A 256,876-nucleotide genomic window follows, 5' to 3' on the forward strand; every position below is an offset into this window, starting at 1 on the left:
AATAAATAAAAAATCCAAAGTACATAAAATCACAACAACAATGCAGGTGCATATAAACAACATAGAAATATAGCTATGGCCCTGTAATGATGATGATGATAATAATAATTACAATATTATAAATGAGACACTGTCCAGGAAAGAAAATTGTGACACCTACAATTTTAGGAAATTACTTTTATTCCCACAAATGAGAAAGATTTCTATTTTTACTCCTATTAAAATAAATGCAGGCAAACAAATTTACAGATTTGTTAAAAAAGAAAAAACAAACAGAACCAATAAACAAAAAAAACTAAACAAAACAACAACTTGAAAATCTGAATGTAATTTTACAGGAGCAAATTATTGTGCAAACATAAACAGTAGAATAGAACCTTTTATGCATTCCTATATTTTATTTTATGCTTTTATTGTGTCTTTTGCCTCATATTTTGGATTTATCAATCAGGTCAGGATTAATTATCTCTTAAAATAAAGAACTGAACATTTATAAATATTTTAATTATAAAAAACAGCATTAACGAGGTCTTCTAGTAATACAGACATCATATGGCTGTTATCAATGTAAATATTTCAAATAAAAATAAATGAAAAAGAAGCCCAAACAGGTTATAAAGGAAAGTGTGGAGTATAGAGCTCTGCAAAGCGACATTTCTGATCACAATAGAACTGGAAGACCCTATGTCAAATCTCAGTTAATGCATCAGAAGAATCTGTGAAAATAGCATTTGAGCACAGAATATTTAATATATTAATTACTATTATTATTATTATTATTATTAATAAACATAATATGTGTATGTGTGTTCTCCTAACACATAAAAGAACACATTTACATAGTGAATTAAGATATCACAAGACAAGAGAATACTGCCAAACTGCAGGCCACATATATATATATATATATATATATATATATATATATATAATCGTAGAGGTATGTGACCCGCAGTATTCTCCACCTAGGACGACATTATGATATCATGAGACCCCAATGTCCAAATCAGGTGAAATGTATTCCATGAGGTCAGATTGAGAAAATACAGTATAAGTGTGCCCCTCAAATATATCCCTGACCCCCAGCGGCACCCACCCCCGCCATCATCATCTGCTGGAGGCTTATACAGGGAGACCAGGGGGGAATTGTATTTGGACCCAATTTATAGGGTGAAGTAAGAGGATGGTCGGGAATAGATCCGTACAATCTGCTTCATATTACATCACATAACAGCAAACAGCGAGAACACTATTCAGTATCATCATAATGGAAGAATAATACAATACACAACAGTCAGATCATAAGCATCAGTGCATTATCATAGAAGAACATCATACTTTACTCTATCTATCTTTAAATATTTATTTTGTGGAGGGCATTTCATTTGTGGACCTTTGCCTAACGCAGTATTACCTGATTTGATTATGAATTAATATATATACATTCCACTACTCTAAATAATAAGGCACAAGGTGTTATTTCTGCAAACACTCAATAATAATAATAATAATAATAATAATAATACTGGCGCCCCAGCTCCATTCATTAGAATAGGATGACGGGCTGGACAGCTCCTGGTGCTGAATGTATAATCCTCTACAGAGGGATGTGTGGATTGCGCCCGGTGCTGAACCTTAAAGATGTTACTTATATGTGTTTCAAAACACACACACATATATATATATATTTTTTTGTTTTTTTTTTGTTTAATAATTATTACTATTATCATCATCACTATAATTATTCTTAACAATATAAACAACCCGTCTAAGGCTTCCAATCTCCCATTTCCCCGCGATACAGTAGAAGGTTCCGCACCAGGTTCTGTCCAGCCCAGCCCCCCACTGTACTGAATGGACCGGGCCGTCCCCGACTACCACAATTATAACCACATATGTTTGATTTTTACTGTTGTTTATTTAAATGTTACAATGTAATTACTGTAGTTATTTTTTATTATGTTATAGTTGTCGCTATTATTGTTATGCTATTGTTATCATAATACATTTTATTATTATTATTATTATTGCTATTTCCGATACATTTTGTCCATATATAGAAGTTCCGCTTATACTGATAGTTCTTCTGTCTTGTAAATGATGATTCTGAGGGGATTTAGATGATATATAGAAGGTTTCTATAAGCAATGATATTTTAGCACCGGGTTGGGCACAGTGGGCATTCTTGGGTGAGGTGACCCTGGCATAGACAATAATGGGATTCTCTCTCTTCCATCTTCTAGGTTTGGTTTCAGAACCGGCGTGCTAAGTGGAAGAAGCGCAAGAAGACCACCAATGTGTTCCGTGCCCCGGGCACACTCTTGCCCACACCGGGATTGCCCCAGTTCCCATCAGCGGCGGCTGCAGCGGCAGCAGCAATGGGCGACAGCCTGTGCTCCTTCCATGCCAACGATACCCGCTGGGCCACGGCCGGAATGGGGGTCTCTCAGCTCCCGTTGCCCCCATCTCTTGGAAGGCAACAAGCAATGGCGCAATCTCTCTCTCAGTGCAGCCTGGCAGCAGGTCCCCCACCCAGCTCTATGGGGTTGTCCAATATGGGCTCCAATGGCACAGGGCTGCAGTCACACCTATACCAGTCCTTTCCTGGCATGGTGCCCACATCATTGCAGGGTCCCAGCAACGTGACAGGTTCCCCGCAACTCTGCAGCTCCCCGGACAGCAGTGATGTATGGAGGGGAACCAGCATTGCCTCCTTGCGCCGTAAAGCACTTGAGCACACAGTCTCCATGAGCTTCACCTAATGCCCCCAGTCTCCTCTCCTGCCCTTCTCTGTCCATTCATCCATCCGACCATCCTCCAGCAGTGGCTCAATGGTGAGGACCAGAAAACTACTCACCCCCCCAAAACATGTCTGCCCCAGATAGCTGTATAGGTTAGTGCAGAAATCTCCAACCTATGGCTGTCTATCTGTTGTAGAACTACAACCACCAGCATGCCCTGGCAGTGCTTGCTGGGAGTTGTAGCTGATTGGTGGTAGCAACAGCTTTTGACCAGGGATCGTCCATATTTGTACCCAGTGCAGCAGCTGACAAAAAAAAACAAAAAAAAAAAAAAGAACCCCCTCCCCAAAACAAGCTGTAGCCCTTACATCCTATTCAGTTGTATTATTTGAACGTTAGTGATATAAATTGATCATTATATTAGAATATATATATATATATAGAGAAACCAATGACCCTCTCTGACCTGGGGGCAGGCACTCTTATAGACAAGAAGCTGAGATACAGTGTTTCCCAACCAGGGTGCCTCCAGCTGTTGCAAAATCACAACTCCCAGCAACCCCGGACAGCCTTCAGCTGTCCGGGCTTGCTGGGAGTTGTGGTTTTGCAACAGCTGGAGGCACCCTGGTTGGCAGAATATTTGCCTCCTTTGTGAACCATTGACTTTCCTTGCTGCTTATACTGGGGGTTAGTATTGGCCAGGATGGGATCTGGGGGGTAGTTTTCTATGTGAGACGGTTTTAACCCTTTAACTCCTCTCTTTCCATGTCCTTTTCCATACTCATCCCCCCCCACCCCAAAACGAGCTTGCAAAAGAAATCCATTGTAAGCACAATGAGTTCTTTCTACCTATAGATCAGTGTTTCCCAACCAGGGTGCCTCCAGCTGTTGCTAAACTTCGGCTGTCCGGGCATGCTGGGAGTTGTAGTTTTGCAACAGCTGGAGGCCCCCCGGTTGGGAAACACTGCAGTAGGCCGAACATTTGCCTCCTTTGTGAACCATTGACTTACCTTGCTGCTTATACTGGGGGGGGGGTTAGTATTGGCCAGGATGGGATCTGGGGGGGGGTAGTTTTCTATGTGAGACGGTTTAACCCTTTAACTCCTCTCTATCCATGTCTTTTTCCATACTCATCCCCCCCCCCCCCAAAACGAGCTTGCAAAAGAAATCCATTGTAAGCACAATGAGTTCTTTCTACCTATAGATCAGTGTTTCCCAACCACGGTGCCTCCAGCTGTTGCAAAACTTCCGCTGTCCGGGCATGCCGGGAGTGGTAGTTTTGCAACAGCTGGAGGCACCCCGGTTGGGAAACACTGATCTTCTAGATTGTCCACATATGGATTTCTTTTGTGAGAAGGGTCAGTGACACCTACTTCTCTCATAGAAGAAACCAAGCCCGTTTTTTGTAAAGAAAACAAACAAACAAAAAACAAAAAAAAACTTTTTATTTCCTACAGATAAATGATATTCCGTCTTATTTCCTTTTCTAGAGGCAAAAAGCACTTTTCTGACGATTAGCTGGCAGATTGCCTTTGTAGTCCTGTAAAGCACTGCTGGTGTCACTTGTGCCTGCACACTCAGCAGGTGAGTGAGTGGCATCTTCTTGGCACATGTAATTTCTCAAGCCCTGGACTTTGTACAGAAAACTAATCAGCTTTTCTGCATGTGCTGGTCAAATACACAGAGAGTGGAGGCTATTTCTAATGAATGAACAAAGGAAATGTGAGATAGGATGTTTTGTGTAGATAAAGCATTCTTGTTCTATACTTGGTCACATTGTGATATGTTTTAACTTATTGTCTGTGCTAATTTATTGATTTTTCACATTGATTTTTCTTCTTTTTTTATTTTAAATGTTCAAGCCAATATGAAAACCTATGATTTGACTTTTTTTTTCTTGACAAGTTTATATCAATTTAATGTAAATGACAAAATAAAATCATTTTCAGTATGTGAGCTGGACAATGAGTCCTTATGTCATACCTGGTCTGGATGTGGTTGTGTGGGGGCCAAATGGCGACAATGAAAGGCCATTTTGCTGTCGTGCTAGGGTTCTTTGTTGGGGGAGTCGATTTTAAGAAACAATTAATTTTTCTATTTGGCCTCTGGGGGCGCTGTCACTGAGAAATGAATCAAGAACAGTAGCAGAATAGTCTACTTTATAGAAGTTTTACCATGATCCAATTTCCTCAGCAAACTTAATATTTCATTTAATTAAATTACATGTCTACAGACGTGACCTTCGTCTCTGCCTACTTTTGATCCGTTTACCCTTTTTTTTTATATAACCATCTGTGTGGTAGGCGGAGCTTACTGTCATATGATCGGCAACAATTTACCTCATTCTGGCCAGTGAATATTCAGTCAGGCAGGTAGACTCCAGCTGTATACACTACAGTTTATTGGTTGCATATTCACATTTGCAAATATATTTAATTTGACATAATGCATCAGTTTAGACCTTAGGGTATCTTGGTAAAACCCCTTTAAGCATAAAGAACACAAATTATTATGATAATTTTTTTTAAGGTCCTTTTTTATTTATTTTTAATTTTTTTAAAGAAAAAAAAATTGGTATTTCATGTCTGAATGACACTGGTTAAAATGCCAACCTGACAGCGGTGTTGCTTATAGATATGGCTTCCCAGCAATAATGCTTTAATCATAGCACGTTTGCTCCTGGGCCCGGGTACAACATTACCCTCTGCACCCCTATAGTTATGTCCCTGCAACCGGCTATTATATATGTCTCATCCTACACCTGTCCTACTTTATATCTACATTTCCTAAAGGAAAACCAAATGTAAAGAACAATTAATAAAAAGTAACCAGTCATACATAGAGGCAATACAACTCCTAAAATGTATACCAACTATTGTTAGGCTGCATTCACACCTCGTTTGTGCAATACAGTTCCCGTATTAGGTTTTTGATGAAAAACGGATTCTTCAAAACCGGACTAAACAGTATCAAAATGTGTGTACAAATGTTAACTCGTATACAGTTAAAAACCATATACGTTTTGAAAAATTATGTCCGGTTGCATCCGTTTTTTAAGAAAAAAAGTATACGCTTTTAACTTATCACTCCATTATGAATAAAGTTTCACTTGTTTGATTGAAATTCCAAGAAAAAAAACTGTGCAAAGTCAAAAACCGTATGGTGCAGGAAAAAAAAACGGACAAAACCATATAGGATGCAAAACGGATGCAACCAGATGCATCTTTTGGCATACGGTTTTCAATGGAGAGTCGATGCATATGGTTTTCAATACAGTTCCATACGGTTTTCACATTGAAAACATGTACAGGAACTGTATTGTAAAAACGTGGTGTGAATGCAGCCTTAGTTAATGCACCCAGCTTGCTTCATGCAGCAGTCCCCTCTAGGGTGCTCCCAATACTAAGACATGTGTGACCTTTCATATCTGTAAATGGCTGATTTAAAAAAAACAATAAATCTATCATAAGATACATTGCTTAAAAAAAACATGAAACGGAAAACAAGAAGAACTTGACAAGTCGTTTTAATTCTACTTATGGCTTGTTGCATATACAATTGGTCCTTTAATTGACATCCTCCATTAAAAAACATGTAAAACCTCCTAACACAGTACATTGAAAGGCTAAATTGTCATATTGTCTCATTAATGGAATGTAAACACATATTCCATGGTTTACATGTTTTTGCAGAATGACAGCTTTCAAGTAGCATTGGAGATGTAAAATAAGATGGGAATCATTAAAAATAACATGGAACATAACTCTATTACGAAACTAAGAAAACACCAACGCAAATGGATGAATAGGTCACTTTCAAATATAACAGAAGAAGTAGTAGCACAACTAAGGAACTTGAGGTTTACTGATTATAATACAAATACCCAATGTGTCCTATAGCTAAATATAGAAGACAAAACATAGGTAACACCTGTTTAACAAAATTAGCAAAATTATAATGACAAAATAATCAGACCATTGATTTGAAGACAATTTGACATAAAGCAACAAATCGATAATGTAAATAATGTAGTATATTACAGTATATAATACAGAAGACTAAAAGACATAGTTCTGTATTACAGCTGTGTATTGTCCCACAGGGCTATGTGCAACATAATTAAAAATATCATACAATCTCTACTAGAACATATCATAATTTCCGTAACCTGTACGCTAAAATAAAAAAAAAAAAAAAAAAAAAATTTATAGCAATAATCAAGAAAATACAGTGACCCCCTGACCTACAAAGGCCCCGACATACGATCACTTCAGCATATGATGATCTCTCAGAGGCCATCGCATGTTGAAGGCAGCATCAACATACGATGCTTTTGTATGTCGGGGCCATCGCATAAACGGCTATCCGGCAGCGCAGACTGCTTCAGCTGCCACCGGATAGCCGTTTACGGTGCCCCGCGTGGTCCGCTGATGATCACTTACCTGTCCTCGGAGCTCCGTAGCGCACTCCTCGGGACCGCCTGCATCGTCGGCGCTCTCCATCATCGTCATCAGGTTGCTGCGTACGCCGTCCCATCATCCAATAGAAGCGGCGTGTGTAGTGACGTGATGGCGGTGACGGAGAGCGAGGATGCCGGGGAAGCAGAGGCCCTGCCGGAGCGTCGGGATCACCCCGGGGACGCGGCGACAGCGATGAAAGGCGACATTCAGGGCAGCGGTGACGAGCGGTGATGGTCCGGAGCGGCAGGGACATGTGAGTATAACCTCCAATACCAGTGGACCACTGTCCTATACTTTACATTGCACGGATCCCTCAACATACGATGGTTTCAACAAACGATGGTCCATTTGGAATGGATTACCATTGTATGTTGAGGGACCACTGTATATATATATATATATATATATATATATATATATATATATATATATATACTGGTTAGACCAACAAACAAATGTATAGACCTGGGGGTGAGGTTAAAACTTAGATCAACCAAACTGATTCCAGAAGGTCAAGGATTGACACTCAAAAATAATCCCCCCCCCCCTCATCACCATACAGGAAAATACAAAGAATAAAAAAGACTAAATATAATAAATATAAGCAATGAAATTTAGGCAGATATTTACTTCATTGCTCAAAATTTTCAGTCTGGTCAGAGGTTTTGTGCTCACGAATTCTGAATTATGTTGAAACGACAATGGCCATGTGCATTAGGCCTAATTATTTTCTCTGATTGGTATAAATACAGATTTACATCTGCTGGTAACTCCTGATAACCCACATTCTGTACATCAGACATCAATATTATATCTTGTGTCAGGACCTTATTCCTGAAACAGGTGAAATTGCAGTTAAGAGTCTATACAGTAAATATTATTACAACTGTAAGGAAAAAGACAAATCTAGAAAAACAAACAAAATAAAAAAATAAACCAAAAACACATATAGATATACTGTGTCATCAGGGTTTTTAATTTTTTTTTTAAAATGATACATTCTTAACTCCTTAAGGACGTAGGGCCCCGTGATCGGCAGTCGCCCGATGTTCGCTCCGGGGCCTGATGAGAGCGGCGGGACCCCACGCGATCAGGCAACTTATCCCCTATCCTTTAGATAGGGGATAAGTTGTCAGCATGGTAGTACCCCTTTAAAAAAGCTCAAGAACACGTTTTCCCCCATTTCTTATACAGACTTTGGACCGAAGCCCAAACACAGGAAGTGCAGCCTGGAGTGCTCAGCACTCCAGGCTGCACTTCCTGTGTTTTGGCTTTGGTCCATAGTCTGTGTATGAAATGGGGGTAAATATGCTCTTGAGCTTTTTAAGCACAAATAAAACAGAAAACTTCATTTTTTTTTAAACAAAGTATATTAGAAATATTTTTTATTTACCATAATGAATGCAATAGCAAAAATTAGTTTCAATGAGAGTGTCCATTTAAAAACATTTTTATTTTCCACCGGAGTTCCCCTTTAATACTAAACTCTGCTGTATACATTGCTGCCACTTGCTCTGACCGGCTTATAGCTATCCTTTTGGATTTTATATGGTGACTCCACACCTGATTGCTAATGTGAACAGCCTCATACTTTCATTACATCTCTGCCACTGTGCTAGAGATTTTAAAGTTTGTGTATTCAGGTTCCTAAAGGGGTACTTCGCCCCTAAGATGTCTGATTGCGGGGAGTCCCACAGCTTAGACCCCCATAATCTCTATGCAGCGGGGGCCGTGAGATCACGGCCATGCCCCTCATGAGGTCACACCAAGCCCCCTCAATGCAAGTCTATGAGAGGGGGCGTGGTGTCCGCCACACCTCCTCCCATAGAATTGCATTGAGGGGGCATGTTGTGACATCATGAGGGGCCTGGCCGTGACGTCACAACCCCTGCCACCCGCTCCAAGCGATCGGAGCAAAATGTTCTGAACGCTGGGGCAGAGGAGTACCCCTTTAATACTTATAAAATAAAAGTGACGTTTTAAGGGTGGGATTATAAGAAAGTTTTTTTTTACCCCGGGCTGAGGCACGAGGGTTTGGAATTTATTCTATTGTTGCATCCACTCTATTTTATGGATGTTTTTTTTGTAGATGTTAAAATAGGAGAGCCTATGTCATTCACCCATTGTATTTTGTGTTTCACAAAAATTTGTAGAGGAGTATTTCCCAACCAGTTCCCCTCCAGCTGTTGCAAAATAGATGGAGGAACTCTAGTTTGGAAACTCTGGTCTAGTTTCCAAATCCATCTGCTTGGGATCTCTGTAATAAAGCATCCAGGTAGTCTGCTGGCTTTCACCATGTTCTGGGAACAATGTGCACTTTTTTAGGTGTCCTTAAAAATGAGTTCCTCCAAGTCCGACTACTGGGAACCCTAGTAATCTTCTGAATGAGATTTAGATCCCTGACAAAGCCGGTCCACCGGTGAAATATCAGGGACGCCTCTCCTTATTACCAGCAGGGACTATAGGCAATGTACGCATATATCAAATAGGCTGGCTCATTGTGCCACTGGCTGTACTAAAGTATTAATGGTGCGTAGGGACATATCATCCAAACTATAGACAGACAGAGGATTTTGGGTACTGACAGCAGTGGTATACCAGAGATAAGCCATCAGTATCCAGCAACTGATGACAACTTGTCATCAGTTGCGGCATCAGTTGCGTCGAGACTAAGCTGATTTCACCTATTCTAGATGCCGGACATATGTGAACTAGAGATGAGCGAACTTACAGTAAATTCGATTTTTCACGAACTTCTCGGCTCGGCGGTTGCTGACTTTTCCTGCATAAATTAGTTCAGCTTTCCGGTGCTCCATTGAACTGAAAAAGGTGGATACAGTCCTAGGAAAGAGTCTCCTAGGAATGTATCCACCTTTTCCAGCCCACGGGAGCACCTGAAAGCTGAACTAATTTATGCAGGAAAAGTAATCAACTGCCGAGCCGAGAAGTTCGTGAGGAATCAAATTTAATGTAAGTTCGCTCATCTCTAATGTGAACCCAGCCTTAGTGCTCCAGCCCACACATGCCAAGATGTACTAGTCTCAGCAGTGATGGCCAGCTCAGCCAATAACAAGCCACAGCGATGGCCAGCCTCAGGTGATTGGCTCAGTGGGTCATCACTGCCGAGACCGGTTTGTCTTGGAAGCTGCGGACCGTAGCGCTCAGCAATAAGAGATGGGCACCATTCTGGAGATCGCAGGCATTCCTTTAATGGAAAAACGCAGTCACTTTTAGACTACATTTGGTTATCTGAAATTAAAGTATCCGGCATGGAGATGCTGTGGTATACTTTGGTATAACGTTCGTCCAGTTTTCAGATGTAAGCTACAAAATATGTGAACCTAATCCTGCTGATAATGACGATATCTATATTCTGGATCATTACTTGTACCTTCAATATTGCTGAAAATTAGGATAAAACCAGACACAGAACTAGAAATGATATACAGTAAAACAAGATGAACCTTACAAAATAACACGAAGCGTATTTGTTACAGAAATTTATGTGACTGAAAATCTGTTCCATGCATCTGAAGTGGATTATTTCTGCAGCTTCCGTATACATTTCTCTAAGTCCCATTCAGATGAACGGGACAGTCACAGAGATTTCGGCAATAAACATGCATCCCCTGTTTTGCTGAATACAAAGTTTAGAGACAAAGACAAGCAAGATTTCTACCTTTCGTCAGTTTAATTCCAGCATGTAGCATGGACCATAGAAACATCATTTTCAAGAAACCTAAGACAATAGCAGACATATTAAAAGTGTTGGCACTGCCAATGATTTATACAGCAACAAATATTTTGTACAACAAATATGCCTATTGATGATGTGAGGGGCTAGATATACTGTATACATATGTTTATATGTACATATTTATATATATATATATATATATATATATTTCTTTATTATATTTATTTATAAATATATTTAATCTAATGTGTTCTATGTCTCCCTTTGCCCCACCCTGTAAGGTGCATATGTCTTGGGCTTATTTACTAATATCTTCGTCATAATAATTCACCTGAAGTACTCCCCCATAACATATAAAGAGGATAGGAGAATATGAATGTTACACAAATAATTCAGGACCATACATAAGTACATTTGGTCACAGTACTTCATTTCATCCTTTAAAATCAGCCATCAGATATAATAAAAAAAAAAAGAAAAATCAACACATTTTTTTAACCTTAAAGGGGTATTCCAGGATTTGTTTTATTTGACTATGCTACAGGGGCTGTAAAGTTAGTGTAGTTCATAATATAGTGTCTGTACCTGTGTGTCACGGTTTTCTCACAATTCTTCTGTGATTTTCACCCAATATTTATTTTTACCAGCATACAAAATGACTGCTGTCTCAGATTTTTCCAAGCTTGCAATGCGGCCGAGACCTGACTCACTAGTCAGCTGATGACAGGGAGCCTGTCTGCTTCAATGGGTGGAGGGATTAATCTGCAACTAATGAAACAGCTGTAGGCACCCTGATTGAAAACCACAGGTCTTTTGAATGGATGAAGCTCATTTGTGTTTCAATGGGAGAGGTGGCTGATGTGTGGGAGGGAGGAAAATGAAATTATGGGATTTGTAGTAGAAATACCAGTTCACAAAAAGCTATCCACAGTGCTATGGTAATCTCACAACATAGCCATTTAGCCCCAAGACAAGTGCAGATTCTTCCTAAGCATGTCCATTACTGTCTGCCAGGTACGTACTAAAATCACCTTATGGTGGATAACCCCTTTAAGCATGGCTTGCTTGTTTGCCATGATTAAGAACTGAAGGTTACAATTCAAAACACATCAGAGTTTCATTATTTTTTACAATATATGATGGCCTGGTTGTAATTAAGTTTGTGTTTTTATATAGTGTTCCCAGTACATTCAAATATACATTGCTTCAATCTAATTGGGAGTCGGTCACACTTATATCTCCATGCTCTGGAAAAATTGGTCTATGTGGGAGGCTTTTATTGTTTTAGTAGGAGGGGTTGTAGTCAAGAAGAGTTGGCTGAATTCCCAGCTAGAGTGTACAGGAAGTTGGGCAATGAAGACAGCAGAGCAGACAGTTTGCTTCACAACAGAAGGAAAGCATGAAAGACAACAGACAGGTAGTAAAATAACTTCCCATATTTCCCAATATGTGTTCTTTTATAGACAGCCAGAAATAGGTTTTATCATCAGAAAAAACATTTTATAAATATATTGTATATGTTACAGGTTTATTTATCAATGAATGGTTGTTTGAGTTCATAACAAGGTAGGTTTTGTTTTTGCCCATAACTGAGTGCTTCAATGACACATGCAAGTGTAGAGGTACTCCAGTGGGAATTTTTTTTTTTTATCAACTGGTGCCAGAAAGTTAAACAGATTTGTAAATTACTTCTATTTAAAAATCTTAATCCTTCCAGTACTTATCAGCTGCTGTATGCTCCAGAGGAATTTCTTTTCTGTCTGACCACAGTGCTCTCTGTTGACACCTCTGTCCATGTCAGGAACTGTCCAGAGCAGTATAGGTTTGCTATGGGGATTTGCTCCTACTCTGGACAGTTCCCGACATGGACAGAGGTGTCAGCAGAGAGCAATGTGGTCAGACAGGAAAGAAATTCAAAAAGAACTTCCTCTGGAGCATACAGCAGCTGATAAGTATTGGAAGGATTAAGATTTTTAAATAGAAGTAATTTACAAATCTGTTTAACTTTCTGGCACCAGTTGATTTAAAAAAAAAAGAAGAGTTTTCCACCGGAGTACCCCTTTAAGAGGTCAAGCATAAAATTCTGTCTCAATAGAACCACGGGCAAAACTTCACGGAAGTGTCCCATAGTTAGGATAAACGAAAGAGTTTAAAGTTTTAAAACGGGGTTAACTAAAGCTAAGCAATTATTTCCTAAATATGACATTTCTAAATTATATTTTGAAGGTGTTAATGTAAATGTGCAGAAAAGAAAAATATTCAAAAAACTATTTTTATTTTTTAGAATATTTATTTTCCACGTTGCAACTATTCCATGTGCACAGGGCTAATAAGCTGTGAGTTTGCCAATAGGCAGCTGTAAAGCATAAACAAACTATTGGTTAGTGTCCCGAGCTGTGCCTTGGGGAGACAACCAGCTCATTTATCCTAAACTGGATGAAGAAAAATGCAGATGGACCTGATGACCAAGCAGGGAATAAGCAGCACCATTGACTAGACGGTGCACATTGATTTTCTTACTGCAAATACAATCTATGGATTACTTAATCTACATGAAATATGATGTGGAGCTCCAACTAGAACACAGATTAACAAAATAGCGTAGAAACAGGCTCAGACAGTATGTTCCATCAATCCTCTTCTGTGTAAATAATTAGGGGTACATTTATGCACATGCATCATGTTTATAAGCAAGTGGCCTCCATTGTTGCATGTCTCCTCATATCTCACTATGGGTTGGAGTTTACTTTATTGCAGACACATACCGTACACAAAGCGTAAAATGATGTACAGACTTAGGGTGCTTTCACACCACGTTTTGTACTTACGGTTCCCGAATACGGTTTGGAGGAGGGGGCGGGGCTTAATCGCGGCACCCGCACTCAGCCGTATTCGGGAACCGTATTTAATGCATGTCTATGAGCCGACCGGAGTGAACCGCAGCCTCCGGTCGGCTGCGTTTTCGGCCGTATGCGGTTTCCCGACCGTAGGCAAAAACGCGGCTGACCACGTTTTTGCCTACGGTCGGGAAACCGCATACGGACGAAAACGAAGCCGACCGAAGGCTGGGGTTCACTCCGGTTGGCTTATAGACATGCATTAAATATGGTTCTTGAATACGGCTGAGTGCGGGCGCCGTGATTAAGCCCCGCACCCTCCTCCTCCCAGCCGTATTCGGGAACCGTAAGTACAAAACGTAGTGTGAAAGCACCCTAAGCCAGGTCAGACTTCAATGATCATTCTCAACGCATAAAACTTGCACCACATCTTCTCCCTATTCTTCTAGACCAGTGTTTCCCAACCAGGATGTCTCCATCTGTTTCAAAACTACAACTTCCGGCATGCCCGGACAGCCTTCGGCTGTCCGGGCGAGCCAGAAGTTGTAGTTTTGAAACAGCTGGAGGCACCTTGGTTGGGAAACACTGTACTAGACCAATAATAGAGAACAGAACATGACTAAAGGTTTGATTAGTCACAGGCCTGTGTGTAGCCTGAAACCATGAATACGCATAGTTCAGCACAGGTGCTGAAAACACAGCGAAGAAAAACCTTAAAGGGGAATTCCAGGAAAAAACTTTTTTTTTATTATATCAACTGGCTCCAGAAAGTTAAACAGATTTGTAAATTACTTCTATTAAAAAATCTTAATCCTTCCAATAATTATCAGCTGCTGAAGTTGAGTTGTTTTCTGTCTGGCAACAGTGCTCTCTGCTGACATCTCTGCTTGTCTCGGGAACTGCGCAGACGTTTATGTATTTATACGTCGAATTTTCTATCCATATGTGGATATTATTTTTACTAGAAAATTCGACAAATACATAAACGTCATAGTACTCAAAATAGCCCTATCCCATACATGGACTGAAAAAGTGCTTACAAAACCCTTCCAAAATTGTGGAGGTCCAGTGAAGAGGTAGTATAGGGCACTAGGCATGCGTTCTCCTGGGGGGTTTCAGGAGGACCTGAAGGGCTAATGCAATATATTTCTACCTAGACAGGTGTCTTAGGTGGGGTCTTTCTGCCCCCCCTCCCCTAGTTGTGGTGCAGGTTCAGTTTGAACCTTTTTAAGTGTTTTTTTTATGTTAGTCTAGCTTTTTGTAATTGTTATGGAAAATAAAGGTTGTTAAATTTTGTTTTATATGTATGTAACAATGTGGTGTGTGCCTCATTGGTCTGCTACTTTCTTTCTAGTATTTAAAGAGTACCTCTCATGATCTTGTTAAATTTTATAATCCTTCCAGTTCACTGTCCCCATGGTGATAAACCACCCCCTGCCTATATTTGTTAGTTTTCTGCCTTGATATTGTTCTGTATTTTCTGCTCAGTCTGTCAGATTTACAGACTGGGAAGGGGATTTACCCAGGAGGCTGTGACATCATCTAAAGCCATACAGGGGAGAACTTCCTCCCTCACTCTGCTACACACAGCCCACAGCAGTTCAGTGTAAGATGAGCACTGATTGGATAAGGCTGCATTCTCCTCCCCCCTCAGTTTTTCCTTATTTTGGATTTCTGCCAGGCCAGCAGGAGTCCAAAGTCTGTGCAAAAGATGGGGGAAAATGTGCTCTGTACAAGTAGGGAGACACCTAGCGGCAGCTTTTTTAAACACATGAATAAATAAAACATGAAAACTTATTTTTTTTAAACAAAGTACATTAGAAAGATTTTTTTCATTTACCATAAGGAGTGCAATAGCAACAATTAGTTTCAATGAGAGTTCCCATTAAAGTAATGGAGGTCTTGCTCCGACTCCTTATCTTGGGAAGAAGCAGAAAGAAGCAGAGAGGACTGGTGACTGGCAGAGATGGGGATCAGACTGGTAAGTATTGATTATTCTTTATTTTGTCGGTACCTGTGGGAATTTTGAATAAAATTTGTCCTAAGACAAACCCTTTAAGGTAACTGTTGCAGCTATTAATGCGTTAAAGTTGTGTCGAACAAGGTGATCCGTCTTCTTAGCTAAATCCGTAAAACTTAAATGTCTGCTTATTTGGAGCAAATAAACATCTGGATATGTCAGGGAACAATTAACATGTTCATAATGCTTACAGGAGGAAAACAAACAGCAGCTCAGCCAAGGATCTGCACTAAAAGCTGATGAATCTCACTGAATATCACTACTGACTCTAGGCATGATCAGCTGCTCTTATAGTTGTATGCCTCCTACTTTCACTTATATATTAACTTTACTTAAAGGGAATGGATTATCAGGAAAAAAAACTACCCTTTAAATAGTTTTTTTGTAAAATTACTTGGGTAATTTTGGGTCATTTTAAATCGAAAACCTCGGAGCACCCTTCTCATTATGATCTCAGGCAGGATTACAATAATAGGAGATACCTATATATAAGTAACAGAGGATGCTCCATTTACTCTCTCCATATACACTGACTTCACAGGTTACAAGGCATGCTCACAATCAGGGGCGACACTAGCATCGGGCATCTGGGACCAATGCCCCAGATTTTTAGCCCAGTGCCCTGAATTTCCGAGTGACTGCCACTCTTAACGCCTTTTGTGCCCTCGGGGATCCCAGCTCACAGGCTGCAGGCCTGAAAAAAAGAGATGGCAGCTTAAAGGGGTACTCCGGTGAAAACCTTTTTTCTTTTAAATCAACTGGTGGCAGAAAGTTAAACATATTTGTAAATTACTTCTATTAAAAATTTTTAATCCTTCCTGTACTTATTAGCTGCTGAATACTACAGAGGAAATTCTTTTCTTTTTGGAATGCTCTCTGATGACATCACGAGCACAGTTCTCTCTGCTGATGTTATTATAATAATAACGCTTTATTTATTGTTGTCCTTAGTGGGATTTGAACCCAAGTCCTCAGCACTGCAAGGCAACAGTGCTAACCACTGAGCCACCATGCTGCCCTTAGCATACATCTACTATGCATGGTTACTAAAATGGACAGAGATGTCAGCAGAGAGCACTGTGCTCGTGATGTCATCAGTGTTCCAAAAAGAAAGGAATTTCCTCTGTACCATTCAGCAGCTAATAAGTACTGGAAGGATTAAGATTTTTTAATAGAAGTAATTTACAAATATGTTTAACTTTCTGCCACCAGTTGATTTAAAAGAAAAAAGGTTTTCACCGGAGTACCCCTTTAATTTATTGTGGGAATCAGGGCTAGGTGAGATTTTTTTATGTTGGGGCACAGGGGGCATTATTATAATATAGGGGGGACAGGGAGCACTATTGCAATATGAAAGAAATGAAGACATTATTACTATTACAATATGGAGGCACAAGGGCAATTATTACGACATGGAAGCATGAGGGGCATTAGTACTATATTGGATACAGGGGAGCAATATTGTTGTAAGGAGGCATGGGAGATTATTACTGTATGGAGGCACAAATGGGGCATTATTAGTAAATGTAAACAAAGTTGGGGCATTTGGGGGGGTAGTCTTCAGACTCGTGCCTTAGATCTCTCAGCAATGCCCCTGCTCACAACACTCTTTAATAAAGTCAATGAGTTATCTCCAGACTACAGTATCCTAAGGGGCCTGTGGCTGCTGTAAAGCGAACCTTAAAGGGGTTGTCCAGTGGAAACAGTTAATTCACTATTGTCTGCAGGCTGCCTACAAAAATAGTAAACACTTTAACTCACCTTTTGCAACTCTCTCATAGTTCTGTAATCCAGGCACCACATCTCCCGCCGGTCTTCGCTGACAGTCTGCTTCAGAGCTGTAGACATGACGTCACAGCACCACTCCACCAATCACTGGCCGCAGTCGTGTCCCGCCTCTGATTGACGAATGGCACAGAGTGTAGATGTTATGTTTTGCTGTGTCACCGGCCATGAACGGGGCGCCCTGATAAATGGGCTATAAGGAAGGGTCGGAAGGTGAGTTATAATGTTTAATATTTTTGTAGGCAGTCTGGGGACAGTAGTAAATTAATTGTTCCCACTGGACAACCCCTTTAAGCTATAAAATTATCATAAAAAAGAAACTCTTGAAACAATGCCAGAAATGCTGTTCTTTGTTTTTCCCACTTCTTAAAAAATTAAGTATAGAGCAATCAGAAATTGTATGTTCCCCAAATATTTGTCTCACACAACAATCCCTCCTATAGCTCCATCAAACGTAAAAATATTTTTTATGAATTACCCTCCATAAAAAAAATATGTTTTTATTGTGCAAAAGTAATAAGCCCAAAAAACTGTATATATATATATATATATATATATATATATATATATATATATATATAAAATGTGTATATATATAAATTTAAGGCTTTTGTAATGCAATAAAAATACAAAAAACATGGTCACAAAAGGGCTAACTGCTAAAGAATGCAACTTTTTTGGATCGTAAAGAAAGTAGTACAAATCTGTCTTTTTTGATGAGATAACATCATCATACTGTCTCCCTTTACAAAGCTCAGACATTGACACAGTGAAACAAATGTGGCATCTAGAAAAGCTTATGGAGAAGGAGATGGTGGGATTATAAAATGACACAATGCATTGAGAATTATTCAGTCCCCAAAGGTCTCCGTCTACTCTGAGAGGGAGGTTGTTCACCCTGATCATGTCTGTTGCTGCACCATTCATTTTATTTTTGTATGAATTTTAATGGAATATTAATAAAAGTGTTTTTTTTTTTTACTGCCCGTGCGGTGATGTGTATTTTGGATCATTGCTACATACGGTTGGAGAGGACCCAATTCACCCAGCATGGGAGAGGTGAGCTGCATATACTTTTTCCTGAACACTTCTTATTGGTGCAATATATATTTTTGTTGTCAATTACTGTATTTCTGACTTGAGGAGAGCAAAAGTGGAACAATCTTTGAACAAGAAAATGCAGACATATCTGAAAAATATTTATATTTTACCATGCTGCTCTGCTATTTGATGACAACAAGTTACTTCTATTAAAAAATCTTGATCCTTCCAATAGTTATTAGCTTCTGAAGTTGAGTTGTTGTTTTCTGTCTAACTGCTCAATGATGACTCACGTCCCGGGAGCTGTGCAGTTCCTATGGGGAAATTTTCCCATCATGCACAGCTCCCGGGACGTGACATCATCATAGAGCAGTTAGACAGAAAACTTCAGAAGCTAATAACTATTGGAAGGATTAAGATTTTTTAATAGAAGTAATTTACAAATCTGTTTAACTTTCTGGAGCCAGTTGATATATATAAAAAAGTTTTTGCCTGGAATACCTCTTTAACTATCTGTAAATAATTAAAATAATTGTAATATACTTACTTTTTAACTGGTCACACAGATCCCCTCGTGCATTTTACTGTCATTGCAATAGGATTGTGGCTTATTAGGCTAGGTTCACATTGCCATTGTGCTCCACTCCGTTCTGGGTCCATTGAATGGCACCAAAACAGGGCGGACAGACTCAGCCGGGTCACCACAAATCCCATTGACATAAATAGGGTCTGATGGGAATCCAGCAATTTACCAGATAAAAAAAAATAGTACATGCACTATTACATGCAAAGGACTGGCCGACAGAGCTCCATACAGCAGGGCCCAATGGCAATGGCTCATGACCATCATGTGGTATCCCGATGACCCGCAAAATGGAAAGTATATTTATACTATGTTCTCCGTTTACTATATGTGAACACCTTAAACTACTATCCACATCCCCACACACATAATTAAGACCATAAAATTGAATAATAGATGAGATTTCTGAAATACACATCATCCTGTCATCATTTCCCTCATTTTTTTGTTTGGCAGACTTAATGGTGTTTAAATGGGTTAATGGAGATCCTTTTAAAGCCAAGCCCCATTTAATGCAAGCATGTTCCTTGGATCTGTGCTCTTGGTGTTTTCATCAAGGTTTAGTTAATGATTAATAAAGTAATTTTTCATAAAATTAATGAAAGCAATAATTTACTAGTGCTCACAAACATCAATATAGATGGCATCTTCTAAAGGATTGTACAATGTTGCATGTAATTATTGTCTTGACAAATGAAAAGAATGTTTATTGTCTAGAGAAACATATATTTACTTAGCGTCTCAAGGACAATGGATGGCGGGTTGGCTAGTGAAAGAAAAATTTCACAGAATAATATTAAAGGGTACCTCTCATCAAATAAACTTTTGATATATTTTAGATTAATGAATGTTGAATAACTTTCCAATAGCATGTTAATGAAAAATATGCTTCTTTCTATTGTATTTTTCCCGATCAGTCCTGTCAGCAAGCATTTCTGACTCATGCTGGAGTCCTAAACACTCAGAGCTGCCAGCCTGCTTTGTTCACAGCCAAACAGGCTGTGAACAAAGCAGGCTGGCAGCTCTGAGTGTTCTCCTTTGTGAACAAAGCAGACTGGCAGCTCGTAGTGTTTAGGACTCCAGCATGAGTCTGAAATGCTTGCTGCCAGGACTGGTAGGGAGACCCCTAGTGGTCATTTCTTCAAAGTGGAAAATTAAATAGAAAGAAGCATATTTTTTAATAACATGCAATTGTAAAGTTATTCTGCATACATTAATCTATAATATATCAAAAGTTTTTTTGATGAGAGGTACCCTTTAAAGGAGTTCTGTAGTGAAATATAACATCCCCTATCCAAAGCATAGGGGATAAGTTATAGATTGCGGAGGGTCCGACCACTGGAACGCCACTCCCCCAATCTCCTGAATGGGGCCCCCGGAATTGTGCTGGAAGGGGGCGTGCCGATCCCAGCACGGGGGGGGGGGGGGGTGGCCGACATGCCCCCTCCATGTATCCCATAGAGATACCTGGTGGGGGCATGGCGGCCACGGGTTCCTGTTCCCGGGAAATAAGGATCAGATATTTTGCAGAGGTGCGTAGAAGTCACTTTTTGTAATCTCACTATGGTAACATTTTCCCCCCATAATTCTGCACTCAATACCCCATAATGACATAGTAAAAACAGAATGTTGGAAATCTTTGCTTATTTATTGAAAAGGAAAAACTAATATTTTGCTTTAACATAGTTAGCCTCTTTGGCAGAGATTCCAGCCTCCAGTCTTCTTGGGGATGAGGCCATAAGGTTTATCCACCTGGATTTGGAGAATTTCTGCCATTCTTTTTCCTTCAGATCCTCTCATGTTTTGTCAGTTTGGATGGGAATCGGCGGGGGAAGCCTTTTTAATGTCTTTCCATATATGTTCGATTGGGTTTAAGTCAGGGATCTGACTGGGCCACTCAAGGACATACACAGAGTTGTCCCTAAACCACTCCTGTGTTATCTTGGCTGTGTGCTTAGGGTCATTGGGGGAGATTTATCAAAACCTGTCCAGAGGAAAACTTACTGTGTCGCCCATTTCTTAAAAGGCCTGTGAAAAATGAAATAATTGATCTGATTGGTTGCTATGGGCCACTCAGCAACTTTTCCTCTGGACAGTTTTTCATAAATCTCCCCCATTGTCTTGTTGGAAGGTGAAGCTTCAGCCCAGTCTGAGGTACAGAGAGCCCTGAACCAAGTTTTCATTAGGAATTTCTCTGTGCTTTGCTTCATTGAGCTTTTCCTCAACCCTGAGCAGCATCCCTGTCTCAGAAGCTAAAAAATACCCCCAGCACGATGCTGCCACCCCTATGCTTCATTGTAGGGATGTATTGGGCAGGTGACGAGCAGGGACTGGTTTCCTTCAGACATGACTTGATTCCATCAATCTTGGTTCCATGAGACCAGACAATCATGTTTTTCACAGTCTGAGTGTCCTATAGGTGCTTTTTTGCCATCTGCAGATGACTTTCATGTGTCTTTTACTGAAGGGAGATGTCTTTTTGGCCTCTCTGACATAAAGTCCAAATTTGTGGGATTTTGGAATGGTGGTTCACCTTGTAGAAATTTTTCTAATCTTCCATTGAGTGACCATTGGGTTCTTGATCACCTCTACTACTAAGGCCCTTGTCCCCCGATTAGTTAGTTTGGTGGGGTGGCTAGCTCTAGGAAGTGTCCTGGTTGTTCCAAACTTTTTCTGTTTAAGAATCATGGAGGCCACTGTGCTTGTAGGAAATATTTTTTTTTGTACCCTTTTTCAGATCTGTACTGCCACACAATCCTAGATTTAATTTAAACAAAGAGGAACAGCAGAACTCCTCATGGCATAGTATGTTTTAAATATGGTGTAAAAAAAGTGAGAGAGATCCCTTATGGGTTACCGCTCACGTGATGCTATTGTGTATGGATGACTCAACAACTTACATAGCCCTGAACAATGGTGCGGCAACCAGGTGCCGGTTATAAATCCACAATCCATGGAAAGTACAGAATATCAATAGTTCCAAATACCCCGGATCTATAGACACAAACCATCCAATGGAAAAGAAGCAGTGTTCATATATAATGCAAACATAAAGGTATCCTTAGACCTGTAGTCCCCTGTAGCATCCATGCCGACCCGGGCTCTAAAGGGCTTCCGGTGCTCGCGCTGTCACAAGGTTACAGCCTTAAGCTCTACAGGCAGTTCTTTCCCCCTCATGGCTTGGTTTTTGCTCTGATATTCATTGTCAGCTGTGAGACCCTATATAGACAAGGGTGTGCCTTTCCAAATCATGGGCAGACATATAACCTGTGCAACCGGTTCAGCTTTACAGGGTCCCAGCTTGTGAGGGGGCCTGCCACCCTTTGAAATGGCAGCGAGCCCACTCACACGACATACATGTGAGCAGCAGCGCTCAGCGGGCCCTTTAGACAGTGTGTCAGCAGCCGGCCGACCCAGGTCTGACGAGGAACGTACCTCCGCAGACCCATGCAGGAGGATGTCAGTAACGTCCCTCCTTAGGCCGCCGCCGGAGAGGAGAAGCACTGTGCAGGCCAGGTAAGTGTGTCTATGTGTGTGTCTGTGTGCGTCTGTGTGTTTCGGTGTGTGTGTGTCCATGTGTTGGGGGAGGGCTATGCTACCTAATGGGGGGAAACTGCTACCTACTGTGGGGAATCTATGCTACCTAATGTGGGGAAACTGCTACCTTATATGGGGAATCTATGCTACCTAATGTGGGGAATCTATGCTACCTAATGTGGGGAAACTATGCTACCTAATGTGGGGAATCTATACTACCTAATGTAGGCAAACTATGCTACCTAATGTGAGGAAATTATGCTACCTAATGTGGGGGGCCTGAATGAGCTGCGGCATTTAATAAACAATTTACAACTGATATTAGGGGGTCCTCCTGAGCAACTGATATGGGTGGGCGTGGGGGGCCCAGGCACATTCTTTGCACAGGGGCCCTCTGATGTCTGTGTCCGCCCCTGTTCCAAATCATGCCCAAGCTGACTTTACCACAGATCACTACAATTATGGTGTAGAAAAATCTCAGAGATGGTCAAGAGAAATGGAAGCCTCCTTGAGCTAAATTGCAAGTGTCACACCAAAGGGTCAGAATACTTATGTCCATGCAAAATTTTAGTTTTTACTTTTTAATAAATTTGCCAACAATATAAATTATAAAGTATATGTAACAGCTGTACGTTCACTGTATGTCTTAAAAAACTGGTAGGGACTCAAACTGGAATGTAAAGGCTCCTAGGCTATGAAGGTTCCTTTTGCTCTGCCTATAATCTAAATAGAGATTTAGTCATATTGTTCACCAAAAATTCTTAAAAATGTTATAAATGAGTGAGCCGACCCTGGGGAACATAGTCTATATGGCATTGAGCGAGGTCTCACTTGATTCCTCATTATCTACAGGTACATGACACAGTGGAAATGTCTGTCCTAGACAGTCTATTCCATTATCTATGTCTATGTTGCTTTCAGTCTATGTTGCTTTCTGCTAAGGAGAAGGATAACATTAGCCACAGGGACAGGTTGTGTCACAGTCAGTCTTTGGAGCGTGTTGTAGAGGTGGTGAAGGTGGAAGCAGTTAGCACTAGTGGGACTGGTGGTAGGCATGGTGGGGATACTGTAAGAAATTATGGTAGATATGCTGAGGGGGAACAAGGAGCATATGATCAGACATCAGAAGTTCATTGGAGAGGAGTGGTGGGGACAATGTGGAGGAGTTTGATAATGATGGATGATGTCAGTAGTAGTGTTGAGCTGCGTAGGCCATATTCAAATTCGCGAATATTCACGAATATATGGCCGAACATTTGTCATATATTCGCTAAATTCGCATATTCGTAATATTCTCGTTTTATTTTCGCATATGCGAACATTCGCGTATGCGAAAATTAACATATGTGAAAATTAGCATGTACAAAAATTAGCATAAGCGAAAAATTGCATATGCAAATTTTCGCAGATGCGAAAGTTCGCACGCCAGTCTCACACAGTAGTATTAGAGCCTTCTTTACACCACACAAGCTGGAAGCAGAGAGGGATGATCACTGTGATGTGTACTGTGGAAAAAAAAACAAAAAAAACAAAAAAAACACGAATATTCATAATTACGAATATATAGTGCTATATTCGCGAATATTTGCGAATTCGCGAATTAAATTCGCATTGCGAATATTCGCGAGCAACACTAGTCAGCAGCCTTGTTGGTGTAATCAGTTCAGAAGCAGGTGTCAGTGATGCTGCTTCATCTGCAGACTGAAGAAAAAAGCTTTCCTGAAGAGGGGCACAGTCAGGTGATGGTGGTGTACCTATCTCTTTATGGTATCCTGCCGTGTGGAAATTCTTTTCTATCTGACCAAATGCACAAAACCAGGCATAGTGCCATCTCTGCAAAAAGAAAGCAAGGCATAGCCAGGATACAAGTTTAGGAATTACAACTCTACATAAGCACATGGAGTGGCATCACAAGGCCTGGCTAGAAGTATGACCAGTCCACCACTGCCTGCTGTCCACTGGCTAACACTAGTTGACTAATGCCTGCTGTCCACTGGCTACTACTAGCACTAGTCTACCACTGCCTGCCGTCCGATTGGCTACTACTAGCACAAGTACACCCCTGCCTGCTGTCTGCTGACTACTATTAGCACTAGTCCATCACTGCCTTCTGTCTGCTGACTACTACCACCAGTTCACCAACCTTGATGCTACTACTACTACCAGCCAGGCCTACACATACACAACCTATGATCCCAAAGAAAGGGATGATATTTTTCAGCTAATCATACAAAACCTATTTCTTCTTCGCTGTTATGGAAAAAACAATCCTGTTGCAACTCCCAAAAAATTTAGTATTTTTGGAACCTTAGGAAAAAGTAATTATGTCTTCTTCACTTTCCAGCCACAAAACCTGTTGCAACTCCCACAAAGGGAGAATTGTTAATTTTTTAACTTTTCAATATTTACAAAAGCAATTTTTTAAATCTAAAAGTTCTTTACAATTTTGAGACACTATCACCAATCCTGTTGCAACTCTCATAAAGAGATCATTTTTGGATGCTCTGAAAAAGCCATTGTATCTTCCTATACCTCCGTGTGCATTTTAAAGGAAAACTGTTATCTTGATCACCCACACTAGAACCAATACACTGGGTTATTGTGTGGGTGGCCAGGAATCCAAAGAGGGGTCACTTACTATAATCGGCGCTGTGGTTCCCGAACGCTGTGCTCTGTCGGTAGAGCGCATGCGCAGGCAGTTTACATACAGCTCTCATATGACTGCTTTCAGCAGTCAGAGCTCAGGACATGAGAGCTGTATGTAACTGCCGGCGCAAGCACTCTACCAAAAGAGTACAGCGTGCCATGCGGCTGACATCACTAGGACATGGAGTCGCAGAATATGAATATGCTAACTAGAGATGAGCGAAGTTACAGCAATTCGATTCGTCAGCGGTTGCTGACTTTAGCCTGCAGAAATTAGTTCAGCTTTCAGGTGCTCCGGTGGCTGGAGACTCTCTCCTCGGACTGTATCCACCTTTTCCAGGCCACCGGAGCACCTGAAAGCTGAACTAATTTATGCAGGCTAAAGTCAGCCACTGCCGAGCCGTGAGGTTCGTGACCAATCGAATTACTGTAACTTTGCTCATCTCTAATGCTAACTAAGGGGACAACTGATTGAGAAGACAAAAAGAAGCAGGGGCGGCAAGCCGGCGGGGCCCCGCCTCCTGTGCGCGACTCCCTGAATTCAGAAGGGCTTCCCCAGCTAATATTTCAGGAACCATAGCGCCGATTATAGTAAGTGACCCCTCTTTGGATTTCCGGTTACCCACACTATAACCCAGCGTATTGGGTTTAGTGTGGGTGATCAGGGTAACAGTTTTCCTTTAACTCTGGCCAGCATCTACCAACAAAAAGGGATACTTTATGCAGCTTTATGTTAGTGTTAATAAGCATTCAAAATCCGCTAACACAGTGTGTTTTTAACCTATTGGTGATGGAGGGTGTATGGGTACGCCCTCGCGTGCCCGGTGCTTAAGGACGTTACTAGGGTTTGAAGCGCGCTCACAAGCTGAGCGCGCGCCACACCCGGTGGGTCCCGATCAGCAGCCAGGACCCAGTGTTAATGCTGAGCACTGCTGATTAACTTTTTAGATGCCGCAATCAACTTGGTCACAGTGTCTAAAAACGAAAGTAAAATGTCCCGGCAGCTCAGTGGAGCTGATCGGGACCATCACGGTGAAATCGAGATGTCCCGATCAGCTAACTAGACAGCGGGAGGGTGCTCACCTGCCTCCTCACTGTCCGATCTGTGATCTGCTGCTCCATGCCTGCTCAGCAGGCTGGAGCAGCAGAGCACCAATAACACTGATCAATGCTATGCTATGGCATAACATAGATCAGTATATGCAATCAAAAGATTGCATGGTATAGCCCCCTATGGGGTCTAAAAAAGAAAATAAAGTGTTAAAAAAAAGAGTTTATAAAAGTTTATTAACCCATTCCTAATAAAAGTTTGAATCCCCCCATTCCCATTTTTTAAATAAAATAATAAAAATAGTTATATGAGGAACCGTCACACGCGTAAATGTCCGAACTGTTAAAATATAAGGGTAGTTAAACCGCACGGTCGATGACGAACACAGTGCTCTCTGCTGACCTCTGCTGAGAACTGTGCAGAGCAGGAGAAAATCCCCATAGCAAACATATGCTGCTCTGGACAGTTCCTAAAATGGCCAGCAGAGGTCAGCAGAGAGCACTGTGGTTGTGACATAAGAGAAATCCAAAAAGATAAACATTTCCACTGTAGTATATTAATAGAAGTAATTTACAAATCTGTTTAACTTTCTGGCAACAGTTGATTAAAATTTTCTTTTTTTCCACGGTAGTACCCCTTTAACATAAAAGCGTTATTTTCTGGTGACACATTCCCTTTAAGACCTATGTGAAGTTTCAAGCATCATGTCTGTTATGTGTATTATTATTACCTAAGACCCAGCACTAGTAAATATTACTTATGTAGAGTTTATCTAATAACTTCCAATTTAAGGGAAGAACAATTTCTGGTAAAAAGCCATTATTGTAATTACATCTGACCCTTTTATTGTATCTCACAGATGAGAGCAAACAATAGTAATAACCATATTGATAGGTTTTTGTATATGCATGCTCTGCTATTCTATTCCGCTATGCCCGAGTCAATACCAGGATTTATATGCAGCGCATGGTGATGTATAATAGTACATTAGTTATAACATATGGTATTGAATTAGTGTAATAGGAAAATAGGACTTCAGACCTCGGGTCAACTTAATTAATTAAAGTTTTGCAGCGGCTCTAACTCATCCCGAGGTGACTCCAGGTTAAGGAATTCAGCTTCTCCTTTGTGATTAGGAAAAGGAATAGTGAACAACACGTATGTTCTTATTGTCTGTGAGCGAGCAGAATTAGAATGGGGAAGCAATTCCTTCACTGAATTATTCTAACATATTAGTTCATAAGTTTGATCTATTGAAAAACAATGATGTTAGCTTAAGTACAAAAATAGCTATATTATTTCTCATGCATGCAAGCAGTACTGGATTTACATAGGAGGTGTCGGCAGGTACAGATGATCTGGCTACTTTCAAAATACTTTGCATAAATTAAAGTGCAAGTGAATAAAAAAAAAAAAACCTTTGCAATATATTTTCTAAGAAAAAGATACCGTTTTTCTCACTTATCAGGCTCCTTTTCTTATCCCCTCTCTCCAAAACATATCTGCAAAAACTGCCTTGAAGACAGATCAGCTCACTGAGGGTTCAGTTACAGGTACAGCTACAGCTACAAGAAATCTGTAATTTCAGAGAAAATCCTGGGAAGGCAAAGTGCTCCAGTTCCAGCTTCCAAGAAGGGTTATCATCTCAGCCAGAGGAGAAAAACGCTCAGCAAAGGTCCCTCTGCATACACTAATCTCTTCAGTGACCTACGGTCAGAGTCAGGGCTGTGTGACTCAACATGTCACAGATGCCTTTGTTGCAAAACTAGATAGTGTGACGAAAAATCCGTAATAGGTACAATTAGGATCTACAGTCATGGTCGTAAATGTTGGCACTCCTAAAATTTTTCAAGAAAATGAAATATTTCTCATAGAAAAGTAGTGCAGTAACACGTGTTTTGCTATACACATGTTTATTCCCTTTGTGTGTATTGGAACTAAACCAAAAAGGGAGGAAAAAAAGCAAATTAGACATAATGTCACACCAAACTCCAAAAATGGGCGGGACAAAATTATTGCCACCTTTCAAAATTGTGGAAAAATAAGATTGTTTCAAGCATATGATGCTTCTTTAAACTCACCTGGGGCAAGTAACAGGTGTGGGCAATATAAAAATCACACCTGAAAACAAATAAAAATGAGAGAAGTTCACTTAGTCTTTGCATTGGGTGTCTGTGTGTGCCACACTAAGCATCTAAGCATAGAAAACGGAAAGAGAGGAAAAGAACTCTCTGAGGACTTGATAACCAAAATTGTGGAAAAATATCAACAATTTCAAGGTTACAAGTCCATCTCCAGAGATCTAGATTTGCCTTTGTCCACAGTGCGCAACATTATCAAGAAGTTTGCAACCCATGGCACTGTAGCTTATCTCCCGGGGCGTGGACGGAAGAGAACAATTTATGAAAGGTATCAACACAGGATAGTCCAGATGGTGGATAAGCAGCCCCAAACAAGTTCCAAAGATATTGAAGCTGTCCTGCAGGCTCAGGGAGTATCAGTGTCAGCGCGAACTATCTGTCCACATGTAAATGAAATGAAACGCTATGGCAGGAGACTGAGGAGGACCCCACTGCTGACAAAGACATAAAAAAGCAAGACTACATTTTGCCAAAATGAACTTGATGCTGTATCCTATCAATAAGTATGACCAAACAATAGTTTTAGCCCATAAAATATCAAGCTTTATTAAACAAATTCAATCATAAAAACATGATTAAAATGACATGGAAATTAAAATGGGGATCAATTGACAGCCGGAAAAAAGTGTGTGCTCTGATTGAAGGCAGTCTCTTGAAGGGCAAATACAAAAGGTACTAATAGGTACATAACAGGCTACAAAAATGAATGCCATACAATATATTCAGTACATCAGGTAGGCCAAAGATATACAGATACAAGAGATGAGAGTACATGTGGTGAAAAAAGCAATAAACTTTGCAGTGGTGTGGGGATTTGAATCTGCAGAGAAGTCAGGAGGGCATATTGGGGGCCAAATCAATCACTGAATACTGGTCCACGTGCCCTGATACTGTATCTCTACACCCGACCCCATGTGGGCAAAAGCCACCGCAGCACATGCAAAGTCACCACTGATACTCACACTGTCAGAGGACACACCAATCCCTACGCCGTTTCGCTATCGCTTCGTCAGGGAGTCATTCAAAATGAACTTGAGTAAGACAAAATCCTTCTGGGAAAACGTCTTGTGGACAGATGAGACCAAGATAGAGCTTTTTGGTAAAGCACATGTTTCTACTATTTACTAAAAACAGAATGAAGCCTAAAAAGAAAAGAACACAGTACCTACAGTGAAATATGGTGGAGGTTCAATGATGTTTTAGGGGTTTTCTGCTGCCTGTGTGCAAGGCATCATGAAATCTGAGGATTACCAACGGATTTTGGGTCACACTGTATGGTGTTTTGTTTTTTAATCTAACGCCTTATTCCCATACCCTGGCTGGTAAACAGAAAAAAAAAATGAATTATTATAAAATAATCAAAACAGCAAACATCATAGGAAATCAGCAGCAAAGATCCAGAAACATCAGCAGACAAACTGACAAATATGATCCATCTAGTTTAATATCATCGGCTTCTTACAGGTATTTCATTATTTCGCATTCTGACAAAGCAATCTGTGTCCAGAATGTGCTTCCACTTTGATGGAGACGTCTTTACCTCTAAAGAGACTCTATAGATATTGATTAATGTGCGTATTTATGACCCATCCCCAGATTTCTCTCTATGATGCGGCCATATCTCTCCCTGCCAATAAGGACAGCATGTAATTAAGGTACAAAATAATTCTAAAATCACACAGCAAGTCACGCAAAGAATGCCCCATAATTAATCCCTGAAAATCAATAGAGATAAAATGTGAGACTTAGAGAATTGATTGGAAAGCTCAGATAGAACGTGTGATATTTCAAGGCCGCAGTCTAGTGTAAATAGGCAATAACACCCAACAGAGTATGCATTTACAAAGTCATAATGCACTAGAATGCACAGTGCAGCAAGAAAAGCTGGGAGCCCCAAGTGTCCTGTAAAATATGAAGCAAAGTGCCAGAGTGCCTTCAACCATCAAAGGGTTGCCGTATTTCATTATTATTGCATTCCCTCAAAGTGCACTTGTGCTATTATAAAATATTTTAAAGCATAAATAACAAAAGGGATATTTTATTATCTCTAGGTACATCATCCAGTTATGGTACATTTAAAGAGCAGATCAAGTCTTCTACACGGTGCAGGGAAATGGCACACATTCTAAAAACGGTCTTCGGCAGCAGACAGATCGGAACAATTACATCTGAGTGGCGGATGATTGAAGCCAAAGCAATGGATAAATATTTCTGTCTTTTTTCCGAATACAAGGAAGTTAAAAAATAGTGGGTTTCTTCACAGCAAGACATCACTGATACAAGCAAGCTACATGCAAGGTAACTACATACTGTATAATAATATAATATTTCCCTCATTTATATAGGGCCAGCATATGCTGCAGTGCTGTACAGAGCTTGTCATTATTCAAATTGAGCCCTGCCCCCATTGGGGTTCACAAGATAAATTAAAAATTCACCTATTCAGTATTTTTTGGAGAGTGTGTGAGGACACCCGAAGTAGGAAAGGAGGAAACCCACGAAAACAAAAAAGGACATATAAACTCAGATGCTGTCCTTGGTGGGATTTGACCTAGGACCACAGTACTGGAAGGCAACAGCAAACCACTGTATGAAGCAGAGGTGAATGGTTTAAAGGGGTACTCCACTGGAAAACAAGTTTTTTTTAAATCAACTGGTGTCAGAAAGTTAAACAGATTTGTAAATAAAAAAAATATTAATCTTTCCAGTACTTATCAGCCACTGTATAACTAAAGTGCAGGGGCCTGATAAAAACACATACTAATAAATAGTCGGTCACAAACCAGAAACATAACAAGAACATAGAACTCTATAACAGATTAAGTTCAGAGGACACAGATCAGTGAGCAGCACAGGAGACACTATGGATCAGTGGTCATGAACAGAGGACACTATAGATCAGCGGACATGAACAGAGGACTCAGTGGTCATGAACAGAGGACACTATAGATCCGTGGTCATGAACAGAGGACACTATAGATCAGTAGTCATGTACAGAAGTCCAAAGATCTGAAATAAAGAACTAATAAACATATAGGGGGATATTTATCAAAGGATTTAGACTGGTTTTTCCTGTCTAAATTTGTCGCACAGAAAGTCGCAGTCTAAATATGTGCGACTTTTCTGCGACTTTTGCTCTAGAGGATTTTTAGAACATGATGCATGCTAGTCTATTTTAGACGGAAATGCATTGGAAAACGCATTGTGCTGAATTTTTCAAAAGCGACTTTTCAGCGACAAGTCGCATTGGCTGAAAGTACGCCGAAATGTCAGACCATATTGGAGCAGGTTTAATTACAGTCTAAAGCATAGATCTCGAAGTCTGTGCACAGAATTTATCAAGATCCGTGCGCCTTTTGATAAATTAGGCACACAATAGACTAGCCTAACCCTCTGTAGTTTGGCCTATATTGATGCAGGACATAGACAGCTTTGATAAATATCCCCCATAGAGTTCGAAACACCAGACAGGAAAATGGATGAGTCAACAGACTTTAGGAACATCCAGTAGACACAAAGTCCCCATGGACCAGAAACAGGGATCTATTGCTAAACAGGAATATTCGTATTCCCTATTCACAAAACCTCCAGTAGACACGAAGTCCCCATGGTCAGGTAATAGGGATGCCTAGATACACAGGATATATTTATAGAACACTGTTCACACTGAATACAAGAAAGATATAGCAATCCCTCCGAACACCCCCCGTAGACAAGGAGTCCCATGGAGCGGTAACAGGGATCTAACATAGGACACTGTACACACTGGACAAGCAAACTGGATACTCCACTCCACTATAGGAGTAGCCCTTAATAAGAAATCCAAATAGACTACTGGCCAGCGGACACTCACCAGTGTGGACAGGATGCGGGTCCAATAGGAAAACAGGAATATAAAACACAGAACTTCACATAAACGGATACAAGAGAAAACTCAATGTGAACAGACACATAGCAGAAAGGATACACAAATCCTAAAACCGACTAAACAAACACAGCTTAAAATCCACTAAGAGCATGCCACCGAACATGGCTAAAACCAGAAAATACAAAGTGCATGCTAAAACAGAGATAGTAGATTAAAAGCTCAAACAAAGAGTGTTTCACCAAGCCTCCATTAGCAGCATAGCCAGCATTTTCACAGCTAGACATCAGGAAGTCCATCAGTAAATGAAGTCAATCACCAGGCCTAAAGTTAGTCAGTGCTGAACTTAAATAGACACACCCTAACGGCAATTGGACAACAGAGGCTGAGGCTGAAAATGCCAGAGACATTAACTATTCCCTGACCAGGAACATAAAACTGTTCACACAAAGCAAAACCAACAGCCTTCTGTGAACACAGGCCAATACAGACACAACACAATACAGATATGACACTATCCTTCCCTTTAATGAGGGGCCTCCTGACCCTCATAAAAACACAAACAAGCATAAAAACATTCCAAATATAAAAAAAAACATTTTTTACAAAATACCTGGGCGCCCAGGTGGCTCCACGATTGCCACATGAATGCTTGGGTCAGGAACGGAGGTACGTATCTGCAGTCTCCAGGATTGGTCGCAGAAATCCTTGCATCTGGTCCACTTCCCCAGGATACAGGAGCAAAAACAAAATAGTGGCAACAGAGCAAGTGGATGGCTGGTGATTCTGTCAGGGACCGACCAGGGGGACAGGGAGAGTGAGCCCTAAACTGACCCTAAAACCGCTCTCCCTGCCTACTTGCCCATCCACCCTAACTGGTAGATCGACAACTGGGCGCTGGTCCCTCCCTGAACTAAAGTACAGGGCCTAATAAAAACACATACTAATAATCCGTCACAAACCAGAAACATAACAGGAACATAGAACTCTATAACAAATTAAGTTTAGCGGACACAGATCAGTGATCAGCACAGGAGACACTATGGATCAGCGGTCATGAACAGAGGACACTATAGATTAGTGGACATGAAAAGAGGACACTATAGATCCGTAGTCATGTACAGAACTCCAAAGATCTTAAATCAATAACTAATAACAGACTTTAAGAACAGACAGAAATTAGGCATATTCCCCCAGAATATCCAATAGACACAAAATCCCCATGGACCAGAAACAGGGATCTATCGCTAAACAGGAATATTCGTATTCCCTATGCAAAACCTCCAGTAGACATGAAGTCCCCATGGACAGGTAATAGGGATGCCCAGATACACAGGATATATTTATAGAACACTGTTCACACTGAACACAAGAAAGATATAGCAATCCCTCCGAACACCCCCGTAGACAAGGTGTACCATGGAGCGGTAACAGTGATCTAACATAGGACACTGCTCACACTGGACACTCCACTCCGCTATAGGAGTAGCCATTAAAAATAAATCCAAATAGACTACTGGCAAGCGGCACACTCACCAGTGTGGACAGAATGCGGGCCCAGTAGGAAAACAGAAATTTAAAACACAGAACTTCACATAAACGGATACAAGAGAAAACACAGTGTGAACAGACACATAGCAGAAAGGATAAACAAATCCTAAAACCGAATAAACAAACACAGCTTAAAATCCACTAAGAGCATGCAACCTAACATGGCTAAAACCAGAAAATACAAAGTGCATGCTAAAACAGAGATAGTAGATTAAAAGCTCAAACAAAGAGTGTTTCACCAAGCCTCCATTAGCAGCATAGCCAGCATGTTAACAGCTAGACATCAGGAAGTCCATCAGTAAATGAAGTCAATCACCAGGCCTGAAGCTAGTCAGTGCTGAACTTAAATAGACACACCCTATTTTTTTGAGCAATGTATATTTAATTAGATAGAAAATCCTCTGGAATACCCCTTTAAAGGAATATATGAAGGAAGCAGATTTTCTTGAGAAGAAAAAAAGTCAGACTACAGGATATAAAGTGAAAAATCTAGAAGATGTAAAATAAAAAGTGGAAGAAATATGAAAAATTTACTGAAATGACAAAAGAAAAATGAGTGGCTAAAACAAGATTGATAAAATTTCCTTTTATCACTACATTTACAAATCATAAAGGAAATGTTTAGGTGAAATGTTAAAAAAATTTATTGGATTGTTTGTAAAAAAGAAAAAAACAACAACAAAAAACATGGTGACAGCCACAACACAAAAAGAAACAGGTAAAATATGTACTAAAATATTCTTCCAACAAACAAAGGTTCTTTTTTTCCCCATGCAAAAACTGTAAAGTATATCGGTGTTTAAATGTAAAAAGACCATCTAAATATGTTGAAAGCTCTAATGGGAAATTTAGTAAAGTAAAATTTAAACTGACATAACTTGCAGAACTAAGGGATTGGTTTATTACATCAAGTGTCCATGAAGTTTCCATGTAGTTAGCCTTATGTAGGATGAACCAAATGTCAATTGCTAAAGGTTTGGAGAACACATACACAACATAACCAGAAAATACGAGGATCAATGCATAAAAACATTTAAAAAATCTTGAAAGATTTCAGTTTTCATTCAGGCCCCTGGTCATATTGGCAAGAGCCATCTCATTATCATTAGAGGATTGGCAAGGTAATAACAACTTTATTGTACTGCCTGGGTCGATATAAAGCAAGACGATAACATTATACAAAAAACACACGGATAAGTCTTTGAATGCGTCTTCTCAGTCACTCACTCATCTCTGGAAACAATAGGTGTGTGTCTTCAATAATGGCCACCCCAGGAAAGTTAAGAATAAAAAAAAAAAAAAAACAACATTTCAAAATTATAAAAATTAATAAAACTATAGCTGCATATATTAGACATTTCCTAGAACATACAAAAATGTGTTAACAATTTCTTTCAGTCTGACAATATACCAACATTTTGCAGAAGAAAAAAAATGTCTAAACATCTAACTAATCATACGTTGTGAGGTTTGAAAAGTTTGAAAACACATAATAAATTTTTTGTACATCAGATATTCCACTTATGGCACAATATCTAATATAATTTTGACAAATTTTGCTACATACCGTACATCTCCTCATCGCACCGTTTTCGGACATGCATGTTGTTTTTGAAGACCTGCGTGAGCATTTTGATAAAAAAAATGAAGAGTTTCTAAGGTAAGTAAACACAATAATTCCAATGACGATACAGTGCAATTATATACAGCACTCAAACATTGGAAGGGATATGGTCACTGAAGTGGAAAACAAATATTGTTAGTTAATATCTGTGAAGACACCTAATAGGAAAAACAATAGTATTGCCTTGGAGAAGGAAGATCAATATACAAAGAGTAATTACTTTAGATTCTAATACAAGAATTTGATATCAACCGCATGGCAGATTTTGAAAAATAAAATGGATTGGAAATTGATGTAACACTGTAAAAGATATTAGGTTCTGTTCACATTATTTTCCGTCTGTGAATATGGTGTTTACCTTGGGAAATGTGCTTGATGTATACACTTCTATCATACTCGAAGAGCTTGTTTGGCCAGATGAATTCCATAGGAGTGTCCTTTGGGATTACATTTTGCGAGCACATATTATTATACCTGTTTTGCAACGGTATTGAAAAGCGTAGTTGAGATACAGTAGCATACGGTGAATACATATTTAGAACCCCAGCACAAATAGTACAACTGTTATTTAATAAGATATACATATAGTAAGTGAGAAAGAATCCAAAAACATCTAGAAATTAGTGGGAAACAGAGGGTCAGTAAAAATCTATAGGCATTGGGGGAGATTTTGCTTAATATGAAAAGTAGGCAGTTTTATATAATACATTGACACATCAATACATAAGGGTTTCATCTTATGTTTACTCCCTAATTGTTCTAGTTAAATAGTTTTAAAAAGTGCAACTCTTCCTAGTAAAATTGGTGACAGTAGGTATTCACCTCTCATTGGTACTTCCCATGGGGGATAAAATGAAAGCTGGAATACAAATTTATTACAGGTAGTACTAGAACCATGAAATGCGTCACCACAGCCATGGAAACATAACTGACGAGTTAGCTTTTTGACTTTATTATAAAGTATAGTGTAGCGCATCCACAGGTTTGGGCGATAATAACGTCACAAGTTAAAGGTCTCCTTCATTTCCAAAGAACGCAGCAGGAAGTCGCTTTATTTTAGGGGTTGAGGAAATATGGAGAAACTGTTTACCTATCAGAATTATTTTTACCTTGACAATGGTTCTTGGTATTTTGACACTTAAAGAGGCACTGTCATTGTTGAAAACTTTTGATATATTGCAGAACTCATTATAATGTGCCATTTCACAATACACAACTGTAAAAAAAAAAAGTAAATTTTCACCCGAAATTTAAGCTCAAAATAGCCGCCACTAGGGGTTGCCTGCCTTTTACCCAGACAGACTAGTCTAGATTTTACAATATCATGAATACCGGCCATAAAGAGATAACGTTTCGGTCAAAGATTGACCTTTATCAGATCAAAGATTGCTGCGAAGTTGGTGCGGAAACCGGCCTAAAGCTGTGAAGGTGGCAAAGAAGATGTGCAACCGAAACATTATCGCTTGTATTGGATTGCACTAAACCTCCCATTCGCAATATCTGAGTCTTTTTGTTCTATGATTTACGGAGTGGGATCCTACTTGAGCACCAACTTACTTGATCAAGAGTGCCATATTCTACTACTAGTTTCATAGTAATTCAGCCCCTGTAGAGCAGTGGGCGAGGCCTTACCTTTCATGCTGTTAGGCGCGGAGGAGTCTGCAGTTGAGCACTGTGCTGTCTGCTCCATGTGCTGCGGCAGCATAGAGCTCTGTACTAGAGGGCTGCATTGGGATTGTGCCCCTTCCATGTCTCCTCACCCTGCCATCACCGCCTCCCCCCCTTGCCATTTTGTGGAGCCCGGGTAGCCTGCCCTGGAGGATCGAGACTGTACCTGTACTGCTCGTGCTCCAGCCCCGGCTGGGTCTGTAAGTGTCTGCATCTCAGCAATCCTCCTAGCCAGAGCCTCTGCACAGACCCTAGGGTGCAATGCTCTGCTGTCTGCTCATACCCCCACCTGTATAAGAATTTACATACACACGCATGGGGGGGTATGTGCAGACTGCAGAGCATTGCACCCTAGGGTCTTCTACAGACACTGGGGGGCCATGCTCTGCAGTCTGCACATACCCCCCCCCAGGTGTATAGCAGTGTGTGTGTATGTACATTCCTATAACGGTGGGGGTATGTGCAGAGCATTGCACCCTAGCCTGTACTAATAACAAGGGTGCAATGCACTGCACATACCCATACCTGTATAGAAATGTACATACACCCACAGTAGAGAGGAGTAGAGATGAGTGATTGGCTGACTGCCCAGGCTCACTCCCGAGACTCAGAGAAGATGAGTTATTACTAGGAGGGAGACAGATAGACACGCCCCCTCCAGCCAGCAAGATGAAAAAGTAACTCAGCAGTAGATAAATGCTTTTTTCTCTGGAAATATAGGTCCTACAACTTACAAATTATATGCACATGATCAGGATTAGGTACTGAGTAACATATCATTTTTGCACTATTACATGGGAGGGGAGGTCGGGATAGGAGGTCGAGATAGCAGGTCGAAATTGAAGGTCGAAATAGGAGGTCGAGTTAGGTGGATGGGATATGAGGTCGAGATAGGAGGACAGGATAGGAGGTCAGGATAGGAGGTAGAGAAAGGAGGACGGGATAGGAGGTCGGGATAGAAGGTCAGGTTAGGAGGTCGGGATTGGAGGTCGATATAGGAGGACGGGATAGGAGGACGGGATAGGAAGTCGGGATAGGAGTTCGGGATAGGAGGTCGAGATAGGAGGACGAGATGGTCGGGATAGGAGGTCGAGATAGGTCAACATAGGAGGATGGGATAGGAGGACGGGATAGGGGGTCGGGATAGGAGGACTGGATATGAGGATGGGATATGAGGATGGGATAGGGGGTTGGGATAGGAGATCGGGATAGGAGGACGGGATAGGAGGTCGGGATAAGAGGTCAGGATAGGAGGACGGCATAGGAGGTCGAGATAGGAGGTCGAGATAGGAGGACGGGATAGGAGGATGGGATAGGAGGACGGGATAGGAGGACGGGATAGGAGGTTGGGATACGAAATCATGATAGGAGGACGGGATAGGAGGTTGAGATAGGAGGTCGAGATTGCAGGTTGAAATAGGAGGTCGAGATAGGAGGATGGTATATGAGGTCGAGATAGGAGGACAGGATAGGAGGTCGGGATAGGAGGTAGAGAAAGGAGGACGGGAGAGGAGGTCGGGATAGAAGGTCAGGATAGGAGGTAGGGATTGGAGGTCGATATAGGAGGATGGGATAGGAGGACGGGATAGGAAGTCAGGATAGGAGGTTGGGATAGGAGGTCGAGATAGGAGGACGAGATGGTCGGGATAGGAGGTTGAGATAGGTCAAGATAGGAGGACAGGATAGAAGGACGGGATAGGAGGACGGGATAGGGGGTCAGGATAGGAGGACGGGATAGGAGGATGGGATAGGAGGATGGGATATGAGGACGAGATAGGAGGTTGGGATAGGAGGTTGGGATAGGAGGACAGGATAGGAGGTCGGGATAAGAGGTCGGGATAGGAGGAGGGGATAGAAGGTCGAGATAGGAGGTCGAGATAGGAGGATGGGATAGGAGGATGGGATAGGAGGACGGGATATGAGGATGGGATATGAGGACGCGATAGCAGGTTGGGATACGAGATCGGGATAGGAGGACGGAATAGGAGGTCGGGATAAGAGGTTGGGATAGGAGGATGGGATAGGAGGTCGAGATAGGAGGTCGAGATAGGAGAACGGGATAGGATGTCAGGATAGGAGGACGGGATAGGAGGTCGGGAAAGGAGGTCGAGATAGGAGGTTGAGATAGGAGGACGGGATATGAAGAGGGGATAGGAGGTCGGGATAGGAGGACGGGATAGGAGGTCAGAATAGGAGGTCGGGATAGGAAGTCGGGAAGGTTGGGATAGGAGGTCGAGATAGGAAGTAGGGATAGGAGGAAGGGATAGGAGGACGGGATAGGAGGTCTGGATAGGAGGTCGGGTTAGAAGGTCGAGATAGGAGGACGGGAAAGGAGGACGGGATATGAGGACGGATAGGAGGTCAAGATAGGAATACGGGATAGGAGGACGGGATAGTAGGACAGGATAGGGGGACGGGATAGGAGGTCGGGATGGGAGGTCGGGATAGGAGGTCAGTATAGGAGGTCGAGATAGGAGGTAAAGATAGGAGGTCGAGATAGGAGGAAGGGATAGGAGTACGTGATAGGAGGTCGGGATAGGAGTTCAGGATAGGAGGTCGGGTTAGGAGGTCAGGATAGGAGGTCGAGTTAGGAGGTCAAGATAGGAGGTCGAGATAGGAGGACGGGATAGGAGGATGGGATATGAGGATGGATAGGAGGTTGGGATAGGAGATCGGGATAGGAGATCGGGATAGGAGATCGGGATAGGAGATCGGGATAGGAGGACGGGATAAGAGGTCGGGATAGGAGGACGGGATAGGAGGACGGGATAGGAGGTCGAGATAGGAGGTCGAGATAGGAGGATGGGATAGGAGGTCGAGAGAGGAGGTCGAGATAGGAGGACGGGATAGGAGGTGAAGATAGGAGGTCGAGATAGGAGGTCGAGATAGGAGGTCGGGATAGGAGGACGGGATAGGAGGTCGGGATAGGAGGTCGGGTTAGAAGGTCGAGACAGGAGGACGGGATAGGAGGACGGGATATGAGGATGGGATATGAGGACGGATAGGAGGTCGAGATAGGAGGACGGGATAGGAGGACGGGATAGTAGGACGGGATAGGAGGTTGATTGGGAATTAATAAATATAAAGTCTGTTCAGACCACATTCTTAGCATTAACCCCTTAACGACCAAGGACGTATATTTACGTCCTTGGACGGTTCCCGAGATATAACATGTATCTGATGCCGGTACCCGGGCTAATAGCGCGCGGCAGTGATCGCGGTGCCGCGCGCTATTAACGCTTTAGACGCGGCGTTCAAAGTTGAACGCCGCGTCTAAACCGAAAGCTGCCGGGCTGCTCAGCGGGGCTGATCGGGACTACCGCAGTGAAAATTGCGGTGTCCAGATCAGCTGGGACACGAGCGGAGGTCCTCTTATCTGCCTCCGGCATGTCCCCTCGGCGATTGATTGCTCCAAGCCTGAGATTCAGGCTTGAGCAATCGACCGCCGATAACGCTGATCATTGCAAAGCTATGGCTTTGCAGTGAACAGTGCTGGCAATCAGTGTGTGCAGTGTTATAGGTCCCTATGGGAGCTATAACACTGCAAAAAAAAGTGTAAAAAAAAGTTAATAAATGTCATTTAACCCTTTCCTTAATAACAGTTCAAATCCCCCCCCCCCTTTTCCGATAAAAAAAAACACCATGTAAATAAAAATAAATATAAACATATGTGGTATTGCCGCTTGCATAAATGTCCGAACTATAAAAATATATCATTAATTAAACCGCACGGTCAATGGCGTACGCGCAAAAAAAATTCCAAAGTCCAAAATAACGTATTTTTGGTCGCTTTGTATATCATAAAAAAATGAATAAAAAGTGATCAAAAAAGTCCGATCAATACAAAAATGGTACCGATAAAAACTTCAGATCACGGCGCAAAAAATTTGCCCACATACCGCCCCATAGGCGGAAAAATAAAAAAGTTATAGGGGTCAGAAGATGACAATTTTAAACATATAAATTTTACTGAATGTAGTTATGTTTTTTACAGAAGTACGACAAAATCAAACCTATATAAATAGGGTATCATTTTAACCGTATGGACCTACAGAATAAAGATAAGGTGTCATTTTTACTGCATAGAAACGGAAGCCCCCAAAAGTTACAAAATGGCATTTTTTCTTCAATTTCGTCGCACAATGATTTTTTTCCGTTTCGCCGTAGATTTTTGGGTAAAATGACTGATGTCACTGCAAAGTAGAATTGGTGGCACAAAAAATAAGCCATCATATGGATTTTTAGGTGCAAAATTGAAAGGGTTATGATTTTTAAAAGGTGAGGAGGAAAAAACGAAAGTGCAAAAACGAAAAAACCCGTGGTCCTTAAGGGGTTAATTTGATTCCAGCATAAATTATATTTTATTTTCTGGGATAGGTTTCACTATGTTTATCATTTTGGTCGTCTATGTATTCACATTTTATTAAGAATGTACATGTACTTTTTAGAGGACAAATTATATTTTTCCTTTTCTTAATGACACCCATTGCTGTACTAAAAGCAATTTTAGTACATCTTGTTACAGTTATGGTAATAACAAATATGTTGGGGTTAGAGATGAGCGAATCAAACCCCAACATATTTGTTACCTGCAGGTTACTGTGTTTAAGGCCGGGCGCGCTGTGAGAACCAGCCAACCTGCACACGTTTCCTTACTACTATATCTGGACATTACTGTTATGACTATAACCATGGGAACACACCTTCAATTCTTCTAAACCTATAGATTGGTACCAATCAAGTCTTATGGACAATTTTTTTTGCAGAACTCCCGCGCTACAATCATTTTTTAGCTTGATTATTTTAAGTGGCAATTTTATTTTATATATACCTATTTTGAGCATTTTAATATCTAACTTTTACCTCTACATGCATATATTGTCTCCACTACACCACCATTCTGACAGCAAGGGCCATGCATCTCCATATTGCATGTTATTGTGTATTTAATAAAGTATATATATTTTACCAGCCTCATCCCTCAGTTGTTATTTACAGCATATTATTTCTAACTGATTTATTTCAATATAATATAACTCCTATATTCAAATTCGGCCATCTGTGCCATGAGGTCTGATCCATTTACTTCATATTTTACTGCAATTTAGCACTACGGGTATAGTGCAACTCAGTACTTCAGCAAAGATTGTGCAAACCTATTTTATTTAATTAGGCCCCTTTCACACTATAAAGTTGCTCCGTTAAAAGACCCGTTATAAACTTCCGTTAGAAAAGCCTTAAAAAGGGATGTTAAACGGCCGTTACAAAATCCCATTAAAGTCTATGGGATTTTTTGATAAACCGTTATGACCCGTTTGCACCTGGTTTATAATATCCATTATTACTTCTGAGCATGCTCATAAGAGGTAACATCAGCAGACTCCTGCAGTGTTGAGGGACTATTACTACTCCCATCATAGAACAGACTTGTTTCCATGATGGGAGTAGTAATTCCCCAGCTGCGGGAGTCTGCCAGTTGCTGGGGAGGCTACATTAGTGTTTGTACTATAACCCCCATCATGGAAAAGACTCTGTTCCATGATGGGGGTTGTAGTACAGGGGCTGAGGGAATGATCGCACCAGGTCTGACTTCTGAGACCCGATGCGATTAGAAGTTATTAAACAGGGGGTTGGGTGTGATGCTGCGCTCCCCTGCGATGTACGATGTATTTTACTTTCATTTTAAAATTCCCCACCCGGAGCCCTGAATGGCCAGTACAGAGGAGCCATTCAGGGCTCCTGGCGTTTTTTTTTTAAACTTCAGTGTGCCTAATTACTGTATAATCACATTCTCCCTTAAGTATATTCATTTTATTCCCCCCATGTGTATATGTATGATTCCCCTCCTGACTGCTGCCCGGTCATCTTCTCATCTTCTAACGCTGTCACAGCGCACAGCAGGGACATACAATTCCATTCCCTGCTGCTCATCTCTGTATCTGACAGAGGAGCAGCAGAGAATGGAGGGAACTGTCCCCCCTTTGCAATGTAATAGTGCTCCATTCCCCGCCACGGTACCTCACCTGTACCCCTATGCGCTGCCACATTCATATTCATATTCCCCACTGCCGCCCGACATCTCCCTGCCCTGCTCCAAGCTCAATCAGAGTGCACATGTCAGTTACTGCTCACCTCCATACCCGACAGTAAGGAACACTTATACAGTAAGGAACACTGAAGTTTAAAAATCCTGCCAGGAGCCCTGAATGGCTCATCCATACCGGCCATTCAAGGCTCCCGGGAGGAAATTTTAAAATGAAAGTAAAATACATCATACATCGCAGGGGAGTGCAGCATGCCACCCGCTCCCCTGTTTAATAATTTCTAATCACATTGGGTCTCAGAAGTCAGACCCGGTGCAATCATTCCCTCAGAGTCTGTTCCATGATGGGTGTAGTAGTACAAACACTAATTTATCCTCCCCAGCCACCGGCAGACTCCCGCAGCTGGGGAACTACTACTCCCATCATGGAGACAAGTCTGTTCCATGATGGAAGTAGTAGTAGTCCTGGCTGTGTGAGTCTGTAGGCAGAGGTGTTAAAATGGCCGTACATGACGGATGTTATAACGTGTCTTAATGGATGAATATGCCGTTATTTTGACGAACGTTATTCAACCGTTAGCACCCGTTATTTCATCTATTATTATACATCTGTTTTTACACAGAAAATGGATGTTTAATAACTGATGAATGCTCATAAGTGTAAAAGTAGCCTAAGTGTGTAGCTTTCCAACCATTGTATACTATAGATTTTTACTTATATAAACAATTCTTATATATGTATATAGTATTTTGTACTTGTGCATAGATTGCAAAGGCAATTGATGTTTTTATTGGAGCTTTCTTGAAGTGTATAAAAAAAAAAAAGCAATTCTGCAATGTTCTTTGATGTTTTATGGAGTTCACAGTGTTTACTCTATTGCTTGGGTTGTTACAAACAGGTGTATATATGTGAATGCTTTCATTTATTTATTTATTTATTTAAAAAAAACACTATAACAGGCTTTATATACTTTTTCTGTTTCCTTTATTAATGGTTTTATTTATTTTAAAAATTTTTATTATTGATTTCTTTTTTTCTTTGGCACTTTTTGATCACTAAAATAAGGCTTTGGCATACTCAGTATAGCAAAACATAATAATTATTGCCTGTAAGGCCGGGTTCACACTTACAAGGCTCTGGACGGAAAACTTCCTTACGGAGCTTCTGAGTGTGGCCAGCGCCGTCTGAATCAGTCGGCACTAGGACCGCGCAGACATTGCTGTCCCCATAGATAGAAATGTCTGTGGATTGGAATCCGCCTAAAGAATGGACTTGTCGGTAGAATTTCAGTGGTGCTAAATTACATCTGCTAAAATTCTGTAGTGTGCACTTTGCAGCGGAATCCTGTTGACAGCAATAGGAGTCTGCGGCACCGGAATTCTGAGTGAATTTCAAAACGGAATTCACAGAAATTCTATAGAGTGGACCTGGCCTACATATTACAGCCTAATACACATGCAGCCATGGCAATGATCAGCGGTTGCCAAAAGCTGGAGTTTCCTCCTTCTGCCATTTCCTTTACATGAGGTGGTCTCTATTGACCATGTAAAGGCTTACATTGTCAGGAATGTACTCATTTCCATTCCCAGTAGTTGCAGCAGGGTCTTGGCTTAGACTGCTGCTTTCTCGCAGTGGCACAAGTGTACCCTAACTTCTGCTCCAACAGATGGCCAAGGCCATAACAGAGCTTGGGGAAAACTGATAGGGGGTTAAAAAACTTTTTTAAAAACAGTTGTGCCTCAGTCATGGGTTAGTCCCTTTGACAGTTAGTTTTCCCCACTAAATGCTTATAGAAAGTACAACTGTGTTACTACAGTGTTGTTACACTGTTGTTGGTAAATTTTCTGTAAAGGTTTCTTAAAAGGATTATCCAACATAAGGTGACTTCAGTAATTAAGTATCACACAGTAATGGTCATGCTTACCAAGAAACTGTGCTTGTGTTGGTGGTAAACACAAATACAGATCCTGTGTCCCTCATCACGCTGTTGCTTTGTTTTTGGGAACAGGCTGCTTCCTGTTTCTGTGGCCTCCCTCTGACTACAATCCCCAGTATCCTTTGTTTCAAGATGGGAGGTCCCTCTACCCATTACAGCACAGCTCAACATGACACACAAGCTGTTGATCTGTGTGATGATGAATGTACGCATATGTGCACTGGTAACGTCATCAGGGGGACGGCTTTACACACAACAGACAAAGCAGCCAAGCTCTGACTTGTGATGTATAGTCTCGGGCCCCACAGCAAGCTGAGAAAGATCCGAATCAACACTTATTTTGTAGGCTGCATAAAATGAACTTCTGGGGAAAAGAAAGACAAAGACATTTGATACCGGCAGGCAAACAAAGATAAGTGAAGTATATCAGTAACCAGACTAACTTTGCGGGCCCTTCAAAGAACCAAAAACCCTGGAATATAAGAGCTACTTGTTTCTATACTTACTATTATTACCATTATTACTGACGTGAATAGATTAATGACTAAATTAAATAATACCTAAGCATCTGGTTTCAGTGGAAACAGTGATCAGTAATTTTGTGTAATTGAATTTATATTTTAATCTCCACTAAAAGAGAAAAAGCTAAATTTGGCTATCTTTTATTACGGAAATACATATTTAAACACCATTGTAAAATTGTGCTTAAAGAGCTCTTTGTTGTGGCTCAGAGATCACTGTACCTCTGACTTTCATACTGATACATGAGTGTGGCCTGGAGAAGAATATGCTTTGTGTCAAGCTTTATCCGAATTTGTTAATTTAAGCCGTACAGATGAAGAAACTTGTGAACATTTCATATTTAGAACACCCACACCCTTGCAATGTTGGCGGACTGACTTCAAATTTTAAAGGGCTGTTCCATAGTTATTTGTTCATATAAATGGCTGGGGGTGGTATAAAATAAAAAAAAAGTTATCTACTCTGATCAACAGCAGCTGATGTTCCAATGCTCCCAGTCCCTGCTCATCACCACTAAACATAGATGTAAAGAAGTATGGCCTCCTGTCCCAACTGGATTTACTACAACTTATGCCAGGGAAATGGTAACCCAGCACCACCACTATATAATAAATGGCACATGGCTTCCAACCCCATTCACAGTGTAGTATTCTACAGAAGTTATTTGGCTGGGGTGCTTTGTGTCAGATATCATATGACCAGGCCCGTCGCTACCGGACCGGCAAACCAAGCAATTGCTTGGGGCCCCGAGCTGGCTGGGGGGCCCCGAGCAGAGCCGGTGCTTGCCCATCCTGTAGCAACGGGGCACTTCGGGGGGCCCGCACATTTCACCAAAATTACATTTTTGGGGGGCGCGGGCCCCTTAAGAAACAAAGCAGCGCCGGCACCGGACAGGTCAGGGGATGATTGGAGTAGAGACTTCACGTGCCCCGCGCAGGCACGCACGTCTACACCAATCACCTGACCTGTCCCTGCTTGCGTCCCCACGGGAACCTCCAGCATCCTCCGTGCAGTGACAGGAGCAGCAGCAGACTCCCGCCTCTGCAACGATCCCCGACAGGGTAAGTAAACTGGCGCGGGGGGCCCGGGGGGGGGGGGGATTGTATGGTTGTCAGGGGACTGCAATGGTGATGAGAGGTGTGTGGTGTGTGTGTGTTTGTTTGTGTGTGTGTGTGTGTGTGTGGTCTCTGTGTGTGTGTGTGGGGGGGGGGTGTTATGGGGTCATGAGAGATGCAGGGGTGTTATGGGGGTCATGAGAGATGCAGTGGGGTGTTTTGGGGGTCATGAGAGATGCAGTGGGGTGTTTTGGGGGTCATGAGAGATGCAGGGGGGGTGTTATGGGGGTCATGAGAGATGCAGGGGAGGTGTTATGGGGATCCTGAGAGATGCAGGAGGGGTGTTATGGGGATCATGAGAGATGCAGGGGGGTGTTATGGGGTCATGAAAGATGCAGTGGGGTGTTTTGGGGGTCATGAGAGATGCAGGTAGGGGTGTTTTGGGGGTCATGAGAGATGCAGTGGGGTGTTTTGGGGGTCATGAGAGATGCAGGGGGGGTGTTATGGGGGTCATGAGAGATGCAGGGGAGGTGTTATGGGGATCATGAGAGATGCAGGGGGGGTGTTATGGGGATCATGAGAGATGCAGGGGGTGTTATGGTGATCATGAGAGATTCAGGGGGGTGTTATGGGGTCATGAAAGATGCAGGGGGGTGTTATGGGGGTCATGAGAGATGCAGGTAGGGGTGTTATGGGGGTCATGAGAGATGCAGGGGGGGTTGTTATGGGGGTCATGAGATATGCAGGGGGGGTGTTATGGGGGTCATGAGAGATGCAGGGGGGGTGTTATGGGGGTTATGAGAGATGCAGGGGGGTGTTATGGGGTCATGAAAGATGCAGGGGGTGTTATGGGGATCATGAGAGATGCAGGGGGGTGTTATGGGGATCATGAGAGATTCAGGGGGGTGTTATAGGGTCATGAAAGATGCAGGGGGGTGTTATGGGGATCATGAGAGATGCAGGGGGGTGTTATGGGGATCATGAGAGATTCAGGGGGTGTTATGGGGATCATGAGAGATGCAGGGGGGTGTTATGGGGGTCATGAGAGATGCAGTGGGGTGTTTTGGGGGTCATGAGAGATGCAGTGGGGTGTTTTGGGGGGTCATGAGAGATGCAGGGGGGTGTTATGGGGGTCATGAGAGATGCAGGAGGGGTGTTATGGGGTCATGAGAGATGCAAGAGGGGTGTTATGGGGGTCATGAGAGGTGCCCCCCCCTGCACCTCTCCTCATCACCCCCCCATAACCCCCCCCCCCCGGTTATAATAGTGATGAGGAGAGGTGTGGGGGGGGGGAGTTATAGTAATGATGAGGAGAGGTTTGGTTATAGTAATGATGAGGGGGGTTATGGGGATGATGAGGACACAGAGGATAAGAGGGGGTGTATATGTATATATGATGTGTATGCATGTGTGGCAGTATTGTATTCAGTGGATACAGTGTGGAGCAGCATTATATTCAGGGTACAGTGTGTGGAAGCATTATATTCAGGGTACAGTGTGTGGCAGCATTATATTCAGGGTACAGTGTGGGGCAGTATTATATTCAGGGGTACAGTGTGTGGAAGCATTATATTCAGGGTACAGTGTGTGGCAGTATTATATTCAGGGTACAGTGTGTGGCAGCATTATAGTCAGGGTACAGTGTGTGGCAGCATTATATTCAGGGTACAGTGGGTGGCAGTATTATATTCAAGGTACAGTGTGAGGCAGCATTATATTCAGGGTACAGTGTGTGGAAGCATTATCTTCAGGGTACAGTGTGTGGCAGTATTATATTCAGGGGGTACAATGTGTGGCAGGATTATATTCAGGGTACAGTGTGGGGCACTATTATATTCAGGGTTAGAGTGTGTGGAAGCATTATATTCAGGGTACAGTGTGGCAGTATTATATTCAGGGTACAGTGTGTGGCAGCATTATAGTCAGGGTACAGTGTGTGGCAGCATTATATTCAGGGTACAGTGTGTGGCAGTATTATATTCAAGGTCCAGTGTGAGGCAGCATTATATTCAGGGTACAGTGTGTGGCAGCATTATATTCAGGGTACAGTGTGTGGCAGCATTATATTCAGGATACAGTGTGTGGCAGAATTATATTTAGTGGGTACAGTGTGGGGCAGTATTATATTTAGTGGGTACAGTGTATAGCAGTATTTTATTCAGGGTACAGTGTATGGCAGTATTATATTCAGGGTACAGTGTGGGGCAGTATTATATTTAGGGTACAGTGTATAGCAGTATTATATTTAGGGTACAATGAATAGCAGGATTATATTTAGTGGGTACAGTGTGTGGTAGTATTATATTTAGTGGGTACAGTGAATAGCAGTATTATATTTAGTGGGTACTGTGTATAGCAGTATTATATTTAGGATACATTGTGGGGCAGTATTATATTCAGGGTACAGTGTGGGGCAGGATTATATTTAGTGGGTACAGTGTATAGCAGTATTATATTCAGGGTACAGTGTGGGGCAGTATTATATTCAGAGTACAGTGTGGGGCAGTATTTTACTCAGGGTACAGTGTGGGGCATTATTATACTCAGGGTACAGTGTGGGGCAGTATTATATTAAGTGGGTACAGTGTATAGCAGTATTATTTTCAGGGTACAGTGTGGGGCAGTATTTTATTTAGGTTATACTTTCTGGCAAGGTTATAATGATTACTGTCTTCATGCAGAGGATGAGGATCTGCTGACATTGAGGAGCCAATGATGTCTGGATGTCAGACTCTGCAGAGAAGATGGAGCTGGAGGAAGACCTGGTCTCTGGACCAGATGAAGAAGAAAAGATAACAGAGAAGATATCACTCAGGTCAGAAGACGTCACTCAGGTCACTGATATCATTGTGTATTCTCCTGACTGTCCCATCAGAACTGTAGTCACTTGTAAGTTCTGCAGTGATGATGCGTAGAACTGTGTCCAATCTGTGTCTCTTCAGCTGTTACAAAACTACAACTCCCATTGCAAGAGGCTCTCCAGAATGATGGGAGTTTTAGCTTTCCAACAGCTGGAGAACCACTTTAACCGAGGTGATCGGTGGGGGTCTCAGCAGTCAAACCCCCACCAAAAAAATGGCCCTGGGGGGGGGGGGTCTGGACAGGGGGTATGGGTAGGGAACACTGCTGCACCTAATGTGGGGGGAACATTGCCTACCTAATGTGGGGGGAACACTGCCTACCTAATGTGGGGGAACTCTGCGGCACCTAATGTGGGGGGAACTCTGCGGCACCTAATGTGCGTCATATTGACGTTCGCTCACGTTGCGCTCCCAGAATTCAAGGGCCGGCGTTACTATGTCCTGACGCCGGCCCTAGAGCGTGACGTGTGTTAACATCAAAGGGGGGCCTCCATGTCCATTTTGCTTGGGGCCCCCAAATTCCTTCAAACGGCCCTGCATATGACATGAATCACTGATTCTAAAGTAACCTGTCAACACATTTAAGGGCATAAAAGCAGGGGCTGTTACAGGAAGTTTGCAGTGTAGATGCCCGAAAATACACTGCTCAAAAAAAATAAAGGGAACACTTAAACAACACAATGTAACTCCAAGTCAATCACACTTCTGTGAAATCTCACTGTCTACTCAGGAAGGTGGAAATTATAGGCAATTAGCAAGACACCCCACATAAAGGAGTGGTTGTTCAGGTAGTGACCACAGACCATTTCTCAGTTCCTATGCTTCCTAGGTGATGTTTTGGTCACTTTTGAATGCTGGCGGTGCTGTCATTATAGTGGTAGCATGAGACAGAGTCTACAACCAGGCACAAAACAATCTCCCGGAGGTCCCGGGGTAAATAATATTATCACAAACCTAAGGGAATGACCCTCAGGGATAACCCCAAACTAAAGATCCCCCACTTAAATTTAAAATGTAAAGTTTATTAAACTCCACAGAGTATTTCAACCAAAACTGTGCAAACTTGATTAAAAACACAGTGTGCTTCCGATGTTGTGCCTGCACACTAATGAATTAATTAAAGAACATGTATTCCCCTCTCAGTGACTATCTGATACACTATGCACTACTTTGCTTGTTCATAGCGATCATGAAAGGGAGGTATATATACTCCTGCTCTTTAGCAATTGCCCCTATGTGCGTGTCGGAATAGCACACTGCTGATTAAAATAGCATGGCTAGCCTCCCCGGCGTTTCGCCGATTGAATCAACTTTGTCAAGGACGCACATGTGGCTCAGGTAGTGCAACTCATCCAGGATGGCACATCAATGCGAGCTGTGGCAAGAAGGTTTCTGTGTCTGTCAGCGTACTGTCCAGAGCATGGAGGTGCTACCAGGAGACAGGCCAGTACATCAGGAGACTCCTGAGTGTGTCCACTCAAACAGTCAGAAACAGACTTCATGAGGGTGTTATGAGGGCCTAACATCCACAGATGGGGGTTGTGCTTACAGCCCAACACTGTTCAGGACGTTTGGCATTTTCCAGAGAACACCAAGATTGGCAAGTTCACCACTGGTGCCCTGTGTTCTTCACAGATGAAAGCACTGAGCACATGTGACAGACGTGACAGAGTCTGGAGACGCTGTGGAGAATGTTCTGCTGCCTGCAACATCCTCCAGCATGACCAGTTTTGCGGTGGGTCAGTAATGGTGTGGGGTGGCATTTCTTTGCTCCATATGCTTGCCAGAGGTAGCCTGACTGCCATTAGGTACCCAGATGAGATCCTCAGACCCTCTGTGAGACCATATGCTGGTGCGATCGGCCCTGGGTTCCTCCTAATTCAAGACAATGCTAGACCTCATGTGGCTGGAGTGTGTCAGCAGTTCCTGCAAGAGGAAGGCATTGATGCTATGGACTGGCCCGCCCATTCCCCAGACCTGAATCCGATTGAGCACATCTGGGACATCATGTCTCGCTCCATCCACCAACGCCACGTTGCACCACAGACTGTCCAGGAGTTGGCGGATGCTTTAGTCCAGGTCTGGGAGGACATCCCTCAGGAGACCATCTGCCACCTCATCAGGAGCATGCCCAAGCGTTGTAGGGAGGTCATACGGGCATGTGGAGGCCACACACACTACTGAGCCTCATTTTGACTTGTTTTCAGGACATTACATCAAAGTTGGATCAGCCTGTAGTGTGGTTTTCCACTTTGATTTTGAGTGTGACTCCATATCCAAACCTCCATGGGTTGATAAATTTGATTTCCATTGATATTTTTTGTGTGATTTTGTTGTCAGCACATTCAACTATGTAAAGACAAAAGTATTTCATACCATTAGTTAATTCATTCCGATCTAGGATGTGTTATCTTAGTGTTCCCTTTATTTTTTTTGAGCAGTATATAATTTGAATCCAGCGCAAGGAGTATGCCAATGAATACTAGTAGTTATTGGGGCAGAGAACAAGCTGTAACTAGTTACGGTTCTCTGCTTGTAATCGTGCTCTACAGACATATTCGACAGGCAAAGAGGCTTCTGCGTCAGTCGGTCCTGGGACCTCGAAGCCTATTTGTCTTTTAATGATTACAGGCAGAGAGCTGGGCTGAACCCGAGCTGGGTTGTTTTCCAGTAGTACTCACAGCTGGATGTCACAAACTTACCTGTTTTCCCTTTCTTGTTCCGCCAATCAGAGGACAGCACCTGATCCTACCTGCTATACCATGCCAATGGTAAAGTGTGCTCCACTGGTCAAGCTAGTACTGTGCTGTAGAATGATTTATACAGTACAATACTATATATGGCATGTGGAGGAAGAAGGTGCTTATCGATGCACTGGGATTGCAAAGGACTATGTTAGCGAAATAAAATGAAACAGAAGCAGCATGGGAAGGAAGGGTTACACTAAGTGCTAAAACAGACCAAATGTTCCATGAGTTTAGAGATGAAGGGGAGATGAGAGACTTGACAGTAGAAACTGGTGTTGCAAAAAAATACCATTGTAACGACAGGGCTTAGAAATCCACATTACACACAAAGCACACACAGTGGCCCTCATTTACTATTGCAAACCCTACATATTTTGTCGGGTTGTGCGCCAGATTCTGTCGCACCAGAATTTGCGCTAGAATTGAAAAAAACCCGACTAACTGTCCATTTTGCTAAGAAAACCTGAAAAAGGGGCGTGGCCGCCAGGGAAAGGGGTGTGGACTATGAAAAGGGGCATGTTCCCAACATTTTCACAAAAACTCAACATATTTACTAAGGTTTCCACAGAAAATGTGGTGGATTTGAGCTGAGGAAAACCAGACAGATCAGAGAATGTGTAAAAAAAAAAAAAAAAAAAAAAAATGTAGGGAAAGTGGAAAATGTAGGGAAACCTCAGTAAATACTGTGGAAAGTAAATTGTAAGAAATTAAAACCCACAAAGAAACCTACACTCCACTCTTAGTAAATAAGGGCCAGTATTGGAAAAACTGGTTTACCCAGCAGAAACCAAGCAAGCAAGCAAGCAAACAGGGCAACATATAATTGTATGATGCTCTTGATCAGATTAAAACACAAGACCAAAGTTTTCTTGGCCCAGTGCCAACCACTAAGCCCCTAGTTACCCTGGGCTGGGAAGGTACCAGCAGAAAGATCTGGTTTCATAAGAGTTTATAGGGGAAAATTATAATTGGTTTTACCCTTCTTTCTGGTGTTAAAAATTGCAATTGTTTCAGGATGGGTAATTTGCGCAAACATTTTGCAAATTTTCATTTGGACTCTTTAAAACAAAACAGCTGTAACGTAGTGTGGCATTGTTAGCTTTTGCAGTGGTCGGTGATTTATCAACTGCAACTTTTTAAAATGATTACAAATTTTTTGCGCAAACACTCAGATGATTGTGCAATCTCACACCAGACCACACTTACTTAGATCTACCATATTTTTTGAAGACTGTGATTTATTTGGGGGTCGTACACATGACATGCACCCAGGCAAACAGGGGTAAAAAGAGATTGATCTACACAATGATAATTTCCTACTGTTTTCTAGTTTGTCTGTATTGAGCCCAGGAAAATACTAGACTATCCTCCATATGAAAAGGTTTTATTTCTCAACTGATATTCTATTCCAGCAAGGTTTTGTCATGTGACTAAAAAAGAATAAACACATTTGTAGTTTTTTTTCCTTATGTGTACTAAATATAATTGTTTGTCTTTTTTGACTGTATTGTTATACACCACTTTAGTAGGAGAACTTACAACACCACAAGCACGACGCACTTGCATGAGTCCATTTATCCAGCCAGTCTTTCCCACCCAGTAATGCAAGCCTGTGTATACAGCAAGATAATAATTCTAAGGATGCCGCACAGAAGAAAAAAATGAGTCGGTCCAGTAACAGATGTGAAATTATATTAGATAAATATAATCATTAGTTTCAGTCTCACCCTGGTTAATTAGTTTGTGGAAACGTGCAACCATTATTCATTAGGTAATTCTTCACACACTGATTAGAGAAGCATGTCCAATCCAGGCCTATTGAATGTGGGCCCGCCAAGCTTGTGTGATCCGAGCAGAGCTACAACGATGGAAATAGGGAACAAACTGTTCATCTCAAGATGATTTTGTTTCAATAAATAGAGTAAATCAATAGCCAGTGAAGTGTGAACGACATTTTGCTGGGGTTTAATGCAAGTTTGGGGATGATTTGCCATGGTTTGTGGGGAAACAAGGATCCTGAATAGGAAAGTAATAAAAGAAAATCAGGCTAGTAACTCTCTTGTTATTGCACCGCCATGTTTGCCTGTAACAGACGGCTTCATACGGCGGCAGGATATCAAATCAAATGAAGGGTAACTACAATGCCCCCTATTTAATTACTACATTTCAGCACTGATGTTGTAGCTGATTATGCCAATCACACACCAAGTCTTGTGGTAAATCAGTTCTGTTTCGCACTGACCCCACCTTACAACGGATTACAAAGCATGCCTTAAATATCTTGCAATACAAACTCAGCCACCCATGTTTTATCCTCTGGATAATGCAGGGTTTACACAAACTACACTTCCTGTAATGCTCAGTAAAAAAAAAATGACTACGTAATCATGTAGATGTGAGGACATGTGGCTCCTATTGGTTGAAATGGATTTGACCTAAGGGTAAACAAAAGAGTGGACCCTTAGTTTCCACCCTTTACAGGGATCAAGACTTAGTGGCAGGCAGTCCTCGAGTCACTACCTTCAGAGATGACTGACAATGAGAGATTTAATAGCACAGTACCAAAGCAGTAGATCTATAGAGTAATTAAACAAGCCCCAGTCAGTTCAGACATAGTTCTTACAATACAGGAGATAAGCCAAAGGTCAGGGCAGCTGTAATTCTCTCAATACAGTAGATGGCCAAGGCAGGTGGCAGACATGTAAATAGGGTAAAGTACCAAGCCAGGACAACAATGAGTGAACAGTACTGTAGAATATTGTTGTACTATCACATGTACATATGAACCCCCTTGCTCCAACAATGCATGAAGGGAGTTGGATTATTGAGGAACCTTGGTTGGCAGAAATACAAGCATTTTATGAGATTGGGAGACAGCATGTGTGCCCACTAGATGCGACATCCAAGGTGGCATCCAGCATGAAGACACCTGAGCTCTACAAGTAAGTGGAGAGTAGTTGTGGCCACCAAGTAAGTGCCAGGTGAGCATGATACTTTTGACTTTCTCTCGTTTTCCACATATGTTCCTCTCACAGTTTCATGCTGGTTACTGGACTACCCTGCTCATAACCTCCTCCAGCTGTGCATTCACTGTGACCTGTCTAATCGACTCTATTAAACTTGCCTTTTTAATAATTTATAGTTTGGATTCCATCCCAAAACCTATGAAGAGGTCACTTAACTAGGATCACATCTGTGCCAGAGGTCCCGCCACTGATTTCACACAAAAAGCTGTAAGTATAGCACAGCATGCGCCACTAATTTATCTGATAAAATGACAGACACCATGACGGAGACCCAAATGGCACCATTATAGTCAATGGAGTCTACTGGATGCAGTTGATGACTGTCATGTATAGGATCTGGCACTGCCGTTAGTTTTGATTTTCTGTTCCTGCGCCAGAAAAGAAAATTGGAAATTTTGGTGCATTTATGACCCTAGGCAAGGGTAAAATCTACACACTCTACCTCTAGGCATATTGCTTCTAGATCTCTTCCGGATTTTTTCCTACCAGTACTGTGGTACATATAAGTCATGGGTCGGTTGAGGGGAATGTGACACAGGCCCACAAGTAAGGTTTGGGTCATAACTGGCAAATCTTCCAGTAATGATGGACATTGGAGCTAGCGCAGATGTTAGTCAATTAAATGGTTGAATGCTGTAATCAATAGAGATCACGGCATTTAAACATTAACCCCTTAAGGACACAGCCCATTATGACCTTAAGGGCTAGAGCATTTTTTGCACATCTGACCACTGTCACTTTAAGCATTAATAACTCTGGGATGCTTTCCTAATCATTCTGACTCTGAGATTGTTTTTTCGTGACACATTCTACTTTATGTTAGTGGTAAATTTTTGTCGATACTTGCATCCTTTCTTGGTTAAAAATTCCCAAATTTCATTAAAATTTTAAAAATTTAGCATTTTTCTAACTTTGAAGCTCTCTGCTTGTAAGGAAAATAGACATATCAAATAAATTATATATTGATTCACATATACAATATGTCTACTTTATGTTGGCATCATAAAGTTGACATGTGTTTACTTGTGAGACATCAGAGGGCTTCAAAGTTCAGCATCAATTTTCTAATTTTTCTCAAAATTTCCAAAATTTGAATTTTTCAGGGCCAGTTCAGTTTTGAAGTGGATTTGAAGGGCCTTCATATTATAAATACCCCATTATAAAAACTTCACCCCTCAAAGTATTCAACATGACATTCAAAACATTTGTCAACCCTTTAGGTGTTTCACAGGAATAACAGCAAAGTGAAGGAGAAAATTCAACATCTTCATTTTTTACACTCGCATGTTCTTGTATACCCAGTTTTAGAATTTTTACAAGGGGTAATAGGAAAAAAAGCCCCCCAAAATTTGTAACCCAATTTCTCTCGAGTAAGGAAATACCTCATATGTGAACATTAAGTGCTCTTTGGGTGCACTAGAGGGCTCAGAAGGAAAAAGTGCGACAATGGGATTTTGGAGATATAACAGCAAGAAAAAAACCCATGGCATACTATTTTGTAACCCCATTCATTCGAAGTATGGAAATACCCCATGTGTGGACATAAAATGCTCTACGGGTGAACTACAATGCTCAGAAGAGAAGGAGCCACATTTGGCTTTTGGAAAGCAAATTTTGCTGAAATGGTTTTTGGGGGGCATGTCGCATTTAGGAAGCCCCTATGGTGCCAGAACAGCAAAAACAAACAAAAAAAAAAAACAACACATGGCATACTATTTTGTAAACTAAACCCCTCAAGGAACGTGACAAGGGGTACAGTGAGCCTTAACACCCCACAGGTGTTTGACGACTTTTCATTAAAGTCGGATGTGTAACTAAAAAAAAATTATCTCCAAAAGCCCAATGGCGCGCCTTCTCTTCTGAGCATTGTAGTTCGCCCGCAGAGCACTTTACATCCACATATGGGGTATGTTCTTACTCAAATTTTGGGAGCTTTTTTAAGTGACATTATTTTTTTCATTTTCCCATCCAACTTTAATGAAAATTCGTCAAACACCTGTGGGGTGTTAAGGTTCACTATATTCCTTGTTACATTCCGTTAGGGGTGTAGTTTCCAAAATGGGGTCACATCTGGGAATTTTTTTCCCTTTTATGTCAGAACCATTGTAAAATCAGCTACCCCTGTGCAAATCCTCAATTTAGGCCTCAAATGTACATAGTGCGCTCTCACTCCTGAGCCTTGTTGTGGGTCCACAGAGCATTTTACATCCACATATGGGGTATTTCCGTACTCAGGAGAAATTGCGTTACAAATTTTGGGGGTCTTTTGTCCTTTTACCTCTTGTGAAAATGAAAAGTATGGGGCAACACCAGCATGTTAGTTTAAAATTTTTCAGGCTTGTGTAGACACCAACTTTTACTTTTCATAAGGGGTAAAAGGAGAAAAATCCCCCAAAATTTGTAATTCAATTTCTCCCGAGTACGGAAATACCCCATATGTGACCCTTGAAATATGAGAGGGCTCCGAAGTGAGATCACCATGCGACAGTCGTTTGCTGTTCGTGCATGCTGGGAGTTGTAGCTTTGCAAGACTTGGAGGGCCATGGTTTAGAAACCACCGCACAGTGATCTCCAAAATGTGGCCCTCCAGATGTTGCAGGACTACAAATCCCGGCAAACTGCTGTGTGGGCATGCTAGGAGTTGTAGTTTTGCAAGATCTAGAGGGCCACAGTTCAGAGACCACTGCACAGTGATCTCCAAACTGTACCCCTCTAAATCGTGCAAAACTACAAATCCCAGCATGCCCAAACAGAATACGTCTGTCTGAGCATGCTGGAAGTTGTATTTTTGCAACATCTGGAGGGCTACAGCTTAGAGACCACTGTAAACTGGGGCCCTCCAGATGTTGCTAGGCAACAACTCACCCGTCAGTTGAAGGATCGCTGCAGCCGCCGCACACAGAGGATCGCCACAGAAAGAAGGATTGCCGCCACAGAGGAGGACTGCCTCTCGTAAGGGACCTATGGGGCCGGTCCCAGCACAGTTCCCCCGCTCTGCCCGGACTACCGTGGGTGGGCAGAGCAGGGGAACCGAAGTTTAGCCCCCCAGCCCCAGATCTTCTATTGGTCGGTCGCTTCTGACCGACCAATAGCAGGGAGAGGAGGGGTGGCACCCCTGCCACCTCTCTCCTATCCCTTCAGGGGGACCGGGGGTGTCTTGGACAGCCCAGTCCCCCCTTATTTTCCGGGTCACCGGAGACCCGTATGACCAGGAATCGCATGGGGACCCAGCGATTGCTGACATGGGGGGGGGGGGGGGGTCCTCCCCCCAGGTATTGTCAAGGGATGCCTGCTGAATGATTTTAGCAGGCATCCCGGTCAGTTCGCCGCCCGGTGAGCGGCGGGGACCGGAATTCCCACGGGCGTACAGGTACACCCTGGGTCCTTTAGTACCAGGGAGCCAGGGCGTACCTGTACACGCTGTGTCCTTAAGTAGTTAAATGCTGGTTATCCCTGGTGTCTGTTGGACCCATCGGCAGCTCTTCAATGTAATTGCGGGCTGCCGATGGGTTGCTATGGTATACCGGAAACGTACCCGTCCTTTACGGTGCTCGATGGATCAGCGATTGCTTAAGGTTGCCCCAGGAAGCCCTTAGGAATCGAGTGCTGATAACATTCATTACATTGATCTATGCAAACTATCTACTGATGGCTTATAATAGGTCTCTGGGGGGGGGAGGGGAATGTGTAAAAAAAAAAGTTTACATTTAAAAAAAAAATATTGCTTGTTGCAGATGCGTAGCAAGAATACCCGCCGCTACGAGTCGACACACAGAGATACCCTGCCACAGCCAGCAGCACGCTCTTTGGTCTGCCATCGGCGCATGCGCAGCGAGAAATATGCTGCGGCTGCGTTATGTGTGACCCTTCCCTTAGAAGGAAAAAAAAAATGCATAAAAGTTTACTGGTCATTAAGGGGGGGGGGGGAGAAGTTAATTGAGAAAAATTTTCCACAAACCACTGTAAAATGCTACAGTACGGTGTGTGTCCATTACAATCTATAGGTGCGGTATCATAGATCCATACGCTGCAGCGTCATACCAGCGCAGTGCAAACGAAGCCTAAGTGCGGACAAACTCATCAATTTGCATAACAAAAGCGAGAATAAAAATCACCTCTGTGTTTTTCCATCCAAGCAAGTAAAAGAAATCATTTTCCAGTCTTTAAGACTCACATGTCAACCTTTACATTTAGATTAAAATAACTCCAGTTTTTCCACATAATTCCAAATGCATTAAACTAATTAAGAGCTAATTAAGAGCAGGTTTTGCTCGGCGGCCGGGATTCTGCAGGGTTTAGTGCTGTTGCCATAGAAAGCAGGAGGTTGTATCATTTCGTTTCCAGTGAAAGAGCAGCTGTGCCTTGGCTATAGCCTCTGAAAATTACACATGGAGTAACCCTGCGCTCCGAGGAGAGAAAGGCTGTCAGTGTCGCAGAGACCATGTAATACTGTTGGAGAATGTCATTTTCTAAAGCTATTCATGCATGTTTTTTTTAAGTAATTGAATGCTGGGATTTAAAGTCTTCATGACACCTAGTAAATGAATTTAACTATTTTAGTCGGCTGTTGTTCTATTTCCCTTTTTCCTTGGGCTGCCTTATTATGCCTTTTCTATACCTTTCCAGTTAATTCTTGGCTTTTTCCATGTTAATAGCTGTGATAAGTGGAAAATACAATATTATTATCAATTAAGGTCATGTTTGACTCTTTTTGGGCAAAATGGTCGCTACTTTGCAGATGTCACCCTTATTTTAGAAAGTGGAAGAGACTTTTGGGTTGGGATATACAGTATCTTAAGTAAGTGAGTCCATCCCTTACATATTTGTAAATATGTCCATACATTTTATTTTATCTTATCTTTTCATGTGACAACACTGAAGAAATGACAGGTCACACCGGAGATGAAAGTCAGGGTGGCACCAATGCTAAAATATCGCAATGTAACCACTGCCGAAATATCACATTGAGGAATATTAAGAGGAAATTTCCATCACAGAATTTGCTCAGGGGCCCTTAGGTCATCATAAATGGTTGATACAATATCAACTAGTTATGTGATACAGTATAAGCATCCATCTGAAGGCTGCCCAAGAGAGTATACATGCACCAAGAGACAGAGCCATGGATTATGTGGTCATATGGCATTCTACCATGTGACCCCTGGACTAGACATCAAATGGTCAACCTCTACCTGTAGTCATATTAATCACATACAGCTGTGGATTGTCTACAGCGTTTACAACATTTGCATAATGAATACCGACATAATATTTTCATTTTTATTAACTGCTCATTACTGCTCAATACAAGCTTTTTAACTGAAATAGTTTAGTTTTATGCAAATGTTTGGCAATATAATACTCCATATTTTTGTTTCAGTAAGAATTTAACTTTTTTCCCCTATGGGATGCAAAAACTGACAAATACTATTATCCAAGATAATAAATCATAACATTAAATTTTCACTGACCCTTCAACATAGTTTTCAGGAAAAACTATCTGGTCTGTGTACATGAGAAACTGCAGTATTTGTAATCATCATATAACTATATCTAATATATTAGATTAGATATCTAAAGCACATGCTCAGAAGTAGCATGGAGGACATTATAGAGCTGTACTGAGCAGTGTAAGCTTAGTAAGACAGCAACACTTATCAGAGCTTTCAGAAGCTTCTATAGGAAAGATTTCTCAAAATCTTTGTAAAGGAAGAGAGATGCAGTTGCCCATAGCAATCAATAACATCACTTCTTTCATTTTTAAAAAGCCTCTAAAAAATAAAAGAAACAATTTGATTAACTGGTCAACTTTTCCTCTGGTTTTGATAATTTCCCCCCTGTGTGTCTATCTTTGCTTCTGTGTAAAGGCCCTTTTACACTTTATTGAAAAGTCAGCCAACCCCGCCAATTTTGGGAAGACTGACCATAACGTCTCTAATTTGTGTTGGGCCCTTTCCATTCACCCAACATATGATGTAAGGGGCAGACATGTTGGATTTCAACTGCCCTACCATGTTTTTATTTCTTTTGTAATATAATTTTTATTGAATTTTCAATAAACATACAAGAAAACATCATCCGGGACTCTCCCAGAAAACAAACACAAATACTGTATATAGTAGAAGAAAGTGATCAATAAACATGCCCAACAATTTTGTTTTTCAGGTGAGAAGCCATTGCTAAAACTGTCTGACAGCAGCTTACCTCCCCTCTCTCCATTAACAACACAGGAAAATTCGACCAAACATTCCTATGTATGGGGTGAACAGAAGAGATAGTTATCTGATGACTGAACATTCGTCCCTCAGCAATTGAAGGTGTATGGGTACCTTTACTCTGCAGCAAACTTCTCTCCCCTTCCCGCTCCATACACTGCTACAGACAACATGAAACTTGATCTCTCAGTAAGCTGATACTTTTTCAAAGGGCTTTTAGCAGTTTTTTAAATTTTTAGAATGAATGATAAGACTTGGTGGAAAGAAAAAAAAAAAGGAGCATGATGAGCAGCGAAAGAGGCATTTTCTCTGATATTACATGTTACAATGTTTCCTATATTTACATGTAGTTAGTGACCATTTAAATACTGTTGCATTAAAGGGGTACTCCGGTTGTCAACATGTTTTTCCTCTTTTGACTTACCCTATTTGTTTTGTTTCATTTCTATTCTTGTTGTTTAGGTGACTCTATTTCTGTTCTTTGTTGTCTTTTTATCCCCCACTTTGTTTTCCTATCTTTGCTTCTATTTCCTGCTTCTTGCTGTGCTGAAAACTACAAATCCCAGCATGCCACATGTGTTGCTGGTTTGGAGCGGCTCCTTTTTTTTTTTTTTGTTCCGCCCTTTACCCACCCTACTATTTTCCCGGGTCAGCCCCCTTATACACAGCACACTAATATAATCAGCCATGGTTGGGATAAAACTGGCATGCACACACAAAAGGGACTACAACTCCCAGCATGTGTCATTCAGGAGTCTTCAGTCTGTGGTATAACACCAGCATGCTGCCTCTGTAGTCTCCTGGGGGTTGTAGTTCACCACACCTCTATAGGGCATACACCAGTGTTTCCCAACCAGGGTGCCTCCAGGTGTTGTAAAACTACTACTACTAAAGCTGTCCGGGCATGCTGGGAGTTGTAGTTTTGATACAGCTGAAGACACCCTGGTTGGGAAACAATGCACTTTGTTTGTAATATACTGAATAGGCTAGGCCAGTGTTTCCCAATCAGTGTGCCTCCAGCTGTTGCAAAACTACAACTCCCAGCATGCCCAAAGACTGTCAGGGAATGCTGGGAGTTGTAGTTTTACAACAGCTGGAGGCACACTGGTTTGGAAACACTGGTGTAAAATGATGTGTATGCTGAATAGGCTAGGACAGTGTTTTCCAACCAGTGTGCCTCCAGCTGTTGCAAAACTACAACTCCCAGCATGCCCAAAGTCTGTCCTGGCATGCTGGGAGTTGTAGTTTTGCAACCTCTGGAGGCACACTGGTTTGTAAAACTAGCATACACACACATAACAGGGACTTCAACTCCCAGCATGTGTCATTCAGGAGTCCCCCCCCCTTCACACATAGAAATCATCCCCAGTCCGAGATTTATTCCCCTGCAGTCTATACATCCCCAGCCCAAGCACTTTGTTATCCTCCCCTTCATATTAACACTCTTATCTTCTCTTTCTTCTTTCAGTGCAGACCTGTGTCCTCAGAAGACAGAGCAGGGGGAGGGGAGATGAAGAGCTGTGTATGTCCTCTCTCCCCCCCTGCTCTGGCTTCTTTCTCTCATGCCCACTGTGACCACCAGGAGGAGGAGATGAGGGGGCGTGGCATATTTCTATCATGCAGTTCTGAAAGAACAGAGAAAAAAAAAGCCATGACATGTTGTCCACAGCCTAATCCTAACATGTGGACAACAGTAAGAGATCCAACACAGAACTACAGAACTTCCTGGCCCACAAACAGGTAAGAAAAAAGACACATGCTACACAAACATATAATACATGTCAATTGCAAAAAACATGAACATTAAAAGAAGATGCAATATAGTAAAAAATCTTAACCACCGGAGTACCCCTTTAAGATGGAACATGATAGTGAATTAAAATCTGTCTGATAGATTGATGTATCTGTTTGTATACTATTTCGTAGATTGTAAACAGTTTTTTTGTAATTTGCAAGTATATTAACCAGAGGGTCAGGCATTTTAGTAATATGTAGCGTGAAGACCAGCCTTTATGTTGATTAGCAAACTATATGTTACAACATGGTAGCGATAAATTATTGGACAGAATCCGCAATGGCCAGAGCCCCATTATGAGTACATATTTAGTTGCCTTTTTAATGGTAGGTAAGGCCTCAGATCAGAACAACTGATTTTTTTTCCCAAGTTGTTCTCCCTTTCATAGTCAGTGTTTCTCTCCAACTAGGAGTCTTGGAAACTGTCTGGGAATATATGCCAAGCAAGAGATCTGTTCAGAAGGAAAGTAAACCCATCCGCAGACATCTCTTTGGGGTTGATTGTCCCTTGTCACTACAGAGCAGGATATTTTACTGGGCATGGGCAAGTTAATTTCTGACTAATATGATCACTGTCTTTTCAACAAACATTGCATAAATCAAACGTACACCTTAATATAAGAAACAAAATAAAAAGACTTTTCTTTTCTCTTCACAGGCTAATTTCCTGCTCATTCTGTCCCTTGATCTTGAGACAAATTAGTTTGCTGAAGTATCAAGTTACAGATCCCACCAAAGCCTATAGAACTAAATAGAGACAGTGACAGAAATAGAGAGACAGCTTCTGATGGTGTATTATAGTGATATAGGGGAAAGGATCCCCTCTTCTGTGTGTGTGTGCAGTGTATGGGAGACATATGTGACCAGGGTAGGGAGAAGTGCAGATATGAGTTTGAACCACTTACCCTACCTACTTGGACGATCCACCCTAAATGATGGTTCCCAACTGGGCAACGATCCTTATCCTAGACTAAATGCATGGGTCATCAGGGAAGTCAGATAGGCCAGTTCAGCAACACAGGGGCAAAACAGTATAAAATCAGCAGACAAGGGGATAACCAGAGACAAGTCAGAAACCAAGAGGGCAGCATAGTACAAAATCAGAACCAGAGACATCAGAACAAGCAAGGGTGATACAAAATCAGCAGGCAAAAAGTATAGTAAATGGATATATTGTAAACTCATGTGATCTTTGCTAGATGTAACATAGCATTTTAAAGTTTAGTTTTCTTCTTTGTTATGTTCCATTTTGCATTGCTGAATCCAACTAAATCCATTTATCAAAGTTTCGACATCTTGGAGTTTCTACAACTTTACTCTAGTTGTATCTTAACCTTTATTTGCGAAATTACCCATGAAATGTGACTATTTTCTATTCTCTGCTGCGCGATCGGACATAGATCTCCTTAACATTTCAATAAGGACACAAAAAACCCAGCAAGGCATTACGGTATGAATGTGTGGAATATTATGTTTTAAGACCTAGATCTATGACTATGCCTGGGAAAGAGAGGATAATTAGTGTTCATACGCTCAGTCATATCAGACTGGAGGTAATGAAGTGTGAGCGAAGGTTCATTAGTTTCTCTCAAGTACTTATACTCTGTCCACAGTATTTATACCAGCAGAGGAAAAAAATGCAATCTCTTTAAAACTAAGCTCGGCTATTCACATAAGAACTGGATATAAGAAGCAAAACGACATAATTACCTCAGCTTTCTTGGCGGCATTCATTTTTTTTTCTCTCAAAATACAGTTACAAGCTTAGCTTGATAGTTGAACCAGGCATCTATGATATCATGTCAGTTCATACAAATATGTGAGGAAAATGACATTTCTCAGCATGATGCAGGATAGAGAACCATGCCAAGCTTTGTTGGACAATCCAATGGCTAAATGGATTGGCTATATTTCCGTCTTTCACCTTTGGACATTGCCGCCCACCTGACAGCTGTTCAGCAAAGAACTTCCAGCCAACAATACCAGTGGAAAGAATACAACAAGGTCATATGCAAGCTAAACTTTTAACACAGTACAATTGCCATCTGTTATACACTTGCAAAAAAAGTGTGAGTCTGATATGGTTTTTCATTTTTTTTTTTTTTTTGTGTCTGATTTCCGAAATGGGAAAATTAGATTGAATGCCACAAGTAATGAAAAAAAAATTCTAAATCCTTAAGATGTCCTCTTGCTTTTTGTTTTCTAATAAAACATTTTTTTTTATAAAATAAATTTTATTAGTAAAAAATTAAGCAGTAAAACAATGTATTGTACATTTACAGAATATCGTATGACACTGCAGGATCCAAGGCCAAATGGGTGGGACAGTTTTAGAGAAATACCCTTAGTCAATAAAGCTCAAACTTGGTTTTAAATAAAATGTATTTGACTAATTTTAAATGACAAATTTGTAAGTATTTATAGAACTCAGATGGTGGTAAATGATACCATTTAAAGATGTCTGCATGAGCCAAAAAATAGCTTTGGGACCAAATCTCTGATATAGAGGTTATGCCATTTTAAATCCAAGAGGATAAATCTAGGTTCGGGATGCACTGGGATATAACAAATATAGGTAAGTCTGTTACTCTTAATGGCACAATGTCAGAAGATAACATTGCTTTATTATAAGAAATTCAGCCTTGACTGTAAGGTATGTTGAAGGTATACATGACATTTATTTGCTAAAATGAAACTTTTAATATATAGATTAAAATTGCCAAGATAATTTACAAAAACACACAACACATGGGGCAAAACAGTCCTATTGATATCAATAAACTGATACAGCAAACCTACCAAGAGAGCACTAGTTATAGTTCCCAGGAACAAAGAACAATCCAGATCATTAAAAACAATACCCAGTATAAATACAATCATATGCAATGTCTCCACGATGGTTATAGTGTTTCAAAGACATCCCTACAATGTCACAGTATCTTATGCAGACTATCTCTCGTGTACAGGTGGAACTCGAAAAATTTTAATATCATGCAAAGTTCATTTATTTCCGTAGTGCTAACTAAGGGCTGGTTCACATCACGTTTTCTCCCATACGGGAGCGCATACGGCTCCCGTATGCCTTCGTATGCGTTCCCATATGTAATTCATTTCAATGAGCTGGCTGGAGTGAAACGTTCGGTCCGGTCGGCTCATTTTTGTGCTGTATGCGCTTTTTCCCCGGACCTAAAACTGTGGTCAACCAAGGTTTTAGGTCCAGTTGTAAAAGCGAATATGGCACAAAAATGAGCCGACCGCACCGAATGTTTCACTCTGGCCGGCTCATTGAAATGAATTACATACGGAAGCACATACGAAACCATACGGGAGCGCGAGGTTTTAGCTCCCCCCCTGCCGTATGCGCTCCCATATGGGAGAAAACGTGATGTGAACCCAGCCTAATATATGAGATAGATGCATTACATGTAAAGCAAGATAGTTCAAACCGTGATTTGTCTATTGAAATACTATAAACTTTTGCACGATATTAAAATTTTTCGAGTTTCACCTGTATATGGAAACTCAAAGCCCCTCAAACAGTCTCAACGCATTTCTACCATATGTTATTATAGTTTCCTTCCTGTCTCCCTGTATGCCTTGTTCATGCTTGCCACATGTATAGATGTGCGTTTCCAGGAGTGATTCTTGCATGCTGCTAGAGCGAAGCAGAAACCTAAACTCGCACCTATCTTTCAGAGGCCTATGCCGCCTGAAGTACCTATTCAGGTGGAATGCTTTGAGCTCTCTCATCTGGAGCGACAGTACTGTCTCGCAGATAACTTGTGCCTCTGCTGTTGAGGAAAAGGTCTCATTGCCCATACTTGTCCCCAAAAGGTGGAAAACTTCAGTTCCTAGGCTCATTGGGAGAAGGGACCTTGGCAAGTCTTCAAAACTCTTTGTTCCAGTGACTCTTACCACAGAGACCAATTAATTCATACGTGCCTTTCTGTATTCCATTACTATCAGCTATTTTGTCAATCAAGCTATATGGACCCTGTTACCTTTTATCAATCTGGTGAAGCCACTGGTTGCAACTATCATGAATGGACAATCTCCACCCAACCCTATTCAGTTTGGCACAGCTTAATTCAAAGTCCAAGTTCAAATCTCTCTGAGGAGATAGCCTTCTATGTTCTGTGGGACTCCTATATTGGTGAAAAAAACTCAAAAATCTGCCTAAATGACGGAATAGTATACTGTACTCACTCTAGAGTTTAACTACCTATAAAACACAATAAAAAGCAACATTACAGTAGAATCTCCCAGTGTCATTTAATCTCCCCATCTCCCCTTATCCCCCCTTTTTTACCCTGGGCCATCTTATTCCCCCACTGTCCCCTTATCCCCCCTTACTCCCCGTGCCACATAATTTCTCCTTGATCCCCCAGTGCCATTTAATTCTGCCATTATTACCCTCTGTGTAAATTCATCAACACCTCTTTATGAAGTGCCACAGGGAGATAAAGGGGGAATAAAATGGCACAGGGGGTAGTAAAGAGGGGGTGATGAATTTGCACAGAGGGCAATAAAGGGGGAATCAAGAGGAAATTATGTGGCACAGGGGGTAATAAAGGGGGGATGATTTAACATAGGGGGAATAAAGTAGCACGAGGGAATCAGGGAAGGAGGGGGGTGAATGATGTGCTGGCAGATGTACAGAAGCAGTAGATCACTGTTTAAACATCGGTCTTCTGCTTCTGTGCTGGAGCTTCTGCAGCGGGGGCCTAGGCCCCTTACTGGGGTATTGGCTGCACCCCCTGATGTCGGCCCTGTGTACAAGGAAGGGCCGGAACATAAGCCTGATTGTCCCCTAATGGGAGTGTTCTGTCCATATTGTCCCCTATTGGGAGTGTTTTGTCTCTTATCGGGGGTGTTTTGTCCCCTATTGTCCCCTATTAGGTGTGTCCGCGTCTGCTATTGGGAATGTTCCCTATTTGGAGGGCTCAAATACATTAAGTCTAATGGGACTCTGCCAGGGAATTTAAGACTGTCCACTCTTGGGAGGTGTCCACTATGGGAGATTTTACTGTATATATATATATATATATATATACATATACACACACACACACACACATATATATATATATATATATATATATATATATATATATATATATATATATTGTGAGAAGGTGAAGGGGATAATAGTGGACAGACGATTTGTGTCACCAAGGCTCCTGGCCTTGGTGAAGTAAGAGCCGGTATTCATTCAGTGTCTGTGCTGCGATGCAGATTGATACTGTGGCCGTAGTATAGCTGGAAGGCCAATTCGGGACGGCTCATACTGGGAATGGTCAAGTGTAGGGTGGGAGCCATTCCCCACAATCCAGGCCACCTTTTGTTGGCCTTAAAGGCAGCTTGCTTCACCAGCTGCAAGGGATTTGCATGTTGAAGCTCACTCTGCCAGAGTGGTTAGGTGGAATCTTCCCTACGTTTGCTCCAAGTTTGGAAGCTGGTGAGCAGCCTGCCTGGAGGCCTTGAAAAGACTTGCTTACTGCTGTATGGCATGGACTCAGGTCCGAACTAACACCTAAGGAACGCAGGTGGACTTTGTTACTTTTTCTTTGAACTGCATCTAAGACTGTTTTTGCTGTTTGCCAAGTGTGAATAAAACACTGAATTTGATTTGAAAAGTCCTGTTTCCTTGCCTCTATACTGCAACCGCACCTATCTGCAAGAGCGAGTCATCACATTATACATAAAAAGATCCAGTTGTGGCATATCTGACAAGTAAGCCACAAAGAAATCTGTAAGAAATTCCAGCAATTGGTCAGCCACACTGTTATGAGCCTCAGAAAATGTTGCCATTTTGGCTTCTAAATGATCTATTTGCTTCTCCAGGTCAGACAAATTCTTGTTGATCTGTTGCAGGGCAGACTGAATGTCCTGTTGAAGGGGCAAGCGCCGGTCAGCTAGCAGGAGTCACCAAGTGTGTTCCTAGACAGGCGGTACAAATTCAGTAGACCCCTCCATAAGAGCAGGTAGAGTGCCAGAGTGAGCTGGGGAGAAGACAGGTTGTGCAGCAGAATAAGATGCCACCCTCCCTTCCCATAGGGGGCAAGGTAGTCACTCTGTCCTGGTATATTGTTTCTCTGGCATGCAGAGGAGATTTGGAGTTTGCTGTAGTAACAAAGCAGAAGAAGCAGCTTCCTCATGTGGAGACCTGCCGCCGCCATGTTGTGCATGGGCTGTGAAGTGAAGAATGCAGTAAGTTTAGAAGTGGTCACCTTCCTCTTTGTGCACCCCATTAGCCTCAAAGAAAAGTAATAGATGATTAGGTGGAATAAAATGTGGAAACAAATGTTTTGTTTCCCTGCAGCACCACCACAGGGCAAATGAAGAATTGCAACAATGGGAGGGTATCTGGCTTCACAGCCTAACTGTTAAAATGTCAAGCTTTAATTATCTCCATAAAACATAGATTGAAGGGGTTAAAACAAGCGCGCCTTTGGCGTGCTTGTTTTAACCCCTTCTATCTATGTTTTATGGAGTTAATTAAAGCTTGAAATTTTAACAATTATGCTGTGAAGCCGGATACCCTCCCATTGTTCCATGAAGACCCACGGGCAGACGGCCCGCTTCTCCGAGCTCCAGCACCTTCAACGTTCCTGGCGTCTTCCTAAAAAGACTGTACTGGGCTAGGTGGTGAGTGAGCTGAGTGGCTCCCTTTTTCAATTTTGCTCAAATGAAGCATTGCATTGTCCCCACCGAACTCTGTGTAATGCATTGACATTACCCCCTATAAGAAATGCTCTTTTAAGCTGCTGTATACTTTGGCTTATTGATGGAGGTCCTAAATGAAAGATTTGCAGAGGAAATCACTACCAAGGATGTCTGATCTCTATGGGAACTGGATGCCATTTAATTAATGCTGGTGGCCTATTTAAGTTACAAGGCACTTCAGATAATTGCCAGCATGGCACTACGCAGTTCCAGTGCCATTTTATTTTTGTTGAACAATTATAACTGATGCAACATCATAGCCGTGTTTACTCTTCCTGTTTTTGGGCTCCAAGCTGACATGGATTTCAACAGTAAATTACACAAGTTAATTTTGTAAGTTATAATAAATGCAAGGGACTGTGTTGGTCCCACCTTCTTTTTTTTACAAAGCACCAGCTACTTTAACCCCTAGACGACAAGGGTCATACCAGTACACCCTTGCCCTCTGGGACTTAACCATGGAAATACTTGTACTACCTAAGTGTCTATGAAAGAAGCTCAGGAGCTGCACTCGCTTCATAGGCAGTGAGGGATGGATAATGTCAGTAGCCGGGACCTCACCACAAATGACAGGGAGTGGCAATCCTTCCACTGCCTGTCATTAACCCATTATATGCCCATTATATGCCCACAATGCAATTGCTGGGGTCCAATGAACTAAAATTACAGAGGAGGGTCCCCATACCAGCCTTCTGGTTGGGCCAGGCTGTATCAGTGAAGCACCAATTACACTGTATAACACTATGTAATAGGCATAGCATTATACAGTGAATGTAATCCAATGATTGCATATTGTAGTTTGCATAAAATAAAAATAAAGTTTTTAAAATGATATAAAAGCTCACCCACTTCCAATAAAAAAATGAAATCACCCTTCTTTTGCCACTTAAATTTTTTTTTATAAATAATAATAAACATATTTTGTATCGCCACATGTGGGATTGTCCAAACTTTTAAAATATTAATGTTTATGATCCTGCACGGTGAACAGCCTAAATTTAAAGAAGTAGAAATGCTGATTTTTGGTCACATCATATATCAGAAAAAAATAATAATATAAACATTACAAAATTTCATTTTTCTTTTCAATCCCTCCCCACACACAAATAATTACTATTTAGTTTTGCTGTACAGTTTATGGTAAAATTAAAGGTGTCATTACAAAGTAAAATTGGTCTTGCAAGAAAACAAGTCAGATCTCATATGGGTCTATAGTAGTGGCACTTCAGAGGAAGAAAATGTTTGACTGATGCCAGAAAGCTATACAGATTGGTAAATTATGCCCATTAAATATCTCAATCCTTCTAGTTCTTTTAGTTGCTGTATGCTCCAGAGGAAGTTATGTAGTTCTTCCCAGTCTTACCACAGTGCTCTCTGCTGCCATCTCTGTCTGTGTCAGAAACTGTCCGGAGCATGAGCAAATCCCTATAGTGAACCTCTCCAGTTCTTGACATAGACAGATGTGGCAACAGAGAGCACTGTGGTAAGACTGGAAAGAACTACACAACTTCCTCTGGAGCATACAGCAGCTGATTAGTACCGGAAGGATTAAGATTTTTAAATAGAAGTAATTTACAAACCTGTATAACTTTCTGGCTCCAGTTGATTTAAAAAAAAAAAAAAAAAAGGGATGGGCGTGGTGTACCCCAGCATAGGTGCACAACTGCACTTGGGGTTGAGCACCGCCTGCCATTTCAGACCACGTCAATGTAGTTGTTCAATGTTTAAATTAAGTGTTACGCATCCACACGTTTATCTGGCGTAGGATGTCATTGTGGTACTTGTGACCTTCTTCAGGCATCTTCCATTGTATGCACATTATGCTGGGGATCGCCCATAGAAATGGATCACAAGTGCAGGAGCTCTACCCCAGCGTAGGTGCACAACTGCACTTGGGGTTGAGTACCCCCTGCCATTTCAGACCACGTCAATGTAAGCTGTTTAAGAGCGTGGTGTAAACAAACAGAAAAGGTGCACATTTCTGTGTTTCTGTGCACACTAGTTTTGATAAAAAATGTGCAACTTTTTTTAACACCAAAACCTTGCATAAAGTTAATATTATTGCATAATAATAATCATAATAACAAAAAACATAATACATAATAATAAACAATGACACCTCTTTAAAATCAATCTCTAATCTACACCAGATTTTAATTACCTTATACTGTATGCATATTTGGATATATGTATTGGCCTCTTCATTAAGGAGACCACCCCTCTAAACTATTTTACTCTGCACTATTAGGACTGTCAATGGAAGCCAAATAAAGATACATTTTTCTTTAATTGGATTCTTCTGAAATGTCCCTATATGTCTATTGTAAACTTCATTGATCAGAGACTGATATACAGTAGATGAAATCATTTTCTGGGATATACCCCCACTGTATGAAAATAAAGGCACTATTGAGTGTACAGGGGGGGGGGTGCAAAACTTAATAGAAAGGAGAATCATTGTCTAGAGTTGAACGCTGAGTCTCATCACGTGTTCATTGCTGTATGGTTAATAATTCATTCAGATACAAAAATGATTTATCACCTGGTGGAGCGCCATTCGGTATGCATTATACTGGTAAATGTAGTATTTATTACAAACAAAGCCTTAATGTCTTGTACTTTCTTAGATTTACTCAGATACGTATAAAAGCCACGCACATTCCTAAACGATTTACAGTTTTTCTATATTGCCGCATTGTTATTTGTGCCCACGCGTCAGAAGTGTATTTCATTTTGGATCACTGAGTAAAATTCCCAGGTGAATCGGCAGGATCGAGGCAATCTCCATTATTGTGATTGATTACAATATGCAAAGAGAAACCTAATGTTTTTGCTAAGCTTCTTACTAAGTTTATGTGGAAAGTAATTTTACTTGACCAATCTAGCCCACTATTTTGCCGCTCTCATTAGCAGAATTTATGTCTCTATCAGACAGCCGCTTTATAGGGAGAACTTTAAATAAAAACTTGCTGCCATGTTACCTTGCAACCTTCTAATTTAGAGTATGTCTCGGTTTATAGCTTCTGTTTATGAATCTTTTTCACGCTCATGTTTATATAACATATAATCTGAATTCATAATAGATAAGGCAAGCAGAGTTCCTCATACTCGATACATTAATCTAATTTCTGTATGTAATCTCACATCTATCAATCTACTGTATCTCATATCTATCTATCTAATATCTATGTACCTACCTGCCTAATCTATCTATCTATCTATCTATCTATCTATCTATCTACTGTATCGCATATCTATCTCTCTATCTATCTATCTATCAATCTCGCATCTATTAATCTACTGTATCTCATATCTATCTATCTATCTATCTATCTGTCTAATATCTACGTACCTACCTGCCTAATCTATCTATCTATCTATCTATCTATCTATCTACTGTATCTCATATCTATCTATCTATCTAATATCTACCTACCTACCTGCCTAATCTATCTATTCATCTCATAGTAATTATTTACATAGATTCTCAAAGGCTTTATGGGCAGGGTATTAAACATTTTAGCATTGCCAAAGCAAACCATAGACATAGGGAAACATTATTAGGCCATTTTTTTTTACATACAGGATTATGTCAGATTTTAGCCAATTCCACTGAATCTTTGACATTCTCAATTGTAAACAGTATATTTTATATCCCATTCACACATATGTAGCACGCCCCAACTTTGCTACTGGGGCACTATATCTAGCAAAAATATAGATGATATAGATGATACTCCATTGCCTATTTTCATGGCATCCTACATTATAGGGTACCATGGAAAGAGGGAAAGGACAGTAAGCTTGGGGGGGACTTGCTTCTATGCATCCCCAGCCTACTCTTAAAAGATTCTTTGTTTATCCACATATTTACCTAATATTACTAAATGGCATTGGGTTTTTGAGGCAAAAATCAGATAGGCACAAGATTATGGCACAAGGCCCAGGCTTTGCACTGAAATCTGGCATCCCTTCTGCTTTTTGCCCAGGGAAACCAGGTGACATTAAGCACAGACAACTCCAGGAGACATAAATGATTTCTTTTTCTGACATTATTATTATTTTTTTTTATAATCTGAAAAAAACCAGACCATCAAAAACAATGATGGTGGCTGGTTGGTATCATTAGACTGGTAAGGACAAAAATAAATAGTACTTCCAACCCTGGTATTACTAGGCTGTTGCTTGGTTTTGTACCTGACTGGTCTTAGAAAATAGGGGGGATGCCAAACTATCTTCAAATTACTTAATCATTGATTTATTTATTAGCAAGGGGCATGGAGTCTTTTGACAGTGAGCTTGGGATAAATAAAGCAACCCTAGGTTACTGTCCCTGCGATGACATAGACTGTGTACTCAACCCTGGGAATCTTTAGTTTACAGCTCTACGAAGACTGCATAGAGCTGTGCACAGTACTGTAGTGTAGCCAGCAATAACATATCATACTGGCACGCCACTAAGGTCTTGTTAATGTGTGCTACATCTGTATGCCCTCAAAAAAACTCTATTGCCCCTTCGTGCCACTACAAATAACTCTTCGTGCAAAGGGAATGGATTATCAGGAATGTACCCATTGTTTAAATCTTTTTTTATTCTGAACATTTTTAAAACTTTTTAATGATGTCCTTTTTTTTAAAATATATTGTTATTGAACAATTTTCAAAACAAAAACAATACCAAACAGGATCATAAAGAAAATCCAAAACAAGTGAAAATGAGACAAATCATAAATAAAGGACAAACCAGGAATCCCTTGTCCCCATACCCATGCAACCATCGTAGATATTAGTTCTGAAGCAGGACTTCCGGTGATTTGGCCAACAGCAGTACAACCGTGGACTCCTCGATGAACCAAACGCACAACCCCAACAGTCTCCATCATCTACGCGACCGAAAAGTTCCCTCCTCCCCTGATAGATGTGAGATTACATACAGAAATTAGATAAAAAATTCCAAATATGTAACTTCCCTTTGAAGGGGCCCTGTTACCAATCATCCCTCCTAATGTTTCTTGCACACAGGTCCAGGGTTTACCTATTGGGAGTGTAATTACTGTTGCACCTGCTGGGCTCTGGTGTTGGAAGGCCCCCAAAGACCCCTCTGGCATATATAAAAAGTTCCATTAATATGTGACTTCCTCTTCCCCCTGCACAGTGATTTCTGCAGAAGTCCAGGTTGATTTGCTGATCACAAATGTTAGTAGAAGCTCAGGCAAGCCCCAGTTGTTTTTGCCTCTGTTTACATTGCAATTCAGGGTTCTGTTTGGAGCATCCATCAACATACAACATGTCCCAATATTCTTGCCTTCAAAATGGCAAAATCTGTAATGGGCAAGTATCGCCAGGCTATGGTTTGTCAGGTTCTGTTTGGAACAGAAACCATGACACGGATGTTAACAAAAATAATCAAGAACAGGCAATAAAGATACTTTGGCCTTTATTGGGATTTTTGTATTATGGCTGTAGTACAATAATTCACATACACTCTGAATCTAGATACACAATTTGTACTAATAATGAATGAGCTTCCTATTAGGCAACAGAAGACTATTATTAGTCCATAGATAATAACACAATACAATAAGGATATAGCAGGAAGCTCTTCATGTTGAGTAGAACCGGAATGATGAATTAAGGGTCTTGATCTCGGCAATTAGCCAGTGAGCTCTTATGATTTGTTTACCATGGATCCCTCCTATATTTCTGAAAACTGACTAGAGGACAGCATCTTATACAGTGATAATTCATCTATTTGTAGAAGCTCTAATGCGGTGCCCACAATTGTCTTTAAGAGGCAAATGACAGAACAGAAATGGAGAAAACGGAAGAAAAAAACATTTCTTCCATCCCTTTTTTAAGATGGCAAGAGATTGTTGTGTTCATTTGTCTTCTTAAGGTTTTCTGATTTTCAAGCTATTCAAGAGACTGGACTACTATAAACAATAAAACCACATTTATTTTGTACAACGCATTTCAAAGCCGGTACGGCTTCTTCCTCAGGTACTGCTGAGGAAGAAGCCAGACAGGCTTTAAAATGTGTTGTACAAAAATAAATTATTTTATCTTTTACAATATTCCGGTCCCTTTGCCAATTTATTAGCAGCGCCCTGTGATCCCCTGTGAGGAAGTATGGAGGAATAATACTTGATTTTTTAACCCATTATATCCCTTATGGGTACATTCACAGGGCAGTTATAGATGATATCCACTATTTAACATAACTTACAATAGTCTGGCCACCCCCAAAATACCAAACATTGATCCACCAGTATACACTACCTCTGATCCACATATGATAACAATTTTTTCACTCCAATAGCATTACTACACTTATAGGCAATTAGCAAGACATACCCAATAAAGGAGTGGTTCTGCAGGTGGTGACCACAGATAACTTCTCAGTTCCTATGCTCCCTGGCTGATGTTTCACTCTAGTGGTAGCATGAGACGGAGTCTACAACCCACACATGTGGCTCAGGTAGCGCAGCTCATCAAGGATGGCACATCAATGCAAGCTGTGGCAAGAAGGTTTGCGGTGTCTGTCAGCATTGTGTCCAGAGCATGAAGGCGCTACCAGGAGACAGGCCAGTACATCAGGAGACATGGAGGAGGCCGTAGGAGGCCAAGCAGGCCACAAATGTGCATGTGCCCACTCAAACGGTCAGAAACAGACTCCATGAGGGAGGTATGACGTCCACAGGTGGGGGTTGTGCTTACAGACCAACACCATGCAGGATGTTTGGCATTTGCCAGAGAACACCAAGATTGGCAAATTTGCCACTGGCACCCTGTGCTCTTCACAGTTGAAAGCAGGTTCACACTGAGCACATGTGACAGACGTAACAGAGTCTGGAGACGCCTGGAGAACGTTCTGCTGCCTGCAACATCCTCCAGCATGACCGGTTATGTGGTGGGTCAGTAATGGTGTGGGGTGGCATTTCTTTGGGGGGCGGCACAGCCCCCCATGTGCTTGCCAGAGGTAGCCTGACTGCCATTAGGTACCGAGATAAGATCCTCAGACCCCTTTTGAGACCATATGCTGGTACGGTTGGCCCTGGGTTCCTCTTAATGCAAGACAATGCTAGACCTCATGTGCTGGAGTGTGTCAGCAGTTCCTGCAAGAGGAAGGAATTGATGCTATGGACTGGCCCGCCCATTCCCCAGACCTGAATCCGATTGAGCATATCTGGGAAATCATGTCCCGCTCCATCTAACAACGTTACATTGCACCACAGACTGTCCCGGAGTTGGCAGATGCTTTAGTCCAGGTCTGGGAGGACATCCCTCATGAGACCATCTGCCACCTCATCAGGAGCATGCCCAGGCGTTGTAGGGAGGTTATACGGACACGTGGAGGTCACACACACTACTGAGTATCATTTTGACTTGTTTTTAGGACATTACATCAAAGTTGGATCAGCCTGTAGTGTGGTTTTCCACGTTGATTTTGAGTGTGACTCCATATCCAGACCTCCATGGGTTGATAAATTTGATTTCTATTGATCCTTTTTGTGTGATTTTGTTGTCAGCACATTCAACTATGTAAAGACGAAAGTATTTCATACGATTAGTTCATTCATTCAGATCTAGGATGTGTTATCTTCGTGTTACCTTTTTTGAGCAGTGTATAATAGAACACAGCTTTCTTCTTCAGGGAGGTTGTCTGTTGACTGTGCAACTCTCAAATTCAAGCTTTCTTACTATATCTCTGCTTGCCACGTATTTCACACAGAGATTTTTTTGTTGTTGTTTCTATCTGCCATCTTTTATCTGTATTATGGAGGCCCCTTGTCCATGGCTTCTATGCAAGAGTTTATACAAAATATGGTGCTGTACAGCACAATATATGGCAAGGGTTGACAACTGATAAAATTCAGCATGAAAACTGATGGATGAAAAATCTATAAATCAAGTACTTCTTGTTTCCCACGTTTTTCACCAATTACGGGTACTCTAATTTATACTCATTTCCCTAACCTTTAGCAGTCGCCTTTCTGTGGTTCGCAGTACTCAGATACTCCCAGAACTTACAGTAGAGTTAAATAGAATGACCAGAAGGCAGTCACATGAAAAAAAATACACACACATGTACCCAAAATTAGAAGGTAACATAAATTAGATTAAAACTCCCCACGATTGTAACTGAAGATAATAGATTGAATTTCCATATAAATGAATGATAGATTCAGCAACCAGGAATGAAACTGAAGATGGCAAAACAGAGACAGATACAGGAAGTGGCTCTAAGTAACTCTTGATAAACTTTTCTTAGCTCTTCCTCTAAAGTCTCAGACAACAAACTCTTGTTGTCTCTGCAATATTCATTTGATTGCCCAAGACTATAAGCTAAGGCCTCCTTTACATGTCTCAGGCATATTTCCCCTTTGGCGCTGCAGAAAATGCAGGGGAGAGAAACGGATGCAAGAACTGATCCCATTCATTTTAATGGGACAGTTCTCATTCATCTGGAGTGTACATCGAGATGCTGGGGGCTGGACACAACGGATAACCCTAGCTAAAGCAGCAAACAGGCACTAGGACCCAAAGAAACACTAGCAAACACAAAACACAGGAACCTGAAAGGAAACAAACGGAGACACAGGAATCATGAAATCTGCAAGAGCCTAGTACCAAGGACTAAGTCTGTTCAAGTGCTTCTTGTATTTCTCAAGTTCTAACATTGCAAATGCTTTAAAGGGGTACTCCATTGGAAAACAATTGTTATTTTTTTTAATCAACTGGTGCCAGAAAGTTAAACAAATTTGTAAATCACTTATATTAAAACATCTCAATCCTTCCATTTATCAGCTGCTGTATGCTCCACAGGAAGTTCTTTTCATTTTTAATTTCTTTTCTGTCTGACCACAGTGCTCTCTGCTGACACCACTGTCCATTTCAGGAACTGTCCAGAGCAGAAGCAAATTCCCATAGCAAGCCTCTCCTGATCCTGACAGTTCCAGACATAGACAGAGATGTCCGCAGAGAGCACTGTGGTCAGACAGAAAATAAATTTAAAAAGAAAATAAGCATACGGCAGTTGATGAGTACTGGAAGGATTAAGATTTTTTACAAATCTGTTTAACTTTCTGGCTCCAGTTGATTTAGCAAATTGTTTCCCACTGGAGTACACCTTTAATTCACATAGATTGCACAGTCCGTGGATTTTTTAAAGGCTAATTTATGGAACACCACCCAAACTATCCAGGCCTGAGCAATAAAGATCACCTGATCCATTCCTCTGGATCAGGTTATGGGACCCCATTAGAAATCAATAGGCTCTTTCAGTCAAATTGAAACTGCCTCAATTAGCATAATTAATAGGAGTTTCGAGGACTTCATGTGTCATCATACAGCCGCATGCACACAGCTTTACAAGGACTTGAAGGGGTTATCTAGAATTAGAAAAACATGGCCACTTTCTTTCAAAACAGCACCCCACCTGTCCTCAGGTTGAGTGTGGCATTGCAACTATTTATTGCGGCATCTTAAAGAATCGATTTTGTCCATTGGCGTTAAAACCGAGCTACAATTGTTTTTGTCAATAACTGAATTTTCTATTAATGTTATAATTTTTTTAAGTTTCGCTCCTCTTAAATCATATACGGCTCCAAAGCAGTTTGCGAGATGATATTTCCTGATTTTCTCTTAATTTCCCATAAAGTGGGATTTATCAGCTGAGCTTTCATTGACACTGGCTTCAATTTATTCTGATGAAACTGACTGACATCTGTGTGTGCTGTTCATCAGTCATCATTTACACCATTCTTAATTGCATTAAATGTAAATTAAGACCTTTTAATTTCAGCCATTATTTTTCATAAAAAACTGTGAACTGAATTTTAGTGGGTCATGAAATTTTACATTCAAGATAAATAGGGGGAATGCAGAACATACCATTGATACTCATATTTCACTCGACGTTGAATGGTGGTTTACTAGATTTGAATGATTAATTTGCTGTTTGATTGAAACATGAGTGGTTCAGACAGACTTTCTGTAAGTTTGCTATGGCTCTATCATCGCTAAAGCTTCGCCACACTGAACTAAGTACATGTCAATTAAATAAGGATAAACTCTTCCCATGCTACAGTTCATGGTAATGATCAATTAATATGGGAAGTCTGCATAAAGATAGAAATCAATATTTTTGTCAATGTTTATTCAGCTGTGACTTTAACTTAAAAGTCTATTTTCAAGCAAAAATGCAAGACTGCAAGTTTAGGCTGGAGATTGGACTTCATAGCTTGCGTTCTGCTTCAATTCTCCCTCTCTGGGTCATGTACAAGGCAACAACTAGAAATAATGGGGCGCCATTGCAAAATCAGAAATGGACCCAAACCATCAAACGCACCCTTTGCCCAACAGACATGCCCCTTTTCGGGTTCTTTCAGTAAAATGGAGAAAGTTTTTCATTTCTGGCGCAGACAGAATTCTGTCGCAATCAGACAGAATTCTGGCGCACATTCTGGCGCAGACAGAATGTCTGGCGCAATTCACCAGTTTCTGGTGCCCAACCGACAAAACATGTCGGGTTTACAATAGTAAATCAGGGCCAATGCGTTTCTGGCCTTGGGAGCCCCTTTGTCAGATGGTATTGCATAGATACATAGTAAAACACATACACATAACTAAATACACTGAAAAATGGCCCCAGATTCAAAGACACCCCTTATCTGGGCAGGGTGCCATATTGGATCAAACCTTTACAAGCAGAAATTTCTTTTTTTTTTTTTTTCTATTAACCTCTACCCTGAGCCTAGCTATCACAGGCCATTTTGCAATAAAGTTCCCACCTATCTAACTATTCAGTGAAAGTACAGATAGTCACAACCAAATAGTAAAATCCCTATATCTGGGTAACCGGGAGTAAAACAAACTCCTGGAATTGGCACCCAAGGTTAAATTTACACTATGGGTCCATTCACACAGTGGAATTTCTGAGTGTAATCCAGCAGAAAAATTATGCTTTGAAATTCCAGTGCCACAGCCTTCCATTTTTTCAATGGGATTCTGCTGTACAATGCACACATCAGAATTTCCACTGTGGTAACATCATGCCACAAAAATTTAAATTCTGGACTCAACTAAACATGTTCATTCTTTCAGTGGAATCCACTCAGAAATGCTTTGCTGTCAATGGAGATGGTGCCCTTCTGAGTGGTCCTAGAGCTGGCTTGCTGCCCATATAATGCCCACCAAAATTTTTTCTTGGTGGACATTTTGCCGTATGAATGGGCCCTAAGAATTAGACTGTTTTAGTAAATCTGGGCCAACACCTCTAGAGGAGGACTGATCTTACATACAATATGGCATCTAATGGTGTATGATTAGTTTTTGTAGGTGGATGCTGTACCTTTAAACTGGGGTATGTATAGCCCCATTAATCGATTGGACATGAATCCCACATACAACTGTGTGAACAAGGTCTGAATACTGAGATTTGAGATCACAAAATGAGATGTGTTGTATCTTAAAAAAATTGATGACTTTTTGATGCATTTTTTTTTAACATTCCATAAAGGATCTACTACAACACTAAGGTTCAAATAACCCTATAAAATGGACTCCTTAAAAAAAAATCTAAGTTCTGCGCTAATGATAAACAAAAACCCTAAGACACAAATGTCTGCAGCTGAAATCTAAGCATTCATTTATGTATTAACCTGCCGGCCGTTCATCCGCTCCGACTGCTGCAGCCTTTCTACATATGACGGGAATTAAAAGCTCTGAGCCTGTCAGTCAATAAATAAAATGATTTATAATTCAGAGGAAAATATTATAATATAAGCCAAACAGCTTATTCACTGCTTAAAAAAGTTAGCCAAGGCTGCACTTGCTAGCTACATTCGGCAGGTAATGACATATTATTATTATAGACAGCATTTACATTCCCATGTCACTTCTACTGATGGAGAAAGAATTGCTGCCATCATGCTATAGACAGGTAGTTTTTTGCTATTAATATACGTCTCCAGCTCATTTTTTAGGGTAGCATAAATGGAAGTACGGAATATAGATGGCTTTTGCAAGTCATTCAGGTCACTGAAGCATGTCATTGTTTGCAGCCAGGGTTCCATAAAAGCGCTGTAGGATGATTAGCACACCATATATTCTTCTCATAAAATAATATAGCACCAAAAAACACACACTGTGTCTAATACATGGACACCAGAGGTAATGAGATGCCGACTCCCTTCTAAAAGTCCGGGGAGATGATAATCTTGTTCCTGGCACAATAAGCAATTATAAGCCTACTGAAAAGTCAGCGGCCCTCAGGAGTGTCTGTTCCTGGATCAGTGGCTTTTGATGTTTTGTTTAAGAATATAAACAACAAAGAAAATAGATTTGATTTTTATATATTCTTTTTAATGGACTGATCCTTTATAAGATTCTTTCCCATAGGGGTCCTGACCACCCAGTTCCTCTTCACTGTAAGGTTGCATTGAAGAAAAATTTGATTGGAGCAGTGGTTGCCGCTCCGTTCAAAATCTATGGGACTGACTGAGAAAATCGAGTACATCGGTCAGCCCAGTAGACATAAATTGGAGGGGCAGGACACATGCAGGACATTTGGCATTTGCCAGAGAACACCAAGATTGGCAAATTCGCCACTGGTACCCTGTGCTCTTCACAGATGAAAATAGGGGGACACATCTGGCACTGCATGATTTGAGTCCCTGGCGGCGTAGTGTGTTACTGATGGTAGCCCTTGTTACTTTGGTCCCAGCTCTCTGATGGACATTCACTAGGTCCCCCTGTGTGGTTCTGGGATTTTTTCTCACCATTCTTGTGATCATTTTGATACCACGGGGTGAGATCTTGTGTGGAGCCCCAGATCGACAGCTCTGTGGTCTTGGCCATAGTGGAGTTTGGAGTGTGACTGTTTGAGGTTGTGGACAGGTGTCTTTTATACTGATAACAAGTTCAAACAGGTGCCATTAATACAGGTAAAGAGTGGAGGACAGAGGAGACTCTTAAAGAAGAAGTTACAGGTCTGTGAGAGCCAGAAATCTTGCTTGTTTGTAGGTGACCAAATACTTATTTTCCATCATAATTTGCAAATAAATTCTTTAAAAATCAGACAATGTGATTTTATGGATAATTTTTTCTCATTATGTCTCTCATAGTTGAGGTATACCTATGATGAAAATTACAGGCCTCTCTCATCTTTTAAAGGGGTACTCCGCCCCTAGACATCTTATCCCCTATCCAAAGGATAGGGGATAAGATGTTAGATCGCCGCAGTCCCGCTGCTGGTGAGCCCTGGGATCCCCGCTGCGGCACCCCGCTCTCATTACTGCACAGAGCGAGTTCGCTCTGCACGTAATGACAGACAATACAGGGGCCGGAGCATCGCTACGTCACGGCTCCACCCCTCGTGATGTCACGGCCCGCCCCTTTCAATACAAGTCTATGGGAGGGGGCGCGGCGGTCATCACGCCCCCTCCCATAGACTTGCATTAAGGGGACGGGCCGTGATGTCACGAGGGGCGGAGCCATGACGTCACGCTGCTCCGTCCCCCGTATCGCCCGTCATTACGCACAGAGCGAACTCGCTCTGTGCTGTAATGAGAGCGGGGTGCCGCAGCGGGGATCCCAGGGCTCCCCAGCAGCGGGACCGCGGCGATCTGACATCTTATCCCCTATCCTTTGGATAGGGGATAAGATGTCTAGGGGCGGAGTACCCCTTTAAGTGGGAGAACTTGCACAATTGGTGGCTGACTAAATACTTTTTTGCCCCACTGTAGCAATTTGCATGGAAAATAGTATCATGCTGATCCACAGAATATACTTAACATGTCATTTATACTGCAGTAAAAATCCTTATACTCCACTTGTCCTTGAGTCTAAATGTGAACCTTACATGAAAATAACAGAAGAAAAAGTGATACTCGTGGTGACATCAGTATGCACTGTCAGCATCTTCTGGCAGGTGACATTGCTGGTCACAGAGGGCAAAAGCGCTGGAGAGTTATCATCATCTTCTTCCTGCTGTGTCTCTCAAGTAAATAATGACAGGCAGGGGAAATGTAGGACTACTTGCCAGCCATTCAGATCAGTGGTCGACCATGTAATACATGAAAAGTTTAGATCTGCCAGAGTTGCTCTTTGATTTTCACCACTATTGCTCCATTGAACTAATATAAAGGCGTCTTCATGGGTGCCCCCTCAATGATGCCCATATACCTTCATAGGAGCACATGAAATGTTTTTTGAATCTACCTAATTCTAGAGTTTTGCCACTTTCACATGGCAGAATTTTGGTAAGTATTTGGCAACATTGTTTGTAAGCCAAAACCAAGGGTACGTTCACATGAGCGGATTTTCGCAGCGTATTTCGCTGCGGATCCGCTGGTGGAGGCCCGCTCTATGCTGTCTTCACATGTGCTGTACGCCGCTATGAGCAGACACACTGCAATGTGCGAGTCGCAGTATACTCGCACATCGTGGGATCTCTCTGCCTAGCTCAGAGCAGGGAGAGCGTCCGCGATGTGCGAGTACACCGCGCACATCACTGCAGTGTGTCTGCTCGTCGCGGCGTATTGCAGCTTTGAGCAGGCACATGTAAAGATAGTATAGAGCGGGCCTTCACCAGTGGATCTGCAGGGTAAAATACGCTGTAAATCCGCTCGTGCGAACGTACCCTAAAAGTGGGTCTGAACCACCGAAGAGGTGCAAAAATGTACATTATTGGTTATCACTGTGTAGGTTTTACTCCTAGTTCCAACTTAAACCTTCACCCTGTTATGTAAAAGTTGCATTAATGCTAACATTGGCTATACTGTCTATTCTGTAGGAGGGGAGAGACTTGTGTCTAACTGCACCCCATAGAATATTAGGGTTTTTAATAATAAACCTTCCTTGCCTGTGCTCAGATCCAAAGGTTTTCTGAGTTGCTCTTATGATGGTGAAGGGCTAGAAAAATCTAAATGATTATATGGACTTAGCATTAACATAACATGATCAAATTGATTCATACTGAGGGCCGGTAAAGGATGGAGGAAGTGTCTAAATGTTATCATTGCTAATGGTTTAATGAGGCAGTAAAATGTTTGAAGAGATAGAACATTATTCTTTTTAATTCTGTTGCGCTAATTATTATAATTTTTTTTTAAACAAATTTCAAATTTAATTGATGGGGGAAATGTGCAGAAATACAATGCTGAAACCCAAAAACCCTAAAGAAATGTGCACCTGTAAGTGGGGGTGTAAATGGGGGTGGGGATAGAAGACCATGTGACCTGGGTGATGAAGAGGGCTCCAACAAACTACTATACCACTGCCTGGGTATTTCAGACAAAGGGTGAGGACACAGAACTGAGACTTTGATACGCTGCTTGTAAGGTGACATTTCTAGGTGGCAGACTTGCTACAGATTTTGCCACAGGTTTTGTAGCGAAATCTATGACAGAAAAAGTCTACTGTGTGTAGACTTAGACTAAGGCAGTGGTTCTTAACCTTGTTGGAGGTACTGAACCCCACCAGTTTCATATGCGCATTCACCGAACCCCCTCTTAATTGGACAAATAAAATATGATTTTTCAAATTCAAAACATAGGAGGTATATATTTAAGTATATATTCATACATAGGTGCACAAAATGAACAAAACCATTAAGAACAAAGAACAAAACAATGAAAACATGATTTTCACACAAAAGGCCGGCAGTATGTTCCCCCACATTAGGTGCAATATAGTCCTCCACATTAAGCTGGCAGTATGTTCCCCCACATTAGGTGCAATATAGTCCCCCACATTAAGCTGGCAGTATGTTCCCCCACATTAGGTGCAATATAGTCCCCCACATTAGGTGCAATATAGTCCCCCACATTAAGCTGGCAGTATGTTCCCGCACATTAGGTGCAATATAGTCCCCCACATTAGGTGCAATATAGTCCCCCACATTAAGCTGGCAGTATGTTCCCCCACATTAGGTGCAATATAGTCCCCCACATTAAGTGCAATATAGTCCCCCACATTAGGTGCAATATAGTCCCCCACAATAAGCTGGCAGTGTGTTCCCCCACATTAGGCCGGCAGTATGTCCCCCACATTAGGTGCAATATAGTCCCCCACATTAAGCTGGCAGTATGTTTCCCCACATTAGGTGCAATATAGTCCCCCACATTAGGTGCAATATAGTCCCCCACATTAGGCTGGCAGCATGTTCCCCCACATTAGGTTGGCAGTATAGTCCCCCACATTAGGACGACAGTATGTTCCCTCACATTAGGTGCAATATTGTCCCCCACATTATGTTGGCAGTATAGTCCCCCACATTAGGTGCAATATAGTCCCCCACATTACGTTGGCAGTATAGTTCCCCCCCACATTAGGTGCAATATAGTCCCCCACATTACATTGGCAGTATAGTCCCCCACATTAGGTGCAATATAGTCCCCCACATTACGTTGGCAGTATAGTTCCCCCACATTTGGTGCAGTATATTCCCCCACAGACATACAGCCTCCAGCCATACAGTAAGGCTGGAGGCTGTATGCCTGTGTACTGCCCCACTTCAGTGTTCCGATCACCGCTCCTCGGGTCCGACCATAGCAGGACCGGAGGATCGGTGGTCGGAACACCGAAGCTGACACGCCGCTGGTAAACACTTACCAACTGCCAGCGGGTGTCCTTCTTGCTTCTTCTCCGCGCTCCGTTGCCATGGGTGCACGCATGGGACATGACGTCCCTGCGTGCGCTAGTTCTCGGCGATTTACTTTAAAAACGCGGGGCCGCAGGGACTTAACAGAGGCATCCTTGTGTTCCGAAAGCATCTTTCGGACACAGGGATGTCCCATAGGCAAAAACACCCGGCGGGCCTCCCCGCCGAACCCCGGAGACTGCCTCACCGAACCCCGGTTCAGAACCACTGGACTAAGGGTATATTCAGACTTGCAGTGCAACAAACCTCTTCCATACTGTGACTCAGAGCCAGTTGTGTAATGATCATGGTCATAGGGGAAGCAACTGGGTCTGGTAGGGAATGGGGGATGCCAGAGGCATTGCTATGATGGAGCGGTGTGCTGCTTCTTAGCCTGCCCTGTGTCGCAGTTCATTGTATGTGTCACAATCACACCCATCAGTCCAGCCATCTAGAGAGAGTGTGATCATGCAAGGGTTAAAGCCACCAGACCTCTGGGTGCCCATTAATCGTCTCAGCAAGTCACTAAATTAACCCTTTGATAAACGTGTTTCACCAGAGCCTCCTTTAGAAAGGTGAGCTCATATATTTAGAGACCAAAGACCAGATAATGATTAATTAAAGGAAATCTGTCATCAGTATCACCGGCACTAACCTGTCATACAGGCTTGTAGTGCGCGTGATACTATTCAAAACTATACTTACCGTGTCCCGAACCATCAAGTCGTTCTGCTGTCATTTAGCTTTTTCTTCATATGTAAATGAGGTCCTTGGGGCATTGGCGGAGCTCCGACCAGAGCTCTGGGCACCACTACATCATCCTCGACTGGGCGTGCGCTCTGCCCGGTTCACCCATATGCATAATCCCTCTACCTCCTTGCGCTGCTGTAAAGGGTGAAGCGGCGAATGCGCTGTAGAGTAAACCTGTCGCACAAGCACGGAGGGGGATTATGCATATGGACGCTCCACCCTGGTTGAAGATGACGTAGCGGTGCTGAGCTCTGGTCGTAGCTCCGCCCATGCCCCAAGGAACTCATTTATGGGTGCTGTTTTATACATATCTACAATACAATTGTATGAATGAGCCCCACATCTTCTTAGCTAGTACATTCAATTGTTGTGAACGTTTTGCAGATTCTGAATAAATTATTATGACAACAAAAAAAAACATTGATGTCACAATTAAAGTCAAGTACAGTACTGATGAATTACGAATCATAAGGAATGTAAGTGGCTAATCTACATTGTCACATTTGTATTGATTTAAACAGCCCTTGAGGCATTTCTTATAAGCTCTCACAAACTCTTGAAAAATGATGATATTTAATTTTACACAAAGGAGATTAAGCCACAGTCCAGCATGTCTGGTAGACGCTCCCCACAACACGGCCTGTGATTAAATAGCATTAGGAAAATGTGAAAATAATGAGAAGATGCACTTCTACATTTCTACTAAAATCCTCTTTACTAGATTAAACTATTTACAATTATCATATTACATTACAAAAAAGTCAACAAAAATATCGTGCTAGTATGTTCCTATGGTCAGGGTTGGGAGCACATGACTATGGTAACTCGCTTTCCTGTTATCTATTATACTATTTTGTTTTGCCCAAAAATGAATTCATAAAATTGCTACTCTCTTAAGAAACTGTGGTTAGAAGTGTTTTTTTTCATCTGGGTTCCACTAAGAAACACAATAGTATCACATGGTGCAGGTAGGACAGTGTTGAGTAGATCAACCAAAGGATCTCGTAGCTGGTGCAGTAAAACCTATTTGAGACTACCACCCAGCATTGCATTACTAAGTGGTTTTCTAGAGGGGTTGTCTTCTTGAAGAAGATGGTCTCTATGTACAGTGGGGATCAAAAGTTTGGGCATCCCAGGTAAAAAAAAATTATTAATGTGCATAAAGAAGCCAAGGAAAGATGGAAAAATCTCCAAAAGGCATCAAATTACAGATTAGACATTCTCATAATATGTCAACTAAAAGTTAGATTTTATTTCCCTTCATTTACACTTTCAAAATAACAGAAAACAAAAAAATGGCGTCTGCAAAAGTTTGGGCACTCTGCAGAGTTAATATCTTGTACTGCCCCCTTTGGCAAGTATCACAGCTTGTAAACGCTTTTTGTAGCCAGCCAAGAGTCTTTCAATTCTTGTTTGAGGTATCTTTGCCCATTCTTCCTTACAAAAGTCTTCCAGTTCTTTGAGATTTCTGGGCTGTCTGTCACGCACTGCTCTTTTAAGGTCTATTTTCAATTACCGTATTTATCGGGGTATACCACGCAACGGCCTATAACACGCACCCTCACTTTACCAAGGATATTTGGGTAAAATAGCCTTTCCCGATACACCCCCAGGAAAAGCAGGGGGAGACGGGCCATTGCTGCCCGCTTCTCTCCCCCTGCCTTTCCTGGGGTCTAGAGCCCTGCTGCCGCCAACGAGTGACGTCATTGCACCGCGCCGTGCAGTGCATAGCAACAACGCATGGGACACACACTGGAGGCCTGAAGCAGCGCGGACCTGACCCCGGCAACAGGTAATTATACAACCGGGATGGGGGAGGCAACGGGGCAGCGGCGCCGGCAATGGGTGCCGCTGCCCCTTCTCTCCCCCCTGTCTGTCGGCACCGCTACCACATTGCCGGCGCCGCTTCTCTTCCCCTGGCTATCAGCACCGGCAATGGGGCGCCGGTTACCGATAGTTAGGGGGAGAGAACGGGCAGAAGCACCGATAGCCAGGGGGAGAGAAAGGCCGGCAGCAGCCTCTTTATGTAATCCCCCGTGGATTTCGAGGTGTGTTTAGGATCATTATCCATTTGTAGAACCCAGCCTCTCTTTAACTTCAGCTTTTTCACAAATGGCATCAAGTTAGCATCCAAAATTTGCTGAAATTTTATTGAATCCATTTTTCCTTCTACTCGTGAGATGTTCCCTCTGCCACTGACTGCAATACAACCCCAAAGCATGATTGATCCACCCCCATGCTTAACAGTTGGACAGAGTTTTTTTTTCCATTAAATTCTGTTCCCCTTCTTCTCTAAATGTACCTTTGCTCATTCCGGCCAAAAAGTTAAATTTTAACATCATCAGTCCACAGAACCTGTTTCCAAAATGCATCAAACTTGTCTATATGTTCATTTGCAAAGTTCAAACGCTGACTTTTGTGGTGAGGACGTAGAAGAGGTTTTCTTCCAATGACTCTTTCATGAAGACCATATTTTTACAAGTATCTCTTTATAGGGGATTAGTGTACCACAACTCCAGTGTCTGCCAGATCTTTCTGGAGGGATTGTGCAGTCAAATGTGGGTTTTTAATTGTTTTTCCTCACAAGCCTTCGAGCTGTTCAGTCTGATATTTTTCTTGGTCTTCCAGATCTTGCTTTAACTTCCCCTGTTCCAGATGACTGCCATTTCTTAATTACATTCCAAACAGAGGATATTGACATCTGAAAACGTTTTGCTATCTTCTTATAGCCTTCTCCAGCTTTGTGAGCGTCAACTATTTTCAGTTTCAGATTTCTAGACAACTGCTTAGAAGAACCCATGGTGCTGATTGTAGGGGCAAGGTCAGATGAGACTGGGCATTTAAAACCTTTGAGATTGACATCACCTGGTCTTCCCAGATGATGATTGAGAACAATCCATGACACTGGCAGGTCTCAGCTTTGCAAAGGGGGCAGTGCATGCTATAAATTCTGCAGGGTGCCCAAACTTTTGTAGACACCATTTTTTTGTTTTCTGTTATTTTGAAAGTGTAAATGATGGAAATAAAATCTAACTTTTGTTGACATATTATACGAATGTCTAATCTGTAATTTGATGCCTTTTGGAGATTTTTCCATCTTTCCTTGGCTTCTTTATGCACATTAATACAAATTTTTACCTGAGGTGCCCAAACTTTTGATCCCCACTGTATAATATCCAATTTTCCCACTCTGTCATCTTGAAAGTATATATTTCTGGAAAGGGGGACACCACATGGCTATGAAGGCTGCCTGAAAGGCTGCAGGTCTGGTCAGTATGTAGAGCCGGCACAGGAGTGGTGCACTGGAATGTACACAAAGTGGACTTTCACAATGACACGACCTGCAGCCTTTACACAACAAACCATTCTCAGCACGGGAGGTGCAGCCAGCAGGGGGGATCTAGCAGCCACTACTCCCTTTTCACTGTGGGATCTACTTTGGATTGGTATCTAGTGTGGCACTCCCTCGCTCTCCATAGCTGAGCACGCAGATAAGCTGCCTCTTAGCTTATCTCTGGGGAGTGAAAACATGGGGGATAAGAAGAGAAAAAGGATTCTGCACGTAATATTACCCCCATTGTCCCCTACACTTGCAGGATTGTATTAGATTACATACATCTCATAACAACCTGCTGCCTAAGACTCACGCAGTTGGCTCCAGCATGCCCCTTTTTAAATCACTGCCCCTCACTGCAGCATCAGAACAAAGTATTGTATTGAAGGATTCAATGATAGCCAGAGGGGGTACAAAACCACAGGGGGAGCATATTCATACAATACAAATAGTCCTAGACTAATGGCACTAATACTAGATAGTCTAAGGCTAGGTTTACACCTAATATTTTTGTCAATATTTTGGACAGTATTTTTAGGCAATTCAGGGAATGGGTTCAAAACTACAGACACAGTTGAAAGCAAACGGTACCTTACCTGGAGCTCATGGTAGTTACTTATCAAGGTGTCTTTTTACTTCTCAGCCAAGTGTCAAGGAGGCGGTTTCAAAGTGCTCAAGTGCTATTGCCTGGCACACCTCTTTGCTCACATTCACCTCCCAGCCCCTCATTGATTAATGTACAGATCCCTCTACATCAGTCAAGGAGGGGCTGGGAGGTGGGGGAGAGTGAGTAGGCATCCATTCCAGGAAAGGTGCAGTTCGCCCTTTTTAAGTAACTAATCAAAAATTCCACAGCACTCACAAATCATTTTGTTTGAAAAAATGAATACAAGACTCAGCCGAGTGTTTCGGTCATCTGACCTTTATCATCGGCCTATAAGTCTCAGGAGCACATGTATAGCATGCTAATGCCTGGAGCCATTCTCAGCACTTGCAAAACATGTGCTCTTAAGACTGATAGGCTGATGATAAAGGTCAGATGACCGAAACACTTGGCTGAGTCTTGTATCCTTTTTTTCACAACAAAGGGTGAAAAACATGTCTCATGCGTCTGAATTTATATCATATTAAGAGAATAAGTTACATGATTTTTTGAGTGTAGGGAAATTTGGGGTTATTTGATCTTTGGGACTATCTACTTCACTGGCACCTCTAACTTACACCAGAGTGCAGGACAAATTACTTCTAATTCAAGTAAAGCATAAATAAGGTAAAGTAAAAATCACAATAAGGCTCACACCTTGTAAAATAACAGCAAAAAAAAAAAAAAAAAGGCTGTATAAAAGGTATACAAAAACTGCCATTTTTGTCATCTAATAATGTGTTCTATTACAGTCTATAAAAAAGCAGTTATTAGTGCGCATACTGTTTACCAAAAAAAAACACAGCCATAATTCCAACACTGGTAGTATGTCTGTCTTTTTAAGCAATGTGTACACTGAAACTGCTTCACCATAGACTTTCATAGAACACATTATTAGATAAAAAATAAATAAAATAAAAACAGGCCATTTTTTTTATAACCTACTAGCTGAGTACCCGGCGTTGCCAGGTTTTTCCTTCCAAATCCTTGTTGGGGAGGAAAATCAACAAAGGAGGAAGCTTTCGACTTCATATCCCATCCTCATATATTGTTGTCATATCCCAACCCCATATCCCGCCCCCATCTCCCGTCCTCATGTCCCGTCCTCATGTCCCATCCTCATGTCCCATCCTCATGTCCCATCCTCATGTCCCAACCTCCTGTCCCGACTTCATATCCTGTCCTCAGGTGGGACTGATTTGTGGTGAAGATATGAGCTGAAAATAGAAGGGGATGTGGCTTTGTGGGACTGGGTGTGATTTACAAGCCAGACTGATGCGCAAAAAGGGTAGATAATGAAAGGGTGGGGCTTAAACAGTGGGCGTATCATTATGAGAAGGGGTGTGGCTTGCAAGCCGGACTGACACATTTACCAGGAGATGCAGAGCGAAGCTTGTGGAGTAAGGTACTAAAAGTCCCATATACTTGCTGAGAAGGAAAGATGCCGACAGCTCTCCACTACTAAATCCAATCACCTGTGCACGGACTGGCCGACAGTGCTTCCAGGCCCAATAGAGTAGAATGACAAGAAGAGATGTCCAGCGTAGAATATAGGATGAAACAGGAACTCTTTATTACGGATCACATGGATATACACAGGAAAAAAAACAACGCATTTCGGATCAAACGTAACCCTTAATCATGACATCTTTTATATAAGGGTGTAGGTAAGGGGACTTTAAACAAAAACCCTGACCCTCACAAATGGGGGTAGTTAAGGGTTAAATTAACTATCCTATATTATTAGTGGACATATAAATAACATGTGACCAAGTATTATCGAAATATCTCCAGCCGTTTGGAAGTTATGCAGTAACATATACAGTGGTCCCTCAACATACGATGGTAATTCGTTCCAAACGACCCATCGTTTGTCGAATCCATTGTATGTTGATGGATCCGTGCAATGTAAAGTATAGGAAGCTGTACTCGCCTGTCCCCGTCGCTCCGGACCAGGTCCTCACCGCTCCCGATGCTGTCCCAGGGGCTCCCGATGCTGTCCCGCTGCTCCGGAGTCTTCTTCGCGATCCTCTGGTGTCTTGCACATCTTCTGCAGGGTCCGGGTCTCGCTTTCTGGTGACGTTATTACGCTGCTGCGCCGGCGCGGCGTGCGTAGTGACGTAATAACGACGCCGGAAAGCGAGGCCCGGACCCTGCAGAAGATGCGCAAGACACCGGAGGATCGCGAAGTGGACCCGGAGCAGCGGGAATAGGTAAGCCAACATGCCAGGGATGCTTAAACTGCTATCCGACAGCAGCTTAAGCATTTTGCGCTGTCGGATAGCAGTTAATGCGATGGCCCCGACATATAAAAGCATCGTATGTCGATGCTGACATCGACATGCGATGGCCTCTGAGAGACCATCGTATGTCGATTTTATCATCCATCGTAGGTCGGGGGGTTACTGTATTTACCATAGACTTGCATGGGACTTTAAACAAAAACCCCGGCAAATGGGAGTGGGTATGGGTAAAATTACCTATCCTATGTTTGTTGTTGACATATAAGTAACATGTGTGCCAAGTTTCATGTTAATATCTTTAGCCGTTTGGATGTGACGCTGGAACATACTCACATACACACACACACACATTGGCCCTCATTTACTATTCTAAACCCGACTTGTTTTGTCGGGTTTTTTGGCGCATCATTGTCTGCGACATGTCGCAGACATCGTGCGCCAGTCTGCGACAGGATGCAACATTTTTTCCCGACGGACCCAATGTGGATTCTCCCAAACCCGAAAAAGGGGCGTAACCTGACATTTCTGAGCATTCCCACGTATTTAAAAAGGTTTCCAACCCGAATTTGTTGAATTGTTGTGGATTTTTTCCCGACAACTCAGAGGAGTTGGAAACCAAAACCCACGTGCGACAAACAGGATGCGACATAATAATAAATACCAGGGAAAAAAGCAGTCGGGTAAGAAAGCAAGATAGACTTACAACCCGATTTTCTAAGTAAATGAGGGCCATTGAGTTTTACATGTATAGAATAGAGTTTTGGCATTTGCAATACTTGGTAACATATAAAAGTACAGGCTGGAATGATGATTATATGATTACACCATTACAGGGGTATTCCCACCTCATGATGTTTTATATCAAGGTTATGCCATCACTTTGTCACACCCTTGTGGATCCTGAGAATGAAAGAGCTTCAGCCCTTTTAATGATCCCCAGCCATGCAGAGGACATCAGTTCACCCATTTACTAGGGCGCCATTGTGCTGGGAAAGAGTATGACGGAGTTGCAGCACTGAAATAGGCATGGGTGAGGGTCCCAGAGGTCGAATCCCCACCAAACATAAATGATGGCATATTCTAGCGATATCCTACCACGATAAGAGATGGGAATACCCCTTTAACTCACTGTGTGATTTAAATTTTTTACTCATCATAACAATTAGCTGATTTAATTTGGTATATTTGTTAGTTGTCTTACAAACTCCAGAACCGGGACGTTACCATATATTTTTATTATATTTTGACTATAATGATAAATATTTGGTTGTTGTAATAAACCTGTTAACAGGATATCAGGTTGATGACAATGACCCTAAAATAAAAAGACTCTGGATCTGTACTGTACTTTATTTTATACCAAAGTGAATGCAGACATGTCTACATCTCATTAGGATAACAACTCGCTTATGTTTTGAACAAGAGGAAGCCTTCATATTACCCAGCAGCCCCTAGTCCACAGCTCTAGCGGGGAACAGAGATTACAATTACATAAAGCTATGAAACAAGACGACACATTCCGCTCGGGGAGTCACTCTCGAAATCATATGAACATTTTTTTCATATTTACATCCACTAAAGGAAAACAACTATATAATTATTGGCCGTGAATGTGCAGCCCCTAATATAAATTGTGATATTTTGTACTAATGAGCCATTTACCACAGATTTAATAAGGAAAATAACTTTGTAATCTCCGCAACAGCTCCCAAAGACTCACAACCTCTTCATTATAAGGAGGTTTATTTGCAGCGCTACAGAGCTCTGATCTGGATAGGCCAGAACTGACGTGTACAGTGGTCCCTCAACATACGATGGTAATCGGCTCCAAATGGACCATCGTTTGTTGAAACCATTGTATGTTGAGGGATCCGTGCAATGTAAAGTATAGGACAGTGGTCTACAACCTGCGGACCTCCAGATGTTGCAAAACTACAACACCCAGCATGCCAGGACAGCCGTTGGCTGTCCAGGCATGCTGGGAGTTGTAGTTTCGCAACATCTGGAGGTCCGCAGGTTGAAGACCACTGGTATTGGAGGTTATACTCATGTGTCCCCGCCACTCCGGACCATCACCGCTGCCCTGGATGTCGCCTTCCATCGCCGTCGCTGCGTCCCCGGGGTGTCCCCGATGCTCTGGCAAGGCCTCTGCTTCCCCGGCATCTTCCTTCTCTGTCGCCGCCATCATGTCGTTATGCACGCCGCTCCTTTTGGATGACTGGACGGCATGCGCAGCAACGTGATGACGACGATGGAGAGCGTCGACGATGCAGGGGATCCCGAAGAGGACGCGCCGGAGCCCCGACGACAGGTAAGTAATCGTCAGCGGACCACACGGGGCACCGTAAACGGCTATCCGCTGGCAGCTGAAGCAGTCTGCGCTGCCGGATAGCTGTTTATATGATGGCCCCGACATACAAAAGCATCGTATGTTGATGCTGCCTTCAACATGCGATGGCCTCTGAGAGGCCATCATATGTTAAAATGATCGTATGTCAGGGCCATCGTAGGTCGGGGGGTCACTGCATATATATATGTTACCATCATTAATATTAATAATGTAACCTTTTGCACAAAGGCAATACATATTAACCAAGAGGGGTGTACGGGAGGGGGAGAGGTAACACCATATGAATAAACCAATCGTCTTACAATATAATGCTTAGTCAGTATTAATATTATTAAAATAAATACATTACATATGACTAAAAATTCACAAATTCATCATTTACCGTTACTGTTATTTGTCTCCACAGGTCAGCTGACTCAGAGTTGTTTTTATATGAAAAAGTTAGAAATAGCATTGTCATGGGAAAGATAAACCTTCAGTCTGTATTATTTGCATTTCGTGCAGCTAAAAGCCAACTATTGTTTTGTGTAAGCAGCCACTTACATAACTTTTAATCTCCTTGATAACCTATCACCAATCCACAGGATTGGGGATAACTAGCTGATCGGTCAGGGGTTCGACCACTGTCAGGGATTGCTCGAGGTGAGGCATTAAAATAGGAGTGACCGCTGCTGCATATGCTGAAGGCCGGAGCAAGAGATTCACACCAGACAGGATGTTGGTATAATATCTCCTTACACAGCATACTCACAAGGAGTTCTGTTTAATTCAGGAAGTACATTTGGTTTTTTACATTCGAAAAAAGAGGAGGGTTAGTTATGACGTCAAAAATCAGCATGTTACATTTTGATTGGTTATTTGAGCTTTATCTCTGTATATATTAGTATATTTTGTATTTTATTTATTTCTTGGCTAAAGTTCATTTATGCAGCCCTCTCGCTCAAATACTGGAAAATTCCAGTTCTTTGCCCTTCTTATACAATCTGCATCTTCCTCAAATGTTTTGACTTCCAACGTCTCATCTTGGGCCTTCTGGCGCCATTCCAAGGTTTCTTAGTCACAAGCAGATTGCAAGCTCAGGAACATGGTGCATAGTTTAAAATTAGGTAACATATCTTTTTTCAGCATTAGAAATGACATATAAATATATAAGTATTAATATATATACTGATCGGCAGTCAGAATCATTTTAATCAACTTGATACCACCAGTGGGACTTTTTTTTAGCTGATGTGGCAGGCATTAGTTGTGCTTCATGTTGGAGGTATATAGATAATTAAACTTTCTCGCTTATGATGCCTACATTTCCCATGAATACTCTTGTTCCTCCCAGAGATTGGGTGTGGTGTTTGATAATTGCACCTGGTCAATTTATTAAAAGGGTATTCCGCTGGAGCACCGGATTACCCCTTTAAGCTGCTGGTGTTTACCCAGGTGAACACATTAGACTTAAAAGTTTGTTGGGGCCAGTTCACATGATGTGCAGTTTGGATGAGTTTTCTTATTTAAAGAGAAATATTGCCATGAAGCAAAAGTACCATTTTTGTCACAATTTTGGGAAAATGTATGGCAAAAAAGAAAAAGCAGCAACAAATGCAGTGTGAACGCAGCCTCAGGTGTATAACTACTATATATCTTGATCCCACAGAAATAGCAGATGGGTGGGAGCTGAGTGTGGAGGGATATGAAAGCTAGTAGGAGGGGATCTGGTAGACGATGATGTCATCCTGAAGTTCACAGGAAGTCAGCTGACCCTGAACTGACATCATCGGACACATTAAAGGGGTATTCCAGGAAAAAACTTTTTTTTATATAGCAAATGGCTCTAGAAAGTTAAACAGATTTGTAAATTACTTCTATTAAAAAATCTAAATCCTTCCAATAATTATACGCTGCTGAAGTTGAGTTGTTTTCTGTCTGGCAACAGTGCTCTCTGCTGACATCTCTGCTTGTCTCGGGAACTGCACAGAGTAGAAGAGGTCTGCTATGGGGATTTCCTTCTAAACTGCGCAGTTCCCGAGACATGTGTCATCAGAGAGCACTTAGACAGAAAAGAACAACTCAACTTCAGCAGCTCATAAGTACTGAAAGGATTAAGATTTTTTAATAGAAGTAATTTACAAATCTGTTTAACTTTCTGGAGCCTTCTTTAAGATTAAATGCACACTGGATGGACTTGATGTGATCATTATTCATAGCAAATCCATAGTGAAATCCACTAACAAGAAATGTTTGGATTTCCTAAGAGGTTTGCTCACTTGAAATTCGCAATTGCAGATTTTATTGCAGATCTGCAGCTAAATCTATGAACAATGCACAACTTAAACTGATTTCAGTTCTGAAAAATGTCTGCATGAAAAAATTCCAATAAGCTAGTGCCGCAGTCCTTATGCCACAACAGTGCCCATACAAAGATGCCAGCCAATGTGTCCCCATATTTCAACATGCGTTCATTCCTCCATTGTCATATACTGCTTTCTACTCCTGGTTGCAGCAGTTTAGATGTAACATCTATAACAGTGTTTCCCAACCAGGAGACCTCCAGCTGTTGCAAAACTACAAATCCCAGCATGCCCGAACAGCAATTGGCTGTTCGGGCATGCTGGGAGTTGTAGTTTTGCAACAGCTGGAGGCATCCTGGTTGGGAAACACTGATCTATATAATAATAAATACTGGCACATATAGATACTTTACAAAATAGCAATGTGAATGGGTCCTTATCTGGGCACTGTATTCATTAGCAAGATTTTTTTATTTATACATTCATATACCGCGTTCTTAGCTATTTTGTGAAGTTTCTTTATGCGCCAGTGTTTATTATTATTTAGGTGGTGAATGGGATTCCACCTTCTAACACCAGGCTGCAGTGGATATACACACTTTCTCAGATTTAGAGCTTGTGTATGTCTCTTTATCTTTCTAGTGTCCATCTCTGCAGTCAAAGATCAGATATCATCTATGAAACGGACAATCAGAAAGTGCATTCATTTGTTGTGGAATAGCGCTATAAATGAAGAACCGTATCAAAACATCCTGGGCTCCTGCTTCACATGGGGTTATCAAGCTACACAGTGACCACAATGGTTATATAAAAATGCACAATACTGTATTTATCGGGGTATACCACGCACCGGCCTATAACACGCACCCTCATTTTACCAAGGATATTTGGGTAAAAAAAGTTTTTTACCCAAATATCCATGATAAAATGAGGGTGCGTGTGTGCGCGTGTATACCCCGATATACCCCCAGGAAAGGCAGGGGGAGAGAGGCCGTCGCTGCCCGCTTCTCTCCCCCTGCCTTTCCTGGGGTCTAGAGCGCTGCTGTCGGCCCTTTTCACCCCCTGGTTATCGGCGCCGCTGCCCGTTCTGTCCCCCTGACTATCGGTGCCGGCGCCGATAGCCAGGGGGAGAGAAGCGGCGCCGACAGCCAGGGGGAGAGAAGGGGCAGCGGCACCCATTGCCGGCGCCGCTGCCCCGTTGCCTCCCCCCATCCCCGGTGGCATAATTACCTGAGTCGGGTCCGCTCTGCTCCAGGCCTCCGTCGTGCGTCCCCGGCGTCATTGCTATGCGCTGAACGGCGCGGCGCATGACGGGGGGTGAAAAGGGCCGACAGCAGCGCTCTAGACCCCAGGAAAGGCAGGGGGAGAGAAGCGGGCAGTGACGGCCTCTCTCCCCCTGCCTTTCCTGGGGGTGTATCGGCGTATAACACGCACACAGACTTTAGGCAAAAAATTTTAGCCTAAAAAGTGCGTGTTATACGCCGATAAATACGGTAATTGTGTTTACTCAATGGGGTTTATTTACGAAGAGTGGAGTGTAGGTTTCTTTGTGGCTTTTGATTTCCGACTGGTATTTTCCCAAGGTATTTATTAAGGTTTCCCTACATTTTGCACTTTCCCCTACCTGGTTTATTTCAGCTCAAATCCACCACATTCTCTGTGGAAACCATAGTAAATATGTTGGGATTTTTGAAAACTGTCGGGGCCACGCCCCTTTTGTCGAGGCCACGTTATCCAGTGACCACGCCCCCTTTTCAGGTTTTTCTTGAAAAATGCAGGTTTTTGTTTTTTTTGGTCGCAAATTGTGTCGCAAGGGACGTGCGACACAATTTGGGAGCAAAACCCGACAAAAAAGAGTCGGGATCACGTTAGTAAATAAACCCCAATGTGTTCAATAAAAGACATGAATAGTTCAACCCTTTGTGTGTTATTCGTTTAGTCAGATTTTTATTTGTCTATAGTTGTGGCTTAGATAACAACCAGACTGCATTCCATAAGTAAACAATGTAGAAATCCAGATGTGTGGGGATCGTCGGGGTCCGACCGCTGGGGACCCCTGCGAACTTCAGGACCCCGGCACTCTCAGTGAGGAGCGTGTGTCATCTACTGGACAGCATGAGTTCCATTAATTTCTGTGGATGATGCCCGAGAGCTGCACTTAGGTCTTTTCGGCGCTCCCATAGAAATGAATGGAGTGCATGCCGTCTACCGCACCCGTTCCTCACTGAGCGCCAGGTACCAGCGGATGGACCTCCTGCGATCAGCTACTTATCCCCTATCCTTTCGAAAGGGGATAAGTTAATTTCTGCCAGATATCTCCTTTAATGAAATGTGAGCTTAAAGCATACCCTTCAGATCCAACAAATTGTTTTTTTTATATATCACACAGTACCTAATCCTGACCATGTACATCTAATTTCTATGTGTCTAGCACCTTTATTTTTTTTATTACACTTTTAATTTATCTCACTAGTCTGAATTCCTCTCAAAGGGAGGGGGCGTGGCCTCATTTTGCAGCTCTCCGCCCCCTCCCTCAGTATGCTTTCTGCTCACATCTCCCCTAGCATTAGCAAAACTACAACTCCCAGCTTGTCCTCACTGATAGTAGCGGGACACAAGCTGACAGTGGGAGGATTTTTCCTCCAGTGTGAGCCCTGCGCTCACAGCTGTCAATCAAGGAAGTGTGTCCATGATGTAGGTGATGACACATGGACACAGCAGGACTAGTATGTGTCCAAGCAGGCAGGTGGGGCAGTTGTTTGACTGGCTTTTTCAGTATGAAATATTGATAATTTCCTTATGAAAGCAATTACAAAATCTATTGGTTGTGCATGCTTTACAACATATCAAAAGTTTTTGTATCTGACAGTGCCCATTTAAATGGAAACATTTTCCCATTCATATTATCCAACCCTTTACTATTTCTTTGGTTTATTTACACTGCAACTCCATTGATGTTGAGAGGGCAGGATACATTTTTGAAACGGACAGCAACTCTGTAGCTTGCAAGTTGCCCGCTGCTAAAGTGAGCCATCTACAGATTTGCCAGAAGTCCTTTGCAAGTTTATTGGATCTGTAGATCACTCGCTTTAACAGCAGACTAAGAACACTGCTGTGTTAAACATGTATCCTACCGCCACAACATCATTGCAGTGACGCTGTAAGTTGCTGAACTATGAAATCACACCTGTGTTTGGTTGGATGGCAATATCCAAATATTTTCTACAACATAATTATATCATACTGAGTAAACATTATAGCAAAAAAAAAAAAAAAGGAATAATAATAAAATAAAATTATATCAAAAAGTCCAGACAATGTATTTCTCCCAGATTTTCCACCCATTTCTTGACGTGATTCTATATATATATTTTTTTGCATGTTACTTTCGGTATGTGCCCCTTTTATGGTGTTTGTATCTGGTGACAGACATTTTCAGGTCCCCTCTGTCCTTGAGCTGTTCCATTAGTGCATGGAAAGCACCTTGCAGCCTGTGACAAGCGCAGCAGATCGGCACTAAATCAAAAATCAGTGCCAGCCGGGGATCTAAGCCACCATGAAGGTCACAGCCATCAACTGCATGCCATCTCAATCCAAACAAAACACACTGGATAACAGGGGGGGATTTTTCTACCTCTCACAATAGGTAACAGCGGGCGATGCTTCACTGCTAGGAAAGCTGCTAACTAACCTCTTAAGTGTTATTCATCCTTGAAACAAAGAAAGGAGAGATTAGGTGTTTTCAGGGGTAATTGTATACTCTGCAAGCTAAACTCATGGCTCAGTGCTTAAGTGGAATTGGTAATGAGAGATTGTGTTCCAAGTGCTATAGTTTTGCTTTGCTGATTACAGGTGGCTAATCTCACTTTATCTCTCCGAATTTTATTGTTTTATCTCAGCTGCTGAACAAATAAAACATTCATAAATGGCTGACATTTGCCAAGGTGTACGGCAAACCAAACTTTGCGCCGAAAAGCGATTGTTTTCAATGAATATGCTCAGCTGTAAATCAGGACTACAGAAGAGACTGCAGCCATAGGCTCATAGTCCATAACCATTTTATTGTCCAGTCACTTAGAGAGAAACTAGCCCTAACTATGGTGCGTATATTCAATAACTCAGCAACAAGCCAATGTAATTTATTGCCAGGGTGGATAAACTGGCTTTACTCTATATTTCAGATGAATAAACATGTCAGATTGGATTAAAGCCACAATGCCCAAATAAGCACTGGTCTACCAGTAGACCTCACAGCTGGGACCAGTACAGATTTTATTGTTGGTGTATAAGGTTGTTCTTCTGCCACATCCTAAAATTGCATCCTCCAAGGTTTGCTTTTTAAGTGTGTCAATTTGAAAGAAAAAGGAGGATTTGTGGTGCTCCTGAACATTCAAAAATGAGTAAGAACATTTTAACAAAAAAGGTTTGTGGAAATAGGTAGGTCTAAATGAAATTGAAAAAGTTTCTAAACTGGACATGAAAAACATCGATATTTGGTTGGCAAAAGAATCTTTTATATTTAAAACAAATTATTGTACTAATTCTAATCTGGTAAAGAAGACAATTTCCATGTATTAGAGATTCCTTAGGCAGGACCTTAAAGTAATGTTTTTGGAACCTCTTTTGTTTGCATATGTTCTTGGACATCCAAAAGAAGGACACATTTGTATACTATAAGAGCCAAAATTATATTATACTATAGAGTATTTTGCAGCGTGGTCAGATTTGCGGCCCTACTAAAGGTAGAGCTCCCAGTAGAAAAGCAAGCAATGGCAGAAAGGCAGAATGAGGTGTAGACTGTCTTTAAGCCTTTGAAGTTTCGGAGTGGAGTAGATAGGGGACAGGCAATGTTCCATTAAAGGTGAAGGAGCTGAAGAGGTTACTAATGTGAGATACATATTAAAATCAGAGTCACTGTCTTCTCTTTAGAGAGTCCATCTGTTTTTACCATCCTGCATCTGTGCAATTTCCATAAAACTACAGATTCTGCAAAGATGTTCAGAAAATTCTGGCAGAGTCGTGTGCAGACCAGCCAGATGTTTTAGAAAGGAGATAATGTTTGATCATTTGGGGCCTAACCATTCTGATCCCTCTCACTAGTCACCAGAATGAGTCTTGGTCCCCCTTACCATGCTACTGTGTTAAAGAAGAGTTGAAATGGAGCTGCGATTGAGTATGCTGCAACATTCATAGTCAATGGGGCTGATAGAAATAGTTGAGAAAAGTGCTGGTGATTTATGGGGATTCCAGAAATCATACCTTTATCTATCCTGTGAATAGGCACTAAGAAATTCTCTTTAATGCATATTGAATAAAATCGCAATATGAATGTGAAATTGTAGTGTTAGACAGGAATATGTGTAGCTCTGAGCTCACCCACAGCCTCTCTCCCTGCCTACTAGATGATCTGCCCTAAGCGACGAACCTTTAACTGGATGACGGTCCCTTTACTGAATGAGTGCAAGGCGTATCAATGTTGAAACAATTAAATACAAAAACAGTACAAAGATTAGGACACAAAACTTACAACAAACTGAACATTAAACAGGACAAACACAAGAAGCACACACTAAATGCATAAGCAATGTCAACTGGCTAAGTAGGTAACAGAGATAGTGGCACAGTACAAAAAGTAAAAAGAGTAGTCAGATAACAAGTCAAGAATAAATGCAGGTAAACCAGGAGATACAATCATAAAGCCAGTAATGATGTTAGTGTAGTTTAAATAGCCGGCCTAGAGAGGATGCCGGGACCAAACACTATTGTTAGGAGTTGCGCCGCAGTCAGACATGCTGCCCGCGGACGCACTCCTCCGCTGCACGGCGCGGTTTGCGTGCGATCCGCAATGCGATCGCGCCCAGCCCACTGCCCGTTATCTTCCCCATCGTCCCCGTGTCTCCTCTGTTCTTCCTGCCTGCTGGCATGCGCATTCTTGCTTCCTAGTGCGTGCGCGCGCCGGCTCTCTGAAATTTAAAGGGCCAGTATGCCAATAATTGGTCCTTGTTGTTTCCTGCCCGTTTATATGTCTGCACTTCCTTTCGACCCTGCCGGATCTTTGTGCCTTGCTGCTTAAGAGAAAGCATACCTCCTGTGTGTTCTGCTATTCCGTTTACCAGTTTCTTCAGCTCCGTTCCCTGACCACGCCACAGTGCTGCCTGTCCTGACCTTCCAGCCTCTCGCTGACATCCTGTACCATCCTTCCTGTACCACCTTACACTTCGGCAGCCTGTGTGGACGAGTCGTATTAGGGGTAGCGACCTGGGTGCCGCCTGCCGCTGTACGTCTATCCCGCTTTGCGGTGGGCTCTGGTTAAAACCAGCAGCACCTTAGACTCCGCTCCCTGGTACGGACCACACCATCTTCCACACAGACCCAGAGGATCCACTTCACCACTGACGTTACAGCGATTAGACCTTGCTCCACACCCTCTGATAGGTCTGGGAGCGCAACAGGTGCAGGGGCGTCATCAGGGTAATGAATAATGCCTGCTGCGTACACAGGAGGAAACAGAACTGCTAGATCCTGGTAGAGATTTTGTACAGGACCGACAAAAAATATTGACTAGCACATGACTGGTTGTAGGTGTCTAGATCCAAAACAATAAATCATGAATTGCATTGAAATGAAATCAGCTTATGTTAGAATTGTAACATCTACTCGATACATACAGCAGCTGATAAGTACTGGAAGGAGTAAGATTTTTATATAGAAGTAATTTACAAATCTATCTTTCTGGCACCAGTTGATTTAAAAAAAATTTTTTCCACCAGAGTACCCCTTTAATATATACTCCGTTCATCCACTTCACTATGTTGCCAAAAATACCTGTATATCACCAGGCAGGGAACATTAAGGAATATTGGTGAGAGTTGTACCTTTTCTATTATGTATCACGATTCTGCTGATTTGATCCTATTCCTGGGGTGGAGTCGGTTCACAGTGAAGGTCCGTGTAGGGGATGCGTCCATGCAGCTGCAAGGAGATCTGCCCCGACCGGCGGAGTCTCAACCTGCACACTGCGATAGTGAAAGGAGCCGAGTCCCGTAGCTGAAAATGACATCACTATAGGTAGCTAGATGAGCCAAAAAGGATTACTCCAACGTTGTTTTGGAAATTACGTTTTTCTTCCCCAGGGTAACCCCGGCCTCCCATGACTCAGCTTATATCTACCTTTCACCCATTCTGGCCCATATTTTAATTAAGATCTTCCGGCCATGTTAAATTTCATATGTAATATGTCCACACAAGTGTTTTCATGCAACTACTACCAGACGATTGTCAACTCCTAGTATAAAAAAAAAAGTCCATAAAAGACACTTGAACAAAACGCATAGTGGAAACGATATTTTAATAGATATGTGTCCAAATACCTGTTTTGTTACAAAAAGGCAAACTTTTCAAAATCTACATTAAGACCATACGGGACCAGAGTGCTGAGATTAAAAATCCATCGGCCCTCCGCTTTGGACATTTGGGATATATAGTCCCCTCCTCTCCAATGTGGATATATTGTTCAATCCCATAGAAACAGGATGAAAGATGCATAATGTTTGTCCAAATAATGTTTAGATAAAGGATGCCCCTGAAACTTCCTATTATATAGATGTTCCCCAATACGCTTTGACAATAACCATTTTGTACGTCCAAATGTCTTTCAACAGGGGCAATCCACACCATAAATAATGCCTCTTGATTTGCAGTTAACATGAGTATTAATTGCCATCCTTACTCATTATCTTTTATTCTGGTGTGGTTACTCCCGTGATTTTACATGCCTTGCACATACAGAAGGGGAAAAAAACCAGACATTTGAAAAAATATTGTCTTTTTCATGTTTTTAGTCCTTTTGAGCTTTTTACCGTGGGAGCTACCATATTCCCGATATATTGAGTTTTTTTTTTTTTTTTTTTAAACAAAAGATGGGTTCTTAGGTAACAATTCCCCCACCGTTTTATCCCCATACAGAATATTTCAATTTTTTTTAATAATCTTTTTCAACAGGAAACTGAGAATTATAGGCAGTGATTAAAGGTATAACAATTATTTCTGCCGTATCCTCACTTGGACCTCATACATTTACCATTTCAACTTCTAATAGGGTAGTTGTATCCAATTTACACGCTTCCTCAATTGTTTAAGAGTATAATTGTTATATCCTTTATTTTCAAATTTCTTCTGAGGTTCTATCGCCTCCTTCTCAAATTCCTTAACCTGTGTGCAATTCCTTCGGAGTCATAAGAATTGACTCTTCAGGATATTTTCAAGCCAAGCAGAAAGATGACAACTTGTAGTGTGAATAAAACTATTACTATCTGTAACTTTTGGATGAAGTCCCCAATAGCGCTGCCTCCAATGTATTAATGTGTAAATATGTACATAGATGTTATTAATCTCCTGGATTTGCAGGGGATTAAGTATGTGTACACTACATCAAAAGTATTTCTCATTGTTTGTATTCACTTAAGGGTTAAGTGTAATTTTCTGTGGAAACCTTGTCGGGGGCATGGCCCTTTTCCCAGCGGCCTCTCCCCTTTTTCAGTAAAATGGAGAGTTGGTCAGGTTTTTTAATTTTTTGACGCAAATTTTGGCACAGACACAATTTGTGGCATAATGTTCCAAATTCTGGCGCACAATTCAACAAAACAGGTCGGGTTTACAATAGTAAATCAGGGCCAATGAGTCAATAATGTTGCTAAACTCGAACTTGTTGCAGCCAGGGAATGTACTGTGCCGCTTATAGTCAATTTTGCGAAAGTAGCTTCCCTAGCTGCACTAACAACTAGGGGGCGCCTCACAGACTGAGAAGCACTGTAGTACAGTCATTTAAAAATACTAGTTTGATATACTGTATAAGAAAACAAAATTTAACAAAAGTGTTTGTCTGTCTTGGGGGTTTAAGCAACACAATATAATTTACCAGTAGAATTTCCTGGTGGAATTTCAAATACTTGTGTTTAGTTTCTTCAGAAATAAATGATTAAATAAATAATAAAATATATAATAATAGATAAAATAATTCATTTTCGTTTTACATGGTGGCATTTACTAATAGTTACTGATAGCTGGAGTCCCTGTTTATTGCCCGGTCTACATAGCAAATCAATATACACAATCGGCTTTGCTTTTTATTGCTCGGTCTGTCTGGTTTCATGACCAATTAACTGTTCAATCAACTAACCTAAAGTGATCACTATATAAGCCATGTTGTCCCCATCTAATGCTCCTCCAGTACAATAGCCATTGTCATTAGGAAAATATTCTTCAGTAAGAACAGCATAGAGGAAACTTGTCGCCCACCAACATCTGCAATCAGTTTGTATGTTCTCCCCATGTTGGTGTTGGTCCCACATTCCAAAAAACATACTGGATCTATTGGAATCTACATAATTAGCAAATTCATGAACTGCATGAACCACTTTTAAGATTTATATAGACTTTTGGGTTGCAGAAAGGCTCAACAAAAAGTAAAGCATTTTTATATAAAGTCTGAGAAGCCAATCAGAAAGTTTATTTCAGGACATGTGATGTATGATGTAGGGCAGTGATCTCAAATCTGTGGATATCTGGATGTTGCAAAACGAAAACTCCCAGCATGCCCATGATGGGTATTGTAGATTTGCGACATCTGGACTCTGGAGGTCCACAGTTTGGAGACCACTCATGGAGGACCACCACCTCCAGACTGCAGGGTGTTCTGTACAGATGGACCTTACGTAGGTATATTCAGGTGTGTTTACTAGTAATCAATCCCTTTAAATCAGTGTAAGTCTGGATTAACACACAGGGGAGCAATTTATTGACTTACCTGCTTTCAGGAATAAAAAAAAGTAAACATTTTTGCACAAACCCTAGTTTCCACAAAATATTTAGATTTTTAGGTGAAGGATCTTCTTTGTCCCAGCTGAAGCACAGGCTGGGCCAAAGTCCCGGAAGTGAAGGCAGGACTAGTACTCCTATGTGCTCAACAGAGAGGAGGGGGTTACAGAGCAGCCTGCAGTGATTGGATGAAAAGACCAGAAAGATGAGTCATGCAGCATGAGGACACTCCCCCTCCAGACCACAGTATGAAAAAAAGTGAGCACTAAAAATAAGGTATTTGTGAGAAATATAGGTGTTAGACACATAAAACGATATGTACATGATCAGGATTAAGTACTGAGTAACATATAAAATATTTTTGTGGAATATAACAGGTACTCTTTAACCACCTGGCAGAATAAGTGCAAAAAAATTTGATATATAAATTTATGTTTTACTGTTTATGGAAAAGTTATGGAGACCTAGATTAGCCGAACTAGGCATGCTGACGGGTGTAAACCCCTATTTACTGTAAGGGTCCTATTAGAGTGGACATATGAAACCATTTGCATTGCAGTAACAAACTAGTTTACACTTTTATTTTTTTATTTTTAAAGGGAAAAGTACGTCTCTTAGATTCTGAAGTGCAGTAAAAATTCCCATTTTTTTTCCAAACATTTCATGAACCAATGATTTCAGATTCTGAGATATTGATCGCAATGCAGGTTAGGACCCCAAAAGCACTGAAGTAATAGTGAATTCATACTTGAAAGGATCTAAAGGCTCAGACACAGTACATATTTTTTAGAAGCAAAAGAATATTTCATTTTGACTCCTTTCCGCTTCAGTGAAAAATCCCATGTTTTTTTTACTTTATTCCACTAACCTTTTACCTTTGATGTCCTCTGCTGCTTTCCTGTCTATAAACCACTATGCCGCCTTACATCCTAATCTTACCACAACTTGTGAAGAGTTATCGGGGTCCCTCCCAGTTCCTGACGCCTTCAAAACAAAGTGCATCTATAGAAACGCAGTATAGCTGGCTACATAGCTTCATTTTCCTGGCTCAAAGTGGCAACATATGAGACATATGAATGATTGGATGCTTAATATCACAGGGAGATGTTTTTTTTTTTATTATCCGATATGGTATTTTACATAGAAAAGGATCCTCAGTACTTCAGTGGTCCAAGGGGAAGTTCTAACTAACTGTGAAACCTCTAGCCATCCATGTATGAAAGGACAGCACCACTTTTGTACATGGGTGGTGTCAGCCATTGCTGCTCAGCAGTGGCGCACTTATGGAGGGGGGGGTCAGGCAGTCTGCTCCAGGTGGTCTAGGGAAGAACAAGCAGGCTCAGACTGGCAAACTGCCCATGTGGGCCGCTTTTCTTCATGACTTAATGGGCCATAGCCAACTGCATCTCCACTGCCTGGTTGTTTGTACATTCGCAGTGGCCTCTGCCCAACTGACTGTGATTGTGCAAACAACCAGGACCTTAAAGGAGTACTCTGCCCCAGACATCTTATCCCCTATCCAAAGGATAGAGGATAAGATGTTTGATCGAGGGGGTCCCGCTGCTGGGGACCCCATAATCTCCCTGCTGCACCCGGCATTCATTTAGATCGGCGGGTGCAGCGCCAGAGGCTCGTGATGTCATGACCATGCCCCCTCAATGCAAGTCTATGAGAGGGGGTGTGACGGATGTCACGCCCCCTCTCATAGACTTGCATAGAGGGGGTGTGGCCGTGAGGTCACGGACCTCCACCCCGCATCGCCAGTCATCCGGCACGGAGGAAAGTTCACCCCGTGCATGGATGTCTGGGGTGCCGCAACCCCTATCCTATGGACAGGGGATAAGATGTCTAGGGGCAGAGTACCCCTTTAACCTCCCTGAGGATCCACGGTTGTGGAGAAACACCAGTGTAGGAGACTATTTGTATTATTTTACTAATATGTGGTTTTATTATCAAAACTATTATTCCATCTATTGATTTTCTCCCTTCACCTATAGTGAGATTAGAGTTAGGTACCTGAGGTACGGGGGTCGCCCTTATTAGAGCGTGCGCCCCAGCTGCGAACTAAACAGATAGGGAAGAGATTAGTGGAGGGTCAATTTATTAAGCGGACTCAGAATTGGAAATAATATTTTCTCCCCTAAAGGACAGTAAGGAGAGATTAGGATTAGGGGACCATTGTTACACTCCAATAGATAACCACTTTTATCACCTCCTCTTTATATACCCTTGTTTAAATAAGTGCCTTGGTATTTAAGAGTTTTTGACTGTATAGTGGCATCTTTACTTTGTTTGCTGTACAGTGGCATTTTTTTAAGTTTGAGATCATTATTTATATTTTAGGACCTCTTACCCCAGTTTTAGAATTTTTGTGACTTTATTTTGGTGAGGGTTCTTTGTTCATGATGAGTCTCCCTAGGAGCAAATTTTTGCATATCCAGTATTCTGTTCTTCTAATCTTGCGCAAACTATTTAAGACGTGAAATACATAAACTATGTGTGGGATTTATCCTTATATTCATTCATTGGTTATTCATTGTCCATTTACGATGGATAAAAGTGGGAATAACTATTGTAATTACATATAAACAATGTAAGAAATGATGTTAATGATTTGCCACCACTGGATGGTTTTGTTATATGTGGTATAATGGAGTCTGTAGTTTCAGAGTTAGGGTATGTTCACATTGAGAATTCAGCAGAATCTTCACTCGGGAATTCCATGAGCGGAGATTCCATCTGGTAGCTGCCGCTGAAATCCTTTGGCGGTAGGACCATGCAGCCCTGCGCCACCACCATTTATGGCAATGCAGTGCTTGTGGAATTCAGCACAAAGAATGAACAAGTTCATTCTTTGCGCAGATCAATTTCAGCTACGGAAGTTATCTGCTGCTGAAATTCCACAGTGTTAAATGATCTGTTTACGCCAATGGTAGAGTTCACACTGTGGAATTTCGACGAACAACTACGTGCTTGGAAATGAGTGTAAATGTACCCCTTTAGTGATTACACTGTGGGGTCACCCACGCTGACCTGCTTATTAATGGAAAGAATAGGAGCAATTCAGCAATGGGTCAGTAGTTTATATACTGGAATGCACATGTAGCAAATGTTGAATATATTGTTATCATCTAAGTCTTGTTGTAGGGTCTAGGGAGCAGAATACAAGTTGCCATTAAAATGTGACAACACATCTTCAAAATCTGCCGGCTGAACCCTTTTCCCTCCCCACACATGCATAGTCCGCTCAGCAGAGCATACATATATTCTCAGTGGGGAAGGGGAATATGTTGTTACATGTGATTGATGACAATTCCTGTACAGTGCTGCGGAATATGTTGGCACTATTGTGCCTCCCTGCCCCTCCCATAGAGCTGAATGAAGGGGCGTGTCTGTCGACCTCTTTGCAGTACCAGATTCCCGTACGGGAGATCACTCCTTTAATAGTCTCTCTGCACTGCACTTCCTGGGTAAAATTGCTTGCAGCCCCAAAGAGTTATGATTTGAGCCCACAATCATACAAAACATGTGCACGTCCACTTTTTTTTTTTTAATTCATCATATTTCTTGTTATTAATAAGGATGAATAGTTGGCATACATTTAGGGTCCATTCACACTATGGGATTTCGGCCCAGAGATACAGGAATTCTGTGTGCAGCAGGTCCCGCCAAAAGACCGAATCAGGGTTCAGTTGATTTTTAACTAATGTACATTGAGACATTAAAGGAAAACTGTCACCAAATACTACTAACAAGAGGTACTGGCTCGTTGTGCGGGGACGCTAATCAATATGATGCCTACCATGCCCTGATCCGCCCCACTGTTCGGCCATTATTTTCAGTATTCCAGATATGCAAATCATCTTTTAACTGGCCCGGGTGGGGTTACTGCCTTCATCTGGCACTGTGACGTCACAGCTACTCGGCCCGCAGCACCGCCCAGCTTATGCATATTCATGTCCTCCCTCTCCTCCCCGCTCTGTATGTGACTCCACTGCGCTGAGGCCACTTCAGGGTGAACACAGGAAGCCAACACATGTGCAGAGGAGTCACATACGGAGCGCGGAGGAGAGGGAGGACATGAATATGCATAAGCCGGGCGGCACTGCGGGCCGAGTAGCGGTGATGTCACAGTGCTAGATGAAGGCAGTAACCTTACCTGTGCCAGTTAGAAGATGATTTGCATATCTGGAATAATGAAGCTAATGTGGCGGGGTGGATAAGGGCATGATAGGCTTCATATTGATCAGCATCCCCCACACTACCAGTCAGTACCTCTGGTTAGTGTGGGGGGGGGGGGGGGATTTAGTGACAGTTTTCCTTTAATAGGTTATTGGTAAATCAGCCAATAATAAATAGACCATAGTGACAGGTGATTGGCTCCAATGTCACTTCCATATGGAGTTGCCTCCTGCTAACATTTTGGGGCCCTGTTATCCCTGTTATGTCAGGGGCCTATTTTGTCAGACAGCCTCCCTACCAGGAAGATCCTATGGTATTTTAGCTGGTAAGCCCGACCCTGCAGTCACTTTCTTATAGGAGTCTTATTACACAAGTATCTTGTTTAGATTTGAATGCTTCTAATCATTAAATAAAATATTGTTAATTTTCTTAATAAACTTAATATTTGGTAAATTCCATTATACGGTAGTAAGAATTCACTGCATTTTATTTGAAGACGTGTTGTACCCAGTCTAAGTCGTGGCACACAAGGAGGGACAAGCAAGTGCTGAGTGTTAAGGGTGCACCACTTGGATCTTCATGCGGATTTACTATTATCCATGTATTGGCTTTACTTAAGCCTTTTATAAATCCCACTCAAAGTAAATGGTTATTTTATCTTGAATGCAATGATTTTCCACCTATTAAGAAGAGTTGGTCCTTCTCAGCAGTTACTCTATTTATCCAGGAAAACAATAATCTATGCAGAAGAATGGTTTTATGAAACATTACGTTGTGCTTTGAGGAAAAAAAAATAACACTTATTTTATCTGTGGAAAATCTGTAAGTTTCTTTATTGCTGAAAATACTGTGTTATATGACTTTATGGCAGGGGCGGATACAGACTACCAAGGCACATATAGGTAGTTTTACCCATACCCCCTTTTCCAGAGAAAACGTACTATTATTTATGGCAGTGTTTCCCAACCAGGGTGCCTCCAGCTGTTACAAAACTACAACTCCCAGCATGCCCGGACAGCCAAAGGCTGTCCGGGCATGCTAGGAGTTGTAGTTTTGCAACAGCTGGAGGCACCCTGGTTGGGAAACACTGATGTATGGTATGGGATAAATTATGCCTGAAATCTACATAGACAATGAAATATTTGCCATATTTACTAAGACACTTGCACATCTTAATAAATTTGGCGCTTTTTTAAGGCAGTGCACTTTATGAAGACCAGCATAAGAAACACCAGTCTGAGTAAATTCCTCCCTTAGCCTTTGTTCACACAGCATAAAATAAGTTGAATGTCCGTATGGAAAATACAGCCGTCATTCTGCACATTTGTACATTCTGCCAGTGGTAGGATGCATTTCCGAGTTCAATCCGCAAAAAACAATAAACCTGTTCATTGTGTAGACGCTGAAATTGGGATTTCCACAGCAAAATTTCACCATGTGCACGGTGAAGCAGCTTCCCAATGACATCAATGAGACTCTGCGGCAGCAGAATTTCTAAGTGGATTCCAGTGGATTCTGCTTGGAAATTCCGCTGCGTAAACATGGCCTTCATGTCTTGGACAGTCTTGGGTCTGTGATCTATATCGGTTCTATGTACCAGTTTTATAATCTGTATACTAATAAAAAATAATAATAATAATAATAATAATAATAATAATAATAATCACCAGTAATCTGTAAACTAATAAAAAAATAAAAATAAAGAATCACCAGTAATCTGTAAACTAATAAAATATAAAAGAATTATCAGTAATCTGTAAACTAATAAAAAAATTAAAGAATTACCAGTAATCTGTAAACTAATAAAAAAAATAATTATCAGTAATCTGTAAACTAATAAAAAAAGAATTACCAGTAATCTGTAAACTAACAAAAAAAATAAGAATTACCAGTAATCTGTAAACTAACAAAAAAAATAAGAATTACCAGTAATCTGAAAGCGAATTAAAAAAAAGAATTACCAGTAATCTGTAAATTTATTAAAAAAATAAAAAAAATTAAAAGAATTGCCAGTAATCTGTAAATTAATAATAATAATGAAAAAAAGTATTGCCAGTAATCTGTAAACTAATAATAATAATAATAATAAAAAAAAGAATTACCAGTAAATACAAGTCCTTGAGTTGTTCCGTTTAGTCAAAGTAACTACGGTAATTTTATTTATGTTTCTTAGTTACAACTGGTTGACAACCAATATGGCTCCCAATATGACAATAATTGCACTGCCATTATACAGTATATCCTCTCTTATATTCTTACATAACAAAGAAGAGTTCATTTTCTGGATTTTTGCAAAGCTTAGTAACAGCCTCATATAAGCTTATAGGAACAGGATAACAAAACAACTTATTATTTACTGGAGTGTAACCTAAGGAGTTGTATACAATGCCTGACATCTAACTAAAAAGGAGATTTCATAGAGACATTTTAAAGGGGTACTCCACTGGAAAACATTGTTTTCTAAATCAATTGGTACCAGAAAGTTAAACAGATTTGTTTTATTTAAAAATTGGTACCAGAAAGTTAAACAGATTTGTTTTATTTAAAAATCTTAATCCTTCCAGTACTTATCAGCTGTTATATGCTCCACAGGAAATTTATTTTAATTTTTATTTCTGTCTGACCACAGTGCACACTGCTGACACCTCTGTCCATATTAGGAACTATCCAGAGTAGAAGCAAATCCCCATAGCAAACCTCTCCTCTACTCTGGACAGTTCCTGATATGGACAGAGGTGTCAGCAGAGAGCACTGTGGTCAGACAGAAAGGAAGTTCAAAAAGAAAAGAACTTCCTGTGGATCATACAGCAGCTGATAAATACTGAAAGGATTAAGATTTTTTAATAGAAGTAATTTACAAATCTGTTTAACTTTCTGGAACCAGTTAATTTAGATTTTTTTTTTCCAGTGGAGTACCCCTTTAACCTGTTCAGGATGCAGAGCGTATGCATATGCCCTGTATCCCGAGTCCGGTTGGGGACCGGACCGGGATGCCTGCTGAAATCATTCAGCAGGCATCCCAGCACATCGCCGAGGGGCGGTCCTGAGACCCCCCATGTCGGCATTCGGAGAAAGTCGCATGTCAATTCAGACATGCGATTTTCTACTATTCTGGGCTGATCGGGTCTCTGGTGACCCGATTGCCAGGAAAATAGGGATGATCGGAGCGGTCAGTGACAGCCCCGATCATCCTGAGGGATAGGAGCGAGGTTGCAGTGCTGCAACCTCCTCCTATCCCCTGCCATTAGTCAGCACTGAGTACTGACCAATGGCAGTGGAGGAGAGGGGGTTGCCATGGAAACCCCCTGCTCTGCCCACCCCTGGATGTCGGGCAGAACGGGGGGAGAAGATGGCGGCCGATACCTGAGCAGAAGATGCCTTGGGGACCACCGATCGTCGGTGACATCAGCGGAGATCAGCGGCGCAGGTAGGGAGGTGACGGCGCGGAGCATGAAGGGAGGTGGCAGTAAAGCGATATTTACTGCTGCCTTCCTAGTGGAAGCCAAACTGCAACTCCCAGCATGCCTAGACAGCCAAAGGCTGTCTGGGAATGCTGGTAGTTGTAGTTTTGCAACATCTGGAGGGTCACAGTTTGGAGACCACTATTACAATGGTGCCCAAACGGTAGCCCTCCAGATGTTGCAAAACTACAACTCTCAGCATGCCTAGACTGCACAGGCATGCTGGGAGTTGTAGTTCTGTAGCATCTGTCCCTTCAGATTTTGCAATTTTCATGAACATTTTGAAAATTGCTGCTATACTTTGAAGCCCTCAAATTTTATCAAAAAGTAAAAATATGTCCATTTTATGATGCCAACATAAAGTATATATATTGTATTTGTGAATCAATATAAAATGTATTTGGAATATCCATTTTCCTTACAAGCAGAGAGCTTCAAAGTTAGAAAAATGCAACATTTTAAAAATTTTCATGAAATTTGGGGATTTTTCACCAAGAAAGGATGCAAGTAACGACGAAAATTTACCACTAACATAAAGTAGAATATGTCACGAAAAAACGATCTCAGAATCAGAATAATCGGTAAAAGCATCTTAGAGTTATCAATGCTTAAAGTGGTGCTTAAGGTGGTCAGAATTGAAAAAAGAGCTGCATCCTTAAGGTGAAAATGAGCTGCGTCCTTAAGGGGTTAATGACCGCTGTGCCAGCCAATCAGATACTAGGAATTCTGATTGGTGAAATGTTACTAAGAGAAAGGACTTTCCTACAAATCTCCCTTTCAGTTGGAGGACAAGCACATTATACAGCCCATCTCCTCAATCTGACTGGTGCTCCATTAAATTACTATAAGGCGGGTTCACATGGCCAAAAATGTGCCAAATATCTGCCCGGAAAACATGGGCGGACATTCTACACAATTAAATGATCCGGCGGGAGCTAGGACCGCTTGGAAATGTGCTGTCCCATAGACGGCAATGCAATTCCAAGCAGAATCCACAGAAAGAATAGACAAGTTGAGGGTATGTAGAATTCCCACCCGCAAGACCCGTTCACACTGCGGAATTTCAGCGGCGGGCAATTCCGCCGCTGAAATTGTTCCGCACAAAGAAAGAACATGTTTATTCTTTGAGTACTGCATGTCCCCTTTGTGGACATAGTCTAATAGGGAATTGCATAATCAGAAATTCCCTAAAATGAATGTATTTCTATTATCTGAATTTCTGCCTTTAGGAAATAAAGCAATAAATGTATAAGGCATCATGAAATTGCTTCTAACGCAAATTCCTTATTTACATATGAAGGTTTACAATATATAAAATAATTAAAATTCATGGACCCCAAAGACCTACAACCGTTAACATATGAGACTTGGTAAGAAAGCATCTGGCTTCTTAAGAAATGTATAACTCCATAATGTAAACTCTAATCATAATGTAAATTCTGCAACATTATTATTATTTTGGTAATGCAAACACTATATTGTTCAGGTTATCAAACATTGTTCCTACAATTATAGACGTGTGCAAAATATTATATTAATTTAGAAAAAATATGGTTAAAGTAAAGTAATGTGAAAAGGTGAGAAATTGCAGCACATAAATATTCAGGTTATTATACAAACACTGCATCTTGTCACGACTAGTAGGGGTAATGACTACAAGGAATGGTCTATGATATACTGCCATCTGCTGGAATGTTGTGGGATTTCACAAATTCTAAACTAGATTAGGAAAATTTCTTTTGTAGTTAAAAGACACATTTTTGGAGGGTTACACACAAGATTTTTTTTATGTGTTTTAATCTACTTATTTGGACACACTTTATGATTTTCTACCATAGTATCGAAATGTTTAAATGTAATAAACATCCACATAGCAGATTGCAATCTGACAAATTCCATCACTATTTAGGAATAAAAATGTTATCCGGCTATTAGGAAGCATAGTAACTAAAGACATAGGATGAATAGAATATCAGCATTTGCTGTTTCCAGTGTGTGAGAAACTGAAGAGCTCACACCATTATGGATAGATATGGGATAGACACATATGAGATAGATGGATAATAGATACATATGAGATATATAGATATAGATGCATATGAGATAGATAGATAGATAGATAGATTGATTGATAGGTATGGGCTAGATAGATATAAGATATATAGGTATATAGACAGAGAGATACTGTAGATAGATATGAGATAGATAAAGCAATAACAAGATATATATGTATATATATATGATTGCTATATACACATAAGTTGACAACAGACCTACAGTATAGTCTCATGGAAGAATAGGAGCAAAAATAAAATTATATGTATCCACACAAGAGGACTCGGCACCACTGCAAAACAGGGATCACCTCTAAGGCTATAACCCCAAAAATCTACAGTCCATGCAGGTAAGTATGAACAGGTGGTGCTCACTTTCAATAAACCGCAGCTATAGCAGTAAGACTTCCAATAGAGAACAAGAGTAAAAGGGCAACTCACCAGTCCAATCTTCATAAGATCTGTACCTTTATTCAAAAGCGGATAACATCCAAATTGCAAACAGGATAGGACAGACAAAAGATGCGGGGTAACTTCTCAGGTGACGGTGCCGTTTCGCGCCGTAGCGATTCTACTACAGGCCAGTAGAAGCGCTACGGCGCGAAACGGCCCCTTCGCCTGAGAAGTTACCCCGCATCGTTTGCACTTTGGATGTTATCCGCCATTAAATACAGGTATTAATCTTATGAAGATTGGACTGGGGAGTTGCCCTTTTATTTTTGTTCTCTATTGGAAGTTTTAAACATAAGATTATGGCTAGACTAAGCAATGATGAAGAGGCTCATGTTGAAAATCAGCTTTTTAGGTAAAAAAAAAAAAAAAGGCCACAGAATGGAATGTATTTATTTGTTTGTTTTTAATTCTGTGTGTTCTGTGTATCCAAATTGTGGCTATGTCTCACAGTGTGCTGTGTAGTTCCGTATAAACTGTTTTATTAACTATATTAGGATAGCTAATAGTACAGTAAGGTTGTGTTTCATTCTCTGCAGTGTCACCACGGGTGAAATTAAGCATGACATAGCTCCCATTTAAATTGGTGGGTTGTCTGTGTAATGTAGGACAGGACAAATCCTCCAAAATGAGATATGCTCTATGCGACTATCTTCCACTGAATAAGAGATGAGGATCCTGGACAGAGAACTTCCTATCTATTATAAACAGTACAGGCAAATATTCAGCTCTCCTTCTCCCAATGGAGTGCCCGGATCTGCACCCAGCGCAGTGCCCATACAGCTTGTGGCACAAAAGAGAGATGATCCAGCATGCTCAAACAAGTAGCAGCTTTATTGTAGAAAATCACAGCATGACACACAGGTAAAATAGACTACAATAACTTCAGGCGCATTTCAAGCGCATGCACACTCTTCCTCTGTGATGTACGAACTCTCTTAGGTGTAGACTTAAATACAGAAATGGTAAGGCGGAGTCACCACTGGACTCCTATAACCCAGAATAACATCAGAGAGAGAACAGTTACAGAAAATTCAATTTTCTGAATCTGAATTTTTCAGGGACCAGTTCAGTTCTGAAATGGATTTGAGGGGTCTTCATAAATGACCCTATTATAGAAACTGCACCCCCCCAAAGTATTCAAAATGACATTCAGAAAGTGTGTTAACCCTTTAGGTGTTTCACAGGAATAGCAGCAAGATGAAGGAGAAAATTCAAAATCTTACAAGGGATAAAAGGAGAAAAAGCCCACCAAAATTTGTAACCCAATTTCTCTCGAGTAAGGAAATACCTCATATGTGGATGTCAAGTGCTCTGTGGGTGCACTACAAGGCTCAGAAGGGAAGGAGCGACAATGGGATTTTGTAGAGTGAGTTTTTCTGAAATGGTTTTTGGGGGCATGTCACATTTAGGAAGCCCCTATGGTGCCAGAACAGCAAAAAAACAACAACAACATGGCATACTATTTTAGAAACGACACCCCTCAAGTAACGTAACAAGGGGTCCGCTGAGCCCCTATTACAAGGGGTTATAGGAGAAAATGCCCCCCAAAATTCGTAACCCCATCTCTTCTGAGTATGGAAATACCCCATGTGTGAAATACCCCATGTGTGGACATCATGTGTGGACCCCATTGCAAACTACAATGCTCAGAAGAGGAGGAATCACATTTGGCTTTTGGAAAGCAAATTTTGCTGAAATGGTTTTTGGGGGGCATGTCGCATTTAGGAAGCCCCTATGGTGCCAGAACAGCAAAAAAAAAAAAAAAAAAAAACAGAAGGCATATTATTTTGGAAACTACACCCCTCAAGGAATGTAAAAAGGAGTATAGTGAGCCTTAACACCCCACAGGTGCTTGACAAATTTCCACTACAGTTGGACGTGAAAATGAAAAATTTTATTTTTTTTCACTAAAATGCTAGTGTTACCCCAAATTTTTCATTTTTACAAGGGGTAATTAGAGAAAAATCCTCCCAAGATTTGTAACCCCATTTCCTCTGAGTATGGAAATACACCATATGTGGATGTAAAGTGATCTGTGGGCGAACTACAATGCTCAGAAGAGAAGGAGCGCCATTTAGCTTTTGGTGAGAAAATTTGGTTGGAATAGAAGTGGGAGGCCATGTGCGTTTACAAAGCCCCTCGTGGTGCCAGAACAGTGGACCCCCCCCCACATGTGACCCCATTTTGGAAACTACATCCTGCACAGAATTTAATAAGGGGTGCAGTGAGTATTTACACCCCACTGGCGTTTGATAGATCTTTGGAACAGTGGGCTGTTGAAATGAAAAATAAAATTTTTCATTTTCACAGACCACTGTTCCAAAAATCTGTCAGACACCTGTGGGGCGTAAATGCTCACTGTACCCCTTATTACATTCTGTGAGGGGTGTAGTTTCCAAAATGGGGTCACATGTGGGGGGGGGGGTTCACTGTTCTGGCACTATATGGCTTTGTAAACACACATGGCCTTCAATTTTGGACACATTCTCTTGCCAAAAGCCCACTGGCGCTCCTTCTCTTCTCAGCATTGTAGTTCGCCCGCAGAGCACTTTACATCCACATATGGGGTATGTTTTTACTCATAAAAAAATGGGGCTACAAATTTTGAGGGGCTTTTTTCCTATTCACCCCTTTGGAAATGAAAAATATAGGGTAACACCAGCAAATTTTTTTTTTCATTTTCACATCCAACTTTAACAAAAATTTGTCAAACACCTGTGAGGTGTTAAGGCTCACAATACCCCTTGTTACATTCCTTGAGGGGTGTAGCTTCCAAAATGGGGTCACATCTGGGTTTTGCGTTTATGTCAGAACAACTGTAAAATCAGCCACCCCTGTGCATATCACCAATTTAGACCTCAAATGTACATGGCACGCTCTAACTCCTGAGCCATGTCGTCCTAGTTCTGTACTCAGGAGAAATTGCGTTACAAGTTTTGGTGGTCTTTTTTTCATTTTACTGCTTGTGAAAATTAAAAGTATGGAGCAACACCAACATGTTAGTGTAAACATTTTTTTTTTTTACACTAACATGCTGGTGTAGACCCCAACTTTACCTTTTCATAAGGGGTAAAAGGAGAAAAAGCTGTGTAAGGGTATGTGTATATGTAGTGTTTTAATTTATATTTGGTGCAGGTGTAGTGTAGTGTTTTTAGGGTACATTCTTGCAGGCGGAGGTTTACAATGAGTTTCTCGCTGTGAGTTTGAGCTGTGGCGGAAAATTTGGCGCATCTCAAACTTGCAGCAGATAACTTGCTGTAAACCCGCCCGTGTGAATGTACCCTTTACATTCACATGGGAGGGGGCAAATCTCCAGCTGTTGCAAAACTACAACTCCCAGCATGTACTGACAGACCATACATGCTGGGAGTTGTAGTTATGCAACAGCTGGAGGCACATTGGTTGCGAAACACAGTTTGTTACTTAAAGGGGTATTCCAGGAAAAAACTTTTTATATATATATCAACTGGCTCCAGAAAGTTAAACAGATTTGTAAATTACTTCTATTAAAAATTCTTAATCATTTCAGTACTTATGAGCTTCTGAAGTTAAGGTTGTTCTTTTCTTGTCTAAGTCCTCGCTGATGACACCTGTCTCAGGAAACGCCCAGTTTAGAAGCAAATCCCCATAGCAAACCTCTTCTAAACTGGGTGTTTCCTGAGACAGGTGTCATCAGAGAGCACTTAGACAGAAAAGAACAACCTTAACTTCAGAAGCTCATAAGTACTGAAAGGATTAAGATTTTTTGATAGAAGTAATTTACAAATCTGTTTAGCTTTCTGAAGCCAGTTGATATATATAAAAACATTTTTTCCTGGAATACCCCTTTAACTCAGTGTTTCACAACCAGTGTGCCTCCAGCTGTTGCAAAACTAGAACTCCCAGCATGTACAGTCTCTCAGTGCATGCTGGGAGTTGTAGTTTTGCAACAGCTTGAGGCACACTGGTTGCAAAACACTGAGTTGGGTAACAAACTCTGTATCACCAGTGTCACATGTGTCTCCAGCTGTTGCAAAACTGCAACAATCAGCATGCATTGACAGTTGATGCATGCTGAGAGTTGCAGTTTTGCAACAGCTGGAGGCACACTGCTACACCTTCCTTTGGTAGTCTGTGCATGTTGGGAGTTTCAGTTATGCAACAGCTGGATGCACACTTGTAGTTATGCAACAGCTGGATGCACACTTTTCTGGGGAAAAAATGTGCCTCCAGCTGTTGCATAACTACAACCCCCAGCATGCACAGACTACCAAAGGGCATGCTGGGAGTTATAGTTGGAACTCCAGCTATTGCAAAACTACAACTCCCAGCATGCCCTTTGGCTGTGCATGCTGCGAGTTGTTGCTAAGCAACAGCAGGAGGTGAACAGGCCGCCTGCACCTCCGGGACCATCGCCGCTGCTGCCACCGCTCCTGCCGCCGGACCCACCGCCACCAATCCTGAGGGGACCCCCTCCGGACCAGGGGAAGGTAGGAGACCCCCGCCGTCCCTATTGCCGCCCCGCAGGGTCATGATTGGTCGGTCGTTCCGACTGATCAATCACGTGATCGTGAGGCAGCACCTGTGCCACCTCACTCCTGCTGGATAAGGGTGAATGGGGCTGTCTCGGACAGTCCCATTCACCCTTTTTTTCCAGGTCACCAGGTCACTAGAGACCCGATTGACCCGGAAGAGCCCCCAGGGGTTTCCACAGGGTAAAAAAAAGGATAATATAGACCAGCTCACCCCTCCTGCGTAAACAGCACACACGGCAGCATCAGCATGAGGTCAGCTACAAATGATAGGGGATAAGATGCCTGATTGCGGGGGTCCCCCCGCTGGGGACCCCGTGATCTTCCACGCCGCACCCCGTTAGAATCAGCCCCCGGAGCTCTGGGTCTGATTACTGGTGATCATGGGGACGGAGCATAGTGACGTCACGGCTCCGCCCCCGTGTGTGACGTCACGCTCCGCCCCCTCTATAGGTTTGCCTTGAGGGGGCGGAGCCGTGACGTCACTATGCTCCGTCCCTGTGATGGCCAGTAATCAGACCCGGAGCGAGCACGCTCCGGGGGCTGATTCTAATGGGGTGCGGCGTGGTAGATCACGGGGGTCCCTAGTGGCGGTACCCCCGCGATCAGGCATCTTATCCCCTATCCTTTGGATAGGGAATAAGATGTCTTAGCGCTGGAGTACCCCTTTAACTGTGAACAAGTGGTCTTATTACTTGAGATGCAGAGTATGAGCAGGTGCTTATGCTCGGCCCTGTCCAAAATTAAATGCCTGCAACTGCAGCCCTTATAGGTGGCCAGGTGATCCTTTTCAGTTAAAAATAAATCTTGCAATGCCGACGTCAAAGGTAGCCAGGCTGGCGCCCAGGTCTTCATGACCCTAGCATTGGACCTGGCTGTCTATTTGCAGTCCACTGTCTAATATTTGGAACAACTTAGGAAATTAGTATTAGCATATGGAACAAATTGTGTACCAAGTTGTAGGCTGATCTTTAATATGATGGTTATGCAGCCACATAGTGTAAACCCTCAGATTGTTCTGTCTATTCCAAAAACCAAATGAATAAAAAAGAATTGTAAAAATCCCATAACCTCTTTAATACATGGGTATTAATTTTTTTCCATTTTTTATTTTCCATCCCTTATATTTACTTTGGCAGCACATGGTTGTGCACTCTAGGTAGCACCTAATAGGGTATTCTGGGATAGTGAATTTATCCCTTATCCTGTCAACTTATTGCCTATCCCGTACAGGGCCCAGTAACTCACCTGTCCTCAAAGCAGAGCAACCCCCACCTTCCAAGATGTGTGGGAGTGACGTCCCACTCAGCCAATCACCGGCTGAGCTTGAACCATGCCTTAGCTGGTGATTGGCTGAACAGGCCGTCACTCCTGCTTGTCTCTGAGGGTGGGGGCTAAAGCACTCCAATGATAGACAAGTAGCTGTGCCGTGTATCGCAGTTGGACCCCCTGTGATCAGGTACTTATTTACTATCCTCTAGATAGAAGATTAGGTGAAATGTGTCTGACCTGTAGATCTCCGACCATTAGGACCCCCACAATCACAAGAGCAGGGTCCCATGTGAACCTGGTTGAATGGTATAGCAATTTGACATGCAAGCTACCAATCAATTCAACCCGATGGATCCTATGAAGATAGCCAAATACTGTATTCTCTACCATTGTCAGGCCTTTAGAGTTGAATGAAGCAGCAGCCCACATGTCCGACTGCCTCTCCATTCAAATGGGGAGGGTGGGAGAGGACCCTGTTCTCATGATCAGTGGGGACAGATGACACACTCACTACCTATCCTGCAGATGGGTAATGAGCGTCATTCAATGGAAAACCTCTACATGCCACTAACCTAGCCTGGATAACAGTGAGCACCTGAGCACCCAATGTGACCCCCCCCCCCCCCACCACCACCACCACCACCACCAATAAAATCACCAATCCTAATGAGTCTCATTCGTGGGAAAAACTCTTAAAGATATTATAATCTAAAGGGACTGGTTCCCTTAAAACAGAAGACCTCATTTTCTAATCACGAAGCCCCTTTTCACGTATTTCTTCTTTTAACCCGCCATGACGTGTTGTTCTAAAACTCTAAATGTTTTGACATTTCTCTATCTTTTCTCCCTTTTAGCGCAAATTAATAAGCCCTTTCGACCCATTTCCTATAATATCATTAAAAGCAAGATGCAAATCTCTATGCCTCACACCTTCCATATTCTAAATCAAGCGCTAATTCAGCCTAACATAAGAGCCCGTACATCTCGTATACTCCCAGCCATCGTATGCATTTATCTTATGTATAATTTAGATTCATTTAATTACATCGGCAACAATAACAGTGGTAATTTATTTGTCAGGTAATAATGTTATTGCATTTATCACTCATTAGTGCTCTAACAAAGTGTCACTTTAGTGAGCTTTACTTACTTTGTACATCATGCCTCTAATCTGTCTCTATGTGAAATTGCAATAATGCACCTTCAATTTTTCTCAATGCACCATTACTGAATATGTAAATATCCTTAAAAGCCAGCTTTAATTTGCGTATACTTTATATTAAAATTGTAAGTGCGTCTAAAAGCCTTTTGGAATGGTTTACACAGTACCTGCTTTAACATGCAGATTGAATGTGCGCCTGTTTCAAGCCATGGACCGAGGAAAAAGCATTGAGGTTTTGTCTAATAGGTTTGTGCTTGGGGTTTGCGGGAACATTTTTTTCCTTCTGCTCGATGACAAAAAAAAAAAAAAAAGTGGCAAAAGAGTCTTTTCGGAGGCCAAAAAGGATTCCTAAACTAAAAGGAAATTCAATGATAAAAGAATTCTAAAACTGCAGCGACACCAATCCTATTCATGTTGCTGCCAATAACAACTCTGTGCAAGGCAGTGTTTCCCAAGAACGGTGTTTCCAGCAGTTGCAAAAATACAACTCCCAGCATGTCCGGACACCCTTTGGCTGTCCGGACATACTGGGAGTTGTAGTTTTGCAACAGTGGGAGGCACCCTGCTTAGGAAACACCGGTCTAAGGAATGAGGTCTGGTGCACCTTAGTAGCAATTATCTGGAAATAAGGCTGATAAAGTAGATCTATTTTGTCCCTAAGGCCATGTTCACAAATTGGAATTTCCATGCGGAATTCCGCATTGCAATTTCGCACTGAGGTTCCGCACCAATTCAATAGGATTCTGCTGCGCTGTGCACACAGCTGAATTTCCGCGCCAGATGTTTCAAATGTGGAAATTCCAATTTCGCTGTCCGCAGAAATAGTAAACCTGTCCATTCTTTCTGCCAGGTCTGCATGGAATGCATTGCCCTTTACGAGACAGCGCATTCCCGCAGTCTGCAGAATGTCTGCACGGAGATTTTCCGTGTACACATTCCGATGTGTGAGCATAGCCTAACTGGGAAGCTCTATGGTCACACCCAATAGGGCTTATTTCCCAACAAATTTTTTTTTTTGGCGCATGTTGTTTGTGTCATGTTTGCGCCGGCATGCAACATACTTCACCAGAAAAACCTGCAAAACTAAACCAAAATCAAATAAAAGCCAGCAAAAGGGCAGTGAAAAATTTGCATAAGAAACTTACATATTTATTAAGGTTTTTGACTAAAACAAAAAAATCCAGTAGGGAAAATATTTGATCAAAAGAAAGGAAAGGTCCACTAGGACCCTCATCGGTCACAAGAATGGAGTGTTCTTGTCACCCAAGTGAATGCTTTACCTCTGCTCCATTCATTCTCTATGGGGCTTCCTAACATTGCCAAGCACTGAAGTCAGCTACAGTCATGGCCGCAAATGTTGGCACCCCTGACATTTTTCAAGAAAATGAAGTATCTCTCACAGAAAAGGATTGCAGTAGCAGATGTTTTGCTATACACATGTTTATTCCCCTTGTGTGTATTGGAACTGAACAAAAAAAGGAAGGAAAAAAAGAAAATTGGAAATAATGTCACACCAAACTCCAAAAATGGGCTGGACAAAATGATTGTCACCCTTTCAAAATTGTGGAAAAATAAGATTGTTTCAAGCATGTGATGCTCCTTTAAACTCACCTGGGGCAAGTAACTGGTGTGGGCAATATAAATTTATAAAGTTTAATTTATTTATCAATGCTATAGAGGATGGTATGAACAGCTCTGTTTCTATCTTTGCAGATGACACCAAGCTTTGTAGCACGGTACAGTCTATAGAGGATGTGCATAAGTTACAAGATGACTTGGATAGACTAAGTGTCTGGGCATCCACTTGGCAAATGAGGTTCAATGTGGATAAATGTAAAGTTATGCATCTGGGTACTAAGAACATGCATGCGTCGTATGTCTTAGGGGGGATTAAACTGGCAGAGTCACTGGTAGAGAAGGATCTGGGTGTACTTGTAGATCACAGACTACAGAATAGCATGCAATGTCAGGCTGCTGCTTCCAAAGCCGGCAGGATATTGTCATGTATCAAAAGAGGCATGGACTCAAGGGACAGGGACATAATACTCCCCCTTTATAAAGCATTGGTACGGCCTCACCTGGAATATGCTGTTCAGTTTTGGTCACCTGTCCATAAAAGGGACACTGTGGAGCTGGAAAGGGTGCAGAGACGCGCGACTAAACTAATATGGGGCATGGAACATCTTAGCTATGAGGAGCGATTAAAGGAGTTACAATTGTTTAGTCTTGAGAAGAGACATTTAAGGGGGGATATGATAAACGTATATAAGTATATTAATGGCCCATACAAAAAATATGGAGAAAAACTGTTCCTGGTTAAACCCCCCCAAAGGACGAGGGGGCAGTCCCTACGGCTGGAGAAGAAAAAGTTTAGTCTCAAGGGGCGACACGCCTTCTTTACCATGAGAACTGTGAACTTATGGAACAGTCTACCTCAGGAACTGGTCACAGCAGGAAAAATTAACAGCTTTATAACAGGATTAGATACATTCCTGGAACAAAATAACATTAATACTTATGAAGAAATATAAAATCCCATCCCTTCCCCAATATCGCGCCACACCCCTACCCTTCGATTCCCTGGTTGAACTTGATGGACATATGTCTTTTTTCGACCGTACTAACTATGTAACTATGTAACTAAAAATCACACCTGAAAGCAGATAAAAAGGAGAGAAGTTCACTTAGTCTTTGCATTGTGTGTCTGTGTGTGCCACACTAAGCATGGACAACAGAAAGAGGAGAAGAGAACTGTCTGAGGACTTGAGAACCAAAATATCAAGAAAAATATCAACAATCTCAAGGTAACAAGTCCATCTCAAGAGGTCTAGATTTGCCTTTGTCCACAGTGCACAACATTATCAAGAAGTTTGCAAACCATGGCACTGCAGCTAATCTCCCTGGGTGTGGAAGAGAAAAATTGATGAAAGGTGTCAATGCAGGATGGTCCGGAGAGTCCGGATAAGCAGCCCCAAACAAGTTCTCAAGTTCCACAGATATTCAAGCTGTTCTGCAAGCTCAGGGAGCATCAGTGTCAGCACAGACTATCCGTCATCATTTAAATTAAATGAAACGCTATGGCAGGAGATCCAGGAGGACCCCACTGCTGACACAGAGACATAAAAAAGCAAGACGACATTTTGCCAAAATGAACTTGAGTAAGCCAAAATCCTTCTGGGAAAATATCTTGTGGACAGATGAGACCAAGGTAGAGCTTTTTGGTAAAGCACGATTCTACTGTTTACCGAAAACGGAATGAGGCCTACAAAGAAAAGAACACAGTACCTACAGTGAAATATAGTGGAGGTTCAATTATGTTTTGGGGTTGTTTTGCTGCCTCTGGCACTGGGTGCTTTGAATGTGTGCAAGGCATCATGAAATCTGAGGATTACCAAGGGAATTTGGGTCGCACTGTAAAACCCAGTGTCAGAAAGCTGGGTTTGCATCCGAGATCTTGTGTCTTCCAGCAGGACAATGACCCCCAACTTATGTCAAAAAGCACCCAGAAATGGATGGCAACAAAGCGCTGGAGAGTTCTGAAGTGGCCAGCAATGAGTCCAGATCTAAATCCCTTTGAACACCCTTCCAATAAGAGAGACCTGGAGCAGTTTGCAAAGGAAGAGTGGTCCAACATTCCGGCTGAGAGGTGTAAGAAGCTTATTGATGGTAATAGGAAGTGACTGATTTCAGTAATTTTTTCCAAAGGGTCTGCAACCAAATATTGACCCCTTAAGGACCCAGACCATTTTCACCTTAAAAGGGTACTCCGCTGATCAGCGTTTGCTGGAGCAGGCGCCGGGAGCTTGTGACATCATAGCGCCGCCCCCTCATGACGCCACACCCCAACACCTCATTGCAAGTCTATGAGGGGGGCATGACATCATTAGGGGGTGGGGCTGTGATGTCACGAGCTCCAGGCACCACGTAAATGTACGTCCTGGTTTGGCAGTACTACGCGCACCAGGACGTGCATTTACATCCTGTGTGTGACCGCTAGTGTTGAGCAGCATAGGCCATATTCGAATTTGCGATATTTCGCAAATATATGGACGACTATTCGTCATATATTCGCTAAATTCGCATATTCGTAATATTCGCGTTATATTTTCGCATATGCGAAAATTTGCCTCAACAAAAAATTTGCATGTGCGAAAATTAGCACATTCTAATTTCCCATATGCGAAAATTCGTTCGCCAGTCAACGCGAGGCAACACTAGGAACCGCGAGCATCGGAGCGGTGCCATCGCGCGGATGTCTGCCATTAACCCCTCAGATGCCGTGATCAGTACAGATCATGGAATCTGCGGCAATGCGCAAGTTAAAATGGATGATCGGATCGCCCACAGTGCTGCCACGGCGATCCGATCATATGTAATGGCGGAGGGAGGTCCCCTCACCTGCCTACATCCGTCTCCCGGCGTCTCCTGCTCTGGTCTGAGATCGAGCAGACCAGAGCAGAAGATAGCCGATAGTACTGATCAGTACTATGTTCTATGCATAGCACTGAACAGTATTAGCAATCAAATGATTGCTATAGATAGTCCCCTATGGGGACAAAAAAAGTGTAAAAAAAAAAGTAGAAAAATGTAAAAAATAAAAAGTGAAAAATCCCTCGTGTGTAAATGTCTGAACTATCAAAATATAATCTTAATGATCCCGTATGGTGAACGGCGTAAACGTAAAAAATTAAAAAAGTCCAAAAATTATGCTTTTTTGTCCCATTTTATTCCCAAAAAAATTTACAAAAAATTATCTAAAAGCTTTATATAGGCAAATGTGGTATCGATACAAAGTACAGACGACGGCGCATTTTGTACAAAAAGTTTTAGATTTTTTTTGTTTTGTGAGAAGTTTAGTTTTCAAAATGGGGTCACATGTGGGGGGGGGGGCACTGTTCTGGCTCCATGGGGGCTTTGTAAACATACATGGCCTTCAATTTCGGACACATTTTCTCTCCAAAAGCCCAATGGAGCTCCTTCTCTTCGGAGGATTGTAGTTCGCCCGCAGAGCACTTTACATCCATATATGGGGTATTTCAATAGGGCTACAAATTTTGGGAGGCTTTTTTTTTCCTATTTTCCCTTGTGAAAATGAAAAATGTAAGGTAACACCAGCATTTTTGTGAAAAATGCTGGTGTTTTTCATTTTCACATCCAAATTCACCAAAAATTCGTCAAACACCTGTGGGTTGTTAAGACTCACTATACCCCTTGTTACATTCCGTGAGGGGTGTAGTTTACAAAATGGGGTTACATCTGGGTATTTATTGTTTTGCGTTTATGTCAGAACCACTGTAAAATCAGCCACCCCTGTGCAAATCACCAATTTAGACCTCAAATGTACATAGTGCGCTCTCACTTCTGAGCCCTGTTGTGCGCTCGCAGAGCATTTTACACCCACATATGGGGTATTTCTGTACTCAGGAGAAATTGTGTTACAAAATTTTGGGGGTCTTTTTTTCCTTTTACCGCTTGTGAAAATTAAAAGTATGGGGCAACACCAGCATATTAGTGTAAAAAATTAAAACATTTAAAACTAACATGCTAGTGTAAACCCCAACGTTACCTTTTCATAAGGCATAAAAGGAGAAAAAGCCCCCCAAAATTTGTAACGCAATTTATCCCGAGTACGAAAATACCCCATATGTGGCACTAAACTGTTGCCTTGAAATACGACAGGGCTCCAATGCTAGAGAGCGCCATGAGCATTTGATGCCTAAATTGGGGATTTGCATCTGCCACCAAAATACCCTACGGCAGTATTTCCCAAACAGGGTGTCTCCAGCTGTTGCAAAACTCCCAGCATGCCTTGACAGTCAGTGGCTGTCCGGCAATACTGGGAGTTGTTGATTTTCAACAGCTGGAGGCTCTGTTTGGAAACTGCGTCGTACGAGACTTTTCTTTTTTATTGGGGGGGAGGGGGGGGGGGTAACTGTGTAGGGGTATGTGTATAGGTGGTGTTTTACTTTTATTTTGTGTAGGTGTAGTGTAGTGTAGTGTTTTTAGAGTACATTTACACGGGCGGGGGTTTACAGCAAGTTTCCCGCTAGGAGTTTGAGCTGCGGCGGAAAATTTGCCACAGCTCAAACTTGCAGCGGGAAACCCACTGTAAACCCCCCGCCAATGTGAATGTACATTCACATGGGGGAGGGGGCAAACCTCAAGCTGTTGCAAAAGTACAACTCTCAGCATGCCCTTTGGCTGTCCATGCATGCTGGGAGTTGCAGTTATGCAAAAGCTTGAGGCACACTGGTTGCAAAACGCAGATTGTTTTTTAACTCAGTGTTTTGCAACCAGTGTGCCTACAGCTGTTGCAAAACCACAACTCCCAGCATGTACGGTCTGTCAGTGCATGCTGGGAGTTGTAGTTAGCAACAGCTGGAGGCACACTGGTTTCAAAACACTGAGTTAGGTAACAAACTCTGTGTTTTCCAACCAGTGTGCCTTCAGCTATTGCAAAACTACAACTCTCAGCATGCATTGACAGCCAAAAGGCATGCTGGGAGCTGTAGTTATACAACAGTTGGATAATAGCCGAAGGCACACTGGTTGCGAAAAACACAGAGTTTGTTACCTAACTCAGTGTTTTGCAACCAGTGTGCCACCAGCTGTTTCAAAACTACAACTCCCAGAATGCCCTTTGGCTGTGCATGCGGGGAGTTGTTGCTTTGCAACAGCAGGAGGCGAACAACTCACCTCCTGCTTTATCCTGCCGCCGCCGCTGGGGCTGCTGCTGCTGCCGCCCAGCAACCTCCGCTGCCAACTCCAGGGATACTCCACGTTGATGCCAGGGACCCCGCCTGCCCCGATGGACAGGTAAGGGACCCCCGACTTGATCACCTCCCAGCAGGCTCGGTGAGTGATCGGTTGTCCAGACCTTTCAATCACACAATCGTACCTCACTCCGGTTGGTAAAGGGTGATAGGTGGTGTCTCTGACACCGGTGGGAGATATGACAAGTTATTACATTTTTCATATTTTGTGACAAATAAATTACTTAACCTGTAAAAAAAATAAAAAGTAAAAATAAAAAATCACATTTGGTGACACATTCCCTTTAAAGAATACCAGAGTTTGAGGAATATTATGCCTGGGCACTCTGTAAGACCTCCGTACATGCATGAAATAAAATGCAATGCAAAGAAAAACATTTGGGGGAAATGAAAAAAAAAGTGTAATTCTTTTGTTTTAATTACTTTTTTGTGTTTTAATCAAAAAACATTATAGCTTTATTTTCTGGGTCAAAATGATTACAGTGATACCAAATTATTATTTTTTTCTTTTTACAACTATGGAACTCATAGTTGTGTCACACAGTGTTTACCGAGCAGTAATAAACAATAAAATAGCTTTATTGTTGGGGTATTTTTTGGGGGACAGAGTTGGATTTATCAATATCTGTGCAGAGATAACATTGATTAGTTGCCAATAGCAACCAACCAGATCGCTTCTTTCATTTTTACAAATGCCTCTGGAAAATGAAGAAAGCAATCTGACTGGTTGCTATGGCCAACTGGTCAATTTTTCCACTGCACAGGTACAGTGGTCCCTCAACATACGATGGTAATTCGTTCCAAACGACCCATCGTTTGTCGAATCCATCGTATGTTGAGGGATCCGTGCAATGTAAAGTATAGGCATCTGTACTCACCTGTCCCCGTCGCTCCGGACCAGGTCCTCACCGCTCCCGCTGCTGTTCCAGGGGCTCCCGATGCTGTCCCGCTGCTCCGGTGTCTTCTTCGCGATCCTCCGGTGTCTTGCGCATCTTCTGCAGGATCCGGGCCTCGCTTTCAGGTGACGTTATTACGCTGCTGCGCCGGTGCGGCGTGCGTAGTGACGTAATAACGACGCCGGAAAGCAAGGCCCGGACCCTGGAGAAGATGCGCAAGACCCCTGAGGATCGCGAAGCGGACCCGGAGCATCGGGAATAGGTAAGTGAACCTGCTGGGGCACATTACACTGCTATCCGACAGCAGCTTAAGCATTTTGCGCTGTCGGATAGCAGTTAATGCGATGGCCCCGACATATAAAAGCATCGTATGTCGATGCTGACATCGACATGCGATGGCCTCTGAGAGGCCATCGTATGTCGATTTCATCATATGTCGGGGCCATCGTAGGTCGGGGGGTTACTGTATTAATAAATCTCTCATAAAGTATCCACTTATATCTGTAAAGGCCTTGAGCAAAAAAAAATAAATAAATGGTTCCATGTCCTGATTAAATTTAGGAAACCAACTGAGTACCCGGCGTTGCCTGGTTTTTCCTTCCTAATCCTTGTTGAGGAGGAAAATAAACAAAGGAGGAAGCTTTTGACTTCATATCCCGTCCTCATATATTGTTGTCATATCCCAACCCCATATCCCGTCCTCATATCCTGTCCTCATATCCCTACCTCCTATCCCGACCTCCTATCCCGTCCTCCTATCCCGTCCTCCTATCCCGACCTCCTATCTCGACTTCCTATCTCGACCTCCTATCTCGACCTCCTATCTCGACCTCCTATCCCATCCTCCTATCTGGACCTCCTATCCCATCCTCCTATCTCAACCTCTTATCCTGACCTCCTATCCTGACCTCCTATCCCGTCCTCCTATCCCGTCCTCCTATCCCGTCCTCCTATCCCGACCTCCTATCCTGACCTCCAATCCCGTCCTCCTATCTCAACCCCCTATTCCATCCTCCTATCTCCACCTCTTATCCCGACCTCCTATCCCGTCCTCCTATCCCGACCTCTTATCCCGTCCTCCTATCCCGTCCTCCTATCTCGTCCTCCTATCCTGACCTCCTATCTCGACCTCTTATCCCGTCCTCCTATCTCCACCTCATATCCGGTCCTCATATCCCGACATCCTAACTCGACCTCCTATCCCGACCTCCTATCTTGACCTCCTATCTCGACCTCCCATCCCGTCCTCCCATCTTGACCTCCTATCCCGGGGGGTAGTTAAGCGTTAAATTAACTATCCTATATTTTAAGTGGACATATAAGTAACATGTGACCGAGTATTATCGAAATATCTCCAGCCGTTTGGAAATTATGAAGTAACATATATTTCCCATAGACTTGTATAGGACTTTTAACATAAACCCCGCCCCTGGCAAATGGGGGTGAGTAAGGGTTAAATCACCTAGCCTATGTTTGTTGATGACATATAAGTAACATGTGTGCCAAGTTTCAAGTTAATATCTTTAGCCGTTTGGAAGTTTTTGTGGAACATACACACATACATACATACACACACACACACGCACACACACACATACATTGAGTTTTATATATATAGATAAATGACAGATATGGGTCAAACAAAATCCCATGAGAGTGATTTACAAACTCGATTTTCCACGTACCTACTTTGGTGGGATAGTTGAAGCATTTATGCATAGTTTACCCATTTGATGATGCCAATTAACTATATACAAAACTTAATTCTATGATTCTAATGTTTTATTGTAGCAGTTAAGGGGTATCAAAAATATTGTCAAAAACACGTACATACAGTGACGGAAAAAAATTATTTGATCCCCTGCTGATTTTGTTCGTTTGCCCACTGACAAAGAAATGATAAGTCTATAATTTGAATGGTAGGTTGAGTTGAACAGTGAGAGACAGGTTAACAAAAAAAAATTCAGAAAAATGCATTTCAAATAAGCCATAAATTGATTTGCATTTTACTATATGATCCCTTATCAATCAGCAAGATTTCTGGCTCCCAGGTATCTCTTATACAAGTAACAAGCTGACACTAAAAGCACTTTGAATGAGTCAGAGGTTCTTGGCAAACCTCAGGCAGGCCTGTACATGTGCTTTCTTAAGCAAGTGGACCTTGCGGGCAATGCAGGATTTCTCCACAGCCCATTTCAGCCTTGTGTAGGTGTACATTCTTGTCCTTGACATCCCTGAAATGGCTCTTCAGTCTTTGCCATAGTGGAGCGTGGGGAATCTAATTGATTGCCTCTGTGGACAGGTGTTTTTTATACAGGTAACAAGCTGAGATTAGGAGCACTCCCTATAAGAGTGCTCCTAATCTCCGCTCATTACCTCTATAAAAGACAAAAGGGAGCCAAAAATCTTGCTGAATAATTCGGGATCAAACACTTATTAATTGGGAAGTAAAATGCATTTTTTGTACTTGTTATTATTCTGTCTCTCATTATTTAAAACCTATTAAAATTGTAGAATTTTTTGTCAGTGGGAAAATGTATAAAATAATCAGGGAATCAAATTTTTTTCCTCCACTGTACACCACTACAGTTTTCTAATCCTTGCTTGAAAAATGAAAACCTGATGGGGGTTCCTTAGGACAAATACTGAACTCGTCTTGAGTTTCCTCGTCTCCCGCTATCTATGTAGAGCATTTGCATGTCCACTTAGAATTGCATTGAAAACTTTTGTTGTTACCATTGAATACAGAGGACACATCATTAGTAAGGTCTGAAAGTTATTGGTGACTAGGGATGAGCGAATCGAACCTGACAAATCCAAATTCGTTACGAATCCAAATATCTGAATATCACCGCGATTCGATTGCACAAATCTCTTCATTAAACTCCATTTAGTGCGGTCCAGGGCATCTAAGAAGGTGGCTCCACATGTCAGGACATGAGGCAAGGAACGCTGGGAAGGCGGGAACACGGGTAGGCGGGATGACCCTGAATCACATGCAGCATGCAGCCTATCAGCAGCCAGCCACCCCGGTGAAGTCACAGCCGTATATAATCGGCAGCCATATTGCGGCCACTCACTTCAGCGTTCTATTACAGAGAGAAAGGGACAGAGAGCTGTGTGTGTTGCACAGAAAAGCCTTTTTAAAGCAGCGATTCACCTCAAGCACAAATCTAGCCTAGAATCACTGATGGGGAAGGGGGAGAGATTGAGACAGAAAGTGCAATTGTGGGTGTATTACAGAAGCGATTCACCTCAAGCCCAAAGCCAGCCTAGAAGCACTGATAGGAATGGGAGAGAGTGCAATTTTGGGTGTAGTACACAGCGACTGTGTGATGCACTGGGGTGTACAACAACTAAAAAGCTAATAGTAGCCAGCCAGTTAGGGTGAGCAGAGCACTAAAAGCCATAATCTCCTGCTATTAGTGCCTAATACTGTTTGAGTAGCAGAGCGTATTGTTCTCTATTAAGTATAACCTGTGCGTACATAGGTGGTGTACCATTTTTTCCCCTGTTTTTCCTGTCTTAGGGGCCTAGTAACTGTGAAAGGCCAGTGAAAAGTACACACTTGCTGCTGTTCTAAAAAAATACTATTTTAAGCAAAGTGGAGAGTATTTTACTCCCCTCATAAGTGCAAACCACATACCTACACCTACGTGGTGTACCATTTTGTTCCTGGTAAAATCTTGAGAGCAAATTTACTGTGAAAGGCCAGCCAATCGTACACACCTGCTGGTGTTGTAGACAAATATGGTTTTAAGCGTAGTGGAGCACATTATACTCCCCTCATAAGTGCACACCATGTACGTAAGTCTAAGTGGTGTACCATTTTGTTCCTGTTAAAGACCTAAGGGCCTAGTTACTGTGAAAGGCCAGACAAAAGTACACATGTGCTGCTGTTCTAGACAAATACTGTTTTAAGCGTAGTGGAGCGCATTGTACTCCCTTCATAAGTGCATACCACGTACATACATCTAAGTGATGTACCATTTTGTTCCTGTTAACGTCCTAAGGGCCTAGTTACTGTGAAAGGCCATTTAAAAGTAGACACCTGCTGGTGTTGTAGACAAATACTGTTTCAAGCGTAGTGGAGCATATTGTCCTCCCCTTATATACGCACTAAGTATGTCTGGCAGAGAAGTGCCAGGATGTGCACAGAGGAGTGGCAGAGGCCTACATTCATCAGGCACAGGCATAGGTCACCGAGGAAGAGCGTTCGCGCTTGAAACATGTCTGACTAGTGTGCTTTTAATGCTTGCTCCTCACACAATAAAGCTGCCTTCACTGCAGTGCTGGACTCCTTCTTCATTTCTAGTACAGGCATAGGTCGCAGCAGACATGGGGCGAGTGGCAGCAGGAGTCGCAGTGAGAGGCCTGATCTCCAGTATCAGCTAGCGGTTGTGTCTCGACCAGCAACCCATCTGCCGTCATCGATTGGTTAACATGGTCATTCACTTTATCACAAGTGACATCTGAAACCCCCAGTCAACAGTCAGTGGGTTCCTCCAACACAACCCTCAGTTGGCATGGCCCGGGAGCAGTCCGGGTCCTTCCATTGCCTCTGTCCTATGCTGTTTTCTCCCCTACTGAAGTATCTTATGCTTTGGGGTCAGTTGCACTATTCAGTGAGGACAATCTGATAGAGGACAGTCAGCAGCTACTGCCCAGCCAAGAAGTGGAGGAGATATCCGCCACTTCTTCCGCTAGGTGGGCATGATGATGATGATGATGAAGCTGATCGCACTTAGGAGCCGGGTGCAGAAGGGGCTTCATCATCAGGAGAAGAGGGTTGCAGGTTGCCTGTGAGGAAGCAGCTGAGCCAGCAAGGTGGTAGCATGGTTGGAAGTCAGCATGGTGGCAGAAGTGGAAAGTCTGGAGCCAAACGTGCCTGGGGTAGACCACCTGCTTCGTGGCAGCCTACCTTCCCGGGAGGTAGGGGAACAGGGGTTCCTGGAGTTGGTGACAGTAGCAGTCAATCAGTGGGAAAATCAGCTACTTGGCGGTGTGGCAGTTTTTCATCAAGCCTCCGAAGAAGGTTAACATGGCCACATGCAAAATGTGTCGGCAGAAGCATGGCCAGGGTCCTAATATTGGCACCACGGCCCTGCGTCAACATATGCAGCGTCACCATAAAGCGGCCTGGGAGACCCGTGGCTCCGATGTTTTGGTCCAACCTGCAGCATCACCCAGTGGCACGCCACTCCCTGTTTCAGCCAGTCAAGGTTCCACCACCTCAGCCGAAGGGAGCTGTGTGTCATACCCATCTTCTGTCACTCCAGATGCTCCTGCTCCTCCTACTTCGTGTCAGTCATTCCGCCAGCAATACATCGGTGAAGCCATGTCCAAGAGACAACAGTATGTGCCCACTCATCCAACAGCACAGAAGCTGAATGTGCTACTGTCCAAGTTGCTGGTGCTGCAGTCTCTCCCTTTTCAAGTGGTGGACTCTGAACCATTCAGAGAACTGATGGCTTATGCAGAGCCGAGGTGGAGAGTCCCAAGCAGTCATTTCTTTGCGAAAAAAAAGGCAGTACCAGCCCTGCCCAATTTTGTGGAACAGAAGGTGGGCCAGTCCTTGAGCCTGTCTGTGCGCACCAAAGTGCATGGCAGCGCCGACATGTGGAGCTGTAACTATGGCCAGGGACAATACATGTCCTTTACTGCCCACTGGGTGAATGTGGTTCCTGCACAGCCACAACAGCAACTTGGACAGGTCACACCACTTCCGCCTCCACGCTCTGAGGCCATTGGTACTGTGACAGTGTGTGACTCCGCCTCCTCATCCTCCACCGTGTCCTCAGCCTCCACTGCACAGACAAGTCTCTTTGCCCCTCCAGCATACCATGTGTGCAGGGCACGGTGGTGTCACACTGTTCTTCGCATGGTTTGCTTTGGCGAACGGAGTCACACAGGGGAGGAACTGCTAAAAGTAATTCATCAAGAAATAGAATCATGGCTTACTCCACTAAAACTGGAAATGGGAACCATGGTGACCAACAATGTGAAGAACATCTTGTCTGCACTGCAACTAGAAAGCCATAGCCATGTGCCCTGCATGGCACCCACGTGTTCAATCTGGTTGTCAAGCGGTTCCTGAAGTGCTCCCCCATCTGCAAAACATCCTAAAAATGGGAAGGAAACTTTGCATTCATTTCAGCCACTCGTATACCACAAAGCACACCCTCCTTGAGCTGTAGTGTCAGAACGGTATCCCCCAACATAGTCTGATTTGGGACGTTTCCACACATTGGAATTCCACCCTCCATATGTTGGACCGACTATATGAACAGAGAAAAGCCATCACCGATTTCTTGATGATCCAAGCGGAAAGGGGGACTCCCCTGTGTAACTTCAATGTCAACCAGTGGCAGCTCATATGTGACACTTGCCGTTTGCTCAGGCCCTTTGAGGAAGCCACATTATTAGTCAGTGGCCAGGATTACGGGATGAACAACTTCATTCCACTGCTTCATTTACTACAACATGTGTTGATAACGATGGCTGCTCAGGGCACTGGAGACGTGGCACCTACATCTCACGGCCACATGAGCCCTGTGGGGGCTGAACTGGAGGAGGAGGAAGGGGAGGGGCACAGTGGAGCACAGTTTAAGTTTCGCAAAATGGGCAGTTTTTCTAGTCATCTGAAATGAGAAGAGGAGCAAGAGCAGCCAGAGGAGCTAGAGGGTTATGAGGAAGACAAGACAAAGGACCCAGACACACCATGGCAGTATGCAGTGGAGATGGAGGAAGGGAGTCCCTCTGAGTCACTTGCACAAATTGCATGATGCCTGATCAACTGCTTGCGTAGTGACCACCGAATTGTCACCATTCAGCAGCGGGATGACTTCTAGCTCTCCCCCTTATTGGACCCTCACTACCAGCACAAAATGGGGGCTGTTTTTACACCCACTGAGAGGGAAGACAAACTGACCTATTACAGAGACATCCTATGTAGTCAGTTGGCCGATGCCTATCTGCGCCATTGTCCATCCTCTGGCAGGTCTGACTCGGGGGGCCCTTTGCGCTCACCTTCCACTGCCATGGCTGCTGGGGAGGGGTGGGGTGGTAGGAGCAGTACTAGCTCCATCAGCAGCAGCCTGAGTCTACAGTCGCTGATGAGTTGCTTTCTTCACCCGCATAGTGAAGCAACTCATCAGCAGCAGGTAGACCTGGAGCAGGACCTGAACCAGCAAATGGTGGCATACCTTGACATGACCATGCCAACACACCTTGAAGATCCGCTGAACTTCTTGGAAGCCAAACTTGATTTGTGACCTCAACTAGCAGAGTTTGCCTTGGAAAACCTGTACTGCCCAGCCAGTAGTGTGTCATCAAAGCGGGTAATTAGTGCAGAGGGAGCCATAGTAACCCCAAGGAGAACTTGTCTATCCATGTTAAATATTTATACCAGTCATAGTTTATGACCTGGTCACCATTGTAGAATAAGTGAATAGCCTGCTTTGTATAAAAAACATACATTTATTGTAAGCTTCTTGACATTATAGCAGACAGAATTAAACAAGAAATCTCATGTAAAAACAGTCCTTGCATAAGTAAATAGCTAAATCTATCTTGGGAAGTCCTAAGGTGGACACCTCTGCTAGCATCCTTCATCAGGCTGGTATGGTCTGGTCTGGCCAAGTTCAGGCTGTGCCATTCAGCCACTATATAGTCTCCTCTTGCTGCTGCCAACTCCAGGCTGTGCCATTCAGCCACTACATGGTCTCTTGCTGCCACCAACTTCAGGCTGGGTCATTCAGCCACTATATGGTCTCCTCATGCTTACGCCACCTCCAGGCTGTGTCACTGTACCGCCATGTGGTCTCCTCATGCTGCTAGCACATTAAATAAAACATTTTAGGTTCATCTATTTGAAATCTTAAATTTAAATGTTAAAAAAATATCTTTAATCTTTTCAATTGTGAGGCCCTATGGTCTCGTCAGGCTGTTGCCACCTCCAGGCTGTCATTCAGCAACTTTATGGTCTCCTCATGCTGCCGCCACCTCCACGCTGTGTTATTCAGCCAATGTATGGTCTCCTCATACTGTTGCCACCTCCAGCCTCAGTCATTGTGCCGCTTTGCGATAGTGATTCTAATAGCACTAATCTGCCTGTCATACTGAATAACAGTATTATTTCACTAACCCATCACACTCTCTATGCATGTTACAGCAAGGCAACAATTTGCTCATCTTTATTGGCGACCAGTGGCAGGTGACTGGCTACAAAGTAGTAGTGTTTTCTTCTGCTGGACCTTTGGGAGCCATTATTGTATTAAAGGGGTATTCCAGGCCAAAACTTTTTTTTATATATCAACTGGCTCCGGAAAGTTAAACAGATTTGTGAATTACTTCTATTAAAAAATCTTAATCCTTCCAATAGTTATTAGCTTCTGAAGTTGAGTTGCTGTTTTCTGTCTAACTGCTTTCTGATGACTCACATCCCAGGAGCTGTGCAGCTCCTATGGGGATATTTTCCCATCATGCACAGCTCCCGGGACGTGACATCATCATTGAGCAGTTAGACAGAAAACTTCAGAAGCTAATAACTATTGGAAGGATTAAGATTTTTTAATAGAAGTAATTTACAAATCTGTTTAACTTTCCGGAGCCAGTTGATATATAAAAAAAGTTTTTGCCTGGAATACCCCTTTAAAGTCTGGAGAATTCTCTGGGACTTTGGTAGACGAGTCCAAACCAGGCTAATAGCAACATTCAGTTTTTCACATTTTTTTTCCTTTTCAGCTGTATTGATTTTATGTGACAGCATGGATTTCCCAATGCAAGTTTTGCACCTAGTAGGACCACTGCTGTTTCAATGGCTGGTAATCCATTTATTGCTTTCAGATGTCTCATCTACAATTTTCAACTACAATTTCAGACATCTAATCTACAATTTTCAACTACAATTATGATTATAAAACATCATATTGCTGCTGCATTTTATCAAGCCCAATTAACCAAATACAACACAGTATATAAGCCAAAACATGAAACCATGTCCACCAGTATGCCACGATTGTTTCAAGTTATGTAAAACCTGTATATACTTTTTTTTAAATGAAAATACAGTTGAAACTATTAAGTTGCAGAAATAATAAGGACATATATTTAACATATAGAAAATCCAGTTATAAAGAAATGGTTTCAATTTTTTTTCTTTTGCCCTTAACATAAATTCAATCTTCTAACCTTTCCTTAAAGTTTTCAGTATTTCTGAATATATCATGAGGTCACTGTGTGGGTAGAATAATTCAGAAAGCTCTAAGATTTTTCTCCCACTTAATACATGTAACCCATAGTAAGAAAGTGGTGCTAAGGCAAGCCGAGGAGATTAGTCAGCGAAATGCGATGGCATTAGAGCTCAGCCTCGAGCTGACATTTTTGTAATGTTTCTAAAAATATTACATTGTCATAAGACATATCGCTGAGTGATTAAGAGACTTCTGTCACATATTAAAATGGATGACACATTGTGGGTTTTGGCTTCATATTTCCAAATGCTTGAAATGGAAAGAATAAAAATACAACAAATTTGCTTAACCGTAATAATAAAAAATGACAGGAGCGCTACAATTATGGAAATTGAAATACGTCCTATGGAGCTGCTAGACCAAACGTATGTGATCCCACTAAAACATACACGTTTATTGAAAAGATAATAGTAATTTGTTATGGTCAGCGCTATGGGACTTAATTATATCTCTATATATAACATACCTGATTTGTATATATAGTGGCAGTGTATGCTGTAGGCAGTGTTCTAATGAATACTATTTGTTGCACACTTTTTCGAATTGCGTCGATATCTACAGATAAAAATTGCAATTATATGGATGCTATATATTAAATAAACTGTCGCTGGTACAGAGGGAGATTTATCAAAACCTGTCCAGAGGAAGAGTTTCTGAGTTGCCCATAGCAACCAATCAGATCGCTTCTTAAATTTTTCAGAGGCCTTTTCAAAAATGAAGGAAGCAATCTGATTAGTTGCTATGGGCAACTCAGAAACTTTTCCTCTGGACAGGTTTGGATAAATCTCCCTCTATGGGGGAGATTCATCAAAACCAGTGTAGAGGAAGAGTTGTGCAGTTGCCCATAGCAACCAATCAGACTGCTTCTTTCATTTTTGAAAAGGTCTCTGAAAAATGAAAGAAGCAATCTGATTGGTTGCTATGGGCAACTCAGCAGCTTTTCCAGAAAAGTAAAGTTTAACCACAACACTGTAACACTCTGTCCCACCCCGGGACTCGAACCCTTGGTGGTCTCCCATTCCAATGTGCTGCTAAGACGGTCCTGCTTATCTTACTGCTTCACATGCCATGAGATCCCCATAGACCACAATGGGCCTAATGGTTTCAATGGGAAAAAAAATCACAGTTAATGCACTAGTCATAGTTCCCTATACCATTAAAGAAGGGAGGGCTCAATATTCGCGAATATGCACATATATTTTTGCATATGCGCAAAAAAAAGTGAATATAACGAATATACAAATTTCGCGAATATATGACGAATATTCGTCCATATATTCGCGAAATATCGCGTATTCCAATATGGCCTATGCCGCTCATCACTAGTTGAGCATAGCGTTACACAGTATAACATGCTTATATTTCCAGTACAGTATTACATGCTTATGGTTCCCGTTCAGTATAACACGCTTATGTTTCCCATTCAGTATAACACGCTTATGTTTCCAGTTCAGCATAACATGCTTAAGTTTCCGGTACGGTGTAACACGCTCATACGGTGTAATACAGGTATGTTTTCCATACAGGGTAACACGTTTATATAATTTTTCTATACAGTGTAACAAATTTAGATTTCTATACAGTATAACACACTAAGGTTTCCATAAAGTATCATACGCTTATGTTTTCCATTCGGTATAACACGCCCGTGTTTTCCATACAGTACAACACACTTACAGTATGTTTTCCATACGGAGTTACACGTTTATGTTTTCCATACTATATAATACGCTTATGTGTTCCATATGGTATAACAACGCTTATGTTTCTATACAGCGTAACACGCTTATGTTTCCATACAGAATAACACGATTATGTTTTCCATACGGTATAACATGTTATGTTTTCCATGAGAGATAACACACTCATGTTTCTTACAGTATGACACACTTATGTTTTCCATATGGTATAACACGCTCATGTTCCCATACGGTATAATGTGCTTATGTCACGTTCTGATATAACACGCTTATGTTTTCCATACGGTATAACACGCTCATGTTCCCATACGGTGTAATGTGCTTATGTCACGTTCTGATATAACACGCTTATGTTATTCATACAGTGCTGAGTATATGTTTCTTTGGCATTGTGTTTATGCATGTTAAGCATTGTTATCTTGGAGTTATTACTGCATAAATCTTACTACGTTTGTGTCACTGTAGTATTTACAGCGCTTTTGCTGATATAGCAGTCCTGCTGTGCACATGTTTTTATGGCATTGGGACTACGCTTACGTTGCCATAGCATTGTCACCACACATGTCACTGTAGCATTATTAGTTGCACTTAAGTTACTATAGCTTTGGTAAGCGTGTTACTATTGCTTTGTTGCTATAACATTTCTTTTCATGCATATATTACCATGGTTTTATTAATACGCTCAGGTTAGTACTGCTTTACGCAGGACCTACAGCATTGTTGCTTTGCAGTCTTATTACTCATTGATAAATTAGTTTTGTTACTAAACTTACTACAGGCTTTTGTTATTACGCATCTGACTAGAGTTTGGTCACTGTAGTGTTTTCTTTGTTACTATAGCGTTATGTTACCATGGCATTGTCATTTGGCACCACTACGTTTTACTACAGCTTTGTTACCACACATATGGGAGTATAGTGTTTTATTACCATAGCGTGTGCTTCCATAGCGTTACCATATCATTTTGTTTATTTAGTTGCTTACCATAGCGTGTTGTTTACTATAGAGTTTTGTTTCGTGAGATTTTTTGCGATTCATAAGTGTGTATCATGTTCAAACGCTTAGCTTTACATTTGTGTACAAGTTTGTGTCTCTAGCAGGTGCATACTTTCTTTAGCAAATATGTTCATATACTGTCTGTATGTTCGTTGTGTTTTTAGGGTGTTACGTGCGTTACCATCATGATTGTTTTATTATGGCAGCTTGTCTTTATGTGATATGCATATGTCATTAGTTTGTCACTTTGCATATGTTATCATTCGATGTCATTATGCGTACGTCATTTTTTTTGTTATGGTGATGTTTGCGTTATCATTGCTTGTCACTAGGTAGGTTGTTATTGGTTGCCGTTATGTAGGCGTCATCAGGGTTGTCACTTTGTGCACGGAGCAATGCTTATCAACATGTGTTTTAGTTGGTCGCCACACCTTATCTATAGCCTTGTCACTATGCATACGTTATTATAGCTTATCACCAAGCATACGTAATATAGGTATCACGCATATGTTGTCATAGCTGGTGATACGTATACATTATCATTGCTCAATTCGTTAGCTTCTTGCCATTTCTAGTATTGCTGCATATTAGTTACTATGGTGTTATGACTATTCACGCTATCGTGTTTGCACCTATGACTTAGCATGGTTACGCTTGTGTTCCATCGGCATTTAGGCCTCACACCCATCCTGTACTGTTATAATTCTTTTACCTGCTGCATTCCCTAAAGCTACATCCCTTGTATTACTATGGATTCTGCTTAACAGGACCAGATATTAGCCTGTTGCCTGTCACTATCCAACATGACTGCTTGCTCCTGCTTACAAACACATAGATTCAGTATACTATATTATGTATGCTTCATGTATGTATAACTCTGCATTTCACCAACTCCCCCAATATTGTGTAGGGTCATGTACATTTGTTTATTATGTGTTTTTTTGGTTCACTAATTCCTACATTACTAGTAAAATTTTGCTCTTATCTCTCTCCAAGGCCATTAAAACTTCTGCATGAAAAGTACCGTATATTAGTCCTGATTAATTGTGCCTTGTGCTTATACTGACCCCGGAGTGGTTTCACTGTTGTGCTTATAATATCTGAAGTTTACCACTATAAAAATACCATCTGGTTGGTGCTACCCACATGCCCTAGCTATCAATCTTACATAGCGGTTCCTCATAAGCAAGGTAATCAGTGGTGTTTGCAGTGTCAATGTAATTGACTCCTAGTTTGCTTCCAGTAGCCTAATTCCTTCTGACAGCCACAGTCTTGGATTAATTCTTAGATTCTTTTTACATTTTGTATTTCATTTTACACTGTACTTAGTGCAAAAATGAACTTCAACCGTAAATGAGCTACTTTTAGATAACCCTTTATCACATCAGACCCTTTCTTGACAGCATGGCCTCCATTTTTCTTTCATGGCCTTATTTTTCTGGCATCAGACTTTGATCAGTCATTCTAGAAATATCCTCTTTATTTTTTTAAATCAGGTCATTTTAATATTAAAATTATTATTATTATTATTATTATATGTTGTTTTGTTGTACATCATATATATCAGACAATACTGTCACATAATAGAACAATAGAAATTATAAAAGATTAAAAACACTTAAAGGGGTATTTTTATTTTCTAATTAACTGGTGCCAGTTAAAGAGATTTGTAAATTACTTCTATATAAAAATCTTAATGCTTCCAGTACTTATCAGCTGCTGCATGCTCCAGAGGACGTTGTATAGTTCAGTTGTATAGTTGTATAGTCCATGTCAGGGACTGTCCAGAGCAGGATAGGTTTGCTATGGGAATTTGCTCCCACTTTGGACAGTTCCTAAAATGAACAGAGGTGTCAGCAGAGAGCACTGTGGTCAGACAGAAAAGAACTTCCTTTGTAGCATACAGCATCTGATAAGTACTGGAAGGATTAAGACACTTAAATTGAAGTAATTTACATATCTGTATAACCTTTTGGCACCAGTTGATTTAAAAAAAAAGAAATTCCCACCGGAGTACCCCTTTAACCCATACAGGACCCAGGGCGTATGGATACGTCTTCTGTACCTGGGTCTTAAGGACCCAGGGCGCACCTGTACGGCCGTTGGAATTTCGGTCCCCGCCGCGCGCTGGGCGGGGACCGGACCGGGGTGACTGCTGATATCGATCAGCAGGCACCCCACACAAATGCCCAGGGGGGTCATCAGCCCCCCCCCATGTCGGCGATCGGCGCAAATCGCAAGTGAATTCACACTTGCGATTTGCGCCGATTCCGGGTCATACGGGTCTATGGTGACCCGGTGACCCGGAATATAAGGGGGATCGCGGTTGTCTAAGACACCCACGATCCCCCTGAAGGGATAGGAGTGAGGTGGCAGGGGTGCCACCCCTCCTATCCCTGCTATTGATCGTCAGACGCGACTACCAATGGCAGAACGGGGGCGGCGGGGTTAACTTTCGTTTTCCCCATTCTGCCCACCCACAATAGGCGGGGCAGTATGGGGAACCGGGCGCCGAAGATCCACTTACCCGTCGGTGGAGGTTGCTGGATGCGATCGGCGCGGGCGGCATGTCGTGCGGCAGAAGAAGACGGCTCCCTGGATCCGACCGAAGCCGGTAAGTTGCCTAGCGACATCTAGAGGGCTACAGTCTGAGACTGTAGCCCTCCAGATGTTACAAAATACAACTCCCTGCATGCCCAGACAGCTGTTTGGGCATGCTGGGATTTGCAGTTTTGCAACAGCTGGAGGTCTACAGTTTAGAGACCACTGCACAGTGATCTCTATACTGCCCTCTAGATCTTGTAAAACTACAACTCCTAGCATGCCCACACAGCAGTTTGCTGTCTGTGCATGCTGGAATTTGTAGTTTTGCAACATCTGGAGGTCCACAGTTTGGAGATCACAGTGCAGTGGTCTCTAACTGTAGCCCTCCAGATGTTGCAAAACTGCAAATCCCAGCATGTCAAAACAGCTGTCTCGGCATGCTGGGAGTTGTAGTTGCGTACCTCTAGCTGTTGCATAACTACATCTCCCAGCATGCACTTCGGCGATCAGTACATGCTGGGAGTTGTAGTTTTGCAACAGCTATAGACACACTGGTTGGAAAATACTGAGTTAGGTAACAGAACCTAACTGAAGGTTTTCCAACCAGTGTGCCTCCAGCTGTTGCAAAACTACAACTCCCAGCATGCACGGTCTGTCAGTACATGCTGGGAGTTGTGGTTTTGAAACAGCTGGAGGTTTGCCCCCCATGTGAATGTTCAGGATACATTCACACAGGCAGGTTTACAGTAAGTTTCCTGCTTCAAGTATGAGCTGCGGCAAATTTTTCGCTGCAGCGCAAATTTCTAGCAGGAAGCTCACTGTGAACCTCTGTCAGTGTGAATGTACCCTAAAAACACTACACTACACTAACACATAATAAAGGGTAAAACACTACATATACACCCCCTTACACTGTCCCCCGCAATAAAAATGAAAAACGTATTGTACGGCAGTGTTTCCAAAACGGAGCCTCCAGCTGTTGCAAAACAACAACTCCCAGCATTTCCGGACAGCCACTGACTGTCCAGGAATGCTGGGAGTTTAGCAACAGCTGGAGACACCCTGTTTGGGAATCACTGGCGTAGAATACCCCTATGTCCAACCCTATGCAATCCCTAATTTCGTCCTCAAATGCGCATTGGCGCTCTATCACTTCGGAGCCCTGTCGTATTTCAAGGAAACCGTTTAGGGCCACATATGGGGTATTTCCGTACTCTGAAATTGCACTACAAATTTTGGGGGGCTTTTTCTCCTTTTACCCCTGTAAATTTAAAATGTTACACTGACATGCTGGTGTTGCCCCATACTTTTTATTTTCACAAGTGTTAAAAGGAAAAAAAGACCCCCAAAATTTGCAACGCAATTTCTCCTGAGTATGGAAATACCCCAGATGTGGGTGTAAAATGCTCTGCAGGTGCACAACAAGGCTCAGGAGTGAGAGCGCACTATGTACATTTGAAGCCTAAATTGGTGATTTGCACAGGGGTGGCTGATATTACAGCGGTTCTGCCATAAACGCAAAAAAAGAGATACCCACATGTGACCTCATTTTGGAAACCACACCCCTCATGCAACGTAACAAGGGGTATAGTGAGCCTTAACACCCCACAGGTGCTTGACGAATTTTCAGTAAAGTTGGATGTGAAAATTAAAAAAAAAAAATGTCCACTAAAATGCTGGGGTTACCCAAAATGTTTCATTTTCACAAGGAAAAAAAACCACCAAAATTTGTAACTCCATTTCTTCTGAGTATATAAATACCCCATATGTGGATGTAAAGTGCTCTGCTGGCGCACTACAATGCTCAGAAGAGAAGGAGCACCATTGGGATTTTGAAGAGAAAATTTGTCCGGAATTGAAGGCCACGTGTGTTTACAAAGCCCCCATAGAGCCAGAACAATGGATCCCATTTTGGAAACTACACACCTCATGTAATGTAATAAGGGGTACAGTGAGCATTTGCGCCACTCAGTTGTCTGACAGTTTTTTGAAACAGTGGTCCGTGAAAATGAAAAATGTAATTTTTCATTTGCACAGCCCACTGTTCCAAAGATCTGTGAAATGCAAGTGGATGTAAATACTCACTGCACCCCTTAATAAATCCTGTGGGGGGTGTAGTTTCAAAAATGGGGTCACATGTGGGGGGGGGGTCCACTGTTCTGGCACCACGGGGGGCTTTGTAAACACACATGGCCCCAACTTCTATTCCAACCAAATTCTGTCACCAAAAGCTCAATCGCGCTCCTCCTCTTCTGTGCATTGTAGAAATGGGGTAACAAGAAATGGGGTTACAAATTTTGGGTGTCATTTTATCCTATTACCCCTTGTAAAAAATTATAATTTGGGGGAAAGCCAGCATTTTAGTGAAAACGGTTACGTGCCTTGAGGGGTGTAGTTTCCAAAATAGTATGCCAAGTGTTTTTTTTTTTTTGGCTGTTCTGGCAGTATAGGGGCTTCCTAAATGCAACATGCCCTCCAAAAACCATTTCAGCAAAATTCCCTTTTCAAAAGCCAAATGTGACTCCTTCTCTTCTGAGCATTGTAGTGCGCTTGCAGAGCACTTGACGTCCACACATGGGGTATTTCCATACTCAGAAGAGATGGGTTTACACATTTTGGGGGGCATTTTGTCCTATTATCCCTTGTAAAAATTTTAAATTTGGGGGAAAACTAGCATTTTAGTGAAAAAAAAATCATTTACACATCCAACTTTAACAAAAAGTTGTGAAACACCTGTGGGGTGTAAAGGCTCACTGGACCCCTTGTTACATGCCTTGAGGGGTGTAGTTTCCAAAATAGTATGCTATGTGTTTTTTTTTTTTTTTGCTGTTCTGGCACCATAGGGGCTTCCCAAATGCGACATGCCCCCACAAAAATCCCATTGTCGCTCCTTCCCTTCTGATCCCTCTACTGCGATCGCCAAACACTTGACATACACATATGAGGTATTTCCTTACTCAAGAGAAATTGGGTTACACATTTTAGGAAGATTTCTCTCCTTTTACCCCTTCTAAAAATTCTAAAACTGGGTCTACAAGAACATGCCAGTGTAAAAAAAAGATTTTGAATTTTCTCCATCAATTTGCTGCTATTCCTGTGAAACACCTAAAGGGTTAACAAACCTTTTTAATGTCATTTTGAATACTTTGAGGGGTGCAGTTTTTATAATGGGGTCATTTGTGGGGTATTTCTAATAAGAAGGCCCTTCAAATCCACTTCAAAACAGAACTGGTCCCTGAAAAATTGGAAAACTGCTGCTATACTTTCTAGCCCTCTGATGTCTTCCAAAACTAAAAACATGTCAACTTCATGATGCAAACATAAAGTAGACGTGGTGTATATGTGAATCAATATATAATTTATTTGGGATATTCATTTTCCTTATATGCAGAAAGCTTCAAAGTAAAAAAAAAAATGCAACATTTTTATTTTTTTCATCAAATTTTTAAATTTTTCACCAAGAAACTATGCAAGTATCGACAACATTTTACCACTAACATAAAGTAGAATATGTTACGAAAAAACTATCTCTCAGAATCAGAATGAAAGGTAAAGGCATCCCAGAGTTATTAATGCTTAAAGTGAAAGTGGTCCGATGTTCAAAAAATGGCCGGGTCCTACAGTGAAAATTGGCTGGGTCCTTAACTCCTTAACGACGCAGGACGTATATTTACGTCCTCTGCCAGCTCCCGCAATATGCCGCGGGGTGACGCGGTGTCCCCGCATCATATCGGGTCGGTCCCGGCGGCTATCAACGGCCGGGACCTGCGGCTAATACAGGACATCACCGATCGCGGTGATGCCCTGTATTAACCCTTCAGACGCGGCGATCAAAGCTGACCGCCGCGTCTGAAGTGAAAGTGAAAGTATCCCGGCTGCTCAGTCGGGCTGTTCAGGACCGCCGCGGTGAAATCGCGGCGTCCCGCACAGCTTGCAGGACATTGGGAGGGCCCTTACCTGCCTCCTCGGTGTCCGATCGACGAATGACTGCTCCTTGCCTGAGATCCAGGCAGGAGCAGTCAAGCGCCGATAATGCTGATCACAGGCGTGTTAATACACGCCAGTGATCAGCATGAGAGATCAGTGTGTGCAGTGTTATAGGTCCCTGTGGGACCTATAACACTGAAAAAAAAAAAAGTAAAAAAAAAGTGTTAATAAAGGTCATTTAACCCCTTCCCTAATAAAAGTTTGAATCACCCCCCTTTTTCCATAAAAAAAAACCAGTGTAAATAAATAAAAAATAAAAAACATATGTTGTATGTGCGTAAATGTCCAAACTATAAAAATATATAATTAATTAAAGCGCACGGTCAATGGCGTAGGCGCAAAAAAATTCCAATGTCCAAAAAAGCGTATTTGTGGTCACTTTTTATACCATTAAAAAATTAATAAAAAGTTATCAAAAGTCCGATCAAAACAAAAATCATACCGATAAAAACTTCAGATAATGGCGCAAAAAATGATTCCTCATACCGCCCTGTACGTGGAAAAATAAAAAAGTTATAGGGGTCAGAAGTTGACATTTTTAAACGTATAAATTTTCCTGCATGTAGTTATGATTTTTTTCCAGAAGTACGACAAAATCACACCTATATAAGTAGGGTATCATTTTAACCGTATGGACCTACAGAATAATTATAAGGTGTAATTTTTACCGAAATATGCACTGCGTAGAAACGGAAGCCCCCAAAAGTTACAAAATGGTGTTTTTTCTTCGATTTTGTCGCACAATGATTTTTTTTCTGTTTCGCCGTGAATTTTTGGGTAAAATGACTAATGTCAGTGCAAAGTAGAATTGGTGACACAAAAAATAAGCCATAATATGGATTTTTAGGTGGAAAATTGAAAGGCATATGATTTTTAAAAGGTAAGGAGGAAAAAACGAAAGTGCAAAAACTGAAAAAATCTGAGTCCTTAAACACTTAAAAATATATATTTTTTTTAATTAAAACGTTTTTGAAGTTTCTTACAATTTGTATACAGTTGTTTTTTTTTTTTTTTATAACTGTAGGGAAAATCAGCCTTTAAAGATAAATTAATAATGCAGAATGTTTTTGCTTCTTAATTGATTTCAATGTTTCAATTGCATCTCAGCTTTTTTTCAGCTCTACATAAATATTATCTAAACTAAGGCTGGGTTCACATGCTACGGTGAGCTGGCATATTTCACAGCATACCCGCATCAGGCCCATGGCCTTTGATGGACCTCCAGCGTGTTGTAACTATGACATGACAGTCACAAATAAACCAAAGCAGTTGGAATTTTTGGTGGCAGGTCATAATTTGCTCATGACTTTGCTACTTGCTTGCAAAATTTCTGTGATTTTTTTTACAGCCAAACTACAACTGTAGCAAATATTTTGGTCATGTGACTATCTATGTCACCATGTAGACCTAGTTTATGTTCAGGAAATAGTCACTAAAAGACTACTTTTGGTCTATAAAGTTAATGGACACACCAAGGGTTTGCTTCAGCATACACCTGCACACTTTTTTTCCAATATTTTGACAAACACCAGCACTACACAACCCAAGGCTGTGTTCACACATCAGAATTCCCATGCCAGACTCCGCATTGGAATTTGGCACAAAGATTCCGCTGCAGCAGAGTCCAGTCCAATTAAACGGGATTCTGATGCGTAGTGCACACGGTGGAATTTCCGGCGCAAAAATTAAATTTTCCGTGTCTGCACAAAGAATGAACATTGTTTGTGCGGAGTCTACATGGTTGAACTCGAAGGACTCCAGCCTGATGAAGGAGGTGGCGGAAGCCTTTTTCACCTCAGAAACGCGTTGCTAATAAACTCAATGAAAATATGCCGCAGACTCATCCCTCTGTTCCCATGACTGATTGAAGATACCTAGGCCATATAAAGCCATCCTGGAGGGGGGGTATGTGGAATAATTTTGCATCCCCCCAACGTGGAGTAAGTTACAGCCTCGTTTCCTATTGCTTTTGTTTTTCTCACTAATATCCTCCTGAGCGCTGGTTATTTTTATTTTCCTCTATTATATTGTCCACACGGCTGTACTTGAAGTTCACCCGGATCCATACCCTGACGCTCTCCAATCTTGATTGGATAGCTACCTTGGTGGAGGAATGCCATTCAACAAATTTTTATACACCAACGTGGCCCTGGTGGTGTCTGCGGTGGATCCCATATTTTATGAAACTCACTGCTCACACCGGGTGAGTGCCCTCCATTTATAATCCCCTTATTTTTATTTTATTTTTCTTCAGATTGTAGCGCTCCCTTTTATTAATTCTCTGTTAAATCGAAGGACTCTTGTCTTTTTCAACCTTACAAACTATGTTACTATGTGTGAATCCATGAGAACAAACCTCCAAATGTATCTACATAAAATCAAAAGCATACAGATACGGTATGGACAACACAGCATGTTTTACTGCGCAAGCACAGCTTCTTCAGGCATGCAGCATTAAATGGTTGCACAATAAATTAGTTCAGCTTTAGATCCTTGTGGTCCTGCTGAATTTTGTTCGGTTCAGTGCCAAAGATTCCTGAACATACTATAGTCACTTCCACGCCATCTTCTCCTATATTTGGAAGGCTGCAGACGGGCACGCTATCCCTGCTTGATGTCACGCTTCCCATTGTTGTGTATGTGGATTCACAACTCCAGTTGGTAAGCGGCTGCCATATCCCCCTCCCCATTCTGCCTCACTTCAGATCCTGCACACGGAAAGCCTCTCTCTCTTTTTTCAGATTGAAGCTTTTTAGGACACATTGCTTAGGCTAGGTTCACACCACATTTTTGTTTACTTTTAACATATGTTTTTTAGAAAAAAATGTATACATTAGTGAATGCTGCTTTATGCCATTTATTTCCTATTCACACACACACACACACACACACACACATATTACAGCAAAACTAAATGAACCATAACGTAAAGAGTGAAACGGAGAAAAAATGTGCTGTGAAACCAGCCTTACAACATGGGCTTATAGATGTGGCAAACAATAATAATTAAATTGGACCTAGTTTTCTAGAAAGGCAATAAACTCAACCAAATTGCCTGCTAGACTCCAGCAACCAGGAGCCTAATCAGCTGAGATTCATAAGTAAGTTGAGGTCAGTTCACACTACATGCAGTTTTGAAGCATTTTCTTATTCAAAGTGCATTTTTAAAGGGGTACTCCGGTGGAAACCTTTTATTTTATTTTTTTTTAATTTTTTTTTTTAAATCAACTGGTGCCAGAAAGTTAAACAGATTTGTAAATTACTTCTATTAAAAAAATCTTAATCCTTCCTGTACTTATTAGCTGCTGAATACTACAGTGGAAATTATTTTCCGTTTGAAACACAGAGCTGTCTGCTGACATCATGAGCACAGTGCTCTCTGCTGACATCTCTGTCCATTTTAGGAACTGTCCAGGGTAAAAGGAAATCCCCATAGCAAACATATGCTGTTCTGGACAGTTCATAAAATGGACAGAGATGTCAGCAGAGAGCACTGTGCTCGTGATGTCAGCAGACAGTTCTGTGTTTCAAAAAGAAAAGACTTCCCGCTGTAGTATTCAGCAGCTAATAAGTACAGGAAGGATTAAGATTTTTTAATAGACGTAATTTACAAATCTGTTTAACTTTCTGGCGCCAGTTGATTTAAAAAAAAAAAAAAAAAAGTTTTTCACAGGAGTACCCCTTTAAGAAATATTGCCATGAGGAGAAAGTGATCTGGCCTATAATCACAATTGAGGTGTTTGGCTTTAGACTGTATTTGCACATTGGATTTTTACTGCATTTTTCACACATTTGAATTTGGATTTTTATTTTATTTGACTATGCTACAGGGGCTGTAAAGTTAGTGTAGTTCATAACATCGTGTCTGTACCTGTGCGTGACGGTTTTCTCACAATTCTTATGTGATTTTCAATTCTTATGTGGTGTTTATGTTTAACAGCATACAAAATGGCTGTTGTGTCAGATTTTTCCCAGGTTGCAATGCGGCCGAGACCTGACTAGTCAGCTGATGACAGGGAGCCTGTCGGCTTCAATGGGTGAAGCGATCGCTTGGTGGGAGAGAGATCAATCTGCAACTAATGCAACAGCTGAAGGCACCCTGATTGAAAACCACAGGACTTTTGAATGGATGCAGCACATTTATGTTTCAATGGGCTGATGTGTGAGAGGAAGGAAAATGGAATTATGGGATTTGTAGGCAAAGAAGAAAACTCAGAAAGAAAATACCAGTTCACAAAAAGCTAGCCACAGTGTTATGGTAATCTGACAACATAGCCATTTAGCCCCAAGACAAGTGATGATCCTTCCTAAGCATGTCCATCACTGTCTGCCAGGTACATACTAAAAGCACCTTATGGTGGAAAACCCCTTTAACTTAATTTTGGCTGTTTTTTGCTGCAATTTTCCAAAATCATGGTAAAAAATTATGTTTTTACCTTGAGTTGCACAACTGTGAAAATCACAGCAAAACAAACAAAAAAAACATCAAAAATACTTATTAAATACTTGTCATAATAACCGTCAATCATTAGACCCAAAGTTGGCCAGAAACTTGCAGCAATAATAAAGATGCAACAGGTTGCAACCCTTGAGAAAGTTTTCATACAAAACATACATCGAGGCTGGCTAAATCTGTGACAAAATGGGTAAGCAAGCATATCCTCACAAGTGGGGGGAGAAGTATGTGCGAATAGTTTATAGGTTTTCCTTAGCCACAATCAGTGGAAAGGACAGAAATTGTGCCTATTTGTTTACTGAAAACAAATAGGCACAACCTAACTTAGTATTATGAACTTGGTTACCCTGGCAATATTGCACATTTATTGATTTACATAAGACACCTCACAGTTCAGCATTTTTGCTGTAGATAAGAGAAAGGAAAAACCGGTGACTCACCAATCTTGTGTCTTCCAACTTCTTTTATTGGATAAAATACTCACTTGCATTCATAGGGAAGGGACATACACAGGGGAGGTACAAGGAGGCAACAAGCTCCATTTCGCACTGCCTATGTGCACCATAAATACAGGTAAAACCAAATAGTGACCACCCACACACGTGATCGGTAACGTCAGAGTATGGGTGGAGCCTTCACAAGCACACTACTGTATCTGCTCTGTCGTTTAACCCTAGAGGGCCTGTTGCATTGGATCTAATGATCCAATGCAACTCCCTTTGGAGAAGTTTCTTATCTATATTTTCTCCAATCCGACTTTTTCAAGCCCTGCGAACTGTAAGACTTCAGGGTTATTCTCATGCGTTTCTTTAATGTGGAATAATAGACGGGCGCACCTTGCTTACCCGTGCGTATGGAATAAAAATGTTCCCTAATCAGCACGAATAGTTGGCGCCCCGTCTTCCCAACATAGTAGAAACCACATGGGCAGAAAATCACATACACTACATTTTTAGATCTGCAGGTTGTTTGTTTACTGTATGATGAATAGGTCCTATTCTCATGTGTTTAGTAGACATGTTGTACTTGCAGAAGTTGCAACTCTTGCATTTAAAATTCCCTTTTGGAGTAAAATCTCCTAACCATGTAGTTCTCCTAACCATGCAGTTTTTCTTTTAGTATCTTGCTCTTTGTTATGTGCTATTCTTAATGTGTCTCCTATTATTCTGTTCTTTTTGTAAGTGATTCTTGGTTTCTTCCTTGCTACATTTTTTTATGTCTCGTCTGACTCTAGAATGTACCAATTTCTCCTTATTGTGGCTTTAATTGTCTTATTCATTGGAGAATGGGATATGCACTTTTTCTTAATCTATCTGCTAACTCGTCAGCCTGTTTTTATATGTTTCTTCCTTAGTGTTGTTACGTTTTAATCTAATAAATTGCCCATATGGTATTCCCTTTTTAACTTCTTGCTGGTGTGAACTGTTATAATGAAGTAGGGTGTTCCTGGCCACTTCTTTCCTGTACCCTTCAGTAATCAGAGCGTTATCCACATTGTTTAACCTGACATCTAAGAAATCTGATGTGTCCCCTCTGTTACGCCGAGCGCTCCGGGTCCCCGCTCCTCCCCGGAGCGCTCGCAGCGTGTCGCAGCGCCCCGGTCAGACCCGCTGACCGGGAGCGCTGCATTAATGTTACCGGCGGGGATGCGACCCGCGAAGCAGTTCGCATCCCAGTCTCCTTACCCATCCTGTCCTCCGTCGGTTCAGTCCCGGCGCACGCGCGCCGGCTCTCTGCGATTTAAAGGGCCAGTGCGCCTCTGATTGGCGCCTGGCCCAATTAGTGAATACACCTGTGTCCATGCCTACATTAACTCACTTCCCCTTCCCAGCATCGCCGGATCTTGTTGCCCTTGTGCCAGTGAAAGCGTTCCTTGTATGTCCCAAGCCAGTGTTCCAGACCCTCTGCCGTTGCCCCTGACTATGATCCTTGCTGCCTGCCCTGACCTTCTGCTACGTCCGACCTTGCTCTTGCCTAATCCCTTGTACCGCGCCTATCTCAGCCGTCAGTTGGGGTTGAGTCGCTATCGGGTGGAACGACCTGGGGGTTACCTGCCGCTCCAAGTCCATCCCGCTTTGCGGCGGGCTCTGGTGAAAACCAGTAACCCCTTAGACTCCGTTCCCCTGGTACGGCCCACGTCATCACCCCACTGACACAGAGGATCCACCACCAGTCCTCACAGTATCCGGATCCTGACAGTAGATCCGGCCATGGATCCCACTGAGGTCCCGCTGCCAGTTGTCGCTAACCTTACCACGGTGGTCGCCCAGCAATCTCAACAGATAGCGCAACAAGGACATCAGCTGTCCCAACTGACAGTCATGCTGCAACAACTTTTGCCACAGCTTCAGCAACCATCTCCTCCGCCAGCTCCTGCACCTTCTCCGCAGCAAGTGGCGCTTCCAGCCTCCGCTTGTCCCTGCCGGACAAATTTGATGGGGACTCTAAACAATGCCGTGGTTTCCTGTCTCAATGTTCCCTACACTTGGAGATGATGTCGGACCAATTTCCCACAGAACGGTCTAAGGTGGCTTTCGTGGTTAGTCTCCTATCTGGGAAGGCCTTGTCATGGGCCACACCGCTCTGGGACCGCAATGATCCTGTCACTGCCACTGTCCAGTCCTTCTTCGCTGAGGTTCATAGTGTCTTCGAGGAACCAGCCCGAGCCTCTTCTGCCGAGACTGCTTTGTTGAACCTTGTCCAAGGAAATTCTTCTGAATTATCCTGGAACAATGAGGCCCTCTGCGCGACCTTCAAGAAAGGCCTATCCAGCAACATCAAGGATGTACTGGCCGCACAAGAAATTCCTGCTAACCGGCATGAACGTATCCATTTGGCCACCCGCATTGACATGCGTTTTTCTGAAAGACGCCAATCGCACCAGGCGATTTCTCTCCCCGGCTCCTCTCTTCTCAAGTCCACTGCAATCTGTTCCTGTGCCTTCTGCCGTGGAGGCAATACAAGTAGACCGGTCCCGCCTGACCCTACAAGAGAGGACTCGCCGCCGCAATGAGAATCTATGCCTGTACTGTGCTAGTACCGAACACTTCCTGAAGGATTGTCCTATCCGTCCTCCGCGTCAGGAAAGACGCACTCCGGTTCCACACAAAGTCAAGACAGCTCTAGATTTGAACTCTGCTTCTCCACGTCTTACTGTGCCTGTGCGGATTTCTTCTTCTGCTAACTCCTCCTTCTCAGCTGTGGCCTTCTTGGATTCCGGTTCTGCAGGAAATTTTATTTTGGCCTCTTTCGTTAATAGGTTCAACATCCCAGTGACCAGTCTCGGCAAACCACTCTACATCTCTTCAGTTAATGGAGAAAAATTGGACTGCACTGTGCGTTACCGCACAGAACCCCTGTTAATGTGCATTGGACTACATCACGAAAAAATTGAATTTCTGGTCCTACCCAACTGCACTTCTGAAATTCTCCTCGGCCTGCCTTGGCTCCAACGTCATTCTCCTACCCTTGACTGGACCACCGGGGAGATCAAGAGCTGGGGTTCTTCTTGCCTCAAAAAATGCCTCACGTCTGCTCCCAACTCCGTCAGTCAAACCCCTGTGGCTCCTCCTATACCAGGTCTTCCCAAGGCCTACCAGGACTATGCCGATGTTTTCTGTAAAAAACAAGCAGAGACTTTGCCACCTCATAGGCCTTATGACTGCCCTATTGACCTCCTTCCTGGTACTACTCCACCCCGGGGCAGGATCTATCCTCTGTCCGCTCCTGAGACTCAAGCCATGTCGGACTACATCCAGAAACATTTAAAGAGGGGATTCATTCGCAAGTCCTCATCCCCTGCCGGAGCGGGGTTCTTCTTTGTTTCAAAAAAGGACGGTACCTTACGGCCGTGTATTGACTACCGCGGTTTAAATAAAATCACTATCAAAAACCGCTATCCCCTGCCTCTTATCTCGGAACTCTTTGACCGCCTTCGTGGCGCTAACATCTTCACTAAATTGGACTTAAGAGGCGCATATAATCTTATTCGCATCAGGAAAGGGGATGAGTAGAAAACCGCATTTAATACCAGAGACGGACATTTTGAATATCTTGTTATGCCCTTTGGGCTCTGCAACGCCCCTGCTGTCTTCCAGGACTTCGTTAATGAAATATTTCGGGATTTGTTATATACCTGTGTTGTGGTTTACCTGGACGACATCTTGATTTTTTCCTCTAGTTTTGAGGAACACCGTCGTCATGTCCGCCTAGTGCTCCAGAGACTCCGTGAAAATCAACTATATGCCAAGATGGAGAAATGTCTCTTTGAATGCCAATCTCTTCCCTTCCTAGGTTACCTAGTCTCTGGTCAGGGACTTCAAATGGACCCAGACAAACTGTCAGCCGTTTTAGATTGGCCACGCCCTTCTGGACTCCGAGCTATCCAACGCTTCTTAGGATTTGCCGATTACTACCGACAGTTTATTTCTACTTTTTCCATCATTGTGGCTCCGATTGTGGCCCTAACCAGGAAGAATGCCAACCCTAAGTCCTGGCCTCCCCAAGCGGATGAGGCCTTCAATCGCCTCAAAACTGCCTTCGCTTCTGCTCCAGTACTCTCCAAACCTGATCCATCAAAACCCTTCTTGCTGGAAGTGGACGCCTCCTCGGTCGGAGCCGGAGCCGTACTCCTTCAAAAAAAACTCTACCGGACATAATATTACTTGTGGTTTCTTTTCTAAAACCTTCTCTCCGGCGGAAAAAAATTACTCCATTGGTGATCGTGAACTTCTGGCCATTAAACTAGCTCTCGAAGAATGGAGGCATCTACTGGAAGGTTCCAAACACCCCATTGTCATCTACATGGATTCCAAGAATCTCTTGTATCTCCAGTCTGCCCAACGTCTGAACCCACGTCAGGCTAGGTGGTCGTTGTTTTTTGCCCGCTTTAACTTTGAGATTCATTTTCGTCCTGCTGACAAAAACGTCAGGGCTGACGCCCTTTCACGTTCCTCTGATGATACCGAATCTGAAGCCCCTCTGCAACACATTGTACCTCCTGAGTGCCTGATCTCCTCTGCTCCAGCTTCTATCAGACAAACTCCTCCTGGAAAGACCTTCGTCCCTCCACGCCAGCGCCTCAAGATCCTCAAGTGGGGACACTCCTCGCACCTCGCTGGCCATGCTGGCGTCAAGAAGTCCATCCAACTAATTTCTCTTTTATATTGGTGGCCTACCCTGGAGGCTGATGTCGCTGATTTCATTCAGGCCTGTACAGTTTGGGCCCAGGACAAGACTCCTCGCCAGAAGCCTGCTGGACTCCTTCATCTTTTACCTGTTCCTGAGCTACCATGGTCTCAAATTGCCATGGATTTTATTACGGATCTGCCTTTATCCCATGGCAACACAGTCCTCTGGGTGGTCGTTGATCGTTTCTCCAAGATGGCACATTTCATTCCGCTTCCAGGTCTTCCTTCACCGCCACAGTTGGCGAAGCAATTTTTTGTGCACATTTTTCGCCTTCACGGGCTTCCCACGCATGTCGTCTCGGATAGAGGTGTTCAATTTGTATCGAAATTTTGGAGAGCTCTCTTTAATCAATTAAAAATCAAATAAAATTTCTCGTCCTCCTATCATCCCCAATCCAATTGGCAGGTAGAGAGAGTTAACCAGATCCTTGGTGACTATTTGCGACATTTTGTTTCCTCCCGCCAAGACGATTGGGTCGATCTTCTACCCTGGGCTGAATTCTTGTACAATTTGAATCCTCCACCAAATCCCTGTTCTTTGTGGTGTACGGCCGTCACCCTCTGCCCCCCCTCCCCATTCCCACTTCTTCTGGATTGCCTGCTGTTGATGAAGTTACCCGGGACTTCTCTTCTATCATCAGGAAGGAAACTCAAAAGTCCCTCCCACAGGCCTCATCCTGTATGAAGAAGCATGTCGATAAAAAGAGAAGAACTCCTCCTGTCTTCGCTCGTGGGGACAAAGTGTGGCTCTCTGCCAAGTATATCCGCTTCCGTGTCCCCAGCTATAAGCTGGGACCACGTTATCTTGGACCCTTTAAAATCAAGAGTCAAATCAATCCTGTCTCCTACAAACTTCTTCTTCCCCCTTCTCTCCGTATTCCTAACTCTTTTCATGTTTCTCTTCTCAAACCTCTTGTCCTTAACCGCTTCTCTCCCAAGGTTGTCACTCCAGCTCCTGTCTCTGGCTCCTCCGATGTCTTCGCTGTTGAAGAGATTCTTGCGTCCAAGACAGTCAGAGGTAAAAAAAAAAAAATTCTCGTAGATTGGGAAAATTGTGGACCTGAAGAGAGGTCTTGGGAACCCGAGGATAACATCCTCGACAAGGAGCTCATTCACAAGTTTTCGGGTTCCAAAAAGAGGGGGAGACCCAAGGGGGGGGGGGTACTGTTACGCCAAGCACTCCGGGTCCCCGCTCCTCCCCGGAGCGCTCTCAGCGTTCACCTTGTTGCAGCGCCCCGGTCAGACCCACTGACCGGGAGCGCTGCATTAATGTCACCGGCGGGGATGCGACCCGCATCCCAGTCTCCTTACCCGTCCTGTCCTCCGTCGGTTCAGTCCCGGCGCGCGCGGCCCGCTCCCTAGGACGCGCGCACGCCAGCTCTCTGCGATTTAAAGGGCCAGTGCGCCTCTGATTGGCGCCTGGCCCAATTAGTGAATACACCTGTGTCCATGCCTATATTACCTCACTTCCCCTTCCCAGCATTGCCGGATCTTGTTGCCCTTGTGCCAGACTACTTGTGCCCTGCCATTGCCCCTGACTACGATCCTTTCTGCCTGCCCTGACCTTCTGCTACGTCCGACCTTGCTCTTGCCTAATCCCTAGTACCGCGCCTATCTCAGTTGGGGTTGAGTTGCTATCGGGTGGAACGACCTGGGGGTTACCTGCCGCTGCAAGTCCATCCCGCTTTGCGGCGGGCTCTGGTGAAAACCAGTAACCCCTTAGACTCCGTTCCCCTGGTACGGCCCACGTCATCACCCCACTGACACAGAGGATCCACCACCAGTATCCTCACAGTATCCGGATCCTGACACCCTCCATATTGATAAGTGAATGACATGTTGACGTTATTGCTCACATTAAGATAAGTAACAAAATTGGAGAACTGCTGTTCGTACCTGACCATATGACCAATATGTCATCCACGTATCTGGCATAAGTTGTTATGTACCGTAGATATGGATTCTTTAAGGTGTAGATGTAATTATTTTCAAATACTGCTAGAAACAAATTGGCGTATGTACAGGAGACCAGAGTCCCCATAGGGGTTCCGGTCTCCTGCCTATACCATGTGTCTGCATACTATTTATCAGAATAAAGTAAAGGCCTTCACAAATGAAATCTATAAATGTGCCTGATTTGTCAGTCTGCAATAGTTATTCCTTTACAGCCTATACACCCGCATTGTGGGGGTTGCGGGTGTACAGGCTGACCACATCTATTGAGAAAATTTTGTAACCTTCCACCCAGTAGATATCCTTGACCATCTGCAGTAAATGTCGTGTATCCTTAATATAGGATGGAATAGAAGACAAGAGGGGGTTTAAAAGTCAATCTAAGTACTGGGATAGGTGCTCGGTCACTGAGCCAATCCCCGCCCCTAATGGGTCTGCCGGAGGGTCGGCTCAGTGACTTGTGCACTTTTGGAAGATGATACCATCTTGCAGCTCTAGGGGATTGCGGGATTAATTTTTCAGCCTCTTTTCTAGAAATAACACCCTTCTCCACAAATTTGTGGAGAAATGATTTGAGATTTGATAGAATTTTCCCGGTAGGATTTGCAGTGTAGGTTGCCTGGTCAGCTAGTTGCCTTTCAGCTTCTTCATTGTAGAGATTATTTTCTAGCACCACTACGCTACCCCCTTCATCTGCTCGTATTATTACAAGATCATCTCTCTTTTTTAGTGCTCCGAGAGCTTTTATTTCTGCTGGGGTGAGGTTGGGATGAGATTGAGGATACAGTATCGATTTTACATCTTGCATTACTGCCCTAGTGAATAAGTCTAGGCTGCTGCCCTGGGGGATAGGTGGAGTAAATTTAGATTTTTTTCCCTTAGGGAAATACTTTATATCCTGGATGCCTGGCTCGTTTTCTAGCGTTTCCACCTCTCCAAACCCTGTAGCTAGCATACTGACACATTCTCTATCTACTGCATCAAGTTCAATGGGAAACAATCCCAGTGGACCAATCTCAACAAGATTCTCACCCTCTAGTTTCTCTTGCTCATAAGGGGTTTTATTAGCGAAAAACTTATATAGACTGACATCTCGGATGGCTCTAGCTAGATCTAATTCAAATTGTGTCTCATTAAAGTTCTCAACCAGTCCATAATTCAGGCCTTCAGATGGGAGGGAAGATAGTCGCGGGGTCCAAAAGCATCTTTTGTCAAACTAATGACATTGGATTCTAATTCGCTTGTTTCCAAGATGCTGCTTTTCTTTTTTTTTCTGTTCTCGTGCAGGTATTACTAGATCTGTGCTTGCTTTTCCTGCTTCTTCTTGTGTTTCTTTTTTTATCTCTAAAGAGATAGAGGAGGAAGCAGTTTCTTGAAGAATATGCTGTTGTTCACATTGATTCAGCTCGATAATATTAGGAGAGATTTTACATGCGGTTTTTGTGATTTCATATTGTCCCATTTTCGGTTTATGATTAGATTTCTTTTTGTTCATTATTTTGGCATTAGAACGATGCTGTTGCACTTTGTTGTCTTTTTTTTATCTCTCACGAATTTGTCCCGTTTCTTAGATTTTATTTCTTCTGGTGTTTTTACGATTTTATTTTCAAGCTTGGCAAAAAAGGTAAAAGACTGTTCACATGATGCTCTTTTTACATATTCATCTTTTACTTTAGCTAGATCTTGTACTATCTTATCATATTCAATTCTAGTACAAGTCAATACAATATGTAGCAATTTTAAAGAATATTCATGGTGTGCCTTCCATGCAGTAATAAAAACAGGATCATCCTGGAACACGGCCGGTGTTATATAAGACCTTAGCCCTCTCGTGACCCCTTTCCCACTAAGCATATGATTGAAGGTAATTCACTGTCCAAAAACACGCAACTTCTTTTTCAGATAAAGATGTAATGTGGTGCTCGAGTTTTTTTGTGCTTATGGTTTCCACTTCATCTCTGGCATCCCATTCCATAAAGTACCCCCCTGCGTCCTCTCTCCCTGTGAGCAATGCAGTGTAAAACTTTTCCAAAATCCCATTTGATTCCATCTCCATGTCTTGTGGCTTTGTATACCTTCACTTGTGTGCTCTGGACGTTAACAGGTAAACAGTTCATATAAGATATATTTGCAAGATAGCCCGGCACTACTGAGTGAGTAGGAGGTGAATGTGGGGTGTTGGTATATATACTACAATTCTGACGGATGGCGGTGCTCTGGTTCCGAGAGTAGTTCATAAATCACATGTTAATAAGAGAAAGGAAAAAACGGCGACTCACCAATCTTGCGTCTTCCAACTTCTTTTATTGGCTAAAAGAAGTTCAGCATTTTTGTGTGACTATGATTTTTTTTGTGATTTTAAAAGTCATTTAATATAATGGTTTCATTTTATGCAAAGTGGCTATGCTTTTTCTTTCTTTTTTTTTTTTTTTTGCTATACAATGCATTACACTAATCTGAACCCAGTCTTATGTTTAAAGGGGTACTCCGGTGGAAAACTTTTTTCTCTATCGGCTCCATTGGGGGACACAGACCATGGGTGTATGCTGCTGTCCCTAGGAGGCTTGACACTATGGCAACAAGAAAAGTCGGCTCCTCCCAGCAGGATATACCCGCCCACAGGCACCTGAGCTAATCAGTTTTAGCTTAGTGTCTAAGGAGGGGGACATGGTCTGGAGTTCTCTCCAGACCAGGTCTTATGTTTTATTATTTTCCTAGATTTAGGGATGTGTTAGTTTTTTATTCGTTTTCTTTCCTGTTTTCAGGTGGGGAATCAGGAACTGCGGCTCACTGTTTCCCCATTGCGATTGAGGGGGCAAGGACATCGCATTTATGTACTGTCAACCCCCTCTCGCCAACGGTCAGCACCTGGGGTTGTACCTCATGGGTCTGGGTCCCCCTACCTCCCTGCTCGCCTCGCTCGCACATGGTAGTCCGGCATGATGCAGGTGACTAAAGCTGGCTGAAGACTTCATGAGGTAAGTTCTTCAGACTGAGGTGAGTATTTCCCCCTTTAGGTGCGGACTTGCAACCTCTGGGGACCCCTAGTTTTTGGCCCACTCTATTTTCACCTTGGCAACCTCTTCATGGTGGTCTTGGGGCTTATTCAAGAGGGACTAGGCAGCCCTCTCTTAGTTTCAGGTTTGGGGGACATATGCAGTGGTGTGACACTTATTGCAGGAGTGAGAACTGTATTCAGGCACTGGCCAGCTCCCTCCCTCAGCAGCCGCAGCTACCAACTTTCACTTTGCGAGTGCCGGCTTCAGTCTCAGCCGCATCTCGCGCCCGTCTCTTTACATGCTGCCGACGGTGTTTTCACTCGCTCCCTTCCCATTGCGCTCTCACATGCGACCGCATATGGGCTTAGGGCTGAGAGCGGGCGCCATTATTTCCCGGCCACATGTTCTCAGCTACGGGCTCTGCACGGTCTTAAGCCCCGCCCACCTGTGAGCCGCGGCTGCGACTTTCACTATTTTGAATGTGAACAGCTTCGGCTGCATATCGCGCCTGTCATAGTTCCCTGTTCGGCAGCGGAGGCTGCCGGCGGTGTGTTCGCCCGCTCCCTTCCCCTGTCATTCACATATGCGTTCGGGGCCGGGAGCGGGCGTCATTATCGGCCGCATGTAGTTTGACCGCGGGCCCTGTATGGACTTAGCTCCACCCACCCGTGGCCGGCGGGGATTCCTCAGAGCGCGCAAATTATCCACAAATCGGTGCGGTGTGCGCACAGAGGGATTTTCAGGGCCAATCAGTGATGCCCTTGCTGGGTGAGACTTATGTCCGAGCCCAGACCGGTTCCTCCCTCTAAACAGCTTCGGGAGGTTACTTATTACACCTTTAGGGGCTGTAACGCTAAAAATGTATGGTTCTGCTGAACCCGTTTGTCCTACCTACACCACTGCTCCCCCAGACGCCCTGTGAAGGGCTCCCGTTCTGTGGTGACTGCCTTGGAGAGATCCTCCCTACACCAGCCCTCCAGAGGGAACCCCTCTTCCCCTATCCTGATGCTCTTGCAGCGTCATAGGGGTGTTTCATCTGACTCCTCCCCCGAGTCTCCTGGCAGGCACGGGCGCTCCCCTCACAGGCATCGCCCTGTTACTCCAGCTGGTAGCAAGCGTCGCTCCCCTAGAGGACACTCCCATAGTCGCCGCTCTGGCTCTCCAGACCCGCGTACCAGGTCAGTCTCTCCCTCTTACAGGGCCACCTCACACACTCCCATTCACCTGGAGAACTTGTGGATGAAGTTTCCGATTCGGCCTCTGATTCAGAGGACCACATGGATATGTCAGACATGGTGCACTCATTGGTTTCGGCCATAAGAGACACCTTCCATCTAGAGGACCCAGGAACTTCAGACGTGGCTCCAGAAGTTGCCTTTCATTGTGCCCAACCTCTTCCAGGGCTGCCTCACCTCATTCACATTCACCTGGAGAACTTGTGGATGAGGTTTCTGCTTTGGCCTCCGACTCAGAGGACCGCACGGATATGCCTGATGTGGTGTACTCATTGGTTTCGGCCATAAGAGACACCTTCCATTTAAAGGACCCAGGAACTTCGGACGTGGCTCCAGAAGTCTCCTTTCATCGTGCCCGACCGGCACCCAAGACTTTCAGCTCTCAAGCTGAATTTGATGCCCTGCTGGAATCCGCCTGGAGGCATCCTGACAAGAAGTTTCAGGAAACGAAGAAGGTTCAAGCGCTGTATTCCCTAGCCATAGACCTCATTGCTTGGTGAACCTCCTCTCCAACTGTGGATCTACCGGTCTCCCGCCTCTCCAAGACTGTCCTGCCATTGACTGTCCTGCCGTTGACTGATGCGGCTGCCTTCCAGGATCCAGCGGACAAAAAGGCGGAGACTTTGGCAAAATTTGCCTTTGAGACAGCAGGTTCCTACTAGAGATGAGCGAATTTACAGTAAATTCGATTCGTCACGAACTTCTCGGCTCGGCAGTTGCTGACTTTTCCTGCATAAATTAGTTCAGCTTTCAGGTGCTCCCGTGGGCTGGAAAAGGTGGATACAGTCCTAGGAGACTCTTTCCTATGACTGTATCCTCCTTTTCCAGCCCACCAGAGCACCTGAAAGCTGAACTAATTTATGCAGGATAAGTCATCAACTGCCGAGTCGAGAAGTTCGTGACGAATCGAATTTACTGTAAATTCGCTCATCTCTAGTTCCTACTTTCTTCCTGCTTTTGCTTCTGCCTGGGTGTCAGATGCCCTGTCAGTATGGTCTCCCAACTCCGCCAGGTAGTATTCAGGATTCCTCCGGAGGATCTATCTGAACTAGCTCTCCGATGCTCCTCAGCTGGAGATTTTCTGTGTTCTGCTCCCATGTGCAGCCGCTGTGCTACCTTTGCCACAGGCTACCTGGTAGCCCTCTGTCGCTCCATGTGGCTTATAGCCTGAATGCGTACACAGCCTTCAAGAAGTGAGGCGACGGGTGATATGAGTTCCTTATACCTCTGGATAAGGCTCGCAGAACCACTTTCCATCGGAAGTCCTCCTCCTTCCGGTCCTGCGGATCTTTGGTTCCAACGAAGGGTCAAGCCAGGTGCCTTCATGGGTAGAGGGCTCCCCCCTTCCAGACCCGTCCCTCCCGGAGGTCGGTTATCCGTTCTGGTCATTTTTCGGCCCCATCAGACACCCGTAGGCCTTCCTCGGCCTGAAGGGTCGCGCCATCCGCCGACCTTTCTCCGGTGGTTGGTCGCCTCTTACTCTTCCGGGATGCCTGGACCACGCACATTCAGGATTCCTTGGTCAGGGATGTGGTAGTCAATGGATACAGGATCAAATATTATGCTTCCCTTCCATGGGATTGCCTTTTTCTTTCCTGGACCCTCTGGTTCCCCTCTCTAGCGAAGGCAGTTCGGGGCGCACTTCAGCTCCTTTTTCTCCAGGGAGTAATTGTCCCGGTTCCTTCAGGGGAACGTTTTCAAGGTTTATTCCAACCTCTTTGTGGTCCCCAAGAAAGGCGTTTCTGTTCGTCCAATCTTGGTTCTCGAGTATCTCAGCCAGCATCTTCTGCTTTCCCATCCTGAATGGAGTCTCTCCGTTCGGTGCTGGCGTCCATGGTTCAAGGGGAGTTTTCGTTCCTTGGTGGACATCAAGGATGCCTGCCTCCACGTCTCATTGTTTCCCGGTCATCAGCGGTACCTCCGCTTTGCAGTTCCGGACGGTCATTTTCTATTGTGGCTCTCCATTTCGGTCTGGCCACTTCTCCGCGGACCCTTTCCAAGTCCTGGCGCCTGTGATAGCCCTTTAATACGGACATCAGTTGTTTCCGTGATTCATGACTTGGACGACCTCCTGATCAGAGCTCCAGCCAGGGCCCCGATCCTGGAGAGTCTTAGTCTCAATCTCCAGACCTTGTCTCACTTTGGTTGGATGGTCTATCGGGACAACAAGTCCAACCGCTCTCCTGGGGCTCCAGTTCGACGCGGCCTCTGCCCGCTTTTGACTCTGCCGAACAATCGTCCGACTCTCTTATCTAGAGTCCGATGACTTTGGCACCCTGCTCCAGTTTCCATTCGGTTTTGCAGGGATGTCCTGGGTCGGTTGGTGGCGGCCGTGCCATTTGCCCACTTTCATCACTGGTGATTCTCTTCCGATGGGACAGGTCTCCATTACCTCTCGACAGTCTTGTTGGTCCCTTCTATGGTGGCTTCGTTTTCCCCCTGATTTTTCAGGGGTGCTCCTTCCTGCCCCTCCCTGCCAGTCTGTTGGGCTGGGGAAGTGTTTTCAGGGACCAGCCGGTCTGGGGCCTTGGTCCCCGAGAAGCCATTTTCCCCTTCAATATGTTGGGGTCTAGGGCAATTCTTTCTTTGCTTGCTTCTTGGGAATTTCCCTTCTAGGCGGAACTCAGGTTTCCGGCCATCTCAGCTATCTTCATTCCAGCCATCCCTGGGATGTGGTCTTCTCGGTTGGTCCTCAGTCGTCCAAGATGAGTGGTCCCCACATCCGGGGGTGTTTGCAGTAATCTGCAACCCCTGGGGCGCTCCTGGCGTGGACCTCTGCTTGTCCCGCCACAACCGAAGCGTTCCTCTCTCTTGGTCGGGCTTTGCCCAACCTTATCTGTTTATTGGTAGGGTGTTGCCCTACCTTATCTGTTTCCTCCCCTTCCTCTCTTTTCGGGGTCCTGAGGAAACTCATAGTAGGGCGTTCCCACCATTCTCGTGGCCCAGCTGTGGTTCGTCATCATGGTCAGACTCCTGAACGACTTAACGCTGCGCCTTTCCTATTGTCCAGACCTCCTCTCTCAGGTCTCCTGTGCCACCCCTATTTACCGTCTCTGCTTTTGCTGGCATGGCGTTTGAGACAGCGGTTCTGAGGACCCACAGTTTCTCTTCCCAAGTGGTTCGCACCATGCTGAGGGCTCACAAGCGTTCCTCTGCAAGACTTACCACCATACCTGGCCGTCTTGTTTTTGTTGGTGTGAAACTCAGTCTTTTTCTCCGGTCGCGGTTTTCCTTTCCTGACCCCTTTCCCTTTCCAGTCGGGGCTTGCCCAAGGGTTTCAGCTCCCTTAAGGGTCAAGATTCGGTCCTTTCCATTCAACGTCCTCTGGCGTTCAATTATCATGTCCAAACCTGGTTCAGGGAGTGGCACAAGCTGCCCCTCCTTATCAGTCCCCTTCTTTCCCTTGGGACTTAAACTTAGTCTTAGGTGCACTGCAAGGCACCCCTTTTGACCCTCTCAGGGAAATTTTTCTTTGCCTTGTTTTCCGTCCAGGTCTGTCCTTCTTACCTGAGATGGATTTTGACTTTTTCATCTCAATGAGAACATCGTCCTTTTGTCCGGCCCCTTCTCATCTCTGGAAGCGTTTGTTCCACAACCTGGTTGTGGTGAGGGCTGTTCGGACTTATCTCTCAGTCACTCTTTCCTTTCGGCAGTGTGACCCCCTTTTTTTTTTTCGTTTTTCCGGAACGTCGTTGTACAGGACAACCTTCTTCTATGACCACCATTTTTCGGTGGATCTGGTCTGCTAATTTGGGAGCTTACCGCTGCAAGGGGAAGATCCCACCCTTCAGGGGTTTGGTTCATTCCACCCATTTTTCAGGGCATCCTGGGCCCTCCGCTGCGTGGCTTCGGCCTTGCAGTTCTGTAAGGCATCCACGTGGTCGTCTTTGTACACTTTCTCAAGGTGCTACCAGATTCATACCTTCGCATCAGTTGATGCTACTCTGGGCTGTAAGACATTGCAGACGGCGATGGTCCAACCGTCCACCTGTCTGATTCCTTACCCACCCAAGGGACAGCTTTGGTACGTCCCATGGTCTGTGTCCCCCAATGGAGCCGATAGAGAAAAGGAGATTTTTTATGCTTACCGTAAAATCTCTTTCTCGAAGGATCCATTGGGGACACAGCTCCCACCCTTTTTTTCTGGTGTTGCTATTTCAGTTATCTGTCCGAAGGTGTGTTCAGTTGCCTTTTCTTCTGATTGTTCGGACAGTTTGTGGTTTTCTCTTGACCTGTCGGTCTTCTCCTATTGCTCTGGGACTAAAACTGATTAGCTCAGGTGTCTGTGGGCGGGTATATCCTGCCGGGAGGAGCCTACTTTTCTTGTTGCCATAGTGTCAAGCCTCCTAGTGACAGCAGCATACACCCATGGTCTGTGTCCCCCAATGGATCCTTCAAGAAAGAGATTTTATGGTAAGCATAAAAAATATATTTTTTTAAATGAACTGGTGCCAAAGAGTTAAACAGATTTGTAAATTACTTCTATTAAAAAAATCTTAATCCGTTTGGTACTTTTTAGCAGCTCTATGCTACAGAGGAAATTCTTTTCTTTTTGAATTTCTTTTTTGTCTTGCCCACCTCTGTCCGTGTCAGGAACTGTCCAGAGCAACATAGGTTTCTCCTGCTCCGGACAGTTCCTGATACGGGCATCAGGTGTCAGCAAAGAGCACTGTGGACAACACAAAAAAGAAATTCAAAAAATAAAGATTTTCCTCGGTAGCTAACAGCTGCTAAAAAGTACTGAAAGGATTAAGAGTCAAAGGCAAGGCAAAACAGTGTCAGACAACGCGTTTCGAGGGGGGGGGGCCCTCTTCTTCAGGTCAAATGATCAATGCTGTCCAATGGGCTTATATATGAACATAAAACCCGTGAAAATGAACGTAATAACAAAAAATAAAATAAATCAGTATATTAACACATTGGTGTATTAAAAACATACATACAATGTTGTATAATAGAGATTTGTTCTAGTATTAGTAATTTGATGTCCGATTGATCTAGTATTGCCCGCTTTGTTATAATGAATGAAATCCGCAGGCGGCTGCTCGGGGAACTCAGCGGCTGTGAACAGCATCGTGCTGTGGAGCACATCTGTCTAATGCTGTGTCAGAGGAGTCTGTGGTACAGCTAGGTGGCCGTCCGGGATCGTGGATGGGGGATCGCTGTCTGTCTTAGTTAAATGTTGATATGGAGTGCATGAGGGACATTGCATTTTGGAAACTGGAGCAGGTATTAATGATATAGCGCAGCACAGCATGACGAGGTAACATAGATGACAGTCAGTGCTGCGGATGATAGCGGGTGCACTATGCAAACAGTAGTCAGCAAGGTACAACGTTTTAACAGGGAACTGGTGGTAAATGTGGAGAATGCCATTGATTGGCATATTTGTCATGTTAGGATGCAATATATCATATATATATATATATATATATATATATATATATATATATATATAAATGATAAACATGTGGCATATGAATACAAAGAGTGAGATCTCATCATATCATGAATATTTACGATACAATGATACCTTAAATGTATTGTAACATAATGTAAGACCATATAATATGAATATGGTGCATATATATATATATATATATATATATATATAAACTGACTTGCCAGTGGAATGAGAACAGTAAATAGTGTGGTCACAAATATAGACCAGGAGAATGGGAAAATAAAATGAATAATCAGCCGCACAAGTGCCAATGGTGGTCGTGGTACGGGTGGTTCAGAGTGTTTGAGATATTGAGGTGTATATAGCCATATATTTTTTTCATATATTTTGGGTGGAGTTGTTAATGGATGATATGGTGGGGCCATATGCAAAGTGTAACAGTGCGTAATAAGATGTGGGTGACTTGGGTGTGACTGTACATTAGTAGGTTGGTTCAGTTATTTCATTCAGACTGTAAGGTTGCAGTGATTGTAAGCTGTATATCCAAAATATTTCCTTCCTTGTAAGCATTTCAAATCTGTTGATCACTGTAGGTTTGATTCTTTTGATAGGAGTGATAGCAGTGACGTGAAAGACCATGTAGTAGGAAGTTCTTCCTTATGTTCAAGCAATGTATGTTTTAACGAAGATGAAGAGGTTGTATGGTCCTTCCCACATATTGTTTCTTGCATTTACACTGGATAACATAGATAATGTAGTCTGACTGGCAAGTGAGAACTTCCTTGATGGGGAAAATTTTGCTTGTGGTGGTGCTAATTACTGTTGTTTAACTGTGGGTAATTGTCGTGCAGCAGAGGCATTTCTTTTTACTACATTTATATGCCCCATTTTTCTTTTTTTCAGTTTTTGGCTTTTGTATGTCTTCTGAGTTTGCTTGGTGCTATTATCTCTCTAAGGGTTAGTGCCCTGCGGAAAGTTATCCCAGGGTTGGTGGGTATCCATTCTCTGAGGTAGGGATCGGGTTGAAGGATGTGCCAGTGTTTTGATGGATTTCTTCGTTACCAGCTGAATAGGTTGTGATTAGGTTCATTCTGTATTTCTTTTTTGTTATTGTTGTTGTTCGTATTTGTTTGTTGAAACATTCTTCACGTGTCAGATGAATTGTTTTCTGGTAAGCCTCTTTTAATGAGTGTCTTGGGGTATCCTTTTCCAAAGAAGTGTTCTTTAACCCCTTAACGACGCAGGACGTATATTTATGTCCTGCGCCGGCTCCCGCAATATGAAGCGGGATCGCGCCTCGATCCCGCATCATATCGCGTCGGTCCCGGCATCAACGGCCGGGACCCGCGGCTAATACCACACATTGCCGATCGCGGCGATGTGTGGTATTAACCCTTTAGAAGCGGCGGTCAAAGCTGACCGCCGCTTCTAAAGTGAAAGTGAAAGTGACCCGGCTGTTCGGGACCGCCGCGGTGAAATCGCGGCATCCCGAACAGCTTACAGGACACCGGGAGGGCCCTTACCTGCCTCCTCGGTGTCTGATCGGCGAATGACTGCTCCGTGCCTGAGATCCAGGCAGGAGCAGTCAAGCGCCGATAACACTGATCACAGGCGTGTTAATACACGCCAGTGATCTCTTCAAGAGATCAGTGTGTGCAGTGTTATAGGTCCCTATGGGACCTATAACACTGCAAAAAAAAGTAAAAAAAAAGGGTTAATAAAGGTCATTTAACCCCTTCCCTAATAAAAGTTTGAATCACCCCCCTTTTCCCATAAAAAAAATAAAACAGTGTAAAAAAAAATAAAAATAAACATGTGGTATCGCCGCGTGCGTAAATGTCCGAACTATAAAAATATATCATTAATTAAACTGCACGGTCAATGGTGTACGCGCAAAAAAATTCCAAATTCAAAAAAAGCGCATTTTTGGTCACTTTTTATACCATTAAAAAATGAATAAAAAGTGATCAAAAAGTCCGATCAAAACAAAAATCATACCGATAAAAACTTTAGATCACGCAAAAAATGAGTCCTCATACCGCCCTGTACGTGGAAAAATAAAAAAGTTATAGGGGTCAGAAGAGGACATTTTTAAACGTATAAATTTTCCTGCATGTAGTTATGATTTTTTCCAGAAGTGCGACAAAATCAAACCTATATAAGTAGGGTATCATTTTAACCGTATGGACCTACAGAATAATGATAAGGTGTAATTTTTACCGAAATATGCACTGCATAGAAATGGAAGCCCCCAAAAGTTACAAAATGGCGTTTTTCTTCCATTTTGTCGCACAATGATTTTTTTTTTCGTTTCGCCGTGCATTTTTGGGTAAAATGACTAATGTCACTGCAAAGTAGAATTGGCGACGCAAAAAATAAGCCATAATATGGATTTTTAGGTGGAAAATTGAAAGGGTTATGATTTTTAAAAGGTAAGGAGGAAAAAACAAAAGTGCAAAAACGGAAAAACCCTGAGTCCTTAAGGGGTTAAGAATTTTGGCTTGCTGGTGGAAGGTGGTGTTATTTGTGCAGTTTTTGCGTACTCGCTTGAACTGTCCAAATGGTATGCTCTGCTTCCATTTTTTGTAATGGCCGCTTTCATACGAAATGTAGCTATTGGAGTCCATGGTTTTAAAGTAATTGGATGTTATGATAGTTTTTCCAGAATGTGTAAACTTGAGATCAAGGAATTCGATTTTTTTCGGCGGAGTAATTCGGGGTGAGAGAGATGCCCCAATCATTTTTATTAATATGTTACAAATTGGTCACTCTGATCCAGTGGCGTTGCCACCCCCCCCCCCCCCCCAGCTACACCGACACCCCCCGTCTGTACCCCCCTGGCATTCACCTGCGCTGTGCGCCCGTCAGCACCCCCCCTCCCCCCGCCTTTCATCGCCGCTGTGCGCCCGTCCGTCAGCTGTCCCCCCCGGCCTTCATCGCCGCGGTTCGCCCGTCCGTCAGCACCACCGCATGGGACGTCAGTGACGTCACTCGCAGGGCGCCAGGAGAGAAGAAGCGCTGCGCTGGATGGGTGAGTGTGTGTGTCTGTCTGTCGCTATCTCTGTCTGTGTGTGACTGTCTTTGTGTGACTCTGTGTGTGTGTGTGTATGTATGTGACTGTGTGTGACTCTGTGTGTGTATGTATGTGACTGTGTGTGATCGCGACGATGTGTGGTATTAACCCTTTAGAAGCGGCGGTCAAAGCTGACCGCCGCTTCTAAAGTGAAAGTGAAAGTGACCCGGCTGTTCGGGACCGCCGCGGTGAAATCGCGGCATCCCGAACAGCTTACAGGACACCGGGAGGGCCCTTACCTGCCTCCTCGGTGTCTGATCGGCGAATGACTGCTCCGTGCCTGAGATCCAGGCAGGAGCAGTCAAGCGCCGATAACACTGATCACAGGCGTGTTAATACACGCCAGTGATCTCTTCAAGAGATCAGTGTGTGCAGTGTTATAGGTCCCTATGGGACCTATAACACTGCAAAAAAAAAGTTAAAAAAAAGGGTTAATAAAGGTCATTTAACCCCTTCCCTAATAAAAGTTTGAATCACCCCCCTTTTCCCATAAAAAAAATAAAACAGTGTAAAAAAAAAAAAAAATAAACATGTGGTATCGCCGCGTGCGTAAATGTCCGAACTATAAAAATATATCATTAATTAAACTGCACGGTCAATGGTGTACGCGCAAAAAAATTCCAAATTCAAAAAAAGCGCATTTTTGGTCACTTTTTATACCATTAAAAAATGAATAAAAAGTGATCAAAAAGTCCGATCAAAACAAAAATCATACCGATAAAAACTTTAGATCACGCAAAAAATTAGTCCTCATACTGCCCTGTACGTGGAAAAATAAAAAAGTTATAGGGGTCAGAAGAGGACATTTTTAAACGTATAAATTTTCCTGCATGTAGTTATGATTTTTTCCAGAAGTGCGACAAAATCAAACCTATATAAGTAGGGTATCATTTTAACCGTATGGACCTACAGAATAATGATAAGGTGTAATTTTTACCGAAATATGCACTGCATAGAAATGGAAGCCCCCAAAAGTTACAAAATGGCGTTTTTCTTCCATTTTGTCGCACAATGATTTTTTTTTTTCGTTTCGCCGTGCATTTTTGGGTAAAATGACTAATGTCACTGCAAAGTAGAATTGGCGACGCAAAAAATAAGCCATAATATGGATTTTTAGGTGGAAAATTGAAAGGGTTATGATTTTTAAAAGGTAAGGAGGAAAAAACAAAAGTGCAAAAACGGAAAAACCCTGAGTCCTTAAGGGGTTAAGAATTTTGGCTTGCTGGTGGAAGGTGGTGTTATTTGTGCAGTTTTTGCGTACTCGCTTGAACTGTCCAAATGGTATGCTCTGCTTCCATTTTTTGTAATGGCCGCTTTCATACGAAATGTAGCTATTGGAGTCCATGGTTTTAAAGTAATTGGATGTTATGATAGTTTTTCCAGAATGTGTAAACTTGAGATCAAGGAATTCGATTTTTTTCGGCGGAGTAATTCGGGGTGAGAGAGATGCCCCAATCATTTTTATTAATATGTTACAAATTGGTCACTCTGATCCAGTGGCGTTGACACCCCCCCCCCCCCAGCTACACCGACACGCCCCGTCTGTACCCCCCTGGCATTCACCTGCGCTGTGCGCCCGTCAGCACCCCCCCTCCCCCCGCCTTTCATCGCCGCTGTGCGCCCGTCCGTCAGCTGTCCCCCCCGGCATTCATCGCCGCGGTTCGCCCGTCCGTCAGCACCACCGCATGGGACGTCAGTGACGTCACTCGCAGGGCGCCAGGAGAGAAGGAGCGCTGCGCTGGATGGGTGAGTGTGTGTGTCTGTCTGTCGCTATCTCTGTCTGTGTGTGACTGTCTTTGTGTGACTCTGTGTGTGTGTGTGTATGTATGTGACTGTGTGTGACTGTGTGTGTGTATGTATGTGACTGTGTGTGACTCTGTGTGTATGTGTGTGTGTGTATATGTGACTGTGTGTGTGTGTTGCAGGGGGACCCAGGAGCGCTACACCCCTGCCCACAATCATTTCTTGTATTGGAATTATGTAGGAGGCCTTCTGGTGTGCCAAGTATGCCTTATTTTCTGTGTGTGTGTGTGACTCTGTGTGTGTGACTGTGTGACTCTGTGTGTGTGACTGTGTGACTCTGTGTGTGTGTGACTCTGTGTGTGTGACTGTGACTCTGTGTGTGTGTCTGTCTGTGTTGTAAGTGGTTTTTTTTTGTGGGAGGGGGGTTAAACAGTGATCTAATGTGGGGAGACTTTGACCCATTGTGGGGAACCTGCAAGGGAACCTGCGGCCTAATGTGGGGTAACTACTACCAAATGTGCGGAGTCTATGCTACCTAATGTGGGGATTCTATGCTACCTAATGTGGGGAATCTATGCTACCTAATGTGGGGAAACTGCTACCTAATGTGGGGAATCTGTGCTACCAAATGTGGGGAGTCTATGCTACCTAATGTGGGGAATCTATGCTACCTAATGTGGGGAAACTGCTACCTAATGTGGGGAATCTGTGCTACTTAATGTGGGGAAATTGCTACCTAATGTGGGGGAACACGTACCAAATGTGGGGAATCTATGCTGCCTAATGTGGGGAAAATATGCTACCTAATTTGGGGGAACTGCTGCCTACCTAAAGTGGGGGAACTGCTGCCTACCTAATGCTCCCCCCTGGCAGTAGCACCCTCATCATCCACCAGCAACACCCCCCCCCCCAGCAGTAGCACCTCCATCAGCAGATCCTGATGGTGGATGATGGCTGTGCTCCTGCCAGGAGGATGATCCTGCAGATGGATGATGGGGGTGATACTGCCAGGGGGGGGATGGCCAGTTGCACCCTCATCATCCTCCAGCAACACCCCCCCAGTAGTAGCACCCCCATCATCCACTAGCAACACCACCAAAACCTCCCTCCCGTGGTAATAGCATCGGATGTTGAGGGGTGTTACTGCGGTTGTGGTATTATATTCAGAGGGTGCACTGTATGGCAACGTTAAATTCAGAGGGCGCAGTTTGTGGTAGTATTATATTCAGAGGGTACAGTGGGTGGTAGTATTATATTCAGGGGTACAGTGTGTGGTAGATTTATATTCAGAGGGTACAGTATGTGATGGTATTATATTCAGAATGTACAGTGTGTGGTAGTGTTATATTCAGAGGGTACAGTGTGTGGCGGTATTATATTCAGGGGTACAGTATGTGGTAGATTTATATTCAGAGGGTACACTATGTGATGGTATTATATTCATAATGTACAGTGTGTGGTAGTATTATATTCAGAGGGTACAGTGTGTGGCGGTATTATATTCAGGGGTACAGTATGTGGTAGATTTATATTCAGAGGGTACAGTATGTGATGGTATTATATTCAGAATGTACAGTGTGTAGTAGTACATTCTCCTCTCTGTGTCCTATCAGAGCTGTAGTCACTTGTAAGTTCTACAGTTATGGTGAGTGAAACTACAACTCCCAGCATAACCTCACCACTGCTCAAAGGGGTAGTCTACTGGAAAACATTTTTTTTTCTCAATTGGTGCTACAAAGTTAAACAGATTTGTAAATTACTTCTATTTAAAAATCTCAATCCTTCCAGTACTTATTAGCTGCTGTATAAGTGATTCACAGGAAGTTCTTTTCTTTTTTAATTTATTTTCTGTCTGACCACAGTGCTCTGTGCTGACACCTTTGTCCATGTCAAGAACTGTCCATAGTAGGAGCAAATCCCCATAGCAAACCTATCCTGTTCTGGACAGTTCCTGACATGGACAGAGGTGTCAGCAAATAGCACTGTGGTCAGACTGGAAAGAACTACACAACTTCCTGTGGAGCATACAGCAGCTGATAAGTACTGTAAGGATTAAGATTTTAAATAGAAGTAATTTAAAAATCTGTTTAACTTTCTGGCACCAGTTGATATAAAAGTAAATGATTTCCAGTGGAGTACCCCTTTAAGTAATTCTGGGAGCTGTATATTTAAATGGTGAAAATTTCTCACAATGCGCTACAACAGTGGTGTCTGTCACAACAGGCTAAAAACTTACTGAGGGGGGGGGGGGGGAGGTATGGGGTGACACAATTTTCTACCGCACCGGGTGACACCAACCCTAGCAACGCCACTGCTCTGATCTGTAGAGCTACGCCAAAGTATAAAGGGTGGCATTTATCATTGTAGGTGTAAGTGAAGCTTTTTCTACACCTTTTTTTTGTCTGCTGGTAATGTGTAGAAGCACCAAATTTATTAAATGGTCTCAGAGCATTTCATAAATTTTGTGCAGGTAAACATTTTCTGAAATCTTACTCTTCATATACACCATAAAGCTAAGCTGGTGTAATTTAGAGACTTTTCAGTGGCTTTGCACCTTTTTTGTACCTTTTCACAAAAAGGCGCAGTCCATAGAACCCTTCCATATCATGTGTATTGCCAAAATCAGGGGATTACAACTCAAAATCTGCAGAAATGTGTAAACCAAAAGGCGCAAATAAACCCTGCTTGCGTCCATTTTGCGCCTTTTCTAGAGACAAAACATAGTCTATAGACAATGATAAATGTCGGACAAAGAGCTCATCGATAAACCTCTCATTTACCAGGGCATGGCTCTGAAAAAGGGTGTTGTACTTGATATGCTGGTCTCAAAAATGCCCATGAATAGATTGGCATAGGCGGGGGCTATCCGGGTGCTCATGGTGGTCCCACGGATCTGTCTGTATGTTGTTCAGTCATAGGAAATAATTGTTTTCCAGGATCATTTTCAGGCAGCTAATGAGGAAGGAGACCTGTTTTTCTGGGATTTCCTTATCTTTTTGCAGGAAAAAAATGGGTACATTCAAGTTCATGTTCAATGTTTGTGTATAGCACTGCTATGTCCATGGTAAGTAGGATCATATCATCTTGCCACAGATTTTCCTTCAGTGATGTAATTGGTTGATGTGAATAAAAAAAAAAAGATGATAAACTAATTACATTACTGAAGGAAATTCCATGGCAAGATGATATGATCCTACTTACCATGGACGTAACAGCGATATACGCAAACATTTAACATAAACTCGGAGTGGAATGTACCCGTTTTTTCCTGCAAAAAGATAAGGAAATCCCAGAAAACAAGTCTTCTTTCTCATTAACTGCCTGAAAATGATCCTGGAAAACAATTATTTTACCTATGATGGAACATACAGACAGATCCATGGGACCGCCATGGGTACGAGTGTAGCCCCCAAGTAGGCCAATCTATTCATGGGCATTTTTGAAGACCAGCATATCAAGAACAGCACCATTTTTCAGAGCCACGCCCTGGTATATAAGAGGTATATCGATGACCTCTTTGTCGCGGCTCTACAGATCAGATTGACCAATTTGTAACAGATATTAATAAAAATGATTAAGGGATCTCTCTCTGCCCAAAAAATTGAATTCCTTGATCTCGAGATTACACAGTCTGGCAAAAATATCATAACATCCAATTATTTTAAAACAGTGGGCTCTAATAGCTATATTTCGCACGACAGCGGCCATTACAAAAAGTGGAAGCAGAGCATACCATTCGGACAGTTGAATAGGAGTACGCAAAAACTTTGCAAACACCACCTTCCACCAGCAAGCCAAAATTCTGAAAGAATGCTTCTTAGCAAAAGGATACCCAAAGACACTCATTAAAAGGGGCTTACGGAAAACAATCTGACACAGGAAGAATGTATCAACAAATACCAACAACAATAACGGAAAATAAATACAGATGAACCTAAGAAATCCGGAAAACATTGGCAAAACACTGGCACATCCTTCAAGCCGATCTCTACCTCAGAGAATGGATACCCACCAACCTTATGTGGGGAGGACCATACAACCACTTCATTCGTTTAAACCCCTTCATTGTTTGTTTAAACAAACATCGCTCGAACATAAGGAAGAACTTCCTACTACATGGTCTCTTGTGTCACTGCAGCCGGTATCTAGGTAACCCGCAAACGATAAAAATCACTCCTATCGAACTAATCAAACCTACAGTGACCAAACAATTTGAAAAGCTTACAAGGAAGGAAATGTATATACAGATTACAGATATATAAATGGATATACAGCTTACAATCACTGCAACCTTACAGTCTGAATGAAATAACTGAACCAAACTACTAATGTACAGTCACACCCTTGCATATGGGCCCAACATATCATCCATTAACCACTCCACCCAAAATATATGAAAAAAATATATGGCTATATACATCGCAATGTCTCAAACCCTCTGAACCACCCATACCACGACCACCATTGGCACTTGTGCGGCTGTTTATGAATATTATTACATACATTATGTTACAATACATTTAAGGTATCATTGTATCATATATATTCATGTTATGATGAGATCTCACTCTTTGTATTCATATGCCACATGTTTATCATTTATATATATGATGATATATTGCATTCTACCATGACAAATATGCCCATCAATGGCATTCTCCACATTTACCACCAGTTCCCTGTTAAAACGTTGTACCTTGCTGACTACTGTTTGCATAGTATACCCGCTATCATCCGCAGCACTGACTGTCATCTATGTTACCTCGTCATGCTGTGCTGCGCTGCACATAGTTGCGCTTTGTGTTTCTGTTATTTTCTTCTCTGTGCAATACCTCTCATTAAAAACATTTTTGCTATTGCACTCCTTATGGTAAATAAAAAAAAATCTTTCTAATGTACTTTGTTTAAAAAATGAAGTTTTCTATGTTTTATTTGTGTTTAAAAAAGCTGCCACTAGGTGTCTCCCTACTTGTCCAGAGCACATTTTCCGCCATCTTTTGCACACTTTGGACTCCTGCTGGCCTGGCAGAAGTCTAAAAATCAGGAAATGCTGAGGGTGTGTGTGTGCAGCCTTATCCAATCAGAGCTTATGTTACACTGAACTGCTCTGGGCGGTGTGTTGCAGAGTGAGGGAGGAAGTTCTCCCCTGTATGGCTTCAGATGTCTCACCTGCTGGGTAACTCCCCTTCCCAATCTGTGAATCTGAATGAGGCTGAGCAGAAAACACAGAGCAATATCAAGGTAGAAAACTAACAAATAATAAAAATAAAGGCAGGGGGTGGTTTATCATGATGGGAGCAGTGTACTGGGAGGATTATAAAATTTAGCAAGATCATGAGAGACACTCTTTAAGAGACTGTGGTTGAACTGAACATCTGTGACCACCTTAGTGGATCCTCAGTGTGTCATAACCAAGGGCAGCAGTTATCAAAACAAAGCCGGCACATGGGGATTACTAACCTCATATCTCTCAAACAGGATATTTTCTGTAATGCTTGTACATTTCACTCATTTGGCCTTGAAAGCCCATTTTGGCTTTTGTTTTTTCCTCCTTAGCTTCTAAAATCCATAACTCTTTTTGGCATGACCAATTGTACTTTGTAATGACACCTTCATTTAACCATAAAATGCAAACCAAAAAATATTATATATGGTGGGAAACTGAAAAGAAGACTGCAATTTTTTAACTTGGGGGGGGGGGGGAGGGGTTGTTTGTACTAAGTGCTCTTCACGTTACATCTTACACAGTGGGGGTATATTCAAAATATGTAGCACCACTTTTTTGATTTAGCTGGACCACATTTGCTTAAAATGTGGCACACACTATTAGCATCACATATTCAGATATTTAGAACCTGATTTAGTGCGCGGACAGAGGTGTCAGCAGAGAGCACTGTGGTAAGACAGAAAATAAATTGAAAAAGAAAAGAACTTCCTGTGGAGCATACTGCAGCTGATAAGTACTGGAAGGATTAAGATTTTTAATAGAAGTAATTTACAAATCTGTTTAACTTTCTGGCCCCAGTTGAAAAAAAAATTTCACACTGGAGTACCCCTTTAACATACTAAATATGTTTAGTTTATTTTTATTACATTTCTTTATTTGTAAAATGGGAAAAGGGGGAAAATTTTACTTTTTAATTGGGGGAGCGGCTATTTAATGCAATCTTGTGATTGCTAATACTGGTCAGTGCTATGCATAGATATATCTTTGATCAGTGTTATCTGCGATCTGCTTCTCTAGAATGGCAAAAGGAAGACTATAAGAGAAGATCACCTCAGCTGGCCGGGAGCAGGTGAGAGGAGCTGCCATCTTTACTTATCGGACCCCTGTGTTTGCAGAAAGGGTGGTCCAATGAGTCTCTGTATGCCCCCCTTTTATTTCAGATGCTGTGATCAGTATTGAATCTAAAGGGTTAATGGCGGTTAATGTTTGCTGATGTCAACCTTTACCAGCGGGACCCTGGCTGCTAATAGCATCCAGGTCCCACAGTCTATGAAGCGAGCACAGCTCCTGTGCTCGCTTCATAGTCCTGATGAGACTCAGTATGTACATGTACGTCCTGGTGCACCAAAAACCAAGCAGCCAGAGCAGACAGGTACATCCTGAGTCCTAAAGAGGTTCACATGGGACACTACATTATGGTTGTGGTATACGTATGTAAAATGGCAGAATGGTTTAGTGCACACTGGTTTAATAACTAAGTTTGGTTGATTTCTAAGTGTAATTTGTTTGAAGGAGTCAAAAACACATATGGCAACACTTTTGAGTTCTAAAATAAAACTGTATATGCATAGGAATGGGCTGAATGTAGTCACGATTAGAAATCTGTTTGGTCCATTGAAATCAATGGATCTCTCATGAGTGCAATGCAGTAGAATAATGCTATTCTGTCAAGTTGCCAAAGTATACATCAACCGTAGCATTATTTCAGTAGTGTTATTATTTAACTTCAGTGACTATGGCCTATTATGTACAACACAGTGTATGTATATTTGCTTCATTATATTCATTAGGCAACAACTTAAAAAATAAGTTGAAAGAAAAAACAAAAAACTAAATATGAAATCAAATAAATTCTACCTTAAATACAGTGTCGACATTGAATGAACAAAAGAATGGTTCCTTGCTCAGGAAAGCTAGTACTTTAGTTATTACAGATCCATGGTTACCAGAACGACATGGAAGGCAGCACAAAATATGAGTGTTTACTTGACAAGCCTCTATTCACAAACATAATGTTAATGTTGCACGGAGCGTCTGTGCAAGCTCTAATTTAATTGCAACAATAGAGATAGATTACATTTAGAAAGGATAAAATTAAACATTTTCTGTGCTTTAATATGCATTTCAAATTCAATTATCATACCTATTATTTCACAAGTAAAGTGAATACAATAATGTTGAAAGTCTTGGTTAACCAATGTCAATTACTCTACTTATCCAGTAATTGACTGCGGTAATATGAGAGACTGGAAGTGTATGCTCTCCGGAAGAGTTTGATGGGCATAATATTTGTCATGTAGATTTGGTTAGGAAAGTAAATGTATTACATTTCATTGCATTATGCACAATAATAACACATCATTAGTTATACACCTGCTGCAAGGGTCATAATTGTTGTTGCTGTTTAATAATTTTCACACAAACCATTCTTATTTGCTTCAATTATTTGCTAAGTATATTTCAGTAAATAGTTAATTCATCCGACTCAATCGCCTTTCAGGTAATTCATCCGACTCAATCGCCTTTCAACAGGTCACTGACTTAGCAGCAATGATTGATCACATCAGCCAATGATCACATCAGCTAATGGTCATTTCTATAATCCATCACAGCTTTCGGGTATTTTTCATGTCCTATTTCTAGAGGTAAATATTTCTGGGGAGATCTCTCCCCCTAGGCCTCATTGCTAAAAGGCTGTACAGTGGCACAAGGAGTCCCCTGCTACTCTGTGTACTGCAATATGGTGTAGAGAGGAACATAACACGTTGTACCTGCAGGAAAATGGTTCCATATTGAGGCATCTGTAAGTGTGGCTTAATTTCATCCACCAAATTTCACACATATCCTACCGTATATGTCTCTATGTGAAAGCAGCAGTATTTCAAGGTTGTAATGTAACAAAATACAACTTCATGCAGGAGGCTTATAGGGGTTTTCCAGCTAATAAACCTATTCCTTATCCACAGGATGGGGATAAGTGTCTGATTGTGGGGGTCCGCCCACTGGAATCCCCTGCGTACTCCAGAACAGGGTCAGTCTCAACCTGCTAAGTGCTTTGGATGCCACCTTCTGAGACAGACTGGTGTCAGCAGTGGCACCCGCTAAGCTATTCACCAGGGTCATTGATTGGTTGAGTGATTGGCTGAGCGGTAAATGACACGGGCCCGGTTATGGAGATTGCAGGGGGTCCCAGCTGTCAGACCCCATGATCAGACAATTATTCTCTATCCTGTGGAAAGGGGATAAGTTTTTTAGCCAGATAACTCCTTTAATTACAAAATCAGTCCATTCAGCGGTGCAGGCCCTTTTTCAAGCTTGGTCATTGTTACCCCTGAATTTTTACCCCCTAAAGCTTTATAACTTCAGGGAATAATGATTAAAGGGCTACTATCTTTTAAAAAGAAGCACTACAGGATTATTATTTTTTGCTTAGATATTGCAACATAGACTGTCGAGAGAATAATGTAGAGGTTCTTGTGTGTGCCTTGTACTCACCTGTTATGCTGGTAATGAAGGCATAAGTCTTGAACATGTTTCTGATTCAGAGCAAAACTTAAATTGTCATCCCGACTATATTTCCTATGAATCCTCTGGCTTTGCAAAGAGAGTGGGGTAGTTTAATTCACCCAATGAGAACAACATCATTTCTTGGTCAGACTCCAGCAACCAGAAGCCTAAACAGATGAAACTCATAGGTGGGTTGGTGTCAGTTCACACTACAACAGTAGAAAAAAGTAATCCTGCACTCACTGCACGGGTAGCGAATATCCAGCTCCTCTTAACGGTTCTCTCTCAGCTCAGTAGACATGTATAGCGTGGGGCGCTCAGAGGCGACCACCGGCGGTTTCACACACAGTGATGATGCCCTTCTTCCGGTCTCCCACTAAAAGTAGTTTTGATTTGTTTTCTTATTCAAAGTGCATGTTTTGAGAAATCTAGAATATTGCCTTCAGGTGAAAGTGATTTGACCTATAATCACAATTTATGTGTTTCATTGAGATTTTAAAGGGGCACTCTGCTGCTCAGCATTTGGAACAAACAGCCGTCACGCCCCCTCCCACAGACTTGCATTGAGGGGGCGGGATGTGATGTCATGAGGGGGCGCAGCTATGATGTCACGAGCTCCTGGCACCGGCTCCAACATCGTTCGCAACAGTACCCCTTTAAGGCTTTAGACTATGTGCACATAAAAACACATTTTTACTGCATTTTGGCTGTTTCCACGATATTGAGAAAATGATGGCAAAAACAGAAAAATATGCAGTAAAAGAATGCAATGTGTGAACACAGCCTCAATAAAGGTGTATAACTATGATTTATCCTGATCCCATAGAAAAAGTAGCAGGAGTATACAGGTCTGTGTGGGAAGAGGATGAGGGAAGGGGTCTGTGAGCTGCAAGGAGGGGTGATAATGACATAGGGCTGGTAGGTGATAATGACATAGGGCTGACATTTTCTGACACACAATAGAAACTGTAACTTTGGTAACTTGCTGAGGCAAGTGTGTGCAGGTCAGTGCAGTTGGTTATCCTGAAAAAGTGAGAGTGAGCAACAGAGTCAGATATAGACCAAGAGAGTAAGAACTGAGGCAGGAGACAGAACTGTGAATTGTTCTGAGGCAGAGCCAGTGATTGTGCATAATAAGAGCCCAGGCCTTTTGGCCTGTTTGCTAAAAGCAGCTGAAGTAAGCTACACAATATGTGTAAGTCCCAATGATGAGAGTTACCCAAATGGCGCCGCTCCATGAGCTTTGCTGTTTATGTAGCTCTGGGTATATGCCATATGGGCAACTCCCCATAAAGTCTAATGGAGTAATGCAAATTGTGTATCTCCCCCCACTGCGGCTGCTTCACCCACCCCCTCCAGCGGCCGCAAACAGGCCAGAAGTGGCTGGGAAAAAAAACTGTTCCGGAGATGAGACAAACCCTTTAACCCCTTAAAGGGGTACTCCGCCCCTAGACATCTTATTCCCTATCCAAAGGATAGGGGATAAGATGTCAGATCGCCGCAGTCCCGCTGCTGGGGAGCCCGGGATCCCCGCTGCGGCACTGCTCTATCATTACAGCACAGAGCGAGTTCACTCTGCACGTAATTATGGGCAATACAGGGGCCGGAGCATCGATACGTCATGGCTCCGCCCCTTGTGACATCACGGCCCGCCCCTTTCAATACAAGTCTATGGGAGGGGGCGTGGCGGTCATCACGCCCCCTGCCATAGACTTGCATTAAGGGGACGGGCCGTGATGTCATGAGGGGCGGAGCCATGATGTCACGCTGCTCCGTCCCCTGTATCGCCCGTCATTACTCACAGAGCGAACTCGCTCTGTGCTGTAATGATAGCGGGGTGCCGCAGTGGGGATCCCTGGGCTCCCCAACAGCGGGAGTGTCGCGATCTGACATCTTATCCCCTATGCTTTGGATAGGGGATAAGATGTCTAGGGGCGGAGTACCCCTTTAACCCCTTAAGGACCAGGCCATTTTACACCTTAGGACCAGAGCGTTTTTTGAACATCTGACCACTGTCACTTTAAACATTAATAACTCTGGAATGCTTTTAGTTATCATTCTGATTCCGAGAATGTTTTTTCGTGACATATTCTACTTTAACAAAGTGGTAACATTTTGTGGCAACTTGCATCCTTTCATGGTGAAAAATCCCAAAATTTGATGAAAAAAAAGAAAATTTTGCATTTTTCTAACTTTGAAGCTCTCTGTTTGTAAGGAAAATGGATATTCAAAATAATTTTTTTTTGGATCACATATACAATATGTCTACTTTATGTCTGCATCATAAAATTGACGTGTTTTTACTTTTGGAAGACACCAGAGGGCTTCAAAGTTCAGCAGCAATTTTCCAATTTTTCAAACTCACTATTTTTCAGGGACCAGTTCAGGTTTGAAGTGGATTTGAAGGGTCTTCATATTAGAAATACCCCACAAATTACCCCATTATAAAAACTGCACCCCCCAAAGTATTCAAAATGACATTCAGTCAGCGTTTTAACCCTTTAGGTGTTTCACAGGAATAGCAGCAAAGTGAAAATTCACAATCTTAATTTTTTACACTTGCATGTTCTTGTAGACCCAATTTTTTTTATTTTTACAAGGAGTAAAAGGAGAAAATGTATACTTATATTTGTAGCCCAATTTCTCTCGAGTAAGCACATACCTCATATGTAAATTGTTCAGCGGGCGCAGTAGAGAGCTCAGAAGCGAAGGAGCGACAAGGGGTTTTTGGAGAGTATGTTTTTCTGAAATGGTTTTTGGGGGGCATGTTGCATTTAGGAAGCCCCTATGGTGTCAGAACAGCAAAAAAAAAAAAAAAAAAAAAAAAAAAAACACATGCCATACCATTTTGGAAACTAGACCCCTTGAGGAATGTAACAAGGAATTAAGTGAGCCTTAATACCCCACAGGTGTTTCATGACTTTTGCATATGTAAAAAAAAAATTTTTTTTCACTAAAATGTGTGTTTCCCCCCAAATTTCACATTTTTGCAAGAGTTAATAGCAGAAAAGACCCCCAAAATTTGTAACCCCATCTCTTCTGAGTATGGAGGTACCCCATAAGCTGACCTGCAGCGCACTGCGGGCGAACTACAATGCTCAGAAGAGAAGGAGTCATATTTGGCTTTTTGAGAGCAAATTTAGGAAGCCCCTATGGTGCCAGGACAGCAAAAAAAAAAAAAAAAAACACATGGCATCACATTTTGGAAACTAGACCCCTTGGGGAACGTAACAAGGGGTAAAGTGAACCTTAATACCCCACAGGGGTTTCCCCACTTTGGCATATGTAAAAAAAATATATATATATTTACCGAAAATGCTTGGTTTCCCAAAAATTTTACAATTTTACAAAGGCTTACAGCAGAAATTACCCCCATAAATTTGAAGCCCAATTTCTCCCGATTCAGAAAACACCCCATATGGGGGGTGAAAAGTACTCTGCTGGCGCACTACAGGTCTCAGAAGAGAAGGAGTCACATTTTGGCTTTTTGGAAGCAAATTTTGCTCTGGGGCATGCCGCTTTTAGGAAGCCACTATGGTGCCAGGACAGCAAAAAAATCCCCACATGGCATCACATTTTGGAAACTAGACCCCTTGGGGAACGTAACAAGGGGTAAAGTGAACCTTAATACACCACAGGGGTTTCATCAGTTTGGCATATGTAAAAAAAAAATTTGTTTTCACTAAAATGTGTGTTTCCCCCCAAAATTTTTGCAAGGGTTAATAGCAGAAAAGACCCCCCAAAATTTGTAACCCCATCTCTTCTGAGTATGGAGATACCCCATAAGTGGACGTCAAGTGCACTGCAGGGGCGCTACAATGCTCAGAAGAGAAGGAGTCACATTTGCAAACTTTGCTGAAATGGGGGGGGGGGGGGGACATGTCGCATTTAGGAAGCCCCTAGGGTGCCAGGACAGCAAAATAACCCCCACATGGCATACCATTTTGGAAAATAGACCCCTTGAGCAATGTAACAAGGGGTACAGTGAGCATTTACCCCCCACTGGTGTCTGTCAGATCTTTGGAACAGTGGGCTGTACAAAATTTTTAATTTGCACAGCCCACTGTTCCAAAGATCTGTCAGACACCAGTGGGGTCTAAATTCTCACTGCACCCCTCATTACATTCCGTGAGGGGTGTAGTTTCCGAAATGGGGTCACATGTGGTTTTTTTTTTGCGTTTGTCAAAACCGCTGTAACAATCAGCCACCCCTGTACAAATCACCTCAAATGTACATGGTGCACTCTCCCTTCTGGGCCTTGTTGTGCGCCCCCAGAGCACTTTGCACCCACATATGGGGTATCTCCGTACTCAGGAGAAATTGCATTACAAATTTTGGGGGTCTTTTTTCCCTTTTACCTCTTTTCAAAATGAAAAGTATAGGGCAACACCTGCATGTTAGTGTAAAAAAAATATTTTTTTACACTAACATGCTGGTATAGACCCCAACTTCCCCTTTTCACAAGGGGTGAAAGGAGAAAAAGCCCCCCAAAATTTGTAAGGCAATTTCTCCCAAGTACGGCGATACCTCATATGTGTCCCTAAACTGTTGCCTTGAAATACGAAAGGCTCCAAAGTGAGAGCGCCATGTGCATTTGAGCCCTGAATTAGGGATTTGCATAGGGGTGGACATAGGGGTATTCTACGCCAGTGATTCCCAAACAGGGTGCCTCCAGCTGTTGCAAAACTCCCAGCATGCATGGACAGTCAACGGCTGTCCGGCAATACTGGGAGTTGTTGTTTTGCAACCACTGGAGGCTCCATTTTGGAAACAGTGGCGTACCAGACGTTTTTCATTTTTATTGGGGAGGGGAGCTGTGTATATGTGTATGTGTATATGTAGTGTTTTTTACTTTTTATTTTGTGTTAGTGTAGTGTAGTGTAGTGTTTTTAGGGTACAGTCACACGGGCGGGGGATTACAGCGAGTTTCCCGCTGCGAGTTTTAGCTGCCGCGCAAAATTTGCTGCATCGCAAACTTGCAGCCTGATACTCACTGTAAGCCCCCTGTCCATGTGAATGTACCCTGTACAGGGGGGGACGGGACCTCCAGCTGTTGCAAAACTACAACTCCCAGCATTTACAGTCTATCAGAGCATGCTGGTAGTTATAGTTTTGCAACAGCTGGAGGCACACGGGTGTGGAAACACTGAGTTAGGAAACAGACAAAGTTTCCCAACCAGTGTGCCTCCAGTTGTTGCAAAACCACAACGCTGAAGGGCCAGATGCTACAGAACTACAACTCCCAGCATGCCTGGACAGTAAGGGCATGCTGAGGATGTGTAGTTTTGCAACATCTGGAAGGACAGTGGTCTCCAAACTGTGGACCTCCAGATGTTGCAAAACTGCAACTCCCAGCATGCCCACATGCCAAGGGCTGTCTGGGCATGCTGGGAGTTGTAGTATACAGGGTCCCATTACAGCAATGCATGTCGCTTTATGGCGACGTGCATTGCTGTAAAGGGCCCGACCGCGGCTGAAGAGGAACTCACCTGTCGCCGCCGCCGCTGTCTTCATCGCCGGTATCCGGGTCTTCAGGGAGGGAGGTAAGTACCGGGGCCGGGCCCCAGCACTCCCCCCCCCGCACTTTCTTTTTTTCCACCTCACCTTCTAAAAATCATAACGCTTTCAATTTTCCACCTACAGACCCATATAAGGGCTTGTTTTTTGCATCAGCAATTGTAATATCAATCATGTAACATTAATCATTTCATCACAATATCCACAGCGAAATAAAAAAAAATTATTTGTGGGGCAAAATTTTAATAAAAAAAACCCTGCATTTTGTAACTTTTGGGGGCTTTTGAATCTTTGCAGACATATTTTCAGTATACATGACACCTTATGTTTATTCTGTAGGTCCATATGATTACAACGATACCCAAATTATGTAGGTTTTATTTTGTTTTACTTCTATAACTTTTTGTATGAAAATTTGCATGTTTAACCCCTTGACGCATATGGACGTTTATAAACATCCATATGTGGCTCCCAAGGTATGACTCACGCTCAGCAAGTGAGCGCGCATTATACCAGGACCCGTGGCTAATGCCGGACATCGCCAATTGGGCTGATGTCCGGCATTAACTCTTTAGACGCGGTGACGTAGTTGATCGCAGAATCTAAAGTGAAAGTAAAAGCTTCCTGGCAGCTCAGTCGGGCTCATCGGACCATCACGATAAAATTGCTATGTCCCAATCAGCTAGAACACAACAGGAGGGTCCCTTACCTGCCTCCTGCGCGTCTGATCGGTGATTGATTGCTCCAAGCCTGAAATCCAGGCTTGAGCAATCAACCGCCGATAACACTGATCCCTGCCATTGCAATGCAATGGCAGTGATCAGTGTATTGAATCAATGTATTGCATGTTATAGTCCCCTATGGGGGCAATAACATTGCAAAAAAAAAGTGAAAAAAAAAGTTAATAAAGATCATTTAACCCCTTCCCTAATAAAAGTTTGAATCACCCCCCTTTTCCCAATAAAAAAACCTGTGTAAATAAAAATAAACATATGTGGTATCGCATAAATGTCCGAATTATAAAAATATATTGTTAATTAAACCGCATGGTCAATGGTGTACGCGCAAAAAGATTCCAAAGTCCAAAATAGAGTATTTTTGGTAACTTTTTATACCATAAAGAAAATGAATACATAGAAACCAATAAAAACTTCAGATCACGGCACAAAAAATGAGCCCTGATATCGCCCGTATATGGAAAAATAAAATATGACAATTTTAAACGTATACATTTTCTTGCATGTAATGATTTTATTCGGAAGTAATACAAAATCAAACCTAGATAAGTAGGGTATTTTAACTGTATGGACCTAAAGAATAAAGATAAGGTATAATTTTTACCGAAAAATGTACTGCGTAGAAACGGAAGCCTCCAAAAGTTACAAAATGGCATTTTTTCTTCCATATTGTCGCACAATGATTTTTCTTTCCATTTCACTGTAGATTTTGGGGTAAAATGACTGATGTCATTACAAAGTAGAATTAGTGGCGCAAAAAATAAGCGATCATATGGATTTTTAGGTGCAAAATTTAAAGTGTTATTATTTTTAGACGATGATGAGGAAGAAACGAAAATGCAAAAACTGAATAACCCTGCATCCTTAAAGGGTTAAAAATGTCCTCTTCTGACCCCTAACTTTTTTACTTTTCCATATTTGGGGATGTGTGAGGGCTCATTTTTTGCGACATGATCGGTAGTTTTTTTCGGTATAATTTTTGTTTTGATGGGACTTCTTGATCGCTTTTTTGTAAATTTTTCAGGGTATACAAAGTGACCAAAAATATGGAATTCCGGACTTTGGTATTTTTTTTTTTACGTATGCGCCATCAACCATGCAACTGAATTAACATATTTTTAAAGTTCGGACATATTATAAGAAAAGGGGAGTGATTTAAACTTTTATTAGGGAAGGGGTTAAATAACATTTATACATTTTTTTTTCTTACACAATTTTTTTGTCCCTATAGGGGACTATTACATGTAATCCTTATATTGCATACACTGTTGAATGCTATGCCATAGCATAGCATTGATCAGTGTTATCAGTACTCCATTGCTCCAGCCTGCTGAGGCTGACTGGAGCCTTGAAGAATTGATCGGACGGCGAGCCTCTCAGCTGATCGGGACATCGTGATTTCCCTGAGATGATCCCAATCAGTACCGGCCCGATTACCGGTGTTAGCCGCAGGTCCCGGCTGCTGATAGCAGCCAGGACCGAACGTATGCGAAGCGAGCTCAGCTCTTGAGCTTGCTGCACAGACCTGCCGCAGGGCCACGCTGTTTATATATAAGGCACAGGTTGTTAAGGGGTTAATAGACTAAAAATAGGAAACCAGGATCAGTAAGGCTGGGTTCACATATGTTCGGCATCCGACAGAGTTTCCCTCCGGCATGCACTGGAGGGAAACTGATGCTAGGGCTGATCCCATTCATTTGAATGGGACAGTTTACAATCATTCAGCGTCTCAATTTTGATGCCGGTTGGTTGGACATGTTGGACGGTATCGGACAGGGGAATGTGATAGTTTCACCCCAGCAACACTTCACTGCCTCTGCGGACGTACACTAGAATGGTGGAGTGGGAGGTATCAGCCTGAATATAGAAAGAAAACTGTTCAGCATTTATTTTAAAGTGATGTATCAAGATTAGGGTTAGGCTGAAACAATGCAATAGAACAATGGAATGTTCAAAGTATTTTAGGTAATAAAAAAATAACAATGTTGTAGGCTGATGCAGATTATGTGGGACTAGTAGTTTTTTTTTTAGAGATTGAAACTATAACAGAACCCAGACTCAGGAGAGGCAGACCCGATCCTCTTCTGTGCAGCCCTGCGCTACACTGACATTTGGCCAGCGCGCCGTCTCTATTGCAAGGGGGAACAGCCTGATGACATGGCTGGCCAGGTCAGGAGCACCTACCTGCCAGGCAGGGAGCTGCGCTGTGCTCTTCAGTGGCCCGGGTGCAAGGCCGGCATGAGTCCGAACTCTATGCGCCAGGAAATGCAGGGAGACATCTAGTGGTCGCTTTTTAAAGTAAAAAGAAAGATATAAAGATACATTTTTGTTAATCACATGTAATTAGAAAGTTGTTTCTAATACATTGATCAACAAAATATAAAAAGTTTTTGTGGTGATAAGTACTCTTTAAGCATTGTGGTCAACCAGGTTTATCCCTTCGTGGCAGCTCTTTCTCCTATGGCAAGGGACACTTTCAGCAGGGCAATACATAAGGCTACAGGGGTTGTATAGTACCTAAATATAATGACCAGCAACTGCAAAAAGCAATCCTGGCCGCAAGGGCCAATATTCTCTGGAAAATGATTTTTACACTTAGTAGAATCTGTGCTGCAACAAACCGATGCACTCTTGAAGGTCAAAGTAGGTTGAACATGCTACTAGGTTGGTGTCGTGACCATTCAGTATAGATTCTATACAGAATATTAGGACTCACATATTAACATTATTACGGAAAAGAACAATGGTCGGTGCTAATAGTAACAAATGTAGTCACAACATCTGTGTTAAGAATCTGATTGGTTTCCATGTTCAAGAACTCCTATTGTCTATTGTAATACAAGTGTGATATTTAGATACAGTGTGATGTGAAGTGTTAGGAGAATGGTTACTGTATCTGGGTCATGCAATACCTCTTCAGAAACAGTGCTTATGTCAACCATTGAAAGAAAACCTGCAATACTTAAAGGGCTACCCCGCTGCCCCAGAGTTTGGACAATTTTGTTCCAAACACCTGGAGCGGGTGGCGGCCGTCGTGATGTCACGCCACACCCCCTCAATGCCAGTCTATAGGAGGGGGCCTGGTGTGAGGGTCTTGAGGGGCATGGCCGTGAAGTCACGACCCCAGCCGCCCGCATTCTAACTAAACATTGGGTGCTGCACAGAGATTGTGGGGGTCCCTACTGGGATCAGACATATTATCCTCTATCCATTGGATTGGGGATAAGATGTCTAGGGGCGGAGTACTCCTTTAACCCCTTAACGACGGAGGACGTAAATGGATGTCCTGTGAGGTGGTACTTAATGCACCAGGGCGTACATTTACGTCCTAAGCATAACCGCGAGCATCGGAGCGATGCCCGGATCATGCGCGGCAGGTCCCGGCTGCTGATCGCAGCAGGGACCCGCCCGTAATGCCGGACACCCGCGATCCCCCTCAGATGCCTTGATCAATACAGATCACGGCATCTGCAGCATCGCGGTCACTAAAATGGATGATCGGATCGCCCGCAGCGCTGCCCCCGCGATGCGATCATCCAGCACGGCAGACAGAGGTCCCCTCACCTGGCTCCGCTGCCTTCCCGGCGTCTTCTGCTCTGATCTGCCTTCCCGCAGACCAGAGCAGAAGATGACCGATAATGCTGATCAGTGCTGAGTCCTATACATAGCACTGAACAGTATTAGCAATCGAGTGATTGCTATAAATATTCCCCTATGGGGAATATTAAAGTGTAAAAATCAAAGTAAAAAAATTAAGTAAAAAAAATGTGACAACCCCCCTCCCCCAATTAAAAAGTAAATTGTCCCATTTTACCTATTTCACCCCCAAAAAGTGTTAAAAAATATTTTATATACATATTTGGTATCGCCGAGTGCGTAAATATCTGAACTATTAAAATAAAATGTTAATGATACCGTACGGTGAACGGCGTGAACGTAAAAATAAAAAAAGTCCAAAATAGATGCTTTTTTATAACATTTTATTCCCCCAAAAATGTATAAAAAATGGATTAAAAGTTCTATATAAGCAAATATGATATCAATAAAAAAGAACAGATCACGGCACAAAAAATGAGCCCTCATACCACCGCTTATATGGAAAAATGAAAAAGTTATAGGTCTTCAAAATAGGGGGATTTTAAACGTATTAATTTGGTTAAAAAGTTTGCGATTTTTTTTTAAGCGCAACAGTAATAGAAAAGTATGTTATCATGGGTATCATTTTAATTGTATTGACCCAAAAAATAAAGAACACATGTCATTTTTACCGCAAATTGTACGGCGCGAAAACAAAACCTTCCAAAATTAGCAAAATTGCGGTTTTCTTTTTAATTTCACCACACAAATAGTATTTTTTTGGTTGCGCCATACATTTTATTTACCATAAAATGTATGGCGCAACCAAAAAAATACTGAGTGATGACATTACAACGGACAACTGTTCGCGCAAAAAACAAGCCCTCATACTAGTTTGTGGATGAAAATATAAAAGAGTTATGATTTTTTGAAGGCGAGGAGGAAAAAACGAAAACGTAAAAATTTAATTGTCTGCGTCCTTAAGGCCCAAATTGGCTGCGTCCTTAAGGGGTTAAAATCTGCACTATACCCAGGCCAAAAAATGATAATTACTTCCAGGCAAGGAGATAAATGCACTTGTACAATCGGCTGATGTAGAGTTTGTAAAATGGGCCCAGCAAAAAATTTCAATAATTTTCCAAGTCTTGATATTTGTGATTTCTCTTCAGGCAGGATAGAAATGCTGAAGCAATCTTCCAGATCACTAGGTTCAGAGCGAATTTTAAAAATGCAGGTCAGATCTTTGTGCAAGTCTAATTAAAAATATCTCCCGCAGAATTCAGCGGTAACCATGGTAACCTCCGGTTGCAGAATTTTAATTGGAAATATAAACAGAAGTTTAACTAGAAAAGAATTAACATAAAGTAGGAGAAGGAGCCTCAACAACCTGACATAACCAGGTGTGACATAGCATTTACATGATGTGTCAAGCTGAGGAAATTAAAAAAGAGTGTTGAGGCAATCTTATTCTGTCACAAAAGCCGCTACGCAATTTTATTGAAAGGCATTTATTGTCATGTCACTGCAAGTGCTGCCCTGACCGGTAACAATGCTGACATTTGCTCTGAAGGAAGTATTGTTAGGAGTGTCGTTTTAACGGTCATACATAGGATGGAAGAGCCAATACTATATTTGCAAGGGAGAGAAAGACAGGATGTGATGTTGCTACCCAAGTGCCTTTAACCCTTTCAGTGTTAGTGGTCATGCCAAATGTGCATCTTTTGCTGTTGTGCCACACACTTTTCTCCACACGTGTATTTAGATTTATTTTGGAGCTACTACTAAATCTGGCAGTAAGGCATCATGGTATGTTCCTTCTGCTGCTATATTAAAGAGGTTATCCCAATAATAAAAATGATCTCCAATCCTGTGTATAATCTAGCTGGGAATTCAGCTAATTCTATCTCCCTCCCACTACACCTTCTTGACTATAACCCCCTCCCATATAGTGGAAGAGATAGCATTGGCTGAATTCCCAGGTAAAGTGTACACAGGATAGGGATATTTTTTATTCTTGGGATAACCTCTTAAATGAATCAGTGGAAGGAACATACCATACCATTTTGTACTGACAGATTCAGTAGTAGCATCAAAATAAATCTAAAATGTAAATGTTAAACACTGCTGTGTACACATAAATAGGAAGTCTGTTACAGGATGTAAACAAGACAAAATGCTGGGATAATAAAGACAATGGAGCAGACAATCTGCTTCAAAAACACAAGGAAATGTATTAGACAGTTGAAAATAGGTTTCATTGTCAGATAGCCCCTTTAAAGGGTTACTCCGCTCCCCAGCATCCAGAACATTGAGTTCCTGAACGCTGTGTGCGGGCTTCCGTGTTCACGCCCGCCCCCTCGTGACTTCAAGCCCCGTCATGTGACGTCACATCCCGCTCCCTCAATGCAAGTCTATGGGAGGGGGCGTGACGGCCGTCGCGACCCCTTCCCATAGACTTTCATTGAGGGGGCGGGCGTGAACACGGAAGCCCGCACACAGCGTTCAGGAACTCAATGTGAACATTGAGTTCCAGAACGCTGGGGAGCGGAGTAACCCAAACACTTGTAGTCTCTCTGTCTGCCTCCAGCCACTCCCCTCTCTTTATCCCTTTTCTTCCATACAGACACCTGACACTTCAATGGGTTGATCCATCACCAGACAACAGAAAGGTAGTAATATAACTTTGTTTATCAATATATGTTCACTAGTTTGACAGTTTAAAATAGGTTTCATCATTGTAAAATGCCTTTAAAGGGGTATTCCAGGATTTTTTTTATTTATTTAACTATGCTACAGGGGCTGTAAAGTAAGCATAGTTCATAATATAGTGTCTGTACCTGTGTGTGATGGTTTTCTCACAATTCTTCTGTGATTATTGCCCCAATATTTATTTTTAACAGCATACAAAATGACTCATGTCTCAGGATTTCCCAAGTTGCAGTGCGTCGAGACCTGACATCACTAGTCTGGTGATCAGAGGAAGTCTTTCCTGCTTCAATTTTGCAAAAGCTGTAGGCAGCCTGGTTAGAAAACACTGTGTTTCAATGGGTGTGGTGGCTGATGTGTGGGAGGAAGGAAAGTGATTTCAAACTTTCAAATATGGAACAAAATCAAACAGGAAATACCCAGTTCTGGCAGGTAAGTACTTAAATCACCTTATGGTGATAACCCCTTTAAGTATTACATCTCACACCAGTGTTAGATTCACAATTTACACAGCTTAGTGCTGCTCTATTATGTCCTCCTTGTTGCTGCTGCTTCTGAGGGTGTGTTAGAGATAAAGGGAAGTAGGATCCCCTCTTTTGTGTGTGTGTGTGTGTGTGTGTGTGTGTGTGTATGTGTAAGTGCATGTGTGTTTGTCTATATTTCTGCCTATATAGTCAAATACATTTGTATTATAACATATGTGTTTGTTCGTGTCTCTGCCAGTGTATGAATAGTCTTTCACAGAATTGCATCTGTCAAATTTCCTATCCATAATATCAAGTGACATACATTGAATATTCATTTACTTCATTTTACATATACATAAGTTACACCATGCTACAGAGCAATGAAGAAAAAAAAACACTAAAAACACTAAGTCAAAATTCATATAGAGCAAATTGATTGAAAAGGAGCTATGTAAATTGATCTGTTTTAAATACAAGGACAATTAAAATAAGTGTTCTGGAAGATTTGCCCTGGGACCCATTCCTTCTTATCATGCATTGTATTAATGACCTTCCAAATATCTGCACCTTCACAAAAGACTATCTATATGCAGATGACATTCTTCTAATAAATGTGGACAGATATGTCAAAGTAGTAGAAAATAGCTTAAATGATGACAAATGTTTCCATGTGGTTCTCTAAAAACAGTTTATCTTAAGTGTTGCAAAGCAAAACCATTATTTTGAAATGTCATTATGAAATTTAAATGAGCAAAGGACTGTATAATGGCGAGATCCCGATGCCGAGACGTGACACCGGATTAAAAACTAAAATAGCTTAGAAATAATACTATTAAACACTAGAAAAGTCACTTTAATTATTTCAAATCACCATTATGCTAAACAGACTGTCACTAGATTAGATTACTTTTATGTTAATCTAGGCTTCAAACTTTTCAACAAAAACGTATTAAGGATGCTTTTCGGGATATTTTATCCACTTGAAATGTGCAGTATGTGTACATGTTTATAGGAACTATGATGCTTACAACATACCTGTAACTTGCTTTACATGTGGTGAGTACCAGCTGCTATCAGCGCCCAGGGCTCGCCGCTAGTGCCAGGCATCAGCAATTTCACAGATGTCTAGCATTAACTCTTTAAATGATGATCAAAATTGGTTGCAGCATCTAAAAGTGGAAATTACAGGTGCCCCTGGGTTCAGGTGGCTGACTAGGACCCCCCAAAGTGGAATTGCAGGGTCCTCATCAGCTAAGATAGTGCCCTACCTCAGTGCCCCTCGGTGAGGCTCTTCCTGAATAGTCTGCCTCTGCCAGGCTGTACATAAAGTGCGCTGATAACACCTATCAATGCTATGCTGCGGTATTTACAGTCATGCCCAGGGCCAGATTAAGGCTGCCTGGAAGACAGAGCACTTCAGTATGATGAGACCCCCAAACAATCCCCCAAGACAGTCCCCCCTCCCCTCCCACTGCGACTTTTTACCAGCTAGCAGGGGTGGACTGACAACTTATGGGGCCCCCCATGCACCCACACCCATATAGATGCCCTGCCCACATACAATAAATACATTTTTCAATGTAAAGAAAATATAGCAAGATAATGCAATTTTGCTAAGTTATGCAATATATGTTACGGTTAAAATTACACATTATCTTCATTCTTTAAGTCCATATTATTACAACGATACCCAATTAATGTAGGTTTTGTTTGACTAGTTTTTGTGAGAACATGCATAACATTTTCCCATTCTGAACCCTATAACACTTTTTTTTTTCCGTATACAAGGCTATATGAGGGAACATTTTTTTGTGCCATGATCTGAAGTTTTTATCTGTAGCATTTTGGTTTATATGGGAATTTTTTTTATCGCTTTTTATTAAATTTTTATGGTATATGATGTGACCAAAAAGCAGCAATTTTAGAGTTTGGTATTTTTAATTTACATTTATGCCATTCACTGTGGTCACCTAATCTCACCACTGAGTGTTCAAGCCAAAGATAATATTCTCTCTTCATGCACAGAAGTCTGTGGACAGGGTTTGGATCACAATGCTGCACCAAGGTATGCCTAGTCAAGATATACCCGAAGGACCATCCTGAGAAAGCTACTAGGATGTATGCCATAATAGATGAACAGAGCAACAGATCCCTGGTTAAGCATAAATTCTTTGAGATCTTTGGCATAGAGGGTCATGCTACACCGTATACTCTCAGAACCTGTTCTGGTCATGTAGAGACCTTTGGCAGAAGGGTCGATGGGTTCATGATCTTTCACAACAAGGGGGGAGAGGGCATACCCCTACCAACACTAGTTGAGTGTGACCACATACCAGACAAAAAGGAAGAGATTCCCACTCCAGAAGCCTCATGTCACCATCCTCACTCAGTTGATGAGATTCCTGCAATGTACACGAGTGCTGAAATTTTGGTCCTGCTAGGAAGAGACATTCTCAGAGTACATAAAGTACGTGACCAGTGTGAAGGACCTGATGATGCCCCTTATGCACAAAGACTTGACCTAGGCTGGGTAATAGTGGGCGATGTATGCTTGGGCAGGAAGCATATGTCATCTGAGATCCGCTCCTTCAAAACTTACATGTTGGGGAATGGACATGTCTCCCACTTCAAATGATGCCCTCACCATTATGACGTAAAGGCAGAGAGAAAAAAAGGGTCGCTCTCTGGTGTGCTGTTGTAGGGGGAAAAAATGGACAGAACCCACCACCTTGTCCTGGGTGTCACACTTGATCCACTGGGGTAGTCCAACAGAACAAGCAAGACCCTGTGGGGGTTGTGCGGTGGGTGGGATAAGTGCAGTGTGCAGCTCACTTTCCCTTGTCTGTATACACAAGGGTACGGAAATCTAGAAGCAGAGTGAATAGAAAAAAGAGTGAAAATGGGTGGAGCGCTTCTGCTGGTAATGATGGGACTCAGAACGCCACGGCTGCACAGGACAATCTTTATTTAAAAAAATGTTTTTAGGGCAAAGCGTTTCTGCGCTGGCACGCGCCTTTCTCAGGTCCACACAACAATCAAGATGGTGTGTGTTGCTGTGCTTTAGTGGCATTTTTTTTTAAATATCGTCCTGTGCAACCGTGCCGTTCTGAGTCCCGTCATTACCAGCAGAAGCGCTCCACCCATTTTCCCTCATTATGAAGTAAAGGAGAAGCCTCTTGACATCATCCAAGTACAGCATGCTATTCCTGTCCTTTGTTATGACAACCTAGGTGCCTTTGATTTTGGGTCACACTGTACAGCCCAGTGTAAGAATGCTGGGTTTGCGTCCGAGATCTTGGGTCTTCCAGCAGGACAATGACCCCAAACATATGTCAAAAAGCACCCAGAAATGAATGGCAAGGAGAAGCGCTGGAGAGTTCTGAAGTGGCCAGCAAAGAGTCCACATCTAAATCCCATTGAACACCTGTGGAGAGTTCTTATAAATTGCTGTTGGGAAATGGCGCCTTCTAATAAGAGAGACCTTGAGCAGTTTGCAAAGGAAGAGTGGTCCAACATTCCGGCTGAGAGGTGTAAGAAGCTTATTGATGGTTATAGGAAGCAACTGATTTCAGCTATTTTTTTATTACAAAGGGTGTGCAACCAAATATTAGTTTAATGGTGCCAATAATTTTGTCCATCCCATTTTTGGAATTTTGGTGTGACATTATGTCCAATTTGCTTTTTTTCCTCCCTTTTTTGATTTAGTTCCAATACACACAAAGGGAATAAACATGTGTAAAGCAAAGTATGTGTTACTGCAATCCTCTTCTGTGAGAAATACTTCATTTTCTTGAAAAACTTCAGGGGTGCCAACATTTACGGCCATGACTGTATGAGGACGGAAGTTGGGATAGGAGGTCGGGATATGATGATGGGATATGAGGTCGGGATATGATGACGGGATATGAGGACGGGATAGGAGTTTGGGATATGATGTTGAGACAGGAGGTCGGGATATGAGGATGAGATAGGAGGTCGAGATATGAGGAGAGGATAGAAGGTCAGGATATGAGGTCGAGATATGATGACGGGATAGGAGGACGGTATAGGAGGTTGAGATATGAGGACGGGATATAGGGACGGGATAGGAGGACGGGATATAGGGACGGAATATGGGGACGGGATATGGGGTTGGGATATGACAACAATATAGGCGGATGGGATATGAAGTCTGAAGCTTCCTCCTTTGCTGATTTTCCTTTCAAACAAGGATTAGGAAGGAAAAACCGGGCAACGCCGGGCACTCAGCTAGTACAGGATATAACTCAGGATCAGCACAGGATAAGTAATGTAGTGTGTGTACACAGTGACCTCACCAGCGTCCATATGTTACAAAACTACAACTCCCAGTATGCCTAAACAGCCTTTGGCTGTTTAAGTTTGCTGGGAGTTGTAGTTGTGCAACACTTGGAGGCACTCTGGTTAGGAAACACTGATGTCCACAGTGACCCCACCAGCAGAATAGTGAGTGCAGCCCTGGAGCGCACATGTATATATTGTAGATAAGTGTCTTCCAACCAGGGTGCCTCTAGCATGCATGGAGTTGTAGTTTTGCAACAGCTGAAGGCACCCTGGTTAGGAAACACTGCTGTATACAGTGACTTCACACCAACAGATTGCAGGAAGAACTCACCACACTACTCTTCTGGCTGCTTCGGGAACTTAGCTCCGCCCCCATGTCACATGATCGTGATATCACCACAGGTCCTCAAATGAATCACCCCCTCCAGCATTCAGAAGGTACAAAGCAGGTCCTGATTGGGAAGTCACTGCCATTATGTTCTGTGTTTTTTAGTGACTGCCGACCAGGACCTGCATGATGCAAAGGGAGCGGGGTCTCCTTTCTTTCCTGGCTGTGTGGGGCACGGAGCTCCAATGATAATCTAGCCCTGGTCATGGCCGTAAATGTTGGCACCCCTGAAAGTTTTTCAAGAAAATTGAGTTTTTCTCACAAAAAAGGATTGCAGTAACACATGTTTTGCTCTACACATGTTTATTCCCTTTGTGTGTATTGGAACTTTACCAAGAAAGGGAGGAAAAAAAGCAAATTGGACCTTTTCCCAACAGCAATTTTAAGATCTCTCCACAGGTGTTCAATGGGATTTAGATCTGGACTCATTGCTGCCACTTCAGAACTCTCCAGAGCTTTGTTGCCATCCATTTCTGGGTGCTTTTTGACGTATGTTTGGGGTCATTGTCCTGCTGGAAGACCCAAGATTGCGGACGCAAACCCAGCTTTCTGACACTGGGCTGTACAGTGCTACCCAAAATCAAAGGCAAATCTAGATCTCTGGAGATGGACTTGTTACCTTGAGATTCTTGATATTTTTCCACAATTTTGGTTCTCAAGTCCTCAGACAGTTCTCTTCTCCTCTTTCTGTTGTCCATTCTTAGTGTGGCACACAGACACACAATACAAAGTGAACTTCTCTCCTTTGTATCTGCTTTCAGGTGTGATTTTTATATTGCCCACACCTGTTACTTGCCCAAGGTGAGTTTAAAGGAGCATCACATGCTTGAATCAATCTTATTTTTCCACAATTCTGAAAGGGTGCTAATAATTTTGTTCAGACCATTTTGGAGTTTGGTGTGACATTATGTCCAACTTGCTTTTTTCCTCCCTTTTTTGGATTAGTTCCAATACACACAAAGGGAATAAACATGTGTATAGCAAAACATGTGTTACTGCAATCCTTTTCTGTGAGAAATACTTCATTTTCTTGAAAAATGTCAGGGGTGCCAACATTTACGGCCATGACTGTAATAGCAAGTAATGGACTTAAAAAATGTGTAATTGTCACGATGCCGGCTGGCAGGAGGTGGATCCTCTGTGCCAGAGAGGGATGGCGAGGACCGTGCTAGTGGACCGGTTCTAAGACACTACTGGTTTTCACCAGAGCCCGCCGCAAAGCGGGATGGTCTTGCTGCGGCGGTAGTGACCAGGTCGTATCCACTAGCAACGGCACCTCTCTGGCTGCTGAAGATAGGCGAGGTACAAGGGAGTAGGCAGAAGCAAAGTCGGACGTAGCAGAAGGTCGGGGGCAGGCGGCAAGGTTCGTAGTCAGGGGAGATAGCAATAGTACTGGTACACAGGGTATAAACACACAAAGAACGCTTTCACTGGCACTAAGGCAACAAGATCCGGCAAGGGAGTGCAAGGGAGGAGACTAGATATAAGCAGGGAACAGGTGGGAACCAATTAAGCTAATTGGGCCAGGCACCAATCATTGGTGCACTGGCCCTTTAAGTCTCAGGGAGCTGGCGCGCGCGCGCCCTAGAGAGCGGAGCCGCGCGCGCCAGCACATGACCGCAGGAGACGGGAACGGGTAAGTGACCTGGGATGCGACTCGCAAGCGGGCGCGTCCCGCTGTGCGAATCGCATCCCCAACGGCCATGGCAGAGCAGCGCTCCCGGTCAGCGCTGACCGGGGAGCTGCAGGGAGAAGGACGCCGTGAGCGCTCCGGGGAGGAGCGGGGACCCGGAGCGCTAGGCGTAACAGTACCCCCCCCCTTAGGTCTCCCCTTCTCTTTATCGGGTAACTGCCTCCCCTGGGATGAGGACACCGGGAAAGGATGGAGGGATTCCTCAACGGCAGGCAGAACCGCAGGAGTAGGAATGGGGAGAGCGGGCAGAGGGCGGGACCTGGCACGGGGCAGTGTGACACCAGGACGAGGGCCATGAGGGGACACAGAAGCTTGCCTGGGAGGGGGGGAGGGGCATTTCCTGTGGCAGGCAGAGTCCTTAATGACCTTAGGGGGACCAGATACAGGAGGAACCACAGAGTTACGGCAAGGGTTACTGGGAACCGGTTTTAGACAGTTCTTGGAACAAGAGGACCCCCAACTCTTGATCTCCCCAGTGGACCAATCCAGGGTTGGGGAATGAAGTTGAAGCCAGGGAAGTCCAAGGAGAATTTCCGAGGTGCAATTGGGGAGGACCAAAAGTTCAATCCTCTCGTGGTGAGATCCGATGCTCATAAGAAGGGGCTCCGTGCGGAAACGTATGGTACAGTCCACCCTGGCTCCGTTGACCGCGGAAATGTGGAGTGGCTTGATAAGACGGGTCACCGGAATACGGAATTTATTCACAAAGGAGTCCCGAATAAAATTCCCAGAAGCTCCAGAGTCCAGGCAGGCCACGGCTGAGAGGGGAGAGCTGGCTGAAGTGGAAATCCGAACAGGTACCGTGAGACGTGGAGAAGCCGACTTGGCATCAAGAGACGCCACACCCACGAGAGCTGAGTGCGAGCGTGCGTTTCCCAGACGTGGAGGACGGATTGGGCAATCCACCAGAAAATGTTCAGTACTGGCACAGTACAAACAAAGATTCTCTTCCTTACGGCGATTCCTCTCTTCCAGGGTCAGGCGAGACCGATCCACTTGCATGGCCTCCTCGGCGGGAGGCCTAGGCGCAGATTGCAGTGGAGACTGTGGGAGAGGTGTCCAGAGATCTAAGTCCTTTTCCTGGCGGAGCTCTTGATGCCTCTCAGAAAAACGCATGTCAATGCGAGTGGCTAGATGAATGAGTTCATGCAGGTTAGCAGGAGTCTCTCGTGCGGCCAGAACATCCTTAATGTTGCTGGATAGGCCTTTTTTAAAGGTCGCGCAGAGAGCCTCATTATTCCAGGATAGTTCAGAAGCAAGAGTACGGAATTGTATGGCGTACTCGCCAACGGAGGAATTACCCTGGACCAGGTTCAGCAGGGCAGTCTCAGCAGAAGAGGCTCGGGCAGGTTCCTCAAAGACACTTCGAATTTCCGAGAAGAAGGAGTGTACAGAGGCAGTGACAGGGTCATCGCGGTCCCAGAGCGGTGTGGCCCATGACAGGGCTTTTCCAGACAGAAGGCTGACTACGAAAGCCACCTTAGACCTTTCAGTAGGAAACTGATCCGACATCATCTCCAGATGCAGAGAACATTGGGAAAGGAAGCCACGGCAAAACTTAGAGTCCCCATTAAATTTGTCCGGCAAAGACAGGCGGAGGCTAGGAGTGGCCACTCGCTGCGGAAGAGGTGCAGGAGCTGGCGGAGGAGATGGTTGCTGCTGCTGTAGCTGAGACTGAATCTGCTGTAGCTGCGACTGGAGTTGCTGAGTCATGGTGGTCAAGTACGACAGCTGGTGATCTTGTTGGGCAATCTGTCGGGCTTGCTGGGCGACCAGTGTGGGGAGGTCGGCAATAACAGGCAGAGGAACTTCAGCGGGATCCATGGCCGGATCTACTGTCACGATGCCGGCTGGCAGGAGGTGGATCCTCTGTGCCAGAGAGGGATGGCGAGGACCGTGCTAGTGGACCGGTTCTAAGACACTACTGGTTTTCACCAGAGCCCGCCGCAAAGCGGGATGGTCTTGCTGCGGCGGTAGTGACCAGGTCGTATCCACTAGCAACGGCACCTCTCTGGCTGCTGAAGATAGGCGAGGTACAAGGGAGTAGGCAGAAGCAAAGTCGGACGTAGCAGAAGGTCGGGGGCAGGCGGCAAGGTTCGTAGTCAGGGGAGATAGCAATAGTACTGGTACACAGGGTATAAACACACAAAGAACGCTTTCACTGGCACTAAGGCAACAAGATCCGGCAAGGGAGTGCAAGGGAGGAGACTAGATATAAGCAGGGAACAGGTGGGAACCAATTAAGCTAATTGGGCCAGGCACCAATCATTGGTGCACTGGCCCTTTAAGTCTCAGGGAGCTGGCGCGCGCGCGCCCTAGAGAGCGGAGCCGCGCGCGCCAGCACATGACCGCAGGAGACGGGAACGGGTAAGTGACCTGGGATGCGACTCGCAAGCGGGCGCGTCCCGCTGTGCGAATCGCATCCCCAACGGCCATGGCAGAGCAGCGCTCCCGGTCAGCGCTGACCGGGGAGCTGCAGGGAGAAGGACGCCGTGAGCGCTCCGGGGAGGAGCGGGGACCCGGAGCGCTAGGCGTAACAGTAATAATTAAAAAATATAAATAATTTCCCAATAAGAACTTAAATCCCCACCCTTTTCCCATTCTATAGATAGAAACAAACAAAGAAAAACATATTTGGTAATTTCACATGCGAAAGTGTCTGAACTATTAAAATATAGGTCCTTAATTATCAGCCTGAAACCCTAATTGTCTATTTTTGATGACGGCATCTGAGGGGTTAATGGTGGACATCAGCACGCTCGCTGATGTCCACCATTACTGGCGGGTCCAGTGCTCACGTCATGTACAGGACGTAAATGTATGTCCTGGTGCGCTAAGTACATTTACGTCCTATGTCCTCAAGAAGTTAAGCATACTCATTTTCTTACACAAAGTTGAAAATGTTTAAAAGTAGTTGGAAAAAAACCTATATAAGTTATATGTAGTTATAATTGTATTGACTTACAAAATAAAGATAACATGTAATATTTAGGGTACATATTTTATGCAGCTGATTCTGCTACCAATTGAAATCAATGGGTAGCAAAATCAGCTGCAGAAAATATGCAGCAGATCCTGTACGTGTGAACATACCCTAAAATCCTCCTAGGCTAAGTTTCCACTTGTTTTTATTTTTTATTTTTTTTATCTTTTTTCATTTGATTTGTCTTATTTTGGGCAAAAACGCCAATAAAAACGCCCATTGTGCCACATGACTTTTTTTGTGAAAAATCACTGCGGACATATGTTAGTTGCAAGTCAATAGGGAACTGCAAAATGCGATATCCACTTGGCGTTTTTTCAATCCTTTTGGCGTTTTCACTGCTCTTTGGCAGTTTTTCAAAATCACAGCATGTTGAGACTCTGAAGTTTTTTCACAGAAATCGTGATGTTTTTCTCCCATAGAAATCTATGGGAGTAAAAAAATGCCAAGAAAAACATCATATGAGTTTTAACTTTGGCGTTTTTGCAGGCGGTTTTTATTCTTTTTTATTTTCTTTTTAGTGATCCAAAAAAGGGATGGAGTTAGCTTTTTTTATTACATTTCATGCTGGGAGTAATAGTACCTAAATAATGTATAAAATAAAGAGAATGAAAGTTAAAAAAAAAAGTTAAAACCACACACACTTTATAAACACATACTGTAATTAAAATACATTATTAATAAAAAGTTTCACAAAATTAATTACAAAAATATTATTTTTACAATTAAATGGCCCCTTTATACATTTTTATTATTCTCGGCTACATTTTTATGTTCCTGACTGTTACGCTGAGCGCTCCGGGCCCCCTGCTGGCCTCGGAGCGCTCACAGCGTGTGTCCCCAGGCAGTGCTCCGGCGTCACAGCGTGTGCATCCCTGCTCTCTAGGGCGCACGTGCATCGGGACTCTTAGATCTAAAGGACCAGTGCACAGGTGATTGGTGCCTGGTCCAATGTGGTTCATTAAGGGATAAGCTTTGTGAGAGGGAGTGCTGTTTGGACTTAATTAGACCTCACCTGTGCACTGCCTATAAGTACCGTCTCCTCCCACAGCCTCCTGCCGGATCTTTGTTGCCTTTGTGCCTGAGAGAAAGCATTCCTTGTTCCTGTGTTACCCTGCCTGTTGCCGTTCCCATTGCTACTGACTTCCGCCTGTGAACATGAGCCGCCTGCCCTGACCATTTGCTGCGTCTGACTATGCCTTTGCCTGATCCTCTTGTACCTTGCCTTATCTCAGCAGCCAGTGAGGTTGAGTCGCTACTGGGTGGAACGACCTGGGGGTTACTTGCCGCAGCAAGTCCATCCCGCTTTGTGGCGGGCTCTGGTGAAAACCAGTAACTCCTTAGACTCCGTTCCCCTGGTACAGTCCACGTCATCACCTCTCTGGCACAGCGGATCCAGCACCAGCGTCCGCTACCAGCCCGGATCCTGACACTGCCCACTCACATAAATTGGTCCCTGTTTGAAAATTAATAAAAATTGCGTTCATAAAAATTTTGTTACCTACTATTTTTTCCATCCCTACTGCATTTTTTTGGTACCCAAAAAAGTAGCAAAATTGTGTTGTTTTATTTTGGCACACAAAAACGCTGTGTCCTTACGGGATAAGTGTAAAATCACACAAGAGATTTGTTCCAGAAATGTCTGTGACAGTCCCATTTGTCAGAATAGGGGTTTGATGAAATCCATGTGGTTGCTGCCAAAACAACCCCATATATGTTTATGTCCTTTGTTTACATCTTTTTGGTATGATATTACATAAAATTGTGTTTTTATATTTTTTGGTGCATTTAATAAATGAAATATTCCTTAAAAGGGGTACTCCGCTGCTCAGCGGTTGGAACAAACTGTTTCGAATGCTGGAGCCGGGAGCTTGTGACGTCATAGCCCCGCCCCCTCATGATATCACTCCCCGTTCCCTCAATGCAAGTCTATGGGAGGGGGTGTGATGGCTGTCAAGCCCCCCCATAGACTTGTGTGGTAGGCCACAGGGGTAGGGGTAGTGAAGTCAGGGTATTGCTTCAGTATATCAAGGGTTAAGGTTAACCCTATTTTTCATGACGCCAGGCTGTGGGCTAGTATGCTGAGGTAATTCTCCGGTATATCGCCGCCCTTCCCAGTAACGATAGGTGCATGCATAAAATGACTGAAGGTCCACAAGGTAGTTGAACTTGAACTTGGATAAACTTTACTTAACCTGTTAAGGACCAAGGGCGTAAACTTATGGCCCTAGTCCCGCTCCCGTGATATAATGCGGGGTTACACGGTAACTGATCGCGGTGCAGTGCCCTATTAACCCTTTAGCCGTGTGCTCAAAGCCGAGCCGCGCGGCTAAAAGTGAAAGTAAAATGCGCCGGTTAGCTCAGGGAGCTGTTTGGGATACCGCGGCATCCTGAACAGCTGTACTTCAGGAGCAAGGTCTCTTACCTTGCTTCCTGCAGTCCGATCGCCGAATGAATGCTTCAAGCCTGAGATCCAGGCTTGAGCATTCAATTGCCGAAAACACTGATTGATGCATTCCTATGGAGATGTATCAATCAGTGGTATAGATCAGTACATGCAATGTTATAGCCCCCCCCCCCCCCCTGGGGGCTATAATATGGCATAAGAAAAGTGTAAAAAAATCATTAAGCCTTTCAATGATCCCTTCCCCTAATAAACGTTTGAATCACCCGGCATTTCCAAGAATAAAAAAAAAACTGTGTAAATAAAAATAAACATATGTGGTATCGCCGTGTGCAGAAATGTCCGAATTATAAAAATATACCACTTTTTAAACCGCACGTTCAAAAAATAGCGTCTTTTTGGTCACTTTTTATATAATGAAAAGATAAATAAAAAGCGATCTAAAAGTCCGATCAATGCAAAAATGTTACCGACAAAAACTTCAGATCACGGCGCCAAAGATGAGCCCTCTTAGCCTCCTGAACATGGAAAAATAAAAAAGTTATAGGGCTCAGAAAATGACAATTTTAAACGTATAAATGTTCCTGCATGTATTTATGATTTTTTTTCAGTAGTAATACAAAATCAAACCTATACAAGTAGGGTATCATTTTAACCGTATGGACCTAGAGAATAAAGAAAAGGTATCATTTTTAACGAAAAATGTACTACGTAGAAACGGAAGCCCCCAAAAGTTACAAAATGGCATTTTTTTAAAATTGTCGCACAATGATTTTTTTTCCGTTTTGGCGTAGATTTTTGGGTACAATGACAGATGTCATTTCAAAGTAGAATTGGTGGCACAAAAATACGCCATAATACAGATTTTTAGGTGCAAAATTGAAAGTTATGATTTTTTAAAAGGTAAGGAGGAAAAAACGAAAGTACAAAAAAAGAAAAACGCCTGGTCCTTAACCCCTTAAGGGCGCAGGACGCAAATGTACGTCCTGGTGCGGTGGTACTTAACGCACCAGGACGTACATTTACGTCATGTGCATAACCGCGGGCATCGGAGCGATCACAGCCAGGGACCAGCCGGCAACGGCCGACGCCCGCGATCTCGCGGGCGTCCGCCATTAACCCCTCAGGTGCCGGGATCAATACAGATCCCGGCATCTGCGGCAGTACGCGATTTCAATGAATGATCTGATCGCCCGCAGCGCGATAGTCCCCTATGGGGACTATTCAAGTGTAAAAAAAAAAATTTAAAAAAATTTTAAAGTAAAAGTAAAAAAATGTGAAAAATCCCCTCCCCCAATAAAAAAGTAAAACGTCCGTTTTTTCCTATTTTACCCCCAAAAAGCGTAAAAAAAAATTTTATAGACATATTTGGTATCGCCGCGTGCGTAAATGTCCGAACTATTAAAATAAAATGTTAATGATCCTGTATGGTGAACGGCACGAATGTAAAAAAAAAAGTACAAAATTGCTTTTTTTTAAATACATTTTATTATAAAAATGTATTAAAAGTTTTTATATGCAAATGTGGTATCAAAAAAAAGTACAGATCATGGCGCAAAAAATGAGCCCTCATACCGCCGCTTATACGGAAAAAAAAAAAGTTAGAGGTCATCAAAATAAAGGGATTATAAACGTACTCATTTGGTTATAAAGTTTGTGATTTTTTTAAAGCACAACAATAATAGAAAAGTATGTAATAATGGGTATCATTTGAATCGTATTGACCCTCAGAATAAAGAACACACATCATTTTTACCGTAAATTGTACGGCCTGAAAACAAAACCTTCCAAAATTAGCAAAATTGCGTTTTTCTTTTTAATTTCCCCACAAAAATAGTGTTTTTGGGTTGCGCCATACATTTTATGATATAATGAGTTATGTCATTACAAAGGACAATTGGTCGCGCAAAAAAACAAGCCCTCATACTAGTCTGTGGATGAAAATATAAAAGAGTTATGATTTTTAGAAGGCGAGGAGGAAAAAATGAAAACGTAAAAATTAAATTGTCTGAGTCCTTAAGGCCAAAATGGGCTGAGTCCTTAAGGGGTTAAGGGGTTAAAGACTTGCGGTACATCCAATTAACAGTAACAGTCTCATTAATACAGTCTCCATACACTTCAGTGACTGACAGTTGTTGCGGACCTTGACTTTTAATATAAGTCTCAGAATTTGGGGTAATTTGCGAAGATCCATCTGGATTTAGGGGTTAGATAAGGTCCGGCGATCTTGCAGAGTGCTTAGGGATTGATTACACTCACAGTTTTGTAAAGATCAGCCGCCGCCGCAAGGCTCTGGCCTAACTCACTGATGTCAGCAGCGCAGATCCTTCCCTGTCAACAGCCCACGAGGAAAGAGACAGAGTAATGGCCGCCGCTCCCTTATATGGGCAGGGCCGTTTTGGATTGGTCCAAGTCAGCTGTCACTCACCGTACATAGCATGATGGGTAAACACCTGACTCCCTCCAAATGTCCTTGAACTACAAACCATAGAGTCTTTGGAACGCATCACGTGACCCGCAGGTCCTGCGACGCCAACCAGGCAAGTACATCTACTATATAAATATGTACATTAAATTTAAATAATTTTAATTACAAAAAGGGGTGACAAGGGGCTAGATAAGGATGAGGACCCCACCTACACCAAGGGACTCTGACTTTGGGGACCTCACCACAAGGCAGCGGATGCAATCCGGTGCAGGGACACCATAAACCCCCTTACTTAAAATAAGTCGACCCCGACGCCTGTCCCCTAAGGCAGAGGAACTAGGACAGACTTAAGCAGGATCTCTAATTAGACAGAATCTACATCTACACTTTTATACACATTAGGTACTTTTAAACCTACTAGACATTTTCTAGGCATTTTAAACATTTTGTAGACTAGTAATCCTACTAGACATCTAAGAAGGCTTCTAAGAAATGTATGAAGTTATCTAAGCAATTATAAAGCTATCTAAATAATTATGAAGCTATCTAGACGTTTAGTTTCTAGCTTCTAAACATTTTTATTAAGCTTACTATACATTTTAAAGCTTACTAGACAATTAAGCAGCTATCTAACATGTAGTTTCTAGCTCCAGAGACATTTTATTAGCACTCATGGGGCAAATGCACGTGCTTGGGGGCATAGAGTTCTTTGTGTCGAGCCTTTAGCTTTTCCATCAATTCGACCAGCTCGGCTTCTTGACGGGCCCTTTCTTTTTCTGCAGTTGGGATTGGTGGGAGTGGCTTCCCAGGTAATGGTTGAAGTACTCTGTGCATGTACTCGATCAGCTCCGGCTCATCTTCGAACACCCATTGCGGCAATTTTGGTGAGCACAGTCGTGCACTTGGCAAGCTTGATCGAGGTATGACCTCAAGGCTGGAGGAGGAAGAATAGGCCGCCTCTGGTGGGATACTCACTGCAGACTCCTCCGACGGGATCTCGGCCCACGAGCCCCAAGTTCTGTGGTGAGGGGACAGTCTCACCGGCGATGCACCTCCAGGTGTCCCTGCGCTCTCCGCTGGAGGTGTCTCTGGCCAATCGTCGTCATCATCAGGCAGTGGGGGAAGATTGCAGGCCCCCTCTTCGTCTAATGAACACCGCTGCAAACGGTCAGCAAGTTCTTGGAAAAGTCGGGCTGCAACTGCCACAACTTTCCGCTTATCCGGCGCCATTTTGCTAACTCCGCCATGTCTCCGCCATGTCTGTACTCTCCGGCTCTCTGTGCAGACTGAAGAGGTCGCTGTGCGTGGCGTCTTTTATAGTGGGCTTCCCCAAAATGGCGGTCGGCAGCAAGGACGTTATCGGTGCAGCCCCGACTTCCGGTCCCTCCAGAGGAGACACCTGTATCTCCAAGTTCCCTTTCGGCTGTGACACAACAACTTGGCAGCCACGCCCAGGGGCGTGGCGCGGGCTTTCTTCGCGCGCTTTTACGGCAGCAGTTCGGCTCCGCCTGTGCCAACCGGACCAGAGGATCGAAGCATGAACTCATTGCGCAGTTTACACATTTTAGTTGTTGATGAATTTTCGCCTCCCCCCTTGCTTTTCTCGTGGCTCCCTTGTATGGTGCACCACAAGCACGGCTCCCGTACACAGCAACACGGTTTACAGCACATGAATAAAGTTTGTTTTCTGGGGGGGGAGGGGGGGGGAGGAGTACACTTTCACTAGTGGCGACTTTAGTAGGCACACATCCGTATCCTGTTCGTGACGCCAAAAAGGCTTTGTGGTAGGCCTCAAGGGTAGGGGTAGTGTAGTCAGGGTATTGCTTCAGTATATCAGGGGTTAAGGTTAACCCTATTGTTTGTAACGCCAGGCTGAGGGCTAGTATGCTGAGGAAATTCTCAGGCCTATCGCCGCCCTTCCCAGTAACGATAGGTGCATGCATAAAATGACTGAAGGTCAACAAGGTAGTTGAACTTGAACTTGGATAAACTTTACTTAAAGACTTGCGGTACATCCAATGAATAGTAACAGTCTCATTAATACAGTCTCCATACACTTCAGTGACTGACAGTTGTTGCGGACCTTGACTTTTGATATAAGTCTCAGAATTTAGGGTAATTTGCGAAGATCCGTCCGGATTTAGGGGTTAGATATGGTCCGGTGATCTTGCAGAGTGCTTAGGGATTGATTACACTCACAGTTTTGTAAAGATTAGCCGTCGCTGCAAGGCTCGGGCCTAACTCACTGATGACAGCAGCACAGATCCTTCCCTGTCAACAGCCCACGAGGAAAGAGACAGAGTAATGGCCACCGCTCCCTTATATGGGCAGGGGCAGGGCCGTTTTGGATTGGTCCAAGTCAGCTGTCACTCACCGTTACATAGCCTGTAAACACCTGACTCCCTCCAAATGTCCTTGAACTACAAACCATAGAGTCTTTGGAACTCATCACGTGACCCACAGGTCCTGCAACGCCAACCAGGCAAGTACACCTACTATATAAATATATACATTAAATGTAAATAATTTTAATTACAAAAGGGGTGACAAGGGGCTAGATAAGGATGAGGACCCCACCTACACCTAGGGACTCTGACTTTGGGGACCTCACCACAAGGCAGCGGATGCAATCCAGTGCCGGGACACCACACTTGCATTGAGGAGCCGGGGCGTGACATGATGAGGGGGGCAGGGCTATGACGTCACAATCTTCCGGCGCCGGCTCCAGCGTTCGAAACAGTTTATTCCAAACGCTGAGCAGCGGAATACCCCTTTAAGAACACTGGGGGGAGATTTATCAAAACCTGTCCAGAGAAAAAGATTGCTGAGTTGCCGATAGCAACCAATCAGATTGCTTCTTTAATTTTTAAAAAAAGGTCTCTGAAAAATGAAAGCAGCAACCTAATTGGTTGCCATGGGCAACTACGCAACTTTTCCTCTTGTAGCGATTATCACGAGTATGTTCATGAAGCCATTCTGACCTTATGGTCACCAAAAATGCAAAATATGTAATCTAAGGAATTGCTAAAAATATAAACAATGCAATTCATGTCTCAGAACGTGAGTATTAACCCAGAAATGTCTAGTTCATTGATTAGCGCTTAGTGGTGCTTTTTGCAATAAATCTGCATATATTTTGCAGTATTCTAAAATATATGCAAATTTATTGGTTATGACGTATACATATACATGAGTATATAATGATTGTATGTATATATTAATCACCAATCAAATATGATCATATATAAAGTATTAGTAAATCATTATAAGCTAATGTTAGTCACCTACATCTACATGGTATTAATACTTAAAGTGATAGGAACATATGTAGAATATCAATAAAGCATTCTAAGCTTATCTTAGTAGTAAAACAACTAATTTGCATGACTTAGTAACTATGGGGGGGCATTTACTAAGATATATGTGATGTTGTACATTTTTTAGCTCTTTTTTCCCCCAAATTTATTAAATGGTCGCAGGGCATTTGATTCATTTTGTGGAGGACACACATTTTCTGAAAATTCACTTTTCACATACACCAAAAAGCTATGCAAAGTCTGGGCTGGTGTAGTTTAGAGACTTTGCAGTGGTTTTGCGCCTTTTATTCCCCCTTTTCCAAAAAGTCTCAGTTGATAAATGCATTACCACTGCATAAGACTAACCTCAACAGCTGGTCTGTACACAGTTTTAAAAAAGTGTAAATCAAAAAGGTGCAAAAAATAGCCTGAGGTGCAGCACTGCGTCAAAATAGAGACAAATCTACACACAAAAACAGCTCTAATGACAATGATAAATGTCCCCATTTGTCCCAGTATACATCAGTTACACTACTTTAACACTCCTGTTGTGACCTGGCAGTACACCAGCCAGTGCAGAGCGACGGGAGTATAGCAAGAGAAAAATTAGTGCATGCAACGTCTTTTTCTCCCACTATACTCCTGTAAAACAACGGACCCCATTATAATCAATGGGAGCCGTCCGTGCCCGTTATGATCAGTCCCCATTGTGACACATCCCTGTTGTGATCCGTCCCGATAACGTTTGTTAACGCCTTAAGGACCAAACCCATTTTGATCTTAAGGACCAGAGCATTTTTTGCAAATCTGACCTGTGTCACTTTATGCATTGATAACTCTGGGATGCTTTTACTTGTCAGTCTGATTTGACTATGCTACAGGGGCTGTAAAGTTAGTGCAGTTCATAATATAGTGTCTGTACCTGTGTGTGATCTTTTCTCACCATTCTTATGTGATTTTCACTCCAATATTTATTTTTAACAGCATACAAAATAACTGTTGTCTTAGATTTTTCCCAGGTCGCAATGCAACCGAGACCTGGGAGAGAGGGAGAGAGATCAAGCTGCAACTAATGCAACAGCTGTAGGCACCCTGATGGAAAACCACAGGTCTTTTGAATGGATGCAGCTCATTTATGTTTCAATGGGTGGAGTGGCTGATGTGTGGGAGGGAGGAAAATGGAATTATGGGATTTGTAGTCCAAAAAAGAAAAATCGAACAGTTCACAAAAAGCTAGCCACAGTGTTATGGTAATCTCACAACATAGCCATTTAGCCCCAAGACAAGCACAGATTCTTCCTAAGCATATCCAATACTGCCTGCCAGGTACATACTAAAATCACCTTATGGTGGATAACCCCTTTAAGATAGTGGTAAATCTTCATCATTACTTGCATCATTTCTTGGTGGAAAATTTCTAAATTTTAAGAAAATGTTTAAAAAAATATATTTTTCTAACTAAAACTCTCGGCTTGTAAGGAAAATGGGCATGCTAAATAAATGATATATTGGTTCACATATACAATAAGTCTACTATATGTTTTCATTATAATGTTTACAAGTTTTTACTTTTTTAGCAGCAATTTTCCAAATTTTCACGAAAAATTCTAAATCTGAATTTGTCTTGAACCAGTTCAGTTTGAAGTGGATTGTAGGGGCCTTTCTTAAGAAATTCCCCATAAATGACCCCATTATAGAAACTGAACCTCTCAAAAGTATTAAAAATGACAAATCAGAAAGTTTGTTAACCCTAAGGGTGTTTCACAGGAATAGCAGCAAAGTGGAGGAGAAAAACTCAAAGGCCCAGATTTATCAAACTGTGTGAGAGAAAGTATAGAGTGATTTTCCCCCAGCAACCAATCACAGCTCAGGTAACTAGTTGAGGTAAAGTGAAAGCTGAGCTGTGATTGGTTCATGTGGGAAAATCCCTCTATTTTTTTCTCTCACACAGCTTGATAAATCTGGGCCAAAATCTTTATTTTTTACACTAACATGTTCTTGTAGACCCATTTTTTTATTTTTATTTTTGTAAATTATGTCTATTTAAAAATCTTAATTATTCCAGTACTTATCAGCTGCTGTATGCTCCAGAGAAAGTTGTGCAGTTTTTTCTTGTCTGACCACAGTGCTCTCTGTCCATGTCCTTTGTCCGTGTCAGGAACTTTTCAGAGCAGGAGCAAATCGCCATAGCAAACCTCTCCTGCTCTTGACAGATACGGACATGGACAAAGGTGTAACCAGAGAGCACTGTGGTCAGACTGGAAAGAACTACACAACTTCCTTTGGATTACACAGAAGCTGATAAGTACTAGAAGGCTTTAAGGGGTACTCCACCATTAGACATCTTATCCCCTATCCAAAAGGATAGGGGATAAGATGTCTGATCGCAAGGGCTCCCGCCGCTGTATAGCATGCGGCACCCACCTGTTTCTGCTCCGGAAGCGCTGGAGGGTCTGGGTCCCGACCACAGGAACGGAAGTCCGTGATGTCACGACTCGGCCCCCATGTGACGTCACGCCCCGTCCCCTCAATGCAAGTCTACGGGAGGGGGCGTGACGGCTGTATGCCCCTTAAACTGTTGAGTCCCTACGGGGTTAAAAGCAGTACAATAATAGAAAAGCATGTAAACATGGGTATGATTTTAATTGAATTGATCAGAATAGGCTCCAAAATTTAGATTTTCTTTTCAATTTCCACCCACAAGTAATAATTTTTTGGTTTTGCCATACATTTATACATTTTATGGAAAAGTGAAATATGTTGTTACAAAATAAACAAGCCCTCATATGGGTCTGTGGATGGAAAGATAAAGGAGTTATAGCACTTAAAAGATGAGAAGGAAAGAATTCAAAATCCAAAAATTTTAATTGGCTGTATCCTTAACCAGTCCAGGACCAAGGGCGTACACTTACGCCCTCGAGCCCTGGTACTTAAGGATCAAGGGCGTACATGTAAGCCCTGGTCCCATTAATGGGGTTTAAACCGTTCTCATGAGCGGAGAACGGGTTAAACCAGATGGATCCTGATTGCTACGGGCAGCCAGGACCCACGGCTAATGCATTAACTAAGGCATTAACCCTTTAGACGCTGCAATCAAAGTGTGATTGACTTGGAGTTACATCGTGTTAAGTGTTCCCTTAATTTTTTTTGAGCAGTGTATATTTTTTTGTTTTGCAGTAGATTTCGTTATTAAATGATTGATGTCATTACAAAGTACAATTGATGGTGCAAAAAACAAGCCCTTATATGGTGGGTCTGTAGGTGCAAAATTGAAAGCGGTATGATTTTTAGAAGGAGAGGAGGAAAGAACAAAAGTGCAAAAACAAAAATTGGCCTGGTCCTTAAGGTCATAATGGGCTGGGTCCTTAACCCCTTAAGGACCCAGGGCATATGAGTAGGCCCTGGCTCCCTGGTACTTAAGGACCCAGGGTGTATCTGTACCAGGATGATTGCTGATATCTATCAGCAGGCATCCAGTGCAAATGCCCAGGGGGGTCCCCCGCATGTCGACAATCGCCGCAAATCGACGGTCAATTCAGACCGGCGATCTAAGGCGATTCCGGATCATACCGGTCTCCGGTGACCCGGAAAGTAAGGGGGATCGAGAAGGGATAGGAGTTTGGTGGCAGGGGCGACCGACCAATAGCAGATCGGGGGCGGGGGGGTTAAAATTCGGTTCCCCCGTTTTGCCCACCCACAGTAATGTGGCCAGAATGGGAGTACTGTCCTGTGACCGGAGGCGATGATGTGCGGCTCACTGGTGCAGACTACGGAAGTCGGTGAGTTGCCTACCAACATCTGGAGGGCTACAGTTTGGAGACCACTATACAGCTGCCTCTAAACTGTAGCCCTCCAGATGTTGCAAAACTACAACTCTCAGCATGCCCATACAGCTGTTTGCTGTTTGGGCATGCTAGGATTTGTAGTTTTGCCACAGCTGGAGGGCTACAGTTTGGAGATCCCTGTGCAGTAATCTCTAAACTGTGGCCCTCTAGATCTTGCAAAATTACAACTCCCAGCATGCCAACACAGCAGTTTGCTGTCTGGGCATGCTGGGATTTGTAGTTTTATATAGCCAAAAACAAAGAGACCCACAATACTAATATTATTTCAAAAAGTATAACAATCTTTATTAGACAATAAAAAACAGTTTTTAAAAAGTTAGAAAAAGGCAGGGGATGACCTTACGCAGGAGACAACAGGTGCCAGTGGACCTGGTATGGGTAATGTAGGTGTTCAGTCAAGAGTATACATAATATAAGGCTGGCGTAGCTGCATGTTTATACTATCGTAACAATAGATATAATATCTGTCACGATGCCGGCTGGCAGGAGGTGGATCCTCTGTGCCAGAGAGGGATTGGCGTGGACCGTGCTAGTGGACCGGTTCTAAGTCACTACTGGTTTTCACCAGAGCCCGCCGCAAAGCGGGATGGTCTTGCTGCGGCGGTAGTGACCAGGTCGTATCCACTAGCAACGGCTCAACCTCTCTGGCTGCTGAAGATAGGCGCGGTACAAGGGAGTAGACAGAAGCAAGGTCGGACGTAGCAGAAGGTCGGGGGCAGGCGGCAAGGTTCGTAGTCAGGGTGGATAGCAGAAGTTCTGGTACACAGGCTTTGGACACACAAAACGCTTTCACTGGCACAAGGCAACAAGATCCGGCCAGGGAGTGCATGGGAGGAGGTCAGATATAGTCAGGGACCAGGTGGAAGCCAATTAAGCTAATTGGGCCAGGCACCAATCATTGGTGCACTGGCCCTTTAAGTCTCAGGGAGCTGGCGCGCGCGCGCGCCCTAGAGAGCGGAGCCGCGCGCGCCAGCACATGACAGCAGGGGACGGGAACGGGTAAGTGACCTGGGATGCGATTCGCGAGCGGGCGCGTCCCGCTGTGCGAATCGCATCCCCGACGGCCATGACAGTGCAGCGCTCCCGGTCAGCGGGACCGACCGGGGCGCTGCGGAGAGAGAGACGCCGTACGCGCTCCGGGGAGGAGCGGGGACCCGGAGCGCTAGGCGTAACAATATCTAACATACATTGAGGTAACATAGGAAGCAGCAATGCAATACAACAGACATAAAATAGGAAATACCTAAAAAAGACTACCTGTCATATACCCAAAGGCCAGGAGCACCAAGCACCAACACCCCAACGCACGTTTCGCGTATGGGCTTCGTCAGGGGGCGTGTGACGAAGCCCATACGCGAAACGTGCATTGGGGTGTTGGTGCTTGGTGCTCCTGGCCTTTGGGTATATGACAGGTAGTCTTTTTTAGGTATTTCCTATTTTATGTCTGTTGTATTGCATTGCTGCTTCCTATGTTACCTCAATGTATGTTAGATATTATATCTCTTGTTACGATAGTATAAACATGCAGCTACGCCAGCCTTATATTATGTATACTCTTGACTGAACACCTACATTACCCATACCAGGTCCACTGGCACCTGTTGTCTCCTGCGTAAGGTCATCCCCTGCCTTTTTCTAACTTTTTAAAAACTGTTTTTTATTGTCTAATAAAGATTGTTATACTTTTTGAAATAATATTAGTATTGTGGGTCTCTTTGTTTTTGGCTATATATTGGTACCCCCGGGACCTACATACGGCACGTATTGTTTTGCCGTTTTTGTTGTTTGGCTAAATTGATTTGTAGTTTTGCAACATCTGGAGGGCCACAGTTTGGAGATCACTGTGCAGTAGTTTCTAAACTGTGGCCCTCTAAATCTTGCAAAACTACAGCTGTCTCACCATGCTGGGAGTTGTAGTTGCATACCTCCAGCTGTTGTATAACAGCTGGAGGCACACTGGTTGGAAAATACTGAGTTAGATAACAGAACTTAACTGAAGGTTTTCCAACCAGTATTCCTTCAGCTGTTGCAAAAGTACAACTCCCAGCATGTATGGTCTGTCAGTGCATGTTGGGAGTTGTAGTTTTGCAACAGCTGGAGGTTCCCCCCCCCCCCCCCCCCCCACATGTGAATGTACAGGGTACATTCATACGAGCTGGTTTACAGTGAGTTTCCTGTTTCATGTTTGAGCTGCGGCAAATTTTCCGCCGCAGCGCGAACTCCTAGTGGGAAACTCACCGTAAACCCGTGAATGTACCCTAAAAACACTACACTAACATGTAATCGTACAGCTGTGTTTCCAAATCGGAGCCTCCAGCTGTTGCAAAACAACAACTTCCAGCATTTCCGGACAGCCACTGACTATCCAGTTATACTGGGAGTTTAGCAACAGCTGGAGGCACCCTGTTTGGGAATCACTGTCACTGGCATAGACTACCCCTATGTCCACCCCTATGCAATCCCTAATTTAGTCCTCAAATGCACATGGTGCTCTCTCACTTTGGAGCCCTGTCGTATTTCAAGGAAAAAGTTTAGGGCCACATATGGGGTATATCCGTACTCCTTTTACCCCTTATGAAAAGGAAAAGTTGGGGTCTACACCAGCCTGTTAGTGTAAATTTTTTTTTTTTTTTTACACTAACAGGCTGGTGTTGCCCCATTTTTTTTATTTTCACAAGAGGTAAAAGGAAAAAAAGACCCCCAAAATTTGTAACCCAATTTCTCCTGAGTACAGAAATACCCTATATATGGCCGTAAAATGCTCTGCGAGCGCACAACAAGGCTCAGGAGTGAGAGCGCACCATGTACATTTGAGGCCTAAATTGCTGATTTGCACAGGGGTGGCTGATTGTAAAGCTGTTCTGACATAAACGCAAAAAAATAAATACCCACATGTGACCCCATTTTGGAAACTACACCCCCCCATGGAACGTAACAAGGGGTACAGTGATCCGTAACACCCCACAGCCCACAGGTGTTTGACGAATTTTCCTTAAAGTTGGATGAGAAAACGGAAAAAAAAAATGTTTTAAATAAAATGCTGGTGTTACCCTAAATTTTTCATTTTCAGAAGGGAAAATAGGAAAAAAGCCCCCCAAAATTTGTAACCCCATTTCTTCTGAGTAAGAACATACCCCATATGTGGATGTAAAGTGCTCTGCAGGCGAACTACAATGCTCAGAAGAGAAGGAGCGCCATTGGGCTTTTGAAGAGAAAATTTGTCCAGAATTGAAGGCCACGTGTGTTTACAAAGCCCCCATAGTGCCAGAACAATGGAAACCCCCCACATGTGACCCCATTTTGTAAATTAAACCCCTCATGGAATGTTATAAGGGGTACAGTAAGCATTTAGTCCCCACAGGTGTCTGACAGATTTTTGGAACAGAGGAAATTAAAAATGTAATTTTTTTTTACACATTAATTTACACATCCAACTTCAACAAAAAGTTGTCAAACACCTGTGGGGTGTTAAGGCTCACTGGACCCCTTGTTATGTTCCATGAGGGGTGCAGTTTCCGAAATAGTTACCTTTGGTTTATTTTTTTTTTGCTGTTATGGCACCATTTCAGAAAAACTCACTATCCAAAAATCCATTTTTGATCCTTCCCTTTTGATCCCTCTAGTGCACCCACATAGCACTTGACATCCACAAATTAGGTATTTCCTTATTGGATTACAAATTGGGTTACAAATTTTAGGGTGATTTCTCTCCTTTTACCCCTTGTAAAAAATTATCTTTGCTGCTATTCCTGTGAAACACCTAAAGGGTTAACACATTTACTGAATGTCATTTTGAATAGTTTGAGGGATGCAGTTTTTATAATGGGGTCATTTGTGGTGTATTTCTAATATGAAGGCCCCTCTAATCCACTTCAAAACTGAAATGGTCCCTGACAAATTCAGATTTTTAAAATTTTGTGAAAGATTTGAAAATTGCTGCTGAACTTTGAAGCCCTCTGATGTCTTCCAAAAGTAAAAACATGTCAACTTTATGATGCCAACATAAAGTAGACATATTGTATATGTGAATCAATATATGATTGATTTGGGATGTTCATTTTCCTTATAAGCAGAAGGTTCAAAGTGAAAAAAATGCAAAATGTTCAAATTTTTCATAAAATTTTGGACTTTTTCACCACTAAAAAAATATGCTATTTTGAACTTTGGAATTTTTTTGACCGAGCGGAATTTTTTTGACCGAGCGGTTTAATTAATGATATATTTTTATAATTCGGACATTTCCGCATATGGCGATATCACATATGTTTCTATTTATTTACACTATTTTTTTTTTTATGGAAAAAGAGGGGTGATTCAAACTTTTATTAGGGAAGGGGTTAAATGATCTTTATTCACTTTTTTTTCCACTTTTTTTTTTTGTGTTATAGCTCCCATAGGAGGCTATAATACTGCACACACTGATCTTTTACATTGATCAATGGTTTCTCATAGGAAACCATTGATCAATGATTCTGCCGCTTGACTGCTCGTGTCTGGATCTCAGGCACTGAGCAGTCATTCGGCGATCGGACAGCAAGGAGGAAGGTAGGGGACCCTCCTGCTGTCCTACAGCTGTTTGGGATGCTGCGATTTCGCCGTGGCAATCCCGAACAGCCCCCTGACCTAACCGGCATTAGTTTACTTTCACTTTAGTCACGGCATTCAACTTTGAATGCCGTGTCTAAAGGATTAATAGTGCTTGGCACCATGATCAGTGCCGCGCGCTATTAGCCACGGGTCCCGGACATTGTTAGAGGCCGGGCCCGACCTGCTATGATGCAGGGCCATGGGTTAAGGGGTTAAAGGAATAATTCTGGGATTTTTTTTAATTTTATTTGACTATGCTATGGGGGCTGTAAAGTTAATGTAGTTCACAATATAGTGTCTGTACCTGTATTTCATGGTGGTCTCCCAATTCTGTGATTTTTGCCCCTACATTTATCTATAACAGCATACAAAATGACTATCTGTTGCAGTGCTGCCCAAGACATTGCATCACTAGAGGGAGCCTGTCTGCCTCAATGGGTGGAGCGACCGCTGGGAGGGAGATTATTCAGCAAGAATTTGCGACAGCTGGAGGCACACTGGTCAGAAAAAACAATGGTCTTTCCCTACACAGGTGTGTTTCAATGGGTGGAATGGCTAATGAGTGGGAGGTAGAAAAGTGACCTCACACTTACAAACAAGGAACTATGGGATTTGTAGTTTGAGAGAACAAACTCCAACAGTAAATAGCCAGTTCACAAAGAGAGCCACAGTGTTATGGTAATCTCACAGCCATTTAACCCCAAGAAAAGCACGGATCCTTCCTAAGAATGTCCATTACTGTCTGGCAGGTAAGTAGTAAAATCACCTTATGGTGGATAACACCTTTAAGGCCAAAGGGCTGTGCCCTTAAGGGGTTAATATTATGATATGCAATGTAATACAATTATAATATTTTAGTTATTTCATATATATAAATATATATATATATATATATATATATATATATATATATATCTTGTAAGGATTTCTCCCTGGGGATAGCTCTGGGATCGTCCTTGACACCACAACAGGAAACATTTCCACTTTAATCAGCAGGCAAACAACGTTACTTTATGCAAGTCCGGCCTATCGCCAGCTTTGTTAGACAGGTTGCAGGATAAATAAAAACATAAGACAGGAACAAAACAAAACCCTAGACTGTGTAGTCACTAACTAAACAATCCAGCGTGCCCTGACTACAAACTGGTGGGCTTTTCCCGGCCAGTTAAACTTATGCTTCCTGCAACCTTCTACTCACTGTTCACATAGTGTTTGCAACCTATTGCTGTGTGTCTCATCTCCACTTGGGGCCACTCACAGCTTGGGCTGTGTGTTCCTTACCAGGACCCCTGTCTCCCCCATACAGCCACCTTTCTGTCTTCTAGGGAGAGCCCAGATTATTCTGTTTGACTTCCTTTTAAACACACTTCCCCTTTCTGCTACCACATTAAGTCCACAGGTGGTTTCTCCAGGGTTAGCTAGGGAAATACACCCTTTCCTTGCCACAATGTCACAATATATTACATTGTTTAAATGTAGGTAATTTTTACATTTAAAAATGAATAAAAAATAATAAAAATACATTTACATTTAGAGAAAGAGAGAGAGAGAAGCGCATTGAAAATATAAGCATCATTTGTATTCACATACAATGTATCCATTGAAAGAAACTACTATAGCCAAGGTCCCTATGTCGCTGCTTTCTTTGAAAGACAGAATCAAAGATCACGGATATGTTCCCTTCAAACCAACACAATAAATGTTATAAATATTATATTTTGGAATGAAAACTGTTTTAAGAAGTGATCTGCCATATTATGAATTGTACAGATCACAATGAAGATAAAGGGTACTGGGAAAGAATAAACAGGGAAAACTCCACAAATTCCTTACAATTTAATATTGCAACATTTTTCATAGGCTTCATATACATTGTTTTGGAGAACAGTGATGGGAATAGCTTTTGTAAATAAAAGAGAACATTTGTACATAAGCCTAGTTAGGTAGGATGCTCTTAAAAACAAATAATCATGCAATGAACGTCGTCTCTGCCGCATAAACATACAAAAATACAAGACTGACTGTGCAGGGTATGGATGAGCAAGTGGAAAACAATGCGGTAAACATGATGTTCTAGTGCCTTAAACCTGCCCACTCCCCTTCTACAATAGGGAACATTGAAACACTGAGACAATTGTCTGAAACGCGATGATGGCTTGTTTGTCTGCAAAAATATGGACACTGAATATTTCTGCCTTCAACCACAGCTAAAATGTTTTATGCTGCGTTCACACGGTCGTCTAGATCAGTCCCGTTCTTCTCCTGTCAAAAATAAAATATGACAAAAAAAATAAAGAAAAAGGACAATAACATAAGCAAATGGATGTTATTGTTCAGTTTATTGATCCGTTATTGTTCAGTTAATAAACAAAAAAAACATTTTTTTTGTTCTGAGCATGCCCAGAAGTAAAATCGGATCAAAAAATGGATTAAAAAAACTGATGCAAACGGATGACATTAAAGGCTCATCTGATTTCCATAGACTTCAATGTTAAATTTACTGTATCCGTTTTTTCGACGGAAGAAAAAATACTGCATGTGCCATTTTTTCTGCCATCAAAAAACGAAAATGAGTGCAGATGGGTGCAAACGGATGTAAACAGATTGTAAAAAAATAGCATTGACATGAATGGGATATTTTAAAAACCATTTTTAATCCATTAATAGCCTGCAAGAACGGATCCGAAACGGGGATAAAAAAACGGGGACAGACGGCCTTGTGAACGCACCCTTAGTGTGAAACAAAACTACAGATATGTGTTCAGGCCATGTGTAACAATATTTATTTAAATGGTATAGAACATAAATCTATATGAAAAAAAGATACATTAAGATGTTGATCATATGTCAATATGCCAGAGCAGGATGCATAAACTTTCACCATTCCATTTTCCATACATAAAAAAATCAACAGGATAGGTTGCTGATCACGAGGGGTCCCCCCCCCCCCCCCCCCGCCCCGCGACCTCCGGGATGGGAGTTGTCTGCAGTCCAGAGCACAACACTGGGGCATCATCAGCACTCCCATAGAAATGAATGGAGCGTGTGCTGTCTACCGGTAGACGCTCTCCTCAGTGAGAGAGCCGGGGTCCTATCCTGCAGATTGCGGGGGGTCTCAGCAGTCAAATCTCATGTGATCAGCTACTTATCCCCTATTCTGTGGATAATGGATAAGTTAACTTTCACTGGAGTTTTCCTTCAAGACCACTAATAGATAGTCTAAACTTAGACTAGGCAGTCTTTGAATGTGACAGATTGATCAAACAGCCTGTGCGACTGTAATAAACCTACAAGCAGAACTTATACACCAGAAGATTAAACAGAATCAATGATTACCCCACAATTCACTTTTATTACTAATATTATTTCCCCCTTTGATCCTCCCCTGGGACATTTCATCCCCCCTCTCGACCACCTCCTGCGCAACATCAGTACCCCCTTGATCCCCCTTTGTGCCTTTTTACCCCTCTCCCCATGCCATTTCAATTGCCACATAATTTCACCCCTCTTCTTACTCCCTTTGAACCCTCAATGTGACATTGTATTTCTCACTTGGCTTGTGTCTCCTGGTACGATCTGGTGTTACACTGGCAGGCTCAGCCATCACCTAAGAAGCAGACCACATGATACCATAATGTATCAAAATATAACAAACTTTATTGAATAAAAAGAGAGAAAAGAAAAGGACACAATTTTACAAACAAATTTGAAAGGAACATATGTTATGGCACAACTGGTATTGCAGACAGAAAATGGAGGGGTGTACTCAAAAACACTTAGTTGTACAGGCACAGTTAAATGTCACAAATGTAAATATAAAGCAGAGCTAATACAATGACAAAAACAGCAAAATGCCTGTAAAAAATGTAAAGCCAGCTGCCCACATCAACATACAATAGTAGTAATACAAGGAATGAACTGTTGGGGAGACACCTCACCTCCAGCCCCAGATTTAAAGAAAATATTTAAATACAACATAAGGAGAAAACAGCCTGAGAATTAACGCTATAGTGGCAACATCAATATAGAATACATTATGGGAATAAAGTAAAACAGGGCCCTCAATCCTCTTGTTTAAATAACTATTGTGTAATTCTGTAATGTTTGTCTGTTTACTTACCCCCAGAATTGTAAAGTGCTCCAAAATATGTTGGAATTATTATTATTAATAATAATAATAATAATAATTACAGACTTCTATAACATCATCACAAATAAATACAACTTATGAATAAAGATAAACACTATTGTGACATCACATTAATATAGTAAAAAAAAAAAAAAAAAATGAATGACAACACGCGCCTTTTTCCATTAAGCCACACCCCAGTGTCGATCAGGGCACACAAGTGTCTAAAACGCATAAATGTGGTGCAAAGTCAATTAGCCTTTTTTTTTCTTTTTAAACAAAATGTGCTAGAATTCTACCACAGTCTTCTTTAACATAAAGTCATGTTCACACCAATAGGGGAATTTATTTACCATTTGTGCCTATTTTAACCCCTTAAGTACCAAGGACGTATGAGTACGTCCCTGTGCCCTGGGTTTTAAGGACCAGGGACGTACTCCTACGTCCCAGAGAATTTCACATCCCGCCGGGCAGGTTGCGAAACCGGACGCCTGCTGAAATCATTCAGCAGGCGTCCCAGGCAAACGCCGAGGGGGGTCCCGGGACCCCCACATGTCGATCGCCGCAGATCGTCCGCGAAATCGCGCGGGCGATCTGCGGGGATTCCGGTCATTCGGGTCAATGATGACCCGATGACCTGGAAATAAATGGTGATCGGCGGTGTACAATACACCGCCAATCACCTACCGTTGCTGGGGAGAGGTGACAATACTGTCACCGCCCCAGCAACGCTGCTATTAGCCGGCGATCATCCAGCCAATAGCAGAGCGGCAGAGGAGGGGTTAACGGCTCCTTCCCGCTGCTGTACCCGCTCTCTGCGTTCAGTCAGCGGGTGCAGCAGTGAGGAGAAGACCGTCGACCCCCCCCTCGGAGCCGGAACCCCCTCAGGAGCCGTTACAATAGGGAGAGCAGTGTATAGGGACAGGTAGGACTAATAAAGTGAAAAAAGTGAAAAAAAAGAAGAAGAAGAAAAAAAAAAGTACCCCGACCCCCTAATAGGTCCCCAAGGGTCCTATTAGGGTCTGATCCCTGACCCCGGGTCCTATTAGGGGATCAGGGAGCTGCGTGCACCACCCTTTTTTTTTTTGGGCCGCAGCGTTTCCCCCCCCCCCCCAATTATAACACACCGTTATATATAAAGTAGTACACCAAGCACCACATACACACTTCCCTGCCCCCCCCCCCCCCCCGCACACATACCCTCCCCCCCCACCACCGTAGAAAAAAGGCGATGGCCCGCCGGGCATTTTCGGTAGCGGAGGCTTATGCTTTTTTAGCCTCCAACTCCGAATCTGCCAGTGAGGACGATGAAGATCCAACATTTTTGTGTTTTTCATCGTCCTCCTCATCATCTAGCAGTGATGATGAGTCCCCCGTACGGCAGCAGAGACGCCGCCAGGCGAGGCCACGCACCCCCCATGAGAGTGACCCAGTGGCCGACTCTAGTACGAGTGGCAATGCCGCTCGTAATAGGAGTCCGGCCCCCCAGACAAGTGCACCGGAGCCCCCTTCCGATGACCCCGTCTTGGGCCCCCCCAGAGGATTATCAGCCACGGATTCCTGAGTTTGTTGGCAACTCAGGAATCCGGATTGAAACGGCTGGGTTCACTGATCTGGACTTTTTAAAGTTTTTTTTCAGTGACAGCCTGGTCAATCTAATGGTGGAGCAAACGAACTTGTACCCCCAGCAGTTCATTGCCCATCACCCAGATTCCTTTTTGGCCAGGTCCAATGAATGGCGCGCCATTGATGCAGCGGAAATGAGGACATTTTGGGGCCTCTCGCTACATATGGGCCTGGACAAAAAACCATTACTGGAGCGGGGACGTCCTCTACCAGAACCCGCTTTACAGTATGGTGATGACACAGAGGCGGTTCGAGGCTATTCGGAAATGCCTGCTTTACAAAGTGACCTGCTTTACAAAGTGAGGCTGGTCATCGATCACTTTGGGGCCAAACTTTTGGAGGCATACGTACCGCTCAGGGACCTCTCGGTAGAGGAGTCTGTCATCAGTTTTAAGGGGAGACTCATCTTCCGCCAGTATATTCCCTCGAAGCGGGCACGGTATGGTGTAGCTCTATAAACTCTGTCTGTATTGAACCCCCAGATTGTTCCCCCACTCTGGGTGTTAGTGGGAAAATCGTTTGGGACCTTATGCACCCATTGCTGGATAAGGGTTACCACGTGTACGTGGACAACTTTTATATCAGCATCCCTCTCTTCACATCCCTTGCCGCCAGATCCACGTCCGCTTGTGGGACCGTGCGGATTAAACCAGAGAGGCCTCCCTCTAAAATTGGTCAAGACGTCTATTCCCAAGGGTGAGTCCCGTGCCCTGACCCATGATAACCTGTTGTTGGTGAAGTATAATGATAAGAGTGATGTCCTTATGCTGACCACTATTCATGGGAATGGCAGCACCCCTGTCCCTGTGCGAGGTACCGTGGGACCGGTCCTCAAGCCTGATTGTATTCTGGACTACAATCGGTATATGGGGGGAGTTGATCTCTCAGATCAAGCCCTCAAGCCATACAACGCCATTCGGAAAACACGGGCATGGTACAAAAAAGTTGCGGTCTACATGGTACAGGTTGCCATGTACAACGCTTTTGTACTATCCCAGTACGCTGGCAACACAGGGACATTCCTCCAGTACCAAGAAGAAGTCCTAAGGTTCCGGATCTTTGGCGACCGGGAAAGATCAGGCCGGACTTCCCAAGGGTCTGGAGTTATAGGCGCCAGGATCATCCAGCACTTTCCAGGTGTGATCCTCCCCCACTGGAAAGAAGGGACGAACCCAGAAGAAATGCAGAGTGTGTTTCAGGAAGGGGATGCGCAAGGACACCACATATCAATGCGACACTTGCCCAGATAATCTGGGCCTCTGCATAGGCTGCTTCAGGGAGTATCACACTTCCATGGAGCCCTAAATTTTCCCTTTTCATTTGAATTTTCCATTTTCACAAGTCCAGAGTACATTCCAAAATGTAACCCCCATAAAATCACTAAATTGCCCCAAAAAAGCTGAAAAAAAAAAACTAAACCTGATAAGACCTCTGGGGGTGTTTTTTCAAAAATGGGTCATAGGTCACTGGGTCACAATCATCGGGGACTTTTTATGTTGCCTCAAATGCGCAGCGCTCTCTCTCCACCTGAGCGGGTGCGCATTTGAGGCAACAGGTTAGGGACGGCCACACACATCACATTCCCAGAATGATGACTCAGAGCATAGGGTTTGGGGCGGGCATATTTTTTTTTTAGTTTTGGCTATGCTCTGGGTCATCATTCTGGGAACATATCCTGTTTTATTATGTTTTATAATTTTCTGGCCCACTGTACCCCATATTACGGGCCTCTGTACCCCACCTGTCTACCCCAGTTACGGCCCGTTGTCCCCCATAGTGTTCCCCTATTTTAGGGCTCAGTGCTCCCCCATTAGCGCTCCTTGAAGGGGGGGTCCCATATCCTGGCTCCATATCAAGCTAAAGGTCCCTGACTGCGCTCCCACTCAAGCAAGACCTGCTATGCATCCGCCAAGCCTAAATCATCAAAAAATAAGGTATGTCCTTACTCCAAAGAAATGTATATACAAATTGTGGGGTATCTTTTCTGCTATTAACCCTTGTAAAAATGTAAAACTTTGGGGCAAACACACATTTTAGTGACATTTTTTTTTTTTTTTACATATGCAAAAGTGGTGGCGGGGGGGGGGGGGGGGGTATTTTCTGCTTTAACCCTTTGTAAAAATGTAAAATTTTTGGGAAACCAAGCATTTTCGGTAAAATTTTGTCTTTTTTTTATTTTACATATGCAAAAGTCGTGAAACCCCTGTGGGGTATTAAGGTTCACTTTACCCCTTGTTACATTCCCCAAGGGGTCTAGTTTCCAAAATATAATGCCATGTGGGTTTTTATTTGCTGTCCTGGCACCATAGGGGCTTCCTAAATGTGGCATGCCCCCAGAGCAAAATTTGCTTCCAAAAAGCCAAATGTGACTACTCCTCTTCTGAGACCTGTAGTGCGCCAGCAGAGCACTTTTCACCCCCACATGGGGTGTTTTCTGAATCGGGAGAAATTGGGCTTCAAATTTTGGGGGGGTATTTTCTGTTTTAACCCTTTGTAAAAATGTAAAAAATTTTTTTTACATTTGCAAAAGTCATGAAACACCTGTGGGGTATTAAGGCTCACTTAATTCCTTGTTACGTTCCCCGAGGGGTCTAGTTTCCAAAATGGTATGCCATGTGGTTTTTTTTTTTGCTGTTTTGGCACCCTAGGGGCTTCTTAAAGGTGACATGCCCCCCAAAAATCATTTCAGAAAAATGTTCTCTCCAAAATCCCCTTGTCGCTCCTTCCCTTCTGAGCCCTCTACTGCACCCAACGAACACTTTACATAGACATATGAGGTATGTGCTTACTCAAGAGAAATTGGGCTACAAATACCAGTAAAAATGTTCTCCTTTTACCCCTTGGAAAAATTCAAAAATTGGGTCTACAAGAACATGCGAGTGTAAAAAATGAAGATTTTGAATTTTCTCCTTCACTTTGCTGCTATTCCTGTGAAACACCTAAAGGGTTAAAACACTTACTGAATGTCATTTTGAATACTTTGGGGGTGTAGTTTTTATAATGGGGTCATTTAAGGGGTATTTCTAATAAGAAGACCCTTCAAATCCACTTCAAAACTGAACTGCTCACTGAAAAATTGTGAGTTTGAAAATTTTGTGAAAAATTTGAAAATTGCTGCTGAACTTTGAAGCCCTCTGGTGTCTTCCAAAAGTAAAAACTCATACATTTTATGATGCAAACATAAAGTAGACATATTGTATATGTGATCCAAAAATTTTTTTATTTGGAATATCCATTTTCCTTACAAGCAGAGAGCTTCAAAGTTAGAAAAATGCCAAATTTTCATTTTTTTCATCAAATTTTGGGATTTTTCACCATGAAAGGATGCAAGTTGCCACAAAATTTTACCACTGTGCTAAAGTAGAATATGTCACGAAAAAACTATCTTGGAATCAGAATGATAACTAAAAGCATTCCAGAGTTATTAATGTTTAAAGTAACAGTGGTCAGATGTGCAAAAAACGCTCTGGTCCTAAGGTGTAAAATGGCCTGGTCCTTAAGGGGTTAAACTCCCCATTTCTAGCTTGCACTTTTTTTCCTTAGGGTGCAGTTACCCATAACAACTTATTAGATGGCTTCTTTTATTTTTCAGAGACCTTTTTAAGAATAAAAGGATTTCTACCACAACCACTGGGGAAACCTTACATTTGCAAAAGAGCCAGAAATCTGGGGGAAATGTTGCACCAATAAGGCTGGGTTCATATATGGCCGGTGTCCTGCATAGTTTCCCTCCGGCGTGCACTGGAGGGAAACTGATGCTTGATTTGATTCAGTTCATTTAAATGGGACAGTTCACAATCATCAAGCATCTCAATCTGGTGCCGTCCAGCGTGTCCAACCGCCCGGGTCAAAATTGAGACGCTGAATAATTGTGAACTGTGATCAGAAACAATGGACGCCGGATGCCATACAACTGATGACAACTGATGCACGTTGTCATCAGTTGCGCCTAGATCTAGGCTGAGTTCACCTATGCCGGATAGATGTGAACGCAGCCTAACTGGTTTACATGACACCATGCTCTGCATTTCTGATGCTCTTGTGTATATGGCATTATGCTCAGTCGAATCCAGTAGGCTTTTTGTGTGCGTGGTTTCCTAGGCACACAGTTTATTCACTGATTTATGATTTAGTGAAAGTCACAGTTTTGCGCAATAGCAACTCCAGCCATGACTAAGCGTATTTCAGCTCCAACTCCCCCCTGTGCCATTATATTTCAGCTCCCCCTGTGCCATTATATTTCAGCCGCCCTACCCCCTGTGCCATTATATTTCAGTCCCGCCTCCCCCTATGCCATTATATTTCAGCCCCCCCTCCCCCTGTGCCATTATATTTGAGCTTCCCCTCCCCCTGTGCCATTATATTTCAGCCCCCCTAGCTGCTTTGCCTTTATATTTCAGCCCCTCCTCCTCCTGTGCCATTATATTTCAGCCTCCCTCCCCCTGTGCCATTATATTTCAGCCCCCCTGTGCCATTATAGTTCAACCCGTCCTCCCCTTGTGCCATTATATTTTAGCTCCTCCTCCCCCTGTGCCATTATATTTCAGCCTCCTTCCTCCCCTCGTGCCATTATATTTCAGCCTCCCTCCTCCCCTCGTGCCATTATATTTCAGCCCCCCTCCCCCTGTGCCATTATATTTCAACCCCTCCTCCCCCCATGCCATTATATTTCAGCTCCCCTCCCCCCTGTGCCATTATATTTCAGCTCCCCCTCCCCCTGTGCCATTATATTTCAGCTCCCCCCTGTGCCATTATATTTCAGCTTCCCCTCCCTCCATGCGCCATTATATTTCAGCCACCCTACCCCCTGTGCCATTATATTTCAGCCCCGCCTCCCCCCTATGCCATTATATTTCAGCTCCCCTCCCCCTGTGCCATTATATTTGAGCTTCCCCTCCCCCTTTGCCATTATATTTCAGCCCCCCTAGCCGCTTTGCCTTTATATTTCAGCCCCTCCTCCCCCTGTGCCATTATATTTCAGCCTCCCTCCCCCTGTGCCATTATATTTCATCCCCCCTGTGCCATTATATCTCAACCCTTCCTCCCCTTGTGCCATTATATTTTAGCTCCTCCTCCCCCCTGTGCCATTATATTTCTGCCCCGCCTCCCCCCTATGCCATATATTTCAGCCCCCCTCCCCCTGTGCTATTATATTTGAGCTTCCCCTCCCCTGTGCCATTTTATTTCAGCCCCCCTAGCCACTTTGCCTTTATATTTCAGCCCCTCCTCCCACTGTGCCATTATTTTTCAGACCCCCTCCCCCCTGTACCATTATATTTCAGCCCCCCTCCCCCTATGCCATTATATTTCAGCCCTTCTGTGTCATTATACTTCATCCCCCCTCCCCCTGTGCCATTATATTTCTGTATGATAGGACTCCTCTGTGCTTTCTCCTGTCTGATAGGACTCCTCTGTGCTCTCTCCTGTCTGATAGGACTCCTCTGTGCTCTCTCCTGTCTGATAGCACTCCTCTGTGCTCTCTCCTGTCTGATAGCACTCCTCTGTGCTCTCTCCTGTCTGATAGCACTCCTCTGTGCTCTCTCCTGTCTGATAGGACTCCTCTGTGCTCTCTCCTGTCTGATAGGAATCCCCTGTGCTCTCTCCTGTCTGATTGTACTCCTCTGTGCTCTCTCCTGTCCTTTCAGACACAGAGGAGTGCTAGCCCACCCTCACTTACTGGACTTTGTCTATCCCTGTGCTTCAGCTTGGACAAAGCCATGATTTCTATAAAAAGGAAATAATATTTTCTTATTAAGTATATTAGAAAGGCTATTTTTTGCCAAGAAGTACAACACGAAAAAAGATTTTGTGTCTGACAGTGACAATTTAAGGCCAAAAAATTAAACCAGAGAAAATGTGCCCAAAAAATTGATGCAAATTCACTAGTGAATTCATGCTATTATCTGCATGATTGCATGATCCTCTTGAAAAGTCACACACATAGAAAATTCACACACATGGACAGAGATTTATCAAAGATTGTAGAGCTTATTTTCCCATATATTTGGCGCATCTCTGCTTGTCTGCGACTTTTTTAGCGACTTTCTATTTGTTTACATCCCTCCGCTGAAAATGTCATCTTGTTCACGTAGACAGTTTTTCACTTTTCCCTTTGCAGTGCACCCTGATTTATCAACTACGACTGTCGCAGATTTAGCCGCATCTGATTAAAAAGCTCCAGGAATGTAAACCAGCTTCAACCTTGCTTATGTTTCTGCTTTTCTGACTACCTACATTAGAAAACTCACACTAAGTAATATTGTAAACGCAAAGGAATGTTTTATATTATTTATTATTATTTAATAATATTTAGAATGTTTTATTTAAAAAATGTTGCAGTATAGTGACATTTTATTTTATAGATGTAAATTAAATGCATGTATTTTTGATAATACAGTCTTTTACAATATAATACAGCTATTCACAAACTGGTCATAGGTCTCCACACACCTCCTAATATCGCTATTCACAAACTGGTTATAGCTGTACACACTACTCTGTAGCGCTCTCCTTACACCTCCGTAGAGCAGAACTGTTTTTCCCGCTGAATTCTGTACAGAGAAGTGAAAATATCATTTTGGCGCACCTATCAAAGCGCTTGCGTCATGATGATAAATTCGCTGCACATCGGCAAAAAATGAAAGGGAAAGACCAGTGTAAGAAAACTGTCCACAAAAGCAATCTTTGATAAATCTCCCCCATGGTTTTTTTGATGCAGATTTTTCTAATGTGGATTTCATATCTGAGTCAAGAATAAACACGTCAGTTCTTGATGAATATGCTATACAGATTCTTCCCAATGAAGAACAAGAGACTGAATATGAACCAGCAAAATTCACTGCAAATCTGCATCTTAAAGGGGTACTCCGCCCCTAGACATCTTATTCCCTATCCAAAGGATAGGGGATGTCAGATCGCCGGGGATCGCTGCTGCAGCACCCCGCTGTCATTACTGCGCAGAGCGAGATCGCTCTGCACGTAATGACGGGCAATACAGGGGCCGGAGCATCGTTACATCACGGCTCCTCCCCTCATGATGTCACAGCCCGCACCCGTCAATACAAGTCTATGTGAGGGGGTGTGGCAGTCGTCACGCCCCCTGCCATAGACTTGCATTAAGGGGACGGGCCATGATGTCATGAGGGGCAGAGCCATGACGTCACGCTGCTCCGGCCCCTGTATCGCCCGTCATTACGCACAGAGCGAACTCGCTCTGTGCAGTATTGATGGCGGGGTGCCGCAGTGGCGATCCCCGGGGTCCCCAGCAGCGGGACCGCGGCGATCTAACATCTTATCCCCTATCCTTTGGATAGGGGATAAGATGCCAGGGGCGGAGTACCCCTTTACATTCACGTATCTGTTTGGGTTTTACATGCAGAATTTCATTAAAATTGTGTGTCGGAAAATCTGAAATGAAATACCTAGTGTGAACATACCCTAATCCAGCATTTCCCAACCAGGGCGCCTCCAGCTTTTGCAAAGCTTATCCAATAGAAAAAAAATCAAGCTATAAAAGGTGTAAGCTATTATGATGTCATCATTACAGAACGCATCATCATCATCAATGCCCTAAATCTCTCAGCCTAATGACAAACAGTATTGTGACATCATGCAAATTGGGAATTATGTAAATAGAGAACACATTTTGGGAACAATAGCATGATATACTGTATAGAACCACATAGCTACGACATATATAAGTCCCTTTACTCACTCGTTTTGTGAGGTTACTGTAAATAAATGGGGCAAGTGTCAGCATCCTAACTGTGCCGGGCCTAGGTCATTCACCAATATAAAACCTATTATAACTAAGTAACAAATTAATATAGAAAAAACAAACCATGCACAATACTGACATATGGGATTAATTGTACTAGCATACTTATCCATGGCCTTCATTTATTTTACACAGAACTAACCATTAGATTCTACAATAAATACTTGGTTGAATTCATAATGTAAAAGTAACATAAATGGTCTAGAAGGATTTTTCTCTCTCAAAACGTATGGTCCTCCAATATACAAGCATATTGCCTATTTGCATTTTATTATATTGTAGTATAGCACCACCTACTGGAAACATTGACTTATAGTTCCACATGGGAGAGTTCAATAACAACTATTGTAAATGGATATGTGTGACTTCATTTTTGAGTAATTAGACAACAAAGTGATCCACATAAGCAGCCGAACAATCTGGCAGAAGGCAAAGCACTGATGGCTTAACCCCTTAAGGACCCGGGCTATTTCCATTTTTTCATTTTCAATTTTTCCTCCTTAACTTAAAAAAATCCTAACTCTTTAAAATTTTCACCTAAAATTCTGTATGATGGCTTATTTTTTGCGTCACTAATTCTACTTTGTAATGACATTAGTCATTTTACCCAAAAATCTACGGTGAAACGGGAAAAAAATCAATGTGCGACAAAATTGATGAAAAAACACTATTTTGTAAGTTTTGGGGGGCTTCCGTTTTTACGCAGTACATTTTTCGGCAAAAATGATACCATATCTTTATTCTGTAGGTCCATACAGTTAAAATTATACCCTACTTATATAGGTTGGATTTTGTATCACTTCAGAAAAAAATCATGAATACATGCAGGAAAATGTATACGTTTAAAATGGTCATCTTCTGACCCCTATAACATTTTTATTTTTCTGTGTTCAGGGCGCTATGAGGGCTCATTTTTTGCGCCATGATCTGAAGTTTTTAGTGGTACCATTTGTGTTCTGATCAGACTTTTTGATCACTTTTTATTTTTGTGGTATAAAAAGTGATCAAAAATGCGCTATTTTGGACTTTGGAATTTTTTAGCGCGTACGCCATTGAACGTACGGTTTAAAAAGTGGTATATTTTTATAATTCGGACATTTCCGCACGTGGCGATACCACATATGTTTATTTTTATTTTTATTTACACTGTGTTTTTTTTATTCTTGGAAATGCCGGGTGATTCAAACTTTTATTAGGGGAAGGGATAATTGAAAGGGTTAATTATTTTTTTACACTTTTTTAATGCAATATTATAGCTCCTATAGGGGGCTATAACATTGCATTAACTGATCTTTAACACTGATTGATTCATCTCCATAGGAATGGATCAATCAGTGTTTTCGGCGATTGAATGCTCAAGCCTGGATCTCAGGCTTGAAGCATTCATTCGGCGATCGGACTGCAGGAAGGAAGGTAAGAGACCTTCCTCCTGTGCTACAGCTGTTCGGGATGCCGCGGTATATACCGCGGCGATCCCGAACAGCTCCCTGAGCTAACCGGCACTTTTTACTTTCACTTTTAGCCGCGTGGCTCAGCTTTCAGCGCGCGAATAAAGGGTTAATAGCGCGCGGCACCGCGATCAGTGCCGCGCACTATTAGAGGCGGGTCCTGGCTTCACTATGACGCCGGGCCCGCCGCGATATGATGCGGGGTCACCGTGTGACCCCGCGTTATATCGCAGGACCGGGACCCAGGACGTACTCATACGTCCTGGGTCCTTAAGAGGTTAAGGTGATATGAGGGTCTTAGTTTTTCAATGCAGATGGTGGGCTAGACTGCTGAGGCATTTAATTTAGTTTTAACACTCATGTCTTCTACTATATAGCGCCCTGTGCAAACCTATTTTTGGTGCCCAAAATGCTTGCAATAGAGAAAAATTCAGTATGTGGAACTGTGTTTAACCCCTTAAGGACCGGAGGTTTTTCCGTTTTTGCATTTTTGTTTTTTGCTCCTTGCCTTTAAAAAATCATAACTCTTTCAAATTTACACCTAAAAATCCATATGATGGCTTATTTTTTGCGCCACCAATTCTACTTTGTAATGACGTCAGTCATTTTGCCCAAAAATCTATGGTGAAGCGGGGAAAAAAATCATTGTGCGACAAAATTGAAAAAAAAAACGCTGTTTTGTAACTTTTGGGGGCTTCCGTTTCTACGTAGTACATTTTTCGGTAAAAATGACACCTGATATGTATTCTGTAGGTCCATACGATTAAAATGATACCCTACTTATATAGGTTTGATTTTGTCGGACTTCTGGAAAAAATCATAACTACATGCAGGAAAATTAATACGTTTAAAATTGTCATCTTCTGACCCCTATAACTTTTTTATTTTTCCGTGTATGGGGCGGTATGAGGGCTCATTTTTTGCGCCGTGATCTGAAGTTTTTAACGGTACCATTTTTGCATTGATAGGACTTATTGATCACTTTTTATTCATTTTTAAATGATATAAAAAGTGACCAAAAATGCACTATTTTGGACTTTGGAATTTTTTTGCGCGCACGCCATTGACCGAGCGGTTTAATTAATGATATATTTTTATAATTCGGACATTTCCGCACGCGGTGATACCACATATGTTTATTTTTATTTTTATTTACACTGTGTTTTTTTTTTTATTGGAAAAGGGGGGTGATTCAAACTTTTAATAGGGGAGGAGTTAAATGATGTTTATTCACTTTTTTTTTTCACTTTTTTTTTGCAGTGTTATAGGTCCCATAGGGACCTATAACACTGCACACACTGATCTTCTATGTTGATCACTGGTTTCTCATAAGAAACCAGTGATCAACGATTCTGCCGCATGACTGCTCATGCCTGGATCTCAGGCACTGAGCAGTCATTCGGCGATCGGACAGCGAGGAGGCAGGTAGGGGCCCTCCCGCTGTCCTGTCAGCTGTTCGGGATGCCGCGATTTCACCGCGGCTATCCCGAACAGCCCACTGAGCTAGCCGGGATGCTTTCGGTTTCACTTTAGACGCGGCGTTCAACTTTGAACGCCGCGTCTAAAGGGTTAATAGCGCGCGGCACAGCGATCAATGCCGCGCGCTATTAGCCACGGGTCCCGGCCGTTGTTAGAGGCCGGGCCCGACCCGCTATGACGCGGGGCCAAGCCGTGGCCCAGCGTTATAGATCGGGAGTGGACACATGACGTTCCAGTACGTCATGTGTCCTTAAGGGGTTAAAGGGGTACTCCATTGGAAAACTTTTTTTTTGTTTTTTAAATGAACTGGTGCCAGAAAGTTAAACAGATTTGTAAATTACTTTTATTAAAAAATCTTAATATTTTCAGTACTTTTTAGCAGCTGTTTGCTACAGAGGAAAATCTTTATTTTTTGAATTTCTTTTTTGTGTTGTCCACAGTGTTCTCTGCTGACACCTGATGCCCGTATCAGGAACTGTCCAGAGCAGGAGAAAATGCCCATAGAAAACCTATGCTACTCTGGACAGTTCCTGACAACACAAAAAAGAAATTCAAAATGTAAATAATTTCCTCTGTAGTATACAGCTGCTAAAAAGTACTAAAAAGGATTAAGATTTTTTAATAGAAGTAATTTACAAATCTGCGAAAAAGACAAAAATACCCAGACCTCAAGGAAGGTATAATAGATATAATAAATTAAACTATAATCAAAGAACCAAAGATCGTGCTTCAATTATAATAAGATATATAATTTTATTAAAAATGGTAATATAATAGATAAATAAAAATTCCACCTCACAAGGGGCCCCTTGTGAGAGGGGTATACATTTACCTACTAAAAATATATATAGACTGACACTGGTATATAATGGAGACTAATTTTTTCTATCAGAGAATGCACTGATATGTACTGGAACAGATAAAGAAACAGTTAAAGACAGGATGCACTGATATGTACTGAAACAGTTAAAGACACTTAGTTGCTAGATGGTATCCTTGAAACCAGTCTTTTTCACTATAAGGATGGTTAGATGCAAGGATATATGCAATATTGTAACAAGTTCCTCTTAGCAGATGAAAGTGTAACAATGTTCAATATGTTACAGCTATGGAGATATTAATGTTTGCTGTTGTTAGTTTCTCTGTATCAGGACAGATAGCTGGCAGCTTTACAGTACATTACCGGTCCTTAGAGCGGAGATCTCTCGTTGGGCTGGATGGATAGAGCACTGAAATGGTTACTGCAGGTGGGCTACCTCCGAGTCCCGGCGCTGGCAGGCGTCGGGGATGGTAACTTGTAGAGGTGGCACTCACTGATGGAATGTCCCGCCGTAGAGGTCAGGTCTGCAGCAGACCGGGGATGGATACCTCTACCTCGTGAGAGTGTGACATCAGAGACGGCACCTGCAGGATGTGCTTGGATTGCCCCGGCTCGCTGCAAGTCCACTCTGGACTGGAGGTCTGCTATGGACTGGGACAGCAGAATCGGCAGGATCGTCTCCGGACCGGACCAGTAGGATCACAATGAAAAATCCAAGTAGATTTAAATCATAGGAATAAAAAATTGTAGTACCGAGTGCAGTCTTAGTGATAGCCCACAACTGACTAGACGCGTTTCAGGGTGTATAAATAAACCCTTTCTTCAGTAGTCATAATTTCAACTGGACATGGTCGCCATTTTATAGAAGCATTGATCCAATCAAATAATTACAGATGTAAAATATAAAACGAGGTATGGAGCACAAATTTACATATATAGAACATATATAAAACAAGGTCTGGATTGAATAATAGGTCGCAGGGAGAGCAAGAAGCAAAAATTTATGTGAACAGGGAACAAAACCTTTCGTTAAGGTCTCGCAGTTTAAATCGCAATATAGCATCTTTAAATATAATGTGAACTATAACGTAGATATACATGTTTTTAGTGGTAAGCCTGACATTGTGACAGGTGTATCCAGGGCCGGTTTTGCCTATAGACAAAGTAGGCGGCCGCCTACAGCGGCCTCTCTTGGGGGGCGCAGCTCTGACCTCCGCAAAAAAAACTCCACCAGAGATCAGAGAGCGCTCACCCTCTTGTGCTTTTTATCTTGGAGGAGTGCGGCATGAAGCGCTGCACTCCTCCAAGCGTACAAATCAACAGCGTACAAATCAACATCAAAGGGGCACCATAAAACATTCAGCCTGAGGCTGTCAGTGCAGGAGCTCGGGCCGCACTGACTCTCTGGGAGGTGAGTGATGCTCCTCCCCTTCCTCCCAGGCTCTCCTACCAGGCTGCAACGCTATTGGAGCAGGAGCACATGCTTTGCTTCCTGCTCTACCGCGGCGCGCACTCCTACACCTGCCAGCGCTGAGGCCACCATCTATAAGGTAAATTTCTTGGGGGTAAGAGGGAAGGGGACAAAGTGCTGTTTGGGAGTCAGTGGGCAGTAAATGGGCAATTTCTCAATGTTTCCTCAGCAGGGTTCCTCCAGCGGTGCCAAAACTACAACTACCAGCATGCCTCTGCCTGTCCAGGCATGCTTGGAGTTGTAGTTTTGCAACAGCTGGAGGCACCCTGCTGAGGAAACATTGAGAAATTGCCCATTTACTGCCCACTGACTCCTAAACAGCACTTTGTCCCCTTCCCTCTATCTATAACTATCTTTCTCCTATATATTTCCTATCTATCGTATATTTCAGCGTTTCCCAACCAGGGTGCCTCCAGCTGTTGCAAAACTTTAACTCCCAATATGCCTTTGGCTGTCCAGGCATGCTGAAAGTTATAGTTTTGCAACAGCTGGAGGCACCCTATTTGGGAAATACTGATCTATACATCTGTATATTTTCTATCTATCATCAATCTATCTATATCATATCTATGTATCTGTCTCATATCTATCTATCTCATATCTATCTATCTATCTATATATCTCATATCTATCTATCATCAATCTATCTATCTCATATCTATCATATATCTATCTATCTATCTATCTATCATCTATCTCATATCTATGTATCTGTCTCATATCTATCTATCTATCTATCTATCTATCTATCTCATATCTATCTATCTATCTATCTATCTATCTAAGGTAGTAATCCGCAGCACTCCAGGAGTAGGTGCAAAATAAAAGTGCTTTATTCCATACTAATACAGAGCAACGTTTCAGCTGCCATGCAGCCTTTCTCAAGCATCATAGTAGTGACAAACAGGAAGTATATAAAGGTGTACAGGTGATTAAAACATTATGAGTATGCAATCAAATCATTAAGGCATACATAAATTTAAAGTGTACAACATAATACGATACAGGGTAATACTACCACTGTAATTTAGGAAAAGCAGTGAGCAGTGTATTAAAAATAGAAAATGCAGCTCAAAGGCTGCAAAGTATTATAAAAGTCGCCAAAGTGCATTAACAATCATAATTAATAAACATGTGCAAAATTTAAAATGGCAATCAGGTGGGCAGAACATGACGGCTGCACTCACCCCTGTATCCATATAAGGGAAACGCTATAGTAGCTAATTCATATCCTGGAGCGTGTGGCGTGTTGGTAGATGGAAACGCCAGGTCACATGACCTGTTCCATCACCACACGTCACGTCCGGTGTTAGAGTAAACAAATCTGGTTGTCATGCAGGGAGTCAGGCAGGCCGATGATTCCGGAAGCGGGGCCGGTCATGTGATAATCACATGACTCAGTCTCGCTCCGTTTGCATCTTCCTGTCCTGTATTCCCCTTTCTGCGCTGCGATACATAGACGACGTCTTCTTGGTCTGGAAGGGTAGTAGGGAGGCACTGGATTCCTTTCATCATTTTTTGAATTCTATTGATCCCCACATTCAATTTACTTTGACCGCATCACAAGAGTCTGTTAATTTTCTGGATACCATGGTTTCTGTTCACACACAGCGTTTAGTTACCAACCTTTATGTTAAACTTACAGATTCAAATTCTACTCTACATTTTAACAGCAACCATCCTCGCTCGATGGTCCGATCATTGCCCACCAGTCAAATGATCAGGACAAGACTGATCATTGAGCAGGAGGAAGAAATTGAACCAGCCTTGGATAGGATGGTAGCGAACTTCAGAAGGCGTGGATATCCTCCACGCCTTTTGGAGGATAGCAAACAGAGAGTTATGAGAATGGATCGCAAAAAGCTAATTTATGAGACAACACCTAAAAATTCCCAGGCCAGATTGGCCTTTGTGTCCGCGTTTGGTGAACACTCGGGCCAATTGGCCGGGGTCGTTAACAAACATTGGAAATTATTGAAAGAAAGCTTTCCATCAGTCCCTGAGTTTGCGAGCCCGCCTCTGATGTCGTATCGGAGGTCCCGCAACCTCAGGGACAGACTAATTAAATCGGATGTGTCCAGACAGATGTCGTCACAAAGGTATCTGTCTGTTAAAAATAAGGGATCTTTTCCATGTTGCCAGTGTGTCAACTGTCCCCTGATGTTGAAAGGGGGTCAGTTTACCCATCCGAAAACAGGAAAAGTGTATAATTTGAAACATTATCTGACATGTACGTCTACATTTGTTATATACGCCTTGATATGCCCATGTGGTCTCGTCTACGTTGGCGAGACCACATGGGATTTCAAGACGCGTATTAATCATCACCGGTATACTATAAGGAAAAAACGTTTGGATCTACCGGTATCCAAGCATTTTACCGAAATGTGCCATTCAGAGTGGGATCTTCTATTTGTCCTTTTAGATCACACTCCCCCTCTGAAAATGGGCGGGGATCGTGTGAGTAAACTTAAGAAGATGGAATTAAGATGGATATACCAGCTTGGGTCTCTCAGACCCAACGGACTTAATGTAGATTTTACAGTCATTCCGCAGATTTATCTGGCGTAACCCCTAGCAACCAGTTGATATGCAAACTCATTCCCAGTTTAGATAGTGGTGACAAGATATTAATATTAATATATATGTATTTGTGAATATTTATTTATACTCTCCTGTTTTGTATATTTTAGGCTGGCGAGAGGATGATCACCCTTAGACAACCTTCAACATATCGCCTTTAACATTCAATATTTAAAATTGTTTGGTTGACATATGGTGCAATAAATTATGTTGTTTGTGACCCACACCCTAACACAATGTTTCTTTTTTCTGCTTATCTTTATCTCACTTCTTTATTTATTTTTTAATTTTTCTTTTTTATTATTATTTAGATTTTTCTTTTGATTTATTATAATGGCTATGTAAGCTAGAAAAAACTCCAACTGTTGCTCCACACACTGACGCAGGCACCCCCCCCCCTCGGTGAAATGCCCACCTTGTTTATGGTAAATCTCACTCTGATTCCCCAGCAGACATCTAGGATGCCCGCGGGTACGGGAGGATTCCCTGTCAGCATAGAAAAAACAAAAAACCTAGAGGTGAGAGGGAAGGATGTGCCACAGTGTAATAACAGAACAGATACTGTGCAACATAGTATTATTTCTATTTCATTTAATTTATTTATATTTATTTATTTTTTTTATTTATTATTATTTTTTACTTTTATTTATTTACTTATACTTCTCATTTTATTTTTATAATTTTTTTATTTTATTTTTTTAAAAATTAATTTTTTTTATTTCTTTACCTTTTATTTATTTTTTTATTTTCATTTTATTTTAATTATTTTATTTTTTTATTATCCATTATTCTATTTACTATATTTTTTCTGCACTATACATTTTTATTCATAACTATGTGTTGCTAAGGGTGATGGCTGTCACGATTCGGCTGGCAGGAGGTGGATCCTCTGTGCCAGAGAGGGATTGGCGTGGACCGTGCTAGTGGACCGGTTCTAAGTTACTACTGGTATTCACCAGAGGCCGCCGCAAAGCGGGATGGTCTTGCAGCGGCGGTAGTAACCAGGTCGTATCCACTAGCAACGGCTCAACCTCTCTGACTGCTGAAGATAGGCGCGGTACAAGGGAGTAGACAAGAGCAAGGTCGGACGTAGCAGAAGGTCGGGGCAGGCAGCAAGGATCGTAGTCAGGGGCAACGGCAGGAGGTCTGGAACACAGGCTAGGAACACACTAGGAAACGCTTTCACTGGCACAATGGCAACAAGATCCGGCGAGGGAGTGCAGGGGAAGTGAGGTATACATAGGGAGTGCACAGGTGAACACACTGATTAGACCCACTGCGCCAATCAGCGGCGCAGTGGCCCTTTAAATCGCAGAGACCCGGCGCGCGCGCGCCCTAGGGAGCGGGGCCGCGCGCGCCGGGACAGGACCGACGGAGAGCGAGTCAGGTACGGGAGCCGGGGTGCGCATCGCGAGCGGGCGCCACCCGCATCGCGAATCGCATCCCGGCTGGGGGCGGTATCGCAGCGCACCCGGTCAGTAGATCTGACCGGGGCGCTGCAGTAGCGAGGATGTTGCGAGCGCTCCGGGGAGGAGCGGGGACCCGGAGCGCTCGGCGTAACAGTACCCCCCCCTTGGGTCTCCCCCTCTTCTTGGAGCCTGGGAACCTGAGGAGCAGACTTTTGTCTAGGATGTTGTCCTCAGGTTCCCAGGATCTCTCTTCAGGTCCACAGCCCTCCCAATCAACCAAGAAGAACTTTTTTCCTCTGACCGTCTTGGAGGCCAGTATCTCCTTCACTGAGAAGATGTCAGAAGAACCGGAAACAGGAGTGGGAGAAACAAGTTTGGGAGAGAAACGGTTGATGATGAGTGGTTTAAGAAGAGAGACATGAAAGGCATTAGGAATACGAAGAGAAGGAGGAAGAAGAAGTTTGTAAGAGACAGGATTAATTTGGCACAAGACTTTGAAAGGACCAAGATAGCGTGGTCCCAGTTTGTAACTGGGGACACGAATGCGGACATATTTAGCGGAGAGCCATACCTTGTCTCCGGGAGCAAAAATGGGGGAAGCTCTTCTTTTCTTATCGGCAAACTTTTTCATGCGAGATGAAGCCTGTAAAAGAGAATTTTGGGTCTCTTTCCATATGGTGGAAAGATCACGAGTCACTTCATCTACAGCGGGCAAACCAGAGGACAAGGGAATAGGGAGGGGGGGAAGAGGGTGACGGCCGTACACCACGAAAAATGGGGATTTAGCAGAAGATTCAGAGACTCTAAAGTTGTACGAGAATTCGGCCCAAGGTAGAAGATCTGCCCAGTCATCCTGGCGGGAGGAAACAAAATGCCGTAAATAGTCACCCAGGACCTGGTTAATTCTTTCTACTTGCCCATTGGATTGAGGATGATAAGCAGAAGAGAAGTTTAATTTAATCTTGAGTTGTTTACAGAGAGCCCTCCAGAATTTTGACACGAATTGGACACCTCTATCCGAGACAATCTGCGTGGGCAAACCGTGAAGACGAAAAATGTGTACAAAAAATTGTTTTGCCAACTGAGGCGCTGAAGGAAGACCAGGAAGAGGAATAAAATGTGCCATCTTGGAAAATCGATCAACGACCACCCAAACAACAGTGTTGCCACGGGATGGGGGTAGGTCTGTAATAAAGTCCATACCAATCAGAGACCAAGGCTGTTCGGGGACAGGCAGAGGGTGAAGGAGACCAGCAGGCTTCTGGCGAGGAGTCTTATCCCGGGCACAGACAGTACAGGCCCGCACAAAATCAACAACATCTGTTTCCAGAGTCGGCCACCAATAGAAACGAGAGATGAGTTGCAAGGACTTTTTGATGCCCGCATGGCCTGCAAGGTGGGAGGAGTGACCCCATTTGAGAATCCCGAGACGCTGGCGTGGAGAAACAAAGGTCTTCCCTGGAGGAGTTTGCCTGATGGAGGCTGGAGAAGAGGAGATCAGACAGTCAGGAGGAATGATGTGTTGCGGAGAGACCTCTACTTCCGAGGCATCCGAGGAACGAGAGAGAGCATCGGCCCTAATGTTCTTGTCGGCAGGGCGAAAATGAATTTCAAAGTTAAAACGGGCAAAGAACAACGACCACCTGGCCTGGCGAGGATTCAGCCGTTGGGCAGACTGGAGATAGGAGAGATTCTTGTGATCGGTGAAAATGATAACTGGAAATTTTGATCCCTCCAGCAGATGCCTCCATTCCTCAAGTGCCAATTTAATGGCCAGTAGTTCTCGATCCCCGATGGAGTAGTTCCTCTCCGCCGCAGAGAAGGTCCTAGAAAAAAAAACACAAGTAACAGCATGCCCGGAAGAATTTTTTTGTAGAAGGACCGCTCCAGCTCCCACTGAGGAGGCATCAACCTCCAATAGGAAGGGTTTAGATGGGTCAGGTCTGGAGAGCACGGGAGCAGAAGAAAAGGCAGACTTGAGCCGTTTAAATGCGTCTTCCGCTTGAGGAGGCCAGGACTTAGGATTGGCATTCTTCTTGGTTAAAGCCACGATAGGAGCCACAATAGTGGAAAAATGTGGAATAAATTGTCTGTAATAATTGGCGAACCCCAAAAAACGTTGGATAGCACGGAGTCCGGAGGGGCGTGGCCAATCTAAGACGGCAGAGAGTTTATCTGGGTCCATTTGTAGTCCCTGGCCAGAGACCAAGTATCCTAGGAAAGGAAGAGATTGACATTCAAACAGACATTTCTCCATTTTGGCATAAAGTTGATTGTCTCGAAGTCTCTGAAGAACCATGCGGACATGCTGGCGATGTTCTTCTAAGTTGGCAGAAAAAATCAGAATATCGTCCAGATACACAACAACACAGGAATATAAGAGATCACGAAAAATTTCATTAACAAAGTCTTGGAAGACGGCAGGGGCGTTGCACAGGCCAAAGGGCATGACCAGATACTCAAAGTGTCCATCTCTGGTGTTAAATGCAGTTTTCCATTCGTCCCCCTCCCTGATGCGGATGAGATTATATGCACCTCTTAAGTCCAGTTTGGTAAAGATGTGGGCACCTTGAAGGCGATCAAAGAGTTCAGAGATAAGAGGTAGGGGGTAGCGGTTCTTTACCGTGATTTTATTAAGTCCGCGGTAATCAATGCAAGGACGTAGGGAGCCATCTTTTTTGGACACAAAGAAAAATCCAGCTCCAGCAGGAGAGGAGGATTTGCGGATAAACCCCTTTTTTAAATTTTCCTGGATGTATTCAGACATAGCAAGAGTCTCTGGGGCGGACAGAGGGTAAATTCTGCCCCGGGGTGGAGTAGTGCCCGGGAGGAGGTCAATAGGACAGTCAAAAGGCCTGTGAGGGGGTAAAGTCTCAGCTTGCTTTTTGCAAAATACGTCAGCATAGTCCATATAAGCCTTAGGGAGACCGGTTACAGGAGGAACCACAGGGTCACGGCAGGGAGTACTGGGAACCGGTTTAAGACAGTCCTTGAAACAAGAAGTACCCCAGCTCTTGATCTCTCCTGTGGACCAATCAAGGGTTGGGGAATGGCGTTGAAGCCACGGTAGTCCAAGGAGAATTTCGGAAGTGCAATTGGAGAGGACCAAAAACTCAATTTTTTCGTGATGAGGTCCGATGCACATTAGGAGGGGTTCCGTGCGGCAACGCACGGCACAGTCCAATCTTTCATTGTTAACACAATTGATGTAGAGGGGTCTGGCGAGACTGGTCACAGGGATGTTGAACCTGTTGATGAGAGAGGCCAAAATAAAATTTCCTGCAGATCCGGAATCCAAGAAGGCCTTAGTAGAGAAGGAGAAGGTAGAGGCAGATATCCGCACAGGCACAGTAAGGCGTGGAGAAGCAGAGTTGACATCAAGAACTGTGTCACCTTTGTGCGGAGTCAGCGTACGTCTTTCCAGGCGGGGAGGACGGATAGGACAATCCTTCAGGAAGTGTTCGGTACCGGCACAGTACAGGCAAAGATTCTCCATGCGGCGTCGTGTCCTCTCTTGAGGTGTCAAGCGAGACCGGTCAACTTGCATAGCCTCCACGGCGGGAGGCACAGGAACGGATTGCAGAGCACCAGAGGAGAGAGGAGCCGGGGAGAAAAAACACCTCGTGCGAACAAAGTCCATATTCTGGCGGAGCTCCTGACGCCTTTCGGAAAAACGCATGTCAATGCGAGTGGCAAGATGAATGAGTTCATGTAGGTTAGCAGGAATTTCTCGTGCGGCCAGAACATCTTTAATGTTGCTGGATAGGCCTTTTTTAAAGGTCGCGCAGAGGGCCTCATTATTCCAGGATAATTCGGAAGCAAGAGTACGGAATTGGATGGCGTACTCGCCAACAGAAGAATTACCCTGGACCAGGTTCAGCAGGGCAGTCTCAGCAGAAGAGGCTCGGGCAGGTTCCTCAAAGACACTTCGAATTTCCGAGAAGAAGGAGTGTACAGAGGCAGTGACGGGGTCATTGCGGTCCCAGAGCGGTGTGGCCCATGACAGAGCCTTCCCAGACAGAAGGCCGACTACGAAAGCCACCTTAGACCTTTCAGTAGGAAACTGGTCCGACATCATCTCCAAGTGCAGGGAACATTGTGAAAGAAAGCCACGGCAAAACTTAGAGTCCCCATCAAATTTATCCGGCAAGGAAAGTCGTAGGCCGGAAGCGGCCACTCGCTGCGGAGGAGGTGCAGGAGCTGGCGGAGGAGATGATTGCTGAAGCTGTGGTAGTAACTGCTGTAGCATCACGGTCAGTTGAGACAGCTGGTGGCCTTGTTGCGCTATCTGTTGCGACTGCTGGGCGACCACCGTGGTGAGGTCGGCGACAACTGGCAGTGGAACTTCAGCGGGATCCATGGCCGGATCTACTGTCACGATTCGGCTGGCAGGGGGTGGATCCTCTGTGCCAGAGAGGGATTGGCGTGGACCATGCTAGAGGACCGGTTCTAAGTTACTACTGGTATTCACCAGAGCCCGCCGCAAAGCGGGATGGTTTTGCAGCGGCGGTAGTAACCAGGTCGTATCCACTAGCAACGGCTCAACCTCTCTGACTGCTGAAGATAGGCGCGGTACAAGGGAGTAGACAAGAGCAAGGTCGGACGTAGCAGAAGGTCGGGGCAGGCAGCAAGGATCGTAGTCAGGGGCAACGGCAGGAGGTCTGGAACACAGGCTAGGAACACACTAGGAAACGCTTTCACTGGCACAATGGCAACAAGATCCGGCGAGGGAATGCAGGGGAAGTGAGGTATACATAGGGAGTGCACAGGTGAACACACTGATTAGACCCACTGCGCCAATCAGCGGCGCAGTGGCCCTTTAAATCGCAGAGACCCGGCGCGCGCGCGCCCTAGGGAGCGGGGCCGCGCGCGCCGGGACAGGACCGACGGAGAGCGAGTCAGGTACGGGAGTCGGGGTGCGCATCGCGAGCGGGCGCCACCCGCATCGCGAATCGCATCCCGGCTGGGGGCGGTATCGCAGCGCACCCGGTCAGTAGATCTGACCGGGGCGCTGCAGTAGCGAGGATGTTGCGAGCGCTCCGGGGAGGAGCGGGGACCCGGAGCGCTCGGCGTAACAACGGCGTAACAATTGCACCTATTAACAGAGATGTTCCCCTGATCAGTGCGGCTGCGCAGAAAGGGGAATACAGGACAGGAACATGCAAACGGAGCAAGACTGAGTCATGTGATTATCACATGACCGTCCCCGCTTCCGGAATCATCGGCCTGCCCGACTCCCTGCATGACAACCAGATTTGTTTATTCTAACACCGGACGTGACGTGTGGTGATGGAACAGGTCATGTGACCTGGCGTTTCCATCTACCAACACGTCACACGCTCCGGGATATGAATTAGCTACTATAGCGTTTCCCTTATATGGATACAGGGGTGAGTGCAGCCGTCATGTTCCGCCCACCTGATTGCCATTTAAAATTTTGCACATGTTTATTAATTATGATTGTTAATGCACTTTGGCGACTTTTATAATACTTTGCAGCCTTTGATCTGCATTTTCTATTTTTAATACACTGCTCACTGCTTTTCCTAAATTACAGTGGTAGTATTACCCTGTATCTTATTATGTTGTACACTTTATATTTATGTATGCCTTAATGATTTGATTGCATACTCATAATGTTTTAATCACCTGTACACCTTTAAATACTTCCTGTTTGTCACTACTATGATGCTTGAGAAAGGCTGCATGGCAGCTGAAACGTTGCTCTGTATTAGTATGGACTAAAGCACTTTTATTTTGCACCTACTCCTGGAGTGCTGCGGATTACTACCTTGGATGTGTGACTGCCTGGACCGGGCTCTATCGCTGCTGGCACCGCTCTTATCTACTTATCTTTTTGGATGTGCTGCTCTGTTAGTATCTTGTGAATATCTATCTATCTCTCATATCTACTTTTTTACATATCTCATATTTTGGGTATTTCGGGTATTTTGCATATCTCATATCTATCTATCTCCTATCTTTCTCATATCTATCTTTCTATCTCATATCTATCTATCTCATATCTATCTTTCTATCTATCTCATATCTATCTATCTATCTACAACCAAAGAATAGGGGGGAGTGGCTACCTCCATGTTGGCTCCTGCACCCCACCCACCTCTATTAGGTGTATATAAGGTGCCTTGGATGTTTCAGACCTTGCATGCCTGTTGTACTGTTCACACAGAGGCATATACACAGTGTAGGGTCCGTCCCAGAATGAGGTCACCTTACCGCGGTGGGACGGTTCACGCTATTTGGTGCCAAATTTGCAAGCTAAGTACCTCATAATTTCATAGTTTCATATCTTCATTTATTGCATTACAGCTGTATAGCTTTTCATGTTCTATCTATATACTCATGTTTTATCTATATACTCATGTTTCATCTATATCTTTGTGCTAGCAGTGTGCTGCTGTATTCTCCTGTTGCTGTATCTATTTATCTATCTCATATCTATCTATCTATCTCCAAAACTACTACTCCCAGCATGCCCAGAGGCCCAATCGATGTCTGGGTTTGCTGAGAGTTGTAGTTTTACACATACTACCTCCCAGTAGTAATGAGATTACATTAGGAGGTTTGTTACAATGTGTCACCCCAGTAGTAAGGAGATTACATGAGGAGGAGGTTTGTTACAGTGTGTCATCACAGTAGTTAGGAGATTACATGAGGAGGAGGTTTGTTACAGCGTGTCACCCCAGTAGTAAGGAGATTGCATGAGGAGGAGGTGTGTTACAGTGTGTCACCCCAGTAGTAAGGAGATTACATGAGGAGGAGGAGGTGTGTTACAGTGGGTCACCCCAGTAGTAAGGAGATTACATGAGGAGGGCGTTTTTTTACAGTGTGGCACCCTAGTAGTAAGGATATTACACGAGGAGGAGGTTTGTTACAGTGAGTCACCCCAGTAGTAAGGAGATTACATGATGAGGTTTGTTACAGTGTGTCAACCCAGTAGTAAGGAGATTACGTGAGAAGGCTTGTTACAGTGTGTGACCGCAGTTGTAAGATGGGGCGTGTCAAAGGGCGGAGCCAGTGGGCGGGGTCAAGGGAGCGACAAAATTATCTTTCGCCTAGGGCGGCAAAAATCCTTGCACCAGCCCCCCTGGGTGTATCTAGAGGTCAATCAAACTCAAAAGTGGAAATTACAGCCATAGGTGGTGTGAACACCGTTCTATTTTATGAATATACCGATGGTATTTGAAATATATGAAATAAATATGATAAATCAAATTTTTTATTTAAATATATAAAAAACAACAGAATACTAATTATGAAAGATATTTAGTACCTTCAAAATAATTAGAATAAACTAGAGACACAAAGTATAAACACGGATGTGACAGGGGCATATGTTTATACATCCGTGTTTATACTTTGTGTCTCTAGCAGAGTTCATAAAGGCGCTGGAGATCAGGATAAAATGCAACTTTTCTTTATTCCCATAATGCAACAAGTTTCGCGGAAGTTCCGCTTCATCAGGCACCGGATGAAGCGGAACTTCCACGAAATGCGTTGCATTGTGGGAATAAAGAAAAGTTGCATTTTATTCTGATCTCCAGCACCTTTATGAACTCTGCATTGTATGTACTATTTTCACACTCCTTAACTGCAGTATTATAGGGTATTCATTTTACATTGTTATGCGGTGTGCTTGCTCAGCTGGTATAAATGCATAGTTATAGTTATTGATCTCGCAAACCTCCAACTCTGCATACCTGCAGACTTGTCGCTGTTATTATGTATTTAAACTTTTTCTCTTTTAGTGTTTTTAAATGTATGTCCTTTTGATGCATATATGTTCAATAAAAGCTTATATATTTTTTGATCTACATACGCCTTTTTCTCTTGTTAGTTTACATTACCAGGGTACCCACGTCCTTTTTTAATGTCAACATTTTCATACAAAAAGTTCTAAATAGTCTGGCATTTTGGTTGCTCCTGGTGCTTAATCGCCAAAATTGATTAATAGCATAACAACCCGGTGAGCAGAATTTGCGTGCCCCAAGTTGGAATAACAGAGAACTGTCGCGTCTGTCTGTTAAGACATATGCACTAACCTTCTGACTAAACGCAGCTTACCTGTTACCGAGCTGTTTCCCCTAGGCCATTGTGACTAGGATTGTTACCGCTCCCTCGTCTCACATTTGGGGCTCTCACTTTGCGCTCTTCAGTTTATTAAGTGAGCGACAATTTAGGGTCATTTGGCTCATGGAGCAACCCAAATGCTGGAATACTCTCTCCAGCTGGTTGTTAGAAAATACAAGGACAGTGGTGGTGTCTCCAGCTGTTGCCGAATGGGAAATCTTATAGAGCATGACAATACTAGCTTGTCTGGCATGTCCAAATTGTATGTACTAATCTGTCCAAATATATTTCTCTTCATAATTGGAGGAATTTCTCATTGTATCTATGGCTATGTGAGGTGGAGCGGCTGTTGAGATCTAATTACATCATATGTTCTTCCAAGGTTGTATTTGGATGGAGTACAACTATTTTTGGTAAGCACATTTTTACACTTAGTGTTACCATCATATCCTCGGGTATCACACAAGGGAGATCATCCTATTGTCTTTTCTTTTCAAGAAGAAAACATAGCAGCTTTCTTTTAGAAATAGCGCCACACGTCCTCAGGTTGTGTGTGCTATTACAACTTGGCTCTGTTCAATTCAATGGAACAGAGCCGCAAAAACACACACAACCTGAGGACAAGAGTGGCGCTGTTTCTTGATTAAAGCAGCAATGGCGACTAATGGGCATCGGCCTTGGCATTGCCATCTAAAGACCTAGATTAATGTTTTCCATACAGTGTGCCTCCAGCTGTTGCAAAATTACAACACCCAGCCAAAGGCTGTCCGGGCATGCTGGGAGTTGTAGTTTTGCAACAGCTGGAGGCACACTGTTTGGAAAACAATGTTCTAGGTCTCCAAACTGT

General features: G+C 42.8%; 1 protein-coding gene and 1 long non-coding RNA gene across 3 annotated transcripts in view; one reads left to right on the forward strand and one right to left on the reverse strand.

Moving 5' to 3' along the window:
- Window positions 1–4,697, forward strand: part of OTP (orthopedia homeobox) — a 13,971-nt gene extending 9,274 nt beyond the window's left edge. Inside the window, exon 3 of the mRNA XM_056552472.1 lies at window positions 2,244–4,697. Within this exon, the coding sequence (XP_056408447.1) occupies window positions 2,244–2,762 (519 nt within the window). The 3' untranslated portion in view covers window positions 2,763–4,697. The remainder of the gene's footprint in view (window positions 1–2,243) is intronic.
- Window positions 4,698–34,941: 30,244 nt separating this feature from the next.
- On the reverse strand, window positions 34,942–194,799 carry LOC130311345 (uncharacterized). 2 transcript variants are annotated; one of them, XR_008859753.1, is made up of 3 exons: window positions 194,706–194,799; window positions 35,523–35,574; window positions 34,942–35,209 (listed from the first exon to the last, which is right to left on the reverse strand). It is a non-coding gene; the product is annotated as an uncharacterized LOC130311345 (long non-coding RNA). The 2 variants fall into 2 exon arrangements; XR_008859759.1 differs by lacking the exon at window positions 194,706–194,799 and adding an exon at window positions 142,721–142,946.
- Between the last annotated feature and the right edge of the window lie 62,077 nt (window positions 194,800–256,876).

Source organism: Hyla sarda, chromosome 1, assembly GCF_029499605.1.
Source record: "Hyla sarda isolate aHylSar1 chromosome 1, aHylSar1.hap1, whole genome shotgun sequence".
Lineage (NCBI taxonomy): Eukaryota > Metazoa > Chordata > Amphibia > Anura > Hylidae > Hyla > Hyla sarda.